Here is a 259,119-nt window from a genome sequence, read left to right as displayed (position 1 = left end):
TAGAACTTAAAACTATCTGAAATTACATGATGGATATATATGCTTACTTGGTTATTATATGTCTCCCAACTAGGGTGTAATGTGATAAAAGTAGGGATCTTATTGGTCTTGTTCTTCATATCTCCTAAACTTCAAAAAATGTTTCTGGAAGTGTTTGAGCAGTTTTTGTGCCTGTATTTGGTACTTTGGTTGAGTAAGTGGTCATTATTTTACAGGGACTCTGCAAGCAGGAGAGAAACTGTGATTGAGACCGAGTCCTTTTATATTGGCTTTAAAGCAGAATCTGATAGCCCTCTCTTCACTTTTAAACTGCCAGTGTATCACAGAGCTAATTCTGACACATCTATATCAAAAATTAATTTCCTCAATTCTGTGTGTATAGTATTCAGTTTTTTTCTAAATATTATGCACATCCGGCATGGCTGTTACAGCTAAATGATTCTTTTAATCGCACATTTCCCACTGCCTCTCTGCCTCACCCCCCTCATTTTAACTTACAGTGATAATTTCCTAAATGTAAGCAGTTTCGTTTTAAATGCTGGCAGAAAAAAAGAAGCTCTTCTTTGCAATGGCAGAGGTATCTGTTGTTATTTAGCCAAGTGCTTCTTCAGGAGCCAAGTTCTCATTAGAAAGCTAACTTTCCAGAGTAGTTCAGAGGTGCCATTTAGAATGATTTCACGTTACTGAGCCAATGTGCCATATCATGACACCCCGAGGCTACTTGCCCTGGAGTGTCACAAAATGACACCCTGTCCTAATCATCACTAAGTAATATGAACCCATAAGCCTGATCTTCGAAGTCAAAGAGTACAGTCTGCTTCTACACGAGGAGAGATTTGATTTTTTTAAATCATTTTTAATGATTGTTTAGCTTATTGCAATAATGGGGCCTTCATATTTAAAGTAGTTGCATTAGCTGTCATTGCAAACAAAGCTGCATTTATATTTTTAGGTTTATTTCACAGTACTCATCATTTGCCCATCTGTCTATCCACTTGTACTCAAATTACAATACCATTCTGATGGGATATGTTTTTTTAATGTCTGTATTAGAATGGTAACAACACAAACTGAAAAAGCAAATAAATCCTAGAGAAGAAAAATAAATCCGTATCTCTAAGAGGCATAAATAACCAAAAAATAAATAATAAGAGTAAAAAGAATCAAAGCTATTCAAGTAACAGTCTTCAACATTTTTGTTTTTTTATCAAGAATTTGTATTATTTTTGTTGAAAACTGCACCGAATGCTCTTTCCAACTTTACATTAAACAAATACAGTAATGGTAATTCACACTGAAACAAAACACTAAAATAAGACATATTCCTGATAGTTGTTTAAGTTTGTTTGTTTGTTGGTCACAAAAACAGGAATGTACCTCTACAATGGCTCAAAATAGAACATCTTCTTTAAAAAAAGTTAATGATTCACAAAATACAGCATGTAACTGGTTGATACAAATCTAATATTTGTTAAAATAGTCACATCTTATAACACATCTGAAGTGTTTTTGTATAAAATATTACATAACGAAAAGAATATTCTAATGCCTAAAAATGTGAGTTTGTTCATAGACTAAGTTACCATAAAAAGTGTTTCCTGAGACATTAAAAAAATGCACCATGATTCTTCTTGAAACTCTTCAACTCAAAACTTTCCACTCAATAAAATAGCTGAGGACCTACAACTGAGAAAATATATTTGAGTACAAACAATTTGTGAAACTCGATACTTTTTCTTTCCTTTTGTCATCATCCAAGGGTATTACTGCACTTATAACCAACTTGCCTGTCCAGTATATAGTTCAGGTGTTAGAGACACCTCTCCACAGGATCCTGTAGTCTCTTCAGTGTTATTTCAGTGCTATGCTTACAACTGTCTAGCATAGGCAATCTAAAAATCAGGATTTTTTTGGTAGTAATTTAATCTTCCTATTTGTAAAGGAGGTAACCAGCCGCCATATATCACAGGATGGGGATTTCCTCCTTATGTTTTTATTTTGATGTTTGAAATTCCTGTTGCAACATTCTAGAGCAAGGTGCTCAGGACCGGCTGTGCCCAAGGGATGGATGAAGGAAAAAGGTCTATCTATTCCTTGTGATTTGATGCACAGATACGACCTTTTAAAAAATTAATAAATAATAATGTAAAAGCAACAACACGTGTGACACCCTATAAAACATGACTATTTGTATTATTTCTTCATTTTCCAGTTCTGTTCAAATGTAGGATTTTGCAGTAACTTACTAATATTAAGAGCCAATTGATACTAAAGCAAAACTGAGATGATGGATGTATTAGTTATCAGTTAGAGGAGTTTTAAATGGGCCTTATTGCTTAGCAGTAAGAATAGCAGAATACGGAAGATACTACAGCAGCCATTAGGAACTTTTACATCTATTTTAGAGAAATAAATATAAAATCACCTAGGCTAAGTGACAAATGAGTGGTATAGACACTTAATTTTGAGAGCCAAAATAATAGGCTTTTAATTACTTTTCCAATTTAAAATATCATTTGATAAAAAAACTATATGAAGGGAACTTGGTCAATTACTATTAAAATTAATATCTATAAAAATTAAAAGCAGCAGCTCTGCATTTAGGAATTTATTCTATTGAAACACATCTGTCTGTATACAAAGACATAGGTAAAAAAAATGTTGATTGCTGTAAATGTTCATTGGTGAAGAGAATGGAAATGACTCAAATGTCTGACAATAGGGTACCCAACACACAAAATCATATCCTCCTAATGTAATATAAAAATAATTTAAAAACTGAGTTAGAATTGTAACTTACGTTGTAAATGAAATAATATCTAACATACTAAGTGAGTAAGTAACTCACCAAACTGTGTATATAATATGTTTTTGTTTCTGTTTTGTTTTTTTTAAAGATTTTATTTATTTATCTGACAGAGAGAGACACAGCGAGAGCGGGAACACAAGCAGGGGGAGGAGGAGAGGGAGAAGCAGGCTTCCCGCTGAGCAGGGAGCCCGATGTGGGGCTCGATCCCAGGACCCTGAGATCATGACCTGAGCCGAAGGCAGACACTTAACGACTGAGCCACCCAGGCGCCCCGTGTATATAATATGTTAATCCAAAGATATATATAGTTGTTTATATATAACAGATCATGAAATTTTGCTTATATTATTGTGAAAGTATAGATATTGCTGGAAGACACATAGAAATTAATATTAGTTGCCTCTGGGAGGAAGCTATGGGACAAGGAGACAGGACAGAAAGTCAATTTCATTATACTAATGTCTTTGAATAATTTAAATTTTTGATCAGGCACATACATTTGTTTATCAAAAAATACTTGTAAAATATAAAGGATGGAAAATTTTAAAATACTATCCACATTCAGTTAGGGCTCCAATTTCAAGATGGTCCAAACTGGGTAATGGGAAAACTTTTCATTAAGAATTGAAATTTATTTCAATGGCTCCCTAAAATGTACTGAGCTTTAAAAAAGGTAATTATCACAAAACATCTCCCTATACAATATCTCTATATGAGCATACTCAGTTTGTTTTATTGAATTTTGTATATACAGATGTTAGGATCTCATAGGATTTATTTCACTTCGAAAAAAACAAATATTGAGATAAGATAATGGCTTGCAATGTCTTAGCATTAATTGACTTTTTTTCTTACAGTCTCTAACCACATCCTCTACCAAAACACTCTTCTGTAGTTTCTGTATCTTGTAAGTTTCTTTGTAAGTAACAATGATCTTCAAACACTCAAATATTATTTTTAATGATCTAATAGTTATAAATTAAGGAAGTACAAAATAACACAAAGTATTAGTAATTATTCTTATACATTGAATAATATTTCTTCATGTTTCTATGGCTGAGTTCCGATCTTTAAGAACACAGCCATAGCTGCTTTTTTCAGATGTTCTATAAGCACACACCATAAATTATATCTACTGTTAGTGAGTGTGCTATCTCCTTTTGGCCCTGATACCACAAAGGTTTATGTGCTAATAATAGTCATTATAATAAATCTATAAAAAGATTGAGAACAATGATTTTTCATCAATCTGAGATTCAAAGTGAGCAGTTATGATCACTTCATTTTTTAATAGAAGAAATTTAAATTTAAATATTCAAATGTAAATTATTTAATAGAATAGAATGGAAAAATATTTAAACTAGATATTTAAATGGAAAAGTATCTACAGAAAAATGTAGTGATTACATATTAAATTCACAGTTCTGTGGATAAAGTGGTTCAAAGGAAAAATCATTGAGAAATATTCTATTTTGTAATTTTGACAAAGAGTAAATACTGTATTTATTTCTAAGCATCAAAATAAAAGAAAAACTGAAGGCGAAAAATCTAAAATTTGAACTACCCTAGGCAACTGACATCCAGAAGAATATGTAAGAATGTTTTCACAACTTTTCCTAAGGCTGTATCTAATTAAAATGCAATAAAAAATTATCCACATAATGCAGGTATATTTAAAATCCCACCTTTTTTTGAATAGCCAGTGAATAAAATGTTCGGTGTTTGAGCTTGATAACAGGATATAGTCCATATTTTACATTACCAAACAGAGACAAATAAAAAGCAGGCAGCAATAAAATGCTCAGTTCCAAACTGTTAATTCTTCGAAGTTTGAACTGGCTAATAACACAAATTGGGACGTCTCATGAGGATGTAGTCCTGCTTAAATATAACTACTCTTGAACTTTTGTGGAAAAGAGTGAATGTGGACATTAAAAATTTGCAATCTAGTAAATGAAATATATTTGACAGTTAATTCCTCTGGGTGAGTATATTGGGCCAAACTCTGATTTCTGTGCTTGCCTTAGGCTCCTATTAAGGTCAGACAAGTATAGAATTGGGTTGAATGTTCAAAATCCTAGAAACTTTTCTAAGTACCCTAACTAGAAAGGGAGCAAACATAAATTTTCTGTAAATTGGAGGATTCTTTTTTGTATCACTATCGTCTGAATTCTTAAATCCTACAAGAAGATGAGGAAAACTATTTAATATTTATATCTATTTTGGAAGGGAGGAAAGATGGAAAAGAGGGAGGAAGGGGGGGAAGGGGGGAGGGAGGGATGAAGTTTACATGCTTCACAGTTTCTCCAGGATGCAATTACATTTATCCTATCATATAGGGTAACTATTATCAGAATCTTCATAAAAATGTCCTGACCTAGGCAACACTGCTGTCACAAATTTATTTTCGAGGACTCTTTACCACCCATTCTATATACACTTCATCAGTGACTTCTCCCCTCTGGTGTTTCTTTTCCTATAAAATATGTTTTCTCCCAGAAGTTAACTATGATGATAAAGAAAATGTTCATTAATATGGCTTGATGGTTACTTAGGCACTGGCATTTCACTCTTGGTCATTTGAAGACTGAAATGACCTACAGATCCAAGGGAAGGAAGCTGTAAGTCATGCATTACTCATTCCCTCATTGGAGCAGACACTATCTGTGCCCTGTTCCTTGTCGCTCAGTAATCACCATTATACAGCCTGCAGTTTCTTTCCAGAAGCACCTTGGAACCTCTGTCTGAGGGCTTTCTCTGCCATAGGAGCATGCTCAGAAGGAAGGTAATAGAGAGTGGATGCCCTCAGCAGCAGCCCTCAACCAATCAGAATGGGGGTTCTACATCATCTCTCAGAGAAAGCCAGTAGAAATGAGCCCCAGTAGCCCACAGTGGTCACTTGCTCGCTAACATGCCCTTTTTGAGAATCCTTCCCCCTTTTTTTTTTTTTGGTCTTACTTCTCCACTCTTCTACTGAGGCTTCTTGGGATTACTTTCCAAATAAATGACTTGCACTTGAATACTTATTTGAGAGTCTGTTTCTGCTGGGGAGCCCAACCTAAGATGCTCATTCATTCTTTAAGAACATTTATTTAGTATATTCTAGGGGCTAAGAAATGTGACCAGCAATAGGAATCAAATATGAATCCTGGACAAGTAAGTGAATATTTTCAAGCAGGGAGCTATGTTATACACTTCCGCAAATTCCTATCATAACAGATCACCTTCTATAATTAGCTTTGCTTGTTATCGTTCATCTTTTTCTTCAGTCAAGATCAGATAGTTATTACCTGGTATTCAGGCAGTTTTCTTCTTTATCAAGTCATGCTTGGTTTCCTCATCTCTCTCAGCACCTTTAACACTTCAACCTACTCATTCAATTTGACCATCTTCATTCTTATTTTCTCTCCTACCTCTGCAACAGTCTATTGACTATTCTTTTTTTTTTTTTTTAAGATTTTATTTATTTATTTGATGGAGAGAGACACAACGAGAGCGGGAACACAAGCAGGGGAAGTGGGAGAGGGAGAAGCAGGCTTCCCGCGGAGCATGGAGCCCGATGCAGGGCTCGATCCCAGGACCCTGGAATCATGACCTGAGCCGAAGGCAGACGCTTAACGACTAAGCCACCCAGGCACCCCTCTATTGGCTATTCTTCATGACAAAGCAATATATCACATCACAGTAGCCAATAAGACTATGTCCCAGTTCTCATTTCCAAAATCTTAATTGTCATTCATTTGGGTACGTTACCCAATGGGGTGAAAGCAATTTCCCAATATTCAGCCATCTTTAAATGTCTCATCCTAGTTCCAGTGTATCATTCCCATGACGAACCACTTACAAATATATTTTTACATTTAATCCACAAGTAATTCCAAGATAGGAATTATTATATGTATTTCATAGATTAGAAAACTGTGGCTTTCTGTCCTGAAAGTTTTGATATTTCCACATATTCTACTGTACTCACCCCACGATCATATACAAAGAATTTAAATACATTTTTTTCATGTTCTCCTTAATCATTCATGAGAACCTGTAAAATGGTCAATGCTCAAATGATCCTTCTGGCATTTCAAGAATCATATGCTTATATTTGATTCTCACTGAGCAGTTGTTAAGAATATCTTCAAATAATCTCATTAGTAATGAGCTATATTCCTTGTGTGTCATTCATAAGTGATGTGTTGTCTCTGAATTCAGGAAATAGTTCCTGCAAACAAATTTTTCTCTAAAACAAAATACCTAGGAAATTTTCCAATGGCACATACGCCAGTTAACATCTCTTTTCTGCTACTAGAATTTCCTTTAAAATATTTGAACTCTTGGTCCTAGCAAGGCCACCTCCTCCATCAGTCAGTTCATGTGTCACACTGGTATCTGGGGAAATGGTTAGGTAGTAATTTTTCTTTGAGAAAAACACTATGCTTTTATTTTTTATTATTATTATTTTTTCTCTCTTGGAAATTTTATTGGTCCTGGGGAAAAGAAAGCAGGCAGCCCCGGCCTCCTGCCCACAGTGCCACAGGCTCTCACTGCTTCTGTTTGCTGTTGATGGGGAGGTTCACCGCCTCGGGGGGAGGCCAGGAAGGCCTTGAGCTTGGACCAGGAGCTGAGGTGCGCCAAGTAGGCAGAGAGCAGGGGGAAGGAATCCTGGCAGGAAGAGGGGGTGGGGGGCAGGACCTGGTGAATCAGCAGCAAGTCCAGCAGGTTGTAGTCTGCGGAGGAGATCTGGTGGCCCACGATGAAGGCCTGGCCCCCCTGGTTCTGGGACAGCAGGGTCTCAGACGTCTTCATGTGCCCTGCTGGTGCCTTCACATACCCCTCCTTGCCTGCCTCATAGTTGGTGTAGATGAGATGATGTATCTGCCACAGAGGTTCCCCACACCCTCATTCACCGCATCTACCAGGGCCGCCTCCCCGCTGGTCCTTCCTGAACAGCCCAAGGGTGCAGCCCAGGTGCCGCAGGATGGCACTGGACTGGTACAGGGTAAGGCTTCTGTCTTGGAGCTTGGGAAGCTGCCCATACAGACAGGAGGTCTTGAGTGAGCCCTGCAGCCAGGTCTCCCCGGTCTCCACCTCCTCCTTCCAGTAGTGCTAGTGTGTTTACGCTGAGCTGCGGGTTGTTTCAGCAGTATGAAGACTTGGCAGCGGGTTTGGAAAAGCAAATGGCCAAAGTTAAAACTTAGGAGGGGAATGGAAAGAACATGAAAGCATTAAAGCATTTCTCTTCATCGTTTTGGTCCTATAAATCCATAAGGTCCTCAGATAATAAAGAACTGGATTTATTTGCTCCTTCCGTTTGGTGTTCAAAATGACTGGAAACAGTGGAGCATCAGTCTGTGTCAGTGTTTCCAGGCTAAAAGAAGATGCTTCCTTTAGAAATGATCATTCAAAATGATTCAGAAAAGAATGGGATATTTTTAGTAAGTCATTTACTCAAAAAACCTCCGTGGGACTGCTGGAGGAGCAAATACGAATTTATTCCCAGAGGATATAGTTAAATATTCCTGACTGAAATAAGGACTGTGCCATTGGAAACTAAGCATGAAAACAAGAGCAAGGAATTAAAATAAAAGCACATATTTTTGCTTTACAAATAAAAACCACCCAGAGGAAGATCAGGAATGAACAGTAAATATGAGACATAGGAAAGAATGGATAGTTGGCATATACATACTGTCACCAGCCTTCTCAAGGAAGCCTCTCTATTATTGCTATCTGGGATAGAAACATGACCTTTTATTACCAGACTTAGAGGAAAGGCTCGTTAGGAAATATACAGTATAGCCCATCTCCAATTTTTCCTTTCTTTACGTACCATTTTAGCAAGTTGCCAAGACGTTCTGAAGGTGCATTTTAAAGGTTTTTCTTAATGGCTTAGGGTTATTTAGGATAATGGCCACTGTTGTTTTCATGAAGTAGAGTACCCTCCATAAAACCAAGAGGTATCCACACAAGTAAACGCTATCTTAACTTGAAATAAACTGAGGAAATGGGAAGATAATGAGATCTTCTAAAAATCATTTTTCAGTGGAGAGAGACATGTCTATCGGCAACAATAACTACCTGTTATATCTCTAGAACTCTAAGAAAATGCTAAGACCAATGGGATAACTTTGGAAGTTAACAAATCTCCAATTATAAAAATAGTATATATAATTTGGAAAAGGCAAACAAAAATTTTTAAAAATTCACAATTCAGTAATAGTCACCATTAATATTTTGAAGAATTTTTAGGTTTTTTTCCCAGCATATTTTGGGTTTTTTTTTTAATTGAGATATAGTTGACATGTAACATCATATTAGTTTCAAGTGTACAATATGGTTTGATATTCGTATATATCATGAAATGATTGCCACATTAAGTCTATTTAACTAGCCACACGGTTACAAAATTTTTTTTCCTTGTGATGAGAACTTTTAAGATCTATTCTCTTAGCAATTTAAAAATATGCAATACAGCATTATTAACTTTAGTCACCATGATGTATATTACGTCCCCAGAACTTATTTATTTCATACCTGGACATTTGTACATTTTGACAACCCTCACCCATTTTGCCCAGCCCCCCACCCCTGCCTCTGAGAACCACCAATTTTTCTCTGTATCTTTGGTTTTGTTTTTTGTTTTTAGATTCTACATACATGTGAGTTCATACTTGTCTTGCTCTGTTTAACTTCTTTCACTTAGCAGAATTCCCTCAAGGTCCATTCATGTTGTCACAAATGGCAAGATTTCATTCTTTTATATGGCTGAATGATATTCCATTGTGTATATATGCCACATTTTCTTATTCATTTATCCATTGATGGACACTTAGTTTGCTTCCATGTGTTGGCTATTGTAAATAATGCTGCAATGAGCACAGGGGTGCATATACCTTTTTGAGTTAGTGTTCTCATTTTCTTTGAATAAATATCTAGAAGTGGAATTGCTGGATCATATAGTAGTTCTATTTTTAATTTTTTTAGAAACCTCCATAATATTTTCCATAGTGACTACACCATTTATACTCCTACCAAGAGTGTACAAGGCTTCCCTTTTTCTCCACATCCTCACCAACACTTGCTATTGCTTGTCTTTTGGATACTAGCCATTCTAACGGTATCTCAGTGTGGTTTTGATTTGCATTTACCTGATGATGAGTAATGTTGAGCACTTTTTCATGTACTTGTGGTCCGTGTGCAGGTCTTCCTTGGAAAAATATGTATTTACATCTTCTGTGATTTTTTAATGGATTGTTTGGTTTTTTGCTATTAAGTTGTATGAGTTCTTTATATATTTTGATTATTAACACCTTATCAGATATATGATCTGCAAATATTTTCTCCCATTTAGTAGGTTGCCTTTTCACTTTGTTGATGGCTTCCTTTGCCATGCAGAAGCTTTTCAGTTTGATGTAGTCCCATTTGTTTATTTTTGCTTTTGTTGACTTTGCTTTTGGTATCAAAATCCAAAAAATCATCACCAAGACCAATGTAAAAAAGAAGCTGTGTTTTCTTCTAGGAATTTTATGGTTTTAGGTCTTATGTTCAAGTTTTCAATGCATTTTAAGTTAATTTTTGTGTATGGTATAAGATAATGGTCCAGCTTTATTCCTTTTCATGTGGCTGTCTAGTTATCCTAACACCATTTATTAAAGAGACTGCCCTTCCAGTTATGTATTCTTCGCTCCTTTGTCACATATTAATTGACTATATAATGCATGGGTTTATTTCTGGACTCCTACACTGTTCCACTGATCCATGTGTCTGTTTTTATGCCAATACCGTGTTTTTTGAAATTGCTTTAAAATATAGTTTTAAGTCAGGAAACACGATGCCCCCAGCGTTGTTCTTCTTTCTCAAGATTGCTTGGGCTATTTGGAGTCTTTTGTGGTTCCATACAAATTTTAGAGTTCTTGGTCCTGTTTCTGTGAAAAGGGCCATTAGAATTTTAATAGCGATTACACTGAATCTTAGATTGCTTTGGGTAGTATGAATGTTTTTAACAGTATTAATTCCTCCAATCCATGAGAATGGAATACCTTTCTATTTATTTTTGTCATCTTCAATTTCTTTCATCAGTGTCTTACAGTTTTCAGTGTATAGGTCTTTCACCTCCTTGGTTAAACTTATTCCTAGATGTTTTATCCTTTTTGATACAATTGTAAATCGGTCTGTTTTCTGAATTTCTCTTTCTAATAGGTTGCTATTAGTTTGTAGAAACAAATTTTATATATTGATTTTGTGTTCTACAACTTTACTGACTTTGTTTCATTAGTTCTAATAGTTTTTTGGTGGAATGATTAGGATTTTCTATATATAATGTCATGTCATTTGTATATAGTGATAGTTTTACTTCTTCTTTTCCAATTTTCATACCTTTTATTTCTTGCCTAATTACTTTGACAAAGATTTCAGTACTTTGTCGAATAAAAGTGGTGAGAGTGGCCATCCTCATCTTGTTCCTGATCATAGAGGAAAAGCTTTCACTTTTTCACCATTGAGTGCGATGTTAGCTGTGGGCTTATCATATAGGACCTTTATTATGTTGAGGAACATTTGCAGTATACCCACTTTATTCAGAGTTTTTATCATAAAGGGATGTTGAATTTTGCCAAATGCTTTTTCTACATCCATGGAGATGATCATATGATTTTTATCCTTCACTTTGTTAATGTGGTGTATCACATTGACTGATTTACAGATGTTGAAACATTCTTGCATCCCTGGAATAAATCCCACTCGATCATGGTGTATGACTTTTTTAATGTATTGTTGAATTCAGTTTGCTAATATTTTGTTGAGGATTTTTGCATCTGTGTTCATCGGAAATATCGGTCTGTAATTTTCTTTTCTTCCTTGCAGCATTTTTGCCTGATTTGGTATCAGGTCAATGCCTGCCTCAAAAAAAAAAAAAAAAAAAAAATGGATTTAGAAGTGATTCCTTCTCCTCTTCTATTTTCTGGGAAGAGTTTGAGAAGAATTGTTTTCCATTTTTCTTTAAATGTTTGGTAGAAAGCACCAGTGAAGCCATCTGGTTCTAGACTTTTGTTTGTTAGGAGGCTTCTGATTACTGATTCAATCTCTTACTAGTAATCAGTCTATTCAGATTTTCTATTCATAATTCAGTTTTGGTAGGTTGTATGTTTTTAGGAACTTAGCTATTTGTCTAGGTAGTCCCGAATTGTTGGTGTATAATTTTTCATAGTAGTCTCTTATGATTCTTTATATTTCTCTGTATTGTCAGTTCTAATATCTCCTCTTTCAATTCTACTTTTATTTATTTGAGTCGTCTGTCTTTTGTTCTTAGTGAATCTAGCTAAAGGTTTGTCAGTTTTGTTTATATTTAAAAAAAACAGCTTTTAGTTTCATTGATCTTTTCTATTTTCCTTTCAGTCTCTATGTCATTTATTTCAGCTCTGATCTTTGTAAATGTCTGATTTGTTTTAGATTAGCTTCCAGAATTGCAAATACCAGTTCAAACACTATGAACAATTTGAAAAATCTAAAAACATAAAGCTAAATTGCTTTCAGATATGTTTTCTAATTTACATCCCCACCAGCTATGCATGCAAATTCAGAAACTTTTCAAAGAGATCTAGGCCCACTCCACACTAATTCCAAAATAAATTATTATAAGGAAAAAAGAATGACATTTACCATTAAATGTTTTTTAATGCTTGGTAATGCTTTCAAGTTTACTTCAAGTATATAATTATAGAATTTTATTTTAATGATACTGCTGTTATATGTTTTCAAAGAAGATGTAAATCTGTTTTAGAAGATTCAACAGAATTAATAAATATCAAATTTATTATTCAGTAGTTATATTTACTTCGCATTACATTAGACAAATATATCTAGAACATGTATATACATCTTATAGAATTTAGAGCATAATATATTAATTATATCCATTTATAATTGTCATGTCTTTGCTTTGCCCATGTTGTCAAAACTACAATTTGCTTGGTATTGTTCTTTTTTTTTTTTTAAGATTTTATTTCTTTATTTGAGAGAGCGAGAACACAAGCAGGGGGAGGGGCAGAGGGAGAGGGAGAAGCAGGCTCCCCGCTAAGCAGGGAACCCTACATGGGGCTCGATCCCAAGATTCTGGGATCATGACCTGAGCCAAAGGCAGACGCTTAACTGACTGAGCCACCCAGGTGCCCCTGCTTGGTATTATTCTCTCGCTTGTAATACAACCCCAAATTACATCATTCCTGTTGAGAAAATTGACCCTGTTGGAATGATCTTCCTTTATGGTCATTTCCATAAAGGCTTTGTGGTAAATACAAGTGTTCACTTTCTTGAACACTTTAGAGCAATTTTGTGATGCCCTAACCCACTTCGTTGTTGTATTCCCTTAATAGGTATTGGGTCACTTCACCATGAAGGCATGGTACTAGAAACCGAGTAGACAGATATGGAAATACATTGATCTAGTGTGGAGGTGGACAAGGCACTATAAACAGTATGTCATGGGAGCACAGGAGGCCCATCTGAATTCACCAAGAGATGAGATATTATTTCAGCTAAAACTTGGAGGATAAGAAGTTGGTCGGAGGATATTGAGGAAACATTACAGGAGGTAAAACTAACATATGCAAAGATATACGGACATTTTTAAAAAGCCCAACACATTGTAGGAGCTGTGGGTAATAAGTATTAGTGAGTAAAACAAGGGTTGAGCTTGGGAGGTTGGAAATAGACACAAAGCAGACCGAGTATGCAGGGCCTACCTCATGAAGCATGTGCTATTGCCTTGTGAAGGGAGTTTGGATTTTATTCTGTAGATAATGTGAAACTATTGAAGCATTTTGCATGAAAAATTTGTGGTCATAATTATAACTCTGGAGTCTATGTAATAAATATTTTGGAGGTAGAGAAAGTCTGTAGGTGAGCACATTTGGGAAGTTACTGTATGAGGCCAGAAGAGACATTAGTGTTTGTGTTAAGGTAATGAGAATTGGAAGGGAAAATGAGGTAAAAAAAAAATCTGTATTTTATGAGAAAAGTAGCAAAGGCAATAAGACTTAAGAATTGGTTGAATTTGGAAGATGTTGTCCTAAAGCCAATTTTGTAAAAATTATCTCAGTGATGGATCATTCAGTAAGATCTCATTAACTCATTACAACTGAGGAAAAAGGTTAATTTGATTTGTTTCAAGTCTGAATTACAGAATATTTGTTAGAGAAATTTTTTAATATACTTGTGCACAGAAAGTTTGTCAGTCACACTTTGGTGGTATTATAAAAAAAAAGAAGGGGAACTTTGGCAGAAAAAAAGATTCATATGGGAAATCCTTGCTCCATCAGACCTTATTACCAAAAGTAAGATGTTGTATTAGTTTGCTAGGGCTGCCGCAAGCACAGACCCAGTACCACAGACTGGGTGGTTTAAACGCCAGAAATTTATTTCTCATAACTTTGGAGGCTAGAAGTTCAAGACCAAGGTGTCAGCAGGGTTGATTTCCTCCGAGGCCTCTCTCTTCAGCTTGTAGATGGCAGGTTTTTCCTGGTGCCTTCATATTTTTTTTTTCTGTGTGTGTCTCTGACCTAATCTCCTGTTCCTGTAAGGGAACCAGTTATATTCTATTAGGGCCTACTTTCATGGCCTAATTTCACCTTAATTATGTCTTATAGATCCTGTCTCCAAACACAGTCACATTCTGACGTACTGAGTTAGGATTTCAACATAGGAATTTCAGAGGACACAATTGAACCCATAACAGATAAGGACTGGAGTAAAGATCTAAAGAGGTATTTTTATTTCCATAGCATTAAGTAAAAAATTAAGAGGGAATATCATAGGAAGAACATTAATAAGAAACTTTTAGCAAGACAATTTTCAAAAATTAAATCACCTAAGTTCAATATACAAATTCCAGTTAATGAATGAGAGAATGTCTTCTTAATACTGACTAATGTGGTTTATTTATTTACTGGAGAGGCTTAGTAACAACAGAAAAGAAAGAAATTGTGAAGATACATCATTATATTCAACGTTTATCAAAATACTGGTCAAGTTCATCATATACTTTATGTTTACTTGTCAGAAAATTGGGATATTATGTATGCAGCAGCGGGAAGCTAACTGGAGGGGTTTTTGTAGTTATTGTTCAGATGACTTTACATCCAAAATTATAAAGAAGCACACTTTTTTAAAAATCAGGATTTGTAAAGACCAAAAATGATCACTAGTCAGAGAATGTGTCTATATTGTGCTAAAGCAGCTGATAATGACATTAAATGAAACTTCACTTTGGAATTTAAGATTGAGAAGGGCTCACGTCAGGTGTTAGGTTTTAATAGATTTGGAGGCCTGTTTAAATGTTGCTTTTTTTAAATTTCTGTGTTGGAGCACAACATACTGTACACTAAAAAATAATAGCAGCCTAAAGTTTTGTGAGATTTTTTTAATTAACAAAACAATATGTCAAACCATCTCTATGGATACTTACACAAAATAGGTGATAAGACATTCTGAGCAGAGAACATGATCTAGTAATGCTTATCATAGCACCATGGAAAGTAAGAATTTCAGGTCTTACTCCCACCTGTTCATTTCCTGTCTGTAGCCTCAAATTTAACTACTTTGTAGTCCTCATTCTCCCTTTGTAAGAAAACTATGCAAAAAAGTAGCTATTTGTTTCACATTTTGCTAGAATGGTGGGGTGGGGGTCAGAGTGGGGATGGGTAGGGAGTGTAGCATCTGATAAGAATGCTGAGATGCTTAGAAGTGTATCTCTTCATAAAATTGTATCACAGTCATGAAAATCAGCAATTATCCCGTTGCTAGACTATGACAACAACAGCCAACAATAATGACAAAAAGACCTACGTGAGGGCGTGGGACTAGAAAGTAGTATATATTATATTCCTACTCTGGGTCAAATAGCATATTAGATTATTTGTGTTCTGTGTAATTTGCTTTAGAAATATTAAGAAACTAAGGCTCAGAGAGGTTGAATGATTCTCCCAGTTTACTATGGACAGCCAACAATGGAGTTAGTATTTTAAAATGACTCTGGACTCCCAAGTCATGCTTACGTCTCCCCAGTGTGCCCAAGAAAGCCAAGGTGGTCAATTCTCCTGCACAAATGGGGTCAGAACAATCAAGAGAGCCAAAGAAGTCATATTTGTTCGGATTAAACAACTCAATCTGCAAACTATTTCACTCTAATATCAGGTGGAAAATAGCATTTCCAAAGGAAAGAAGAAGAAGAACAAGAACACAAAACTGAGTTTCAGCAAAGAGGGCAAGTGAGCGATTAAAAATAAATCTTTCATGATTTGCTCCCACAGGCAAGAAAAATAATATTTTTCAATCCTGCTTAGCCCAAACTAATCTGAGTTATTTAAAGTACTGTAACCAATGGTGACAAAACAGAGAGTTTATTACACCCTTTCGCAGGCAAGGACTTCTCCGAAGCAGGAAGCACATGTGGAAAGGGACCACGTTATCCACGGTACAGTGAGCAGCTTTCTATTACATTCGAACAGGGTGCTACATCTGCTCCTCGTCACAACTGGGAATGCTGTCGTACACCAGCCAGACCAGGCAGCTTATTTTCCATTCCGGCTGGGAAACAAGAATATTTTCAGTTCTGGTGGGCACTCAAACACAAGCGGAGTCATAAAGCCAAAGAGAAATTTGCCCCCATCCAGGCCAGTGCTTTACAAATGAGAGTCAGTGTCTTTAGGAACACCAGTAGTTAATAGCAGAATCCCAGATTAGAAAGCTCAAGATTTCTGAGATCTATTCCTCCAAAATAAATGCAGAGTTTCATTTGCAAAGTAGGACATCATTACCTAAAGATAACAGCATCTGCAGAAATACTTACTTAGCAACTAAATCACAAGGTCTTCCTTAGAGCTTCCTTTAGGCTAGAAATAGTCCCTGCTTAGCCAGCTGGCCTGAGAAGCCAGTGATACACATAAAAACCAAAAGAATTACAGAACTCCTCCTATCCCTTCATCTACTATCCCTTCATCTACTACGTATCTGTAGCACTTTTTTTGAGATGGAGGGTTATAGAGCTAACGGAAGGAGGAAATGCCTAGATTTTCTTCCTTTATGGCAGGTTTCTATGCCCGGAAATATCTACCTCTCCAGTTAATGAAATGTACAATTTTTTATTCAACTGTTGTTTAAATTTAAGGCTGGTGGTATTTGCAAAGACCATGATAGCCTTGACTTACTCAGTGGCCTCAGCGCTGCTGTCAGTGGGCCCAGGCAGACCACAGATGCTGGGATGTGTCAGTAGCACCGGTAGCTAGAGAATCCGGGTCCCTGGGAGCACCGACTAATACTGATGTACAGGCAGCCTAAGAAGTCTTAAAGGACACCTTCATGTCCTGCTTTTTTTTTTTTAAGATTTTATTTATTTATTTGACAGAGAGAGACACAGCGAGAGAGGGAACACAAGCAGGCGGAGTGGGAGAGGGAGAAGCAGGCTTCCCGCCGATCAGGGAGCCCCATGTGGGGCTCGATCCCAGGATCCTGGGATCATGACCTGAGCCGAAGGCAGATGCCCAACAACTGAGCCACCCAGACGCCCCCATGTCCTGCTTTTAAAAACATATTTTAAAAGCTCCTGTTGCTGCTGTCCTAATTTTGTTATGTTGTTTTCCGAATCTATTTGTGGAGAAAGCAAATACTCCCATATTAATGCTATACTGATTATAAAGACAAAAAAAGCTTCTGTCAGATTTATCCCTCTAATTTACACATTGCATTTTAAATTCCACGTGAGTCAGGGGAAAGAGACAATGATTCCACAACAAAGTATCTGTGAAAAGCATTATTTATTTACTTTGACCTAAACAAAGAGGCAGGAAGACTCTTCTAACAAAGCTTTCTTGAATCACTCATATCATCATATTTATTTTAGGTTGGGCATACAACTTTCTTTTTTTTTAAGATTTTATTTATTTATTTAGTTAGTTAGTTAGTTGACAGAGAGAGAAAGAGAGAGCACAAGCAGGGGGAGCAGCAGAGGGAGAGGGAGAAGTAGGCTCCCCGCTGAGTAGGGAGCCCGACACAGGGCTCCATCCCAGGACCCTGGGATCATGACCTGAGCCGAAGGCAGCCGCTTTACCAACTGAGCCACTCAGGTGCCCCAGGCATGCAACTTTCTAAATGTTCAAGAGAAAGTTGTAAAGACAGAATCTGTCACTGTATCTCGCAGGTTGCAAGGTATCCTAAAGGTAACCTTAACATGACAGTAATTGACCTCAGAGATTCCATCCCCAGTCATTCTTTCTGTCAACTACAGAGAGAGAGAGAGAGAAAGAGAGAGAGAGAGAGACGTCAGTGCACCATTCTGTTATTTCCAGATGCTTGCTTCCGGAAAATTATGATGCACGCTACATGAATGCTAGACAATACCAGTTTCGTTTTTCCCTCACCCAGATACCTCTTAAGTAGCGTTTAGGAAACTGGTTTTAAAAAGTATGCTTATAAATGTTCTGTATTTATTTGCAAAGTTGCCCTGGAACACTTCTCCGATCATGCCCATTTCCAGTGATTATTTTAAATTATGTTTTAACAACTAAATGACTCCAGCAGCAAAGAAAAGGTCATATATAACAATTTCACGGTGTGACACAGTTTGTGTGAACTGCACTGAAGGCAAAGGGTTGCAATAAATAAAATGGCTTTTATCTCTAGCAAACTTACTCAAAGACACACACATATATCTATAAAAGCTCGTAGGCATTTCCACATTTCCTGATGATCATTGGCCTTTCTTGAAACATATGCTTAGCCATGGAATCTAAGAGAGGGTCTCTCTGTGTTTTATAAGCATCATTATCAGAACAATGGCATGCAAGGAATGACAAATATCTCCACTGGGGATTTATGTTCGTTAAGAACTCAGAAAACACAGAATCTGCACCTGCTACAAGATAATATTGGGCTTGTAAAGCAAAACAAAGATTTCAACACAAAGCTGAAGATATTTACACAGGTTGGGAGATTGGCTGAACTGAGTCATGAGAAAATGAAAACCACGTAACTGCTTATAAGGCACCCAAAGTCCAGAATATTAAGACACTGTTTGATACAAAGAATTTAGATTTGTGCCAGAAAACAATAGAAAAGATACTATAGATCAGATTTCACAGGAAGGAAGAGTGGAACAGGCCCTACCAGTTCTTACTATTCCTTCTGTCCACATACGCACCGTACTGGCTTTTCTATTTTTCATTGCCGTAGAAAATGCCTCAGATGCTACACTCTGGTAGTTCTGTTATGAATAACACCGAGACCCTCAAGGATGGCAATAAGAACCTAAGATGCTTTTCTAGGTCCTTATCTACAGCATGTTACGTATGACATGGTCCATGCCATCCCCAAATAATAACATAACACTTTCCACCTCCCCAGTGCACCTGAGGGCCCACCTGTCAGCTTTATGACTTGAGAATGAAACATACAGGAATCCTGAAGGCTGCCAACTGCAGCACGCAGGTCAGTGTGCATATTCCTGCTTCAGGGCTTTTACCATTTCCAGGAATAACACCCTGAATTTAAATAGTAGCTTTCCTCCAAGGAACACAGACCATTCTCACATATGCGAGACATAGATAGGTAAATAGATCTATAAACAAAGGAAAGTAAGGATTTGTTGATGCTATTTTAGATGAGAGAACTAAAACACAGTAAGTTAATAGGAAACCAAAATGTTGCCAGAGAATGCATGATCTTTTAACCTAGACTTTTCATTCAAAATCCCATCTTCTATATGCTAAATTATCATTATGCAAAACTTATCTCTTGCAGGTGGTGGCGTTTTCTTGGTTATTTGGAAAAGCCTTCCTGATTTCAAGTTTGAATGCAAATAATCTTCACTGAGATATAACTAGCCCAGGATTTCCAATATTGTCACTCTAATGTCAAGTTTTTTAGTGTAAGAAATAATATTTGGCTGTATAAAGATTATTTAAATGAGTTGCTATCCTGTACCTAGTGACTTTCAGTTTTTAGTTTTCCGGTTTTCGTTGACTAAGGAGTCAATTTAGAGTGAGAAAAGATCTCAGATTTTCTTCAGCCCTGAGCAAGTTCTTACAAGCAGACAAAAAATATAGTCAAATTAATTGTTAGTGTGTTATTCCACAGCTCAAAAAATACTGCCTGACATGATTACTGAAGAATCGAAGCTCAATCAGTAGAGCATGCAAGTCTTGATCTTGAGGCTGTGAGTTCAAGCCCCAGGCTGGATGTAGAGTTTACTTAAGAAAAAGGTGGGGGGAGATGGGGAGGGGAATAGGGCCTTGTGGCTCCTAACAGCAAGCATTAGAAGAGAGAGGAGAGACAGAGGTTTATGATGTGACATGAACAGGACGTAATGCATTTGGGAATAGGCAAGAAAAGTTTACTTTAAAAGAAAAGGCTGTGACCAATGTGTTTCAGATCCAAAGAGATCCTTTATTGGAAAACCCTGACAAAGACCAATTTAGTTTGTGATTACTGCAACGGGCATTGTGCTAAGTACTTTCCAGATTACCTTGTTTGATTCTTCTTATTCTTGACATAGGTCCTATTATGCCCAGTTTACAGTTGAGAAATTAGGTTAAGAGATGTCACCTGACTTGCCACAGGTCCCACAACTGTTAATTGGTAGAGTCAGAATAAGAGCCTAGAGTGATCTACCTCCAAAGTTTGCTCTGAACCACTCTGCCCCACTGACTAATTTTGACGGGGGGCGGGGGTGGGGGGGGATTAAACCTTTGAGAAAAACCAACAAGGACTTTTTCTCAAGGATTTTATCTCTCACACCAGTTCTTCTAATGCTTCTCTTTTTCTCTTGAACTGAGGTACTCCCCCATTTACTAAGGAAGGGTTGGGTCAGAGATATATTCTCATATTATAGCTATTACTCATGTCCCACAGGAACCTGAAGGGCAACTCTGTGTGTGTAATTGTGAGCAGAGGCGTAATTAAGAATTTCTAGTACCTGAGTGAGCTCCAAGATTTATACTCTGCCGCAGCCCACTTTTCTTTATACCAATTATAGAACCGAATATCATTGTATGCGCACATACCGATCCCCAGTAAGTCGAGGACATTCGCAGGCACCCATCATGTGCCAATCTATGCAGTAGACCCTGACCAGCTCTGCACCCTACTTGGTTTTGTCCCTGCTGGATTCAGCCGTTCCTGCCCTATCACTAGTGACAGTTGCCATCAGTGGAGAGGAATAGCACATTCACATCAGTCCCCAGTAGGCCAACAGAATTACTAGTTGCCGTTAAAAAGTAACTCTATTAGTAAAATCTGTAACAATCTCTAAATTGTAAAGTACAGCACACAAAGCCAATTACAGCCTTGCTTTCTTCCCTATCTCAACTCCCCTCTTCTCTTTTCACACCCCACCATGACATGTGAAATTACATGGTGCACTTTCATGATGCTGGGCCTTCAAAAATGCTGTTCTTTTTTCCTGGGTGCCGTCTCTTCTCTGAGCCGGTTGGCAAACTGCTCGTCATCCTTCAGGATTGAGCTCAAAGTCTAGAAATCCTCCTCTATTTTCTGGACTGCCTTCCCCCTTCTGTGCTCTCTTGGATCTGGAGAATGCCTGTGTTCTGGTGCCCATGGTAAGTATCACGCATAGAAGTTATTCACATCTCCATCTCTCCAGCGAATGTGTGAGTCCCAGCAACCAGAGTACAACACGTAGTAAACCATAGGTCGTGACCGAATGGTCTGTGAGTGAATGAAGGAATGAGCATAAGAACCTAGGCTTTTCCTCAAGTGCCTTACAGTTTTAGTTCAGACTTGAAAGTGTATGCACGTACCTTGGTGTTGCTGACATAATCGTTCTCCATGAATTCAAATAGAAGCTGTAAACACTGATATCTACTCAAGAGAAAAAGAAAAACCTCTCCTTGAGGTCAGTGGGACTGTAGAGTTGGTGAGCTCACAGGACCACAAAGAAGTGGAGGAATAGGAAGGAAGTGACTAAGAAGGGCAGCAACTAACTGGTTAGCTAGTCACCACACATACCAACGTTAGCTCTGACTTACAGGAAGTTGCTTCAGTACTAGGAGCAGCCTTGATTCCTTGGCTGGCTTTCCCCTCAGGTGACAGTACTCGGCTCTCTGGCCCTTGACAGTAGTAGTAAGACCTTCTGCTGAGTCATCTGTCACACTTCTCTCTGGCATCATTCCTCCACGGAGAATGCACTTCCTCTTCCTCTTCATCAACACCCTTTTCTTGATGAATTCTGCAGCTACTCTCATTACAGTGTGTAAGTTCCCTTTGCCCTTAGAAAGGACAGACTGTGGGTAATGAACATTTTGTCTAAAATATTTTCATGTTACAGTCTCTGATATATCCTCAAAGAATTATCTTAAGAATGAAGAAAGGGGTAGGGCGCCTGGGTGGCTCAGTTGGTTAAGCGTCTGCCTTCGGCTCAGGTCATGATCCCAGGGTCCTGGGATCGAGTCCCGCATCGGGCTCCCTGCTCAGTGGAGAGTCTGCTTCTCCCTCTCCTTCTGTCACTCCTCCTGTTTGTGCTTTCTCGCTCTCTCTCTATGTATATCTCAAATAAATAAATAAAATCTTTTTTAAAAAAGAATAAAGAAAGGGGTAAAAAAAAAAAGGAAATACACTTATAAGAGCAAGATCATTTGAGGTCTAAGCTATTAAGCTATTTGTGTTAATGAACTTTATATTCATAATTAAGACTTCAACATTTTAAGTGAGCAGAACTTAGTGGGGGCAAAAATAGAGTAATAGAGAAATCTTATTAAGGATATTTCAATGATCCCTCGACAAATGGTAGCCTGGCACTCTACTGCGTATCCGTAACAAAGTCAAAGAAATTTCCTAACTTCTAATTATTTGTAATCTACAGGAAGCACTCCAATTGTACTGCAAAGTGATGAGAGAGAGAATAGAGATAATCTATGTAATGGGTATAAATCTCATTTTACAAACTTGTATGTACAAGAAATATATTTATTATTTTCTATAATTATGCTTAATTATTTTTTACACCAGCCCCCATCTTCCAAGCTAGTGGAAAATTTGACGTTGGTAATTCCTAGTTCTTTCAATCCAATCCTCTTACCCGGGTCGTTGGAATAGGGGAGGAAGGAGGGAGCACCTGCCTCTGGTTATTGTTCGTTGTTTGCCCTGTCTGTAGGACTCTTTGGGCTCAGGGCTGCTTGCCAACCTCTGTGTCCTGCAAGAGAGACAAGACATTTTTACAGGGCTTCAGCTGGCTTTCTCTGCCTAAGTTCCTCAGCCAACTGGTTTCGTGGCTTCACAACAGGGAGGCAGAATCACGAATTGTTTAAGAAGGCCAACTTTGGCATCACTTAGATTCATACCCTGAGCATGCCATATCTCGTGACCTCAGGCAGATTTTTTTTTCTATTTCCTAACCTTCAGATTTCCACCTGTAAAGTAAGGGTGTGCCTGTTACATACCTCACAGAGTTGTGAGGGCAAAATGAGGTAACTCGAAGTAAAGTCACAATGCCTGGCCCATGGTACGTGTTCAGTAACAGGTAGCCACTATTATTACCAGTGCTGTCATTGTTGTGATTCTTAGTACTGACACCGTCACGCTCAGGGCACTACCAGAAAGAGTACAGACATCGTCCTCTCTGCCCCGGACCCACAGATCTCTTTCTCTCCCTCCGTTCCCCAGGCCGGCAAAATCCTTTTCATCGGGGAGACAAGGCCTATGTTCTCTCTGCTTTCTGCTGGATTCTCCACCTCCAATGGCACACCATTTTATCTTGTTATTTTTCCTACAGTCACCTATTAAAATGTCCACAATAGCTTCATGTGGGGTTTTTTGTGGGCAGAGGGGGGTTTCTTGTCCAAAAACTGTCCTGGGCAAAGAATAGGGAGGAGGGAAAGAGGGGGACTACAGAAAGAAGAAAAGCATTAATTGTATTTCAAAATATTACCTAACTGCACTAATGCAAAGTAGTATGAGACCATTAAAAAGGAAGAATTTAACTCCCCCTGGGAAAAACAGAGGAAGGCAAAGGGGATCAAAACTCCCCCCTAAAAATACTGCATGTTCACTGTGGCAAAGAAGGGGCGGGGAGGATGCATTCCCTCCCTCTCTTGTAAGCTCTCTGAGTGATGGACAAATTTTATTTTGTTCTCCAGTGTGTCTCTTATCTTTCTGGGCACCTGGCACAGCACAGGCATTTAATACATTTTTGTCGAATAAATAAAATAAATTTCTGTAAGAAGAAATAGCATGCACAAAACAACAAGCCTTGAAAAAGTTTAGGTGTTCAGAGAAGTAACACGTACAGAAAACCCTAGCTTTAGAAGGTCAGCAGTGGGGAGAGAGAGAGAGAAAGGGAGAGAGACAGCACAAATAACAGAAATGAAACATGCCATACAACTAACCAGGATGAACTTATTGTTTTTACTCAAAAAGTTTAAATTTTTTCCGAAAATGGAACTATTGACTTAAGCAGAGGGGTGACCAAATCAGTTATAACTACTGAGGATATGGAGAAAGGCCAGACACAAAAGAAAGAGTAGCTAGGTAAAGTCTGTGGTGGTCCAGGAAAGGAGATTGAATTATTGGACAAAATTGATGTTCCTCTGTTGTAGAACTGTGCATCCACACCCTTACCACAACTTTTGTGGACAAGAGGATTAAGTGAACTTCCCCATCCCTTAACCCTGGGCTTGGCCGTACATCTTTTTTTGACCGATGACTCAAGCATAAGCCTGAATGTGCTCATGCACTTGAGTGGCCCTTTGAACTCTGGGGATCTGCCATGAGAAGAACAGGCCTCACTAGCCACTCTAGCCGAGGCTCCCAAATGAGATAGCTGTAGCAGGCCTGGACCCAACAGTAGCCTGGAGCTCCTAGCCCAGACTCTGGAGTCCAGGCTTGCCCATCGGAGACTCCTGAAAATAAAAAATTGTTGTTCTGAGGCAGCCACTGCATTTTAGAGTAGTTATTTTACAGGGTACTCTGGATTCTAAAACTCGAGACTTTTAAAAACTTGGTGGCCTTCTCTTCACACTGCTATCTCTGCTGTTGACAGTCTCTGTAAGACCCCTAACGTGCTACCTCCAAAGTTACAAAAAAGTCCTACATTCTTGGGTGGGGTACTTGAGGAAGCCTGTCACTTTGTTCCTAGGGAAAACCAGAGGAGTACCGACTCACTGTTTGGAGGAAGACCCTGAACTCAATGAAAAAACTCCAAAGTCAGTGTTTCAGAATGGGAAATTAACATTTAATGGTATAAATTGGGGAATTTTTTAGAAGCGCTTTAATGGGTGTTCTTTAGAAAATGTTTCTTTTGACAAATTGGGTTTGAGCCATACTATAAATATCAATGTCTGCATATATGCAGAGTTGTCTGTCTCATCTGAGTATTTGAAATGTAAAGCAAGGATAGAGAGGACGTGAAGAGGTCTTATTGGCCCAATTCTAATTCCAGTTCATGCTACTAAAAAGCTGGACTGGTTAAAGCCAACCCCGGCCCACTTGGATGACTGCATTCAAATAAGGCATTACTGATGGCAGAAAAACCTCTTTGAGCTATGGTGTTACAAGTTCCTGAGGCGAGATCACAGCTTTGTGGCTAGGTGTGGAAGTTTTCCTTGAAGAGAGTCTATCTTCCCAGCGTCAGTCATCCTGGATGAGTTCCAATCTGATGCCAGAAATGAGGATTTGGGGCCTTAGATTGGGGTTAACGGCACCTTCACTTTAGGCCTCGGACTGTGGACAGGGCCGGGTCATGCATACGCTGGGACGTTCCTGCCGAGCTGTCGGCCTGCCTGAAGCTGGACCAGTAAGAGATCCGAGGTCCTGTCTGCTCTCGGAGTAACCACTTATAGAGCAATAGCGAGTTACCATCTTTGTTACCAACTTTCCTTCCATGATGCCAAAACTTTTCATAAAGTCTACTTATCATTTTAACCCGGTCTCAACTGTACTGTGGGGAGTTGGGGAGACGTCTGTCTCCTATTTCAGAGGGAGGAGAGCAGGCATCAGGCTTGTGTGGGATCAGAAAGGCAGTGGTGGTAGCTGTCATTCTTGGAGGAAAGGAGAGCTGAGCCCGTATGTTTAGTGGTCTCTCGAGCAGGACGAACAGCAAGGGCAGCAGTTTAATGAGGAGGCCACCTGGTCCTGAGCAGAGGTGAGGCAGGGCCTAGGAAAACTCTCAGAAGTAAGGAAGTCTTAATTCCAGTGAGTAGGTTGGTAGGTGCTCAAGCTACAGTCATTGGGGAATTGAAAGAAAGCATGATCCTATTTTATAGCCACTAGCTAGTAAAATCTGGAACATTAGATTACTAATTATTCATTTTATCACAAAATAATATTTTTCCAATTTTTAAAAGGCTTTTTCTTTAAGATGGAAAAGCAAGGCAATCCTGTAAGAAAAATTGAGAGCACAGTCCAAAATATAAATTCTCAGAGATAAACATATTTCTCGCATTAAAAAATTTCTAGCTTTGTAAATAAAAACTGACTCGTATAGTAAATAACCATTGAATTGACAGAGACATATGGAAAGAATGTGGCTAGATGGGAGTTTTGTGGAGGCCATTAGTAAGAAGTTATTTAAATAAGATGTGTTTTTCAGTGCCAAGAGCATATTAATGAGAGAGAGGAAATCATATCTCTAGCTTTTTTGAAGATGCATTTGGCTTCTCTCTTTAAAGACTACTCTCCTGAAATTAAAGCTAATGCTTTGGAAAAAAACAATGTGTACCTTCAAAAATGTAGAGCATCATTTTTTAGTTAATTATTGATAATGATTTAAAACAGTTTGATTTCTGAAGCCAAGTTAATTTAAGAACCAGATTGAAAAAAAAAAAAAAACAAGCTTTGTCTCCCTGTCCTTAAAAACAAGATTTGCCTGGTGCTTTTGAGGGATGTTTAGGCTTTAATTGCTAATATTTAATAATATCAATTGAAAACACCTAAATTCAAGGATAGCTTTTTAACAAATGCTTGACATTTTACTTACTCCTAACATTTATAAAATAGAAAAGGTAATGAAGCTGATTTTTGTATGCGTGTGGTCCTTTTACTTTGCTTGAATCCTTATATGAGTCAAGTAGCAGTTTCAGCATAATGCAGGGCAAGGAAAGGGAATCCCCTCCTATGGGGTCTTTAAGAAGAAAGAAAGTAGCTCCCTTGGGTGCTTATTGTATATTCAGGACTATCTTCAATATTTTAAATAAGGGAACGATTTTGTAGTATATAAAATAAGATAAGACAAAATTTCCGTAATTAATCTAATTTTCTGATACACATCCCTGATCTTCACAGAAAAGATAATACAGTCTTCATAGAAAGTCATTGACTCTTTGAAATGTGTTTTAGATCATTCTCTAAGTAATCTAAGCTCTCAACATGTCAGGAATAGGACTGTCTTAGGTAAGAGGGCAAATGGAAATACTTTTGCTTCTCATAATAAGGACAAACAACTGTTCATTGGAATTTTAAATCTTAAAGCTCTTACTATGTTTTCTCCTGAGAATCAGTATTACTTTCTTGCTTTCATTCACAATTACAGTCCGAGGCTGCTTCTTATTAATATTTACTCGCTTTTTATTTGTAGAACATAGGAACCGTGCCTGGGTAGCACTGCACATTTGCAGGGCCTTGTCAGAGCTCTAAGTGACAGGACACAGAGGACATAACTCTCTGAGACCGCCAGCACTCTTCTATCTAGAGCAGCCTATATGTACTACTAAAGGGAACTTATTTAAAATCTATTATTTGGTTTTCAGAAGAGTCTTTCATAAAGACTAAATATTCCTCCTAATACAGAATTTTTAAAAATGTTCCTTTATCCTTTCTGAAAAAAAATATTGTTTCAAAGCACAGTGGTATCATCAGAAATAGAAGCAGCTCGCGAGGAATATCAGCAAATGCCAGCAGAAAGGACTTCAGTGCATAAAAATGAAGTGTGTTAAAACTAGAGACCTTTCTATTATTAATGAAATGGAGTGCCATGAGGAAATGCAAGGAGACAAGAGTAATAGCAAAGTCATGAATTAAATAGTAACTTAAAAGTGAGAGTTACTAATTTCCCAGCACATGCCATCTTCCTACTAAAGTTTATTCAGTGGGGAATGACGAAATAGTACTAATGCTTCAAATAAATACATCTAATATATAGAAAAATCACTTCAATATCAAGATGTTGGGGTGAGTGACATCAAGTACCTATTGCAGTTACATTAACAGCTTCTACACCAAAGAAAAGTCTCATGCCTTCCTCGGTTCTGCACATTTAAGGGCTTTCTGTAATATAGATCTTCCTTCGACCAAAACAAAAATCAAACATGCAGTTTATCTTGTCTGAACTTGCAACACTAGAGATGAGTTTTGCAACTGTGATACATTATGAAAATATTACTACTGAAAGGAAAGTCTCAGAATGTAGAGGAGGTTAATTCTTACAGATCTATCACCATCAAAAACACCAGGAACCATGCACAATTTGGAGACAATCTCCGTGAGGTCCTTGGAGCTACTCCCACAACAGCCACTTTGCAAAGCTCACAATGAAGGTAAAGTAGTTCTTCCTATATCTTTGTAACAGAAAGGGAAAGTGCCTTTACCTTTAATGAAATTCATTTTCACAGCCCATCAATCTTCGCTTAAGTACCTTGAGAAAAATGAGACGTCTTATTCATTTAGAATTCCTCAGTGCCTAACTATCATGACATCTATTATTTAATTAGTTCTCATAAAAGCTTGTTGAGTGAAAGAATAAATGAAATAAGTATAAATGTCTAGCATATTTTTGTCTACATCTCCCCTTATCTATAATGTATGATAAACACAGTAGCAAGCACTCAATGAATGATCCACCAGAATTGTGAGTCAAATGTCCAAAAGAACGGTATAATTTATTCCCTTGGAGTCTGTGCTTTTGAAGAAAATGAACACTACTCAATGCACCATAAGAATCAAGGAAAATAAAAGTTAGATCAGTGAATTATATCCTTTTGGAGACCTTTAATAATTACTCCTGAAAGTTTTAGATCATGATCCTATGAAGCTTGATGGGGCTTTTGTAACTCAACTAATATGTGTAGAATAGAATTCTTTGTTTGGGATGGGCAGTTATCACCTTTAGATAAATAATGGCACATAGGTTTTCTTGGAAACTCGTCAAGAAACAAAAAAACCATTGAGTGTCCCAAGACAGGCATAGTTAATGTTGGGATAAGATAAATAAAAAATAAATAATTAACACAGCTCAGTGTGACTCACCAGTTGATCACTGCACCTTCTGAGCCCATTTATTTTTAGAGGTATTCAAGTTTTACCTCTCTTATTTTCTCTGATCCTTCTGCCAGAGTATACTTCAATCTTTGGAACTACTTTTCAAGCTATTGGAATCCTTCAAACAGAAAACTGTTTTCCTGCACGTGCACAACCTTACTTCTGCCCTACATATCTTTCCCCTCCTACCCCAACATGCGTATACTCTCCGGAAAAAGCAGTAGTAGTAATAATAATAATAAAATATTGAAAAAAACCCAAATAGATGACACACTTAAAACAGTATAATGTGAAGAGGTTTTATTTACAAAAAGATTATTCCAAAAGGAGTGGATGGGGCATATATTGAAACCCCAAAAGATTATCAGGAACCCAGGGCTATTAGCTGCCAGTCAGCCACCACCACAGACTTAGAAGGATGAAGGAAGGAAGTCACTGGAAGCCAAAGGAAGAGAAGAGCGTATCACACAACAGGCCAGTTTGGGAAGACTACAGACTTTTTTTTTTTAAGATTTTATTTATTTATTTGACAGAGAGAGACACAGCGAGAGAGGGAACACAAGCAGGGAGAGTGGGAGAGGGAGAAGCAGGCCTCCTGCGGAGCAGGGAGCCCGATCCGGGGCTTGATCCCAGGACCCTGGGATCATGACCTGAGCCGAAGGCAGACGCTTTAATGACTGAGCCACCCAGGTGCCCCAAGACTACAGACTTTCTGTGGAGGAACACACCCGGCCTGAGAAAGCCTCGGAGGGAAAAGGCTGGGGAGTTGGAAACCACTGATGTAATGGAAACAGGGCAGCCCTGGTGTAGGAGAGAGAGGGGACGGGTGAAGAAGGACAGAGAGTGGATTTGTAGGAGACAAAGAAAGTTGTGTGGCATAGCCTGAGCATGGCAGAAAAACTCACTCATTTGCAACAATAAATGCTTATCACCTCTTGGCAGATGAGTACGGGTAGAAATGACCCTGGAAATAATGGGATTCTGCTCCCAGGGAATTCAACAAATATTCATTGATCAGCAGCTACTATGTGTCAGGAATTATTCTAAACACTAGGGATTAGAATATGAATAAACCATGGACACTGTTCTGCAGAAGGTCATAGTCTGGGAAGAGATTTAGGCCCATAAACAGATAATTACAACAAAATATAAAAAAGTGCAGCCAATGAAAGTATGAACTCCTTAAGGGCATGGACTAAATCATATTCTTTTTTGTATAACTAGCTCCTAGCAAAATGCCTGGCACATAGTGGGGCTAAATAAATGTTAAATAAGTAAAAGGTATAGTATGGGATGGTACACAGAGATAAACTTGGGAAAAGCTACCTTTGTTGTCTGATAAGTTCTCAGCAAACCTGAAATGGGAAAAATTTGCAATTCACAGGTATCATTTTATTTCATTTACACAATTTTTCATTGTTTGTTCTTTAAAAATATTTAGAGTTTCCTCTTATTTCCTAGATGCCAGTGAAGCACTACACCCTATGTAGACTGCCTTTTTTCTACTCTCAGTTAAAACATCCCATTTCTTAGGTCCCTGCTTTTATTATATATGTGTGTGTGTGTGTGTGTGTGTGTGTGTGTGTGTATATATACATATACATGTATATGTATATGTACATATATATGTATATATACATATAAACACACACATATATATATCTCACACATATATATTTTTTAAACATATAGTGTATATTTTAAAATTATTCAATGTGTAACTTAAGTGACAAAGAAGGCATATAGAGTCATTGGGAAAAAAAATGGTCTACTCAAATGCAGTGGACCAATTAGCTAGCAATTTGGGATGAAGGTAAATTTATAACAAATTCATGCCTCATATTACAATAATTTGAGACTGAGTTAAGGTTTTAAAATAGAAAATGAAACGATAAAAATATAGGAAGAAAGTTAGTACTATTTATGTTTATCTTGAGATAAGGAAATTTTACTATTATAAACAAAGGAGAAAAATAAATGACAATGAGAAGATATTTGCAATATTTGCAATATATATGGCAAAGAGTTAATATCCATTGTGAAACAGGGAAGGGGGCATTGCAACTAGGCTTGGAAGGTATCTGGAAAAATAAGTGTTTTCCCACAATATAAATAATACACAGGTGCATATTGTTTCTCTCCAGTGTCCTAGTTTAGTAAATAAATAGAAAACATAAGGTAAAATTATGGCAATACTAGCCAGTATGAATAATCTGAGAACATATACAGGCTTGTGAAGAACTCTTACAAATCAATAAGAAAAAAGCAAAACTTCAATAGTAACGAAGTAAAAGTATGAATAAGCAATTCATAAAAGTATAAGTGAATAATAAATATGAACAAAATGCTGGGTGGCTCAGTCATTAAGCATCTGCCTTCGGCTCAGGTCCTGATCCCAGGGTCCTGGGATCGAGCCCCGCATCGGGCTCCCTGCTCCGCAGGAGGCCTGCTTCTCCCTCTCCCACTCCCCCTGCTTGTGTTCCCTCTCTCACTGTGTCTGTCTCTGTCAAATAAATAAATAAAATCTTTAAAAAAAATGCTTATGGTTTTAATCTAATAAATTGACAATGATTAAAAGAATGGTAAGATCTCTGGAACCTGGGTGGCTCAGTCAGTTCAGCATCTGACTCTTGGTTTCCGCTCAGGTCATGATCTCAGGGTCATGAGATCCAGCCCTGCCTCAGGCTCTGCACCCAGGATGGAGTCTGCTTGAGATTCTCTCTCACTTTCCCTCCCCCTCTGCTCTTCCCCCTCTGCCCCTCCCCCAGCTGGCCACACTCTATAAAATAAATAAATAAGTAAAATCTTCAAAAAGAAAAGAATGATAAGATCCAATTTGGGTGAAATATAGGAAAATAGGCACTCATATACTTATTTATCAATACAAATTAGTTCACCATTTCTATGCAATAGACTTATATTGTGAATAAAGGATGACCATGATATTGTCAAAGAGAAGCCAGATTAAAAAGCAATAATAATGTGGCTCTTTGAAGATATGAAGAAATTGTTGTTAATTTGTTAATGATTGATATTGTGTTTTGTTTTGTGCAAGAGTTCTTATCTTTTAGAGATAAATATTGAAGTGTTTATTTATTAAATGGATTTGCTTTAAAATAATTCAAGACTGCAGGAATAGCAGAAGGTAGACATAAAGCAAGATGGCCACATCTTGATAATTGTCGATGGCACATGGGTATTCATTATACAGTCTTTCTCCTTTTTACATATATAAAAACCATACCAGAATTATTTTAAGCTGTTTGCATACTAACATCCACATTTTGTAAGAAATAAGATTATATATGGATTATGAATAAAAAAAAAGAACAGATGAAAAGATACCAGAAGTTAACAGTGGTTATCTTGGGGGAAAACTTTAGTTTTCTCCCCTTTGTTTTGCCATATATCCCAAAATTTTTACAGTGAACATAAATTACTTTGATTGCTAGTAAAATAATTTTTTAAGAAATGCATTCAAAAACAATTTTTAAAAATGCATTCAGTGCAATCACTTTAATCTTAGAAAAGAGGAGCCATGAAAGACAAGTTAATATGTTTTTTCCTAGGAAACCTTTTATTCCCACATCTTTCACAATTTTTATAGTCCTTTCCTTCATTCCACCTGCTTTCAATTCAGGAATATCAAGCATACTGCTCATGGGCTTAGATTAACTTTTCTTTCATATTTTATTTTCTCTTCAATTTCTTTTCTTCTCTCTACTTGGTATATCTTGATATTAGGCCCTCATTTTAACTAACCACCATTACACATCATTAACTAAATCCAACATTTTGTCCCATCATACTTTCATCTGAAACCAATGAGAACTCATTTATGATATAAGGTATAAGCAACATGGAGCAAGATAAGAAATGTGCCTTAAGGTATTTCAGCTAGTCGGGCAGACACCATTGTAATTGAGACTATAAGCATTAATGTTGGAGTCAACCAAAGTAAAACTGTGCTTTAAATGAATTTTTGTAAAATAGCAGTGAACTATATTTGTCTCTTGCATTTGAGCAGAGCAGAGTATTATAAGAGCAAAGAGGAAAGTGAGTTTTACAATAAAATGTTTGAAGGGACATACTGGGTTCTCTGCCTCCTCCTTCTCCCCCCACCCTTTAAATCTGCATAATCCTTGTTTTAGAAAAATAAGAAGAATCTGACTATTATCAGTATTATATCGCAACATATCCACTTATGATCACTGATCCTCATAACCACCTCCACAGACTCATGTTCGTGTAATCTAAGTGGAAGAAACTGAGACTCAGAAAAAGATTAAGTATGTAGTTCAAAGTCACACAGCCTGGATTCAAATACTATTTCTATCATATGCCAAAGCCCGTTCTCTTTTGATGCCACCACACTGCATTTATGGACAGAGCACGTTATGTGGATTGATGGGGAATGAAATGGGAAAATAGCGGGGTCAGGATAGTATGAGATATAGCAACATTAAAGGGAGAATAATTTCAACTGTGATGGTTATTCTTATTCTATGTTTTCAGCCGTAAATGTGCACTATCACAACATTTTAAATTTACAAAGGCATGCCTCTTGCCATTTGCTGCATACCAATGTGTTCCAGGATGATTCATGACTTCCAAGGATATTAAAACTGGAAGGGACAATAGAGATCATCTAATAAAATCTTCCCCTACTTAAAAGAAATAGTTGTAAGAAAATATTGTGAAGTGCTCCTTTATCTATAAGCTCAATTGCTATTGCTGTTTATGATACAAAAAACAATTGGGTGTGAATTTGGTATTGTTTGAAGACTCCTGTAGTAGCCTCCATATCTATACTCTAAGTGCAGTGAATGTCATATATATTTGAGCAAATAGGTGACAGTGGCCAAGGGGCAAGGCACTGAACTGGAACTAGAAGCCTGCGGCTTTGGTTTACTTCTGTTTCTCACAAGTTGTATGATTTTGATCACTTAAACTGGTCAGATTACACATAAGTAAATAGAAGTAACTGGACTGCATTCCCTTCTCTTGGAGTCTTTTAAGGCAAAGAACTGTAGAGTTCTAGTAGTGTGGTTAGACTTGGAAATCACCTGTACAAATAATGTTTTCTCAAAATACAAGTAAATCTACAGATACCTCTTCTATCTTTCTAGTGTTCTGGATTAGTAAATGAATAGAAAACACAAAGGAAAATTACAGCAACGGTAGGGCAGAGAATGAACAGTGTGAGGTTATCCACAGTCTTTTTATATAAATAGACATTTGTAACTCAGTTGAGGTAGTGTAAACTTGACCAAGGAGAAGAGATAACAGGGTAAGCAAGAAACTGACACCTTGGGATGTGAGGCAATCAATACTCAGAGCTTTGGGAAGAGTCAAAAACATCGATATGTTTAATTGGCTAAAGTATAAGAAAATACAACTATATGGTATTTTCTGTATGTCCTCACTCAGAGATTAACAAAAAATTAACCTCATTTATTGTTTTACCTCCATATTTGGTTCTATTAATCTATAAGTAATTGATATAACTTTCATTATTAATATTCTACTTTTTAAAAATCCAATTCAAACAAATCCGAAAGTGGCTAAGTAAATAACCATTCAAATACCTGATTCATGTACCATCTGGGGGATTATGGCATTAGCTGTGCTGCCAAAGTCTTTGAGATAAATGGCCTCAATATAAACATGTGATGATGCTAGCTGTACGGTAGCATCACAAGTGGCCGGCACCCCTGGAATCCGGAAACCTACATCTGCAAATCTATGACAGTTGTATTATTTGACAGCTGTCACTCACCAATCTTGTTCATACATGCCCTATTCTTGGACTGCAGTCAACATAGATTGTAACACAGCAGACAGGGAAAAATCAACAATGACTATGCCTGCTCAGTTGTGACACAGCTTATTTTGTGGACAGGAAAAGGCACTATTTTAAGATTTGTTTACTCTAGAACGTTGCATTTTCCCTTTATTTTGAGTCCTTTTCTACGTTAAACACTATTCCCCATGTTTTTCTTTGTGTATTTACCAAATCAAATTCTCAGGTGTGTCGTAGATAAACGTAACTAGAAGTCATGAGAACTGACTGCTTTATCCACCTTACCTATTGATTACTAATTATTCATCTGTCTAGCTAAGGAGTATTGGAAGGGCTTATTTTTCAGAGTTTGAAATCAATGTTCAGATTGATCCTCTGAAAATAAAGTCAAACTCTGAGAAATTTCCTTTAGATCAAATAAATACAAATCAAATTTCCTTTAAATCAAAGATGTTAAAATGTGGATATAGCTGCTTGTTTCATAGATAATAAGCCTTTGATGTGCCCAGTGAGTTGGATAACCTAGCAGCTCCATAGTCCATATTGCTATACTCTAATATACTCATATATACTAATTTACTAATATCTAAATATAATAATATATGCTAACAGAGAACCAAGCAGTGTTGGAAATGTCACTGGGTATCACTGTAGACATAGGGTATAGACAGCAAGGAATGAAAGCAGAAGAAACAAGGTAGAGGGCAGAGAGACAGGCATAGTGGAGACAGGAAAAAGTAGGTATAAGGGTAGCAAAAAGTACAGAAAAGGAATTTAAAATAAAAAAGAATGTTAGTGACAAGTTTCATGTCCATTATTTAGTACTTGGCCATGTGACTTGTTTTCTTATATTTAAAATTGACCTGCAGTCTTTCATCATAAAATCAACTCATATTAATGATTTATGTGACATATTTTTAAAAATGGTACTTTTGACAGTTTTCTTTTTTTTGTATCATCACTCCCACTGAAAGAAATTGACACATGAGGATTAAAATATTTCTGAGTATCACTCAAGAATTTTTTTATAAGTTGTCGCCTGGCTCAACACAAGAATATCTCATGGTGGGCAACTACTAGCATCCTTTAAAGCTAGTAACGTATAAAATAATTATAAAAAGAGTTATATATTAATACTTACAGAAATACTTCCTGTAAAAATACTTTCTTAAAATAAAAGCCTTTTTTTTTTTGTAAAGTGACTAATTAATCCCTGGCTTATGTATTTTTTATATTTCTATGCTCATTTGCTACATTTGCTAAAAGTATGGTAAAAAGAGAGACTACATTATGCTTTTGTTTTATTTATGCATACGTCCCAAAGCTTGTTGGTTTTTAAATTAGTTCCTGCCATAAATGGGCTCAACTGATATGTTTAATTTTCCTACATATCAGTTAATAGCTATTGATTAGATATTAATTATATTAATATGTTTAATCCCTTTCTTGTGTCTGTACCCCCAATGAATAGTGTTCAGGGTAATATGAAATCAAACTTTTAATTAAACATAAAAACATTCTAAAGAACTACTAAAAATAGTACTGAAAGATGTTCATTGGAATATTTTGTTTTCAAATAACTAAAATGCAATTGATTGAAAAGACAAAAGCATACTTCTTTTCCCTTTTGTGCTGTAACTGGTAGCATTTTAATTGCCCAAACCTTTGTTCGTATCCTTTCATGGTTGATGTTTGCCTAGGTGTTCGCTCTATAATTGAAAACTAGGGATAGATATTCTCTTTCCTCATAGAAGATCCATTCATGTCACTAGCCTCTTCAGATTTATTTCTTGTTAAAATCTTGGATGAATAAAATACAAAAGCTTTGAAAAGTGTTGTTTATCAAAACATATGTGGTACAACGGTATCTCTGCTGAGATTTCTGTATGTTCCTAGTATTCTAAAGAAAATATTCTGTTGATTTTTATGGCATGTACTTCTTGGGTCAAATGCAGAAAGTGCTTAGACATATGAGAAATTTTATGAATTGAAATTTGGATAAAATCATCTGTCCCCAAATGCCAGAATTAGTTATTTAAAGAAAGAAAAATAGAATATCTGCAGTTTCCAAACTGGAAGAAAACATGTCTATCTACTTTCCTCCTTCCAAAGACATACAGCGTCTTTATGCTGGGACACTGTACCTGGATCAGCCCTATTGATCAGTTCTTCACCACCAAGAATTTAATTATGTTAAATGGATCTTAAGAGTTTGTTTGGAGTTTTTAGCAAGGAAACCCAGGTCCTCCCACTCCGAGCGAAGCCTCTGTTCCCTAGGGAGTCCCTCTTTTCTGCCTGGGTGTGCCGCTGATGAGAAAAACATCGGCAGTGGTGAGGTAGCAAGAGCGCAGAGGCCAAGTGGTTATCAGTGTGGAAACAGACCACTTTTTTATTTTTATTCCATATTCAAGCAGGGCCTTTCTTAGTATTAAAAATGTAGGATTTGCAAGCATAAGAAATAGAAAAGAGTGAAAATAATTTGGGCCAGAGAATCTTTAAGATTATCTTGTATACCACCCATGTGAACAGCTGCTTCTCGCCTCCCACCTCCACACAGTCAATAACTCACATTAAGATTAGCAAAAGAAACAGAATAGGGTTGTCATTGTTACTGCTGAGAGAATGTTTCAGGAGATTGATTTTTCTGCAACTATGTAATTCCACAAATGCTATACACATTGAGACTTTGTGGCCATCTTTGTATCTGTAAACTTGTCAAGTGGTATTAATTCCACTTTTATAAATAGGTAACCTGGCTTCTTTTAGGCCTGGAATGTGTGAGTCCAAGTGAATTTTCTTATCTTTACTCTGAATAGTTCTTTGCTTCAGGAAATAGTGATTGACAAACCTGAATAAGACCTGGTCCCTCACCTTGTGTACTTAAAACATTTCATGGGGAAAACAAAGGTGTAAACCAAACCAGGCAAATAATCTATCTTGAGCCTGGATCAAATAAATGGAGGAAAAACAAATGCACTGTGGTATGACCCACGTGGTACTTTGGGCTCTCTCAGATCAATCCATGGAAAATGGAGTTACCTTATTGATGAACAGGTCTACGCCAAGGCTGAATATCCAGGCCTTATCATATTTTCCGAATTAGCTCATGACCAAGAAAGCAAGAATGCTATTAATTTACCTTCCGTGTGTGTAATGATAGCTCAGACCATATCTCCAGGTGCCAGTTCATTTTTACTCATAATTGCCAAACACGCTATTATGTTGACCCAAATCACAGACCTCTTACATTTTTTTAAATTTATTAACACTGTTTTTTTAGAGCACTTCTGGTTCACAGCACAATTGAGGGAACGGTATAGATATATATGTATACCCCTTCCCCCACACATGCATAGCCTCTCCCATTAGCAGCAACCCCCACCAGAGTGATACATTTGTTACAGTGGGTTTAAACCTACATTTTGAAACATCGTAATCACCCAGAGTCCATAGTTTACATTAGGATTCACTCCTGGTGTCTTACATTCTGTGGGTTTGGACAAATATATAATAACATGTATCAAAAAAACAAACAAACAAAGAAACACAAACATGTAGCCATCGTTATAGTATCATGCAGAGTAGTTTCACTGTCCTAAAAATCCTCTTTACTCCACCTCTTCATCCCTACTACCACCCCCACCCTTGGAAACCACTGATTTTTTTACTGGCTTCATAGTTTTGACTTTTCCAGAAGGTCATACAGTTGGAGTCATACAGTATGCAGCTTTTTCGGATCAGTTTTTTTCACTTAGTAATAAGCATTTAAGTTTCCTCCATGTCTTTTCATGGCTTGATAGCTTATTTCTTTTTAATGCTGAATAATATTCCACTGTCTGGATGTTCCAGGTTTATTTTCCAAATTTTGGAAATTATGAAAAAAACTGCTATAACCATCTATGTGCAGATTTTTGTATTGACATAAGTTTTCAGTTCATTTGGGAAAATATCAAGAAGCAGCCTTCCTGGGTCATATGACAAGAGTATGTTTAGTTTTGTAAGAAACCACCAAAATGTCTTCCAAGTGGCCATACCATTTTATATTCTACCAACAGTGGATGAGATTTCTTGTTGCTCCACATCCTCACCAGCATTTGGTGTTGTCAGTGTTCCAGATTTTGGCTATTCTAATTGATGTTTAGTGGTATCTAGTTGTTTTAATTTGCATTTCCCTGATGACATATAATGTGGAGCCTCTCCTCATATGTTTATTTGCCATCTGATCTCTTCTTTGGTGAGGTTTCTCTTAGAGTCTTTGGCCCATCACTCAGTTGCGTGGTTTGTTTTCTGGCATTCATTTATAAAATATTTATAAAATATCAAATCACTGTGATTTACACCTGAAACTAATAGGATAGTTTATGTCCGTTGTAATTCAACTAAAAAAAAAGGTCATTCTTGTGTCAACTATTATTCGGGTAGAATAAATCCCTGATTTTTTTGTTACTTGTTAGAGTAATGAGTTGGTATCCTAGAAAACTCCATTGGAATCAGTATCTTGAGGTTAGTGTGTTTTGTTTGGTATTGTTCTATTTTTTAATTATTTTGTCTCATCATGGACTCATAATTTTTTACATATTCTGTTTAAATCTTTTTGATGTGTAAGTTGCCTTATCTGAGGTCAATGGGACCTCCTTCAAGCTGTATTATATATCTTTTTAATATGACCACATTAGAATTTGATAGTTCCTGCTTTCTGGCATAAGACATCCCAGGCTAATCTTGAAAATTTTCTGTTTCAGATTTAGAATCAGCCATTTCTCCAAGGAGCCCTAATTCCTTTTAATGAAAAACAGTAATTTGGAATACACATCACTGCTAGATTATCATTGTTTCTAAGCCTTTTCTAAAATTAGGGAAATTAGTAGAATCTGTTGTTTGGTTGGATGAGTGGGTAGACTCATGAGTGTTCACTGATATTTCCAGTTCAAATTTAAGATCACAAAATGTTTTAATATTTTATACTTGTTTCCTCTCTATGGAAACTTCTTTCCTAAACCATTAACTTATTTACTTAATACTTTATCCTATAACATACCTTAAATAATTTCAAAATAACAATATATCTAACAGTAAAAATTAGAACACAATTTTAAATGTCCATTCTCTTGAACCTTCCTCTTTGAGTGAAATAAAATTTTGAAGTAATGCCTAAAATTCACATATACACAGTAGTTATGCATGCCTTTAACTTCTCTTTATCAAATTATGGCAGCCAAAATATCCTTCTATAAATCCTTTTAGAAAAACCTAAAACCCAACTATCTATGCTATAATATATCTATGATAATATAAAATCAGCTAGTTGATTATTAAAAATTATTAGGAGCCTACTATTTGTCAGATATTGTCTAGGGTGCTGGGAATACATTGCTGTCATGAGCTATCAGTATAGACTAGATTTAATAGAATTTAAATGTGAATATGTACCCTGGTAGCCATCATCTATGGTGGCTCCTAATGATCCCCACCTCATGGTATTAACACCCTTGTGTAATCCCCTCCCATATTATACTAGAGTTGGTCTATTGGTGTGACCAATAGAATATGTCAGAAGAATTGGTATGCCACTTCTGATATTCAGTTATAAAAGACACAGCAGCCACCATCTTGGTTGCTGCCTCTCTCTCAGATCACTTGGTCTGGGGGATACCAGATGCCATGTTGTTTATAACAAACATGTTACACACTGAATTTAGTTCAGTAACCATGAGGCTTGGATCTTAAAAAATATATGAGGATACGGGACAAGGTCTTGGCCTGCATAATGTGAAAAATTAAATGATACCAGTACATAAAACTGACACTTGAGGTCCTTGTGAAAGAAATGACACATACAATCTACTCACCAAATGTGCCTTTATCCTGATTTAGAGTTTGCGTTCAAATTAATTGTGAAGTCCAGGAAAACCTAAAGAAAAAGTAAGTAGAGAAAGAAAGAAAGAAAGAAAGAAAGAAAGAAAGAAAGAAAGAAAGAAAGAAGGAAAGAAAGAAGGAAAGAAAGAAAGAAAATTAGTTGTCCTGGATTATTCGCTCTGACCAATATTACTTCTAAATATCAGTGCATAAACCTTAAATAAAGTTTAGGTTTAATAGAAAAAATAGAAGAGGAGGAAACTCTACCAAACTCATTTACAAGCCCAGGATTATCCTATTACCAAAACCATACGAAGTTGTCACAAGAAAAGAAAATTACAATCCAATATCCCTGATGACATAGATTCAAAAGCCCCCAACAAAATGTTAGCAAACCAAATTCAATAATACATTAGAAGGATCATACACCATGATCAAGTGGGATTCATTCTAGGGATAGAAGGATGGTTCAACATCTGCAAATGAGTCAGTGTGATATACCACATTAACTAAATGAAGGATAAAAATTATATGATCTTCTCAATAGATGCAGAAAAGCATTCAACAAAATTCAACATCTGTGTATGATAAAAACTCTTAACAAAGCTGGTATAGAGGAAGCATACTTCAACATATTAAAGACTGTATATGACAGATCTATAGCTAACATCATATTCAACATTGGATCAGGCATAAGATAAGGATGCCCACTCTTGCCACTTTTATTCAACATAGTGGTGGAAGTCCTAGCCACAGCAATTAGGCAAAAAAAAAAAAAAAAAAAAAAAAGGCATCAAAATTGGAAGAGAAGAAGTTGTCACTATTTGCAGATGACACGATACTATATATAGAAAGCCCTAAACACTCCATCAAAAAGACCTAAATATGAGATAGGAATCCATCAAAATCCTCGAGGAGAACACAGACAGCAACCTCTTGGACCTCAGCTGCAGCACCTCTTGCTAGACAGTCTCCAAAGGCAAGGGAAACAAAGGCAAAAATGAACTACTGGGACTTTGTCAAGATAAAAAACTTTCGCACAGCAAGGAAACAGTCAACAAAACCAAAAGACAACTGACAGAATGAGAAGATATTTGCAAATGACATATCAGATAAAGGGCTAGTATCCAAAATCTATAAGGAACTTATCAAACTCAACACCCAAAGGACAAATAATTCAATCAAGAAATGAGCAGAAGACATGAACAGACATTTCTCCAAAGAAGACATACAAATGGCCAAGAGACACATGAAAAAGTGCTCCACATCACTCGGCGTCAGGGAAATCCCAATCAAAACCTCAATGAGATACCACCTCACACCAGTCAGAATGGCTAAAATTAACAAATCAGGAAACGACAGATGTTGGTGAGGATGCAGAGAAAGGGGAGCCCTCCTACACTGTTGGTGGGAATGCAAGCTGGTGCAGCCACTCTGGAAAACAGTATGGAGGTTCCTCAAAAAGTTGAAAATAGAGCTACCCTATGACCAGCAATTGTACAATTCAGTATTTACCCCAAAGATACAAATGTAGTGATCCGAAGGGATACCTGCACCCCAATGTTTATAGCAGCAATGTCCACAGTAGCCCAACTATGGAAAGAGCCCAGATGTTCATAGAGAGATGAATGGATAAAGATGTGTGTGTGTATATATATATATACACACACACACACACACACACACAATGAAATATTATGCAGCCATCAAAAAAATGAAATCTTGCCATTTGCAACAATGTGGATGGAACTAGAGGGTATTATGCTAAATGAAAGAAATCAATCAGAGAAAGACAATTATCATATGATCTCACTGATATGTGGAATTTAAGAAACAAGGCAGAGGATCATAGGGGAGGAGAGGAAAAAAATGAACCAAGAGGAAACCAGAGAGGGAGACAAACAAGAACTCTTAATCATAGAAAACAAACTGAGGGTTGCTGGAGGGGAGGAGGTGGGGAGATGGGGTAACTAGGTGATGGACTTTGGGGAGGGTATGTGTTGTGGTGAGCACTGTGTGTTGTGTAAGACTGATGAATCACAGACCTGTACCCTTGAAACAAATAATACATTATATGTTAATTTTAAAAAAATTTTTTTTAATTTAAAATTTAAAAAAAAAAGTGTTAGAACTAATGAATTCAGTAAAATTGCAGGATACAAAACCAATACATGAAAAGTTGTTGTGTTTCTACAAACCAACAGCAAAGAGACAAACTATCAGAAAGAGAAATTAAGAAAACCCATTTACAATTTCATCAAAAAGAATAAAACACCTAGGAATAAATTTAACCACGGAGATGAAAAACCTATACACTAAAAACTATAAGACATTGATGAAAGAAATTGAAGATGACAAAAATGAATAGAAAGGTATTCCATTCTCATGGATTGGAAGAATTAATATTGTTAAAAACATTCATACTACCCAAAGCAGTCTAAGATTCAGTGCAATTGCTATCAAAATTCCGATGGCTTTTTTCACAGAAAAAGAACAGGCAATCCTATAAATTTGTATGGAACCACAAAAGACTCCAAATAGCCAAGCAATCTTGAGAAAGAAGAGCATCATGCTTCCGGATTTCAAACTATATTATAAAGCTATGGTAATCAAAACAGTATGGTATCGGCATAAAAATAGACACATAGATCAATAGAACAGAATAGAGAGCACAGAAATAAATCCATGCATATATAGTCAATTTATGACAGAGGAGCCAAGAATATGCAATGCGGAAAGGACAGTCCCTTCAATAAATGGTGTTGGGAATATTGGACAGCCACATGCAAAAGAATGAAATTGGCCCACTATCTTACAACATACACAAAAGTGAACTCAAAATAGATTAAAAACTTCAATGTAAGACCTAAAACGAGGGGTGCCTGGGTAGCTCAGTTTGTTAAGCATCTGCCCTTTCGGCTCAGGTCATGATCCTGGAGTCCCAGGATCGAGCCCCCTGTGTCCAAGTCGAGTTGGGCTCCCTGCTCAGCAGAGAGTCTGTTTCTCCCTCTCTCTCTGCTCCTCTTCCTGCTTGTGCTCTCTCTCTCTCTCTAGTTCACTCACTCTCTCTCTCAAATAAATGAATAAAATCTTAAAAAAGAAAAAAAGACCAAAACCCACAAAACTCCTTGAAGAAAACACAGGCAGTAAGAAACTGACATAGGTCTTGGGAATGATTTTCTTAATCTGACACCAAAAACAAAGCAACAAAAGCAAAAATAAACAAGGGAGACTACGTTGAACTATAAAGCTTCTGCACAACAAAGGAAACCATCAACAAAATGAAAAGGCAACCTCCTGAATGGGAGAAAATATTTGTAAATCATATATCTGACAAGAGGCTTATATCCAAAATATATAAAGAACACATACAACTCAATAGCAAAAAAAAAAAAAAATCCGATTAAAAATGAGAAGAACTGAATAGACATTTTTCTAAAGAAGCCATACAGATGGCCAACAGGTACATGAAAAGATGCTCTACATCATTAATCAGAGAAATGTAAATCAAAACCACGGTGAGATATCACCACACACCTATTTGAATGGCTATTATCCAAAAGACTAAAAATAACAATTGTTGTTGTTTCCTTCTGTTGGAAGAAGCAGAAGAAGCCTCTGGTGGGAAAAAAAAATTGCAGCTACCAAGAAACCAGCAGCTGAGAAGCCTGCAGAAAAGAAACCCACCACAGAAGAAAAGAAGCCTGCTGCATAAACTTAAATTTGTTTGTTCCAAATGGAGATATGGAGAAAAGGGAAGCCTTAATGCACTGTTGGTGGGAATGCAAGCTGGTGCAGCCACTCTGGAAAACAGTATGGAGGTTCCTCAAAAAGTTAAAAATAGAGTTACCCTATGATCCAGCAATTCCACTTCTGGGTATTTATCTAAAGAAAACAAGAACACTAATTTGAAAAAAATCCAAAGATCAAAATAGCTTTTCCTGTAGGAGCCACTGAGGTTGAGAGGAGCATGGCTTTCTCTCCCCGCCATGGCATGTGCCTGCGCAGTGGCATCAGTATATTTCGAAAAGAGGGAGTCTTCTGGCAAAAATGTCACTTTGCCTGCTGTGTTCAAGACTCCCCTTTGACTAGGTATTGTGAACTTTGTTCACACCAACTTGTGCAAAAACAACAGACAGCCCTATGCTGTCAGTGAATTAGCAGGTCATCAAACCAGTGCCGAGTCTTGGGGCTCAGATTTGTAGAGTTCCAGGCAGTGGGACTCAGAGTTCTGGCCAGGGTGCTTTTGGAAATATGTGTCGTGGGGGCTGCGTGTTTGCACCAACCAGAGCCCGACACCACGGGCACCGCATAGGGAACACAACCCAGCAGCGATATGCCATGTGCTCTGCCCTGGCTGCCTCGGCCTTACCAGTGCTGGTCATGTGTAAAGGTCATCAAACTGAGGAAATTCCTGAACTTGTTTTGGTGGTCGAAGGTAAAAACTGAAAGCTACAAGGAGACCAAGGAGGCTGTTTTGCTTCTTAAGAAACTTAAGGCCTGGAATGATAGCAAGAGGTCTATGCCTCTGAGCAAATGAGAGATGGCAAGAGCCAAATGTCTGGTATCCAGCCCAAGAGACCCTGGCAAGGGCCAAATGTGTGGTATCCAGCCCAGGAGACCCTGCGTCCTCTATAGTGAGGACAACGGTATCATGAAGGCCTTCAGAAACATCCTTGGAATTACTCTACTTAACGTAAGCAAACTGAGCACTTTGAAACTTGCTCCTGGGGAGCATGTGGGATGTTTCTGCATTTGGACTGAAAGTGCTTCCCGCAGCTTAGATGATCTGCGTGGCACTTGGCGTAAAGCTGCCTCCCTCAAGAGTAACTACAACCTTCTCAGGCGCAAGATGCTCAATACAGACCTTAGCAAAATCTTGAAAAGCCCAGAGTTCCAAAGTGCCCTCCGAGCACCACACAAGAGGATTCATTGCCGAATCCTGAAGTAGAATCCACAGAAAAACCTGAGAATCATGTTGAAGCTAAACCCATATGCCAAGACCACAAGCCGGAATAACCATTCTTCACTGGAGCAAAAATCACAAACTCCAGATGGATAAGATAGCAGCAGCGCTGGAAGCCAACTCAGATGAGAAGGGGGTTCCAGGCAAGAAGCCTGTGATAGGGAAGAGAGGAAAGGAGGCTGTTGGCGTGAAGAAGCAGAAGAAGCCTCTGGTGGGAAAAAAATTGCAGCTACCAAGAAACCAGCAGCTGAGAAGCCTGCAGAAAAGAAACCCACCACAAAAGAAAAGAAGCGTGCTGCATAAACTTAAATTTGTTTGTTCCATAAATGTCCGATCATTTTGGGCAACTAATTCTGAATAAAGATCTGACCAAAGGCAGTGAGGGGGAAGAAAAGATCAAAACAGTAGGGTATTTGCATATTACACCCCTCTGTGCATTGCAGCATTACTTATAATAGGCAAGATATGGAAACAACCTAAGTGGCCATTGATGGGTGGATAAAGAAGTTGTGGCATATATATACAATATTATTCAGCCATAAAAAAGAATGAAATCTTGCCATTTGTGATAACATGGGTCGACCTGAAAGTCACTATGCTAAATGAAATAAATCAGAGAAAGACAAATACCATGTGGTCTCTCTTATACATGGAAGCTTAAACAAATAAACAAACAAACAAACAAAACCAAGCTCATAGAGAACAGATAGGTGGTTCCCAAAGGGTGGGAAATGGGAGAAATGGGTGACTATTTTCTTAGTTTAAATAAATTGAATTAAAAATAAATCACTCGTGTTTATCAATTAAAATCCAAAAGCAGATTTAAAAATAATATATCAGCACCAAAATAGAGAGATTCCACAAAATCAAAGATGGTTGAATATTAGAAAAGCAATGAATAAAATCCATTACATTATAAAATTTAAGAAGTATCATATGATCGTCTTCATTGATATCAAAAAGTCTTTTGATAAAATTCACACTACAGAATTCTTGCTCAGATCATTCAGATGGATTTTTCTGTAACATTGTTAAGCATAAATAGAGTATATGCATATACACACATATCTCATCATATATATACAGATATATATATTTGCACACATATATCAGTATTTAAACATATATCCGTATGTATTTAAATATTTATATATATACGTATATGCATGTGTATATATGCATATATACATCTATAAATATGTGTCTATATAGATTAGTAAAAAATTAGCATTAGTGTCAAAACACTAAATATTGCTTAGAGACACATATATGTGTAGTAAACATGTAAATACATAAATGGGAATGAAAAATACAAATTCAGGATTCAGGAGGAAAAGAGGCAGAATGAGACTGGCAAATATAATTAGGCGTCCAACTTATTTATAATTTTCTCTTCCTTAAATTGGCAGATGGGTACCTAGATTTTCATTTTTCTCTGTATAGTTTTTGTAAGTCTGAAATAGTTCAGGAGAAAAGGCGATAAAAAGAGAAGAGAACACAAGCTTTTTGAAATCAAGACAAAACTCAATTCCAATCTCATCTCTGCAATTTCCTGGCTGTGGGTTCTTGACTAGGTTATTTATCTTCCCTGAGCTTCAGTTTCCTCAACTGCAAAATGAAGGTAATAACAACTTCTCCACTTCCTGAAAGTATGTTGCAGCATTTCGTAAAGTAATAAACACCTAGTGTGCCCTTAACATATTTGATACTTTTCCTGAATTATTTCAATAAGGCCAATGTTAATTAAGTGTGTATTTTTGCATTCCAAATGTGTGGGTATGTTTACAGGGCATATACATTTCAGTTTCTTGGAGCACAGCACTTGGGTTCTTACGATTTTACCATCCTTTTTCACATCTAACCTTTTTATTTTACACTTCCTGTTTTAATTTTAAACATAGAAGGGACAATTTCTAGACAATCAATAGAACAGCTGCTAGGGGAAAAAATAGAAATGAAAAAGCAAATGATTGAAGGTTGACACTTAAAAGAATAGTTTTGCAGTTAACAGCTGTGTATTCCAGAAATAAAATATCTGATAAAATCATGATAACAAAGAGCAAAAATTGCTATCTAATATTAATTCATAGCTGGAGAGCTGAGAACCATTGAAAAACAATGACAAAATTTCAGTATTGACCTTAATTTTCTAAATGAGTTATAGTTACATGACAAGAAACAAGGAAAATAATAATAAATCCCCTCACAAAGTCTAAATTTTATGGCATTTAAGGCATAAATGAGCACTGTGAAATATACTGTAGATATCATTTTAACCTTTTAAAAGATGTTTTGAATACTGAACAACAAATGTAGGTCATTGCCAATGATGATGTTCTCCTTTAATTCTAACAATTTGTCTCTGTTCTTGTCCTCCTAGTCTACCGACAGACATCACACTATGAGTCCGCCCACCCCTCCCCCCCCCACCCCCCGCCCTCAGTTGCTTGTCTTTCCTCCTCTCAGTGGGGTAGCCCTTTGTCTTCTCTCTGTGAAGACAGTTTATGGAATTAGAAAGCCTAGATACCCAAATGTGAAGTCACATTTGCTGAATGTAACACATTGGGCAATGTTTTGCCTCTCTGAGCTTTAGTTTTATTATAAAATAGGGATTAAAGCGAGCTAACATACAACACAGACCTTTAAGAAAAAATTTAGAAGCATCATTCAAATGCAAGGTATTATTAATCTCAGGAAATACTGTAAATTGGGTAGTAAAAAGGACCAGTTTCTAGGGGGTTCTTCTCCCAGGAAACAAAACAAACCCTTAGTCTATTTGGCTTCCTGTTTCTGTATCTCCCAACAACAGCAAAAGCAGATAGATGTATATGAAAATTTCTCTGTTGTTTTCCTTAGCTTATCTGTACTTTGCAGTTCATGTGGATTACATAAGTTTTTTTTTTTTTTTTACCTTTTTTATTGTTATGTTGTATTCATTTAACAAATACTAATTGAGTACCTTTATACCATTTACCTGTGGGCACTGCACTAGGTGTTTTGGACACATCCATTAAAAAACAAAAACAAAAACAAAGATCCAGGCGCCCGGGTGGCTCAGTCAGTTAAGCATCTGCCTTGGGCTCAGGTCATGGTCCCACATCAGGCACACTGCTCAGTGGGGAGTCTGCTTCTCCCTCTGCCCCTCTCATGCTCTTTCTCTCTCCCTCGCTGTCTCACTCTCTCTATCAAATAAATAAATAAATAAATAAAATAAATAAATAAATAAAATCTTTAAAAAATTATAAAAAACAAACAAACAAAGATCCTTGCCCTCTTGGAGTTCAGATTCTCTCTGGGGGTAGGAGTGAGTGTGGGTGGAAGAGGTAACAGACAATAAATAATAAATATTGAAAAAAAACTAATATTCACAGCATATTAGAAGATGGTAAGTTCTATGGGGGAAAAAAAGGGGTGGATCAGGGAAAAGGAATGGGAAGAGTTTTCAGGAAGTGGTTGTCCGCTAGGTGGAAGAAGGGGCTAGGTATATTGTCTAACTGGGTAGGTCTCCGTGAGGAAGCAGCTTTTGAGCAAAGACTTGAAGGATGAAGGAATTACTCAACAGAATATCTAGAAAAGAACATTCCATGAAAGGGAATACCCACTGCCAAAGACCTACGGTGGAGCCTTCTTGTCACGTATGAGAGAGCAACCAGGCTCTTGTGTCTGGAGAGGAGTGAGTCTGAGGAGAGTACCAGGAAAGGAAGCCAGAAGATAACATCTTACCTAAAGATACCCTACTTAAAACTTGTGACTCTTACCAAAACTTTTAAAATAAAACTTTTTTGTTATATACATTTTAAAAGCAAGAAGACTTCAATTTTTGTTCTGATGCCTACGATTGTTTCAATGAATATTTGATTCTTTCTTATGTGTGACATTTTATTGGTAGAAGGACACACTTAGTATCCGCCTTTTACTATTCTCTTTCAACCTTTTCCCTTGCTTATGATGATAATCAGCTTTGAAAAGCATGAGACCCTCTCACACATACCCTATATTTGCTTTAAGAGCTGCTCCCAGTAGGTTGTAGCTTGCTGTCCAGGTTTTATCCCTGCTCCCCATCAAAGTCCCTCTAAATTGTTATCCCACAGGGAAAACTTTCTAATTGCCTTAATGCCGTCCATCCAGCTGCCCAAAGAAAACAACTGTTGACAAGAGTGAAAATCTAATGAGTCCCCATTCTATTTCATTACAAGGAAGGGAGAACATGGTAAACCCAAGTCATGGATCACGTAAGTTAGAAATCAAGTTCATGTTTCCCATTTTGAAGTCAAAGAAATGGAAGTGCAAGGATGTTCACTGCTTTTCTTTCCTCACAAAACATGATGAGGTGTTGATTATGTTACTGCTTATCCCAGGCAGGAAGGGAAATCTTACATCACCCTCTACGACAGAAGAGAAATTATGCTTCCTCTATCAAATTTTCTTCCTCACCTCAGACTTTGCTTCACTGAATTAAATTTATATTTATCAGATAAAGCTATTTAGTATTTTGCCAGGTTTGCATTAGGAAGGGCTTAGATTTTTTTTTTCTGAGAAATTTTAATAGAACATAAACTGGTTCCACCAAGATTATTATTTTTTTTTTCCATTTGAGAGTAGTCATTTATTAACTGACCAGATTACAAAAATAATCATGGTAGATACCTTAGTTCATCCTTCTAATAAGCCTATTGATCTGGTCTTCCCTGTTACCAGCATCTCCACCTTCTACAAAATGGGTGGTCTTTTTCTTCATTCCCCCTCGTGGAGAAGATAATTTGAAGGGCCATAAAAAGTTGTTTGCTTCTTTGAAACGTTTTCCAACAGTATAGATCTCATGAATCAGATCCTCCATGCAGATGATGCCATATTTACCAAGAGATCGGGCAATCAATGTGTTATCTGTCAGGGCAATTCGCTTCTTGTTGGTTTTGCCATAACCACGCTTGTAGATCAATTCATTCACTGACTTCAGGTCTGGGTCCCCCCATGCTATATACGGTTCCACCATCCTTAGCATGTTAACTGAAGCCTCGTTGAGCTTAACAAAGGTGCCATTGATGATCTGGCGAAGGCGAAGAAGCTGCAACACCTTTCGAACCTTTGGGCTCACACCATTGATACCTCTGATCCTAATGACAAATGCCAATTTGGGTTCCGCAGGTACGTAGAAGTTGCCAGCTTTTCTTGCCATCCTTGCCATTCGAATCTCAGTTCTGTACATCTGCCTATATTCCTTGTGGTAATGCTTAGCTTTTTCATAGATAAGCTTCCTTCTTGCCTTTCGAAGCATCTTCTGAGCAAACTTCTTCCTCAGATGCTTGATCTTCAACTCTGCGAAATTCCTTCGCTTCTTCTTAAGGGTTTCTGGCACAGCAGGAACCTTCTTTTTCTTCTCTTCTGCACCCTCCATGGTTCCAGCCGGAAAAAGAGCCACCAAGATTATTTTTAAAAATTCAGACTATCTGATTTTTAGGGCAGGATTTTTTCAACAGTTGTAATTACTTTCTAACACCTTCTGTAATACATCATTGTGCTGTTTTATAGCACATTTGGGTAATAAATTTTTTATTCATTTTATCCAAATTCTGACAGCCTATAGATCTGGCATTAAATTATTTTGTTTAGGATTCTACTATTAAGTAGCTGAATGTCAAAACAACTTAAAAGGATGTTTTAAGAAGAACGAACAAAGAGAAAACAACCCTCCTTCAGTTTGGCAGGTTTCTATGGATGCACTTCTGTGTATAATAGAAGATCATGTCACTGTGGAATCTAGTATAAAGAGGGCATTTTAGAGAGCTTGCATTCTTTGCTAAATAGGGGCCGTTAATTGGTACAGTTAAAAGAAGGAACCCTGAAATGTATTGTATTTTTCTACATTCTTAGTTAGCCTCTGCCACCAGTTTGCTCCATTTTGATTTACGCACTCCTGCCCTACTGGCCCATGTACACACACTCACTTTACTGGAAATGCTATGTTTCTAATGGCAATGGATAGAATCATCATCATTTTCCAAACCTCTAAGCAGTAGACAGACATTTTTTCTGATGTCTTTCCCTCAGAGGAGATCTCGCTTATTGTTTGGAAAACCCAAGGCTTACGCTGTGCGTGGGTCATTCCTCAGGCTCCCTTGAGAAGAGTTAAATGAAACAGACAAACACAAACACTAGAAAGTTTTCTTCTGCCAGTTTTCAAGATTGATACAGTTCTCCTTTGACCAAAATGATCATATTAACCAATCAATGACAAAGAGTAGAGGAAAATAAAAAGCGCGGTATCTTGAAAACCATCAGAAAAAAATCATGAAATATATTAACATACTTGACTGTGTAATGAATTTGTCTTTATAAAATTAAATACATTTCCATATATCACAAAACTATTATAAATACAGATAGTATAACCCTGGAAAGAAATACAAGAAGTGTTTCATTGGTTGTCTCCACTGAAGGGAATGGAGAGATTAATTTTAAAGAGAACAGTCTACTACCCTGATAGTAGTATAGTGAAATGGGCACTCTCATAAATGTCTAAATGAAGCATTCTGTCAAGAAAGCAATTTGCAATATCGATCAAGGACCGGTGAAATTTTTCATGCCTTTAACCGTAGTAATTCCGTTTTGAAGAATTTATTCTGAGGATATAGGCTAAAATGTAGAGGAGGGTTTTGGGGTTTTGTTTTTTTTTTTGGTTTTTGTTTTGTTTTGTTTTGTTTTTGCAAAATATGGTACCGAAGTATGTTTTATAGCAGTGAAAATGAAGGAAAACTTAAAAGCCCCAAATTAGGTAGGATTAGGTAATCCTTTTTCTGTTTCCCAATTATTTTGTACATACATTTTATTAAAACAGCCAGCATACTGGGTTCTCTCCATTTGCATGGATACCTTCTTAAGAAATTGAGTGCTCAGAGTGAGACAAAGAATTTTCATCTCTGTGATCCCAGAGCCTGCTATAATAACTGGGGCCCAGTAGGCTCTCAGTTAATACTTGTAAATTAGTAAAATTTTACTTTATCTGTCATGCAATCCATAATGACCACTAAGATTATTATTTCTCCCCACCTCTCACTGTCTACACATGCATAAACATGAGAATAATTCATTCCATTTTTGCAGTTTAGCAAATTAGACTGTTTAAAACAAACTGAATTTAGGTTTATCCATTTGTACATATAGATAGAGCTATTGGCATGGTCATAAACAAACTGAATTATAAATCAGTATATTACCATGACAGGTATTAATATAACCGGTAAGATAAGAGAAAATATTTCAAGTCAGATTTAAGATTTTATATGAAATTTTCAATGCTTGGAAAACCAACCAATTCAATGTCAGATGGATCCCAGAAGATATGTGAGGCTGATACAATGTGGAATAAGAATTACAGAGTTTAGAAAATCAATGTCATATATGTATATATGAAGATTCAGGCCATTTTCTGTATCTTAAAAGTAATTTTAAGCTGCTTTAAGAGGCCGTCTGTTGAGTGTAAGCCTCCTAACTCAGCTCAATTACATCCCAGCACAATGAGAAAAATTGCAGGTGAGTTCACAAAACACTGTGGGAAAACTATTTTAGACTGTTATTGGGAATTTGTCTGTACATAGAAGTGTAATAGCTGCACTTCAGTCCAATTCTGGTCTTTGCAATTTACTCTAAGATGTGCCAATCCTCAGTAAATTGTGTGAGAAGGGGACAATGAAATCATTATTTACCTGAACGGTAATACATTCCTATCTTACTCCAGGAGTAGAATTAAATAAATCAATAAATGGAAGGGTTCATGTGTAGAAGATTGAAGTGCCCACATATACAACTTTTATTCAGGGTTTGAGGGTGGGAGAAGGTAGAAAATGATTTCAGTAATAACAAATTGGAATACTAGTAGAACTTTTAAAAAGCATGAAGAATTAAATCCACTTAATTTCTGAGTATCTGTTAATGTCATGTAACTCTGGATAACATTTAAAAAATCATACATGAAAAAATAAACAGCTAAATGTTGGGCAAGAGAGAGAAAACTCACCTTAAACAACTGAAGCAATTCCTCTAGAAAGGAGAGGGAAGGGAGAGAGGGAGAGGAGAGGGAAGGAGAGAGGGAAGAATGAGGGAGGGAGGAAGGAATTTAGAGCTCTTATCTACCTAAGCCACCCTCTTATAGGGTGTTGACTACCTCCTGGCCAGGTGGGCAGCAGACAAGGTCTTGGCCGCCCTGAGGCAGAGACAATATGGCACATCAGAAGGATGTACTTTAAAATCAAAGCCCCAGAGTTTTGAAACTCAGTTTTACCATTACCAGCTAAGACAATCTGATCAAAATAATTTCTTTAAGTCCCTACATCTACATGTGAAAACAAACTTTGTCTATACCATAATATCTTATAAGGTAAAATCATATATTTTCTCCTCAATACATGTTTTTCTAAGTGCTGCTCAGTAAATAACACCTTTCCTTTTTCTCAGAGCCACAGGGGGCGGGGTACACACCAATCAAAACTACATCTAGTTACAAACATTATTTTCTGAACTCTTCAAAGATTGGTGTTGGTGCTTTTTAGGGATGTTGGTGGCTCCAAGAATCCTGTAAGTGAAGCTGAGTTTTAATTAAGGACTCTGGATCCAAGACTCAATGTAGAAAGAGTGTAATTGTGTTTTATACCCTAAAAAGCTGTTTGAATATATTTCCTTGCAATAGGGCATTCAAATAAAGTTTGTTAGATAACCGTAGGTTTGAATATTTCAATGAAGATGGATAATTTAATATGACAGGAAAAATGGTAACACTCATAACCCATGTTTCCCAGGCCACACTGGCCTGAAAGAAAAAAGCTTTGTGTCAGAGTAAGAGTAGAGACAACATCGAAAAGCAGAATAGATGGAACGCCACCCCACTGGTCATTCCTTCATTTCATTCAACAAATATTTACTGAGTATCACATATGAACCAAGCACTCTGCCAGGCACTGGGGGTATGATGGTGAACAAAAGTAGACATGGTCTTTCGTGTACCTTAAGATCTGGGAAAGGCAGTTGAGCAAATAACAAGGAAGTCTTACCTAGATAGGGGAAAGGGGGTGCTTGCAGTTAAGACAGGTGTCCCTTAGGAAGGAATGCTTGAGCTGAGTTCTGAAATATCACCTGGAGTTAACCAGGTAAGGGGAGGGGGCACAAGGTCAGGGGGAACATTAAGGACAGATGGAAGACTATTTGCAATGATCCCATTGTCAGAGGGAAACTACCACATCTGGGAATGAAAGAAAATCTAAATGGCTGGGATAGGAGCCAGGATGCAGAGACTAGTTGAAGGGGAAAAGGGAGGTTGGTAAAGGTCAGGCTTGACTTTCATCTTAAATGCAGAGAAATCATCGAAGGATTTTAAGCTGGAGAAGTGGTGTGGAGAGAAAAGAGTAATAAGATCAGATTTGCCTTTTGAAAAATCCACTGTTCCTAAGGTGTGGAGAACCCATGGCTGGGAGGGAAGGACAAAGGCAGATGAATTAAGAGGCTACTGCAGTAAACAGTGCAAATCTAAGTTCATTGTAAAACTTTTTGGCCACTTTTTCCTCCCTGGGAGCCTAGGAAAAATACTTTATTTCCCAGAGAAAACTTGCCCTCTGTAGTGGAGATGGAAGGAAGTCAATTAATTGAACACAGGGAAGAAGGTAAAATTGGCAAGACATAATAATGGATTGGATATGGTTGCAAGATACAAGGGCTAGTCGAGGGTTTGTACAACTGGACAGATGAGAATGCCATTCATTTGGGGAACAATGGAAACTTATTATAAGTGAAATGGGTAATGTTAATTGAGCATTTACTATGCAACAGTCATTGTTCTAAATGCCTTGCACACTTTATTAAATTCGTTTGTTTTTTTTATAACTCTATGATCTACTGTTTTCTCCATCTTATAGATGAAAAACTGAGGTAGAGAAAGATTAAGCAACATGTTCATTTTACATATCAATACAAGTAGTGGATCTAGGTATTGAGTCCAGAACTATGCTTTTCACCACTTTATGATGCTTCCTCCCTGTTCAAGATGTGTTTCCCTTAGCTCAAACAAAAGGACCTCTTTTTCCTTCCCAGCTCACCTTGTGGTTTTCATTCTCTTTCAGTGGTCACTTCCAGTCCTCGCAACAATAGCTTCCTCATAGCTAAGTTGCTATCAATTCTCCAGACTGAAAAATATTTCTGTCTCTGTGTTGATAATACCTCTCTGGGCCATAACTTATTGCTGTAATTTGAGGTTGAGGGACACAGAGAAGAAGATTCCAACTTGCATTCCTAATGGTCCAATGCAGGTTTATGGACAAATGGATTTTCTTGGTCTGCTCAGACTGCCATAACAAAATACCATAGACTGGATGGCTTCACCAACAGAAATTTACTTTCTCACCATTTTGGAGGCTGGAGGTCTAAAGTCAGGATGCCAGCAGAGTTGAGTGCTGGTGAGAGCTCTCTTCCTGACTTAGAGGTGGCTGTCTTCCACTGTGTCCCCCTGTAGCCTCGCCTCGATGTGTGCACATTGAGAGAGACAGGGAGAGAGGGACAGGGGGAGGGGGAGAGAGAAAGAGTTAGTTCTCGCTCTGGCTCTTCTTCTAATGCCACCAATTCTATTGAACTAGGATCCCAGCCTTATGGATTTGTTTAGCCTTAGTTACCTCCTAAAGGCCCTGTCTCCAAACATAGTCACATTGGAGGTTAGGGCTTCAGCATATGAATTTGGGGGGAACACAGTTCAGTCCATAGCATGGACCCAGGGGTCTTCTTTAAGAAAAATAACAAAGAATTAGTCCAGAATTCTCAAAGGCCCTTGAAATGATACTTCTCCAGCTTCTCAGTAACTTTGCCTCTGATTAGGAAGTCATTAGACTTTGTTCAGCTCTAACTTGGGAGTGTTCGGGGAATGGCACAGGGAATCCATGGAAAAGATGATAGAGTTAGGAAGCAAATCTTAGTTCAGTGAGCATGACAATAAAGCAGGAGGCCATCCCTGCAGGAAGTGTTGACCCTGGCCGTTTCAGAAATCCCAAACCCTCAATTACAGTGATCACCAATGTCCATACCAAACAATAGAGTCCAGGAGCACTTGCTCAATATCATAGGTGCAATACCTTCTAGGGACTCCAGAAGTAAGTAGAACCAGTTCTGAAGTGAGCGGGGAGGGTCAGGGGAGGGGAGACAAATGCAGCAGGTGGGGATATCTGCTAGAGAAACCACTGAAACTGTGATTCCCCATACAGTGGTGTCGGCTGGTGTGGCCTGAGACACACAAATTACATGATCTTGTGACCCCACCCAGTTTATCATGACCCTAATTTTAACAGTCAAATTTAGACTAAAATACTTTTCCTCCTCTTTTTTTTAAACAAGTATTTCTTTTTTTTTTTTTAAAGATTTTATTTATTTATTTATTTGAGAGAGAGAGAAACAGCATGAGAGGGAATAGGGTCAGAGGGAAAAGCAGGCTCCCCACTGAGCAGGGAGCCGGATGCAGGGCTCGATCCCAGGACTCCGGAATCATGACCTGAGCCGAAGGCAGACGCTTAACCGACTGAGCCACCCAGGTGCCCACTTTTCTTCCTCTTATGTTAAACTCTAAGAGTCATCCCCAAGCACAGTATCCACGCATTTTCATTTTTCAATGGTACCACTCCATCCTCTCTATTCAAACGACCAACCATCATAGTTCACCGAGGACTGAGGAATTTTCAGGAATGTGGTCTTTTCACTGCTGACACCTAGACAGTTTGAGTAAACCAGGACATTTGGTTACCCTAAGTCTAACTCCTACCCTAAGAACATAGGAGACTCCTATTGGGTAGGGCCAGAGAAAATATTCTCCCCTTGCTCCCAGAACAGAGTGCCCGGCCCTAGCTGGTAATCTTTAATTCTGATTTCACTCAGAGTCAGATCTTTATTTTTCCTCAGACTCCTGGAAGACAAAGAAAGGCCACTGTTTGGAATAGTTTGGAACTCAGAGCCTTTGTGTTCATTACAAAAACAGGTGGCTGGCCCATGGCTATTATTTGCTAATTTTATTTCTTAAGAAATATCATTAAAATATTATTTATCTTAATTACTGCATTTTGGGTGCCCTTTAAATTTAACTCCCAAGGCTGATGCTTCATTGGCTTTACCCTAGTCCAGTCTTGTCAGTAGGCTTGGAACTCAGGTTCCTGGTGGCCAGTCCCAGGCCCCTAACAGTACAGTACTCAGTCTCTCCCATCAAGTGCATCAAACCTTCCAGCAGATTAAAATGAGGTGCTACCAGCCTGCCAAGTGTACCCTATGATACTCAAGTATGTAGTAGGTGAACAATATTTGACTTGGGTACTGGGACCTTTACCATGCCTGGGTTAAAATCATACAATGATGATTTGACTCTTGGAAAATAAATGTTTTTGTGTACACCTTTACTCCAGCAAAGGTGTATATAATCTGATGCAAAAAATAGCATGGTGTTCAAAAGAACACAACTCTTGAAATCAAATGAGATCTCTGACATTTATCAGCTACAGTATCTTGGGCAAGTTAACTAACTTTAATGAATCCCAGTTCTAGTAACTATCAAATAAAGATAATATCTACCTCATAGACTTGTTTGTGAGGATTACATAAATCAACACATATCAAGCATAAGTCAGCTACCCGACACAGAGTGACAAGCTGTGATACAGTTCTCTTTCTCTTTTCTTGTTTTCTTCCTGGTCTTCTCACCACTTCTCACCAAATTGTTTTTGTGACTTTAATGTCTGTGGATCTAGAATTTTCTTAAGAACACCCTGGACGTATTTCCAAATGCTTTAGAAAGAAAACAGTTATTTTGTCATTGTACTCTTAGGTTCAAAGTATAGTTTGTTTTGTATTCCCCTGAACTGTTTGATGTCTGAAAAGTAAACAATCTTAGGTTAAAGGTTTCTAAAATCCAATATGATTAAAAAAAATCTATTGAGCATAGCAGTTTTTCTCTCCAGGTTCCCTTGATAATATTGGTACTCTACTTCAGATTTCTAAATAAAAAATGTTAAGATTAGAATACTGCTGTGTTCTGTGCTCTCACACAAGAGCTACCCTTGGGCAAAAGGACTTCCTCTCTCATATTTTCTCCATCCCTGAACTCACTGCTTCCACAGTTATTTTTCTACTTTTCTAGAAAAACTTTTCCATCATTATCACCTGGGAGGAAAACACTCACAGAAAAATCTCAAGTATTTTCCAATTAAAAAACAAAAACAAAACAAAACTTGATTTAGAAAATGCCTGGTAAAAGAAGGTAATAGTGAAATGCTGATGACTACTTCCCTGACTACTATTTTATGTGGGTATAGGAGCAACCAATTTTTATAACCTCTTGTTTTGTGCTACAACAATATCTTAAGGAACACTAGATCTCAGAACAGACTACCATCCATTAATAATGTCTACATTTCCTGGGAAATAGGATACATTCAGAATCTAGTTCTTTGCTTGTGATTCATTTCTTACTGAAATTCTATTACCTTACAACAACTAATGGAATATACCTCAGGGCCTAGTGCCATCAGATGCATTTTAGAAAATTACTATTTTATATGAGCACTGTTGTGCTTATTTTAATTGATGGGGCTTACATTAAATCATCAGAAAACAGATCTTTTAAAGATGAGTGGCAATGCTGTTCATACATATTTTTTTTTCAAAAAGTTATAACATCATCAACTTTCCGATAACTTTGTGTATGTGTGAGACATGCATAAGAGACTTGTTTTTATCCTCTGACTTCTACTTAATCATAAGAGTTTAGGGCTAGAAGAGATCTTAGAGATCTTCTAGTCCAACAGATCATTTTAACGACAGTAAACATTTTAATGACGTGCTCAAGGCCAAAAAGCTGGGGTGAGGCAGATCCAGAGCTGGGGCCCAAGTCCTCTGGTTTCCAGACCAGTGCTGTCTCACCCAACTATATTCCGTGATCCTTACATTGGCCTCCCTGCCTCTTCCTTTCCACAAAATGTATTCATACGATAAGAAGAAGAACTATTCACATCATAGTCCCCTTCAGGAAAAAGTGGGGCTGCATGATAGCTTCAAAGTGGAAGGCTTAAAGAAATGAATTCTAATCAAATAGACAACACAAGGTATAAATATTTGTTGAAATTTCAGGCAAGAAAAGGAGTTCCTGTCTCTTTTTGTTGCCCTCTTTTTAAGAAAGAAAAGAAAAAGAAAAGAAAAAGTTCTAAATGTCTTGAGTTTCAGGAAAAATGCTCTATTAGTGAGTCAGACTCTCAAAATAATGTTAGCAAAGGAAGTGACTGTCAATGCGTGGGTGAGATTTTTTTTAGAAGTCACATGAAAAAAAATAGTTCTGTGTGTACAGTTCTGAAACATTCTTCCTCCACTCTTCAGGGCTTCCTCGAATGTCCAGGCTGCCATGAACTAATTTATGTTTATTTTGCTTTCTCAACTTCTGCTTCGTGTACCCCAACATACAGGCCAAGAATGTTATTATTTTCTTCTAGTATTCCACATATTCAAACACGTCTGTGACTTTGCTATCGTTCTTTTACTTTCCTGGGATGTCATTTCCCTCCTTTCTCTCCACTTGTCAAAATCTTAGGCATCCTTCAACACCTGATTTAATACCACCTCCTCCTTGAAGCCGTTGCCTATCTGCCAATGTATAATTAGTGACTACTTCCCATAGCACTTTTGTTGTACCTCTTAGAGAAATGAATCCAGTCTACCTTGTTCTGAAGACTACGTGGCTGACTTCCCTGTTGGATTCAGATCTATGTGAGACCTTGGAAAATAACTTCTCTTTATATGTGCGGGGGACATGTTAAGTACCAGGGATTCCAGAGTGAACATGAAAAAGCCCTTGGCTTCAAGAAACTATCTAAAATCTAGCATGCAAATATAATTGAGGTTATATTCCCCTGTCAGAAAGCAGATCTTGACATAAGAATTTGAATGCAAGTAGTATGTCTAAGTAGTGAGAGTGAGGAAATGAGATCGTAGAAGGAAGAATGCCAAAAAAAGAAGCACATTAATAATGAGCAGGTTTCCACAGAAATAAAAAATAGAGTGGTGGCTGCCAGTGGCTGGGGTGTGGGGGAAATGGGGAGATGCTGGTCAAAAGGCACAAACTTTCAGCAATAAGATGCGTAAGTTATGGGGAGCTAATGGACAATATGGTGGCTACAGTTAATAATACTATTTGTACGCTTGAAATTTGCTAAGAGAGTAGATCTTAAGCATTCTCATCACAACAATAAAAATATGGTAACTATGTGAGGTTCTGAATGTGTTAATTAACTTGATTGTGGTTATCATTTCACAATGTATACATATATAAAATCATCCCATTGTACACTTCCAATATATACAGTTTTATATGTGAATTAGCCTCAATAAAACTGGAGGGAAAATAATGAACAGGTTTCCAGTGTGGGGCCCACTCCTACTGAAGACCCTCTGAGAAACCATGTAGGAGGTGCCTCTGATTATCGTTAGGTGAGGACACTGGGGTATAAATCCCTCAAGTCTACCCTCCTTGTTTAAGGGTTGCTAGTGGAAGTCACTGCCAGCCAGCTCTATTCTTAGGGCAGGCTTTCCTCCAAGTGGCCAGAGAAGGCCCTAGGCAGAGATACAAGTGCTTGAGGCAGGAAGCTGTTGGTGGGTCCAGCGAGTGTCCACCCTGGCTGCAGATGATCTTCACGGAGGGCCAGGAGGACAGAGGCAGAGCAACAACACTTTCAGCTACGGGGCCATAAATGGTTACTGCTGGGTTTACTTAAACTCTTGAGTTTAAATAAATCTAGTTGCTACCCTTAACAAAATGTAAATGCCGAGAAAGGACTGACTTTACTCTTTTCTAAGGAAACTGAGGCTGCTTTTTTAAGTATGATTTCCTTACCAAACCAAAATGTGTATTAGATTTGATTTTCTGTGAATTACTGACTTATAAAAAAAAAATTTACTTTATTAGAATAAATTAGAATTAGATTGTTCCTGATAGAGGCTACTCTCAGAGTAGGTTTGGAAGCTGCTTCTTGTCAGAAGTATACTCTTTATTTTCCTTGACATTTTATCTTTCTCATTTTTAAGAGTGATACATGCTAATTTTAGAAACATCATAAAATATACAAGAATAAAAGAAAAAGAAAATCATTCACTGTTTCCACCAAATACTTGCACAGAAAAACATGGAACCATCCCAACCATAGCACCCAAGCTTTTCCGTTAATGAGATTATCTACTAAACATTGCCTCACCTATGTTAGATTACTGATAAATTTATCGTATTATGAAAGGATATACTTATTACCCGCCATTTTTTAAAGACTTAAATTCCTTAAGCAGAATCAATAACCTAGAGAGACTATTGCTGCTTCTATTACAGACTCGCACAATTTTCAAAGGTCTTCATTTGTTACTGATTTGTAATTATCCCACACTTTGGTAAGAAAATGTAGTCTACCGGATATTAATACTTGGAACCTGTGGAAGCTTCATCCCTGGCCTAGTACGTGACAATTTTTGTGAATATTCTGTAGATTCTCAAAAAGTTTATAGAGGCTCCACTTTTTGAGGGTCGTGCTTGTGTTCCCTTTTTCACACTGAAATCTTGAGGATTTTTTAGGTGACAGTATTGCATGCCATCGTGTATATACAAGTATTAATCAAACACATCAGTGGTGTCCTACAAGTACACCAGTTTGGTCAACTGTGATGCCCAGAGAAAAGTCATAGCAGACTCTGCTCTCCTGTTCATTACAAACTTGAAGGAATCAACTTCTCCAAATGTCATCCAAAGCACGTTCAGAGAGATTTTGCCAGGACGACAGCGGAATAGAGGAAAGGTATGTACAGAGCGTATGTGTAGAAATACCTTTCCTTCGATCTGAGTGCATACTATAAAGGACACAGAGAATACACTCTGTCAGAAGGATCACTCTGACAAAGCATACTGTTCAAATCGAATTATATATTCACAAAGCATTCCTCAGTGTTTCTCATGAGGCCAACTGTATTCTTCCTGAAGCTGTCATGCTCCTTTTAGTTTTACAGAGAATATGGTATTTTTTTTTAAAGATTTTATTTATTTATTTGAGATAGAGAAAGAGCGAGTGAGAGCACGAGCCGGGTTGGGGGGGGGGGTGTGGGTGGCAAAGGCAAAGGGATTGGGAGAAATAGGCTCCCTTCTGAGCAGGGAGCCCCATGCAGGATCCTGAGATCATGACCTGAGCTGAAGGCAGAGGTTTAAAGCACTAAGCCAGCCATCCAGATGCCCCTGCAGAGAACACAGTGGTGATAAATGAAGTTGCAAATGCAAAAGAAGACATTTCGTCCTTTCATCATCTAGTAATCACCAAAAGGGGATGAAAAAACTGTTTGGGAACCATTCTGTAACCAAGCATGCAATCCATGAAAAAGTTGCATTATTGATAGTTTTCAGTAGGTTTCCTGTTGCATTCTCTGAAGAACCAAGAGCTTACCAATCGAGAAATGTCCCTGTAACTGTAGGAAAAATATATTAAAGAGGAATTTTTAAATGAAATAAACTTGGATCCTAGTAAAATACATCTTCCATGCTACCACTAAAGGCAAAGCCAAATAGTGACGTAGAACCCACAGAGACTATGAATAGATTATGAACAAGACCCTTTAAGTAGCAGTGAAAGTAGCTCCTATGGTCAACTACTTTCTGTTTTTTCTAGGAGGAAAGTTTTTGTAAAACTTGACCTTGGTGGAACTCTGTGAATTCAACACTGTGGTCTTTGCTCAGGGTTTATAACCGCACAATTGTCTGGAAGACAGAAGGTCCTATATGTAATGTTGTTCTCTTGAATGCTTTAGCTTTCTGTCATTAAAGCTCTCCAATTTCACACCACATATTCTATTGGTCTTAACATTAGAAAATTGCTTCTCTGAGAATATATGTTTGCTCCATGTTCAGACAGCAAACTCACAAACAAATTTTTGGACAGTAACCTATGGTTAAGTTGGGAACTAACTACATTAATTTTGCCAGACAAATTTTTTCACTCAGGATAATGAGGAGTCATCAGATGACATTGCTTCATAGTTTAAGAAACTGATATCCTGTCCTGAAAGAGTTAATTATTATAGTCTACCAAGAATAAATCCAAATTCCAAGGAAATAGTTTATAGATTAGAACAGTCCTAACATTTTCTAATGTAAACTCTGAGATCTACTGTCCAAGGCCTATGGAAGTTATTGTCTATGGGTTTCAGTGGTATGGGGAAACATACCTACTAATTTCTTACATATATGTGTACATGCATAGTACCCACACACACACACACACACACGTACACACACTTTGCCAAAATGGAAAAATAATTTTTTTTCTACTCAAGAACAGCAGCTAATTCTTTTAATAGCATGAGAGGCAGACAGGGAGACAAAGAGAACTGGTAATAATATAACTTCCCCTCTTTTCCATAGCATTTTATTAGCAGCATGACTTTACAGAAACTATGCTGTTCTCTTACTTCAACAGCTGGTATTCCAAGCAATGCCATATTTAGGGAAGAATTTCCTAGACCTAACTACCAAGAACATCCAAAGTTAATAGTTTGATTTAAATCTAAGGCATTTAAGGTTTAGAGTTGCAGAGGGAAAAAAAGCAATAAAAGAAAAAGTGATTAATGCTGTCATTTACTTCAATCCAACTAGATAAATTAAGAACATCCTGAATGCCTTCACTTGTTCTAGCTAAGCTTTCAAGGGTTCTAGAATGCTATTGCTATAACAAAGCAAACGAACAAAAAATAAAAAATTTTACATGAAAAGAATCTAAGTTTGTTTCCAAAAGCTGAGGTGAAAGAATGGTTAGGAGTATTTTCACTCATGAGGGGAAAATATGACTAAAAATAAGATGTATCAACAATTAAATCCTGCTCTAAGTTATATTTCATAGTTTAGAATGACTAAATTCTTAATGGCTCTGAAAATTGACACTATTAAGTTGCTAGAGTAACATTTTTTTTAATTACCCATTTCATCCTTAAACATAAACTTATGAATCTACATTACAGATCCTAGAAACTAAAAATCAAGTGATTGATAAGTTAGCCTAATGTATCTATGTTCTAGAATATTCTGCTTCAATTTGTCCTGTAATATTTGAATTACCTTGTACTACCAGAACACAGAAAACAATTCATATGCATTATAAACAGGTGTATTAGAAACAGTGTGTACACATGTGTAAGACATTTGATTAGATCAGGTTTTTTAGTCCAGAAATATTCATTGAGCATCTACCATGTACCAGGCACAGTGATAGATTATCTTCACAAAGAACACTTTAAAATTACTTATATTTTATTATCTTTCTCGAGAAAATCTATGCTGTTTTAGTTTACTTCAGGCAGATAAAGTCTTATTTTAAGAAATGCTCACTTTCCAATGATTTTTAAGTAATATCAAATTCACATATTATGTCGGTGTGGCTTTAAGACACAAAAACCTAAAGGCAAAAAGTAAAAGCACTGCTTATTAATAGCATAATAAGTCGAAGCTCAGTTATTCAACAAGTATTTATTCAATGCTTATTCTGTTCCAGGAATTGTTTTAAGGCTAGAGATCCCTGCCTTCATGGACCTTGGATGACACCATTAGGAAATGCAAAGGAATCCATTTGCAGTTTTCCTTATCGTTTTGTCATAAGCTCTTAGAACTTTGATTATCACATTTTGCAATCCGACTATATCCCATACTTCATGAACTGTTAATAAATATCAATCAGGGGACTAACATGTCCTAAATAGAGAAAGCCTGCTATTCTGTTTTTGCTTAACCGTAGATGGTAATGCAGAGGGACAGCTGTGAGTCAGATGCATTATTAGCAGTTGTTAGTTGATCTTTATAGAAATAAAATTACATTATGGACCTTAAGAGTAGAAGAATGTCACCAGTGTAAGAAAATGGGTTTTGAAGGTGTTCCTATGTGGTTGATTTATTTTAGAAATAGATTTGTAATCTTTATAAATAACCATTACTAATTGTTCTACTTGCAGAACGTATAATTAAGACAAAGGTTTATGCCTCCAACAGTATTACAGTAGCAGAAAAAAATGTCCAGCCATAGGGCTAGGAACTGGGGACTGGCTTTGATTTACACAATGGTAATTATGCTACTAACATCTAGAAATAATACAGACCATACTAGTAGCTTCCTCTTACTTAAAAGGAATCGTTATAATGAATAACATTTTTAAACACCAACATCGCCATGCCCTATTTCAAAAACACCATCTTTAATCTTCACAGCAAGATTCTCTACAATATGGGCATTATTCTTCCATTTTACTGATGACGGAACTAAGACTAAGGGAGGTGAAGTGACCTGTTCGAGACCGTGAGCAAAGACAGCACTCAGGATGAGCATTTTGAATCACTGCATCATTTGTCCCAGGAGTGGCCAACTCATTGGTCACTATTTAGCCTACCAGCCTCAGACCTAGAGATCAAAGTATAATGTCTGTAGTACAGGATATAACTCAGCTAATTAAAGAAGCATAAGTAATTTGGGGAAAAAATTCAAGTATATTAGGGTCTGAGCCATTTAGAGATTTGTTATTTTCTTGACTTTCTACTTAATTTAAGTTTTCTTCACATTCATCCAAAAAAGGAATGAGATTCAAAGCACAGATAATAACAGCTCTTAGTCATTGTTATTTTATTATGAATATACTGGAAGAAAACCTTCTCTTGAATTCTCTGAGTTAGGATTCTCAGACAATCCTATACTGTGACCAATGGGCTGAAATGAAAAAAAAATAATAATAGTAATAACCATAAGCCAGACTTACAGTATCTTAAACAACAACTGACTATAACTGAGTAATCAAGAGTAACTAGTTTCACAAATTCCACTCCTCCTCCGCCCACAGTATCACACTTGCTCCCCCAGTCCAGCTACACATGAAGAATAATTTAACCCAGAAGTGAAAATTAGCATTACAGGATACATAAAAGGGAAAGAGATCCCTTTTTCCATTGCCAGTGCCTTTTGGGGTGATCCTTATACAAAATGTGTATTTTGGGTTGTTTGTACTTGTAATGTTTTTCTTAATTATAAATGAAAATGCTCACACAGACAAATAATGGAGTGTTCAGAAGTAGTTCTCAGTGCAGTCTCACAGTCTAGATTTTAGGAAATGGTGAGAAACAGCTGGAATTTTGATTTGACCTATAGACACTTAAAGTAATAAAAAATTTGGCAGTAGACTTTGCCATGGTATATATTCAAGACAGCAATTTCAAAATCCATTTGCCTTATTTTGTAAGCAGCCTTTGATGGAGCTGTTTCAAAATGGGTGAGATTCATTTAAATCATTTCCTCCACCCAAGGAACCTGACCTTGACAGACATGGACTAAACGAATCTAACCTGTTTTTCAGTATCAGGATCTAGTGGGAAGCCAGCCAACCAAGAAGAAATAGCAACTGTCTAGTGTAGGAGAAGCAAATCACAAATAGACGAGCCAAGGGAAAGTATAGTTAAGGGAGACACACAGATCTTAGTTGCAACTAGGCTGAATTTGTAGGAATACTCAGCCTAAAACCAACCTTTGACTAAGGCTACAGAGAAGAGGACAGTGAAATATATATCTGGAAAGAAAAAAATTGATCTTTCTTCAAGTTGTTTAGTAAGTCCTTTAGAGGTGTGGCCTGGCTGAATGCCAAAATCAACAGGGAGAATTTCTGGCAAATATTTTGCCATCCTGTACCTGAAGGCTGGTATATCTGTGTGATGGGATTGTGTTAGGGTAGCCTTGAGGCAGAGAGGGTTCCTTTAAAAAGAAAAAAAAAAAAGTCTGAGACAGAGATAATGCCAGTACTGGAAATTCTAGACTAAAAGTAAGGCAAGAAGAGAAATGATACTCTGATTTCCACTTTCTAATAAATACTGACTTATGGACCTTGATAATATACTTAAATGGAATCTTGCCATAAGCTTGCAAGGAACCTGAGCCTCTGGGAAATGTAAAGGTATCTTTATATAAACTCTAAAACCATGAAAATAAAGCAGTTAACAAAACAAAGATTCTCTGCCTTCATCTTGAAAAGGAAAGGCATTGTCTGAAGGAAGAGAGTGTATATGTTCTACTGTTCAGAACCCAAAATATTTCTTCTATTCAGAACCCAAGATCTTTTCAACTCTGGTATTGATTTTCTCCTTGTCTTGCAACAAAATTAATTTGGATTTGTTATATGTAAATGACAGACTGTTGTCTAAATTGTTATTTAATGAGCATTAGAAAAGCCTCTCAGAGCGCCTGGGTGGTTCAGTCGGTTAAGTGTCCACTCCTGATTTTGGCTCAGATCGTGATCTCAGGGTAGTGAGATCAACCCCAGCATCAGGCTCTGAGCTGGGCATGGAGCCTGCTTAAGATTCTCTCTCTCCCTCTCCCTTTGCCCCTCCTCCACCCTTGTTAAGATTCTCTCTCTCCCTCTGCCCCTCCCCCCCGCTTATGCGCAGGAGTGCTCGTGCTCTCTTACAGAAGAGAGGAGAGAGAGGAGAGAAGAGAAGAAGAGAAGAGGAAAAGAAAAGAAAAGAAAAGCCTCTCAAAATTTCTCCCATGGGCCTGGAATTCCCTGGTTCATTGGACTGTCATTCCTAAGTGCACAATTAAGACACACTAATATTCCAGAGGGGATAACTCATTACAGTATTATGTAGCATAGCCTTTCACTGATGATGTGTACACCAGATTGCATTCATAGTAGTGGCTTTCCGAGAAGAAATCTGATTGGTCATAAGGTACAGATAAACTTTGATTAGAAAGAAAAGTAAAGAAGACAGAAGATGGACTTCAGTGACTTTATTGACTAGAGAGACTCCAAAATCAGAGATGGAAATATATATTCACAAAATCAAATAGGCCTGAAGATATATTTCCAGCCAAAAATATTTATCTGAACCTTACCCTTAGCTTTACTAAAATTCTAAGTATATTGCAAATTTTTATTCCTTAAAAAGGCCTTAGAGATTATCCAGCTCACACTGTTCAAAGAGAGGATATGGAAACAAAGACCCAGTCATGCTAAGTGATGTGCCCAATGTTACTAACAAGTTAGTGGCAGAATCCCCTCCAAACAGCCAGGTCAGCTTTCTTCCTTCTGTTCTATACCAGTGTTTACCAATTTTCGGTCCTTTCTATTTCCTCTTCACTGTTTGCTTCATTATAGTATCACCAGCATTATCATATCTTTTTCCTGAAATGTATTCACTGTTTTTATTTAATACATTTACATGAAGATGAAAGTTTATATCATTACTACAAAGAGAAAACCAGAATCATTTGCCATAAATAGAAAGGAACAATAAATACTAATATAATACAGTAAAAATAATATGTGGTAATTAATGTTAGCCAGTTTCTTACTTGATGAAAACTCTCAGAAATGTGCTGTGCCTTGTTAAAATGGAGGATTTGATAAGTTTAGACATAGATTAACACTGAACTACAACTTCTTCCTTGATAGAATCACAAGGATTGAAAGATATTTGCAAAGAAAATAAAATGGTCTCTTTTTGTGATTCAATGTTAATTTGTGGCCTGTCTATGAACCTCATGTCATATCTAGTGCCTCTTAATATTACCTTGGATATTATCATTGGTAGATGTTGCATACTTCCAGAAAACACCACTTAGTAGTATTTTAGATCGATAAACTGAGTTACATAATACTTAAATTCCATTGGATAATGCTGACTAAATTTCAGGTTCAAAAAACAGATTAATTACCTGACCTGACAGATTTGACGCTGACTTTTAAGCCACGTGCTGACTTAAATACCACCAGAGAAAGAATTAGGAAATCACAGCAGTCTGGCTTGGGTGGATGATCAGCATCTTGTGGAATTGATTTGTGGCCCTCAAAGCACCTAGCATGGGGGGGCCTGGCCCAGGGACCTCACCCTGGTGGGGTGTTGGCTACTGACCAGGCCATGGACTAGTACAGAAATATGTCCACAACCATGCTCTCAGGATCTGGACTTTGCTGGCCTCCATTTTCTACAGCTAGGAGCAGAGCAATCTGGTAGATGATGAAATGGAGTAAAAACATATTTTGACAACTGAAATACCTAAATACTCAAAAAGATTTCATATGGAAAATAATTATTAAATGTGAAGGACGTTCGATTCCAGTGACTTACTGGATACTGAACTACTTGAAATTATAGACTACATACCCTAATACCAACTCTTGACTGATTACTAAGTTCTGGAAATCAGTTCTTTGGTTCAGCAGTAAGAGCCAGCCCTAGAAGACATTATCCCCCCAACTTCAGAGCCAAAAACTGGCCAACCTTTCTCCACCCAGAGTCTGCTTTCTACCCTTGTAGATTAATGAGTACACACTTAGTTATAAATAAAGTGAAACTTTATCTCCCCACCAAACAATAATAATAATGATAACAATAATAATTGGCATAGTGAATAAAGCATATAGAAGCCTGATTATACTAGTAAGAGCATTTACCTTGGAAATCAGAGATCCAAGTTTGAATAGTTACTTAGTTCTATTTAATAGCTATGAGAGCTGGGAGAAATCAATGTAGAATGTTTCCTCGTTAAAAAATGACAGATAATTATACTTTACTCATGGATTGTTGAGAATTAAGACTTTAGGTGAGTAGGATTTGACTAAATATTAGTTTAATTAATTCACATGCTCATTTGTTAAAACTTCATAGTTCTCTAGATTTCTCTGTTCTCCCACATAATACTGTGAATAGCTTTTCCATACTTGAGCTCTAAAAAGTACTTTGCTTTAGAAAAATTAAGCACATAAGTAGATTTAAATATTTTGTATTTTAAATAGGGAAACTAAACTGACGAAAACTACTCTTCAAAAATCTTATGCTTATTGTCAACATTCATCTCTTACTAAATCTCATGGCCACTTCAAAATTTTTTAAAATAATTTTTCTTGAGCTTTGATAAAATATGACTTACGAGCAGTAGACCAATAAACAGGCTATGCAAAAGTAGACAGTGTTTCAAAATACTATTAAAGTAGAGTAAACTGCACAACAAAACAGCTGAATTTATCCTTATAAATAATATAACTCTCAACAAATCTAATCTTCTCAATAATATATATTAAGGGATTAGAGACTCTTAGCACAGTTATAGGTTTTAGGAGATAGGAAAGAGTACTTCAGGATGTCTCGGATATGTCATATCTATGGGGGATGTGCTCGTGTAAATAATATGTGTATGTGGAAATAAATTGGACCGATCAAAGAATAAAGAACATTTAGCCAAGTATAGTGTTACAACTGAGTAAAGATTTTCTTTTCCTATCTTAAATTATATTCTAGTTGTTTTCCTGATATTTGGTACTCAGGCTGTAAAATATTTTTTAAAATTAATTATAAACTATATTTCCACCCTGCAGCACCTTTGAATATAACCCCTACAAAAACCAAGTAATCTACCAATACCTCTATTCCCTTTGTGAACAGTTCTTGCTAGATAACTATGCTTTTTGTTTAAACCAACTCTACTGTGTTTGAGTTTCAAAATTGAACAAATATACATGTTATGCTTAAATATCTAGAGGAATGTTTCTCAGAGTGTGTTTTGACTGTTTTTATTAGAATCGGCTGGAATGATTGTTAAAAGGCCAGCCCCCACCCTCAATCCGGGGCTTCCCCACCCCAACCTATTGTGTTAGGCAGAATAATGGCCCCCTGAAGATGTCCACATCCTAATCCCCAGAACCAGGGACTGTATTATGTTAACATGGCAAGAGAGAATTAAACATACTGGGGCACCTGGGTGGCTCAGTCAGTTAAGCATCTGTCTTCAGCTCTGGTCATGATTGCAGACTCTTGGGATTGAGCTCTTGCTCAGCCCGGGAGTCTGCTTCTTCCTCTGCCTCCCTCTCCCTCTGCCTGCCACTCTCCCTGCTTATTCTCTCTCTCTAACATTAAAACCTTAAAAAAAAAAAAGGGCTTTGTAGATTTTTGCCTAAACCATGGACAAATTGTTGTTGAATGGAGTACTGTTAGGTGTTTCTAAGCATGGCTCCTTGATAAAAGTGGTCCTTAAGGAAAATTGATCTGCTAGTGCTTCAGTAAATAAGACAAAGAGCCAAGGCAACCACTCAGTCAGGAAGCTTTAGAGTAACTTATACTTACAGTGCCTAAGGCTGGATTCAAAAAAAGGGCAGATGCTAGATTAGAATTGGATACATTGCTATGAACTCACATTGTATTTAATATAGATGCAGAGGGATACATATAAAAATATTTATAGATACATATATACATGAACTGGCATATATATATACATATATACACACACACACACACACATATATATATACACATACATACATATTTCCTTACTCTGTCAGTTGAGAGAGTCTAAAAGCAAAATACTCCAGCAGCAATGGGCACATCCAGTGTCCAAGTCTCAGTTTCCAATAAAGGAACTAGGGGTCCTTGGAGAAATGGGTGATTCTATAGGAAGAATAATGCCTCCCCCACCCAAAGATGTCCACATCCTAGAATTCCCAGAATCTGTGAATATGGTTTTTTTTTTTTAAAGATTTATTTATTTATTTATTTTAGAGAGAGAGAACATGAGCAAGAATAGGGGCAGAGAGAGAGAGAATCTTTAGCAGGCTGTCTACTCAACGATGAGCCTGACACGGGACTCGGTCTCACAACTGAGATCATGAGCTGAACCGAAATAAAGAGTTGGATGTTTAACTGACTGAGCCACCCAGGCGTCCCTGAATATGTTACTTTAAATGGCAAAAAGGAATTAATGTAGGAGATGGGTTTAAGGTTGCTAATCAATTGACTCTAGTATAGGAAGATTATCATGGATTCTCCATGTAGGCCCAATGTAATCAGAAGGATTCTTAAATGTGAAGAGGGAGGCAGAAGAGGAGAAGCAGAGAGATGGCAGCATGAAAAGGAACCAAGCTGTCATTGTTGGCTTTCAAGATGAAGAAACGGGGCTGTGAGTCAAGGTTGCCCAGCAGACTCTAGAAGATGGAAAAAAGGAAAATAAAAACTCTCCCCTAGATTCTCCAGAAGAAATGAAGGCCTGCCCATATCCCAATATTAGCTCTTGGAATTTTGACCTCCAAAATTATAAGGTATTATAAAGTAACAAATTTGTGTTGTTTAAAGCCACCAAGTTTGTGTTAAACTCTTGGAATTCTGATCTCCAGAATTATAAGGAATTATAAGGTAACAAATCTGTGTCATTTAAAGCCACTAAGTTTGTATTAAGTTTTTACAGTAGTGGGGTGCCTGGGTGGCTCAGTCGTTAAGCATCTGCCTTCCGCTCAGGTCATGAATCCAGGGTCCTGGGATCGAGCCCTGCATTGAGCTCTACATCGGGCTCCCTGCTCAGCTTCTCCCTCTCCCACTTCCCCTGCTTATGTTCCTGCTCTCGCTCTCTCTCTCTCTGTCAAATAAATAAATAAAATCTTTAAAAATAAATAAAATAAAATAAAAACAAATAAATAAAAGTTTTTACAGTAGTAATAGGAAACTAATACAGACAGGAAATATACAAGATGACCCTAGGGCATCCTACAGTGCCAGAAAATAAGGAAGTGTTTAAAAGACACACAGACACACACACAAAAGAGGTATGCCAAAGGGACATAGGAGCTAAGTGAAAGATTTCTCAATGGTTAAAGCTGGAACAATTTGAGCAACCAAATAAGTAACATAGTATTGTTATAGCCCTAAGTATAAAATAAATATCCATGGGTCCATGTTGACATAAATAAATACATACATACATACATACATACATAAAAATCTCCATGCAAAATTCCGAATAATTCTGTAGATACTTACTTTATCTCCAAGGAGAAGGAGCATGACTACCCAATCCTTAAGTGTGGGCTGCACATTGTGACTTCCTTCCAAAGAATGTAGCATGGAAAGGGGGAAAAGAGAGTAACTTCACAGTGGAGAAATTTGACAAACACAACCTCAGTCACATGATCAAGGTTAACAATAACAGTGATAAGTCATTCTGACGGCATCTACTCTTGATATGATGTGATTAGAATGGCACCTTCCCTCTGTACTCTTCCTCTTCAACATTCAGTATCTTCATCTAATTATGAGAAAAACTTCAGACAAACCCCAAGGGAGGGAAATGCCCAGGATACCTGAACAATACTTCTTAAAACTGTCAGGGTCATCAACAATGTGTAAGATCTGAGAAACCGTCACAGCCAAAAGGAGCCTAATGAGATATAGCTAAATATAATGTGGTATCCTGAATGAGATTCTGAAACAAAAAAGACATTAGGTAAAAAATTTAGAAGTCTGAATAAAGTATGGATTTTAGTTAGTAATAATGCTTCAGTATTGTTTTATTCGTTGTGCCATACATACCATACCAATGTAAGATGCTAACAGTAGGGGAAGTGGGTATAGAGTATAACAGAATTCTCTTCTATTTTTGTGACTTTTCTGTAAATCTAAGGCTATCCTAAGATAAAAAGGTCATTTTTTTTAAATGGCAGGAAGATTTCAGAGGGAGAAATGTTTTATGCACGATGTTAGAGGAAATATAACCGGTTTGGTGGTTAATTGGATAAAGCAGATGAAAACATAATGAATGAGTCATAGAGTGTTGCCAAAATGTTAGGCTGGAATAGTCAGGGGAATGTAACGCTGGTGAGAAAGAGGAAAAGTGAAAGAGGAAGCTTGCTGATAGTTGAGCAAATGGTAAGTTTGGGACACAACAAATTTGAGACCAAAGTGGATAATTCAAGTCTAAGTATAATCAGCAGCTAGAGATAAAAAATTTGATTTTGAGTGAAAGTTCATGAATGGGAATGTAGATTTAGATTTAATCAACTGAGCAGCAAATATACATGGAATAACTGCTGATAAGGCCCTGTATGGAGAAGGGGAAGGGGGCATATGCCAAACTGGAAATCACCGCAGAGTGAGGGTTTATGTCTACATAGTGCTAACAACAGAAAATGATGCACAGTGTCGAATAACATCTAGCAAAAACATGCATGGTAGGAGTTCAGTAGAGCAGCCTGAGCATGCACTTCATCAGTAGAGATGAGATTATCGAGGAGACAGATAGTGTTGTAAACCGAATGTTCGTGTCCCCCTGAAATTCATGTGCTGCAGCCCTAACCACCAGTGTGGCTGTACTTGGGGCCACTAAGGAAGTACCTTGAAGTGAAGTTGTAAGAGTGGAACCCTGATCCAATGGATCAGTGTCCTCATAAGAACAGAACCCAGAGAACTCGCTCTTCCTCCCCTTCTCTGAGCATGCACTGAGGAAAAGCCAGGGAAGGACGTAATGAGAAAGCCAGCCATCTAGAAGCAAGGACTAGAGCTCTCACCAGAAACCAAATCACCTGAAACCCTGATCTTAGACTTTGAGCCTCCAGAACTGTGAGAAAATAGATTTGTTGTTTAAGCCTGTAGGTATTTTGTTATGGCAGCCTGAGCAGACTAAGGCAGATGGTCATTAAGAGGGTAAATGAGGAAATGGGAATTGGAGAGTAATGAGAAAAAAACCAAGGCAGTGTAGCACCCAGGAAGCCAAGGAAAAAGAAGTCTTCATTTATTTCTTCATAAATATTTATTGAGAATCTATCTTGTGCCAGACGTTGTATTAGATCCCAAAGGTACATAATAAATAAGACACCGTCCCATCTACATAGAATGTACATTTGCAAACTAGAAATAATAGACAAATGAATAAGCCATATAGAGATCATGTTAAGTACTGTGAGGGGGTTGCAGTAAAGAGTAACCACGTACAACGTATGTATGTCTTGAATGTTCAAGGAAGAACTCTCTGGGGAGATGACATTTAAGCTGAGACGTACAGAATGAGAATGAGCTAGCTGTGCAAAATGTTGAGGTGAGAGTTTTGTGGGCAAAGAGAACAGGAAGTGCAAAAGCAGTGGTGTCAGAAAACACTTGGGGAATTTGAGAAATGGCAGTGAGGCCACTGGGACTGGCAAAGGAGAACATGATGTAGCAACTTTGTAAAGGTAGGAAGAAGCCATATTATATTGTTCAGTCTTGTAGGCCAGCCTAAGAAGTATGGATCTATTTCTAAGACAGTGAGAAACTGCTGAATGAGTCTAAAGAACACATGACATGGCCTGATTCATGTTTTTAAATAACTCTGATTGCTATGTGAAAAAATATTTTTGAATATGAACAAGGAAAGAGGCAAAAAGACCAGTTGGGGAGCTATTTCAAATAGTACAGAAAAGAGATGATGGTGGTTTAATTTAGGATGGTTGTGTATAGATGGAGGGAAGTGACAAAATCAGATGTTTTTTGGTGGTAGAAACAGGAGAAGTGGATGATGGATTGGATGTGGGGAATTGCAGAAAGAGAAGTTTTGTTTAAGAAATGGATGAATGCCAAATACCAAGATGAAGAGGAGTAGCGGAAAACCAGATTTGTGAAGAAAATCAAAAGCTCAGTGTTGGACATTGGGCTAAAAATTTAATTTTGAGAACCATTAGCATATAGAAGGCACTTAAATCTATGCCACTGAATGAGATCACTTAAGGGGATAGTTCTGGTAGAATTGGAAAGAGGGCTAGCTCTGAGCCTTGGCAAAGGGACGCAGCAGCAGTGAGGTAAGACAAAAACCAGGAGAGTGTGACATCACAGAGCCAAGAGAAGAAGAGAAGGTTTCAAAGAGCGTGTGTTTAGTAGCATCAAACACTGTTGAGACATCAAGTGAGGGAAGGACAGAGAAGGTAGTCTTGGCAATGCATAAACTGTGGGAGACCTTGACAAAAGGAGTTTCAGTACAGGAGTGGAAATGGTCATTGGATTAGAATGTGGGATCAACAGCCTTGTGCTTACTTCTTTTTTTTTTAACATGGGACATGTTGGATATGTTGATTGGTGTGGTCCAGCAGAAAGGGTGAGAGGTATGAGGTACATGAGCTGTAGACCCAGGTCTGTGAGAACGCCAAGAGGGGATTAAATCCAGAGAAAAGTAGAAGGATTTGCATTTGATAAGACCAGGGTAGTTCCTTCCCTGTAGCCCCAGGGCACAGGTTCTATTTGGTTAGATTTTAGAAGTTCACTTTTGATGGCTTCTGTTTCTCAGTTAAGCTCAGGGAAGGGGTGTTAAGGATGAAGAGAAGATTTGAACTAGGAAGACATACAGGAGTTCTAGGCATGACTGAATGGACATTTGAAGTTTTGTCATGAATTTCTAGTATTATTAGTCTGCCTAGTTCTTTCCACCAATGTTCAGCTACTGATGTGCCCACAAGGAGAGGGATCTGTGGATTGGAGGTTACTATGTGGTTAAAGATCTGCAACAATGAAAGACCAGAATGAGTAATGTAGAATAGGAGGTGATGGTCATAAAGTAGGATACTTTATTTTTGTTTTTCAAAGATTTTATTTATTTATTTGACAGAGACACAGCAAGAGAGAGAACACAAGCAGGGGGAGTGGGAGAGGGAAAAGCAGGCTTCCCGCCCAGCAGGGAGCCCGATGTGGGACTCGATCCCAGGACCCCGGGATCATGACTTGAGCTGAAGGCAGACGCTTAATGACTGAGCCACCCAGGTGCCCCAAGTAGGATACTTTAAATCAAGGCCGGTTGCTTTCCCGGTGATGACACATTCCAGGGCTCATGTGAGTGGGTGGCAAAGGTGGAGCGGAGGAAGAGAGTAAAGAAGGAGAGGTCAAGGAACAGAGAAGCTAAAGTTTAGTGTATTTCATCCACACGGTGCTTGCAATCACTAAGAACAATGACAGGAATTAAGATGTACAGGAAGGCAGTGAGTCAGTGGTCGAAGTCTTAAGTGAATGAGGAAAAATGATTAGGAAGATAGCTAGGAATTACCACCAAGAAGGGGTCACAGGTAGTAAAACTAGATGGGAACCCACAGAGTACCTGTTCAGCTAAGTTTATAAGGATATTGTCCTAAAGACAGTGCGGCATAGCTCTATAAAGAATAATATGTATATTATTCTTTCATCAATGATATTTCCAACAGTAACTGTCTTCATTTTTTATCACACATTCCTATCAATCAAGAATTTTGAGCATATTCATATTTATTTATAAATTACACATATATGCTACTCTAAAGATATTTGTTACAAAAGAAATTTTAAAGGATGAAAATTTAAATGAAATAAACTGTTTAAAACTACTATTTCATTTTATTGTTAATATTATAAAATCTTTTTGCTCTCACTGGAAAATTATTATTAAACACTTCACAATGGAAAACACTTTATTTTTTAAAATCCTGATTTAAATTTTGTAACTGAGTGATTTGAAGGTCCGGTACTAAGTTTGGTATATTTCAGTACATGATTTTCATGACTTTTCTAATTGAATAAGAAACCTCACAAAAACATTTATATCCAAATGAAAGAAGTATATTGTTGACTGTATTTACCAAATTCTTATTTCTAATCCCATCTATGAAGTATACAAAGGTTGTCAGCAACTTTTATATGGTAGATTTTAATTTACCCTAATGTCAATCATCATTCCTAAAGCAGTTGAAAGGTATAATAATTTTATGTCTGTAACAAATGAATTTAAAACTCACTGAAATTCTTTATTTGGATAATTTTGAGTAAGTTGGAAAATTATCTTTTTTTTTTTTTTTTTTTAAGATTTTATTTATTTGACAGAGAGAGACACAGTGAGAGAGGGAACACAAGCAGGGGGAGTGGGAGAGGGAGAAGCAGGCTTCCTGCCCAGCAGGGAGCCCAGTGTGGGACTCGATCCCAGGACCCCGGGATCATGACCTGAGCCAAAGGCAGATGCTTAACGACTGAGCCACCGAGGTGCCCCAGAAAATTATCTTTTTAAGTGTGTAAATAAGGGAGTGTTTATAGGTGCTGTACCTAATCATTTGCAGCTATGATATTGCATAAAGCTGAAAATTTTGTACACGTTTATATTCAAAATGTTTTCCCGATAACATAAATTTCTCTCAAAAATGTTACTTTCTTTTTTCTTTTTTTTTTTCTTTTCAAGATTTTATTTATTTATTTATTTGGAGGGCACGCATGCATGCCAGCCGGTGGAGGGGCAGATGGAGAGGGAGAGAGCAGACTGGAAGCTGAGCACAGAGCCCCAGGCGGGACTTGATCTCACAAGCCTGAGATCATGATCTGAGCCAAATCAAGAGACTAAGCTACCCAGGTGCCCCCCAAAATGTTACTTTCTTACTACTAAAATACCATTTTTTTTTCTTTAAGGAACTGATTAAATATAAGTCTTCCCCCACCTCCAAAAAACGCTGCTAGGTAAAATACACACTGAGACAACTGTCTTTTTGTAATGGAAAATGATTTACTTATCTTGGCTTCACCAGCCTCTGGGGTCTCTATGCATTTATTCTAGCAGCAACATACTCTGTGGACTTCAACCAAATTCATACGGGTACAATTTAACGGCACCTCTCCTCCAGCCCTGGGATTCGCTTTGGATGTTGAAGCATAAAATGCCCCAGGACCAGAGCTCAAGAGAATTAAAGCCCCACAGGGTGAACCTTTATTTTAGTTCAGGTTCTCCAGAGAAACAGATTAACAGGATATGTGTGTGTGTATGTATATATGTATGTATATATATATATATTATATGTGTGTGTGTGTGTATATGTTAAAATGAGATTTACTGTAAGATATTGGCTTACGTGATACAGAGGCTAGGAGTTTCCATAAATCTGCCCTTTGCAAGCTGGACACCCAGGAAAGCCAATGGTGTGGTTTGAAATCCTAAGAATTAGAGAACCAAAGGTGTAGATTCCAGTCCAAGTCTGGAGGCCTGAGAACCAAGAGCACCGACAGTGGTAGATCGGTGTCTCTGCTCGAGCAGTCCGGCAGCTCTCTGCCTTTTGTTGCCTCTGGCCCGGCAGATCGTACTGTGCCCACCCACGACGGGCAGGACGGTCTGCTGTAAACGTTCTACTAATTCAAATGCTAATTTCTTCCAGAAGCACCTTCACAGACACACCCAGAACAATGTGTAACTAGATATCTGAGCATCTGGTAGCTCATTCGAGTTGACAGATAAAATTAACCATCACAATCTTTGATTAACAGAAGGAGACCAGAAGATTATTACTTCTCCATTTCTCTTCCCAACGGACAATCAAAGCAAGATGAAGTCCTTTACACAGTCTCATGGAAGTTGAGCCCATGAGACTGAGTTGTGGCGTTTGATCCTTATGGTTGCAAACTTGATAATGCAACTTCGCATTTGCCCTCTCTCTCATTTCCTGCCACGCTCCCCTTTTCTATCACTTGTAGCCCAGAAGATTGCATTGCTAGCTACAGACGTAGCATGTAAGCCTTCCCTGCAGGCTCTAAACCCAAGCTGATACGAATATGTTTTCCTGATATAAAGTATAAGCCCTCTTATTGTATAAAATCTGTTCATAGTAATACCTCCTCTAATTATAAATATTTAAGATAATATAGGAGATATAGTCATATGACCTATTCAAGAACATATAAACTACATTGTGTGGTCATACGATTTTACACAAATGTAAATTCAACCAAATTCATACGGGTGTGAATACCCGTGAATATCACTAATTTCACATTTTAAGTGAAATGTGAGTACCAGTATAAAATCTTCCAACTCTGGGACTCTTTCTTCAGTCATACCTCACATACTGTGTATGAAGTATGAATATCTGACAAGAGATCTGATTTTAGTCAGATCCATATATACGGATCACCAGTCAATACATATTTTAAACATAAGTAAAGTTTAATATCCCCATTTATCTATTGAATTGATTGTATGCACCCCTTCTTGGGGACATACATCTCACTATGGAGGCAAGTGTGCTAGAAGCTACAGTCAATACCTATATTGCAAGAATTCCCTCCAGGGTAGTGGTGAAGTTATCAGACACCTCTGCTCCACCAAGAAGGGGAGAGTTATAACCCAACAGATGGGAAAATAATCATAAATTGTGAAAATTAATTTTATTTGCCTCCTGAAAAGATAGAAGGCAATGCTTTAAGGCAGAGGATCCTTTGCTTAAACAGTATTTAAATTCTTATTCAGCATTTAAAAATAAACTGATTGTTCATTTTGAGATAAATTTTTCTGTCAAATGTTTGTATATCATCTATCACTAATTTCATATTTTAAGTATAGCTATTAATTTTGAAACTCAATTTAAAATATTTGGCATTACACATGATTTATTAGGGATTTATTTAAATTATATTTTGTCTACCAAATATGAGTCATCTCCTACAACTTTACATTTTAGCATTTAAACTGCTATTTTTCTATTCTATAAAAAGTAATGTTATTCTGCAAATTTTAATATTTATAATTATACATACAAATACATTTTTCTGTATAACAGTGAAATTAATACGAATTAATATGTATTTAATTCATAATAAATTTGCAAACATTTGGGGAAAGTTTACTTCAGAAAATGGGCAAAATTCACAGAAAGGAAACAGTCAACAAAACCAAAAGACAACCAACAGAATGGGAAAAGATATTTGCAAATGACATATCAGATAAAGGGCTAGTATCCAAAATCTATAAAGAGCTTATCAAACTCAACACCCAAAGAACAAATACTCCAAGACATGAACAGACATTTTTCCAAAGAAGACATACAAATGGCCAACAGACACATGAAAAAGTGCTCAACATCGCTCAGCATCAGGGAAATCCAAATCAAAACCTCAATGAGATACCACCTGACACCAGTCAGAATGGCTAAAATTAACAAGTCAAGAAAAACAGATGTTGACGAGGATGCAGAGAAAGGGGAACCCTCCTACACTGTTGGTGGGAATGCAAGCTGGTGCAGCCACTCTGGAAAACAGTATGGAGGTTCCTCAAAAAGTTGAAAATAGAGCTACCCTACGACCCAGCAATTGCACTCCTGGGTATTTACCCCAAAGATACAAATGTAGTGATCCAAAGGGGCACATGCATCCCAATGTTTATAGCAGCAATGTCCACAATAGCCAAACTATGGAAAGAGCCAAGATGTCCATCGACAGATGAATGGATAAAGAAGATGTGGTATACACACACACACACACACACACACACACACACACACACACACACACAGGAATGTTATGCAGCCATCAAAAAAACCCCAAAAACTCTTGCCATTTGCAACATGTGGATGGAACTAGAGGGTATTATGCTAAGCGAAATAAGTCAATCAGAGAAAGACAAGTATCATATGATCTCACCGATATGAGGAATTCTTAATCTCAGGAAACAAACTGAGGGTTGCTGGAGTGGTGGAGGGTGGGAGGGATGGAGGCGCTGGGTGATAGACATTGGGGAGGGTATGTGCTATGGTGAGTGCTGTGAATTGTGTAAGACTGATGAATCACATACCTGTACCTCTGAAAAAATAATACATTATATGTTAAAAAAAAAAAAAAAAAGAAGATAGTAGGAAGGGAAAAATGAAGGGGGGATATTGGAGGGGGAGACGAACCATGAGAGACTATGGACTCTGAGAAACAAACTGAGGGTTCTAGAGGGGAGGGGGTGGGGGAATGGGTTAGCCTGGTGATGGGTATTAAGGAGGGCACGTATTGAATGGAGCCCTGGGTGTTACACGCAAACAATAAATCATGGAACACAAATCAAAAACTAATGATGTAATGTATGGTGATTAACATAACATAATAAAAAAAATTTAGAAAAAAAATACGAAGAAAAATGGGCAAAAATCTAACAGCTGCGTATTGGCTAAAGGTCAAAAAAATCACAGATTATGTAAGTATTGTTTGAAGTTATAACTTAAATACTTGTTATAAGAAAGTGTATTAAAAAGTTTGAAGTGGGGGCCTGCGTGGCTCAGTTGGTTGAGCGTCTGCCCTCGGCTCAGGTCATGATCCTCAGGTCCTGGGGTAGACCCCAGCATTGGGCTCCCTGCTCAGAGGGAAGTTTGCTTCTCCCTCTGCCACTCCCCCTGCTCATGCTCTCTCTATCTTTCTCTCTCTCAAATAATAAAATCTTAAAAAAAAAAAAAAAGTTTGACGGACACCTAGGTGGCTCAGTAGGTTAAGAGTCTAACTCTTGATTTCCGCTCAGGTCATGATCTCAGGATTGGGAGATAGGGCCCCATGGGGGGCTCTGTACTGGGTGCAGAGCCTGCTTAGGATTCTCTCTCTCCTTCTCCCTTAGTTCCTTCAACCACTCACATGTGCTCTCTCTCTCTCTCAAAAAAAAAAAAGTTTGATGTCTAACTTGAGAATAATTGTATATCAACAGGTATTTCACACATAACCTCCAATTAGCAGGAATGTTGTGTAGATCTTTAAAAAAATCATTTTGTTCACTTCACATCCGTCCAGTCTGATTCCCCTAATGCAGCCAGCTATAGTATTGTTTTTACTAGTAATATATTATTTACTATAACATTTATATTAACTCTTCAGGAAAGATGGTTCCAAATTAGGGCACTCTCTTAGCGTGGGTTCCCAAGAAAGCATAGCCTGGCAACATCTTATATGCTATTATTTCATCATAGATTCCAATCCCAGGAAAGCAAGAATGAGAAAAAAGGGGTATGAGGCAGGGATGTGTTAGGAAGAGTGCATTATCCAGTTGTCACTGTTTGCTATCAAGCCAAATTGATTACTTGTCAAAGGACTGTCTTCTAAGAGGCTATATAAATTATTATTTCTCCAGACAGTCCATAAGAGAAGAAGGGAGAAGAATTTACATGCCAGCTCTTATTTCCCATTGAAAAAAGTTCTCTCCTGCCATTCCAAGTTGGACATACCTGGGTTCTGAGTGGGTTCTATAGCCTCTCATGATTCAGAGGCAACAAGGAAGTCCTGAAGAAGGTGAGAAGCAAATGACACAGCCATGAGGAAATGTGCTGTTGCATTATAGCCCTAAGAAACTGGTTAACTAAATGTAGCAGAACATAGCCTATGCAGTGTTAATTACAATAGTGGTGACTGGATTGAAATTAGAATGTCTGAGGAAATACCTAAGAGTTGTCTGATATAGTCATCAACTGTATATAATTTTTCCCCTCACCTAAAATTAATTGCAAAATTAACACAGACTTATTATTGAAAAAATGATTATTTTAGGGGCACCTGGGTGGCTCAGTCATTAGGCGTCTGCCTTCGGCTCAGGTCATGATCCCAGGGTCCTGGGATCGAGCCCCACATCGGGCTCCCTGCTAGGCGGGAAGCCTGCTTCTCCCTCTCCCTCTCCCCCTGCTTGTGTTCCCTCTCTCGCTGTGTCTCTCTCTGTCAAATAAATAAATAAAATCTAAAAAAAAAAAAAAGAAAGAAAAGAAAAATTGATTATTTTAGAAAGGAACATACAACCAAAAATTACTGTTTCTATTTTGTTGAATTCTTTTCCAAAATTGTAGTTTGTTTCTTTTTATTACTCACATAATGGATATCTGACTTTTTCTAAAATTATTTACTTAATATATATAAGCACACAATCTCATTGTAAAATTTCAAAAAAAAAAAGAAGAAGAAGAAATATATAGAATTACAAGTGAAGAATCAACCTTTACATCTCAAGCCTTCCTGCCCCAAACCCTTACCCTTGTCAGGAGTAATAGTTGGATGTAAAATTCAGCCAGACCATTTTCTGATTATACATATGCAGTTTTATAGATATGCATATATAAATGTAAATATATATAGCATATAATTTATATATTTTGTTTTTACATAAGTGGGATTATGTGTACAGGTATTGTACCATGACCTACATTATACATTTAATTAGGTCTTGGATATATTTCCATGAAATATGCCAATCTTTTGAAGTTTTAAAGTATTACATCATATGATACATGTGAATTTCAGTCCCTGTTTAATGAATATTTCAGTAGTTTTCATTTTTTCACCATTGCAAACAAATTTTAATAAACATCTTATACATGTGTCTTCATATATATTATTATTTAACAGTATGGGTTCTGGAGACAAATCTCCTGTGTTCTAATTCCAGCTGGGCCACTTCCTTACTGTGTGACCTTGGAAAAGTAGAAAACCTCCCTAGTCCTTAGTTTCTTCATTTGTAAAATAATAATAGTATTCCCTTCATAGATTCTTGTTTTTTTTTTTTTTTTTTTAAGATTTTATTTATTTGACAGAGAGAGAGACAGCGAGAGCAGGAACACAAGCAGGGGGAGTGGGAGAGGGAGAAGCAGGCTTCCTGCTGAGCAGGGAGCCCGATGTGGGACTCGATCCCAGGACCCTGGGATCATGACCTGAGCTGAAGGCAGACGCTTAACGACTGAGCCACCCAGGCGCCCCATAGATTCTTGTTGTGAAAATAAGTGTTGAGGATTCAGAAAATTCCCACACACAGCAAGCAAACAATTCATGTTAGCTATTATTATGTGCAGGTATTTCTGTAGATATATTTCTTAGGTGGGATTGATAAAAGGTATATGCATAATACATTTGTATGGATGCTGACAAGTTACCCTAAAAGAAGGCAATACTTATTTTAACTGCCATTAACAGTGTATGAGACTGCCTGTGTCCATACATCTTATCCACATTGGACATTATCAAACTTTAAATTTTTGTCAATATAATGAGCAAAAAGATTTTTTATTTTGCATATTCCTCGTTACTAGTAAATGTGCTCTTATTTTCATAGTTATTAGTCATTTGTATAGTCATTGCTATTTCTTCTATGAATTGCTTGTTCATATCCTTTGCTCATTTTCAAGTTGGTTCATCTTGTTTATTTGTGGATACTTTTTACATAATATAGATATTAAAATCTGATATGTATCATGTAGTCAGTGCTTTAAGTTTTTTATGATTTACTTTGTCTTGCAAAAATTTTAAATTTCATACACTCAAAATTACCAATATTTCCATTATCTGGTTTCTGAGTCTGACTTAGTAAGGATTTCCCTACATAAGGTTATGAAAAATATATTTTCTTCTAATATATTTAAATTCATTGGCTTCATTTAATGCTAGTTCGTCTTGAAATTTTTCTGTGTATGGGATAAAATAGCTTCAGGAGTTTTTATCCTCTTTCATTGATCTATTCATATACTCATGTAACAATTTCACATTCTGTTTTGTCTTCACTGTCTCTTTAATTTTTAAAATAATTCTTTTATTTTTATTAAAATGACACATTCTCAATATAAAAAGTTTAAGTAATAAGGAAAGTAGAAATAAAAACATCACCTCAATTCCCACCTCAAAATCCCAACAAATTTTCATTGAGCACCCATTTTGTGCCAGGCACTGCTCTAGAAACTGAAGATCTAGCAGTGAACAAACCCAATAAATTTTCCTGCCCTGGTGCTTTGATTTTAGAGGGTCATAAATCATATTTTACGTTGGGGTAAATATCACCCCAGACATCCCTTTACACAAATATACAGTTGAAAGGATAGTTGGATACAGAAAATATGTTACGATGGGATTACACGGGCTAATTCAAATAAAGTTAATTTCAGTGGCATTTAACAAAGATGAAAGGTCCTAATGTGGCTAAAAGAAGAATCAATGGATTAATGTTTCTTGATCTCCAAAGATATTAAGGGTTTCTTTTTAAATCACTCTAGCTTGAGGAACTATTATTAAAATCATTGAGTTTGAAGTCACTGTGGGTTTTTTAAATTTCATGTGTCAAGTTTAGTCATTGTTGATTGACTGCCTAGTAAAAAACAGAGGAAACCAGCATGCTTAGAAGCTTCCTCTTGTCTCCCTTTTATCACCTCCCAATTCCTATTGGTGTTTACTTCACTTCATCAACTTGAATAATATCTATGCTCTATCCTCTGACATAATACCACATTGTTTAGTTTTAGTTCTGTTTATATAGTTATTACATTCACTAGAGTTCTTTAACCACAGTCTCCCCATTCCTGAGTTTTATTTTGATTAAATATTTTTGTTTGTCTGGATTTAATTGAACTGCAACTCTTTCCTGGACCTCCAGCTTACCAGCCTATCCTGCAGATCTGGACTTACCAAGCCTCCATACTAACATGAGCCAATTCCTTTAAAGTCTCCCCTTTGGGTTGCCTGGGTGGCTCAGTCATTAAGCGTCTGCCTTAGGCTCAGATCATGATTCCAGACTCCTGGGATCGAGTCCCGCATCGGGCTCCCTGCTCCGCGGGAAGGCTGCTTCTCCCTCTCCCACTCCCCCTGCTTGTGTTCCGTCTCTCTCTGTCAAATAAATAAAATCTTTAAAAAAAAAAAAAAAGTCTCTTTCTTTTATTCTACTGTAGAAATATACAGAAATGTGTTATTCATTCACCCATTAAGGACAATTAGATTGTTTCCAGTGTTTCATGACCTATGTGGCAGCAGGGGCCGTGTGCATATCTCTCTGTGCACATGTGCAAAATTTCCTACAGGACATAGAAGTCGGTATGGAATTCCCAATTTTTAGGATAAGAACATGTTCAGCTTTACTATATATTGACAAATTGCTCACCCATGTGGTTTTGTCAAGGAGAATTGCATTCAGCTGCAAGCGTAAAAGAACCTAACTACTACAACTGATAACGTTTGCAATTCTCTTTGTCTTTCCTCCATGGTAACAGAATAGTTGCTGCAGCTTCAGCTCAGCTATTGAGTATATTCATTTTTTAGTATAAATCAGAAAGAAGGGTGGACAGGGATAGGGACGGCTAAAGTTTTCACAGGAACACCCCCCCCCCCCCCCGAGTGTTTTGTGTCTCATTGGTCAGAAAAGTTTCATATGGAGCGCCTATCTGCAAGCACAGCTGAGGGGGATGGGACAAGATGGGAATTAGACAAGTCATGAGACATCATTTGGAACCCAGCTTTTTTTGTCCTGGACAAAATTGGACTTCTGTTCTTTAGGAAGAAAGGCGGATGGATATTGGAGAGGCAGCTAACAGTGTCTGATATAGCAGTTGTACAAATTTCGGCTCCTTTTAGCAGACTTTCTGTTTTTGTGTTTTGTGGTGTGTGTGTGTGTGTGTGTGTGTGTGTGTGTGTGTGTGTTACATGTTAACACATTAAGGGTCTGGTGGGGTTTTTTTCAGTCATTTCAAGTTTTATCTATCTGTTCTGTGTTATATGTAAACCCAATTGTTCACATCGGCATTTTCCTACTACTAAAATAGGCATTTTTTCCTGTTTATTAGCCATCTGGGTCTCCTCTTCTGTGAACTGTATTTATGTTTTGTCCTCTTTTGCTGTTCTTCATCTGTCTGAGGAGCTCTTTGTATAATCTAGACATGAAGCATTTTATTAGCTGTATACATTGGTAAATATTTTCTCCCAGTCTGTGACTTCTCTTTTAATTTTATTTTGATGTCTTTTATGGAATAGAGATTTTTAATTTTAATATTATCAAGTTGACAATATTTATCTTTTGTGCCTGGTTTATGAAATCCTTCCCTCCCCTGAATTCCCAAATTCTCCTATGTTGCTCTAAAAGTTTTAAAGTTTTGCTCTTTTCCTTTAAATTTCATTCATTTGGAATATATCCTTATAAACAGTTTGAGGCAGCCATTTTATGTTTTCAATATGTGCCTAATTGTCCCCGCATCAGTTTTTTGAGTTGTCTGGTCTTTTTGCACTGAATTGTAATGTCGTGCCTGTCATACTCCAAGTTCTCACATATGTGGGTTTGTTCCTGTCTCTGAGTTTTGTTTTTTTAGTCTATTAATTTATTCCTGAAATAACAGCACAGTTTTATTAATATATCTTTGGAATATCAGTATCTGGTAGGGAAATATCAGTGACACTGATTTATTCATTGCTCAGAATACTGTTAAGGCACATGTCAGTCTCATTACCTGCTGGCATACAGACACTCTGTTAGTATGGTACCTTGCTCTTGCACGCAGGAACCTTTCCTAACTCTCATGTTAATTCCTGTTGTTTGGGTGTAGACATTACTGGATTCTCTATGCAAATAATCTTCAGATAATAAGTATATGAGTCTCCCTAATCTATACAACTGTTATTTCTTTCTTATTTTATTTCATTGGTTAGAAACTCCAGAGTAATGATGGTTATTGGTGGAATAATAGGCATTATTTGCCTAATACGAATGAGGATTTTATAATGCTCAAACATTATTCCTGGGATAAACCACCCTTGACCATAACATGTTTTTTAAAATACTCGTTTGATTCAGTTTGTCAACACTTTAAGATATTTGCATGTATACTCATAAGGGTGGTTAAACCTATAATTTTTCTTTCTCTTATTTGTTTTTCTAGTTTTAGTATACAGAATACACTGATTTTATAAAAGTTGCTGTATAATTTGCTTCTTTTTCTATTTTTTTATCATATTTTGTGGAAAAGAGGGATTTTTCTGTCCTTTGAAGTATTGGTAGAACCTGCTTCTAAGAGTGTCTGCGCTTGGAGTCTTTATTTTGGATAGCTTTTTGCCTGCTGATTCAATTTCTGTGATTGTTGTATCCTCAGATAGAGGTTACTCTTCTCAAGTTAATTTAGGTCATTTAAATTTGTATCAAGAATTTTCCATTTGTGTTTTAAATTTTATTTTTATAAAATTTTAATAATTTTCTTATGATTTTTGATATTTTAATTTGTACCATATCTATAATTATTTTATTTTCATTCCTGATACTATTTACCAATGCCCTCTCCTTGCATTACTGATCAGTCTTTCTGAGGACTATTTTATTAATCTTTGGGAAGACCCAAGTTTTGGTTTATTGAACAATGCAGTTAATCAAGGACCCAATCATCTTTCTTCTTGTGACACACAGTCTTCATCGTGTGGTCTCCAAGATCACCCCAGGCAGGGGACAGGAAATGGAGGATGGAGCAAATAAATAGTTTTTGTGTCTCAAGACTAGAAGTGGCATAGATCACTTCTGTCCACATGACTTCAACCTAACTGTAAGACTTCTGAGACATGCATTTTACTCTTATTTCTACATGCAGAATATACTCATCGCCTCCCCAGAGAAGACAATGGAAAGTTCCTTCCAGTCAGTGCATTCAGCTCAAAGTCCAAGATATCCAAGGAATGTGCAGTCTTCCCCAAGATGTGAATATTCGGCTTGTTCTGAAATGGAATCCTATGAACTGAAGACACAACTTATTTTTACCACCACTCCCAAACATGCATACACACATCTAATATAAAATAATGGATCATGAAATGAATTAACTATAATAAAAACTCTGATCAGTAAGAGGAAAAATGGAAGGCATATAGCATAGCTAATGCATATCCATCTTCAACAGATTTCCAAAATCACTGCAGAATGGGGAGAAAGTCTGAAAAGACACAAATCGAAAGAGTTAACATGCCAGACCTAGAAATGGCAAATAACTTTTGGACATATTCCAATGGCTAAAAGTCAACTCTGTGATTCTAATAAAATTATAAGAAGCCTATGAAAGTATTCTAGTTGTGTGCCAAAAAAGAAGAGGAGAAAATGGATATTGATCAGCTCTAGTAGTCCTTGTCCTCATGGTAAATTGATCATTTTATCATTAAGTAATCAACTTTTTTAATCCTGATAATGATATTGCTATAAAGTGTTTTTTCTAATATCAGTATTACTCTGACAGATTTATTTTGGTTGGATTTTTTGTGTAACTGTTTTTATTCATTACTTTTATTCCATTACTTTCAGTCTTTTGAGATTATTATATTTTAGGTGTGATTCTTGAAAAAATATAGCTTAAACTTAGATTTTAAATCCAATAAAATCCAATCTGAGAATCTCTGTATTTTTCAGGATAATTTAATCCATTTTCATTTTCACAAGTTTCATGCTGGGAAACAAATATCTTCAAAGGATAAAACTATCACTCAAGATTTATTATGAAATAAAGACATTTTTTTTTTTTTTCAGGAAAAGTCAGAAGGTTTACTATTTGCAGATCCTCCTTAAGAGAACTGCTAAAGTATGTGGGATGCAAAAGCATTGTCTGTGTGAAAAAAAAAAAAGGTAAATCTAATTAAATACTGAAAAAAAAATGACTAATTTTGGGGTGCTTAAAAACAAGGAGGACCTAAATACAATATAATTAAAGATGGGAGTGGGATACCAAGCTTAAACTATTTCAAACTTGAATTTGGAGAGAATTGAATAGAAATATTTGTGGGAAATATGGGCTATGGAAATAGATTTGGCAACTACTAATAAAGAGTGAAGAAAATCACAGGAGTATTATTGGATGAAGCACTTCCTCTAGTTGGACATGAATCTAACTCTAGTTAATACAACCAGGTAGGCTAACAGCTCTAATGAAAGTACTCAAAGTATACAATGGCTCAAACACAGTAACTATTTTTCTCACACATAAATAGCCCAAGAGAGCTGCAGGTTAGTGGCTGGAGCTGGAAAGGATTCTGCTTCATGCAGTCATTCATGGACCCAGGCTGAAGAAATAACTTCTTCCAAAAATAACTTTCAGGGTCACCCTGATCATGTGAAAAGGAAAGGACTATGTCTGAGTGTGTTATTCCTTTCTCAGTGCATTATGGAGGCACATGTTGCTAATATGTCTCAATGTATCATCCGTACGTATCATCCATAATGAGGCATATCAACACCATGTGCATCCTGCCATGATGCACTGAGAAGGGCACAACACCACCTCTATGGTAATCTTGCCAAAAATGCCTACCCTAAATGTAACCATGAGGAAACATCAGCCAAACACAAACTGAGACACGTTCTTCAAAATACCTAACCAGCACTCTTCAAAAGTGCCAGGATCATGAAAGACAAGGAAAGACTGAGGAACTCCCAGATTGGAGGAGACCAAGGAGACATGACAACTAAATGCAATGTGTGATCAGTTGGTGACATTTGAGTAAGATCTATAGATTAGTTATAATTTTCTCAATATTAATTTCCTGCTCTATAATTGTCCTGTGGTAAGATGTTAACATTTGAACTAGATAGATGAAGTAAATACAGAAACTCTTTGTAATATTTAATAACTTCTATAATCCTGAATTTTTTTTCACTACATCAAAAACTAATGATGTGATGTATGGTGATTAACATAACAATAAAAAAGAAAAAAAGAAAAAAAAACAAAAGATTTTAAAAAGAAATGAGAAAGTAAATAGCCTCATTATGTTTTCACGTAGATGGACGAACAGCTGTTGTTATCAGAGATAAAAAGGATTGTGAAGACCACACAGGTACCACTACCCTTTTTGTTTTTCATCTTATACATAAAGTATCATTAGATTAGCTTCATCAGTATAAATTTATTTATAACTAGAGTGCCCCCTACCCTTTTTAGAGAATGGTGAACATATACATTTGTGCTTGCATCAGATTACAGACCCCCAAAAAGTTGGTTCCTCTTCACCACCTTTTTCAAATTTACCCCTCCTATCCTTCCCCAGTTAACTTGCCAGTTTGCGGGAACTACCTTAGGCATGATGAAATCAATCAAAAGGACACTCCTTTTAAGGTCCATCAGATTCCCATTGTTTTGTGGTTGCTCCTTTCGATTTCCTTAATTTGAGACAAAGAAATTCAAGCAAAGAAATTTCTATGAAACAGTGCAAACCATTTGCAACTTTTAGAAAGTAAGTGAGTACAGGGTAGTGTTGTTGTTTTTTCTTTTAAATAATGCTAACCCCTGCTCTCCTAAGACTGCAGGCAAACTATGGGCTGTCTATATATTAAGATGCTAAGTGGCATTTCCCTGAGAGCCACTCTCTCCTGACTGTTCCATCCGTCAAAAGATTTAGAAGACTTAGCTCTTGCTCCTGATCTGCCACTTAGGAACTATGAATTGTGGAAAACTAATTTCTGTCTATATCTCTGTAAAATGGGGATAACAAGAACTGCTTTGTCCCACCAGGATGTTATAAAGTAGAGATGAGATGAAATATATAAAAATTTCATAAATCCTTATACAGATTACATTTTTACATGATCACTAATGGTCTTAGGATCCGAGTGACAAGGTCTGACCCAGGGTGTTTTCTTATTTCTGACATTACCTCATGCTCTGGGCCATGGTTGTTGACCTTCAGGGCACTGTGCCAGAGATACCTTTCTGTGTTTTTATTCCGTTCCTGGTTTCCTGCTAGGATATTTTTTTTACTTTTGTTTTTTAGTACAATTTCATTCTTTAGCAAGTGCATTTCAGTTTGTTGTGATTTTTATTTTTTTACATAACAGATTTTGGTCATTTATGAATCTATTTTAAATTTGTAGATCAATTCACTTCAAAATGATTAATTTAAAAGACTAGTAGAAATGCTCAAAAGGTGCTTTTTCCTTTGTAAAAAAAGAAAGAAAGAAATCCATTGCTGCATCTTAGTTATTAAAAAGTGTTTTTTGGCAAAATTTTGTTAATATGAAGAGAAAACATTATAATGAAGGGAACAACTTAAATTTCAACATGTGATCAATGGTAATGAATAACAGTGTGTATATAAATCTAATGATAATAATGTAATGAAAAAATATATGAAAAACATTAAGTTTTCCATGTTCACATATGTTCCTTTATTTTCAGATCACTGCTGTAGAGTTACTGGTTTACTCAGACTTTCCCTAGGAAACAGTCACCATCTGCCTGATTAGTCTGTTTCCTTGGTATCCTGCCCATTCTAGCTATTTAAGTTTCTGCTCTATTTCAAGAAATGCACTCATTAGGACGGTCACATCTGTTATCATTTGAAAAGAAATACACATATTCATAAAACATATAATAGAACCTTGATATTTTATTAGCTATAAACAGGAAAGGTCTCCTTTCAACTACCTTACCCTTAAATGCTAATAAAGGATGGTGTGTTCTTTAAGGTCCCTCCCTCAAATTCCATGAATCTAAAATAAAAAAGGAGTGCTCAAGTGGTAAAACTATAACTTATACATTTTCATTATATACATGTTTATATGAAAAAAACACCATCTATTAAAAATAGTTAACTGAATACTAGAAGAGAATAATAAATATGAAACAGGTATATTAGCCTATCCTGGTGACTTTATATCTGGATATTTTCTAAATGTCCTGAAACAACAGGATACTAAGATCTTACATATAATTTTTTTCCCTAAACTTTCTAGAATGTTTGCTCCATGTGGACCGGTGTATGTATATATATATATATATATATATATATATATATATATATAATTTTTTTTTTTTCTCTAATGTGTCCAAGTAATGAGACACATAATAAATAGCTAACTCTTAGGTAGAATTCTAAGAGGGCCCTCCAAGATTCCTGGCCCCTGATGTAGATATATCTTCTCCACTTATTCACTCAAATACTAATCTATGTATTACTATGAAGGGATTTTACAGATGCAATTAATGTCCCTAATCTGTTGACCTTAAGATAGGGGGACCATCCTGGTGGGCCTGACCTGATCATATGAATCTTTAAAAACAGAGTTTTCTCTGCTGCTCATAGAAGAAGTCAGAGAGACACATCCTGACTGGTCTAGAAGAATGTAACATGCAGGTTGTGAATAAAGGCCACGTGGCAGGGAACAATGGGCAGCCTCTAGGAGCTAAAAGCAGTCCTCAACTGAGGGCCAGCAAGAAAGCAGGGACCTCAGTCCTGCAGCCACACAGAACTGAATTCTGCCAACAACCTGGATGAGCTTGGATGAGAACCTGAGCCCCATATAAGAAGTACAGCCCCAGGTAACACCTCTGTTTTAGCTCGATGAGACTGAGCAGAGAATTCAGTCATGTCATGCCTGGACTTCTAACCTACAAAACTATGAGTCAATAAGTTTTTGTTGTTTTAAGCTGCTACATTTGTGATAATGTGTGATACAGCAGTAGAAAACTAATATATTGCCCTACAGTAGAAATTTAGTATTTGTGGAAGAAATGAATAAAATTTGGGGGCACCTGGGTGGCTCAGTCATTAAGCGTCTGCCTTCAGCTCAGGTCATGATCCCAGGGTCCTGATATCGAGCCCCGCATTGGGCTCCCTGCTCCGCGGGAAGCCTGCTTCTCCCTCTCCCACTCTGCCTGCTTGTGTTTCCTCTCTCATGTGTCTCTCTCTGTCAAATAAATAAATAAAATGTTAAAAAAAAAAAAGAAATGAATAAAATTTTGATATGCTACATAGTAAGGGTAAGATAATTTTATAAAAAGGGCAAGCATAAGACCATGTAGATAAATAGAGAGTGAAGCCAACTCGAGACTATGACTGGCCTTCATACTGCTACCTCTCTACGTCACCCTTATCCCCTAAGTTCAGTGCGCTATGGCAGCAGCTCACTCCAAGCCGTAACCATGCTGGAGTCTGAGGAGACTGTAGCTAGAGCTGTAGCCAGACAAGGCAGCATACTCACCACAAAATTCTTGTGATTTTAGAATGAAGTTCTTGATTTTTAATAACCACACATCTTGTCTTATTCATATACATTTATGTGACGTGAATTTGTCATCTTTAAATAGAAAATAAATCCTAAAATTAAAATATAAATGACAATGCAAGGAAAAAACATGTATAATAATAAGTATATCTTCATTAATATTTTACATTTAAATGAAAGAAGCTTAGAGCAAATAAGTCTACAATCCCATCTCAAATCTATTTTGAATATAGTTGAACTATAACTTTTATATATATTTGTAGTACATGAAACAGGATTTATTTTGTTTAGAATAACTATACTATTAAATTTAAGGTTGAATTTGCAATCAGTATTTTGGAGGTTTACCCTATCTCCTTTTCAAATATGGCATATCAAATTGGATAAGATTCAAGTAAATACACAATTCATATTAGAAATCAGTAAAGTTTCAAAGAGCCATCAACAAAAGTTTGACCATAAGTTGTTAGAAAGAAACTAAATCAGTGTTGGGTGGCTTGATGTTACATGTAAAATGAGGTTACAGGAACAGAGTGGATTTTAAAAGATGATACATAGCACTTTTTTTTTTTTGATACACAGCACTTTTTAAATATTATTGGCTTCTCTAGTGTTATAGGAAATTGATACCTGTTGGTCTGGACAGTATTTATTTATATACCACTACTTTTCAAAAAGGATTTTTTTTTTTTTTTTAAAGATTTTATTTATTTGACAGAGAGAGACACAGCGAGAGAGGGAACACAAGCAGGGGGAGTGGGAGAGGAAGAAGCAGGCTTCCCGCTGAGCAGGGAGCCCGATGTGGGGCTTGATCCCAGGACCCCGGGATCATGACCTGAGCCAAAGGCAGACGCCTAACGACTGAGCCACCCAGGCGCCCCTTCAAAAAGGATTTGAGGGGAAAAGATAAGTCATTCATAAAGTAAAGTTGAATAAACATAAATAAAAAATTGGAAATGATGAAAAGAAGCCAAATTATGCATTTCAATGTCTAATATAGTTGTTATAACTGAGCATTAAATTTAGCTCTGGCTAAATACGTTGCAAATAAGGAGATATACTATTAAGACATTATTAAAGAAAAAATATAAGTGATCTTAAAAGTTCACTGTGATCTGGCCACTCCTGTGATTTCTTTCGTTTTTTTAATCAAGCAAGAGGATATATCACCCTTGGCAGGTATATTTTGGGCAACTTTACAGGTAGCAATTAGGAAAAGAAGTCAAGGAACATGTTATGACAGTAACAAAATGATAAAATAAGAAATGTTAATAAAACACCAAAGCAGAAAGAATTGTTAAAAAACATTCTGATGGGGGTATGGTTCACGTAATCCTGCCTAATATGAACACCAGAAAATTATCTTAATTGAATTATTTAATTATAACAGTAAATACCTGGCTGAGTTCTTTAATTGTGATTTTTATAAAGGAAAAAGAATCTGTTAAGAATTTCTGAAGCTAGGGGCGCCTGGGTGGCTCAGTCGTTAAGCGTCTGCCTTTGGCTCAGGTCATGATCCCGGGGTCCTGGGATCGAGCCCTGCATCGGGCTCCCTGCTCAGCGGGAAGCCTGCTTCTCCCTCTCCCGCTCCCCCTGCTTGTGTTCCGTCTCTCTCTGTCAAATAAATAAATAAAATCTTAAAAAAAAAAAAGAATTTCTGAAGCTCTATAGAAGTTCATGTAAGTATACATGTAATATATATTTAATTTAATGTTATATAATATATTAATTTAGTGTAATATATAATATATATTTAATTTAGTATTATATGTACAAACGAATTACCAACTTCAATAAAAAAATACTTAAAACCCATCATTAAGGACAACTAAAGAATAATTTCTATTCTGGTCTTGTCTGAATTTCTCTTTTTTGTACATGTATGCATTGATTCACTTGTGGTTAATTCCCTAGCTTGATAATACCTCTCATTATGCAGATATTCATACTGCTTTGATTTTATTAAAATAATCTTAATAATTGAAGAAAGAGTGTGTGGGCTGTAACCTGAGCTGTTATTCAGTCTATACCTACCATTATGCCCTATTGTTTTGATTGGGTGTTACCCATGCATTACTAGTAGTCAAATTTTTGACTATAGTCACCTAGATATTAGTATCTTCAAATAAGCCTGGCCTACAAAGGCAGGTTATGAAAATAATATAGCAAATATGAAAGTATTTTGAAAAAAAATTTAAAATATCATTTGAAACAAGGTATAATCAATATTGAATTTAAATGTATTATGTTGTCCCTAGTACCAGAAAGCTTACCTTTCCCATTGAGGGAATCTAACATTAAAGCAGCTTAAATCAAAGAGATCATAAAAGGAAACCAAAACATTCCTAGGATAATGTCAGAACAAAGTGAACATAAAAGCAAGAAGCATTGCTAGAGACAAAGAGGGAAATTTTATAACAATAAAGAGATTAACCAACCAGGAGAATATCATAATGCAAGATTTGAATGCACCTAATCATATAGTTTTAAAATATGTAAAGCAAAAAGTGGGGTGCCTAGGTGGCTCAGTTAGGCATCTGACTCTTGATCTCATTCTAGGTCTTGATCTCAGGGTCATAAGTTCAAGCCCCACTCTGGGCTCCATGCTGGGTGGAGCCTACTTAAAACAAAAATATATATAAAGCAAAAAGTGATAAATCTCTAAGAAGAAATACATAAAACCACAGGTACAAACCTCTCTCAAAAACCAATAAAACTAGTAGACAAAATATCACAATGGATATAGAAAATTTAAACAAGACAATGAACAAACTTGAACTAACCAGCATAGATAGAATACTACATCCAACATTAGAATACAAATTCTTTTCAAGTACCTATGCGATAAAAATAAATAAAAGGCTCAAAGATCAGAAATAAAGAAATAGAACTGCTATTTGCAGATAATATGATCGTGTACATAGAATATCCAAAAGACTACATACCAAAATCAATCCCAGATGAATTGTTGAGCTAAATGTGAAAGGTAAATTATAGTAAAGGTAAATTATAAAGCTTCTAGGGGCGCCTGGGTGGCTCAGTCGTTAAGCATCTGCCTTTGGCTCAGGTCATGATATCGGGGTCCTGTGATCGAGCCCTGCATCGGGCTCCCTGCTCAGTGGGAAGCCTGCTTCTCCCTCTCCCACTCTCCCTGCTTGTGTTCCTTCTCTCGCTGTGTCTCTCTCTGTCAAATAAATAAATAAAATCTTTAAAAAAAACTATAAAGCTTCTAGAATAAAACATAGAAGAATATCTTTATGTCTTTGGAGCAGGCAAAGCTTTCTTAAAAGGGACACAAAAAGCTATAAACTAAAAGGAACCAAAAAGATATATTGGCCTATGTTAAAGTTAAAAATTTCTATTTATCAGAAGACACCATTAAAAAAGTAAAAAAGCAAACTATAGGAATGGAAAATATATTTGTTTATAGTTAACAAATAACTCATATCCATAATATATAACGACCTCAGACAAGTAAAAAAAAAAAAAAAAATGACTGCTAATCCAAAAGGTAAAGATTTATTTATTATTTGAGAGAGAGAGAGCATGAAGGGGAGGAAGGGGAAGAGAGAGAGGGAGAGAAAGAGAATCCCAAGCACTCCCCACTGAGCACAGAACCCGACCCAGGGACTGGATCTTATGACCCTGAGATCATGACCTGAACCAAAAGCAAGAGTTGGATGCTTAACCGACTGAGCACCCAGGCACCCTGTGACTAAAAATATTATGAATCAAAGTATATGATTAGTAAATATTGAAGAGAAGCTTGTCAGTGATAATTAATCTTCTAATAAGATGTACTAAAACATTAAAATGATAATAATCAAGAAGCAATTTAGCTACTAATCCATGACAGAGGCCATTAAAGTCTAAGATTTGGATAATTACAAAGAAACACATAACCTAGGGTCACCAGTGTCTAAAAATTCAAAAATAAGATGTGATATTAACATTTAATATATAAGATAAAGAAGCATGGTGGTTTCTAATAAAATTATAGGTGATGTGTGAGTTTTCCATTGCTGCATAAAAATTATAAATTTAGCAGCTTAAAAACAGCACAAATTTATTATGTCACAGTTTCCATGGGTCAGGAGTCCAGGTACAGGTTAACTGAGTCTTGAACTCAGGCTCTCACCAGGTTGATATTAAGGTGTCAGTTGGAGCTATGATCACTTCTGAAGATTTGGGGTCTTTCAAGCTCACCGATTATTGGCAGAATTCATTTTCTTACTACTACAAAACTGAATTCCTTGCTTTTTTGCTGGCTGTCAACAGGGGACTATTTGCAGCTTCTGGAGGCTGCCCACCATTCCTTGACCCGTGGCCCTCTCCACAATATGGCAATTCCTCAAGACCAACAGGAGAATCTGTCCCTTTAGTTGGCTTAGATGAAGTCTTATATGACATAACCTAATCAAGGGCGTGACTATCCCATCATAATCACAGGTCCCGCCCATATTCAAGGTGAGAGGATTCTGCAGGGCTTGTACACAAAGGAATGGGGACTTGGGGGGTCATTTTTGAATCCTCATCCCCACAGGTGCATGTTGGTCATATGTAAATTCCCAACATAAGGAACATATTTAAGTAATGTAAAAAACAACTCTGTTATAATATGAAGATTAGAAAAAATGTGAGAGAGATATTTAAAGGAGGAAGAGGAAGAAAAATTGTGATAACCCAGTGTTAAAAATTACAGAGATAGGGGCACCTGGGTGGCTCAGTCCGTTAAGCGCCTGCCTTCGACTCAGGTCATGATCCCAGGGTCCTGGGATCGAGCCCCACATTAGGCTCCCTACTCAGTGGGAAGCCTACTTCTCCCTCTCCTGCTCGCCCTGTTTGTGCTCTCTCTCTCTCTGTCAAACAAATAAATAAAAATCCTTAAAAAAAATAAAAAAAAATTACAGAGATAAAACAATGTAAACACAAAACTGCAGACATTTAACATTATCGTGCTAAAGTATAATTTACAATTTAAAAATAGAGGGGCACCTGGGTGGTTCAGTCTGTTAAGCATCTGCCTTCAGCTCAGGTCATGAACCCGGAATCCGGGGATCAGCCCCGAGTCAGGCTCCCTGCTCAGTGGGAAGCCTGCTTCTAGCTCTCCCTCTGCTGCTCACCCTGCTTGTGCTCTCTCTGCCAAATAAAATAATAAAATCTTTTTTTTTAAATTTTATTATGTTATGTTAGTCACCATACAATACATCATTGGTTTTGATGTGGTGATCCACGATCCATTGTTTTCATATAACCCCCAGTGCTCCATGCAGTACGTGCCCTCCCCCCTCCCCTCTAAAACCCTGTTTGTTTCTCAGAGTCCATAGTCTCTCATGGTTCATCTCTCCCTCCAATTCCTCCCCCCATTTTTCCCTTCCTTCTCCTAATGTCCTCCATGCTATTCCTTATGTTCCACAAATAAGTGAAACCATATGATAATTGACTTTCTCTGCTTGACTTATTTCACTTAGCATAATCTCCTCCAGTCCTATCCATGTTGATGTAAAAGTTGGGTATTCATCCTTTCTGATGGCTGAGTAATATTCCATTGTATATATGGACCACATCTTCTTTATCCATTCATCAGTTGAAGGGCATCTCAGCTCTTTCCAGTTTGGCTATTGCGGACATTGCTGCTATGAACATTGGGGTACATATGGCCCTTCTTTTCACTACATCTGTGTCTTTGGGGTAAATACCCAGTAGTGCAATTGCTGGGTCATAGGGTACCTCTATTTTTAAATTTTTGAGGAACCTCCACACTGTTTTCCAAAGTGGCTGTACCAACTTGCATTCCCACCAACAGTGTAAGAGGGTTCCCCTTTCTCCACAACCTCTCCAACATTTGTTGTTTCTTTCCCTGTCCATTTTTGCCATTCTAACTGGTGTAAGGTGGTATCTCAATGTGGTTTTGATTTGGATTTCCCTGATGGCTAATGATGATGAACATTTTTCATGTGTCTGTTAGCCATTTGTGTGTCTTCTTCAGAGAAGGGTCTTTTCATATCTTCTGCCCACTTTTTGACTTGATTATTTGTTTTTGGGTGTTGAGTTTGAGAAGTTCTTTATAGATCTTGGATACCAGTCCTTTATCTGTAGTGTCATTTGCAAATATCTTCTCCCATTCTGTGTGTTGCCTCTTTGTTTTGTTGACTGTTTCCTTTGCTGTGCAGAAGCTTTTTATCTTGATGAAATCCCAAAAGTTCATTTTTGCTTTTGTTTCACTAACTTTTGGAGATATTTCTTGAAAGAAGTTGCTGTGGGCAATGTCAAAGAGGTTACTGCCTATGTTCTCCTCTAGGATTTTGATGGATTCCTGTCTCACATTGAGGTCTTTCATCCTTTGACCAAAAAGTTGAGGGTCCATATCTGGGTTCTCTATTCTGTTCCATTGGTCTGTATGTCTGTTTTTGTGCCAGTACCATGCTGTCTTGGTGATCACAGCTTTGTAATATAGCTTGAAATCGGGCAACATGATGCCCCCAGCTTTGTTTTTCTTTTTCAACATTTCCTTGGCGATTTGGGATCTTTTCTGATTCCATACAAATTTTAGGATTGTTTGTTCCAGCACTTTGAAAAATGTCATTGGAATTTTGATCGGGATGGCATTGAAGGTATAGATTGCTCTGGTTAGCATAGACACTTTAACAATGTTTATTCTTCCGATCCATGAGCATGGAATATTTTTCCATCTTTTTGTGTCTTCTTCAATTTCTTTCATGAGTGTTTTGTAGTTCCTAGAGTATAGATCCTTTACCTCTTTGGTTAGGTTTATTCCAAGGTATCTTATGGTTTTTGGTGCTATTGTAAATGGAATCGTTTCTCTAATTTCTCTTTCTACAGTTGCGTTGTTAGTGTATAAGAAAGCAACTGATTTCTGTGCATTGATTTTGCTGTATGAGTTCTAGTAATTTGGGGGTGGAGTCTTTTGGGTTTTCCACATAAAGTATCACGTCATCTGCGAAAAGAGAGAGTTTGACTTCTTCTTTGCCAATTTGAATACCTTTTATTTCTTTTTGTTGTCTGATTGCTGTTGCTAGGACTTCTATTACTATATTGAACAATAGTGGCGAGAGTGGGCATCCTTGACGTGTTCCTGATCTTAAGGGAAAGGCTCTCAGCTTTTCCCCATTGAGGATGATATTCGCTGTGGGTTTTTCATAGATGGATTTTATGAACTTGAGGAATGTTCCCTCTATCCCTATATTCTGAAGAGTTTTAATCAGGAAAGGATGTTGTATTTTGTCAAATGCTTTTTCTGCATCAATTGAGAGGACCATATGGTTCTTCTCCCTCCTCTTATTAATGTGTTCTATCACATTCAAAAAATAGAAACAGAAGGAAAACTTCCAAACTCATTCTATGAGGCCAGCATTACCTTAATCCCCAAACCAGGCAAAGACCCCATCAAAAAGGAGAATTTCAGACCGATATCCCTGATGAATACGGATTCCAAAATCCTCAACAAAATCCTAGCTAATAGGATCCAACAATACATTAAAAGGATCATCCGCCACGACCAAGTGGGATTTATCCCCGGGATGCAAAGGTGGTTCAACATTCGCAAATCAATCAAAATAATAAAATCTTAAAAAATTCATTAGAGACGGAGAAAAACCATGAGAGACTCTTAACTATAGGAAACAAACTGGGGGTTGCCGAGGGGTGCTGGAGGGGTGGATGGGGTAATTGGGTGACGGGCATTAAGGAAGGCATGTGATGTGATGTGCACTGGGTGTTATATGCAACTGATGAATTATTGAACACTACATCTGAAACTAATGATGTACTATATGTTGGCTAATTGAATTTAAATAAAATAAAATAAAATCTTTAAAAAAATAAATAGAAACCCATTTGGATTACCAGTATTTTTACTTTTTACACTAAAATAGTTAATTTTAAGAGAACCCATGCAAGAATGTTACTGAATTTTTCTGGTATTTTACAAAAAATCGGATAACTCTAGAAATCATTTGCCAAAAAATATGAATTATATTGTAGCTAACATACCTGTGAAACATAAGCTGTTATTGAACTTGTTTAATAACTACAAGCATGTACACATACCTTAGGGCTTAAATTGGATTCAACATTTCTAAAATAAAATGCAACATTTTCTTCCCTGAAACAACTCTTCCTTCCTAATTTGTCTATTTTTATTCAGGGCATCACCATCCTCCCAGTCACTAATAATAGAAACTTCAAAGTCATCTTCCATGCCCTTCCCTACCGTATTCCTATAACAAATAGAGTCACAAAGTTTAATATCATTCCCCTCATTCATTAAATAAACATTTACCAAGGGCCTGCTGTCTTTAGGTACCATGCCAGGCGCCAAAACTGCCACAACGAGTAAGTCACCAGTGGTTTTACAATGTTTCCTGTAATTTCCATTCTCACTGCACCTGCTTTATATCAAAAGCTTAACTAGTTGTCCTGCCTCCTTATATCTAGTTCATTCTGCATACTACTGTCAGTTGAATCATTCGTTCATTCTTTCATGAGCACCCCTATTAAGCCATGATCTAAATCCTATGACAATAGCAGTGAATAAGACAGCTGAAGCCTCCAGCCTCTGAAGCATATTTTCTAGTGCAAGAAGGAAGATACATATATAAAAGAGCATTTCATATAATATCTTGGAGTGGCAAGTATCCTATAAAGTCATTTTCCCCATGTCACTGTCTCAATTTTCATTTGCTCCTAATGCTTAAAATATAAGTCCTTGACATTCAGAGCCATCCTCAATGTGCTTTTTCCTCCTTTTAACGAAGGACCCTCTTGTTAGGCTAGCCTTCTCAGTTCTTCATTTTGCTGTTTCCATGCTCATGCCTATCCTTTTTCCCCTCTCTTCTGGCTATCTTCTTCCCCCGCTACCTAATTCTACCTAGTTATTCTCACATTTGCTGTCAAGTCTTTCCTGACTAATTCAAATTGAGGTGCTTTCCCTCTTCTGACCTTCCCATAATATTTCTTATCTGTAACCATTGGGTTTTTTTTAAAAACCACATATTTTCTGGTAATATAGTCAACTGCTTTTTTGCAAGTATGTATGTGTTTCATATTTCCACCAGATCCCCAGGTTATTTAGGGCAAAAACTGTCTATTTTCTATCTCAGTATCTTCAATACTAGTTCAACAAAGATATGGATAAACTTTTCCTTCTTTAGAATTAATCTCCTATTCAATGTAGTTTGTTTAGACAGTGGTTATTCTTAAATAATGAAACCATTTTATATACTATTTTTTCCTCAAAAAGGGAAGAGTACTTCATGTAAAAAAATTATAATCATGAATACAAAAAATGAAAAGTTTTTGAAAAAAAGTATTGATAAATTCCTACTGAAACTCTATAAAAATGACAAGACATCTGTGGCCAACCTATTTTTGTTCTCCAGAGTACACTCTTTCTAGAGTTTTGTAATCTTCAAAGCACCACGGCTTTGACACTGTGGTCACTCACCCCATGGTAACTATCTGTATCAAGCACTAACCATACTCCAAGCCCTGTGCTGGGCATTTTATATAAATATTAATCTTCAAATATTACCCTCATCCTGTGATAGCCACTAATATCTTCATTTCACTTAGAAGAAGGCAGACTTTCATTACCAGCAATATGGCAATCTATATCTGAAAAACCTCCAAAAAAGACACATAACAAATCCTAGTAAAATAAAACAAACATCCTTTACCTGCATAGCTGAGCTTGCCAGAAAGTAAAGGAAATCCCTAGAGATCAAATGTGAAGAAAAAACTAAAAATTAGAGCTAAAAGTGTGAACTGATGGTAGAGTTGTCTTAGGTTGGGGCATGGGAGGTATCCTCATTTGTTGTAGGCATAGACATATGGGAAGGCAAGGCTTGGATGAGGTAAGAGCGGGATTAGAACTGAGACCCTTTGTAAACAGATGGACTCACTGCAATCCAGCAAAAGGGAAGTAGAAAAAAATTAACCCTATAACACCAAAGACAGAAAAGCTTGTCATCACACTGCATTCTGGGTCAGAAAACAAAGTCTCCTCAGAATTTGCCTTAGGACAACATTTAGATTTGAGATTAGTATTTCTCTCTAGGGTCTAGAAACCTTTAAGCCAAGAAACTCTCAGCCTCAGTGCCAACTTCTTGACTTTTATTCAGCTAAGGCCTACATTCTTCTCCCTGTTGTCCATTAATATCAAAGCCAATAATATTCATGGGGAGAAATGCAAAGCAAACACCAAATCAGTCTATAAAGTGATTCTCTTTATCTTTGGTAATATTCTTTGCTGTAAAGTTTATTTTGTCTGCTATTAATATAGCCATGCCAACATTCTTATGGATAACATTGGCATGGTATATCATTTTCTGTCCTTTTATCTTTACATTTCATAATTTAAAGTGGGTATTTTTTTTTTGTAGATAATACATAGTTAGGCCTTAATTTTTTGTCCAATCTGTCCAATCTTTACCTCTTAATTAGCATGTTAGATGTGAGGAGACTGTCTACCGATCTCTGGAATTCTCTCTCTCTGCAGCTCTCCTTGATATTCTGATTTGTAATCTCTAGCTTCCTTGGTCTTCCACATTCCCAATTCCATTTTTTCACCTCAAAAAGACTGCTGGGCCTTTTCTGTGTGCCCTTTCCCTGGAAACCCTCCTAATCATGGAGCTTACCTCGTTTATTTCCCATCTCAGAAGGACCATTGCCCTCTTTGCTTAATGTGTGTTGTCTTTAAAAGCTGTTGTTTCATATATTTTGTCCAGAATTTTAGTTGTTTCAGGTGAGAGGGTAAATATAGTCCCCATTACTCCATCTTGCCCAGATGTGAAAGTACAAACCATTCTAGAAGGACATCATTCAGGATTGTTGCAAATAAAGCTCTGATTTAAATGCACTGACAATCCATAATTACGAAATACATGAGAAAATCATCCATCATCAGTTTAAGTCAACAAACAACAAACAGCATGCTTAGACCCCAAGAACTTTAGAAAGTACAATTATTAGATACTGACTTCAGCATAAGTATTTCAAATGATTCAAGATTTAAAAAACTTAGAAAAACAAATGACATTCTCAAACAGTATCAGGTAATTTTGAAAAAAAAACACCAAATGGAACTTCTAGAACTAAAAAATATAATCATTGAATTTACATATGTAGAAATAGAAGCCATTAAGTTTGATTTGCCTAAAATCACCTGCCTTGTATGTGGTGGATCTGGAACACAAGCTGTTCTAGGTAAAAACAATGCCCGTGATCTTTTTACCAATACTGTATCTGAATTTAGTGGAAAAAATGAATAAGCTATGAGGGTTTCCAACATAGTCTTCTCCCAGTCTTTGATTTAACATCAGCTAATATTTGAGTCACTGATAATAAAAGTAACTTAACATCTTTCTAAATAGTGACCTTAAGAAGCAGCATCAACACACATGCTTTAGGCTAACGTAAGTGAAGCTCATTTTATTGAACTGAAAGTTGAATAAAACTGGGCCTATTTCAACTTCAGATAGATTTATGTCAACTTAGAAACACATCCAAAATAAATACAGATGTGACTATAAAAGCATAGGATGCATATTCCAATCACTCTTCAAAACTTCATAAAACCCTTCTTTATACATCTTCTTTTCCCTGAAATTCCTTGCTCTCCCTGCCAGCCAAAACAATACAAACAATAACAAAATACAATTCCCTTCCCCACCTTCATATTGTTTTTTTCCTCTTATCTATTCCTTCTGTTTGCAATTTCTTTGTTATTTAAAATGACTCATTTTATATTCCAGTTCTTCTCATTTACATCTTTGTGACATATTTGAAAATGATATTGATTTTTTATGTATCCAGGTCCCTTTCAGCCACTGTCTATTTTTTTTATTTTTTCTTTTCTTTTCTTTTTTTTGGGGGGGGATTATAGGGGGTGATGAAGATGAGAATAAACATGATGTAACATTTAGCTTCAATGACCTACAAGAGGGATCTGGCTTGGGAAGAAACCATACCACATTCACCAACATTTTTCTCTTGTTCTTTTAATTACATTTTTGCAGAACTGAATATTGATAAAAAATGAAGCTATAAGATTAGAAAAATTTGAGAATTCAATACAAATGTGGCTTTAATGAACATCAAGCTGTTTCCTTCCTCATTTCAAATCAAAGAATATTTGAATCTTAGAATTGAAATGGAAATCAGAGGATAGATATATATGAGTATATTATATAATTAATATAATATGATATTTAATCTCATTTATATTTGTTAATTAATTAATTTGGGTCCTTAATAATCTAAATGCCATACTGTTTATATTTTAGATTCTAAATTTGCCTGAACAGCTCAAAATGATAGTGAAGAGAAAGACCCTTTGTTCACAAAAGAAATAATAAATAGCTACAAAGCTGTGACATAATGTCCTAAAAGTTGGGGTGTGATGTTGACTCATAACAACTAGTCAGCCACACTCATGGAGTGATGTAATACAACGTTAGTCTAATTGGAAAGACATTGTTTTCAAGAACGTTTGATAGTTGTCTTCAGATTCATTTTCTATTACATTTTGAAGATTTTGTCCTGTTCTCCTTTCAGGCTTTTCCTTCCTCTTAGATGGACAAGGGTTATTTCCAAATGCTTAGGAAATGATAACTTTTATTTCCAGGTGTTAGTTGATGTGAATGCATCCCTCTGAAGTGAGCCCTCCTCACCTCTTGCTGAAAGCTCCTCCCGCATTGTTCTAAGAATCTTTATACGAAGTAAGGCATAAATGACTAATAAATATTTAAAATATCATTCTTTTCATTATGGAGCTTTTCAAATGTACATAAAAGCAGAATGAATAGGATGATAAACCTCCAAGTACCATCATCACCCATCTTCAACAAGTATTCATGCTTGCCAGTTTTGTAAAAAATTATCTTTTCTCAAATCTATTAATAAGGGTTCATATTATTTTAAAGGGAATCTTCCTGTAAACTTAGGCTCCTAACCTAGATCATAACTATGAATGGTTGTATTCTATTTCTATCCGTAAAGAGAATCATGATCCATTCAGAGGAAAAGGGGATATATGAAGCATATCTCCTCTACTGAAAGCAAGAAGTGATTCCTTCCTTTGTTAAAAATACAGGATTTAATTACAAAAGATCTCTGTTTAGCTTTTAAAAAGTGTAGGGCCAGAAATCTCTTTGACACCCAAACAATTTGCAACAAAATTTTGGATAAATCATCATATTTCACATATATTTATGGAAGTTTCTTTTTTCCTCCTTGGTATTTTCACTCTAAAGTGGATGTTTACATAAAGTGGAGGAAGGAAGAGGTATTTCTAGCAGGTTGTTCTTGATCTCCCATTATTCAAACTTTTAAATATAATAGAAGCTTTCCCTGAATGCCAAAGATAATTAAAATACGAGAGTCCTAATGTTACTTCCTCCTTTTAATAATACCTCACTCTGAGAATCAAAAATGCTTTAAACCAGGGTAACTGTGTAATGGGAAAAAAGTAAAGACAATGACTAAGTGTATGAAAGGATGAAGTTATATTTAGAGGAAAGAAAAAAAAAGGTGGATGACTATTTCACTCCTTATACCAAAATAAATTCCAAGTAAGTTAAAGATTTAAACAACCTAAAATTGGAAACCATAAAAACACAAGAAGATAACTGGAAGAATTTCTAAAATTGGTGCAATAATGAAGGTCTTTTTAACTGTGACACAAATCCTGAAACCATAAAGGAACCCAAGTGGATCGTAGGTCATGTTGAGTTGCAAGGGTGACTGGGAAATTAAGTGTTTGCTAAAGGGGAACAGGATTGCTAAAGAGTGGCTTGAAACAGTTGGGATTCATTGCTCAGGCTAGAATCATTGCCATCCTAAACAAAATCAAGATTCAGGTAGCAAGAAAGGAGGTAGGAGGAGGTTCATGGATAAACAACTAACAAGATCTGCCATAATCACGGTGTTCTTTTCCTACAGAATCCATAAATCTTGTCATAGCATTGCCTGATTTTATCTTCTAACATTTTCTTTTAATTAAAGAAGTAAAAATAAATGCTGATATATCAAAAATTAAACAAAAATATAAATTATGAAATATCTTCTGTAACAAAACATAAGACTAATATAAAGTTTTTAGAAATAAGTACTGTTGCTATAACATGGAACAACAGAATAGTCTTAAAGAAAATATTTATCTAGTCTATATAAAATGAAATAAAATGTTAATATTTTATCAACTTATCAAAAAGAAAATATCAAATCAATTTTAAAAATAATAATTACTATAAGGGACAGCAAATTGTTTTAGATGAAAATGAATCACAAATTTTTAGCCCTTTAATAAATGTCAGAACTTTTCTTCATATCAGATGAATGATATAATATAAAGCCTATATAGTTACAGAATATAGAAAAAAATAATAATATATACAACCACATAATCTTCCAAAACTTATTTAATTAGGTAAATCTATTCCTGTAATGTTATGATAATTGGTTTAGTAGAACATTTAAAAAAGCTGAACATACTATATCATCTAAGAATGAAGATTATATAAAGCAGCATATTGTCCATGATCTCAGTCAGAAAGCTCAGGAAATAAGATCATCAATACATAATGCATTTAAGAAACTTCAGGCCAAAATCATCTCATGCCTTGGTGAATGCCAAGTCTTAGAAGACTGAGTATTTTACTTGAGTAAAGCACAATTTTAAATAAATCAAGCTATATCCATAGGTCATAAATTTTTAACTGACCAGGAAAATAACATGGCACTGTATTTTTTAACCTACTATATTTGTTTTGGTTTTTCTAATAATAAAAAAATCCTTGATATGTTTTTCTAGTTGGTTCAAACATTTCCAAAGTATAGAAATTTAATGGATATCCTTTTTATTAGCCAAGACATAAAAAAATATTTATACTAAATAACAAAGTACAGATTCAGAAACCCTCATCAGCTTTAAGATTTGTTAATAAGGCAAATGAGGAATGGCAAAACTGAAAATAGAAAATCAATTCAAATACCTCAGTCCAAGAGAAGAGATTCTCCATCCCAAACAAAAACCTAATTATCTATGCTATCTATCGCGACTGTTCAAATTCTGTCTATAAATTAATGCATTTTGACCTAGCTATGGCTGTGTAGACAGTTATCTAGATAATTCAAATTTTAAAGCCTTTTTGTTCTTCAATAATCTTCATGATCTTATGGAAGATAGTTTTGGTTATTTCCAAATGGTAGCAAAAGCTAATTTATAATTCAGATTCTAGGCTATATAAACTTGTAGCATTCTTCGATCTATTAGCATAATCCTAAATCACCATTACTTTTCACTGTATTTGATTTTGTTAGAGACCTTTTGCCTTTATTAGTCAACTTTGCTTCAGTAACAAATGATCCCAGAAATGTGTTACTTAAAATAACAATGACTTATTCCTTGCTCACATTTCATGTTTATCAACAAGTTTGCCTATGGTTTTGCTCCAGTGTATCTTCTTATTCTGGGACCTTGACTGAAGGAATAGTTTTTGCATAGAACATGCCTTCCTCCCTTCCTTCTTTCCTTCCGTCCTTCCTTCCTTCCTTCCTTCCTTCCTTCTTCCTTCCTTCCTTCCTTCCTTCCTTTGAGAGAGAGAGAGTGCAAGCACACATGTGAGCCTGGTGGGGGGTAGGGTGGGTGAGGAGCAGGGGGTGAGGGAGAGGGACAAGCAGACTCTGCACTGAGCACAGAGCCCAATGAAGGGATCAATCCCAGAACCCTGAGATCACAACCTGAACTGAAACCAAGAGTTGGACACCCAACCGACTGAGCCTCCCAGCCACCCCTACAACATTCTATTCTAATGGCAATGGGAAAGAGAAAATTATTGGCAGCAATATCCAGTGGTGTAAGTCATTTCTGTTTATGTATCATTGGCCAAAGCAAATCACATGGCCAAACCTGACAATGCAGCTAGAAAGTATACTCCATTGACAGGTAGGCACTACAAGTCACATGGTAATATGTGGGTACATATAATCTTCTTACAGATAAGCAGAGAGCAACTCGTGATGAGTACAATCTACCAGTGCTATCTTAGATTTAATATATTACAGTCAATAAAAAAGCAAAAAAGCAAAAAACCTCTGTCTTCCTTGCTTCTCACATCCAGTCAGTTACAAATTCCTTTCAATTCCTAACCCCAGTTGACTCTGAGTATGGTTTGATTGGAAGTCAATTTGAGAAGGACCTGTGGTCCAAGTTAAGTTAGATAATACTAAAAGGGAACATGGTTGCTTTAAATGGGCTCCAATAAAAAGCTTAATAAAACTTATGTCTTAGTCTACTGAAAGAACTTACAGATGTGATCATGGATTCCCTGATAGGTTGGATGTGTTATTGTAATAATTACAAGAGAAACCAGAAGGTAGATGTTGGATACATGTTCTGACTAGAAGAGTACTGTGATATAGTGTGACTTTGGCAAGTAGTTTAAACTTTTAGAAACTTTGGTTTTCTTATTTACTGAATGGAAATAGTAATATCTATTCCATAATGTCACAGGATTAAATGAGATGAGATGACATATAACACAGAATAGAATTTTAAATATTAACTCTTTCATCTATTAAAAAAATTTTTTTTACAGACATGCTGAATACACCAGCGCCTAACAAAACTTTAGAAAACATTACTAACCAGTTGTTTTGACTGTGGAATGAGAGACAATGATTAGTTATGATCATCAAGAAGAATTTCATAACAAGACATACCAAGCTCTCCTTTATTTTATTTTTTATAAAGTTGTTAAATTGATAGAAAAAAATGCTATAGACATTCTTTTTGAAATTATCAAGGCATTTTTCAAAATCACTTATAAGACACATAGGAATAAGATAAATGTAGGCTAAGAGGATTTTTTGCTTGTTTAGCAAATATACCTAAATAGTATTAAATAATGGATTCATGTCCACATAGAGGGGTTACTAGTTTTGTACTTGTTCTGTTCATTGTATTACTGATTTAGATTTGAGTGATAATATATATGATTTGCTTTTCACATAATCAGGCAATGAATCAGTCTCCAGAGAAACAGAACCAATAGGAGATAGATAGATAGATAGATAGATAGATAGATAGATAGATGATAGCTATAGATAGATAGATAGACCTCTCTATCTATAATCTATCTATAGATAGATAGACCTCTCTATCTATAATCTATCTACAGATATCTATCTCTCTCTATACAGATAGACATATAGATATAGATATAAGTACATATCTCATGAGAGAGAGATTTTTATTTTAAGGAATTTGCTTATACAGTTGTAGAGCTGGCAAATTTGAAATCTCAGGCCAGCAAACTGGAAACTTCGTAGGAGTTGACACTACAATCTCGAGGCAAAACGTCTTCTCCCAGGAAATGTCAGTTTATGTTCTTAAAGCCTTCAACTGATTGGATGAGGACCAGGCACCTTATTGATGGTAATCCCCCTTACTTATAGTTAACTATTAACCACATCTTCAAAATACCTTCACAGGCACACCTAGATAGTATTTGATTAAATAACTGGCTAGTATAGCCTAGCCAAGCTGATACATAAAATTAACCATCACAGATACCAAAAAGGTGGAAGAAATAGTCAATATATTGTATTACATAATGTGGATTTTTTTTAAAAAATCTTGAAAGCTTGAAATATTAAACCCAAACTTAAAAGAATGCACCAGATTCAATACTGAGTTGTATGAATATAGCAGTGGGGAGACTTGACGAATAATCATAGGGAAATATTTCAGTGATAATTGTTGTAAATGCAATGTTTTTCAAAAGCGGGATATGAATTTCCAAAAATTCTAGCTCCTCCCTTCTTCCTTCCTTTTTTATCTGTTCTTCTTTCCTTCCACAGAGATTTATTGAGCACTTACCAGGTGGCAGATACTGTCCTAGGCAAGTGGAATATAGCAGTTAATATAGGCAGAAATCCTGTCCTCATGAAGCTTATAATCTATTTGTGGAGGTAGACAATAAACAAGTAAACAAACAAAATATGCCATAACTTCAGGCACTGAAAAGCACTAAGAAAAATCAAACAGTGTAAGTGGAAGGTTTTTGTGGTTGGAGTGGTCAGTGAAGAACTTTATGAGGACATGATATTTGAGCAGTCTTCAATGAAGGGAAGAAGTAAACCAGGCAAAAGTCCACTGAAGAGTATTTCATACAGAGGGTATAATAAGTCTAAAGGCTCTGAGATAGTGGGATTCTTGGTATATTCAGGAAACAGGCAGACATTCAGTGTAACCAGACTATAGTTGAGAGGTGGAGGTGTGTGGTAGGGTCTGAGGTTTAAGAGAGGCAGAGGCCAAGTCATGTAAGGCCTTATAGATCATGGGAAGAATTTTGCATATTATTACGTGTGATGGGAGGATTTTAAAAAGGAATGTGAAGTGATTTGATTTGCATTTTAAAAAGGTCATTCTGGCTAATGTGTGTAGAATAAACAAGAGGAGGAAAAGTGGAAGCTGGAAGACTGCTATACAGTTCTATTATAGAAGTTGAGGTAAGAGATGGTGGCTTAGACTGGGGTGGTCGCAATTAAGATTGAAATGCAATGAAATATAGGATATATTTTGAAGGCAGAGCTGAGAGGATGCACTGATAAATTAAATGTGAGATGTGAGAGAAAGAGGAATTGATGTTATCTAGGTATCTGGCCACTAACGGAATGGTTGATACCATTTACTACATGTGGATTCTGGGGGAAGAAGTTTTGTGTGTAGTAAATTCAAGACTTTTTTGTTGAAGATAAGATATTCAGATGGAGATGCCAAGGGACAGTTTGGGCTAAGAGGAGAGGCTAGGGTTGGAGATAATAATTTTGGAGTCATCTGCATATATATGGTATTCAAAGTCATGAATCTGGATCAAATTATCTAGAAAGAGCAGTAGATAGGGAAGAAAGCCAAGGATACTCCCAACATTTAGAATTTAGGAAAATGGCTTGGAGGACTTATTAGTTATCTTCAAGTATTTGAAGGGCTCTGTGTTTAACATAAATATAGAAACATGAACTAGGACCAGTGTGAGGATGTCACCAGGAGCACATTTCTGCTCAATAAAGGGAACCCCTTTCTAACATAGTTAATGCCATATCTTATGAACATTGAATCACTGAAAATATTCACATTTTTACCAAGTCACAGACTTCTCTAGAAAGACCTTTTGTATTGGGTAGGACTTATACTAGATGAACTCCAATGTCCCTTTCAAGATCTAAGACTTAATTTAATGTTCATCCTTAGATTTTTGTTACCATGATGGTCTTCCTTATTCAGCTATCTTCAGCAGCTGCCTATTTGCCTGAAGATGAAATCTAAATGCCTCTGATTAGCTTTTTAAAACTTCCATAACTTTGCCCTAACTTACAACTTAACCTTGATCTTGCTTTCTGGTTATGAATTCACCTCTCTAGTAAGGATGGCTACTTCCTTTTTTACCACAGAAAAAATGTTCATCTTGTCTTCCCACCTTTCCTTATCTCCTTGCCTGGGAGATCCAGTCCCTCTTTTACTACTAAAGGAGATAAAGTTAAATAGAAGCTCAAAAAAAAAAAAAAGAAAAAGAAAAAGAAAAGAAAAGAAAAGCTATGACCTTTTTTCTAGGGCACAAACTATTTGACTCTTCTGAACTACCATTGCAGTACTATAACATGTTAACAATTATATATTGAATGTATGTAATGTTAGTATATGTTAACAATTATATATTGAATGTATGTAATGTTAGTATATGTTAACAATTATATATTGAATTTTACATTGTAATATATTATTATGTTACTATTTCATAAGTGCATATCTCATCCTCTCAACAAGACTTATCTATTGTAGTGGATACAATTTATTGAGCTCCTATTTTGTTCCATTATCTAGGTATCTCAAATCCTCATAAAAACCTCCTAAAGGTGGGTTTAAAAGCTGTCAGTACCCCACCCATTTGTCATTGACCCTTTGTCATTCCTTTGTCACCCATTCTAGTGCATGGTCATGGAATCTACCTGATGACTAGGAATTCTCTCACCTGTGAGCATGGGACATCTCAGAAGTGTAGGGGTTAAAGAATCTCCGAGCAGTCTTCACCCTAGATGGAAGGGAGTTGGAGAATAAGTGCTCCTAGCTTCTTGGGATCACCTTCCAAATAACTTACAATCCAATTCTAATACTGGGATCTGCTTCTGGACGAATCCAACCTAAGTCAACAGATATTGCTATCTATACATATAATAGATGCAGAAGTTGAGACTCAGAGAAGTTAAGTAACTTGACCAGGGTTATAGAGCTAGCAGTGGCAGAGGAGGGATTTAAATCCAGTCTATCTGTCCCAGCATCCCAGTTTTAGGGCTGATACACTGTCTGCATTATTATACTGTAACACTCTGTGAACACTCAACAAAGACTCTGTTGAATGACTGTAAAAACCATAAAGATTTCAAGTCATTTAGTTTTTCTTTCCCTAATATAATTTATCTTAGTATTAGATGCTGCATTTATTTATGTGGCTAGTTGATGAAACATCTGCCTCTCTCCAAACTGTATGCTCCATGATGGGATGCTTGGGTGGCTCAGTCAGTTAAGCGGCTGCCTTTGGCCCAGGTCATGATCCCAGGGTCCTGGGAGCAAGTCCCACATCAGGCTCCTTGCTCAGCAGGGAGCCTGCTTCTCCCTCTCTCTCCCTCTGCTTGTGCTCTCTCTGTCAAATAAATAAAATCGTAAAAATAAATAAATAAAATTAAAAAAATTAAAAACAAACTGTATGCTCCATGAAAGCAAAGACCACGCCTATTTTGGCTCACCACTGTTTCCCTGGCACTTAATAAATATTCGTAAGTGGAAGCAAGGAAGTAGTGGAAGCCACAAATAAGCAGGAATTATGAGATAGAGAGGCGTGAAGAGAGGTGGTTGATACGGGAGGTATAATCAGAATCAGTAGAAGCAGTGACTATGTTCGGCAGAGAAACAGAATACAGCAGTGACCGTGACCGAGCACTTGAGTCATGGGAATGATGCTGCCACTGAAGGAGATAATAACATGGTCCCCATTCTTCAGGCATTACCACAAGCATTCCTGTTAGTTCCCTAGAGCTGCTTCTGGGTCCTGAACAATGAAGATATTACAGTTCCCTATGAGGCTAGACATTTTATTGTGGGACAGTGTTTTTGTCCTACCATACTTCCCCAGGCATCCTTATAATAAACCTCCATTACTTGAGGTGAATTGACTACACCTTTGGAACTCAAAAGCTTACAGATCTGTTAACTGAGAATAATAGTATTGTCAAACTTTTTCAGAGTTGTGAAAAAGATAATGCATGAGAAAGCACTAGGACGACTTTAAAATTTTCTATAAATACAAGGCATGAATATTGAACCACTTTTATTAAAGTAAAACATACTTGGGGCGCCTAGGTGGCTCAGACAGTTAAGCGTCTGCCTTCGGCTCAGGTCATGATCTCGGGGTCCTGGGATCGAGCCCTGCATCTGGCTCCCTGCTCAGCGGGAAGCCTGCCTCTCCCTCTCCCTCTTCTTCTCCTTCTGCCTGCTGCTTCACCTGCTTGTGCTATCAAATAAGATCTTAAAGAAAAAAAAAGTAAAACATACTATCACATTATTTCTTCAAAAATGCTATTTTAATATTCATAGTAGTTTTTTCTTAATTTTTTCCATTGGTTATCAACAAGCTATTTTATATCCAATGCATAATCACCTTTGCTTCTGTTCTATAATCTAGATCAAAACACATGTTTAAAAAAAGACAGGAAATATGTTTGATATCAAGCAATAAATGGAGAATCTTAGAAAACCACTCCCTCTGGTTAGCATTGCTCCAGGGATAATACACATTACTGGGAAATGATGAGTTCTTGTTCCAGCTATACCATGATTAACACTGAAGAAGCCTCTTAGCCAGTTGTGCTAAATAAAGTTAGTAGGTCATAGAGTAGGATAAATTAAATATAAAATGGCTTACGTGTAACAAATAACATTCCAGAATACCTTTATTTAACAGAAATAAAGTTCTTCATCACGGAGGTTTTCAAACCCTGGGATAGTAGGTACTGTCCTTGCCAACTCCATACCCCTTTGACACTCACCTTTTCTGTGCATGTAATGGCCTTTCACTGCAAACACCAGTTAACTCTCTACTTGAGGGCTTTCTCTAGCCCTGGGAGACACTTAGCTTGGATAGAGGGCAGGGTAGAGGGGTTGGAAAGGAGCTACTCTTAGGAGTAGCCCTCAATCAATGACAAATGGGAGCTGATGAGTGAAAACCAGTTTCTTTGTCCCTCAGGTGTGACAACTCTCAGGTGCATTCTGTGTTGTGTCCCAAGGCTCCCTAGTGGGATTGAGCCCCAGTTGCTCACAGCAGTAACCCCATTAACACATCTTGTATTAGCTTCCTTCCCTTCCCTACTCTCTTTCTGAAATTTCCTGTGATCACCTCCCAAATAAATGACTTACCACTCAAGTCTTATTCAGAGTCTGCTTCTGGAGAAGCCCAGACTAAGATAGCTTGTCAGCAAACCAATGCCAATTTTTAATAAATCTGTGGGAAAATGAAAAAGGACACAATATTTGATGTACTTTTCATGAAGCTGAATTTATGTAATCAAAAGACTTTTTATTGAAATTAATTCCTTCCCCCTTTTTTTCTCTCTCCCTCCCCCTCCTTTCTTTCTGCCTGGAAATGTCTTTTCCTTTTATGAAATAGAGTGGTAGGAAATAGTAGTTAATAACAACAACAAAACCAAAAGTCAGCAACTTCATAACAATTTAATAGTCTCTCAATTTTTGTTGAAGCTTTAGTAATCTGTAAAATTCAGAAATCTGGAAATCACTGCTATCCTATGTGTTATATTTCATTGTTATCTTAACAACTAGATAAAGAATGAAGAGAAAGTTAAAAAATAAAAAAGTGTTGTGTTAACAGGTGAAGTTGAAAATCTCTTCAAAGGAACATGAATTGAGAAATAATTATAGTTAGAAATATCTAAGAAAGGTCATTTTAGTTTTGTAATGTTACATTAGTCACAATTTCTGATGTATTTAAAATTCTCACCTTATTTTATCTATAATTAACTCAAGGCCACATTTAAGCCTTTCATTGTGTAGTTATTTTAAAGACTATTAAAGAAGACTGTGTATTTGATGTGCTAACTGAATTTAGAGATAGAGGGGTTACCAGTAGATTTTCACATAGACCTAAGGATGCAACCTGAATTAGAGATTTTGCAGAACTTCTAAAGTGAAGAGGCCAAAGATTAGTTGGATTCCGTGATTGTGCTTCAGGTGGTAAAATGTGGCTGACACAGGCAAAGTATAGGAGTATAACGATGAAGAACACATGGACCAGAGTCTTGCTCATCCTGACTCTCCCATTTCCCTTGCCCTGAAACCATTCCACTTCCTTTTTTCTTTTACTTCTCTCACAGAGCACCATCATGTGAAGGAACCAAGGTATAGTCAGGAAATACAGAAATGTTTTTGATCAGAGGAAAATGATAGGCAAAGAAAAAAAGGATTAGAAATAATGAAGGCAGAGAATTTCTGATAAAGAATAATGAAAAATCAACAAAATAAAGATAGAATAAGAATAAACTAATAAAAAATAAAGACATTTGTCAACTCTTCTTTCAAGAGAAAAAATATTTAGAACCAACTGCTCTAAGCTCCTTTAGCCATCAGAAGAGGGCTTCTGATATTTTCCTTTGAAGTTTATTTTACAGCCTTAGAGATAATACTATTACTTAATTTCTTCACAGTGTTTATAATTTTCATAAATCTTATTTAGTTATTATACCACATACTGTAATCTCTGCAGAGCTATTTACTTTTTCATTAAAATAATTTCCTTTAACCTGTATCTCCTCAATGTTATTTTCTTAAAACATCTCCCTAATAAGGAAATGTGTGCTCTTGAGGACTTTAAGATGAGGTTAGCAAATGCAGTAAGAATATTAGGGGTTAGGAGTAAAAGCTTCTTTTCAAGATTTTTTGGGTCACTGAAACCTTTTGATATTATTTAGATGAATTTGGAAAACTATTTGTATAGCTGAGTATGTACTAGGGCATGAGACACAATTTGGGATTCTTCAAACACAGCTGTAAGCTCTTTATCACTTCTTGCTTAGTTTTCCCCTCAGAAACAACTCATATATTTGTTATAAGCCCCTTGAGGTTCTTTAAAATTGTATTACTGCCTAGAATTACCTTTCCACACACTGAGGTATCAAAACTGAAAAAATATGTTGGAATGTATTACATTCATACTTAAGTTGTCAATAAAATCAGAATGAGCAAAATTAATTTTTTTAAATTAAAAATGTTCAGATTCTTTTCACCCATAAGTCTTTGCCCAGCACTTTTGATGATTTGTTTTTCATTAAATACTGTATTTAATTCAGTATCTGGATAAATTTTCTTTTCTTTTCTTTAAATATTTTATTTATTTATTTGACAGAGAGAGAGAGGTAGCGAGAGCAGGAACACAAGCAGGGGGAGTGGGAGAGGGGGAAGCAGGCTTCCCGCTGAGCAGGGAGCCCGACTCCGGGCTGGATCCCAGGATCATGACCTGAGCTGAAGGCAGATGCTTAACAATTGAGCCACCCAGGTGCCCCTAGATAAATTTTCTAAAGTCATAGATATCAAAGATTGTTTTACTCAAGGTAAAGGCTATTTTGAATTTTCCTCTTTTTTTTGTATATTGTTCTGTTTTTCAGTACCTCCTTGTTTAATACTATCTGTGAATTTAATTAACAGACTGTTTACTTCCCTTTGTTAACTGATGTTACATAACACCACATCTAACACCAATTCCTGCAGAATCTCTGTAATGCCTCTCTCCACATAGATTTTTCATAGTTTTTTTTTTTTTTTTAACTGTTTTTCAGTTTTTGACTCATGAAACTTTAAGGAGTTTGACTCATGAAAGTTCAAGGAGTCAGGAAATATAGGGCTTGGAAGAAGAGAAAAAGAAACACAGAAGTAGAAATTGAGAGAAAGTAGCAGGAGAAAAGAGAACATGAGACTATAAATGAGAGAAGGACAGAAGGTCAAGGTGAGTAAAAAAGAAAAAAGGCAACAGACAAAAAATGAGGTATAAACATATAACCCTTTAAAAAAATAAAATGTCACTAGGAGAGAAGACTGACTTGAGATTCAGGAAGCACACAAGGAATAGTAAAGATCAAAGCCTAGATCTGTCCGATAAAAGCAGTATATATTTGGAAGTACCTTATGAAAAATAAGTGGTAATCTCTTTGGATAAAAAGGACAGTACAACTCTAAGATTGAATATATGGTAAGATATTGGTATTGGGGGGTGCCTGGGTGGCTCAGTTATTGGGTGTCTGCCTTTGGCTCAGGTCTTGATCCCAGTGTCCTGAGATCGAGCGTCCTGGAATCGAGCCCCGCATTGGGCTCCCTGCTCAGCGGGGAGCCTGCTTCTCCTTCTCCCACTCCCCCTGCTTGTGTTCCCTCTCTTGCTATATCTCTGTCAAATAAACGAATAAAATCTTAAAAAAAAAAGATATTGGTATTAGGTTGATATATGGATAGACATAGTAGGTTTTTTTCGTACTAGTTGAGCAATTGATGTCCAAAGACGTGAGCTGATCTAATCCAGAATTTGCTAAAAGAATGGAGACCTGTTCAAAGCCATTGGCACGGATGCCTAGCACTGGGCTAGGCAGTAGGATAGACCACATGTTGTATTTGCAGTGTAGGTTTGTAGATACATACACCTAAAAGGAACTAGAAAACAATATAACTCAGTACATAATTGGTGTTGGACTGCATTAAATATTGGCCTTTATTTGCTAAAGAATTTTCAAGAGGGGAAAGAAGGCAATTCTGCAAATTAGGAAGCATAGAGAGGATGTGTGAGCACTCAGAGATCAGTGATAAGAGTTGGTGATAACCTGCCAGGCCAGTGTCCTACATTCAAGGCTGATGGTGGTAATTGGGGTGGGAGTGTTGGGAGGACTGGGATGCTAATGCACTGTGGTTTTCAACCACAGGCTACAAGAAAATTTTTGGGAGTGGGTGGAATAGGTACTTTGAAGTTCTCTTCTTATTTTGAGTTTAAAAGAAAAACTGTTCCAGGGAGGCAACTGTAAGAAGTAGGACTGCATTATTCTCTTAATATTATTAAATATTATGAAATTACTTCATTATGTATTTTCTCATTTCCCAACTTCTTTTCTAGAATAGTACAGGGCTTAGCAACACAATACTTCTATCCACCTACCTAATGAATGGCATTGAGTTGGTTTTCTCATCTATTCTTCTTTCAGAACCATTTTAGATACTGCATACCTCCTTCTTGATTAGCATACTATAGTACAGTGGTTCTTAAATGTGTAAACTTGGAGGGACTATTAAAACAGATTCCAGTGATTTCTGATTCAGAGGGTCTGGGATGGGGCCAAGATTTGCACTTCCAACAGTTCCTAGGATAACACTGGTCTAAGACCACTCTTGTGACTAATCCATCTTTGCTCTCTCAAGTGGTACACTGAGTAAGAGGTAAGCACAATGAAGGAGTCCTCAGGATTCATCAAGTTTGTCACTGATTTGGCAAATAGGTTTGTGCAAACTTCTAAAGAAAAGGAAAATATTTTGTGTGCACCTCACCACCTCTTTCAGTGGTCTTTTTTTTTTTCCCCTATTCTCTATTAATAGAGTTCCTACTCATCCCTGATGTGCTCCTCTGTTGGTTTGATCATCCTTAGCAGAAAAAGCATTGATCTCAAAGACCAATACTTAAAGGTATTCAACGTGGATTCCTCCTGGGAGAATTTAAAAGAACAATGCATGAATGCAAAGGGCAAATTGCCCATACTGTAATTTCAAACAATGGGAATGATTCCTCCACCTACATGAATGCACACAATAGTTATATTCTAGCATGAAAGACAAAACAAAACCCATCTCCCTCGCTATATTTAGTGTGAGATTTCAGTTTATTGGTAATTTTTGAAATTATGCACAATTGTATCTGGCACTTTGGAACCTTGACATTTGCCTTGTTCAAGGTTCTCTATGCTTCACATATGCACCCTGGAACATGACCCGCCTTCTGCACACAAATGAGTGTTGTTTGTGGCACCCCTCCTCTACCCCCCTCATTAGTACCCAACAGACTTGCGATGACAGTGGTAACTGTGTGTGTTGGGGGGGGAGAGACAGGACAGAGGGGAGAGATGGTGATGTGAGTGAAGAAAACAAAATGTCTATACTCTTAGAAATCCGACTTTACAACCACTATTTCTACCAAAATTCTTAGCCCTCCCCGTAAGGCTCCCCTGTCTATTTTGTTTACTTCTCTTGAGTTTCAGAACGTAGTTTAATTTTTTTTTTTTTTAGTACGGAATAGTCATATAGTGATTGCTAGTAGGCAACGAAAATAAAAAAAATTAATAGTACTGCCTCGAACTTCGAAGCAATCTCCCTACCCCTGGGCCTTGGCCGCTGACTAAAGGTGTTTTTTCTACCAGTCAGGAAGCAGGGAACTGGCTTCGCGGCATCTTCCTTTCCCTTTTCCTCGGTTCCTTCCTCTCCACCCCTCGGGTCCCTCTCGTCTCTCCTGTTTTCAGTGCCGAGCGGCCGCGTGCTCGGGTACCCACTCCTCCCCTCAGCCCGTCAAACAAAACCCAGGGAGGCAGGCGCGCGCCATCGCCCGCGACACCGACCAGAGAAACGGCGACGCCACCACACGCTCTAACCGGACCGAAACATTGACCGCGGCCGCGCACAGCGCGCCCCCGCCGCTTCCTTCCCTCGCGACTCTTCCTTTTCCTCCCTCCAGGCCCAGCGCCCTCACCCCCGGGCTAGGAACGCGCCTGCGCAGAAGTTGCCCTCGCCCTCCTCCCCCGCCCTTCCTTTCCTCGGCTCCTCCTCTGGTGCCCCGCCTTCCTTTCTCTCTAGTCGGTTTCACTGAGCGCTCCAGGTTGGGAGCCGTTCGGTCGATTTCCCCGCTACCCCGCCCCCCTTCCTCTTTTCTCCCCACCCCTCCCAGCTCCAGCCCCGTGGAGGATGAAGCGGCTGCAGTGGCCCCAGCCCCAGCAGCGGCACCGGCGGTGGCTGCGGTGGGGGTGGCCGGAACTAGGGTGGTGAAGAAGCGGTGGCGGCGGCGGCGGCGGTGGCTGAAGGAGCGGCAGCCGCCCCAGCCGCTTCCTCTGTGCTTCCCTTCCTCTTTAGTGCAGCCAGGAAGTTTTTTACTTCTGTGCATGTGTGTGTGTGCGTGAGTGTGGGTGTGTAAGGTGAAGGTTTGGGGCGGTGTTTGTGCAGGCGTTGGGTTTTTTGCCCACTTCGCTTCCCGTAACCCGGGCAGCTCCGGAGCCTGGGCTGTGGCCCGAGGAGGGGGCGCGGCGGCGGGCTCTCTCCTTTTGTTGTTGTTTCCTCTGCCTGGGGAACTGAAGGGGGAACGCGCCTGGGTGGGGCGGCTCGGAGCCCGGGCCTGGTGGCCCCCGGGGCTCCCGGGCGAGTAGGGTAGGGTAGAGTAGAGCGGGCTTCAACATGATGGCGGCCGAGGCCGGCAGTGAGGAGGGCGGCCCGGTGACCGCCGGGGCAGCAGGAGGCGGCGCAGCGGCGGGCTCGAGTGCCTATCCGGCAGTGTGTAGGGTGAAGATACCCCCGGCCCTGCCAGTGGCAGCCGTCCCCTATTCTGGGCTGACGGAGGCCGGAGTGGCCGGGACTCTGGCTGGCGGAGCCGCTTTGGGGTCAGGGTTCCTAGGAGCCGCGTCTGTGGCAGGAGCACTGGGGGGAGCCGGACTGTCAGGGGGAGGTGCTGCTGCTGGCGTGGCTGGTGCTGCCGCTGGACCTGGAGGAGAGATGGCTCTCGCCAAGGGGACCACTCCGTTGCCTGCTGAGACCTTCGGGGCAGGCGGCGGATTCCCTCCTCTGCCGCCTCCTCCTCAGCTGCCCTCTTTGGGCGCGGGCCTGGGAACAGTGGACGAAGGTGACTCTCTGGATGGACCAGAATACGAGGAGGAAGAGGTGGCCATCCCGCTGACTGCTCCTCCAACTAACCAGTAAGTCAAGACAGCTGTTCAGGGATTAGGGCAGCTGGCTCCTGGAAACAAGTGGGAAAACTTACCTCTTTTTTTCAGCTGTGATTTGTTCTGAAAAGTTTTGAAGCTTCAGGTTCCTTGCGTAGGGATTTAATTTGATCACTCATCTTCCCTACGGGCATACTCCCTGGCGTCTTTGTATATTTATTGTTACTCTGGGAAGATGTAAAGTTTTTGAGATTGGGAAGCATGGGAAAAATGTGTATCCATTGAGAACCGGATATAGTTCTGCCTCTTCCAAATTGAGGTTGCGTCCTGGGATTCAGCTGAGCTTGCAGCTACCAAGGCAGTCAAAGTCTCTTTTAACCTGTGTGTGCACTCCCTGTTGAAGCCAGATTATTAGTAAGAAGCTTTGAATATACAAGTATTTGAATGAGTATTGTAATGATACCATTTGAAACATGCACTGGTCAGAATGCTTTGTTTTTATGGCACTGCAAATCCCAACCCGTGCCTTTGAAAGCACAGCGATGCAGAAAAGTCTTCGGATCACATATGAAGATGTGGGTCAGCGAGAAAGGAAAGGAGTTCTGTGAATTACAGGTGTGGTTAAGGGCCCGTCCTCTAATAGTATCTGCAACTTATGCCACAGAATTCCCGTTTATTAATATTAGTGTAATCTTTTATAGTTGAGACTTTGTAAGTACAATTCTGAAGTAAACTAAAATTGACACTTCAACACTTTGTTGGTGGCCAGTACAGTGTTCTATTTGACAATTAGTTTTGACAGTATATTGCAAAATATATAAGGCAAATGGTTTTTTCATACAGTCAGTTCCTTCTCCTTACTTGTTACCTTCGTAAGTGAACATAGGTATATATTTATAAAGGTGGACCTTGATGAGAGGTAAATGTTGATGGGAAGTGGTAATAGATGGCAAAACTGTTTTTATAGATCCCTCACATCAGTATTATTTGACCTTTAGGATTTTGACAACCTTGGTGTGGTGTATCAGCGGAAAAAATATTTGGTTCATATGTTGACAGTCACTCGGAACAATTGAAAGTTTTTGTTTGTTTTGGATAAGCTTTGGAGGATTTAGAGAGGACTTAACAAAATGAATTAGAAAAAGATTCTGTAATTATTTTTGTCTTCAGGCTACATCTTTTGATACTTAAGGTGGAAAAGTAAAATTAGCTTTATTTATGTCAGCCATGGTATAACAGTGTTGCATTCCTTTATATTCATTAGGAGTTTAATTTTTTTGTCTAATTTTATTCCAACTTACCATATTATGTCTTAGTGTTATAGACTTCTGAAGGTGTTCTGGGAGTGTTAAAAATTTGAATTTTACAGCACTGTTTACATACCTTCAAGCCTTTTTGAAAGAATCAATTAAATATTTAAGTGCTCATTACATGCTCGGCACTGTGGTTATAATAAAGTGCAACTTTTCGTACTGAAAGCAGATAGTCTTATGTCCGTGTTCATAACTGAATTGTTTTAGGCATATTTGGCATATTGTAGTTCTAAATTTTTTTTAAAAAGTTTATTTTGTAGAAGAGTTTCAGGTTCACAGCAAAACAGGGCAGAAAATATAGAGTGTTCCCATTAAATTTTTAATAATAAACATGAATGAGTACTTAGAAATTGTGTTTGTGGGAAGTCGATTGTTTGAGATTTCCATCATTATTAATATGTATTTGGGAATAAAAATAATATTTGTATGACTGTGTATCTGAGAATTGTTCATGTTCTGAAAAGTATCCTCCATTTCTAGTATGTTTTTTAAATTTGTCACCGAGAAGTACAAATTTCCCTCTTTTCTTTATCTTAGATATCAACCCAGAGTCACTGGAGGCAATACAGTGTAGTGTTTAAGCATGCAAATTCTGAAGTTAGACAAGATTTGGGTTGGAATCCTGACTCTGCCACTTATAACTGTGTGATCTTGGAAAGGTCAGTTTCCCCATCTGTAAAATGGGGATAATAATGGTACCTCCGTCATATGGTCGTTTTTAAGGTTTAATGAGAACCAGGAAGTATTCAGCACAGCGCCTGACACATAGTAAATGTTCAGTAAATAGTATCCCAAAGTAACAGTAATATAATTTTATTGTCAATAAATTGCCTATGAATTCTATTGGTACAGGGACTCCCTCACTAATAGTTATTTTAAAGAATGGTTTGAACTCCAAAGGCCTATCTACCATGATTAATTATATTAAAAATTATGACTTCATAAAGGCTTCCAGCAGGTTAAGTAGGTTTAGAGATGAAGTTCAGATCTTTTCTATAAATTCCTGTTTTTAAAGGGCTTTAATGACTTGGTTAAATAATGTCAAATCTTTTGTAAAAGTATAGAAAAATGCTTTTGGACTAACTGAATATTTATTTACTAGTGAGTGGTCACCTTAGTTATTGGATAGCATGATATTAAGGAGGTTCAGGTCACAGGTTTGAGTCCACAGTGGTTTGTTAGAGTAGGGTTCCCTCGTCATGGAGTTCAGCCTTGTATCCAGCTAGTTTGGTGCTGTTGGTCACAAGAGAGTCAAATGACAATATATAGATAGACAAGTGCAAATACATTAATGCCATTAGTATTTTGTACGTTGTTTTTCTATGTGCATGGGGAGTCATTGTCTCATGTTTATTACCGAGCGTTTTCATTAGCTTGGTTAAGGCCAGAAAAATTTGTATAATTTTTACTATTTATTTGAATATTTTCCTTTTTGCAAGTTTTGAGGAAAAAAATTTAAAAAGCAAAAAATTCTCCCTGTGTATTTTTATGCTGTAGAAGCTTCTGTATCTCAAACTGCTAACAGATTTGTTTTTCAAGAGAGAAAAAAGTTAAAGGAGTTTGTCACTGGTACATCTTCTAATTTTATGGACTTGGCTTTTAGTGGTCCTGCTTTCTTTGCTTTAGAGGTGAGGCCAGTAGTAAAGGAGTGTGTTCCCTTAGTCCACCTTCAATTATATGTAGAGATTTTAAACTATGAGCCTGCAGTAGCAGGATGCCCTTGGACTGAATCCACTGCACAGATATATATATTGCTTTCTCTTGGTGTATATGGAACATTTAATAATTAGTCGCCACCATTTAAAAATAGGAAGACTTCACATTTAAGAAGTCTCACTTTCTAGCATCACTTGCAAAATCACAGGATTTGGCTCTACCTGGTTGCTGTTCCTGTTTGATTGTAGCTTGCTAGAGCTGAGTTGTGGTTGCCCCTTCTAGGTGAGTTCTGAGCTCTAGTTTGCTGTACCCTCCACTAGGCTTGCTTTGCCTTTGGTATTATTTGCCTGGCAGGTGGCATAGATCTTAGCCTGGACCTAATATGCAGGCTTCTCAAGCCTGAAACTTGAAGGAAAAGGAAATAAAGAATGTAAATGATGCCTTTTCCTTAAAAAACACGTGAATATCTCTACAAAAATAAAATCATTCTTAATTAAGCCAAATAATTATTAGAGGTGAATGTTAGGACATGTAGCGTTCATTAACTTTGTCACTAATTGCATTATAACCATGGGTGAGTCATTATTTCTTAATAAACTTGGGAGGTGAGAATTGCAAAGATTAGTTAAGTACAGAGTGGTTGCTGACAAGGACCCAGATATATTTTTTTTTTTTTACTGTATTTGTGTGAATAGTAGAGCAGTGTAGTAGGTGCTTAATTTAAGGGATACAAAAATGAGTAAGATGCTCATTTTCTCAAGTCTCTCTTCCGGGGCAGTTATAGATCTAATAGGAAGTTAAGTAAACCAACTACTATGATTCAGGCTAGATTAAGATAAGTATCATGAGTGAAGTATGAACAAAATGTCATGGGCTTTAAAAGAACAAGAAATTTATATAATTAGGATCAGTAAGTCTTTGAGGAAAAGTAGCAAGTATGTTATCCCTGTTGCTTAATTTATTTTCTAAACAAGACCTTATTGGTCCCCACACCCTTTGCCTAATGATTCTATCATGTAAAAAAGAATTAGAAGTTAAAGGAGTATAAACTTTTGACCCTGAATGAAGAGTCTGTCCTACTGAACTCTTAATTATTTACCAATGGTCTGGAAGGAGGTGCCTGTAGCTTCTGAGAATATAGAGCACAGCCAAAGGCTAGAATTGGTTTGGATCATTGATTAGGCACTCCGGGGAAACCAGGCAAACATTATTGGAAGAGATAAAAAGAAAAAGGACGGGTATCTGGGTAGCTCAGTGGTTTCAGTGTCCCACTCTTGATCTTGGCTCAGGTCTTGATCTCATGGTCTGAGTTGGAGCCCTGTGTTGGGCTCCACACTGTGTGTGGAGCCGGGGAGGGGGAAAAAAAGAAAAAGGACAGCTATAAATTAGGAAGAAGAAAGGGAAAGCAAAAAGTAGGCCTTTCTGGTTGCTTTACCCCTGTCTCTTGACTGGCCATTAGGAAAATGAGAGAATGCCTCTAAGAGCAGCTCTAATACCCAAAACAATACATTGGTGGGGGTGAGACTTATAATAATTATTAACAATAACCGTTATTACTGCTGACATTTCTTGGTTGCTTGCTACCTAACAAGAACTGTTTTAATTGTCTTGCATGTGTTTAGTTATAACTAAAACAATGTTTATTTGCTTTTAATTCTAAAAGGTGAGCAAGGCTTGATGGGGACTGCTCCGTGTGTCATCTGTTGGCTGTATGTAACATCTAAGGTGGCTTCTTAATTCATAAATCTGATGCCTCAGCTGAGATGGCTGGAACAGCTAGTGGATAGCTGGGAATATGACTGCCTCTTTCCCTTTACCCGCCTCCATGTAGCCTCCCCCCTTAATTAGCTTGAGTTTCTCCACAGCATGGAAGCTGGGTTTCATGAGGGAGCAGTTTAAGAGGACAAGCCTCACTGTGCCAACGCTTATCAAGCATCTGCGTTCTTTGTGTTTGCTGATGTACCAATGGCCAGTGCTAATAACGTGAGCCAGTTCAGATTTAGTATGGGTGGGGACTGTACAAGGGCATCGATACTGGGAGGTGAGATATGTTGAGGGCACCTAAGTAACAACCTACCTCATGTGTTATTCATTTACATGTAATACCAGGAGTGGTGAGGGATGAGGTGGGAGAAAGGGCAAGTACTTACAAGTTCTTCCCTTAGGCTTAACTTGGTAAATTGTTTTTCATTAAATGATTCAGATATCCTCACAATAGATTTTGCTTCTGACCAATTTCTTAATTTTAAACCATGTTTATGGAGTATGGATGCTGGTTATGGCTCATTGTTTGAATGTGCAATGTATGTGTGGTAGGTGTGTCATCTTGAAATCACCGCAATACATTTCAGTCGTGGGCTAAGTTAAAAACAGTTGTCAGATACAATTTATTGATAACTTCTCCATATGTCTAATCATATCTCAACAGGATTTGGGGTATGATTTTAGGCATTTCAGTGATTAAGTGATTTTTGTGAGTAAAACAACGAACATTTGGGGGAACAAAAATATGAAAAGAATATACAATCTACTTGGAAGATGAAGCATTAATGATAGAGAAGATGATAAAATTAACCTTACAGATGTGTTGTACAGATACATTTTTCACATTGGAGGATAGTTGTAGAAGAGTTTAAAGAATGAAAGTATTTGAAAGAATAAATTGAAATTTCATACCATAATCCTCTTTTACTGGAGTTTTATAGAAAATTTGATTAGCTTTTGTAGTATTGGTGTTTGATATTATAGTCATGAGTGGTATGCATAGATACGTAGTATTTTAGTGATAGAGGAAATTCTAATTGCCCAGATGCAGAAGCAGACTGGCCGACTGCCCAGATGCAGAAGTAGGGTGGTTTGGTTAAGGTCACATAGCTAGGTAGTGGTAGAACTGGGACAGAATCCAGTTCCCATAATTTTTCAGATATGTTTAGATTTGAGTAATATTTATAATTAATTTTGAGGGGGGGGATGAAAGGCAGAGGCCCAGGTTTGACTAGTCCTTTACCATATGCTAGGCACTTTACATAGATTATTTCTTTTAATTCTCACAGCTCTACAGTGAGAATAGATATTCTCCTCATTTTTATTGTTGGGAAAACTGATAGAATTGGAATTCTGATGCAAATACTATACTTTTTCCTTTGCCTTGCCCCCTTCCATTAAGTATAATACACACATATATATATGTGCTCTCATATAAAACACACTTCAGGGCTGGCCGGTCACTGGGTATTATGGACTAAATTTTGTCCCCCTAAAACTCACTGGTTGAAGTGCTAAGTTCCAATGTGGCTGTATATGTATAGGGCCTTTAAAGAGGTGATTAAGATTAAATGAGGTCATAAGGGGGGGTCCATAATCCTTTTGGACCTTATAAGAAGAGGAAGAGACACAGGAGTGCACATGCACAGAGAAAAGGCCATGTGAGTTCACAGTGACAAGGTGGCCATCTGAAGCCAAGGAGAGTGGCCTCACTAAAAAGCACCTCTTCTGACACTTTAATCTTGGACTCAGCTTCCAGAACTGTGAGAAAATAAATTTCTGTGGTTTAAGCAATCCATTGTGGTTTCTGTTATGGCATTCTGAGCTGACTGATACACTGGATAACCCTGTCTCTTTAAAAATGGCTTTGGGTGATTTTGATGCAGATCAGATGCACATTTACTACTTGAGAAACAGGGTGTTTTTATTTCCTATCCTTCACTGTAGGAAAGAAAAACTTTCCTTATACTTTACCTTTTTTCCTTATGTGTTAGTGATTCTCTTTTTTTGTCCTTATGTGTGTTGAAAGATGGAAAAATTATTTAAGTGCATGTCTGATTATTATAGCATGAAAAATATCCTACATATGACCATGGATGGTAGCCATGGAAAATCCTGTGGGGGAGACATTACTCCAGCAAAATTTCTGTATTCACTCTGTGTTCATTATTGTAATATTCAATGTTACACATTTTTGTGTGCGTGTATGTGTTTGTTTTTTTTTGTCTGGGTGTCAATAAGATGAACAACTCATCAAGCTTTATCAAGCTAAATTATCAGCTTATTACAAAAGATATAACTCCAACCAAATGGAAGAGAAGCATTGGGCAAGGTATGTGGAAAAGGGTACAGAGCATCCATGCTCTCTCTGGGGATGCCACTCTTCTAGCTACTCTCCTACCTCCATGTGTTCACCAACTGGAAGCTCTCTCAGTGTTACTTTTTAAAATTCCTTTTCTTTTACGTATCTGTCTGAAGCATAAGGTAAAGACTAGAGATTCTTCTTAACTCTTTTAAGGCTTCTTTGTAGGTATAACCCATTAGATTGGGGGTTCACAGCTGAGACACTTATATCACTTATTGTACCATATTCTCCTCATCCATGTCTATCTACCTACCTAAATATTGATTTACCTCTCAGATTTTTAATTGCATTTTATTTTGAGGTAATTGTAGATTAACATTTAGTTGTAATAACACAAAGTAAGTGTCCACCCATTTTTTCCTCAGTGGCAACATCTGATATGACAACCAGGAAATTGACATTGATTTAATTAACGTATTTGATTTCACTGGTTCTGCATAAAATTGTGTGTGTCTCTGTGTTCAGCATGCATTTAGTTCTATGCAGTTTTATCACATGTGTAGATTTATGTAATCATCACTACAGTAAAGATACAGAACAGTTTCATCACCACTGGATTCCTTGTGCTGCCCTTTTATAATCAAACTCACCTCCTTCCACCTCTCCCTTATCTCTAACTCCTGGCAGCCACTAACCTGTTTTTCATTTTATCGTTTCAAAAAATGTTATGCAAAAACAACCCCCCCCCCCCCGCCCCGCCCCAACGTTGTACAGATGGAATCACATAGTATGTAACCTTTTGGGGTTAGGCTTTGTTACTCAACATAATTCCTTCAAGATTCATCTGAGTCATTGCATATATCAATACTTTGTTCCTTTTCATTTGCTAAGGAGTATTTCATGGTATGGATGTAGGACAGTTTAGCCATTCACCCATTGGGTTATTTCCAGTTTTGACTATTAGGGAAGAAAAGCTGTTATGAACATTCGTGTTTATGTTTTTGTGTGAACATAAGTTTTCATTTTTGTCCAGTAAATTATCCAAGAGTGCAGTTGTTGGATTATGTGGCAGTTGCATGTTCAGTTTTATAAGAAACTGCCAATCTGTTTTTTAGAATGGCAGTGTCCTTTTACATTCTCACCAGTAATGTATGAGCAATCCAGGTTCTCTGCATTCTCACAAACATTTGATATTGTCATAAATTTTTGTTTAAGCTCTTCTCATAGATGTCTAGTGATCTTATGTTTTAATTTGTATTTCCGTAATGGCTGATGTTGAATATCTTTTCATATGCTAATTCGCTATCTGTATATCCTCTTCGGTGAAATGTTTGTTCATGTCTTTTGCCCATTTTCCAGTAGGACTGTTTTATTGTTGAGTTTTGAGAATTCTAAATATTACTCCTTTGTCTGCTATGTGCAGATACTTTCTCCCATTCTGTAGCTTATCTTTTTTTTCCTTTTAACAAAGTCTTTCTGTGAGCAAAAGTTTTTAATTTTGTTGAGGCTTAATTTATTAATATTTCTTTTTTGGAGGCAAGTCTGAGAACTCTTCACCTAGCATAGGTCTCAGAAATTTTCTACTATGATAGCTTTATAAAAGCTTTATACTTTAATGGTTTATAGTTAAGCCTATGATCTATTTTGATTTTATTTTTATAAAAGATAAATTTAAATTGAGGTTCATATTTTTGCCTATGGATATCCAGTTGCTCCAGCACCATTTGTTGAAAAAGTAAATATCTTTTCTCTTTTGAATTGCTTTTGCACTTTTATAAAAAGTCAATTGGGCATATATGTATGGGTTTACTTCTGGGTTCTCTCTTGAGTTCTATTGGTTTATATGTTTCCATCTGCTAATATCATACTCTTGATTACTATAGCTATGTAGTAAGCCCTAATATCAGGTAGAGTGGTTCCTCTCACTTTTCAAGATGGTTTGAGTTATTCAAAGGCTTGTGTCTTTACAAATAAATTTTAGAACAAGCTTGTCCATATCTACAAATCCTATTGTACACCTTTTGTTAGATTTATAATTAAACTTTTTTTGTTTTCTATGGAGGAATTTTGTGAATATTATGTTTTGTATTTCAGTTTCCACATGTTCATTATTAGTACATAGAAATATGATTGATTTTTGCATTGGTCCTGTAATCTTTGACCTTGCTAAAATTACCTTTTAGTTTTTAGAGGCTTTTTACAGTATTCTTTCTAATCTCTGTGCCTTTTATTTCTTGTCTTACTGCAGTGGCTAGAACTTCTAGTACTGTATCGACTCAGAGTGGTAACAGCAGACATCCTTGCTTTGTTCCTTGTTTTAGGTGGAAAGCATTTAGTATTTCAGCATTAAATACGATAAGTGTACGTTTTTTTGGGGGGGGTGGGTAGTTGGGTAGATGCTCTATCAAGTCAAGGTAGATCACCTGTCCTCCTAGTTTACTGAGAGTTTTTATTATGAATGGGTGATAGATTTTGCCAAATTCTTTTACTGAGTCAATTTATATGATGAGATCTTTTTTTCTTTAGCTTGTTGATATTGTAGATGATGCTTTTTTTTTTTTTTTAATGTTGAACACTCCTTGCATATGTGGAATAAATCCCATGTGGTTATGGTATGTGATGTTTTTCAAATATTGCTGAATTTAGGTTGTTGATATGTTGAGAATTTGTGTCTAAGTTCTTTAGAGATATGGTCTGCATCTTTCTTGTGATATCTTTGTTTCATTTCAGTATTTGGGTAATACTGGCCTCACAGAATGAGGCAGGCCACGTTACCTTCTTTTCTACTCTTTGGAAGAGTTTGTGAAGTTTTGGTATTCTTTAAATATTTGGTAGAATTCTCTGGTGAAAACATCTCAGCCTGGGATTTTTTTTTTTTTTTTCTTTTTTTGAGAATTAAGATTATGAATTCATTTTTTTAATGGTTTTGGGATTATTTATTTTTTATTTATTTTGGTTGAATCTTGGTAGCACAAACAGTCCCTGACTTAAGATTTTTTGACTTTATGATGGTGTTAAAGTGATACACATTCAGTAAAAACCATACTTGGATTTTGAATTTTGATCTTTTCCAGGCCTAACAATGTGTGGTAAGATTCTCTCTTACGATGCTGGGCAGCAGCAGCAAATCATAGCTCCTAGTCAGCCATGCAATCACAGGGTTACCACAAGTCCAACCTATCACACTTAAAAGGATTCTGTACCCTTACAACTGTTCTGTTTTTGACTTTCAGTATTCAATAAATCACATGAGATATTCAACACTTTTTTTTTTTTTTTTAAGTAAAATAGACTTCTACATTAGATGATTTTGCCCGACTGTAGGCTAATGTAAGTGTTCTGAGGAGGCTTAATGTAGGCGAGGCTAAGCTCTGATGTTTGGTAGCTTAGGTACATTAAATGCATTTTTTTTTTTTTTTTTTTTTTTTTTTTTTTTTAAAGATTTTATTTATTTATTTGACAGAGAGAGACACAGCGAGAGAGGGAACACAAGCAGGGGGAGTGGAAGAGGGAGAAGCAGGCTTCCCGCTGAGCAGGGAGCCCGATGCGGGGCATTAAATGCATTTTTGATTTGTGATATTTTCAACTTAAAATGGGTTAGCTGGATCTAGCCCTGTTGTAAGTACAGGAAGATCTGTATGTGGTTGATTGAGGAACTGATTCGTTTCTTCTAATTAATCTAATTTAGGAGCCTAAACTTGTTTTATTATTTCCTAATTACCCTTTTAATGGCTCTAGAATGTTCAGTGATACTTTCTTTTATTACTGATATTGGTAATTTGTATCTTCTCTCCTTTTTGTTTTGCCAGTCTTGCTAAAGATTTATCAGTTTTATTTTTTAAAAGGATTTCAAAGGTTTTCTTTTCAGTTTTGTTGATTTTTGCTTTTATTTTTATTATTTCTCTTCTGATTGCTTTGGGTTTATTTTCTTCCATTTTTCTAGTTTTTTGAAGTAGGAATTTAAGATACTGATTTGAGACCTTTTCTGTTTGCTAATGTAAGCATTTAATGCTATACCTTTTCCTCTTGGCACTGCTTTAGTTGTATCCCACATCCTTTGATGTCTTTTCTGTGTTGTCTTTTCATTTTTACTCAATTCCATGTTTCTTTTTTAACTTTACTTAGAGACTTATTTTTTGATGCTTGGGTTGTTTAGAAGTGTGTTGTTTAATTTCCAAGTGTTTTGAGACTTACCAGTTGTCTTTCTCTTACTGATTTCTAGGTAGAGTCCATTATGGTCAGAGAATATATTCTTTATGATTTCAATACTTTTAAATTTGTTTTATGGCCTGGATATGGTCTGTTTTGGTGAGTGGTCTATGGATGTTTGAAAAAAAAAATGGGTATTTGGCTGTTTTTTGGTGAAGTTAATTAGGTCCTTTTGGTTGATTGTGTTCTTTAGAACTTTTAAATCTTTGCTGGTTTTCTGTTTAGTATTTCTGTGAGTCTCTGAGAATGAAGTCTTGAAGTTCCCAATCATAACTGAGAATTTGTCTATTTCTCCTTTTAGCTCTTATCAGTTCTTCATGGATTTTGTTTGGTGTGTACCATTTAGGATTGTTATGTATTCCTGTTGGACCCATCCTTTATCATTATATAATGTTCCTCTTTTCTCTCTAGCAATTGTCTTTGCTCTTAAGTCTATCCAAAATTGATATAGCCCCTCCTGCTTTTATTTTGTATATGTGCATCTTTTTCACCTTTTATTTTAAGTTGAGTTAATTATAAACAGCCTGTAGTTGGGTCATTTTTTTCTTAAGTCCACATTGCCAGTATTTGCTTTTATTTGGCATATTTTAATCATTTACATTTATTTTAATTATTGATATGTTACAGCTTACTTTTTTAAGAAGTTTTTATTTTAATTCCAGTTAACATACAGTGTTAGTTCCAGGTGTACAATACAATGATTCAATAATTCCATATACCACCTGGTGCTCATCACTCCAAATGCACTCCTTATTCCCCATCACCTATTTAACCCACCCTCCTCCCCACCTTCCTCACCTCTGGTAACCATTAGTTTTCTATAAGTAAGAATCTGTTTCTTGGTTTGTTCTCTTTTTTCCCCTTTTGTTTTGTTTTGTTTCTTAAATTCCACATATGAGTGAAATCATATGGTATTTATCTTTATCCGACTTATTTCGCTTAGCATAATACTCTCTAGCTCCATCCATTTTGTTGCAAATGGCAAGATTTCATTCTTTTTATGGCTAAATAATATTCCATTGTATATAAATACCACGTTCATTCTTCAGTCAATGGACACAGGCTGCTTCCATATCTTGGCTATTGTAAATAATGTTGCCATAAACACATGGGTTCATGTATCCCATTGAATTAGTGTTTTTGTATTCTTTGGGTAAATACCCAGTAGTGCAGTTGCTGGATCATAGGGTAGTTCTTTTTTTAACCTTTTGAGGAACCTCTATACTGTTTTCCACAGTGGCTGCACCTGTTTGCATTTCCACCAACAGTGCAGGAGTGTTCCTTTTTTCCACATCCTCACCAACACCTCTTGTTTCTTGTGTTGTTGCTTTTAGCCATTCTGACAGGAGTGAGGTGATAGCTTGTTGTAGTTTTGATTTGCATTTCCCTGATAGTGATTATGAACATATTTTCATGTGTCTTTTGGCCATGTGGATGTCTTTTTTGGAGAAATCTCTGTTCATGCCTTCTGCCCATTTTTAATTGGATTATTTGTTTCTTGGGTGTTGAGTTTTACAAGTTCTTTATGTATTTTGGATACTAACCCTTTATTTGGATATGTCATTTGCTCTTAGGGCTTCTGCCATTTTGTTTTCATTTTCTGTTTTTTTCTGTCTTACTCATTTCTCTGTTTCTCTTTTCTTTTTTTTTTTTTTTTAAGAATTTTGTTTTTTTTTTTAAGAATTTTTTTTTTTTTTTTTTTTTTAGAAAGAAAGCTTGCATGACCTGGGGGGAGAGGCAGAGGGAGAGGGAGAAGCAGACTCCCCGCTGAGCAGGGAGCCTGATGCAGGGCTCACTCCCAGGACCCCGGGATCATGACCTGAGCTGAAGGCAGAAGCTTAACCAACTGTGCCACCCAAGCATCCCTTCTCTTTTCTTTTTATGCATTACTTGAGCATTTGTTAGTATTTCATCCTGATTTATTTATAATACTTTTCAAATATATCACTTCGTAGTGTTTCTAGGTGGTTTTCTGGATATTAAAATATACATATGTAACTTACTGCAGTCTATTGGTAAAACAGTTCATCAGTTTGAGTGAAGTGTGGAAACTACCCTTCCATTTAGATCCCTTTACTCTCCCACTTTGTAAATATCATTGTTTTGAATATTTTTTCTTCATACATTGAACAGCTAATCAGATGGTGTTAATATTTTTTTCCTCTTGTGCTAATTAGTACATGACATAATATTTACCATTTTAACCATTTTTAAGTGTACAGTTCTGTGACATAAAGTACATTCACATTGTTGTGCAACTGTTACCACCATCCATCCCCAGAACTTTTCCATCTTGCCCAACTGAAACTCAGTACCCATTAAACACTAACTCCCATATCCCTTTCCCCCAGTTTCTGGCTTCCACTATTTTATTTTCTGTTTTTATGAATTTGATTGCTCTAGGTACCTCATATAAGTAGAATCATAAAATATTCTTTTATCACTGATTTATTTCACTTAGCATAATGTCTATAAGGTTTTTGTTGTAGCATTTATTGAAATTTTCCTTTTAAGGCTGAATACTATTCTAGTCTTTTCCCACATTTTGATTATGCATTTACCTACTGATGGACACTTGGATTGCTTCTGCCTTTTGGCTCTTGTGAGTGATGCTACTCAAACATGGCGCACAGATATTTTTTCAAGTCCCTGCTTTCATTTTAAGTATATACCTAGAAGTGAAATTGCTGGATCATATGGTAATTCTGTATTTAAGTGTTTGAGGAATTGTCATACCATCTGTGATAGCGCCTGTACCATTTTACAGTCCCACCAGCAATGCACAAGGATTCCAGTTGCTCCACATTCTCACCATTACTTGTAATTTTCTGTTCCCTTCTTCTGCTCCTCTTTTTTCTTCTTCTTCATAATAGCTATCCATGTGAGCTATCTTATTGTGATTTTGACTTGCATTTCCCTAGTGAATGACCATCTTTTCATGTGCTTATTGGCCATTTGTGCATCTTACTTAAAGAAATGTCTGTTGAAGTCTTTTGTCCATTTTAAAATCAGTTTGTTTTCCTCTTGAATTATAGGATTTCTTTATATATTCTTGATATCAATCCTTTTTCAGATAAGTGGTTTGCAGATATTTTCTTCCATTCTGTGTGTTGCCTTTGCACTCTTGATAGTGTCTTTCAATGTACAGAGGTTTTTATTTTATTTTATTTTATTATTTATTTATTTATTTATTTATACAGAGGTTTTTAAGACTGATGAACTCTTTTTTTTTGGTTGCCTATATAATTTTTATTTCATCTATCAACTATGATTTTAAAACTTCTTGCGTAGAAGGGTAGTCTGTTGAGTCTGTAGTTTTTACCCATATTCTTGCTTTTTCCATTGTTCTTTCTTCTTTCCTAATGTTACAACAGTCCTCCCTTTATCATCTGAAAGAACTTCCTTAGCTATTTTTGAAGGGTACATATGCCAATTACAGAGTTTTAGTGTTCCTTTGACTGCTTATGTCTTTATTTCCCTTTCGTTCCTGAAAGATAGTTTTGTCAGATATAGAATTCATGGTTGACAGTACTTTTCTTTGAGCTCTTGAAAAATTTTTGTTACTTTTGTCTGCCCTTTGTGGTTTCATATGAGAAATCTGTCATTTGAATTCATGTTCCCTTATAGGTAATGCATCCTTTCTTTGTGGTTGCTTTTAAGATTTTTTCTTTGTTTTTAGATGTGAAATGATGATGTGGCAAGGTGTAATTTTTGTGGATTTACCTTTTTGAGGTTCTCACTTGAGTCTGTAGGTTTTTGTCTTTCTCCAAATTTGGAAGTTTTCAGCCATTATTTTTATGAATACTCTTTCAATTTCACCCTTTTTCTTTCTTTATGGGACTTCAGTGATATGGGGGTTGAATCTTTTATTATTGCCCCATAGATCTTTGAGTCTTTGTTAGTTTCTTTTCAGTCATGTTTCTCTTTTGTTCAGATTGGGTAAATTCTTTTGATCTGTCCTCAAATTCACTAATTTGTGCCCTTTGTAATTCTTACTATTGAACACATCCATTAAGTTTTTTTTCTTATTATAGTTTTCAGTTCTATAATTTCTAATTGGTTGCTTTTTAGAAGTTCTAATTCTTGGCTTGGATTTCCTATTTTATTTGTCTTTTTCATGAGAATTTATAATTGATGAAGAATTTTCATGATGGCTGCTTTTACATCTTTGTTAGACAATTGCAATATGTAATTCATTTCAGTGTTGGCTTTTGTTGGTTCTTTTCTTCATTCAAGTCATTTTCTTGGTTCTTGGTATGATGGGCGATTTTTGATTATATGTTGGACTTTTTGTCTATTATGTAATTTTTAAAAAATCACTTTTACCCCTAAGATTGAGGAGTATATTTTTATTGTAGAAAATTTGGAGACTTGGAAAATACAAAGAAAAAAATCACTCTTTTATTACCAAAGGTAGCTACTGTGAATTTTTTTTTGTAGATTATATATATTACTTTTGAAAGGAACTATGTATTTATCCATTCCCCCCCCCCATTATAACTAACAGTTTTATATATGAGGAAATTGAAGTAAGGAGTGTTTTAGGTAACTTTCTCAGTTCACAAAGCTACCAAATAATTCAAAACAAGCTTTTGACCCCTAGGTTTGCACTTTAAACCAGTATGGAATACTCTCTCTCTCTTTTTTTAAACTACTTAAGATAAATTTTTTCAATAGGAGAATGAACTTCTTCGAGGAGGAATCAATAGATTAGTAACATTCTTAAAATATTTTAATAATGTTTTAGTTCACCGTATGTGTTTATAGATATTTGAGTTTGTTTAGATGCATATGTATATATTTTGGTAGTAGAGAAAGGAGCTTTGATACCTCTGTTTATGCATTCACATGGATATTTAAATAAATGAATATCTCCTTAAATTTGAATGGAAAGTAATAATAGACCTTTTTTTTTTTTTTTCCTTTATAGGTTTGTATCTCCTTTCAGGAGCAATAGCTGTTTTGTTTTTTTTTTTTAATTTGTTTTTTGTTTGTTTGTTTTTAAAGCAAATCCTTATTAACTTCCTTATTTATTGAGCAACAACTGTGTAGATATTCTTCCCCATATTATTTCACTTAAGGGACTATGAGGTCACTCATTATGTACAAATAGTGAGCTTGGTTGTTTATCCATGTTGGTTGAGTTTCAGCATGGCTGTTTCAGCATGGATTTAAAGGAAATTCCTAATCACTGGGTTACATAGTGACTATATGAAGGTTTAGGAATATTTTACTGCATTTTAGTTCTTAGATGACTAAGAAAACTAATCCAGATACTAGAGTAGAATTGCTACTGTTGTACTTATTTACTTATGGGACATAGTGATGCTTATGATTGGTGGTAAGAGAAATAAGATTTAAATTAGTTTTCACTACGATGACCCTTGAACAATGTGGGAGTTAGGGGCACCGACCCTCTGCATAATCAAATCTGTGTATAACTTTGGACTCCCCTAAAACTTAATTACCAATAGCCTACTGCTGACTGGAAGCCTTACTGATAACATAAACGGAACATTAACACGTGTTTTGTATGTTATATATATTTTGTACCATGTTCTCACAGTAAAGTAAGCTAGAGAAAAGAAAATGTTATTAAGAAAATCATAAGGAAGAGAAAATAGACTTACAGTACTATTTTATATTTATTGAAAAGAATTTGTGTATAAATTGACCTGTGTAGTTCAAGCCTGTATTGATCAAGGGTCAACTGTAGTTCTTTGGAATTCTATAAGAATTGTCTTAATTTGTCATTTCTGGCAGTTAAAGACAAGTCAACTATGTGATTCGATGTTTGCTTTTAGTCATTACTTAAATTTCTCATGAAATTCAGAAGAAAGGAACACAAATCTCAGACTGACAAGAGACTGCATCCTTTAGTTAATACTAAAATTCCTGAATATCATCCTCAGAATGTTTTCATCATGAAACCATTTTTGATTTAATTTTAGAAGTGAATAGAAAATAACTAATACTTTTATTCTTTTTTTTTTTTTTTTTTTAGGAACCTGTTCTATGTGATGTGATAAAATAACATTTAACACTATAGTGTCTGGAATCATACAAAGTCTTTCAGTACTGTGGAGTTATTAATACCTTGTAAGAAAGTACTATTAATATTTGTGGAAATGGTATTGTTTGCCTAGGAACAAGGCCTGCTAGTGCAATGAAGAGAAGTTGAAATATAATAGCTTGCAGACCTGTCATCATATGCTTTAAATGCCACAGTGAGGAGCTTGTGCATTGTAGTGTAGAATCCTGAGGGAAATCCTTTACTGCTTCTCAAAATCATTTTTCTTGTTTTAAGATTTCAGTCATTCTGGCTTTTCTTTTTCTCCTTCTCCCGCTCCAATCTATAAACATTTACTAAGATTGTTTTCTACCTCCTAAAATGCTTCCAAACCTAACATTTGTTTTCTTTCTTTTTTTTTTTTTTTTTAAGATTTTATTTATTTATTTGACAGAGAGAGACACAGCGAGAGAGGGAACACAAGCAGGGGGAGTGGGAGAGGGAGAAGCAGGCTTCCCGCGGAGCAGGGAGCTCGATGCGGGGCTCGATCCCAGGACTCTGGGATCATGACCTGAGCCGAAGGCAGACGCCTAACGACTGAGCCACCCAGGCGCCCCACAGTTGTTTTCTTTTTCTTTCTTTTTTAAATCCTCTGTGGCTTCAGACACTTATTTTCTCTTTCCTCCTTTTGGAATAGTTTGTTAATTTTCTCCGTCCCTGATCTGTTTTTCTGCCAATTAATCACTGTCCTTATCACTGACTTCCAAAAATTTTATTTCATTCATGTAAAATTAAGAAATTCATTGTGCCTTGTGATATAGAATTTATCTGGGTGTGTGTGTGAAACTACAAAACAAACCAACATGCGTGAAATATACCCTTTTTAATTACTACTTAGGATGTGTTCTATTTTCTTTTTAACATTGTACTATCCTCCTTAAACATACTGGCAGGGAGTAACTAAATTTAATTCGAGACTCCCATTAGCTTGAAAACCTGCTTTGTATTAACTGCCAGCATGATTTTGTAAAGACACATTTTACCGTATTCTTTCTTGAAACTTTTACTTCAATGAGTGAGTCTCCATCATCTGGAGAGTAGTGGTTTTCTTTTCTTTTTTTTTTTTTTTTTAAGATTTTATTTCTTTATTTGAGAGAGAGAGAGAGCACAAGTAGGCAGAGCGGCAAGCAGAGAGAGAGGGAGAAACAGGCTGTCCGCTGAGCAGGGAGCCCGACGCGGGGCTCGATCCCAGGGTCCTGAGATCATGACCTGAGCCGAAGGCAGACCCTTAACCGACTGAGCCACCCAGGCGCCCCAAGAGTAGTGGTTTTTAAATCTCATTTTGACCATGACTCACCAAAAAGAATAGATTTTACATCTGTGACCCAGTACACACATATAAACAGACATTTGTAATGGAAACAAAAGTTTAATGAAAAAAATTTATCCTTACTGCCAGTGATACACTCTATGTGCTGTTCTATTCTCATCTTTTTCACTTAATTAAAAAAAATGCTGATTGTGACCTACTAAATTGATTTCTTGACTCAGTGGCTTGAGACCTTCATGTTGAGAAAAAAAAATTAAAGCTTACTTTAGTGTGACATACAACACCGTCTTATCCTGTTCTCCAGTATTATATATTTCATCAGTACCATACTGTTTGTTCCTTAAACTTGATGTGGTATTTTGTTTCTCCAATTTACTATTTCTTCTGCCTGGGGTGCCCTTCTCTCTATCTTGATTGTGTGACAAACTGTCATTCATTTTTCTAAATACAGCTGAGACATTACCCAAAGTAGTGTATCATGATAAAAATGAAGGTTTTTCTTAAGCAGTGACCACAATCATTTCATCAAACACACTTGGAAAGAAATGTTTTCTCAGAGAATTAAACCACAATATCTCAATTAAATTAACATGGGATGAGTAAAAGATGTTTCTGGTTAGAAAGATCTGGCAGTAATGTGGTTGGTGCTATTGATAATATTTAAATAATGGGGACTTTAGCAAATGACATAGTGATAATGGGTTCATAGAAAATAGAGCCATATTAAGGGTAAGCTTGTCAGTGATCATCTACATTTAAAAGTGGGCTTTTTTTAAGCCCAAGGATGAAACCTATTTATTTCTGGTGCAGTTATTTTTTTTGTTATGTAACTACTTACATTAAATGTATGAATTATCTGTGTTCTAAAATTAAGAGGTCCATGCTTCCCACTGAGCCAGCCAGTACCTCCCTTGAATTATCTTTTTGTCCAGATTTTATGCTCAATGAGCAACCTCTTCTATAAGTTTTCATGTTGAAAAATTTCATATCTGCAAAAAAGTTATAAGAATAGTGTACCAAGTAATCACATATCATTTACCTTTATGTTTTGCCACATTTCATTTATCTGTTTGCTTTTATACATATATATTTCCCCTCAACTATTTGTGAGTTAGTTGCAGAGATCATATCCCTTCACGCTCAAATACTTCATCATGTTTTCTAAGAGTAACAACAGTAGCCTACATAGCCAAATATAATGAATTTAACACTAATATTCATATTTAGATATTCACAATTCTTATTTCCTTTATATCTGCTTATTTTAATGAATTGTATTTTTTATGTCTCTTTAGTCTCCTTTAATCTAGAACAATTCACCTACCTTTTTTTTTTATTTTATGACATTGACATTTTTGAAGAGTCCAGGACAGTTGCCTTGCAGAGCGTGTCTCAATTTGTAGTTGTTTGTTGCCTCGTAATTAGATTCAGATTAACCATTCTTGGGAGAAATGCTCCATAGGTCATGCGTTCTCCATATATCATATCCAGGGGCACATGATGTCAGTTGTCTTATTGATGTATGGAAGTTTGAACTTGGTTAAGATGGATCCCACCAGATTTTGCCATTAAAAAAAAAAAAAAAGGTAATTGGGTGCCTGGGTGGCTCAGTTAGTTAAGCGTCTGCCTTTGGCTCAGGTCATGATCCCAGCATCCTGGGATCCAGCCCTATGTTGGGCTACCTGCTTAGTGGGGAGCCTGCTTCTCCATCTCCCTCTGCCTGCCACTTCCCCTGCTTCTGTGCTCTCTCTCTCTGTCAAATAAATAAAATCTTTTTTTAAAAGGTAATCAATAAATAATGAATACCCAGTGGTTTTAGTATTCATTGATGATTTTTACCTGAATCAATCGTTACTCCGTTGTAATGGTATTGTAAAATGGTGAGTTTTTTCTTCATTATTACTTTGAAATTTCTTAGTTGGCAGTCTTTGTTACACAACCCTGTGATAACAGTTTGGCTTCCCACTTAACAGGCTTTCTTCAGGAGAGAAAGCTGGGAAGAGATACATGCAGACATTTTTGCTATTAATAGAAAAATTATTGTGGTTTCTATATTAGTCATTTGTGAATTTTGTTAGAATGGATTGACAACCTTGAGTCTAGTCAACTCTTGAAACTTAACTAACTTGAATTTTGAGTTGCAGACCTTAGAGAAGTCACCTTGCCTATTGCGATCTCTTGGGAGCCAGCAAGTTAGTTCTGCCTAGCACCCTTTTGTTACATACGTTTTTACAATGACCACTTCAAAGTAGTAGGAGCCAAAGGGATGCATATCAGAAAGGGTGTTGGATTTTATTGGTTAAAGGTGATGAATATTTAATAGAAGTGCCATTTGAGTAAAATGGTGAATGATTATAGATAAGTTTAAAGGAGTGTTATTCTAACTCAATTTTTTTTAACTAATCAATTTATTTTTCAGAGAAATTTTAAGTTCAAGACAAAATTGAATAGGAAGTACAGATAATTCTCATATCCTTGTCTCCACACATGTACACTGTCAACATCCTGCATCACAGTGGTACATTTGTTAGAATCAGTGAACCTAAATTGACATGTCATTATCAACCAAAGTTTGTGGTTTACATTAGAGATCACTCTTGGTGCTATGCATTTTATGGGTTTTAACAAATGTAAAATGACATGTATCCACCACTGTCGTATCACACAGAATAGTTCTATTGCCCTAAAAATCCTCTGTGCTCTTGTCTTTTCATCCTTTCCTCCCCACCCCACCCCACGCCCCAAATCCTGACAGTGTTTTTACTGTCTCTGTAGTTTTGTCTTTTCCAGAATGTCATAGAGTTGGAATCATATAGTATGTAGTCTTTCAGTTTGGCTTCTCACACTTAGTAATAGGTAGTTAAGGTTCTGATATGTCTTCTCATTATTTGATAGCTCATATATTTTTAGTGCTGAATATTATTCCATTGTCTGGATATATCTCATTTTATTTATCCATTCACATGCTGAAGGGCATCATTGTTGCATCCAAATTTTGGAATGAATAAAGCTGCTGTAAACATCTGTTACAGGATTTTATGTGGCCATAGTTATCAGTTCATTTGGGAAAATATCAAGGAGTACAATTGGCTAGATTAAATGGTAAGAGTATATTTAGTTATTAAGAAACTTCCAAAGTGTCGTCTGAAGTTGCTGTACCATTTTGCATTCTCATCAGCAATGAGTGGAGGTCTGTGTTGTTCTTTGTCCTCTCCGGTGTTTGGTGTCAGCATTTTGGATTTTGGCCATTCTAATAGGTGTCAGTCCTTTGGTTACATTTGTCTTTTACAAATATTTTCTCCCAGTCTTTGTCTAGTATTCTCATTGTCTTGACATTGTCTTTCACAGAGCAGAAATTTTGAATTTTAATGAAATCTAGCTTAGGTATTATTTCTTTTCTGAATTATGTCTTTGGTGTTGTATCTAAAAAGTCATCACTATACCCAAGGCCATCTAGGTTTTTCCCTACATTATCTTCTAGGAGTTTTATAGTTTTGCATTTTACATTTGCATCTGAGATCTATTTTGAATAAATTTTTGCTAAGGATTTAAGGTCTACGTGTAGGATTTTCTTTTTTTTTTAAATTTGAATATCCAGTTGTTCCAACACTATTTGTTGAAAAAACTATCTTTGTGTATTGCCCTTCCTCCTTTGTTCAAGACCTGTTCACTGTATTTATGTGGGTCTATTACTGGGCTCTCTATTCTGTTGAGTTGATCTATTCATCTGTTTTTTCACCAGTAGCACTCTCTTTATTACTGTGGCTTTACCGTGAATCTTGATGTCAGGTAATACCAGTCTTCCAATTTTCTTCTTCTTTAATATTGAGTTGGCTATTCTGGGTCTTTGGCCTCTCCATGTAAACTTTAGAATTAACTTCTTAGTTTTTACAAAGTAATTTGCTGGAGTTGTGATTTCAGTTGCCTAGATTGTAGAACAAGTTGGGAAGATACGACATCTTGACAATATTGAGTCTTCCTGTCTATGGACATAGAGATAGTCTCTCCATTTATTTAGTTCTTTGATTTCAGAGTTTTGTAGTTTTTTTCTCATATATATCTTGTATATATTTTGTTAGGTTTATAATTGGGTCTTTCATTTCTTTTGGGTGCTAAAATAAATGGTGATGTGTTTTATTTTCAAATTCCAATTGTTCATAGCTGGTAATAGGAAAGCTATTGGCTTTTGTACATTAACCTTGTATCTTGCAACCTTGCTGTATAATCTCTTATTCCAGGAGTTTTTTTCTCCCCCTAATTCTTTTCGATTTTCTCTACAGAAAATCATGTCATCTGAGAACACTGAGAGTTTTATTTCTTCTTTCCTAATTCTATACCTTTTATTTCCTTTCGTCTAATGTGTTAGTTAAGAATTTCCAGTATGATGGAAGGGCATGGTGAGAGAAGATATCCTTGCCTTATTCCTAGTCTGACTGGGAAAAGTTCAAGTTTCTCACCATTGGTGATATCACTTGTAGTTTTTATGAAACTGTTTATAAAGCTTTAAGATCTTTATCAAGTTAAGAAAGTTCCCCAGTGTTTCTAGATTTTTGAGAGGTTTTGTCTTATCATTAATGCATGTTGGATTTTGTCAAATTTTTTTTGGCATCTGTATGGATCATGTGATTTTCCTCTTTGACTTGTTGATGTGATAGATTACATTAATTGATTTTCAAATGTTGAACTACCCGTGCATATCTGGGATAAATATTACTTGGTCATGATGTATATTTATTTTGTACATTGTTGGATTTGCTAATATGTTGATGAGGATTTTTGCATCTGTGTTCATGAGATATTGCTCTACAGTTTTCTTGTAATTCTTTGTCTGGTTTTGGTCTCATAGAATCAATTAGGAATTATTCCCTCTACTTCTGCTTTTTGGAAGAGAATGCAGAGAGTTGGTATAATTTCTTCATTAAATGCTTGCTAGAATTCACCAGTGAACCCGCCTGGGCCTAGTGCTTTTTGTTTTGGAAGGTTATTAATTATTGATTTCTTTAATAAGTACATTTTCTTCAGAACATCTATTTCTTCTTGTATGAGATTGGGCAAATTGTGTTTTTCAAGTAATTCGTTTTTGTTTCATCTAGGTTTTTTAATTGGTGGGCATAGAGTTGTTCATAATGTTCCTTTGTGATCCTTTTCATGTCTGTAGGATCTGTTTTGGTGTCCCCTCTTTAATTTCTGATATTGGTAATTTGCATTTTCTTTCTTTTTTATCTTAGCCCAGCAAGAGGCTTATCAAGTTTTTGATCTTTTCAAAGAATTAGCTTTTGGTTTCATTGATTTTTCTCTGTTGATTTCTTGTTTTCAATTTCAAAATACTTAGTTTGGTCTAATTTTTATTGCTTTTCTTGTGCTTGCTTTGGGTTTAATTTGTTCTTTTTCTAGTTTCTGAAGGTGGAAGCTTAGGATATTGATTTTAGATCTTTTCTAATTTGTTCATTCAGTGCTATAAATTTCTCTCTAAGGACAGTTTTTGCTGCATCCCATAGATTTTTAATAAGTTGTATTTTCATTTTTATTTAGTTAAAAATATTCTAAAATTTCTCTTGAGATTTCTTCCTTGATACCTATGTTATTTAGAAATGTATTGTTTAATCTCCAAGCATTTTGAGATTTTCAAACTATGTTTCTATTAGTGATTTCTATTTTCATTCCATTGTTGTCTGAGACCAGACATTGGTCTCTATTTTAAATTTGTTGCCTTTTTTTTTTATGGCCCGTAATGTGGTTTATCTTCATAAATGTACCATGTGAGCTTGAGCACAATGTTATCTGCTGTTGTTGGATGAAATAGTTCATAGAGGTCAATTATTTCCAGTTGATTGATGGTGCTGAATTTAACTGTGTCCTTTCTTTTTTCTTTTTAAGATTTTATTTTTATTATCTATTTGAGAAAGACAGAAAGAGAGAGCACAAGTGGGAGGGGTAGAGGGAGGAGAGGGAGAATCTCAAGCAGACTCCAGTGCTGAGCGTGGTGCCCCGTGGAGCCCAACGTGGGGCTTGATCCCAGGACCTTGAAATCATGACTTGAGCTGAAACCAAGAGTCGGATGCTTAACCGACTGTGCCACTGAGACGCCCTTAACTCTGTCCTTTCTGATTTTTTGCCTGCTGCATCTGTTCATTACTAATAGAGGATTGTTGCAGTTTCTAACTATAATTGTGAATTCATGTATTTCAGCTTGCAGTTCTATCAGTTTTTGCTTCACATATTTTAATACTCTCTTGTTAGGCACATACACACTAAGGATTGTCCTGTCTTCTTGGAGTATTGACTCTTGTATCATTATGTAATGTTCTTCTTTAACTCTGATAACTGTGCTCTGAAGCTGTTCTCTTGGAAATTATTATAGCTACTCCAGTTTTTTTTTAATTATTTTTTATTTTTTTATTTTTTTAAAGATTTTATTTGTTTGAGATCAAGAGAGGGAGAACACAAGCAGGGCGGGGGGAAGGGCAGAGAGAGAGGGAGAAGCAGACTCCCTGCTGAGCTGGGAGCCCAGTGCATGGCTTGATCCCAGGACCTGGAGATCACGACCTGAACTGAAGCAGACACTTAACTGACTGAGCCACCCAGGTGCCCCTAAAAATTATTTTTTAAATGGTATTAGCCTGGTGTATCTTTCTACATCTCTTTACTCTTTTTCTTTTTCCTTTTTTTTTTTGGAGTTAGAGTGTTGTTTTTTTTTTCCCCTTGTGGTGAGAACTTTTAAGATCGCCATCTCTTTACTTTTAATATTTATATATCTTTCTATTTAAAGTTGGTTTCTTGTAGACAACATGCAGTTGGGTCTTGCTATTTGATCCACTGTGGCTGTCTGTCTTTTAATTGGTGCATTAGAATTTGACCTTTAAAATGATTATTGATATAGTTGGACAAATAGCCACTTTATTTGTTATTGTGTTCCATTTGTTGTCCTTGTTCCTGTTTTTGTCTAATACACTTTGCCTTTTGTGGTTTTGAGCATTTTATGATTCCATTTTTTTCTTTTATTAGCATATCAATTATACTTAACATTTTACTTTTTGATTTTTTTCCCCAGAGTTTGCAAATACACGTTTGCAACTAATCCAAGTCCATTTTCATATATTATCTGCTTCACAGATAATGCAAGTACTTTATAATCAAAATATTCCCAGTTCTTCCTTCTTGTCCCTTGTATCATTGCTACCATTCATTTCACTTACACATATATCTATATAGATATATATAGGTAAGGATATGAAATCAAATATATTGTTGCTGTTATTATTTTGAACAAACATATCTGTTAGGTTGGTTAAGAATAAGATAAATAAAACTTTATTTTACCTTCACTTAATCATTCTCAAATGTTCTTCCTTTCTCAATGTCTTATTTGATTTTTTTGCCTGTATATTGTTTTTTGCTCTGAAGAACTTCTTTTAACTTTTCATGCAAAGCAGATCTACTTTCAACCAATTCCTCTGTGCTTTTGGAGGATAGTTTCACAGGGTGTAGAATGCTAGGTTGGTGGTTTCTCTCAACACTTCGAGTATTCCATTCCACTCTCTTCTTTATTGCATGGTTTCTGAGGAGAGGTTGGATTTAATTCTTATCTTTGCTCCTCTATTGGTAAGGTGTTTTTTTCTCCTCTGACTTCTTTCAAGATTTTTTCTTTCCAAGATTTTTTTTAAATGTTTGATTTTTGAAGTTTGAACATGATATGATATACCTAGGTATAGTTCTTTTGGTGTTTGTCTTGCTTGGTATTTCTGAGTTTCTAGGATATGTGGTGTCTGACATTGATTTAGGGAAATTTGCGGTGATTATTGCTTAAATATTGCTTTTCTTTCTTTCTTTCTTTCTCTTTTTCTTCTCCTTTGGTATTTCCATTACATATATATTATATCTTTTGTAGTTGTCCCACAGTTCTTGGATGTTCTGTCCCGTTCTTTTTTAATGATTTTTCTTTCTGCTTTTCAGTTATGGGAGTTTCTGTTATCATATCAAGTTCATTAATTGTTTTCTATCATTTCCAATTTACTAATGAGTCCATCAAAGGCAGTCTTCATTTCTTTTATAGTGTTTTTTAATCTCTAACATTTTTTTATTGTTTTGTAGAATTTATATTTCTTCATTTACATTGTCCTTCTGTTCTTGTCTACTTTTTCCATTAAAACTCTTAGCGTATTAATAACAGGTTTAAAAAGAAAAGATTTCTGGTCTCATAATTCCATCATTCCTGCCACATTGGACTCTAGTTCTGATGCTTACTCTGTCTTTTCAAATTGTGTTTTTTGCCTTTTAGCATGTCTTGTAATTTTTTGTTGGAAGGTGGACATGATGTACTAGATAAAAGTAACCATTGTAGATAGGCCTTTAACAATGTAGTGCTAAACTGTTGGGGGGGAAGGAAGTGTTCTATAGTCCTGTGATTAGGTCTTACTTCTTTGGTGATCCTGTGGACTGTGAACTCAGTGTTTATCAGTTTGTTTATTTTTTATCCCTTTAGGTGGGACAGGATGGCTATAGAAGGCTAGAATATTTCCCTTTCCCTACATTGTAGACTAGAGCTGGCTTGAGTTGGATATTTACCTTCCTTTAGGTAGTTTGGACTCTTGATAAGAGCCCAGCAGGTTAGGCATTGATAAATTAATTTCTTTTGGGTGCAGGCCTTGTTAAGAATAGATGGCTCTGGAGTATTTCAAAGTGGTTCATTTCCTTCCCCCTCCCAGAAGTATGAGGTGATTTTTCTCAGATACTTACTGTGAGGACCTGATAGAGGTCTTGAAAGTAAAACTCACAAAGGTGTTGCTTCCTCTGCTCCATTACTGGGTCCCCCTGGAGTTTTTAACTCTTAGAGTTGTCCACACTGCACATCCAGTAATTTCTTAATTGCAGTTTAGGTTTCCTACTCTGGTGCTGTTTCCACAGGGAGGTTTCTGCTCAGGTAAGTTAGGATTCTCATTAATTACCTGTTTTTCCCTCAATTTTGGGGGCAGTGGTTTGGTCTATGACCTCATTTCTCTGATGAATCCAAGAGGAATTGTTGACTTTTCAGTTTGTTCAGCTTTTTACTCATTAGGACAGAGTAGCAAATTCTAAATTCCTCCTATGCTGGACAAAAAATTACAAGTGGCTTAAAGGAGTTTTAAGTTAAAAGTTTTAAAGAGCTTAAAATGAGTTTGGTTTATGGGAGTTTTGAGGCTAAATCCTTCAAGAGAATGATAGCAAAGTAGAAGGCATAGCAAAGTAGCAGGTTTTTCAAAATAGCAAAGAGAAGTAATCTGAATGAGAGTATTTTTATTCCTAATAGTAAATATTTAGATGTGTTTTTAAACAGTCATTTAGCTTGGGTTTCTTGTTTTTCCTTCAATGTATTCAAAAGTAAGTTATGCTTTATTTTAGAATATATTAATATATTTAATCAAAACCTACAAAATTAAGGTAGAGATTTTATCATTAGAAGAAAGCAGTTTGAACAAGAAGAGGGAATTATTAACCAACCAGTGTCCACTTAAGCGTTTCATAGCATTTCCTAAATTGTGCACTGCATTGTTGAATCAAGAATTAGTGTTCTGTGACTTTCTTGTTAGTTAAATAATTTGGATCCATGTTCTTAGAAATCCAGAATGTACATGGTGCAAGATTCCTAAGTTTTTATTGTGATAAAAAACTTTTTCATTTAACTCTGCTTTTCCTAAACTTAATTACATGTTTAGTGAACATTGTGAAACATGTTGAGAAACAGCAATTGTAAGTAGCTAGGTTTCTATCCACCCGGTGCTTTTAGGGGAAGTAGTACATAGAGGAAGAACCCATAGATTAGAGTTTGGAAAACCTGAGCTTCTGTTTTTAATGCTTTTAGTGAATCACTATATTGGAAAATTTATTTAATTTCCTCTTGGCTCAGTTTTCCTTTTGTAAAATATGGTAGCTTTTCTCCTTTTCTAATTCCCTGTGATGTTGATGTTTCATAGTTATAAAAACAGCTTTCATAAAGCATTTCTATATAAGGTTTGTATACGGTTCTTAGAGAAGAAAGTGAACATTTGACACCTACCTTAGGGAGGCAGATGACAGTGATGTGAATTGTCACAGAAATAAAAAACCTGTATGAATATTGAAATAGTAAATGAATCAAGTGCATAAGTGAATTGCTTGTTAACTTTATGTATAGGCAGCAATGCTAATAACTTGAATTTTCATGTATTTTTTTTTTTGCACACAAAATAATATGTGGCCAGGATGAGATAACAATAAAGCAAGAATAAATAAACATTTTAGTATTACTTGTTAAGATTTAGATATAAGAGGAAATTTCCCAGCAGAAAGCTTATCCTGCTTATTAATGACAGAAATATGATAGGAACATGACAGAAACTTTTTGGATAAAATCATATGCAGTTGTTTTTGAGATAATATCTGTATTTAGTTTAATTGCTTTGTTTTAAGGAACTTAAAACTGTATGAGTTTTAGAATAATGCCTATGGTAATGGGGGATGAAAAAGCTTTTTATATAGAGAGAGACGAGAGAATTCAGATTTTTTATTACTGAAAAGCTTAAAAATGATGTGTATGATTAAAGTTTACATAAGTAATAGAAAAAGTGAAAAATGGTGACAAAACCCTGAGATGTATAAAAATACACATACCAAAGAGGCAGAAGCATGTATTCCCATCATATCTCTGACCTCCGTGGTCATGAGTTGTTAGTCACAGGGAGACGGAACAGATGAGACAGGACGAGGTCCTGGCTCAGTCATCCATTGACTCAGCTGCTAGTACTGATCATAGAGTCTTAGGCTATTGAGCAGAACATAACATAGCACAGTCTTGGCCTCTGCAAACATTTGGCAGTATTGGGGGTAAAGGGATATTGAGTCCACGATGATGTAATGGATGAGGGGGAGGGCAGCAGTTGGCAATATACCATTAGAAAGTGGCTAATGTGGATATAACTTTTCCTAATATTGTTTGTGTGTGTGTATCAAAATGTATCTAAGCATGATCCTTTTTAATGTTAAAATGAAAGTTTTAGTAAGAAGAGTTTTTCTGTATTTGTATTACTTTTTTTTCTTAAGTATGCAGTTAAGGATAACATATTGAAGTATGTATAACATACATAAAGTTTAACATCATAAGTCTTTATCTCAGTGAATTTTAACAAGTAGTACCTATGTATTAATACGCAGTTATTGTATTAATAGGTCTTGTGTATGATACTATGTGTTAATACCTATTAATACGTTATTACCATTACCATAATCCCTATGTAATCCATCTTTATTTAAAATATTTTAAAGATTTATTTATTTATTTTAGAGAGAGAGAGTGTGTTAGGGGAGAGGCAGAGGGATAGAAAGAATCTCAAGCAGACTCCTGAGCAGACTGGCTGGGCGAGGAGCCAGTTATGAGGTTTGATGACCCTAACATCATGACCTGAGCTGAAACCAAGAGTTGGACACTTAACAGACTGAGCCACCCAGGCGCCCCTGTAATCCATCTTTAAATTTGAGAACAGAGTATTATCAGCGTCCTAGAAGTCCTTTCGTGTCTGCTCCCAGTGTATTACCCATGCCACCTCTCCCAAAGATAAACATGATCCTGACTTTTTATACCATAGATTATTTTTGAATTTTTGATTCTATGTAAATTAGATTTTATATAAATTGAGTTATATAGCACATATTCTTTTGTGTTTATAAACTTTACATTTGTGAGATTGATCCATGTTGTAGCATGTAGCAGTATTTCATTCATCTCATTGCTTATACTGTTACATTGTGACTATACCACAGTTTATTATCTTTTCTATTGATAGACATGAAATTTAGGTTGTTTCCAGTTCTGTCTTAGAAAGAGTACTACTATGGATTTTCTTGTGATGTCTTTTGATCAACATATATATGCGGTTACATTAATTCCATACCTACAGTTAAAATTGCTGGATCATAAGATGTTCGTATGGTAGGCTTGGTAGTTATTGTTAAATAGTTTTGCAAAGTGCCAGTACCAATTTACATTCTTAGTAGCGATGTATGAGAATTCCAGTTACTCCACATTCTTGCCAACAGTTGGTATTGTTTATCCTTTTCATTGTAGCTGTTTTCATGGATGAGTGATGAAATAGCCCTTGTGGTTTTAATTTTGAGAAATAATGATGATGTGTATCTTTTCATATTTATTGACTATTTTGATAACCTCTTAAATTGTCTATTCAAGTCTTTTGCTATTTTTCTATTGGCTTTTTTTTTTTCTTAGTGATTTCTAGTTGTTCTTTGTCCTGGCTATGAATTCTTTGTTGGATGTATATCTTATAGAAATCAATTTATATCTTACCTTTTTACTATCTTTATGCCATCTTTAATGAACAAATTCTTAATTTATATTAATTTATATCAATTTATATGTCAGGTTTCTTTCCTTTTTTGTTTGGTGCTTTTCTTTTTCTTTTTTTTTTCGGACATGTTTAAGAAATCTTTGCCTGTCCTAGGGGCATAAATATATTTGCTTATCTTTTTTACCAAAAGCTTTATTGTTTTATTTTTCACTTTTAGATGTAACATACATATGGAATTGATTTTTTTGTATGGAGCAAGGAAGGGGTAAACATTCTCCCCCCCACCTTTAAAAATATGCACATCCTGTTGACCCAGCATCATTTTAACCAAAAAACTATCTTTTTTAGGTTTTATCATTGTCATAAATTAACAGCAGTCTAGGAGTGAGTCTTTTACATCTTAATTCTTTTCCTTTGGTTTACTTTATTATCTTTGCAATAAGTCTTGATAAATGATTGCATAAATAACTTTTCTGTAGGACCTATACAATTTCCTCCTTTTTATTATTGAAATTGACAATTTGTGACTTCTTTTCTTCTGACTTGTCTTGTAGACTCCTCAGTTTTAGTAATCTTCCCAAAAATCAATTTTTGATTTTTCTTAAGTTTTATGTTATACCTTTGCTTTTGATTTCATTAATTCTGTTCTTTTCTCCTTTCTTTTTGCCTTTTTTCATATTTAACTTTTTGTTCTTTTCCTAATTTTTTGAGGTAGATACTTAAATAATAATTGTCCATCTTCTTAACATAAGCCTTTAAGGTCACATAACTCCCAAGTCTAGCTTCAACTGCATGTCACTCATAATTTTATATGTCCTTTCTTCATTATCATTCATTTGAATACTTTGTTTTCCATTGTGATTTCTACTTTGATTCAAGAGTTAATTTCCTTATAGTTGCTTAATTTCCACATAGTTGTTAATAGGTTTTGTTTTTTATTTGTTTGTTTGGTTTAGTGATTACTTGGTTAATTCCACTGAGGCCAGAGAACATAGTCTGAATGATTTCAGTCCTTTGAAATGAGACTTTTTTTTTTTTTTTTTTGGATTCAGCATTTGGCAGTTTTGATAAATGCACCATGTTCAGTTGAAAGGAATATATACTCTTTTGTTATTGGATGCAGTTCTCTTTTTCATTTAAGATTTTGTTTATTTGAGAGGGGGAGTATAAGAGAGAGAGAGTGTGTGAGAGAGAGCACAAGCCAGGGGGGTGGGTAGAGGGAGAAGCAGGGAACCCACTCCAGAACTCCATCCCAGGACCCTGGGATCATGACCTGAGCAGAAGGCAGGTGCTTAACCGACTGAGCTACCTGGGTGCCCCTGGATGCAATTTTCTATATAGGTCATTACATTAAATTTATGAATCTTGGTCATGTCTTTTTATATTTACTGATTTTTTCCTTTGTTTACTTCTTTAATCAATTATTAAAATAGAGAAGTATGTACAAATTTCCCAACCTATAATGGTTTATATTTTGATGTTATGTTATTGGGTGTATGCATTGTTAGCTTAAATTCCTGGTGAATTGGTCCCTTTATTATTATGAAATGCCCTATGTCTAATAATACTTCTTGTCCTAAAATCTAGTTTGGCTGACATCACTTTTCTCTTGATTAATGCTAGCATGGTACAACTTTTTCTATCCTTTTACTTTTGACCTGTGTTTTGTTTTGTTTTTTTTTAATTTAAGATGTATTTCTCATAAGTGTGTTTTATTTTTTATTCATTCTGACAATCTTGATCTTTTAGTGGTTGCCTTAGAGATTGCAACACATACTGACTTATTGCAGTCTACTGAAAATATTTACTTTTGCCACTTCCCTAACAATGCTAAGAACTTAGTCGAACTCTACTTACACTTCTCCCGCTTTTTAACTATTGTCCTGAATTTTCATTGTACGTTTGCTTTAATGCTCGGTAGATATTACTGGTTTATACGGTCAATGTTTGTTTAGATTTACCCGTATATTTACCTGCTTTACTTCATACTGCATTTTCATGTTTTCCTGTGAGAACCTTTTTTTTTGGGGGGGGGGCCTATATAACTTCTTTCAGTATTTCTTTTGGTAAACATCTGTCAATAGATTTACTGTCCACTTATCTGAAAACATGCTTGTTTTTGATTTTGAAGAATATTATTTTTGAGCATAAAATTCTAGGTTGGATAATTTTATCTTCCCAGGCTTCCAGTATTTCTGTTGCAAAGTCAGCAAAGATTTTATTGTTATTTCTTTGAAGATAATGCATTTTTGTTCTGACTGCTATTAAAATGTAGCCTTGTCTTTGTTTTTTCATATCTTTATTATGGTGGGCCTAGATATGTCTATTTTTTTTTTTTTTTTTTTTTTTTTTTTTTGGTTGACGGTATACTGAGCTTCTTGAATCTTTGGATTGATATCTTTCCTTGGGTTTGAAAAATTGGTTATTTTCTCTTTAGATTTTCCTTTAAAATTTTTTTTTTTTTTTAAGATTTTATTTATTTGACAGAAAGAGAGGGAACACAAGCAGGGGGAGTGGGAGAGGGAGAAGCAGACTCCCGGCTGAGCAGGGAGCCCAATGCGGGGCTCAATCCCAGGCCCCTAGGATCTTGACCTGAGCTGCAGGCAGACGCTTAACGACAGAGCCACCCAGGTGCCCCTAGATTTTGCTTTTGTTACATTCTCTTTTTCCCTTGGAGACTCAAAATACATGTTAATCACTTTAAAAAAAAAATTTGTCCTCTTCATTTTCTATGCTCTTTTCTGTATTTTCCGTTTCTGTATTCTTTTTGTGCTTCTATAAGGATATTTTCTATGAAAGCTACTTATTTATTAGCTTCTTAACAATATGCCTAATCTGATGCTAACCTCATATTTCTTAATTTTATAAATTTGCTTTTTAATCATACCAATTTCATGGTTAAATTCAACCTTTTTATTTATTTTATCCTTTCCTATATTTTCTTGAATCACTACAGTCTCTATTAATTTCAGATTTATTCACCTGTGGGTCTGAAATTGGTAATTTGTGGCTTTTTTTTCTTTTGAACAGTTTTGCTAGAGTCTGTTGATCTTATTAGTCTCTCTAAGAAACAACTTTTTTTTTCCCTGAAGTTTTATATTATACCTTTGTTTTGTTTTTTGCTTGTTTGTTTTCTTTATTGGGTTCTGTCTCATGATGGGCTCTTTATTTTTAATTAAATGCTAGACATTGTGTTTAACAGCTTATGGGGGATCTGATTGATAATTTGCTACAGAGCATAGCTTACGCTTTCCTCTGGTAAGCAGATAGAATGCAGTCAAATCACTTTATTTAAAAACATTTTTTAAAAGATTTTATTTATTCATTTATTTGAGAGAAAGAGAGCACATTGGGTGGGGGGAATGGGGAGCAGCAGAGGGAGAGGGACAAGTAGACTCTGTACTGAGCTGGAGCCTTGGGCTCCATCCACGACCCTGAGATTATGACCAACCCTAAATCAAGAGTCTGATGCTCAACTCACTGAGCCACCCAGATGCCTTACAGTCAAATCACTTTAATCCCCAAATTTTCAAATACTGCATTTTGCTATTCAGAGTCTTTGCTAAGTTTCATATCCCTATAGCTTCAGAATTTAGTAGATCTCTTTAGAGGGGGAACTAGTTCAGCTTACCATTCAGTTCTTCTGTCTCTCCTTTATGACTGGAATCCTCTTCTCATTATGTGTTTTACCAGCTTTGTGAGACTATCAAAAGCTCCACTGGATTCTTTTCCTGCAAATAGGATCCAGGCAGGAGACCTGGGTCATTTGCTTGTTTTCTCAGCCTCTTTGTGACCCCAATTGGGAAATACTCTGAGGGGAAAAGTGGCAGTGTGGCTGCTGATGGCAGTCTACTTCCTGTGAAATTTGGGCTCCCCAGATTATGAATGCCTCAGTAACTCTGGGATGACTTCAAATGGACAAACTTCTTTTTTTTTCTCCTTGTATTTTATTTGCTTTTTAAAGTTATTCTTGGTGGAAGGATTATTCTACTGTAAACAGTGTTACAAGTATTAGATGAATACTTCTTGTAAAACAAACAAAAACCAAACAGTAAACAGTTTCCACTCCTTTATACCTCCTTAATCTCATTATCTTAGTAGTAACCATTGCTATTATTTATAGATAAGTTTGTTCATAAATATATATGTGTAGCACACATATAAACATATATATGTTATGAGTGTTAAGATTGTTATGATTGTTATGAGTGTTAAGATTTTTATGATTCGGGGCGCCTGGATGGCTCAGTCGTTAAGCGTCTGCCTTCGGCTCAGGTCATAATCCCAGAGTCCTGGGATCGAGCCCCACATCGGGCTCCTTGCTAAGCGGGAAGCCTGCTTCTCCCTCTCCCACTCCCCCTGCTTGTGTTCCCTCTCTCACTGTCTCTCTCTCTGTCAAAAAATAAACAAAATCTTAAAAAAAAATTGTTACGATTGTTATGAGTGTTAAGATTATTAAGTTTTCCAATAGGCGTTTATGTTTGCATGTGGGGGAAAAATGTAATGCGTATAAGAAAACTGTATATAGAGAAAGACTTTTGATTTTACTGATAAGTGGGAATGAGTCCTGAATATTGAGATTTTTTGTGCATTCTTTTAAGTAGCAGCATAGTTTGCTATTGGATGTACCTAATTTATTTAGTCAATTCTCTAGCCATTAAATAATTCAGTTTTATCTAATCATGATATTGTACATAGGTACCATGATGATCCCTGTGTGTTATGTGAGCATATGTGTACATTTAATACTTTGCTTTACTTTTATTTTGACATACTCATTTTTTGTGTTGTAAAATCTCTCAGTCATCTTTGCAGTTTTTTCTTTTTTGGCTTTTTTAATCATAGATTGTCATCTATCTAGATTTACATATAAAACTATAGTTTTTATAGTTTCATTTTTTAAATAATCTGGCATTTATTTTGTTACTTTTGGGAATCTAAGTTGATTATTTCCAAACATCTAATTGGTCATTGTAGAACTATTTATTGAATACTTTTTGTGCTGTGCCTCTCATTATATATTACATTTTTATATGTGATGGAGGCCTTCTCTGGAATTGATGTGTGCATAGTAGTTGAAAGATGTGTTGCTAGTTGGGTACCTACAGGGAAAGCTTTGGCGGGGGAGAAGGGAAGAACAGGAAGCAGGTGTATATAATGTTTTGACTAGAGGGAAGACTTAATGTTGTTGGCTATGTCAAGTTATGACAAGGAGTTTATTGATTTTGAAGATTTAGATTTAAGTTGGCTGGCTTGAAGTTCATTTCTCTGTGCATAACTTAGAGTTATCAGTAAGTAAGACTTACTAAATAATTGCTGAAATATGTTAAAGGTAAGGAACATAGCAAACCATTAAATAGAAACTGAAGAATTTTAAAAGAATTTTAAAGAATTCCATAAGCCTGAGATTCAACTAAAGAAAAATTAAAGAGAATACAGTTGATCATAAAAATATTAGTAAACAGAAGAAAGATGTCAAAGCTAGGAAAAAACATCTGAAACGTATCAGTAAAACATAATGTTTGAATTAATAAATTGTTTGGGAGTAAGGTACTTGATAATGGAGTTGATCTTATTTAAAAACAATGACAACCAAATATAACTAATGGGGACTGGGTGGCCTTGGCATAAAGAAATAGAAAGTAATTAAAATTTTGGTTATGCTGGTGATGGCCTTGTCTTCCACATAAGAGCTGAGGTTGTTCAGGAAAGAGGTTGGAATAGCTTCGACTAGGTATTGGTTCTGAACCTTAGGGTTCCTTGAGACCCTTTCAAGAGGTCTGTAAAACTAAAATGGCTTTCATAATACTAAACCCTTACTTCCATTTCCACTTTGTTGACGTTTGCACTGATAGTGCACTGGGAGGTAAAACTTTTGGTATTTTAGTGTAAATTAATGCAGTGGCACTGGACTGTCCTAGTAGTCATTATTTTTGTCACTGCTGTACACTGGCAGAATAAAAGAAAGCCTGTTTAAACTAAGAATGGCTTAATGTAGCAGTAGGAATTATTTTAAGTTGCAGTCCTTGAGTGTCTTTTTAATGTTTTGTGTGGGGAAATGGAAAATATACATAATACTGTATTCCTGAGTACACACATAATAGTGTATTTCTAAGTGCATTGTCCTGAGGAAGAGCAGTTGTGTGATTGACTTGAGAACAAAACTAGGTGCTGCATTTATGGCACACATTTTTGCCATAAAGAACGACAGACAAAGTATGGTAATTCAGACTTGGGTATTTAACAGACATTTTCTTGAAAAAGAACAAAGTGAGCCTGTCACTTTAAGGAAAACTGACAATATTTGGTGTTTTCAAGCAGAATTTGAGCTTAGAATTTTCAGAACCTTATATCTTTGAATTTAAGAACTTCCCAAATACTTAATGACTTTTCTGATGATGTTGATGGTTGTTGTTTGAGGTCCCGAAAACCCCCCTCAGGTTCAGTGATTTTCCAGAAGGAGTAACAGAACTCAGCAAAGCTGTTACACTCATAGTAACCATTTATCATTCGAAAGGATAAAATCAGCAAAGGAAGAAAGTGCATACAGCGGACTCAAGATGCAGGCTTCTAGTTTCCTCTCCCACTGGAGTCATACAGACAATGCTTAATTCTCCCAACAGCAGTGTGTGACAATACCTATGAAGTATTGCCAATCAAGAAAGCTCACCTGAGTCTTGGTGTCCAGAATTTTTATTAAGGGTTGGTCCTATAGGTCTGGAGCCCTCCTGTGGCTGACCTTTGTTACTCCATCAGTTTGATTCCAGGGTCCCCACCATAAGTCACTTTGTTATCATAAATAACGTGGTGTGGCCCAGGGTTCTTAGGCACTCTTTTTGGGCAGGATATTTCAAAGGCTTAGAAGTTATCTCCTAGGAGCCAGGCAAGGGCCAGATGTGCCTAGTTTGGACAACCCCCAGGTGTGCTTTCTGTCTAGTGGTGTTAATGAAGAATGTGATGTTTTGATATTATAAAATGTTAAAACTTGAAAGGTTGTCATAGCCCCGTGAACCAGTATTACCAACTGACTACTGCATGATGCTATAAAATATGCATGAGTAAATGATAGAGCAGTGGATTTTAATGGAGCAGAGTATGGAACATTTATAGGTATGGTTAGATACTATATTCATCTAACTTTTAAGTAACTACATTAAGTAACAGTCTGCCTATACCATGAATGAAAGCAATAGCAGCAACTAATTAAATGCAGAAACAGATAATGAGTATCCAGATAATGTTCTCAGTTTTATTTTTAATACTGCTAATATTCATATATATATAACACACATAAACAAATTTCTGTTGGGTCCTGTAGTTTTTTAAACATGTGAAAGGACCTAGAGACCAAAAAGCTGTTCTAGAGGTAATAAAAGGATGAGATGAACAGCTAAACAAAGGGAAGGGTAGGCTTATTAGTGGGATCTCAGAACTGGAATCAGGGATTTGAATGCAATCATGAGTCTTGTCTTGTCTTGTCCTCTTCTCTTCTTTTTTTCTTTCTTTTCTTTTCTTTTTTAAGAGAGGGAGAGAGAGAAAATCTTAAGCAGGCTCCATGCCCAGCGCAGAGTCCAATGTGGGGCTCGATCTCACAACCCTGAGATTATGACCTAAGCCAAAATCAAGAGTAGGACACTTAACTGACTGAGCCATCTAGGTACCCCGTTACTCTGCATTTCTTATCTCTGTATTTGTTTGGCCCTGTCAGCTTCATTCTTTCTTATCATAGACTGGCTCTTCCAAGTGATGGGAAATATAGCAAACACACAAAACCCCCTTTTTTTTGACCACGTATCCTATGGTGTATGCTATCAGAGAAAGACTGACTCTTAATTCCATTGTGAACAGAGTATTTTAAAAGAAAGTATGATTCTGCTTGGTTCAGGTACTCACCATGGAATGATGAATTTTGACTAGGCCAAGTTCTTAAAAGAAAATGAAAGCTTCCTCAGAAACCATGTTGTTGAAATTGGGGAAGAAAGACCTCCTAGAGAGAGGGTGTGAGTATTTTCCCTGAATGGGATGGCTGCTCAACAGGCAACTCCCAAATCAGCATCTTTGAGTTTTAGCAAGTTGTATGGATTGCAGACATTATGGGAATTCAGAGTAAGGGTGGTTTTTGGGGTGTCCAGGTGAGGGAACACTGTGTTCATAAATAAGTACAGAATTATGTTGCAGCTCTTATTAATAGCCAATAAGCAAAAGCTTCCTTCTAGAAATCTGTTGTTTTAAAAGAAGTGTGCTATCTTCTGGGCTTTTCAGAGAACATCTCAATCTGGAGTAAGTACAGTTGACCCTTGAACAACACAGGTTTGAGCTCCACTAACATGCAGATTCTTTTCAATAAATATAGTACAGTACTGTGAATGTTTTTTCTCTTCCCTATGATTTTCTTAATAACATTTTTTATTGTAAGAATATAATGTAGAATACATATAACATACACAATATTTTTTAATTGGCTGTTTATGTTATCAGTAAGGCTTTCCAGTTGAAAGTAGACTATTAGTAGTTAAGTATTGAGGGAGTCAGAAGTTATATGCAAATTTTCCACTGTATGGGGTTGGTTCCCCTCTGACTCTTCCATTGTTCCGGGGCCAACTGTATAGAGTACTGTTTGATATCTCATGTTAGAATGCTTCATATAGTAGAGGATTGAACAGTTGCTCCTGGCATTATTGTATTTTATGTACTATTAAATAAAAAGCAACTTGAGGGGGCTCCTAGGTGGCTCAGTTGGTTAAGCGTCTGCCTTTGGCTCAGGTCTTGATCCAGCCCTGCATCACGCTCCCTGCTCAGCGGGGGAGTCTGCTTCTCCCTCTGCCCTTCATCCCACTCATGCCCTCTCTCTCTCTCTCTCTCAAATAAATAAAATATTTTTTAAAAAGAAGCAACTTGAGAATAACAGCCTTGTTCTCCATAGTTTTTATATATTAGTAATGAATCAAATACTTCCTAGCAGTTATGGTTATTTGTTTTACTTAGGAAACAATGTTGATATAAAATAGAATACACCCTAGGTCAAAAAACCCCCTAATTTTAATAAATCAATATGTGGGTTGATCCTTTGATTTCTGTTAATGAAAGTTCAGAATTTTAATCAAAATTTTCTGTGACTTCTTAGACAATTTATTTGTAATTCATTAAAATTTAGCAAAAATAGGGATAGTAGATGTTCAAGTCTATCAAGTAATACATTTTAAACTGACATTTTTGTGGACAGATTTCAGGGAGCCATTAATGTTTAATTTCTTTGTGGTAGAATGCCTTAAGACCAGATCTGTTTATTTGAAGAGACAAGCTAGAAGGGTATAAAGTTAAAGCCAGTATAAGGAATAATTATTAGCTGTGCCATGGCTCTCCTGCTTAACAAATGCTCTCTAAGGTATCATTGTTCTGGCCATGGTACCTGGAAAACAGTTCTTTCTTTAGACAGTTACTGTGGTCATGCTCTTGAGGGTCTTTTGGTTTCATAATGCGCTTGAAGCAATGTAAAATATAGTTGTGGGAAAATTTTTAAAAGTCAATGGATAGCTTATTCTCATTTCTAGATGAGCAGTAGACAAATGTTAAGTTTGATAATGACAAACATACTTCAAAATTTAAACCTTTTTCTTTTTTGTCTTTTTCTTCTCTAAATTCTGTACCTCTCTCTCTCAAAGATAGACAGGAGCCTTTTGTGGTGGCGTTTTTTTTTTTTTTTTTTTTAAAGATTTTATTTATTTGACAGAGAGAGACACAGCGAGAGAGGGAACACAAGCAGGGGGAGTGGGAGAGGGAGAAGCAGGCCTCCCGCGGAGCAGGGAGCCCGATGTGGGGCTCGATCCCAGGACTCTGGGATCATGACCTGAGCTGAAGGCAGACGCTTAATGACTGCCACCCAGGCGCCCCTTTTGTGGTGGCCTTTGAATGCCAGGTTGAATAGTTTATACCTCATTTGGTAACGGATAGCCATTTGTAGACTTTTAAGTTATTAGAGTGAAATGCTTGAGCCTATGGCTTAGGAAGAGCCTATGGCTTAGGAAGAGCCTATTGGGAAGATCAGTCTTTCCACAGTTGTGGGAAGGGTTGAAACAGTGTGAGAAGAAAAGCGGGTTTGAACTAGAGTAATTGAAGAGGGAATGAAAAACTGGAGAATAATTTGTATATTGCAGCTCCAGTGATGTTGGAGATGCGATATACAAGTTGGCACTGGTGTTTTGGCTAGAGAGATAGGAAGGAATCAGAGTTGCGAGTCTGAACATTAGGAAGGATGCTGGTGCCATTAACAGCATAGAGAAGTAAAGAGGAAGAGAGAGAGAGAGAGAGAGAGTGTGTGTGTGTATGTGTGTGTGTTGGTAGGGGTAATTGCTAATTTTTTAGACTTGGCTGTATTCACCTTAAGTTGAAGATTCTTATTAGCAGGTACTTGTTCATTTAGGCCTGATGCTTAGGAAGAAAGTCAGGTTTAGCGAAAAGAATTTGGGAAATCATTCTCATAGAAGTTATAGTTTGAGCTGGTACTGAAGTACTAGTATTTTCATGAGTAAGAATAAATAGAGAATGAAAATTCTGAGGAAAAAAAAAACTCACAGGAAATGCTTTAATTTTAGGATGATCTTTGGCTAAATTGCATAATCTTTCCATCTTTATTTTTTTTTAAAGTTATACTGGAAAAACACTCTGAGAAAGTGCAGAGGGGGAGTGCCTAAAACATAGTGGGTGCTTAAAAAATAGTTGTTGAATGAATAAATATAACTTAGGATATAGGAGTTTATAGGGGAATAAATGGGCACACTGTGGAGAATTTTGAGCTATGGTCTAATGCTCCCCCCCCCAATGGCTGGGACCAGATTAGAGACTAGAACTTAGAATATTTTGAACTTTTAAAATGTTCTTTGAGATATATTTCTGAGGAGATGAAAGAAGTTCAGCAAGTAAGGTTGTAAGTCTAGTCTAATTTGAAAGCATATATTCTTTACATTTTTTCTGCTAAGAAGTTGATGTGTAAGGAATATTTTGAAAGTTGGAAGTATTCTCATGCTTTTATATCTGTATGTAGACTTATTTTGCCATACTTTTTCCTCTGCCTAATAACATCTTTCTCAGAACCTTCTCAGTCCCCTTCTTTCTGTGAAGCAGTTGCTACTTATCTTTTAAGTTTCCGTTTAGCCATCAGTTTTTTCAGGAAGTGTATTCCAAAATCCTAAGCCTGATGTTTTTCTCTGTGCCCTACATTCTAGTACTTACTGGACCAGATTGCAATTGCTTGTTTTGTCTATATTCTCCACTGGATCATAAATTTCTATGTCATGGTGTTCATTGGTGTTAACTTGTTTTCTACCATGTAGCACGATGCTTGGCCGTTGTTTGTTGGAGATGAACTAAATAAAAGGCAATTTTAGGCTAAAATTTGCTTTCAGATTCAGTGTTTTAAAGATCTGTCTTAAAATACAGGTTAAGAAATGTTTTAGTTGCAATAGGTAGCCACTGAATCACCATTCCCTCCAAAGTTTTAGAATGAGCATTGTGACATTAAAGAAACAGTGTTTCTTTTTACATAAAGGATTGTTTCAAGGTGGTTGACAACTGTGTTGCAGCAAGGTGGCCACAAGTCATTTCCTCCTGTTGTTTTTCATGAGCTCAGTTACTGTTATGACACTGTAATTGTTGAGGTTCTAAGAAAAACTCAACCATAAGAATTGGGAGTTTTTGAGGAATGAAATTACACAGATAGAAGTGAATGACGATGGAGGTAGGAATTGATGTTAGCCTCCTGCTAGTAGTTATTGTGCTTTTTCTTTTTCTTTTCTAACTCTTTTCTTTTCCTCTTTTTTCCTTTTCTTTTTCCTTTCCTTTTCTTTCTTTCTTTCTTTCTTTCTTTCTTTCTTTCTTTCTTTCTTTCTTTCTTTCTTTCTTTCTTTCTTTCTTTCCTTCCTTCCTTCCTTCCTTCCTTCCTTCCTTCCTTCCTTCCTTCCTTCTTTCTTTTCTTCTTTCTTTTCTTTTCTCTTTTCTTTTCTTTTCTTTTCTTTTCTTTTCTTTCAACACTTTTGATTAGTGCATAACATTTTTGGAGAGGGTATGGCTTTTTCTACTCTTCCCTATCTGTTACTTAGGGTAATGGGAGTTAAGGGTAATGAGAATGAGGCTATCTTGGTTGAGTGCCTTTTAATACAAACTTTTGCCTATGTAAGCATTGTGTTGGTTTCCATCTTTTTTATATTAGTCTTTCAGCAGACTGAATTTTTGGTGGGTAGGTCACATGGCAGTGCTTTTCTTTAGAAGTACTCCCAGGAACTAAAACCTTTTTCAGATTCTGTAAATATGCACTTGGAGCAAAAGGAAATAGAATTTCTACTCTTGGATTGAGCTAATTTGATTTGAGATATATAGCTAAATACACACGATATTTGCTTGAACACATGAATATACTCAAGATACCTAACATACACACATAAGCATTACATAAACCTACTGTTTACATAAGCATTTTTTTCTCAAGTTTAGTGATGTAGTTGGTCTGGAGTAGAGGGCATTTGAGGAGCCTTATAGGGGTATATTAAACCTGTTATGCTTATTAGTCTAGTGGTTGTTCAAATGAATTTACTAGTGACCAAATTTTAATCTCTCTGCATTCACTTTTCTTAACTATCAACTCAGACTCAGTGACTGTAAGAACTCTGTTGAAAGGAAATATGGGGGCTTTACGGGATGTATACTAGTTTTAGCAAATTTTTTGTGTATATCATACCATCTTGAAATAACCGGTTCGATTTCAGAAAGGACAAACATGTATAAGAAAATCTGATTAGCATCTTTGAGAATTACAGAAAAACTTTCAGAGTTTGTAGTATGAGCAGACACAGAATCCCAGGGGATTTAGGTGACAGAAGGGATTTCTTGGCAATTGGATATCTGCATATACATTTCTCTGTAAGAACTTTGGTGCCTGTCAGTGACATAATTAAGAGGAAGAGTATAGTGGAAAGTAAAAGTGAACTGGGAACTTCAATTTAGTTTCCTTTTTAAAAGGAAGTGTGTTGATGGTGACACTGTTTTAATTGTTTTCTACTGCAGTAGACCGTTTCCATTTAGGAATGTCAAGTTAGTTGTAAGTAATTGTATAGTTTGAATGAAGTGCCTGTCTATATTCACGCCAGCTGGTTTTCTCATTGTGTAGATTTCTGTATTTTTCCTGTCAGGAGAGACAAACTAAAGAGCACAGAAGTCTCTGTAAGGCTCCTCAAAAGTCCTTTACCGATATACAAGTTTATAAATATAAACAATTCATGTTATCCCATGTTTAAAAGTAAAATGATTCCTGCAACTTGTCCAGCTTGTCTCTTCTGTTGTTGACTTTTTAAATATATAGCATCATCTTGGATGGTATGTTATCTTAGATAAACTGATTATGTAGTTTCTGTTGAAATCAAGGGACTCTGTATCTGCCTGTAAGTTTTCTCAACTTTAAGAAACAAAACAAAGGATCATTATGGGGGAAAAAGCGAGGAAAACCAAGAAACAGACTGTTAACTATAGAGAACAAATTGATGGTTGCCAGAGGTGAGGTGGGCTGGGGGATGGGTGGGATGGGTGAAATAGGTGATGGGGATTAAGGAGTGCACTTGTGATGAACACCAGGTGATGTATGGAAGTGTTGAATCACTATATTATACACCTGAAACTAATATTACACTGTATGTCAAGTAACTGGAATTTAAATGAAAACTGGGGAAAAAAAAGATTTCTCAAAAAAATTACAAGGCTAGCTGAGAAAAATATATTTACTTATTAAATTTCCTGTTTTCTTGGGCGCCTGGGTGGCTCAGTCGTTAAGCGTCTGCCTTCGGCTCAGGTCATGATCCCAGGGTCCTGGGATCGAGTCCCACATCGGGCTCCCTGCTCAGCGGGAAGCCTGCTTCTCCCTCTCCCACTCCCTCTGCTTGTGTTCCTGCTCTCGCTATCTCTCTCTCTGTCAAATAAATAAATAAAATCTTTAAAAAAAAAAAAAAAATTTCCTGTTTTCTTTTCCCTACCTCCTTAAAAGAAAAAGAGGGGTACTTTACTCTTAAATAGAACATTAGATACTTAATTATTAAAGTGCTATATTAGCAAAATTTAACTCACAGTATTTCCAGTGCATACTTTCTTTGTCATCCCTCCAAAGAATATATCCACTGGAGAAAGAATGGGGCTATCTGAGGGTTTTTTTCTGGAGTTGCCAGGAGAAATGGAAGAATTTCTAGTTTATGAATACATTGGCATCTCTAGTCCCACTTAATATGTATGATCTGTAATGTTCAAAAAGGAATTTTGGGAAAAGAAATTTTCTCTTAAAAATAAGGCTTTCGCAGATGCAAAGATTTGTGTCTTGTGTTCTCTTTCCAAAATTAGCTGGAAGGTGAAACAAGACTGGAAAATAGGAAGATAATTGGGGCTTAGGTGATCTACAAATTAATCATCCTTTAGGCCACAGTCATAAAATTTGGGATTTTCATTGATGAAATTGTATTAATCAGTCCTGTAGTCTTTCATATGTATATATAATTTTATATGTATTATTTCATCTAATAATATCAAGCCAACCTACTATGAGGTAGATACTGTTATTATATGCCTTTTATAGAGGAGAAAACTGAGGCTCAGAAATTAAGTCATTTGCCCACACTTGTACAGCCAGGTGGCAGAGCTACAATTCAAACAAAAGCAGGGTGCCTCCAGAGTCTTTACTTAACCATTATGCAATTAGAGCCTATGTAGTCGTTTTTCATTTTTATATTTTTCTTTGAAGGAGTTCAGGACAATAAGTAATTTATTCTGAGGTTGAGGTGGATTGTTTTCCATATTTCATAAGTGATGGTAATAAGGTAACAAAATGTAGAGGCTTGACCAGAGTCATGGAGGTTTCTGGTGAGTGTTCATCTTACCAGTTGGTTTAGTCTCTTCTGAAGAAGTTTAGGAGGTGTCACTGTGGCCATCCTTCTTTGAGCTCTGTCCATCTCAAGTATTTTCATATATTTTTTAGACCTAGCTAACAGTCCTCAAAGATCAGAACTTATTATGGACATTGAAGAAGAATTTTTTTTTTTTTACATTGGTAGGGAGTTGGAACTAGACTTCTAAAGTTTTTTCCAACATTATGCTTTATGATTTGACACTTCTTCCTTCATTCAACAAATGCTTTTAAAATTAATATTACTATGTGCCAGGTACGTTCTGTGAGTTAAAATTGCCGTAAATGTAATAAGCAGAGTAACAAATTTACCTTAGGTAATGGCACCCATAGATATTGGGTAATCTCCTGTTGCACTCAGAATATCCTCATACCCCAATGCAATACCAGTTATTCTGTGTTCCTTAGAGGTATTCTAGATTCAGTTGCATTTCTTGTTGTTTTTCTTTTTAACTTATTTGAAAACAATCACCAGCAAAACGGCCCTTAACAAGATATAATAAGACTTTGATTGTAAAGATTGTAAAGAAATAGTGGGAATGATTAGGTTTTTTCATTTCCTTGTAATATTGCTACTGTGACTATGTGTACAGTCAGAAAGTGTAGCATTTTTGTTAAATGAATCTTAAACTGATATCCACTAGGGGCACATCTCCTCTAGGGGAGTTCACATCTTTGGTATGAGGGTATGTATTGAGAAGCCATATTCCACATTATTTTTTTTTATATATATAAAATGAATTTATTACAAATTTCAGAAAGTTAAAGTAGCATTTTTTTTTTTTTTTTTGGCTCCTGGGATTAAATAGAATATATAATGATTCTCTGTGAGAAATTAACAACTTAAGTATTCTGAATTTCTTGGTAGGTGAAATTTTATGCTTATCAGAAAGTTCATGGGTTAAAAAAGGGTTGAGAGACATTGTTTTAAAGACCCAAGGACTAGTGCTCAGTGGATATAGGGCTTAGGTTCTATAAATCTGTGAAGTACTTCAACCAAATCATATCACATTGGAATTGCGATCTACTTACAAAATACTTGTTTTAGCTACATCTCATGATGCTATATGCATTTATAATAAAATAATTATTTTACCAAGCATGATACTGATCTTTTTATTTCCAAGTTTTTAAATGGGATAAAGACTGCATATTGTAATAGCTTAGTCGAAGTGCTTTTTATGTTTCAATAATAGCTTTAAAATAGCTGGTCAGATACATTTAAAATATTCTTGTTAGTATGATTCACCTTAATAATTTCAAATTAACAATAAAGATAATTCAAGAAAGTCTGAGTTTTGATTAAGATAATTCAGTTGTTTTGTTTGTTTTGTTTTGTTTTGAGAATAGCCAGTGACTTTTAACAATGGAACTTCAACATTTAGAGGATCTGACTCAACTACATATGTGCTCATCCAGCCTATTACTGGATAACTTAATTTCAGTTTATAATCATAATAAATAATTGACTTTTTTTTTTACTATAGTTGACACACAATGTTACATTAGTTTCAGGTATACAACATAGTGATTTGACAAATTTATACAGTATGCTGTGTTCACCACAAGTGTAGCTACCATCTGTCACCATAGATTGCTAGTACAATATTTGACTGTATTATGCTGTGCCTTTTGTTCCTGTGACTTACTCATTTCATAACTGGCAGCCTGTATCTCCTACTCCCCTTCACCTGTTTTGCCTATCCCCCGACTCCTCTCCCCTTTGGCAACCATCAGTTCTCTGTATTTACAGGTCTGATTCTGTTTTTTGTTTGTTTATTTAAAAATTACAAAAAAAAATAAAAATAAAAAATAAAGAATTGACATGTTTTGCATCATGTATTTGAAGCTTAATGAGCTTTTGACATAAAGGGAATTACTAGTATTCAAAAAACAAAGTTGTTTGTTTAAAGTAAAGTCTGTCTTAAACTGAATACCTGTGTAAAGCCAGAATCTTACAGAAAGTACAGAGCTAAAAACTAAAAAATCACAAATATATCTTTTATATATCAGTAAAAGTTTCTAGGCAAGTATTTATTATAAATGAGTAATTAATTGTGTAACACCTCATGACCTTGTGTATCATCTTGTAGTGGGTTCACAGGATGGAGATTAAATGAAATTTTTTAATTTTGACATTTTGGGTAAAACAACAGAAATTTAACAAATAGTACATAAAAATAGGAGTTTTGCTTATAATTGTTTTTAATTTTTATCTCTTCAATGTGTAAATCTGCTCTGTGGGATAGCTTCATTGCTTTAGGTAATAAAGAATGTACCAATTTTGTATTCTAAAGACATGTCCCATGTATTTTCACAACTAAATAAATTTCTAAATAATTTTTTTTAAATGGTGACTTTTTAAATCTCTTTATTTTCATTTTTTTTTTAAAGATTTTATTTGAGAGAGCAAACACGAGTGGGGAGGGGGCCGGGCAGAGGGAAAGGGAGAAGCAGACTCCCCACTGAGCAGGGAACCTGATGTGGGGCTCCATCCCAGGACCCTGAGATTGCGACCTGCGCTGAAGGCAGACACAACCTACTGAGCCACCTAGGAGTCTCTCTAAGTAAACTTTGTCCTGATCGTATGTGGTTAAATTTTAGCTCTTCAAGGAACTTTTAATCATCATTAGTCTAAACTTTTCCTTTTAGATTTAAAAAAAGAGAAAACAGTTCTTGAAAGTTAAATGTACTTGTCAGTAGCCTTAAATATAATGGTTGAACTGAGATTAGAATTTTAGAAGAAAGCAGTGTTGATTGTTCTTTGCCTTCTTCCTCTAATACTGTTTATAATTATGTTTTTCCTATTAAGACGAAGCTTTGTAATTTTTTTCATTATTTCATTTCAGTCTTATGCACAGACTTCAAATAAGTGGGTTGGTTTTTAAAAGAAAATTGAAAATTCTTTTAAGTTTTTTTTTTTTTTTAATAAACTAATGAGTCAAGAATAGTTAGCTTTCCTCACAGCAAGTTTACAAAAATAGGAGTATTACAAAAATAGTCATAGGACTGTAATAGTTTTAACTATTGACTTATGGCTAGATATTAAATACATCAATGCAATATGAATGTTTTATTGTTTTACTCTGAGTGTTTCAAGAGAGACTACAAGTATCAAGGGTGAGTTCGGATGACTAACATATTGAAGGTGTAAAAATATTTCATAACAGTTACTTTGTAGAACTATTACCATGGCCATGTGAAAATTCCAATATGTTTCTAATTATGCTTCTGTTTATATCAATCCATGAGTCTTTTATAGGCATAAATTGGTAGCATGGGTGATGCTGGAATTATTGCCAGTCATTTAAGCAGATTATCTGGTAGTATGGTAGGTAGAACATATTTAAATTGAGAGTAGGAAAATTAAAGGGAAAAAGGTATTATTTATTACCCACATGTTTGTTAAATAAATTTGAGGATTAAGATCAGATGTGTGGTTATGGAGTAAATCATTTTAAGACCAAAGGGAATAATCAGTGTCATGTTGAAATAGGAAATTAGAATAGTAGTCTTTGGACAGTGTCATTCTATTTTCCTGTTCTAGGGCACAGACACTGAAATGGAATAAAGTTTTATTTTCTCACAGGTACCATGTGCCTTGCTTGCTATGTCAAGTGATATACTTAGGTTCTTTAGTATATAGAAAGGTAGTAATTAATTGTTTCCATTTGTCCATCGTATTCTTATTTTTCTAAATAAAGATTTGATTGTAATAAGTGTTTATATCTTGACCAGGTAGACAATCCTGGAGGTAGAAAGATGGACAGAAATGGAAGAGGTTCATATGTGAGATGATTAGCCCTGAGTTTATAGAACAAATTAAAAACTGAATAAATGAATTTTTTTCTGAGAGACAGAAGTTAAAAATAATTGAGTTAAAATTGGAATAACCTATCAAAAGTAAAAGGTAAATGTTTACATTTAGGTATTTAAAACCTCTATTATTAAGTTTCTCAACTACCACTATTAATTTTATGGTTGCTATTTGTATTCTAATCACAACTTTTTTCCCTTAGGTGGTATCATGGAAAACTTGATAGAACTATAGCAGAAGAACGCCTAAGGCAGGCAGGGAAGTCGGGCAGTTACCTTATAAGAGAGAGTGATCGGAGGCCAGGATCCTTTGTACTTTCATTTCTTAGCCAGACAAATGTTGTCAACCATTTTAGGTAAGTCTTTATTTCTAATATGAGGCTAAATAATATAGTTACTTTGCTGTAGTGTTCTTAAATACACCTGCTTTAATAAAGGTGAATGTTTCAGTGATATTTAAGTGATGGGGTAAGTGATTTTCAGTTTTCAATTATGTGATTTAATCAGATGATTATAGAGTAGATACTGAATGCATGCTTTTTTTGTTTAAAAACAATATAATTGGGCATTGTGCTAATCTCAAATATAATGATCACTTTTAAAGTATAAAGAATTATGAAGAAACTTTGGTAAAGCAGAAATAAAGGAAATGTGTATTTTTAGACTACAGAGTAACAAAATATAGGAAACAAAGAGTAAAGATGTGTGCCCTTTAATTCATTTTTGCTTCACTGTTCTGAAATTCTTTGCAAACATTCATGTCAAAGGTATGTAGATTTTCAAGTACAGATTTCAAAGTCTACATAAATACACATACCTATATTATTGTCTTCAATTTCATTTTTATGGGAGACATTGAAAAAAATCATTTTTGCCTGTAATGTTAACTGATAAAATGTTTGTATGTTCTTGACTTTCACATTTTAAAATAAGTTTTAAGAGTACTTTATACCACACGTCGAATGTGAAATTATTATAATACTCTAAATATTTTGAGATCTGTAAGCTACTTTTAGCCAGAGAAAACTTACTAATATTGCTATTTAGTCTTAAATATGAAAAGTGAGCAGAGTATCTGAAGATAAACTTATAAATATTGCAATGAAGAATGTAATGGGGTTTGTAAGTCAGATATGTATTTTATATCTATCACATGTATGCATATATATTTTTAGAAGAAATAACCTCAGGTAAATTTGCATTGGCGGATATTAATAAGTGGTATTTTAATACAAGGATATAGTAAAGGAAACGAGTATGAAAATTAGGGAGTTTAATTTCTTTAGAACTTGGTGTTCAAAATTGGCTCTAAAGGTCTTTGTTATACCGTATTTTTTTCCTGTACAAATAGGATTATTGCTATGTGTGGAGATTACTACATTGGTGGAAGACGTTTTTCTTCACTGTCAGACTTAATAGGTTATTACAGTCATGTTTCCTGTTTGCTTAAAGGAGAAAAATTGCTTTATCCAGTTGCACCACCAGAGGCAAGTAAAACTTAAATAAAAATATTTTTCAGAAATTTATTATTTCACTTTACTATGAGGTTAGCTCTTACTCAGTTTCTTATGGTATTTATTATAAATCAAGAAATATTTGTTGTTTTAAATTTTAATTCTGATTGTACTGTCAGCAAAACTGATATCGTCTTCAAAAAATTTTTTTCAGTAATTTTGTATTTAAGGTGCTAGATTTTTTTTTTTTTTATAATACTGTATGGTGATAGCTTAACAAATATTTTTAAGTGAATGAGCAGTAATGACTGATAGCATAGTGCTAATCAGTTGCTGCAGGATTCTGAAACGCCTTCTACATCATCAGAGAAAGATTAATTTATATGTTCCATGTAGTTCATTTAAAATTAAATGGCTACTCATATTACTTGGTAAAAACATTGGTTATACAGTTAAAATAATTTCTATAAAAAAAAAAAAACAGAAACAAGACAATATTTCTAGGCTTTGAGTATTTAGAACCTTACTAAAAACTAAAAACGATTTGAATGATCCTGTGTTCATAATGAGGATTTTTGTTGGTTTGAACTTTATGTGGATATACCTGATTTGACTTTGACATAAAAAGATTATTTATCTTTTGTAAATCTTTTTTCTTTTCTTATGATTCCTAGCCAGTAGAAGATAGAAGGCGTGTTCGAGCCATTCTACCTTACACAAAGGTTCCAGACACTGATGAAATAAGGTATTTTAGAATGTATTCTCATTTATAGGCATTTGAAATAGGCATTTGACAGACTTCGAAAACTTACCACTCTTGGACTGGGAAGGTCTTGGACTTTGAGGAAATAGCATGCAGCAGGGTGAAAGTACCTTTAATATTGAGTTCATCGTTCCTGTACTCCTGTGTTTGGCTTATTTGTTCAGAATATGGATTTGGATCAGAGTGGCCACAGTGAAGATGACAGGTGAAATAAATTCAGATTTTATTAGACTGTCTCTGACAAAGTAAGGATAATTGTTATATTCTGTACTCTATTTTAATTTTTATTACTACATGGCATTTATGTCTCAACTGTAATTTGTACTTAAATGATGACTAACTTCTATTTTACATGATGGGTGAATAGTTTAAGTGTGGCATAGAACTACAGAACATGATAATTTTTAAAAATTATTTTTATATAATTTGATTTATATATAACTTGTTTTTATTATTTTCATATAATCTGATGTTTGATAATTATCAAATTATCAGTGTCTTTCTACAAGCTACTTTGCAATAGAAAATTTGTTTCCTACTGGTAAAATGTTTACTGATTCTGGTAATACAGCTCACCAAAATCAACAGCAACATTTAAAAAACAGTAACTTTGGGAGGTACTGAAATTTCTGGAAATATGGTATTTTAAAAAATAAAGATTCAAATATCTGGAATCTCAGAATAAGGATTCTATTTTTATATGATTGTCTACAAAATAACAACTTCTCATTTAGTTTTTATTGGCATACCTTTATTTGTGATCTAAGCAGGAAAGGCCAATGAAAGAAAGAGAAGGAATGAAATGTATACAGTAAAGAAGAACAGTGGTGAACTACCAATTGAGGAATTTTGAATAACTTGTAAATTCCCATTGTATCGTCTAGAACAGCAGTGCTCAAAGTGTGATCCATGTAACCTTGGGGATCCTTGAGACCCATTTAGAGAATTCATGAGAGCAGAACTGTTTTTCTTTCTTTCTTTCTTTCTTCCCTTCCTTCCTTCCTTCCTTCTTCCTTCCTTCTTCCTTCCTTCCTTCCTTCCTTCCTTCCTTCCTTCTTTCTTCCTTCTTCCTCCTTCCTTCCTTCCTTCCTTCCTTCCTTCCTTCCTTCCTTCCTTCCTTCTTTCTTTCTTTCAAGATTTTATTTATTTATTTGACAGAGAGAGACACAGCAAGGGAGGGAACACTAGCAGGGGGAGTGGGAGAGGGAGAAGCAGGCTTCCTGCTGAGCAGGGAGCCCGATGCGGGGCTTGATCCCAGGACCCTGGGAGCAGAACTGTTTTCTTAATAAGACTAAGATATAATTTGCCTTTTTCACTGTGACATTTACATTGATGGTACAAAAACAAGAAGCAGTAAAACTGTTAGTGCCTTAGCACAAATCAAGGCAGTGGCAGCAGTGTTCTTCACTGCCACACACTTGGAGGTAAACAGTACAAAACAGTTTCCCTTCAAATTTTTCTTGATGAGACTGTAAAAGGTATTTTACTAAATCTCAACCCTTTTAGCATTCAGTGTGATGCATATCTTTTTAATCTTTCTGTGTGATGAAGAAAACTGGTGAATCTTTTTAATATTCTGTGTGGTGAAATGGGAAGTACGCGCAAAGTATCTTGGCTGTGTACCACAGGTCCTGGTCTTGAGGAGAGCGGTGTTGAGAGCTGAGCTAGCTTCTGCTTTTGTGTACACCATTTGTACTTAAGACTGACAGGCAAACTATCCAACTATGGTTATTCAGACTAGAGTATTTGACTTTTTTTTTTTTTAAGTGAGTCTGTTACATTACTTCAGGGGAAATAACTGGAGGTATTTGTTGCCAATGACAAAATTTGAGCTTGCAAGCAAAAATGAGAATTTTGGAAACCCTGTATCTGCCGTCAGGAGTTTGACAGCTTCCCACATACTTCCTGATTTTTCTGATGAGATTGGTGGTGATATTAAAGAATGTGATGTTTTGATTGTGTAAGGTGAATTTACATCTGGATGATCTGCATAGCTCAGTGAACCAGTATTTTCTAAATGATCGATGCATGCTGTTAAAGAATTATGCCTGGGTAAAGGTCCATTCAAAGCACAAGATTGACAAATAGATATTACTGAAATGGGGTACAGAAAGTTCATTGATGGTGTTTTAGATTCCATATTACAACTAACCTTCAAGTACCAATTGTTGAGTTTTTGGTGTAATATCATAGAATATCTATAATTATCTGAGAGGCCATTTAAATACTCATTCCTTTCACAACTACATATTTTTGTGAAGCCAAATTTTTCTTCATATACTTCAAACAAAAAAAAAACTTAAAACAACAGATTGAATAGAGAAAGAGAAGAATCTAGCAGTGTGCAGTTAAGCCAGATGTTGAGATTTACAAAAAATGTAAAACAATAATATTCTCACAAAACTTGTAAAAATAATAATTTTTTATATTCTTTATGTTACTGTGTGATGGGGTGTATTATTTTTTAAGAAATTAGTAAACACTTAAAACATATTTTAAATTCTAACATGGTAAATATTAATAGATATAATTCATATAAATAAAAACCTTTTAGGGTATCAGTTTTTAAATATATAAAGGAGTCCTGAGAGACCTTCAAAACTGACAACTACTGGTCTAGGAAGATGAAAATTTAAACAAGAATTGGAATATATAAATTTTAATTTGATCATATAAATATATGCGAATGTATGAGTCCTTAAAAATTTGTATGTATCTTTGAAGTTTTGTTTTGTTTTTTTTAAGATAAAAACATCTGAAGATTAATGAGATTTAATAAGGCATTTTAACTCTTTTGGGGAAAAAATGCAAAATAAAGAATCTTTGATTATATTGTTTGTGTTAGTAATAAGCTCTTTATTTTAAATTTTTTTTCATTTTGCACCATATATTTAGTGTTCTAGCAACAACAGAAGTCAAAATTTAATAAAAAAAATTCTCTTACGACTGCTTTTGACCAAGAAATGAAACTTGTCACTCTCATTTCTATATTTTTGTCCATATGTACTCCCCTTTTACTCATAATTTTTTTTTAAATGTAGTTATTTAGGAGATTGGTTCTAGAAAGGAGTAATTTATTTGGTTAAGTAGTAATGTCTGCTGCCAGTCAGCTAGTGAAATATGGTCGCAGTTAACAACGGTTGTCGAATCAAGATAGAATGCAGTATTACGTGCTCATCTAAATAGAATTCATCTCAAGTGTTGTGTATAAGTTTTTTAGTCTTGAACTTGTCCAAGAAACAGTAAAGCTTGAGATACTCTGGAGAAAAACAGTTTTCAAAGTATGAGAAGAGATTTACTTAATGGAACTTTGGTTTGTGAAAATTTAGACTGAAAGGAAACTTAAAAAATATGCGATAGATGTGGATCTAGAGATAGGGTCAGTAGCAGCAGGTAATCAATCTTGAAACTTTGAACACTGGGAGGCATTCATTCAGGCCTAAAACGAAAAGTTCAATGAATTACTGCTGTTGTAAAATGGCATCAATATAAGACTAACTTACTCCTCCTGTGATTTTATGGAGGTTGAAAACATATAGATTCTAAGGAAAAGAAACTAGTTTGTGTATGCATCTCTCTACTCAGAAATTGTTAACAGAAAAAACATGCATACATTCTCCTATCCTTTGATACCACTTCAGAGAAAGAATGCTATGTTATATCATGGATGTCTAAGTGAATTAAATGAACATTAATGTTTTTTATGAGAAAAATGTTAATTCTCATAAACATCTGCTGATAAGGCTTATTGTGCTTATTTAAAATAAAGTTTTTCTAAAGTAACTGTATCTTGTGTATGTGTAATGAGTTAATTATATTATGATTTTATATCTAACCTACATCTGAAAGAGTAATTACATGGAAGCTTAAATTTTTAAGTTCACTTTTCTTGGAGTTTTATCCTAAAGCCTATAATACATATATAATTACTGTTTATACAGATTCTAATTTGAATTTAAGAGTAATCCAATAATGTAGATAGTGCAGATACCATTATTAAATCCATTTTACACATGAAGAAATAAGATTCAGATTGTTAAGTGTCTTCAGAGTTTTATATTTAGGTGATGCCAGAAACAGGACAAAAATCCAGGGTATATGAGTTTAATTTCTTATATTTTCCAATACCATATTATCTCTGTAGTATGGCACATGATTACTCAAATTTCCATGTTTAAAATTTTAATTCAATTTTAATAACTTCATAATTGCTATTTTCAGTTTCCTAAAAGGAGATATGTTTATTGTTCATAATGAATTAGAAGATGGATGGATGTGGGTTACAAATCTAAGAACAGACGAACAGGGCCTTATTGTTGAAGACCTAGTGGAAGAGGTGGTAAGTTTTGTTCTTTTCCTCTCACTGTCAGAATTTTAAATATTTTGTACATTTTTGGAACTTTTCCATAATCAGGCGAAATTAGTAATGAAACTTTTTTTTTAATTAAAAACCTCAATTCTTAAGTACAAGGAATTTTTTCATTAAAATGTGTTTACTGTAGTAGATGTTATTTATTTGTAAAGAGCATAACTAAGCTAGCATGTTTGATTCTTTAACTATTGATTTTCTGAAAGTTTATTTTTCCAGAAAGTTTTCATGAGTTCCTAAGAACTAAAAAAAATTAACATTTGTGCTTATTTGTATCTCTTTTTGTCTTCTTAGTGTTTTTCCTCATAAATGAGGCTATGAAAAAATGATCATGGAATCTGAATCAAATAGGGTTGCACATGTTTGCTTTCAGAATCTTTATCTCCCAAATATATGTACAATTTTCTAGTAACCTTGGAAAAACATAGTTATATTACACATATATTATCACGTTTCTGCATTTCCAGTATTCCCATTTTCGTTGTCGCTACACAATGCAGTCATCAGTCGTCTTGTCACACAGTATAGATAATTGTGCGGTTTTTTGATAGCAGGGCCGCATTCAAGCAGCATTTGCATTTCAGAGATAATACTCAGTATCACTGAATCTTATCAAACATATTACAGTTTTGGAGTTCATCTTTCCCCTTTGGATTTGGATTTGTTTTGTGATGGAATGGTTTCCTTTTATCTTTCACAACCCTCAGAGCTACTGTTTTTAAATTATGTCACGAACTTGGTAATATTCTGAAACCTGTGCTTTGATTATTTTCCGGGAAGATAGCAGTGGGGAATATTTTTCTTTGTTATTAATTCTCTTGATTAATAGATCTTGATATGTAGAAGTAAAACATACTGAGGAAAAGTGGAGGGCTGTTCAGGAAATGGTATGATACATTGTATACACATAGTTACTTAGTGGAAGAGCTGGGATTAGAACTCCTAATTCCTAGATTAGTGTTTGGTATTTTACAGTAGGGAGAGATGTTTATTTCATATAGGCCAGAAGTGTTCAAACTGAAGAATCTTACTGTGTTGGTTTTACTACAGTAAAACTTTTTTATGTTGGATTTTTTTTCCTCCCCGCTATAACCCCCTGCCCCCGTTTTTCTGATTATTTAAAGGATTTAGAGTATAGTTTAACCTTTCTCCAGCTCTTGAGATTCTGGGTCAAATTTAATAAGATAAACTTCAAGAAGAAAAGTGAAAGTTATCCAATGAGTACAGGGGGGGAAAAAGCCCAATTTAACATAAGGACACATGACCTAACATCAATAAAGGGAAAAAAAATAAAAGAACAAGTTAACAAGTCAGTATGAACTGAACAATGTGATGTGGCTGCTAAAAAGGAATATAGTAATACTTTCAATTAATAGTGTAATAGTTCCAAGTTAGAATTAATAAACAATTTTTACTCTAATACTTAAGTTTTCATACTGATCTTCTTTGGAGCCTAGTGATTCCTTGTAGCTTGAAAAGCCATTTGGAGATTGTCTAGATTTCAGACATTAGGTTGGTGGTTGGATTTAAGGATTTTCCCACTCTGAAATTCTAATTACTGTTCTCCAAGTACATTTATACTTTTATGCCTTAAATCTAGAATGTAAGCTCTGTGAGGATTTTTGTCTCTGATTCAGTGATGTATCCCCATAGCATAGAATAGTGTCTGACATTAGTAAGCATTCAGCAAATGTTTGTTGAATGAATTTCTTTATGCCTACACTTTCCTGACACTCCTGCCCTGCTAGACTACTACCATGTAAAATTTAATTCATCTTTATCAATTCAGCTCAGATGCTGTCCCTGTTTTCACAGAGGATTTATGGCTTTCTTAGGCTAAATTGTTTCCTCTTGTGTTTCTATAGCACCTTGTTAATTCTGTATTTTATTACATTGTATAAAATTAGTTTATGGTGTAAACCTGTTCTGTAGAGATTAGCTCTTTTTGGGCAATGATGCATTTTGTTTTTGTGTAAATTTTTTTTTTTTTTTTTAGCATACTGCTTTGTTTTATAGTAGACATTCAGTGGGTGTTTGATTTTAGTTTGGTTAGGTATTTGATGAGTAAGGAACAAATTGAGAGAGGTAAATCCATGTATAGATAGACCATTTTTCTTCATTATTCAATGAAAACCTGGTGCCAGGTACCCAGTTTTGCTGGGCACTAGGAGTACAGTTCAATAAATATTCAGTGAAAATTTTATGCCCAGCATTGTGCTAGTGGTTATGGTGGTGGTTGGGTGTTAACAAAGAAAAGTTAAGATCTTAAGGTGCTTACGGCCACTATTAAGGAATGAATAACACTGGTGTGTCTTAAATAATAGGCATGCCAAATAGAGTAAGGTAAAGTTCAAAAGATGATAAAAGAAGGATGTCTTTTCTATTCAAAGTAGAATTTTGTATTTATGTTTTAGGGACTCAGTATTTTACTGAGGACTGGTATTTGAAGAAGATCCTGTCTGGATAGTTTAGGTTTAACAAACAGGTAGGAAGCAGTGAGTGGAAAGGACATTCTGAGTTAAAAAGAACAAGGCAGTGGTGTTGAGAATATAGATAAGCAAATTGGTAGTTATGTGGGTATATTGTATAGATACCTAAAGAGAATTGGTAGTACTAGATAGGAAATGTAGACTTGAGTGATATGAAAAAGGATTTAGATTTTATCAAAGGAGGAATTTGTAGGGAGCAGAGAGGTATTATAAAGGTTTGGTTTTTAAATTTTGTTTCTTTTTGTTTTGTTTGGTGTTTCTTAGCGCAGGAGAAAGTTGCAGTTGAAAATGATGAGTCCAGATTGGAATGGTGAAGTGATGGGGTGGGACAGGGCACAGAGGTAATTAAACTCACTGGGCTGTGGTAATAGTTTGAGAAAAGGGAGGAAAAGGGCCTGAATTACAGTAATCACAACAAGAGGAGAAGAGTAGTAACAGTAAGGGAGAGAGTTTTAGAAAGACGTTTCTTGAACTGATACATCTTTTCTTGTATATGCATAAGTAAATATGAGGGACAGGGCAGAGATGTGTTTGAAGATATGATTTTTATTAATTTTAATAAAAATAGATTAGTAGTTAAAATTATATAAAATACTGTCTTAATGTCTTACCCTTTAGGGCCGGGAAGAAGATCCACATGAAGGCAAAATGTGAGTTTGTGTTAATTACTAAAAGGAAAAAGAAAATACGTTATAAACCTACAAATTGGAAAACTTAGGCCAAAATTTATTTTAAAAGAAAACTGCTACTTTTGGGGCTGTCCTAAGAATTGTTTTTATTTGCTCAGGAACTGATATGTTAATATTTTCTTTAGGATCTATTGATAGTCTTATTTTTAAATAATGAAGGTGTCTTTTATTTATATGCAACTCTTCTATCACTAAACTAAAGGCTTTTCTGTGAACATTAATAACATTATGAATGTCATGATTCCTCATATTTTTTTTTACTTTCTTACTGATACATTTATAGCATTTCTTGTTTTTGTAACCACATCTTTTAGATATGTTGTGTTTCAGTTTTTTTGTTTGGTGTGTGTGTGTATGTGTGAGAGAGAGAGAGAGACAACTTTTCTCCAACATCAGGGTTCTTTTTTTTTTTTTTTAAAGATTTTATTTATTCATTTGACAGAGAGAGAGAGAGCATAAGCAGGAGGAGCAGCAGACAGAGGGAAAGGGAGAAGCTGTAGGGCTGGATCCCAGGACCCTGGGATCATGACCTGAGCTGAAGGCAGACGCTTAACCAACTGAGCCACCCACGCGCCCCAACAGGGTTCTTTACCATATTTACAAGATTCTGCAAGGCCCTTCTTTTTGTAATCTTTTCAGGCTGATTTTAAGTATCTTGTAAGGGCTAATTCAAAGACCAGGTATTACTATATGTTTTATTTGCCACAGTCTTCTCATATTTCAGAAATGTTAGCTGTTAGCAATAATCTCCTATGGGAAATTTACTCTAATTTCGTTTTTGTCCTTGGAGATCTTTTTTAGTGTCCTGCTCACCCCTCATTTGTTTGTTTGTTTTTTTTAAATTTGTTCATTTGAGAGAGAGAGCACAAGCAGTGGGGAGAGGCAGAGGGAGAGAGAAAGGGAGAAGCAGATTCTCTGCTGAGCAGGGAGCCCGATGCGGGGCTTGATCCCAGGACCCTGAGATCATGACCTGAGCCGAAGGCAGACGCTTAACGACTGAGCCACCCAGGCCCCCCCCCATTTATTTGTATATGAATTTTCTTCTGAAGAGTTTAACTCTCAATCCCAATTCTATTTTACTCATGATTTTAATAGAAACTCTTCATCTTTTGATCTCTTTTCACTGGAACATTTTTTTCTTACCATCCTGTCAGAATTTACGAATGGACGCAACTTGCCTCTCAAGTGGTTACTTATTCTGTTTTCTAACCATTAGAACACAAAAACGTGAAGCTGAATACTCTCAGTAAACCTCGTTTAGTTCCCCACCCTTCCTTAGGTGGAACATATGAGATGTTTTCTGGGTTCATTTTCCTTATTGTTCTATGTAGCTGTGTAACTGTAAAATAGGCTCCATGAGTGAGGCCGTACCTTGTTGATTGTATTAGTGTGAAGTCTTCCCACTACCTATATCAGATTACAAATTCTAAATAAGGTGTGCCCTTGAAAAGAATATGTGTTCATTGTTTTGGGGTGCAGTGTTCTGTATATATATCTGTTCCATCTAGTGTAATGTGTCATTCAAAACCACTTTTTCCTTGTTGGATTTTTTTTGTCTGGATGATCCATCCATTGATGTAAGTGGGATGTTTGTCTCCTACTGTTACTGTATTCCTGTCAATTTCTTCCTTTATGTCTGTTAATAGCTGCTCTGTGTATTTAGGTGCTCCCATGTTGGGTGCATAGATATTTGTAATTGTTATATCCTCTTGTTGGATTGTTCCTTTTATCATTTTATAATGTCCTTCTTTTCTCTTGTCACAGTCTTTGTTTTTAAAGCCTATTTTGTCTGATATAAGTACTGCTACCCCAGCTTTCTTTTCACTTCCGTTTGCCTGGTAAATGTTTTTTCGTCCCTTCACTTTGAGTCCGCATGTGTCTTTAGGTCTGAAGTGAGTCTCTTGTAGGCGGTGTATGGATGGGTCTTGCTTTTTTTTTTTTTGTTTTAGTCTTGTAGTACTTTTACTTTCCAAGTTGTTTTTAAGCCACTATTAAAACTAATAGAGTAGATCCCAAGAATTTGTGGCAAAGTGATGGAGGGATGATCTGGAGTTGTCAGGCTGGTATTAAGAGGTGTTAATCAGCAAGATAGATAATTGTCCTTCAGGTAAATGAGAGGAGATTTTAAGAAATTTAATTACTAATAGTTTTTAAAATCAGGTCATTTTATTCTAAGGTAAAATTTAAATACTTTATTAAATGCAGTGGATCTTGACTATAATGCCATTTATAATAATTTCTAAATGCTTATTTTAAGTATACAGAAACTAAAATACTCTAGCCATCTAATTTGTTATGGCATTAGCTCAAATAGAATTAGGAATGCTGAGTCCTTTTATTTCAGTCCTTGATGCTGATACCTACTCTGTCACCCACCACTCAGTCTTACTTTCTGACTTTAAGGAAAGTATTAATCAGCCATTCCATTTTCTTTCAAGAGAGAATTTACCTCCTATGATAGGGAAAGTTCATTTTGAGAGTAATGTGAGGAAAATTCATTTACTTTTTTTTTCTGGATAATTCTGTAGTGGGCTCTACCTGTACTACCCTTCCCTCCTAATACAAAGAAAAGAGAACACTAGCTATGGTGTAAACATGTAACAGCTTCTCATTATCAGAATTAAAATCATTACTGTCTTTGTATTGTTAATTAATATGGAAGTTATAGTTCATATCAGTCCCTTATTTTTCTATATTTTGTTGAAATTATGTATGTTTACAAAGTACAATAACATAAATGTAAAAGGGATGAGATAATTTGATCAGTTGTATTTGCTTTTATTTCATTATATCAGCTTGAATTAAACTTGTGCTGGTTGTTTAGTTTTGATTGTATAACAGCAAAAAGGACTTCAGATTTACATATTTAATTTGTTCTCTTTTTAAGATGGTTCCATGGGAAAATTTCCAAACAAGAAGCTTATAATTTACTAATGACAGGTACTTGTATATTCACTCTTTATTTAAAAACAGACCATTTATCATCCATTTTGCCTTTAGCACTCATTTGATATTTAAACATACTGTAAATTCTTGCATACCACAGAGAAACTGCTATATTTGTTATCTGGTGTTTTTTAGTTGAACACATACATGCAGTATAAAATTCAGTGAAGTGTGTTTCTTTCTGTCCCAGTTCTGTTCTCTTCCCTGCAAGCAGCACCAGATTTGAGTTTTTTTCCTGTATTTTTATAAGTTTTCAGTGTCTGTGTATATCTCCCTTCCTTGCCCCTAAACATACCCCTACACACGCACACTCATAGGAACATGCAACATACTTTTTTCATGTTAGGATATATTTTGGGAGATCATTCTATATCTGCTTATATAAGTTTTCATTCTTTTGAATGACCATAAGCTTCTGTTATATAAAAGCCATAATTTATTATCGATATTTAGAATAATATTGTGTAGTTTTTATTTTTTTGCTGTTCGGATGCAGGAAATGTTCTAGCATTTATCTTTGTGCAGTTGTGAAATTATAGAATTGGGCCTTATTTAAAATATATTCTTTTTTTTTTTTTTTTTTTTAAGATTTTATTTATTTATTTGAGAGAGAGAATGAGATAGAGACAGAGAGAGCATGAGAGGGGGGAGCATCAGAGGGAGAAGCAGACTTCCTGCTGAGCAGGGAGCCCGATGTGGGACTCGATCCCGGGACTCCAGGATCATGACCTGAGCTGAAGGCAGTCGCTTAACCAACTGAGCCACCCAGGCGCCCATTTTAACATTTCTTAAAAGTTTTTATAGAGATACGCAAAGTAAAAATTGATTTGTATTGTGGATTTATTATTTAAACTAAAAACCATCCTGTCATCATTTATCCTAACATTTAAGACAGAAATAATTTAACTAAGAATCTTTTTCGTAAACCATACATAATAAGGATTTGACACAAGTTTAAGCCATAATCTGTAATGTAGAAATCTTAGTTCTTTAAAAACAACCAGTGTTTGATAGTTTTTGTATATGGTGAGTAAACTACTGATTATTAAAGATGTTTTCTGAATTACTGTTTTGAACTGTAGGCATTGGAGTTTAATGTAATAAATACTTGGCTCTTTTGAAAGATTTAAGGGAGTTTTAGAAGTGTTCAATTTTATTGTGAGGATGTAGACTAAGTAGGTTAAAAATAAGGAACATCATGATGCAAATGGTAGTAATAGAGACCAGATGCTCAACCAAAATGACATGCTATCAGCTTTGAGGGTGGGACCAAAATATTTATTTTAGTGAATTTACTGAATTTTGAAAAGAAGTTTATATTTTTGAACTTGGACCACCAAATACTTGAGGCACTCATTCTTGTTTAATGCATTTCAAGTTGAAAGGGGCTAAACTTAATTTCTCTATGTTACTTTTTATTTTCTTTGGGTCATGTGCTCTTTGAAGAATCTGGTGATTTTCTCCCCTGAAAAGCACACATAAGCACTTGCATGCACAGTTTTGCATGAATTCCTATTCTTTGTATTAAACATGAAATTACTTGTTAGTAAGTGCTTTGGCTAGATGATTGGAACTCGTAGTAATTTACATAAAAATTGCATCTGATATTCTAAGTGTTCAGTGTGTTTTCCTAAAAGCAGTCAAGTTCTGATCTTTTCTATGTCATTAGGACTTAAGGAAGAGGAAAAACAAACCATTTTGGTGTTAAGAGTCACTGCCAATTGAAGATATCAAAAAGCCTTCTCTAAAATTAGTGTGAAAACATTTAATATATGATAATTTGTTTCTATATGACTTTCCAGGTACTTACCTATTAAATGAAAGGTGGTGTACATGTATTGATTTTGATAAGGTACACACATATTTCATTTTTGAATCTACCTTTGTAAGCATTGGTACTCTTTTATTACAGTTATTACTTTTTAATGTTTAATCAGAAGCATTGATTAAATGTAGAGTATGCCTAAACAAAATTTACTTTAACTTTTTTCAACTCTTCTTATTAAGAGGATTTACAAATAGAATGTACCCATTTTAGCCAGTGTCCTCTATACCTGTGGTTAGGTTATTCTTCCGAAGTCATGACAGGTAGAGACATTATTAACCAGAAATCACTGCTGCAGACTTATTTTTATGTAATACACACATGCAACATCATGAATGGTTGTGACTCATAAACTAGAAAGCATAAAGATGTATTAAAATTGTTTTTATTATAAGACAAGTTCCTGGTGAAAATTTACATATGTTTATGACTTTTAAATGTACTTTATAATTAGGTTACTTAACACTATTTCTTTTTTATTTGATAATTAGGAAATAAAACTAACAGCTTAATTTTTACAGTTGGCCAAGTATGCAGTTTTCTTGTGAGGCCCTCAGATAATACTCCTGGTGACTATTCACTTTACTTTCGGACCAACGAAAATATTCAGCGATTTAAAATATGTCCAACACCAAACAATCAGTTTATGATGGGAGGCCGATATTATAACAGGTGAGTTGTGAGAAATTTTAGTTACCTTTTACTTTTGGCAAAAATAGCTGAAATTTCAATAACGTACATCAGATTCAAAATTGTATAAAAGTGCCTGACTCTTTAGAATTTAAAATTATAAGGCCTTTAATATAATTTAGTAGTAGTCATGTCCAAGGATTCTTCAGATAGTGTCAAACATGAATATAAGTTAATAACTTATAATTTGTTTTCTACCAAGATAATTTATATGTTTGTTGATTATATGCAGACTGTTTATAGCAAATTTGCTAAGTCTTTAACTATAGGATAGCAAAACATTTGTTTTAAGAAAAAGAAAATATGTTATTTTATTAGTGAGACATTTTATTTTATTTTTTTTTCAAGATTTTATTTATTTATTTGACAGAGAGTACAAGCAGGGAGAGCAGTAGGCAGAGGGAGAGTGGGGAGCCGATGCAGGGCTCAATCCCAGGACCCTGGGATCGTGACCTGAGTCAAAGCCAGATGCTTAACCTCCTGAGGCACCCAGGCACCCCAAGACATTTTAATAGGAAGAAAAAGTTCTTAAAGAGTAAACAGAGACTTATTACAAATGTTACCCATGTAACTGGGTTGTTCTCAAGTTGATATTTCTTATTTGTAATTATTGGTTCCTACTTCTCATTTTAAAAATTATAGTAAACTTGTTGCTTATCCCAAAGCTCAAAATGAACTTAGTCACTGGAGCAGAAAAATAAGCTAATAGAGAAACCATATGATAGAATCTCAGCTTTTTTTTTTTCTTCCTGTATATTAGAAAGAAATCTTTCATTTTTTCCCCCAAATGTAAAGAATTTCCCATACTAGATAACTCTAGAGTGGCATTGTCTTCCTCTTTTGGAGGCTTTCATAAACTAAAATGATGGCATTTGCTTAATTTAATCCCTTAAATACCACAGCAGTATTTGCCATCCCGTTTAGAATTTCTCTTAATTCCAGCTTGACTTTTGAGGGTATAGAGGTCCAGCAACCGGTTTACCTTAGAAAATGAAACAAAAAAACCAAGTTGTAATTGCTTGCCAGAAGGCCCATGAACAGTTATGAGACATCAAGTGGAAGATATGAGTCTAGACATTTGGATCCTTTTGCACATGTCATACAGAAAAGCTGCGTGAGTGGTTTCTACATTAATAGCCCAATCTAGACATCCTCACTGAAAATCTAGCTAGCTGCAATTTGAGCTCTTTATGAAGGTAAATTACTTTTTCCCATTTTCCAGTTTTCTAGGGACTTGGAATATATAAAACTGTAAATTGAAAACATATATTCTTAACTGAATTGATAAATGTCTATCTGGAAACTTTTAAAGATAAAATAATTTACATAGATTTATTTTCGGGGAAGTTTGTTTACTGACTTAAACTTCCTTATGATACACATTCTGCAAGATGAAAATTCTTCCTACAAAATGGAAGCAGTCTGTAAAATATATAAAGGTTGACTTTTTTATTGATAAAGACCAGAATGAAGCAGGAAGAAAGAAGTATTTGAAGTATATTTCTTTCTAAATTATTGCAAAATTATTAGTCTGCTTATAAAATGAAGACTTAAAAATTTTTAAATGCATGTTAATTTAATGGGCTGTGATCATTCCCCCCAATTTTTTTCTTTTTTTAAAAAAGACATTTATTTATTTTAGCAAGTGTGAGCTGGGGGAGGGGCAGAGGGAGAGAATCTTTCAAGCAGACTCCCCACCGAGCGTGATGCCCAATGTGGGGCTTGATCTCACGACCCATGAGATCATAATCTGAGCTGAAACCAAGAGTCTGATGCTTAACCAACTGAGTCACCCAGGTGCTCCCCCACCCACAATTTTTTTTTTTTTTATAGATAAGTTCATTTGATAAAGTTCAGGAGTATTGTTGTTTCTAGTATTAATGTTAAAAATTTTTTTCAAAGAAAGCTAGAATTATGTAAATCTGATGCCTGGAAAAAGGCAGTTTTACAGTTGTTTGGAAATATATATTTCAGCATGGAAATATATTCCATTACAGCATTAGTGTCAATAATAAAGTAAATCTTAGAAGATAAACCTTTGTGGGGTGTTTGGCTGACTCAGTTAAGAAGAGCATGCGACTCTTTGTCTCAGGGTTGTGAGTTCAAGCCTCACATTGGGTGTAGAGATTACTAAGAAAAAATAAATGAACTTAAAAACATACACCTTTGTGATTAACACTTACTGTTTAGATATGTAAGTGTTAAGTTGGATTATTCAATAAATCTATGTAACAGAGCCACACTGTACTGTCTTTTCTCCGCATTAATTCTACATTAGTCTTTTGGTAAAAAGAGGTAGTACTTAAGTGTGTTTCATTTAGAAATTGCTTTGTTGAGACATAACTTTAACATTCCTATATTAAAACTTTTAGAAAAGCAGGAGAAGCATTTAACGGCAAGTATAATTCAGCAAACATTTATTAACTAACTTACTTTTTGAAATATATTGTACAGACCCCATGCATATACATTAAAGAAAAGATATATGAGGTACAAGTCTATGAGAACAGATGGTTGGCTGACTGATGAGTTCAGGGCTGTACACATAGATACAGGAGACTCAGTGGAAAGAGAGCAGTTGAGGTAGTGATGAGAAGGGAGAGGGAGGAAGGATTTTGGTCAGACCTTGAAGATTACTAACATTTATCTAGGAGCTTGAACGTTTAAGGAGAGACATGGTTTTATTTATTAAGTATATTACTAAAATGAAAATATCGGATATAGTATCTCTAGAAACTCACGTTTATTTCACAGATGTATAGTGGACATGTTTTAGTTTTCTGAGATGTAAATCTATCTGGTTTTGTATTTAAAACTTTCATGGAATGCCTAGGAAATTCTGGGTTGTTGTATCTCCCTTGACTGTTTCTTTAGGTATATCCGGGTAGAATATGAACTAAAGTAATTTTTTTAAAAAAACATCTTGAAAGTCCAGCTCATTGGTAAAAATATATCTGATTGGTTGTCACATACTTTTAAATTTGCTCTTGGGCAGTCTGAACTGTATTCCACAACAGTATCTTATTCTTTCAGCTCATGGACAAGAATTATATTGTAATGCTGAGATGCTCCACTGGATCAGTTGCATTTTACAGTTACTGAGTCAGAAACCTTTGATATTTATTGTTTTTTATAGATTTAATGCTTTTTGCTTTGAAACACATAGTTATCTCTGTGGTGGTATCTGTCTTCAAATGTCTTCTTTTCCGATTTTCTTTTTTCTTTTAACATTTTTGGATTTATATGTGGTATTACATTTTTCCTTTAAACACTTACAACCCTCCTTGTCTTTTTTAATGTGAATACCTTTTTACTTGTCTCATTTTGCGCCCCTCCCCCTTGTGTGAAATGCTGCCTCTGGTATTTAGTTCATATCCATTCATACTTTTTTTCATTTATCTTTTCAAGTCTTCTGTTTTGCTATTTTTAACATTATATTTGCTTTAAATTAATTTTGTAGTATAGCAAAGACATTTTATCTTTGGAGACATATATATGTATGTATATGTGTGTATCTTTGGAGAGAGGGGTGTGCGTGTGTGTATATACACATATGTATCTCTAAAGAATAAAACATATATTTCAGTTCCATCAATAGAAGAACTGTGGAAAAAATCAAGTGGAAGGTTAAACAAGATCTGTTTTGAGAAATGTTTCCTATCTGTCCCTAAAATAGCCATTCCTCCGGTATATTAAAGGGAAGTTTAAAAGTCTAGGATTTAAATATTCAGGACAATAAAATGGCCTACCGATTATACAGAAACACTTTTATATTGGAAAACTCATTATGCCATGCCAAAATACATGTTAAAATATATAATGTCATTTTAATTTCATTTTAGTAAAATTTCCCAGATAGTAAGACTGTTTTATAGCATTATTTATCAAATTCATCAATAAGCTTTCCCTGGGGTAGCGATAATCCTACATGTAAAATTAGCTCCTGGTCTTCTGTTTGTTTCTGCTTTTACTTGCTGTTAATGTGTTTTATTATCTAACTTCATCTGATTGTTTGAAAGCAGAATGTGTGTTTTGATGATAAAAATTCTTAAAATCTACCTGAACTTGCTATATAAATGCCATTTCTCTATCAGTTCTTTCTCAATTCCTCAGAAACACTCTTTAAAAAAAAAAAAAAAGGTAGACTTTTATTCTTTCCTTACTTATACTAACTCTTTGAGTATGTGTATGCAAAATTGGGATCTCTGACTCTGGTATTCTGACCTGTAAATGAATTCTTGCTTTTCTAAAATAATGTGACTATTATAATCATATATATTGATGTATTTGGGTTATATGCTTTTGAAAACACTTGCAAATACATAATCCTTGCTAACAGGGTCTTTGTGTATTTTCAAGATCTGCATTTTTTTATAAGACAAATTATGTCAATGTTAGTAATTTTTATTTTAACAGCATTGGGGACATCATAGATCACTATCGAAAAGAACAGATTGTTGAAGGGTATTATCTTAAGGAACCTGTACCAATGCAGGTCAGTGTTGTTTTTCTTTTTGCAGTAATAAGCATTTTATTTTAAAATGCATTTTTGGTGGTATGTTTTATGCACACATTCATGCATTTAAAATTGGATAAAATTTAAAACTGCCGTTATTCAGATTCTTTTAGAAAGTAAATTGTAAGAGAAACACTTAGTTTTTATTTATGTTGATTCTAGCCTTTGTGGCTTTTTGAGAATAGAAGCAGTGGTGGGACAGAAGCCATGTTATATTGGGTCAAGGAATGAGCTTGTTGGAGGCAAAAGTGGAGACAGCAAGAATAAATCACAGCTGGGCTTACATAGGTGAGCTTGGTAAATAAAATAAAAATGAAATCTAAAAGAAGATATAGGGCTAAGAGGGGTTTAAACTTTTTCACTGTTTATTTGGCTATAGGTTTATGGTGAGAGAGTTTTGTGCGTGTCTGTATACTCTGCATAAAGCCACCAGTAGTGAGGAGAGTGACAGTGGTGGCTGAGATGGGGTAGTGGCAGTAGCTGGTGTACAGGTCCTAGGGAAGGCAAGAGTGGCTAAAATCCACAGTATAATATAGAGGAGAGATTGGTCTTGAACAAGAGGGCCTGTTGAATATTAGCTGCTTAATGTATAGGGTATTGCTTAGTTTGTGTATTTCGTATACTTTCTGAAGAGTGGTGGGCAAAGTTTGTAGCAGAGGTTAGGCAACAGGTATTTCAAAAGAGTGATTAAGAATTTTCTATGTGGAAAATGGAGGTATTGATACTCCAGGGACATAAAGAAGGGTTTTTGGGTGCCCATCCAAACTTCCACAGTGACTGGTTAAGTCTCTCTTCCACAGATTTTCATCCTCCTAACAAGTTAGTTTCAGATGGTTGTACCTGCTATTCATTGCAGTTGCTGAGGTGGGGGATCATTATTCTGATGCTTAATATCAATTCAAGAATCATCATCATCTTGTCACACTTAATATAGCTTCATTTCCTCACACTTTTCTGGTGGAACGTGTGGTCCACGAGAGCAGGGGTGTTGTGTTGTGTTCTCAGTGCCTAGAGTAGCATCAGTGTTACTGAATGAACGACCGCTCTCCAGTAGGAAGCACCTACTTCACCCCCTCTGTGTTATCACTAATGTGTCTTAATCTCATGGTGCATGTTGCTATCTCCATGTCCATCCCTTCCTCTAGTCCTGTCTAAGCACTGCTAGTGTAAGATCCATCTCAAGTTTCACTTTCTCCTTGACACCTTCCTGATAACCGTAGTCAGCCCTGATGTCCCGCTTTTGTTGGCACTTCTGGCAGACACTGTTCACTATTCTACCCCATAGTAAAACGAACTTTTTTTTTTTAAAGATTTTATTTATTAAATTTGACGGGGGTGGGGGGGGAGAACACAAGCCGGGGGAGCGGTAGCCAGAGGGAGAGGGAGAAACAGACTCCCCGTTGAGCAGGGAGCCCGATATGAGGCTCGATCCCAGGACCCCGAGATCATGACCTGAGCCGAAGGCAGGTGCTTAACGACTGCGCCACCCAGGCGCCCTGCCTCCCTTTTTTTTTCTTTTAATCACATAGTTTGGTACATGTTTTCTAGAAGCACTGCTCAGGGTCTTTTTATTAGGGGCCAGAGGTGCCTTTACCTCCAGATTCTGCCACTGTGTCCCACCGCTATATCCTGAATTCTAATTCACATTGACTATTAGAGTTAATGATGGTTTTGTTTCAGAAGTCTACAGATTTTATTTGTCTACAAGTTAAGCCATACATCTTGAAATTGTGCTTAGAATTTTTTAAATTTTTTTAGAAAAATTTACTTTTTAGAATAAAAACTCTTTAGCACAATAACTATTATTTTACATTAAAACTTTCGTACTTAAGTTATAAGGTTGTTTTAAGAATTACTTCAAATATATAATCTGCCGCACTCCCATGTTGCGGTTTCATAATTCAACAAACCCCAAATCGTTGTCATTTGCAAAAGTGCCAATTAATGCTTTGAATATTTCAGAAATAACTGATGCCAGTTACAAAGCAATTTGATTACTCCATAAAAACCATTAAATGCTATTTGACGTCTGTTAATTAGGACCTGGAGTAAAAAAGTAGGTTATTGTAGAAGTTTGGGAATCATAATACTTACCTATCCTTCCCAGCAGGATTCTATTACAGAACAGAAAGTGTAATAATAACCTTTTATTAATGGAAAAACTGATTAGCTCACTCCCCCTGAGGTGCATACCCCCATTCAGAGTAAGATCCTGGAATGGAAAGAGCAGTCCTAGGTAGCTCTGCTTACTTTGTGGAGCTAACACTTCTGGAGACAGACGTTAGAAGAGAAGGAGCCTTTTGAAACAATGCAGCCCACAATAAAATAGGCAACACTTTTTAAGCACTGTGTTTTAGACACAGTTCTTACTAGTTTATTTAATTTTCCACAACTTGATGAGGTCGCTGCTATACGATAGGGAAATTGAGATTGGAGAGGGTAATGACTTAGGGCATTGAGTCATCCTTGACTCTTCTTTCTCTCCTATGCTTTGTATCCATACTGTCAGGAACATCATGCTGACTGCCTTCCAAATAAATGTACCACATGACCACTGTTAGACTCTGACTTTGGTCTCCCTGTTTCCACCTTTGCCCTTTAACACTGCACAACAGTCAGAGGGATCCGTTTAAAATGTGAGTCAGATCATTTCACTCCTGTCTTTAATACTTGCACCTGTTCTACATTTCCTTCAGAGTGAAAGCCAAAGTCCTTACAATGGCCTTTCAGACCATAGATCTCATCTCTTTGGTCCTCTGAACTCGTCTCTTTCTACCATCCTTCTCTCTCACTTGTCTCCACTCATACTGGCTTCTCTGCTGTTTTTTAAAATATGCCAGTCTCTCTCCTACTTTAGGATCTTTGCTTTAGCTGTTGACTCTGCCCAAAATGGTTTTTTTCTCAAATAGCCACATGTCCCATTATCTTCTTTTGCTCAAAAATTAGCTGCACAATGAGATTGACCCGTACACCTTATTTAATACTGCTACTTGCCCTACCCTGTAAAACACTTACCATTTCTTAACATACAGTATGATTTATGTATTATGTTTATTATCCTTCCCTCATTAGAATGTAAGTTCTTTGAGGATAAGGATCTTGGATTTGTTCACTGATGTATCTCAAGAACTAGAACAGACCCTGGCACTCAACAAACATTTATTGAATTAAATGTACAGGAACATTTAAGACTTCTCCAGAACTGTGTAGAGAGTAGGCCCTAAAGCCTTCCCTTTGTCATCCAGTGATTACTGGAGTTTGGAAAGTTAAGTTCCGTCCTTGGCCATAGTGTCTTCTAATACGTTGGAATCCCTTGGAAGTTGTAGATAAGTATATCAGCCCCTACCCTAATATAATTTAGAAAAGAGTTATGGAGATCATCCTGAAATTAGATATTTAAATCCAAATAATAGTGTAGTTATGTCTTAAAGTACAAACTACAAATATGCCCCATTCTGTAGCCAATACTAAATATTATCATTATTATTATTATTTTTAAAGATTTTATTTATTTATTTGAGAGCGAGAGAGAGTGAGAGAGAGCATGAGCTGGGGGAAGGCAGATGGAAAGGGAGAGGCAGACTCCCCGCTGAGCAGGGAGCCCAATGCGGGGCTCCATCCCAGGACCCTGGGATTATGACCTGAGCTGAAGGCAGACGCTTAACTGACCGAGCTACCCAGGTGCCCCTAAATATTATCATTTTTGAAATAAAAGACTGATAAGTACAAATCTATATAACCAGGAGAGTAGTCATCACTATTTATCATCTGGGTCCAGTGTATCCTTTTAAATTTTTTATTTTTAAGTCATTTTATGAATAATTCTTAGAAGTAGGAATAAAGGTATAGTCCAAAAAAGGTTATTAGAAAATTTAATAAGAATTTAAACATAGCAAACTGAAATGTTTTTCCATATTTCCTTGGTTATAAAGGCTTGAAATAAGCAGTTGTTAATCCACTGTCATGCATGGACCTGGAACATAATCCATCTTGTAAATCCTAATTCCAGATTTCAGATACATCTCTAATTAATTCTTGCTGTATAATTACTCTGGTTATTCTTCCGACACTTTCACTGTCAGAATCCAGTACTGATTCCAGATGTAAATATCTCTCTACTGGGTTTTAGTTTATAATTCTCGCTTTTAGTTCATGTACTTGAATTATCAAATGGAATAATTTTGAAAACTTGGAGGGCTTATAATTTTGTTGGGAGAGTACAGTCTTCTTTGCTCCATAAGGGTAAAATATTTTTCTGTTTAGATTTTTAAACATCAGTTACAGTGATAAATATGGTGAATTTTACAATTTCTACATTATGTTTCCTTCTACAACCTTTGGATACAAAGTACCTTTTGTCCACTTATAAATCATATTAAGTAAATCTTGGGTGCACAAACATAAAAATTTAAAGAACCCTTATTTCTTTTTAGCAAAACAGGAACAGTCTAGATTCTTGTCACAAAATACTGCGTGATTGCATCCTTGCTATTAAATGACTGACTAGATAGAAACACCATACGTATTCCCTCCCCTCCACTGCCTAGAAATCCACGTTTACTTAGTGTTTCTTGAGTTTGAGAAAGTTTAAGGATACTGTCATCTGAAGAATTGTAGTCTGAGATTTTTGCTTATCAAAAATCATTTTTATTATCACAGTAGATCACAAAGTGCTGCTGCCTCTTTGCATTCATCTTTTGATTCTTTTAATAATTGTCAAACGTCTTCCTATGTCAGTTTTTTTCTCTTTGCTATTAGCAGAAAATCAAGAGTTCTGGGCTGTGTTCAATGAAAGCTAGTAAAAAGATAACCTAGATGGGCTTTTATACTTTTCTGAAAGATGCTGCAATACTTGGCAACACAGTTAAAAAAAAAAAGGTGATGCAATAGAGAGGGTTTATTTCACTCTTGCATCATCCTGTAAGCTAACGGTTGACAAACTTCTGTAAAGGCCCAGATGATAAATATTTTAGGTTTTGCAGGCCTTCAGTCTCTGTCTCAGCTGCTGAACTCTGCCTCTGTAGGGAGAAAGCAACCACAGACAAAACATAAAGGAATGAGTGTGGGTGTGTTCTGATAAAACTTTATGTCCAACACCAGGCAGTAGGCTGGGTTTGGCGCCTGCGCCATGGTTTGCCAACCCCTGCTCTTTAGCATACTTGAGAAGTAATTGTTGAATAATGATGAAATGATTCCTAGGATGATGAAATAGCAGAATGTTTCAAGATAGAGGAAAAATACGATTTATGAAAATCTCATATCTGAGATTTATAAAAGGATCAGATGAACCCTGAGGTCTCTAAGAAAACAGTCATAAAATATTCATCCTAGCAAATAGTAAGAACTGCTCAAAAGAGAAACTAAAACTGAAATTGAAACCAGTAGATCCCAATGCTAATACTGATGACTGATTTATTTTGGAAAGATCATTATAAAGACACTCTTCTCTTTATATTCTTCCTGACATCAGAATTCTTTTTGTTACTTGGGAGGATTTAGCAGTTAAGACACATGCATCCATTCCTAAAAGTCAGAGTTATGTAAAACCATGCAATAAAAATCACAACGTTATGGGAAGGGGTACAACACTCAAGAACCTCATCAGTAACACATAAAGATAAGAACCTAATAAAATGACGCATAGTTTTTATATGTGCTAAATGGTTAAGAAATATTTAACTACTACAATAAATATGGCACTTTACCTTGAAAAAGACCTGAAGTTTACTTGTCAAAGAGGCTGTCAGGGTTGTGATTATTGTAAAGTGGTAGAAGGATTATTTGAAATCAGATGGTGTTCTAACACCAGGTGTGGATGGATGGGTGAGGCATATAACGCTTGGTGAATTGAGAGGGTTGTCAGGTATTGGAGGTGTGTTTTGTATATTCCCATGCATCTCCTCTATCAGCTGGGTGCAGTTTTCTGCATTTATCTCGTGCTTCTCACAGACATAACTGTGCATAAGCAAACAGGAATTGGTTTTATGCTTAAATTGGTTCCCAATTTATCAGTTCTGTTGGGACAAATTCATGTTGTCAGTGTTATTTGCTATAACACAACAAGGCAACGTAACAAAACTGTATTTTTGAGACTTTCTTTGGAAAGCAAAGGATCTCTTAATATATGTTACATTATTTAGAATTTAGCCTTAAAAACGTTATTTAAATGTTCTAGACACACACACAACCTGGCTATTAATTAGTAATTTAGTAGATTTTATTTAATTTCCATCAAGAATTCATGACGTAATTTTAATATTTTTAAAAATTCAGGATCAAGAACAAGTACTCAATGATACAGTGGATGGCAAGGAAATCTATAATACAATTCGTCGAAAAACAAAGGATGCCTTTTATAAAAATATTGTTAAAAAAGGTTATCTTCTAAAAAAGGGTAAGTATTAACTTTAAAGATTCAATTTCAGTATTTTCCGTTAATATTTAGTAGAAACATTGTAAATATTGGGCACAAATCGTCCCATTGATGTGTTTAATAAGTTGTTTGGTATGAATTATTAATAATTGACCCTTGTTTAAAGCTTTTATATTTAAGCATCCTTCAAAATCTAGTCTAGGATAAAGAAGGTGTAGTATATATATATATACAATGGAATAATACTCAGCCATCAAAAAATTGAAATCTTGCCATTTGCAACGACGTGGTTGGAGCCTAGAGGGTATTATGCCAAGCGAAATTAAGTCAATTAGAGAAAAATAATTACCATATGATCTCACTCATATGTGGAATTTAAGAAACAAAACAGAGGATCATAGGGGAAGGGAGGGAAAAATAAAACAAGATGAAATCAGAGAGGGAGACAAACCATAAGAGACTGTTAATCATAGAAAACAAACGGTTGCTGGAGGGGAGGGAGGTGGGGGGATGGAGTAACTGGGAGATGGATATTGAGGAGGTCACGTGATGTAATGAGCACTGGGTATTATATAAGATTGATGAGTCAATGACCTCTGCCTCTGAAACTAATAATATATGTTAATGAATTGAGTTTAAATTAAAAAAAATCTAGAGTCTAGGTATATTAAGTCCACATTTTCAAGCAGAGTTTCATGAAACAAGCTTACATATTTCCAAGTATGTCTTTCATTCTTGAGATCAGTTCCAGTGCAGGGTATTTGGTTCTTTGCCCCCTCTCTACCTCATACTTCATTATTATTTTTCTTTTTAAAGAGAGACTTCTAATGACACTTGTCACATTCATTGTTTTGATATTTCTGTTTTATAGATTTGCCTCAATTTAACATTAAGAAATGTTAGGGGGCTGGTTGTTAGGGTGTGGGGTGGAAGAGTAGTTTCTTGTGATTAAAAAAGAATTACTCCTAAGCAAGAATTTTAAAGATTTTATCTTTGTGAAACTTTAAAAGATATAGTTATGGTACCGTTGTCATTTACTTTGTGATTCATTAAAACAAGCAGTATAACAAAAGGCATTTTTCTACAGATAAATTTAATAGGCATTTTCTCATTTTGTAAGGATTGGTATGTTACTGAAGCTTTGGAATAAAAATGGAATATGCTTTTCATTTTCAGCAACAATAATTTTTATGATTTTAATATATATATATATGACTTCATAGTTTATTATTTGGCTAAGGGAAAGCACTTTTTTTTTTTTTTAACAGGCAAAGGAAAACGGTGGAAAAACTTATATTTTATCTTAGAGGGCAGTGATGCCCAACTTATTTATTTTGAAAGTGAAAAACGAGCTACCAAACCAAAAGGATTAATAGATCTCAGTGTATGTTCTGTCTATGTTGTTCATGATAGTCTCTTTGGCAGGTAAGAAATTGGTTTCCTATTTCTTTTTGGAATTGTTTTAATAATAAAATAGTGTGGATATGTTCAGATCATTTTTCAAAGCATAGCCAATGGATTTTGAGAGTCCTAAAATAATCTGAAAATGTCAGATTTACTTTCTAGGGTAATTTGTTTTCCTTATTTATTTTTGGCTAACTGGTGCATGAAATTCCACTTTTATATTATATAGAAATCTTTGGAATGACATTTCCTGTAGTAAAACATGACCTGTATATAGCTTGTTTCCTCCCTCCCTTACCACCAGTCTTTTGAGTGACTGACTTTGAGTCTTGTCCTTTTTCCCATTTTATCACATTCTCTCTTAACTCATTGCATCTGATAGTACTGAGTACACTCAGTTGTACTATTAACTTGATAGGCAGGTTCCTAAAAAAAAATTTGACAGTAAGAATCCTAATATAAAAATAATTGCTTCAGTAGGGAAAAGGGGAGTATTTCAGATTTGGAGTCGAAACATTTTTTCTTACATTAATTTCAAAGTTTTTCAAAAAATAAATATAAATGTATAAGCTAAAGGTGAATCCTGATCATCACAAGGCACATCCAACTCTTGATTACTTTTGATTTTTTGATCAGGAACAATGGCCTTTTCTTTACCTTTTACCATCATCCATTCTAGAGTCCTTATAGATAAACTTACCATTTTTATTACATATTGGTATTAATAAAACACAAGGCAATTAAAAACAAATGTTTTACAACTGTTTTTTGCTGCAGGATGGCATTTCTACTAAGCAAGTCTAGCTTTATCCTGTTTAAGTTCAGGAATCTTCAACACAAATAGCTGTAGAACATACAAAACCTTGTCATTTCTTTTCTCCAGACTGTGATTAGGACATCACATTGGTGTTATTTGTAATTTTAATAGTCAGTTTTTTTAAATGGTCAAGGTTTGAGAAATGCTGAATTGAACACATAGTTTCTCCTTAAAGTTGGGCTTTTTGAAATCTCTGCCAGTGTTTATATTCTGAATCACTAAGAGGGAATTATAATATGAAGTATTTCATGAATCCTTTGACCTTGATAACCCCCTTTTTTTTCAAACACTTCCTAATATCTCATAAAAAGAGCTGTTCCAAAAAACAAGCAAAAATTTTTTGGGTAAGATAGGATTTCCTAAATTTTGTTTTTCCTTCCTTAACAATATGAGAATCTTGACCTTCGGGTGTGGTTAGATCAGGCCTCTGGCTGCTTTTCTTTTCATCTTTCTCCTCTGCCTGCCTTTGTGTGTACTCAGTTATTCCTCACAAAACGGCTTCCTTCATGGTAGCAAAGTGGCATAAGTACCCAGGGAAGGAAAAACTAAGCATTCCCTCCAGTAATGATTGAAAATCCTGAGAAAGCACTATTGAGCCACCTGTCAATCGGTGTGTAGTTGTGGCTTCCCTGAAGTAGCAAAGGAGTGGGATTACCTTCATAAATGGAGGCCATTGGGTGCCCAAGCCCTGTTGCTGAAGATGATACCACCGAAAAAGTGAGGCTGCTTTGTATTCTCTGTGGGAGAGGGAAATGGATGTTGGGGAGACAACCACACTATTCACCACCAAACATGGTTTATTTGTGCTTTGAATAGCTGCAAGGGGGGAGAGATTTTGGGGACAAGCTTATTGAAATAAGCAATATGAAATAGGTGGTTCTTAAGCTGAGTCTTGGAAGATGGGTATAAATTCATTTAGATAATTAGATCAGAGCTTTCCCAACCCATGTGCCATGAATAGGTTATGGGTGTCCCTTGAGATATTGGTGGTTATAAAAATGTTACTGTAATAAAAATATTAAATGTTTTAAATTTCAATATTTCATTATTGTAAAATATATAAGGGAGGTCTTCAAAAAATGTAACTTCAGATTTTTTTAGATATTTAGATTTTTTTTCATTGTTACTTCTTTGATTGGCTTTAATATATAGATAGTTATTTTCCCACCATCAAGGGCAATTTGGTGATTAAAGCTGGAAAGTCATTAAAGTTACAAGATAAAAACGGTAGCCTTAATTTAAAAATTCAACCTATTAATTAGGCCACTTAAGAAATGTATTGGGAGGGGCGCCTGAGTGGCTCAGTTGGTTAAGCGACTGCCTTCAGCTCAGGTCATGATCCTGGAGTCCTGGGATTGAGTCCCACATCGGGCTTCCTGCTCAGCAGGGAGACTGCTTCTCCCTCTGACCCTCTGACCCTCCTCCCTCTCATGCTCTCTGTCTCTCATTCTCTCTCTCTCAAATAAAATCTTTAAAAAAAAAAAAAATGTATGGGATAACTAAACCTGTAAATCTTCTCTTTGTCAGCCTAAATATTTTGCATATAAGTTGAGTAAATCAGTGGGGCCAGGCACATTGTGTTGCACCATACCACTAAAGAACTGTAAGTTTTAAATAAAAGTCCCTCCGCCCCTGTAGGTTCCCCTCCCAGTCCCCTCCTTTCCATAGATCTGTTCCTACAGTATCAGATTATACTTGGGAAGTTTGTTAGGAGATCTTGGAATTAATAGCTAAAGCTAAAGCCAAAATGCTTCACACGGAGTTGGAGAATTTGCTTGTTGAGTCAGTCTACATGGAAATTGCCAATTGTATGTTTGAAGCCAAAGAAATAGAAGAGATACTATTTTCAAGTAGTATTAGATTGTGTTCAGATAGTATTATCAGTAAATGCATTGGTGAATCAAATGATAGACTGTATACAGATCCAGAGATTACATTTTTCACTGTACACTGATGAATCTACAAACATTAGAGAAATACTTGGGAGTAAATTGTTGGTCATTCAAGGAAGTACCAAAAGAAGTTATTAAAGATAAAGTATTCAAAACAGTAAATGAATGCTTTGAAACAAAGAAGATACTGTAGAAATAGTATTTAAGTTTATGATCAATGATGAAGCTTCATGATAGGAACATTTAAAGGTTTTACATCAAAAATTCATTCTGGAAAATAAGCAATACAGAGAGACTCTTACATGTAAAAGTCTGTTTGTAGACCACAATTCCACATGAAATATAAAATGGAGTCTAATAAAATGCAAGCTGCTTCAGTTGCACGTTGTCAGTTTTATGGGAGGAAATGGGATCAGAATACCACTGTACTGTTTGATACCAGAGTCTGTAAGCTCTCCAAAAGAAGAGTTTTGCTGAAGTTTATGATCTACAAGAAAAAAACTTGGCAAATGATTTGCACTTCACAGATTAGTTGAAGAATGGGTAAACTTCCTCAGAATTAGAAGTACAACACAAAAATATATTAATATGTCCTGATAGCTTATAGATTCAAAGCATAAATTCAACTTTGGAAAAATGAGGTTAAAAATGATTCCGTAGTGATACTTAAAATTTGAATAACAAGAATTTTAAAACAGTTATTAAGACTAATAAAAGTACATCTGTGTAAATTTGGGTGGGGGGGAAAAGCTGTAACATTATTTTTGACATACTTTCTATGAACAGGCACTAGTGGACCGAAAAACCAGTTTACAGTATCAAAATATCAAGAAGAAAGGTCAATGTTACACTTGCCAATTAAAGAAAATGACTGCTAGAGTTAAGATCAGGTCTTTTAATGCAGTTTAAAGAGACTGAATTATTCCTGTATGGTTAAGATCAAGAAAGGAGTTTCAGGAAGCGGAAAAGTGGTAAATATACATTTACCATCTGCTACAGGATCGCAGCTTGCTTCTTGTGCAGTTTCTTGTTGAAGGTGGCTTTTAAGAATCTGATATTGTATTTAATGATACCAAGTCTAAACCTGGTATGAAAAAGTTATGTTCACGGGAACTAAGGGACAAGTCTTTTATTTTAAAGAACTGAGTTTTTTCCAAAGTATGACAGTTTACCATCATCAACTATATTTTTGAGGGCCTTACTCTGCAAGAGTTGGGAAGTACCAAGAAAGAGCAGATCCCAAGAAAAACACAGTCAGCAAAGTATATTTCAAGGAAATGAACAGACCCCTCTACTGGGTAGTAGGACTAATGAAAAATAGGTTGACATCAAATTATATATCATAGAATGCAAATATCATAGTATGAAAGGGGAAATTGTGGATGAATGCAGTTATCTTTTTCTTTGAAATATATGGCTGGCGCTGAACATTTCTTGCTTTGTGTATGCATAGAACCCAATACACTGACCTACCTGCATTTGAATGAAATGTAATGTGAAAGTTAACAACAGCTCCTTGCAACAGAGGTGAATGGCGTGCTTGCTCTCTGGCATGGTGAAGCAACGTTTGGATAGCATTGCTCATTTGCCTGTTTTCCTGAACGGCTTTAGCTGCACAGCTATGCAATTTTTCCAGATTATTTTCAGTATTAAGAGGTCGCTAAGTACTTTATTTCTTTATATTAAACTTCTAACTTTTAATATTGCTTTACTTTAAATATAATCATTTCAGAAGCACAAGTTGAAAGACATTTCAGTGATAGAGTACCATAGTGAATGTTTATGTAGGAATGTTTGTACCTTTTCATAGGCTGAATCTTTCATTGTGGCAGTATTTATTTTCATTTAGGAACAGTGTTTTTGCTGGATATTAAATTTTAGGTTGACAGTTACTTTCTTTCGGTGTTTCAGAGATTTATTTATTTATATATATATTTATTTATGAGGGAGAGCAAGAGACTAAGGGAATGAGTAGGGGGAGGGGCAGAGGGAGAAGCAGACTCCCTGTGGAGCAGGGAGCCCGATGCAAGGCTTGATCCCAGGGCCCTGGGATCATGACCTGAGCCAAAGGCAGATGCTTAACTGACTGAGCCACCCAAGCGCCCTTCTTTCAGCATTTTAAAGAATGTTTTCTGCCTTCCATCTTTTTCTTTTGTTTCTGATTATTTCTCTTTTAAAGATAATATTTTTTTCTCTTTGAGGTGTACAGTATTTCATCTTTCTCTGGTTGCTTTGAGATTTTTCTTTAGATTTTTAGCAGTTAAACAAAAATGTGCCTACTATAAATTTTCTTTAAAAAACTTTATCCTAATATTTGCAGAGCTTCTTCAGCTTGATGCCTGATGTCTTTTGTGAGTTTTAGAAAAGTCTTGGTTACTATCTCTTTAAACAGTTCTTCTGCCACATTTTCTTTCATCTTCTGTGATTCATGTTACATGTTATATCTTTTTTAAAGATTTATTTAGAGAGAGAGAGAGGGTAGGGACAGAAAGAGAGGGAGAGTGAGAGAGAGAATCTCAAGCAGATTCCCCACTGAGAGCAGAGCATGACACAGGGCTTGATATCATAACCTGAGCCGAAATCAAGAGTTGGATGCTTCACCAACTGAGCTACCCAGGCATGCCAGCATGTTGTATCTTTTACTAGGTCCCATGTGTCTATTATATAGTTTTCTATGTTTTCCATAATTTTTTTTTTCATGTGCCCTGGCTGGATATTCTTATTTGTCTTCCAGTTCACTAATACATTCTTCTGCAGTTAAATGCATTTCTTGAGGTCTTAATTTTATTAATTACATTTTTCAATTTAGAGTTTCCATTTGATTCTTTTATAGATGTAATTAGCTGGCAAAATTCTCTATTTTGTTACCTATTTTCTTAAACCTTTTAATTACAGTTATTTGAAAGTTGTATCTAACAATATCTGGATTATATGTAGGTCTTTCCCCTTCATCTGTTTTCTTAGATTGGCTTTTCAGTCGTTCGATCATGATTCCTGTGATATCTACTTATGTTTGACTGAATGGTGGACATTGTGTATGAAAAACTGTAGAAGCTATGGATAATGTTATTGCCTCCAGAAAGGACTGTTCTTCTGCCATATAAGTCCCCTCAGGGATCAAATGGAGGTATTGGTGAAGGCTGTTCTATTTTCTGGTTTGCCCTTATTTTGAAGGCATGGGTAGGGTTTTCAGATGAAAGCCTTCTCTTTTAAAGGCCCTAAAGTCATTTGTCTCTCCTAGCAGTATGAAACTGCAGAATGTGCTGGTTAGTTTTTGGGCCTCTTAGATGCTGCTTCCTTCTGCTAGGCTTCTCAGCTTCTTGCCCTGTGCAGTTTAGGAATTGGCAAATGCATTTGAAAGGAAGAGCTGTGGAGAAAGTTCAGGCTCTCCTCACTATGATCTTGGCCTCTCAAGTCTTAGTTGCTCTGGTAGTTCACCAGTGATTTTGAACAGTTGTTTTTTGTTTTATTTATATTTCATGGAGCCAGGAAGGCCAGTCTGATTCAAGCCACTTTCAGAAGCTGAAATTTCCAATTTGTACTTGTATTATTTTATAGCATTCTCAAAGCGTGATAGGATGGTTTTTTAATAAATATTAAGCTTGTACTCTGGGTATTTTGCTGTAGCCTCCTAACACTGAAGTAAAAGATCTAATCTGATTAATGCAAGAAATAGGAAAAACATTTATTGAGTTTTGAGTTTCAAAAACCTGAAGGTCTTTATTTATTTATTTATTTATTTATTTATTTATTTATTTATTAAAGATTTTATTTATTTGAGAGAGAGAGAGCACAAGCAGGGTGAAGGGCAGAGGGGGAAGCAGACTCCCTGCTGAGCTGGGAGCCCCATGTAGGACTCGATCCTGGGACTCTGGGATCATGACCTGAGCTGAAGGCAGACGCTCAACTAGCTGAGCCACCCAGGTGCCCCGGCCCTTATTTATTTATTTTTTATTATGTTCAGTTAGCCAGCATCATTAGTTTTTGATGTAGTGTTCAACGATTCATTAGTTGTGCATAACACCCAGTGCTCATCACAACACGTGCACCCCTTAACACCCATTACCCGGTTACCCCATCTTCCCACCCCCCTCCCTTCTGAAACCCTCAGGTTGTTTCCTGGAGTCCAGAGTCTCTCATGGTTCGTCTCCCTCTCTGATTTCTTCCCCTTCAGTTTTCCCTCCCTTTCCCCTGTGGTCCTCTGTGCTACTCCTTATGTTCTATGTATGGGTGCAACCATATGATAATTGTCTTTCTCTGCTTGATGTATTTCACTTAGCATAATCCCCCCCATTTTCATCCATGTCAATGCAAATGGTGGGTATTCATCCTTTCTGATGACTGAGTAATTTAATTCCATTGTATGTATGTACCACATCTTCTTTATCCATTCATCTGTTGAAGGGCATCTCAGCTCCTTCCACAGTTTGGCTATTGTGGACATTGCTGCTATTAACATTGGGGTGGCCCTTATTAAACATTTTATAATCATTTTCAAGTCTGGTTGGAAATACAACAAACACATCTTCAAAAAAAGGTTTAAACTACTAATGTACTTCCATGTCAAATGAATTCTAGTATGGTGCATACTATTGGAGGACAAGAACGAATATGTACTGTATACCACTGTTGGGTTATTTAATCATCAGAACAAGCATATGTGTGAGCAGATGATGTTTCCATTTTAACAGATGAGGAAAAATGGTCAGTTGTAAAACAAAAAAAAAATTGAAAATAGATAAAAATAGATTTTATAAAATCACCCACAGTCTACCTGTGAGAGATAACCACTAAGAACATTTTTGGTCTAAGAACATGTCTAGTCTTTTTCTAGCACTTATAAATGTATAATATATATTATTATGAAGTAATGAGTTTAGTAACATTTTGCTTTAAAAAATGTTTAGATTAGCTATATGCAGTTCCAGCTTAAAACATTTTTAAACTTTGAAGGATTGATAAAATTCCAGGGGTGCTGACAAAAAGTTTTTTAGAATATGTGCAGCTGATGTTTTCTTTTCAGTAATGATCTGGACAATGGAGTATTGGTTCTCTAAATTGAGAATTAATGTCAATTGATATACATTATATAATTATATGTTGTGATTTTAAGTTGGTGTGTTTTAGTGCTTTTTGTTAAGCTTCCTAATAACTTTTCTGTTTATATTTTAAAGGCCAAACTGTTTTCAGATAGTGGTTCAGCACTTTAGTGAAGAACATTACATTTTTTACTTTGCAGGAGAAACTCCAGAACAAGCAGAGGTAAGTTAATTATTTTCTCAACTATTGCAAACCTTTATTTAGCTCATGTTTTCTTTTTAACTAAGAAACTGTTGCATATATGATAAAGTAATAAAAAGGAAGAGTGAAATCTAATCATCTTTTTATTTCAAGGAATGAGAACTCTGATGTGTAAAATTTTTTTTGAAACAAATGCAGGAAAAAACTCAGTGAAGGGCTATTAGGAATGAAAACTCCATTTTAAACTGACCTTTAAATACTGTATGATGTTGAGTCCAACTGAGAATGCTCATTTAAAATCCTCTCTGCAGAAAGGTTATAGAGATTCTCAGTACAATTGAAAGGTAAGCCAGTTAGTTTTGCTAACAGGCATTGTTACTCTTTACTGGTTGAGCTTCATGTCTAAAAATAGAAGTTCAGTCATCAAAAATAAAAGTATTTTAGGAATTTTCTATTTTTCTCTAAGTCTTCATGTGATGTCTACTTTCAGCACTAGGCATTGATCCATGTGCAATGCCCTTCTTAAAACTTTTATTAAATTTTAAGCATTGCTGTGATGAGAGAATGTTTTCCAAAAACTCTTTTTAAAAATACTTTGATTTCTTTGAACCATAATATTTCAGGGGTGTTTACTGGTACAAATCCGGTGATACTTCTTCTGCTTATACTCTACGGGAAGAATCTGAAGGTGGTTAAGAGGTCAAAGAAAACAACTTTGTTGTAAATAGAAGATAATTTGCCAACTCTGGATATGAGGCAGAAGCTCTTAAAACTGGATCCTGGCATGCGTCCCTGATTCATAAATTATGAAAATATCTTAGGCTCTAGAATTGATGAATGAGCCACATTAAGTTTTATGGTTCACAATTGAATGTCATGTTTCAAATCTTTGTAAAACATTTCAAATAAATATTAACATATAACACACAAAAAACCTTGTTTTGTGGGTATTATACCTAATATTTAGATGAAAAAGTAGAGTTCAAAACAGATAACATATATATATATGTGTATATATTTTTAATGCTAGAAATTGAGTTAGGAAAGAAATTTAAACTTCAGTTTCCTGTCCTCCAATTATTTCATCAGGTTCCCTCTTTGTAAATAAAGATGTGTTATATACTTTGATGACATTTCAGTATAAATAGAACTTTTTTTTGTTGTATTTATATATAAACTTTACATATTCTTTATTTCCATGTACCACTTAAAGTCCAAAAATACCATTGGTATTTCCAGTTTTGTTACTTTGGTAGCCTTTGGGATCTGTGGTTACTCTCTTCTCCTTCTAAAAGCTATGGTAATTGATTAGGTCTTAATTTGTTCTGTAAAGATGTCCTCTAAACATTCAGAGTTCAGACTGAAATAGTGAACAAGCTAAAGATATAACTGAGTAAAGCAGTAGTGCAGAGCTTTGTGGAAATAAGTAAGCCAAAGATTAGATTTATTTTTGATAAACCTAAGATTGTTCTCTCCTTTCTCCAGACCACTAGATAAACATTTAAAAATACAGCTTCAATTTAATTTAATATTAGCCTAAAAATTGTTCTGAATCTAATGTTATGTTTGAAAGGCTTACAGATAACCCAGATCCCCTTACACATTTCTACCTATATCATGGTCTAAGGTAAGATTAGATGCTAGTCATCAAGTCAGTCATCATGTGATCAGTTGGTTTTGCAGTCAGTCCTCCTTTCACAAAATAGAACTGCTTAATAACTTCACGTGGATTTTACTTTTTGGCTAATTAATGGTCCCTCATGGCATACTTAAACATTAATTTAGGGATTCAACAGAAATACAATTTTAAGGATGATTATAATTGTTTTGGTCATTGCTTTATTTTATGGAGCCCCCAATGTATTGAAGTGCAGCATACTCGGAGTATAGAAATGGCAGTCTGGAGCAGGAAAGAACTGCTGAATTTGGAGAAAAAAAAAAAAAACCCTGATGATTGGAAACTGAATAAACTATTGTATATTTCTTTGACATGCTGTTATTTTTTGTAGGACTGGATGAAAGGTCTGCAGGCATTTTGCAATTTACGGAAAAGTAGTCCAGGGACATCTAATAAACGCCTGCGTCAGGTGAAATTTAATTTTCTTTGATGTTGTCACGTTTCGCTTTATTACTTTGCTCTTTATTTCCATCAGAACTGTTTTGGGCTACATTTCAAACACTTCTGAGTTTTTTTTTTTTTTTAATTTATTTATTTATATTATGTTCAGTTAGCCAACATATAGTACATCATTAGTTTTTGTACATATATACAATGGAATATTACTCAGCCATCAGAAAGAGTGAATACCCACCATTTGCATCGACATGGATGGAACTGGAGGGGATTATGCTAAGTGAAATAAGTCCAGCAGAGAAAGACAGTTATCATATGGTTTCACTCATATGTGGAACATAAGGAATAGCACTTCTGAGTTCTTAAGTTTATCTTTTCAGGCATTTTAAAGCCATGCTTCCACTTGGTTCAATAGCAGGAGAAATATTTATGAAAAAGAATGTTCTTTATATACCTGTTGGGTACTTAGTCCATAATGCCATCTTTTGAAAACATACCAAGGATTTTTTTTCTTCTACTTAAAATAACAGTACCAAACCATCAACAACAGAAACCATTCTGTTAGGCGCTTTCATTTGTTTTTTTTCTTGAAAGAATTATTTTGGCCTATTTCAAAAAAGTACAACTAAAGGTAATTATTGAAAAGATCATCTGACTTTACGTATTAATCCAAATAAACTTTTCAGTTTTTCACTTTCTAGTAATTGCTTTGAAGTCTATTATGTAACTGTTACGTAGGTTCTTATTTGAACCTTAACATGTCATACATGTTCATTTTATAGAGTTAAGCTGGGCTTTCTCTTTCTTTCTAGGTATGTAAAGTCAATATACCCTCCATATCTTTGCTTTTTTTTTTTATTCTGTATTGTTATCCCTAGATAGTTGGAAAAAGTTAAGTAATTTTAATATTCTTGGAGTTTTGAGGAACATTTAGTACAGTATTTATTGACCAAAGTGATTCTTATTTTATTCATGGAAATTTCCAATAAGCTTTGTGAATTTAATATATTGTTCTATTTTAAGTCGATAAATGGTTAATATTTAGATGACTGTAAGTTATATTTCCTATAACCAAAAGTCTAACCCTTTCCTCAAGGACATTTAATTATATACATAATTGTTGTGTTCTCAGATCATATTTTAACATTTTGTAAGCTATAAAAAATCAGACTGAGTTTTTGCAGATTGTGTCTTGTGTGAAACTTTAGCTATGAAGTTATCATTTTTAGCTATAATACAACAGAATAAAAAAATGATATAATAAAATCATAGCTAACGTCTCTTGAGCCCTTTTGTAGGTACTCTCCTGTGTGCTTTTACATGTATTATTTCGAATCTTTACAACAACTTGCAGTGTAGACTTTATCCTAATTTTATATCTGAGGAGGTGAGGGTCAGAGAGGCTGACTTGTCCTACGCCACACAAGTAGTATGTGGCAAGAGGGAAAGAGAATCTGATACTAGAAAGTGAATGATCTAAGTTTTGGCATCAAAACTGACAAATAACCTAGCTTCTTTGGATTTGTATCTTTTTCTGTAAAATGAGAAGGCAGAATCAGTGTTGTAAAAATATTTTCTAGCTGTGGACGTTTATAGATAAATCTTCCAGATGAGCTTTATATAACCTACAGGATTTTGATTTGGGTGGGGACAATTTTTTACTTATGTTAAAATAAAAAATCCTCTTCTCTATTTCCATTTTCTCTGAACTCTTTTTTAGTAAAAATGGTGCATTTCATTAAATTGCTACAAGAATGTAATTGGAGGAACAACTGCATTTTTTTTTAAAAGAATTATTTTAAATGCTTGAATGTTGTATTTTATCTGTCACATAAAAAGGAAAATATAATTACAGGTCATAATGTCTTCAGAAACGGGAAAAATAAGTCAGTTTTGGGTTTTTTATTTCTTAAATAGTAATTGCTTTTGAAACCTAATGCATAATTCTTGAAATCTGAGGTAACAATTTTTGTGTTTTCTTTAGGTCAGCAGTCTTGTTTTACACATTGAAGAAGCCCATAAACTCCCTGTAAAACATTTTACGAATCCATATTGTAACATCTACCTGAATAGCGTCCAGGTAGCAAAAACTCATGCAAGGGAAGGGCAAAACCCTGTATGGTCAGAAGAGTTTGTCTTCGAGTAAGTCTTATTTTATCATTACATTAAATCTTTTTCTTTTACCCTACTGCATGTTTTTCTCTCTCTCTTTTTTTGTCTCTGTCTCTAAACTACCAGAACAAGGTGCCGAGTCCAGGCATTTTAGAAGTACTTACATTTTTTCCCCCTGCTTTTATTAGTGAAGTGCTATGTCCTTGGTTTTTCATCTAGTTATTAATAGGAGTTAGTGTTACTGACAGGTTCAAAAACATTTACTAAGACACACATACAAAATGTTTACAACGGTTTCCAGGATTTACTTGAGGAGGTTGAAGATAGTAGGAAAAGTATGATTTGCTTGTCTGCATTCCTGTATTCCAAATAATAACACATTTTGAATCCAGCATGCATCTTCAGATTGTTTAGTGGCAGAAATAAGGGACTTATTTGATCCTAGAAATAAAAGAATTAGAAATTTGATGCCAGGATATTTTGTTAATTCTTTTTCTTTTTGCTCCTCTAGTGATCTTCCTCCTGACATCAACAGATTTGAGATAACTCTTAGTAATAAAACAAAGAAAAGCAAAGATCCTGATATCTGTAAGTTGATACAGAAATTTCTTTGTGAAGTAAAACATGTTTTGTATATTTTTTTAAATTCATAATGAAATGTCTAAAAAAGTTCAAATAGTATAATTTGACATAGTTTTTTTGTACTTCTAAAAGTTTTGATTGTTGAGGAAGAGTTTCTTTAATAAGAAAAAAGACCAAAATGGCAAAATTGTACATACTGTAAACGTAAGCCCTTGATATTAAAGTATCTTTCATCTCCCCTTCCCTCCCCAGTGGACAGGAACAAGAGAATAGTAAAAGTGGCCATCTTTCTGTGGTGCTTCCACTATCCCTTCTTTGTACTTTTTAGGTTTTTCCTGTTTTCGTATAGTTTTATATAAGTGGATAAAAGCACTCTATTAAAACTTTTTCTTTAAATTAGTCCACTGTTTATTCATTTCTGGTGAACCTTTTCCGTTCTTGTTCTCAGTAGCACACCTTCTCCCAGCCTGTTGCTGAAAAAGGTGGCAGTGGGATTTAGCAGTTCACATCAGAGTGAATTAGGTTAATACCTTCTTAAAAGGCTTAGGGAAAGAAGTGATATGCATTAAGATAGATCAAAGCCTGAATTTTCCTTAAAAAATATTCTGTCATTTCTGTACTATTTAAATGTTTAACATTTTTTTAGTGGTTCCCCATTACTTTTAAGATAAAATCCAAACCCATCGTAAATACAGAAGAAAGGCCCTTTCCTGATCCACTCCTCCACCCTGTTGCTCTCATAGCGCATCTTTGGTATATCCTCTTTCTAGATATACCAGCCTTCTTAGAGCTCTTAAGCAATCCGAGGATTTTAAAAGTGCCCGCCATACTTTCTTTGGACTGTGCTCTCTTTCTTTTTCTCTGCCTTTCTACTTAGCTACACCTCCACATCCTGTTAAATGTCAGCTTAAGGATTACCTGTTTGGAATGGATTTTTCCACGGGCTGAATTACATATTATTTCTCTGTACTTCGGTAGCATTAACCACTGTTAACAGCACTTACCACACTGTACCATGATTGATTTCTTGCCTTACTGTGACCTCCATGCAAGTCAGAGACCATGTCTTAATCATGTCTGTATCCCATGTCCCTGCCTACCATAGTCTGGCACAAAATAGGCATTGAGTAAATGAATGAAGTATCAAGTGTATCAAGTATTGAATTTGTGTTACTACTGAAAACTCCTTTAAAGCATTTAACACTATAGAGAAGACAAAATGTCAGGAAAATTTACTGGTATGACGAATTATAGTGTATTCTTTTTAGACAGTAATCATTTGATGTTTTTCTATCAAAGTATTTATGCGCTGCCAGTTGAGCCGGTTACAGAAAGGGCATGCCACAGATGAATGGTTTTTGCTCAGCTCCCATATACCATTAAAAGGTATTGAACCAGGATCTCTGCGTGTCCGAGCACGATATTCTATGGAAAAAATCATGCCAGAAGAAGAGTACAGTGAATTTAAAGAGGTATTAAGTTATTTACCAGTCTATTTTTGATGGAATTAACATTAAAGAAAAGATCTATTAAGTTAAACATAGTAATGTCATAGCTTAATGCACCAGTGATGGGCGTAGAAGGTTGAAAAGCCTTGCAGTAGTATGATGTTGGTCTTAAGAGAGTATAAATATGTAGGCTGTAAACTCATTCTATTTTTAATAAATGTATTCAATAGAACATATTTCTAAATAGAAGAACGTAAGAGAATTCCTGTTCATCTCATTGAGAATGATTAATGCTGTGTACTTTCAGTAATCTTTCTTGGTGTCATTTTTAGCTTATACTGCAAAAGGAGCTTCATGTAGTCTATGCTTTATCACATGTATGTGGACAGGACCGAACACTACTGGCTAGCATCCTACTAAAGATTTTTCTTCATGAAAAGCTTGAATCGTTATTGTTATGTACACTAAATGACAGAGAAATAAGCATGGAAGGTAAAGTATCAATGTCTTGGTGTGATACTTCAAAAAAAAAAAAATCTTGCAAATTAAGTTACTCTGTTTTTCCTTCATTAAAAATTAAAGTTGGAATGTCAGTTCTGATCCTTGTGCTGACTAACATTTGGCAGTTTCTGTCATGGTAAATTACTCCATTAGAAGCCATAAGAAACTGACTTCTTTATCCCTATCAAGTGGCTCATAGTGCTTGATTATTAAGAATAGTTTGGTGTACCTACCATATTCTCTTTTACTAATTCATTGCACAAAAGTTAAGTGACAGCTACCTTTTATTTCTAGCTTTTATAGATAGGTAGTTCCCAGGCAATTGAGCTGGACACACAGTGCTTTGTAACAGCTTACAAATTTGTCACAGTTAACCCGTTTCCAGCTAGCACTTTGGCTTAGTAACAGTGCTTGCTTCTAGGTTCCCCAATAAACTATAAAAGCTAAAACTATTTCCTCCTAATCATAGAAAATGTAAAAGACATGGATTTGTCAGGAAAGATAAAGTGATGGTCCAGATATTATACTGAGGTTGTCTTTTTTTGGCAATATTTGTGTTTTTTAGGTCATTAATAGCCATTTTTTAAGGTAATAATTTATACTGGGATTTTGTGGTGGTGGTGGCTTTTATTTTTTTTTCATTTTCTGCATTTAAAAAAATTGGAAGTATAATTGATATACAATATCCTATTAGTTTCAGGTATGTATCACAGTGATTTGGTATTTTTGTACATTACAGAATGATCCCTATGATTTATACCACTACATTATATTCTTATTTGGAAATTAACTCAGAATTTCCAAAGTGTGGGCTCAGTGGATAGCAAAGCTGAATTCTGATCTTATTTTTGGCACTCACTGGCTCTTTGGTCTTAACAAGTCACATAACCATTCTAAGCCTTTGTTTTTCTTATGATTATGCCAGTGTCAGCACCTCCTGCTGATCTAATGAATAAAGACCTTTGAAGAGATAAGTTTATAGAAATATAGGATGTCATTTATAATCAATACTTCAGTGCTGCATACAAATAAGCATACTTAAATGGCTGTAATGGTTGAGGGAAAAATGAATTCATTTAATTTCTAATCTGGTTTCACATTAGTACAATCCTTTATATAAATAATCTTTTAATATAAATATTTATGTAGATGAAGCCACTACTCTATTTCGAGCTACAACACTTGCAAGCACCTTGATGGAGCAGTATATGAAAGCCACTGCTACACAATTTGTTCATCATGCTTTGAAAGACTCTATTTTAAAGATAATGGAAAGCAAGCAGTCTTGCGAGGTACGAATTTCATGTTTTAAGTATTTCAGCAAGGAACATATTTTAATAGGTGATGCTTTATAGCTAATTACATTATAAGGAAAGTATATTAGCTTTCTAAAATTATTCATCAGGGCATTTACACGTTTTGTAATACATTTAGAAAAATGTTAGACAAAATAGACTTTTTTAAAAAAGATGTACTTTGAGGGGCGCCTGGGTGGCTCAGTCGTTCAGCGTCTGCCTTCGGCTCAGGTCATGATCCCAGGGTCCTGGGATCGAGCCCCGCATCGGGCTCCCTGCCCGGCAGGAAGCCTGCTTCTCCCTCTCCCACTCCCCCTGCTTGTGTTCCCTCTCTAGCTGTCTCTCTCTCTCTCTGTCAAATAAATAAATAAAATCTTTAAAAAAAAAAAAAAAAAAAAAAAAAAAAGATGTACTTTGACATTAAAAACCTCAAATTGCACCAGAAATTAATGAAAGTACTTTCTCATTTATCCTGCTGTACTAATGATATGATAATGATACGGTATGCTGCTTTCAGAAAGTGTACATATAACATAAATTGAAGTTTTTGCCAGAGACTTTGGTTGTAAAACCAAGTTACAGTCTATGAAGCACTTCCTGATAATAGCCAGGGGTATCTTGAAGGTTTTGGGGGTAAAAAAGTACAACATAATCCATTCAAAAGCAAATAAAAACATCCTTTTAGGATTATTAAGGTTTCAGTGTAAATTCATAATAAACCATTAAGAGAAAGAGTGGAATCTCACATGGCTCTTCTCTCATTTTATTTTGAAGGTAGAGCAACTACAGAAGGAAGATATGAAATACATTTTTTAGATCTGATATAAAATTAATAAAACAAGGAATTGCTTTTGATATGTACATTGGGAGCTGTCAAATGTTAATTTTGCACTACAGTTGTCAGTTTTTACTCATTAACCTAAAGGGAAGAAATTGAGGATTTAGTGTTGAAAACCTGGGGTAATGCCATAGTTGGCCTAACTGAAAAGAATACAGAAACCAAGCAAGTCTGCAGAGAGTCTGTGGGTACTAGATCAGGCTAGGGAATTCAGACTTACACAGATGAATCTACTCCACTGATTCTAGATCAGAATTCTTAGATTTCGAGGTTCAGTGAACCTTGAGAAAGGTTCATTATTCTGTCTACAGCATTCAGAAAAGCCTTTCTATTTTAATCAGTGTTTTTTTTTTCAAATAAATACAATTAAAGATAGATTTTATAATACATGGTGATCATTATTCTCATTTAAATACTCCTAGTATATTTGTTATATTTGTGTATATGTGATCATTAAAGCTGGATTTTTGTCTTCTATTTTAAAAACAAAGTCTAATCCATTTTCTGTGGCTGTAAAAATCTATGGTAAAGCATGGTAAATGAATAAAAGAGAGCTTAAATTAACACTGGTATTAATCCCAGAGCAAATGAAATGTGCTGAATAATCACTGCTTATTGTACAGTTGAGTAATTGGAAATTAATGGTAAATGAGTTCCATAGAGCAAACTACTTAAAAATTCCCATTTATATCTACCCCCAAGACTAAAACAGATTGAAAAATGAAAAAAGAGAACCTTGAAAACAACTGTTTGATAACCTTGATTAATTTGCATTTATCACTGCCAAGATGCATTTATGTTAATTTATTCCTTCTCTTAGTTAAGTCCATCAAAGTTAGAAAAAAATGAAGATGTGAACACTAATTTAGCACACCTATTGAACATACTTTCAGAGCTTGTGGAGAAAATATTCATGGCTTCAGAAATACTTCCACCGTAAGTGTTGAAATTTTAATGTGACAAGAAATTGTGTATCTGCATTTTGAAAAATTTGTATTTCTAAAATGTGTAAGCTTTTCCACTGTCCTAATTAATGTTTTTTACTCTGCAAAAGGGTTTTTCAATCTTCCAAAGTGAATTTTATTTAAGGCAAAAGAGTGACTTGAAGAAACCACAGTGGTATAATATTTACATTAAAATAAATACTAAATTATGTTTTTACACAGGCTAACATGTCTGGTTTATACAGTAACTTGGGTAATGAATAGAGACTTATAATCTCAGATTTGAGGAGATCATAAATATCTTGGTTAAATGTATACCAGACAGTTAGTACCTGCTTAACAGCTTTTAGTTTAAGTGAACTCACTTATTCGGGTAGAAGTTATCATAAGTCGAAATCCATCTCCCTGGAATCTGAGCTTAGTATTTCCTTTGTATCCTCATTCCAGTACTTTTTCTTCTTATTTTTCATTAATACAGAAGCATTGTAAAAATGGTAAGATTTCTACCAAAGTAAATGTAAAGAACTGACTAAATGAATTGATGATGAAAACTATTTGTTTTTCTTATCTCTTGCCAAATGTGTCCTTCACTACTTGTAGCAGAGTACTTTTCTGGGGGTCAGAGCCAGTTGCATTAAAATGTATATTTGGCAAATTAAGCTTTCGGCTGCAATGAGATCAGCATTTTCCCTTGCTTTATGTATTGAGATGATTGTGTTGTTTTGGCAGGACACTGAGATATATTTATGGGTGTTTACAGAAATCTGTCCAGCACAAGTGGCCCACAAATACCACCATGAGAACAAGAGTTGTTAGGTAAGGCTCATCAATCCACTTGTTAAATCACTGTGGATAGCGTGCACTGATAGTCAAGTGGGTAACTGTGAAAATGTGAAGAGTAACAGTGTATAATTCAAGACTTTTATGTCAGAACCCTGTTGAGTATTTTCTACTCAGATGGCTACTAAACGTTAACTTTACCATATTTTTTTTGGAAGTTTACTAAGAGATATTTATCTACCTCGTGTGTTTCCTAAAAACCGGAGCACTCATGTATAATCAGTTAACTATTAGGAATTTTTATCTTATAGGAAGAATGAGGTTAAAAGTTACATAACCAGCAAAATCTGTAGCTAACTTTATATAGTACTCTTCATATACACAATACATTACCTATGTGCATATATGCATATACATCCATACAGAGAGAGAAAGAAGAGCGAAGGCGGGGGAGAGTGGGAGGAGTGAAAGCGGGATTGATGTGCTGCTAAGAAGGAAGAGCAATAATTGACTGAGTGATGGGTTTGTAGCAGTCTGGGACTCTGGGCTAATCTCCAGCCAGAGCCTCTAGTTCTGAAGCTGGGTTTCAGTGTGCTCGCTGTGCAGTAATTAGGAGGAATTGCTTTGGCAAGTCACAGAATGTTGTACCTTGTATACAGGTACCTTCATTATCACTGTTGTAACTTATTTTTCCAATGAGGAAGCAGATCTGTAGAGGTTAAAATTGTTTGCTTAAGGTTATATAGAAAGGTTGTGCTAAGGCAGAACTAAAGGCCAACCTTCTAAGATCCAGTCAGATCTCTAACACTTTCGTAGGCTTTTGTTAAAATACACCCCAATGTGCTGAAGACAACTGGAAATTCAGTGCAAAAGCATCAGAGAATATAGCGGTCTACTAATAATATTTTATGTAGAATACATACTGCCGGTCATGTTATATCCCATTAAAAAAAGTTAGACAACCACTAAAGACACTAATACCATACAGTTAGTTGTGAAAAATGTGTGTCAATCCTGCCTGCAACCTAAGTTTTGGAAAGAGGCTTCTACTCTTTTTGTAGATAAAATTTCTCTTGGTTAGTAATGATAGAACATAAGTATTAAAGAACTGTAGATTCTATATTTCTTCGCTTTAGTAGTGACTGAGAGGAATTAGAATTAGCAGCCTAAGTTTCAGAAAGCACAGTTTTGTGTGTGATGTAAATTAAAGCCTCTGTAAACTGTTTCCAACGAGTGTAACTGTTAATCAAACACAGCAGGAATTTCTGCTGTGTGAATTGTCTGACACTACAGGCTTTTTAAGGGGCATTTATGCCCAAGGTGATGATTTCTTTCCCTACAGTAAGCTTTTAAATATATGTGTAGGTACCTACTGTGCCTTTTAAATTTAAAATCACTTCTAAAAATTCACAGAAAGATTTGCATACTGAAATTCTTTCATGATTAAGTGTTGGTAGGTTATATTTCAGATTCAAACATGTATCAAGATGTTTTCAAGCAAAATTTATGCAAGATTCTTCACAGATTAGTTTAAAAGAGATATTTAAAGAGCTGATAATTGTGTATTATAATTGCAATAAATGCTATATGAGAAGTAACAATCATTTTCTAAGAGTCCAAAAAGTAGTAAACCGTCATTAGGTTGGAAAGTAAATGATAAAAGTTGGTTTACCATCTCTGTAATGGAGAAGGTGAAAGGTGAGGTCTTTTTCTTTTTTGCCATAAAATCTTTATAGCATTCAATTGTATACATTTTCATTTATCAAGAAGTCACTTTTCTCTAGTAGAATGGATTCTTATTTTTAGGATTCATCAGCAAAATCAGTATAATCAACTTGATTTATAACAGACTTTATTGGGCTATTCTATTTAAGGAATGAGAGAATGTGAGTTTTAGGACCATACAGGCCTGTGTCTGTATAAAAAGGTTTTTTATACTCCTATAGTATTTCAGAGATTCTTAGTGTTCTAAGGCTACTGTGTCCTCGAAGTGAGTATATTAGAATAAAGAGTTGCCAAGACCATAAATGTTACAGATATAATTTAAATCTTCCCAAAATAAACTGAAAATTCCAAATTTGGGAAAAGCAAGTAGCGTACAAAGGAGATACATGTTCTTAAAGTAAGATACTTTAGCTTACTATTTTCTTGAAGCTGTGTTTGGGCTTCTTTACATCAGTTCAAAGTTCATGGTTCTACAAGTAGTAAAATTTTTGTTTATTATTTTTATGTAACATATATAGTAGTTTTCTAAAAAAAAAAATTTCCCTCCTATTCAGTGGTTTTGTTTTTCTTCGACTTATCTGTCCTGCCATCCTGAATCCACGGATGTTTAATATCATCTCAGGTAATCAGCTTTTGATAAAATTTTGGAATTAAAAAAATTAGAATAAAATTTGGTATTATTTGGTAAGGTTATTTTTTTCTTTTACATCTGGTTTTTTATTATCCAGTTCTAAGACTTGATATAAAACATTCCAAAGCACCTTTTTCTTCTTCCTTCCTTTTGCTACTTTACCTTCTCTTTCTATTTTGCTGCTTTTCTTTCCATCTAGTATCTGAAGCCTGAGGTGGCATGATTAGACACATACCTCTTTTCCCCCCATCCCTACCTGTGTCTCAAAGTCTCATTATGATGACTTTTTCCAGTCTACAACCTGGCTTTTTCAGTTCGGTAGAGGTTTCTGTGTGCTTTTAGCCCAGGCTAGACCCTGTCACTATCACTGCAAGTTGTATTTTAAGATCAAATTAAAATGATAACTACAGTTGGCAGTAGGTGCTCTGTGAATACTTAACTGTGGGCCATTAGAGATGGAGAGGTTTGTCACCAGTTAGATAATGTTAATTGGCCAGTTTAAACTCCAACAAACCAGATTTGGTTTTACTTATTGCCCATATGTCCATTATGCAAGGACTTTCAGATGTCATAGGCATCTTTTAAAGAAAGAACAGTGATATTTGTGACTACAAATGTAATAATGAGCCATTAACAGAAGGAACCTGAACCATTTTTCTTTTAATAATTAGAAGGTCAAAGTTGTATTTAAAAATACTTTAGACTAAATCTTAAGTTTTACCTTATTATAGTTATAGTCATCACATCTCTGTCATTATCTTCTATTGGTACCAAAATGGTTAAATCTATGGTTCTATTAAGAATTAAGGGTTTAGAATTCTGCAGAGGTTTGTTTATCCGAATGTTGGCCTCCGAACCACTAGGCAGTACTCATTTACAGTTCAGCAGCTTAAGATACACAGAGTACTGTCTAAAATTAGGCAGTCAGATAGACTTATCTATACATTTTTACTGTTAAATAATTCTGTTATGTTTCAAGGCTTATATGTAATAGCTGCATATGATTTTCATTTACACCCTACTATGCATATTCTATAGGGAACTGTTTCCTGACCAATCTTTATTATATTTTATTCTATAATATTCTATTGTTTTTTTTCCCCTCAATATAAAACATAAGCCCCAGACTTAATCACTTTAAAGTGATTTTTTGTAGTCATTGGAGGTTGGGAGTAGGGAATTGCTCAGATTGCAAACTACTAACCTGAGGGGGTTGAAATTAGCTTTGTGAACTGTCATGAAGCAGGTGTGTGGAGTGACAGTCTTTTTAGCAATAAAGATAAAGCTTTAAGGTATTGTGAAATATCAACCAGTTGAGAATTGCTGAGTCTTGCAGCAGCACCCTTTTCACAATTGATAAGTGTATTTAACTTTCCCCCTTTAACTCAAGTTTTCTTGAATTATACAGGTCATATCATTTCTAAGAATGTCAGTAGTTTTAGCAGTAAAGTGCTAACTTTATACTGCTTTACCTGAGCCCAGTTCTCTCTTACAGATTCCCCGTCTCCTATTGCTGCAAGAACACTGATATTAGTGGCTAAATCTGTGCAGAACTTAGCAAATCTTGTGGAATTTGGAGCTAAGGTAAAAACATTTTGATACTTTAAATGTCGCTTATGAACGAAACCTTGAGATGATAAAACCATAGAATATTATAAAGTTTTCAGTAGTGTCTATTTCATAAAGTATTTCATAGTTATATTTTTTGTTGGTATGTGTGTCTTTTAAAAATATTTTTAAATTTTAATGAAATTTTTAAAACCAGTGTTTTAACGAGTATAGAAAACTGTATTTTCTATTTCCAATATACTCAAATTGTACTTTTTTTTCTTTTTAAAGATTTTATTTATTTGAGAGAGAGAGCATGAGAGGGGGGAGGGGTCAGAGGGAGCAGCAGACTCTCCGCTGATCAGGGGAGACTGATGCGGGACTCGATCCAGGGACTCCAGGATCATGACCTAAGCCGAAGGCAGTCGCTTAACCAACTGAGCCACCCAGGCGCCCCATCAAATTCTCCTGCTCTTAAATATAAAAATTAGCAAGAATATTTTTAAATGTACTCGAGTCTGTTTTATTATTTATTTCACCATAAACATTTGCTGTAAGTAACTTGGACAAGTTCTTAAAACACCCATATGTGATCCCACTGCCTAACGATAAGGATTGTTAATACTCTGGTAGTGATCGTACCGTGTTGCCTGACTTTGTCAATATTGAACAAACTTCTTGCCTGGAAACGTAACTATTTTATTATTCTTAATTATTATGTCATCATGTAGCTATTAAGTACTCTTCTACTCAACATTTAGATGGCTGCCAACTTATCACTGTTAATAAATACTGCTATAACAAATATCTATATATATTTCCTTTCAAAATTGCCCAGTTATTTCCTTAAACTAATTTGGAGGAAAATTCCTAAATAAGATTTTTTGCTTCCCAGAGCCTTGCCAAAACTCAGTGAGTATTATTTTGTTTAATTTTTGCCAGCCTGCTAGGCATGTTTTTTTGATTTTTCGTGTGTTTCTTTGGAATTGATTGATGAGGTCTTTGTCATCTTTTATTTATTGACTTTAAAAGAGCTTGTGTTAATACTGAACATTTTCTGTTTTACAACATAGCACATTTTTAAATAGGCTTAATATTTTAGTATGAAGAGCAGTTTATAGTATAGTATGGCTTAGCTTTTGAATTATCTGAATAGTGAGGCAGGTTGTGAGAAATACGTATTCCTGTTGCAGTCTTTAGCATACCGTATTTTAATTACTTATATTTTCTGCTGGATTCTAACCTCTGGGTTGGGCCCATGTTTATTTTTGAATGAATTACAGCTGACCCTTGACACACAGGTTCAAACTGCATGGGTCCACTTACTCATGGTTTTTACACTGTTGTAAATGTATTTTCTCCTATGATTTTAATAATTTCTTTTCTCTAGCATACTCTATTGTAATAATACAGAATAGAATACATGTAACATACAAAATATGTGTCAATCGACTGTTTATGTTATCAGTAAGGCTTCTGGTCAACAGTAGGTTATCAGTAATGTTTTTGGGGAGTCAAGTTATTTATGGATTTTCAACCACTCATGGTTGGTGCTCTGGGTTTTCTTTTCATCCAGAATTTCTTACTCTTTCATGAAAATATTCCAGTTCTTCGGTATAGCTGTCTGCTTTTATTAGAAGGAAAATTTATATGATTAAATTAATTCTTGTGAACATGTATTACTACTGATGGACATAATTAGATTTATAAGAATCCTTGCTACATATGTGGTGGTTATTGGTGTTTGTTTTTGATGCATATGGTAAATGTTTTGTTTTTATACTTTTAGGAGCCGTATATGGAAGGTGTCAATCCATTTATCAAAAGTAACAAACACCGTATGATCATGTTTTTAGATGAACTTGGGGTATGTATATAATTTTTCAAGTACTTTGAGACCTAAATTTAATATAGCTGAGAGTTAGCTCATTTAAGCAACAACTCAGATTTTTATCCAGAACTTTAAAACAAAACAAACGGGCACCTGGGTGGCTCAGGTGGTTAAGCCTCCTTGACTCTTGATCTCAGACTCGTGAATTCAGGCCCCGCACTGGGCTCAACTTAAGAAAAAAAAAAAAATGCCTATTTTTGTCTACCTTCATAAACAAATTGATTATAAACATTTATTCTTACGCTAAATGGTTTATACCAAGTACTCACTATTGTGGCTTTTGTACTTCTCGTGTTATTTTTTAGTTTCTGTCTTGTTTTTCATTATCCTTTTAGCTGTTCCATCTCCTTACTGTGATATTCTGTTGCTGCTTTTACTTAGCTGCTAGTGTATGGGACTTGAAACAAGGTAGATGACCCAGATCTGACCAGGTTAAATAAGTAAATGGACTAGAGAGTGTTCTTGGGGCTTTACTAGGAATAAAATACACGGATTTAGTATTATACTTCATTCAGTGGGACTACCGAGGTCTTATTTGGGCCTTTACAAATAAATTGTGATTATAAAATTAATAGAAATTGTATATATAAATAAATTCCCTAAGATCCTGTATTTCTTAGTAAAGTTGAATTTTCTTGCTGTAGATTTACAGATAATGGATCAATTTAAAATATATTAGTAATTCAGTTCATATATAAAAACAAAGGTTTATCAAAAAGGTTATCAGTTTAGCCAGGTGTATGGCATTAGGGAATGCTAAGGTAGGAGACTGAGGTGCCCATGTTCTGCCTTAACGTATTCAGGATCCAGTTAAAACCACAACCACACCAGTGTGCAGTGAAACTAACCAGCACTTCCTGAGGGCCCCTACTTTGCTACCTCAGGGATAAAAACCATTGTGAAAGAAGTTATTTACAACATAGGTCCATACTTAGAATAAAAGTGAGAAATACAGGGGCAAATGCTAGATGTTCATGTTTCTTATATATGAACTCAGGGACGTTTAGGAGATAAAAATATTTACTACCAAAAAAACACAGTTGGGTCAGCGATTGAAAAAAATTTTTCTATAGTATTATTTAAAGAACTGTGAAAATCATCCAATATTTAAAGCTACCGAGCTTTAACTTAAGCTATTATTTCTAGGTTTTTAGATTCTTCAGATTCATGGTTAGGACTCCATTTATTTTCCATAGTCACGGCTATCTACAGTCGAGCTTTCTTATCACTTTCCTAGTTATGCTTCGCAATGTAGTCTTTTAAACTGCTTAGAATTCCCGGTATTCTACTACTCTTCCTGCCTCTTCATGTTCTTGTATTCCTTTACCACCTGTATAAATCAAATCCTTCTTTCAAGACTCGCTTCAAATATCTCCTTCAGAAGGGCTTTGATGAGCACTAAACCTAAGTATCCTCTGCATATCTTTGATATCTGTGTTGCTATGATCAGTTTACCTCTGTCTTCTAGAGAGATTACAAGTTCTCTGAAGGCAACTACTATAGTCTTTTACCTCTATAATCCTTCATTCACTGAATGAATGGATAACTGAATTAACAAGAATGAACTATATTTCAGGTGTTTGTTCATGCCATAGAAAACTGAGTGTTTTGCAGGTTTTAGGAATGTACAGCAAATTAATTCTCACCATTAGGGAGAAGAGTAGATTTATTCAAGACTACCAGCAATCTGAGTCCATGCTGAATTTTATTCTGAGGCTCAAACTAATATTAGTGTTTACTGCTAATAAAGTACGAAGTTTATTTAATGAACCTTACCTGAAGATACCATAATTAACACTGATCATTTCCACACATTACCAAGTGTTTTGGACATAGTCCACAGATAATTATAAGCCTGACAGGTTCTCCTCACATTTCCATAGTGTAACTTTTATGTATACTGATAAATTTGGACAAACTATAGCAGCTAAATAATGAAACTGCATCTGAGAGAGTGGAAGAATTTTAAGTTTAGCTTGCATTTAATCCAGATTAGCAGTTACACTGTTTTGTTTTTTATTTTTTTGGTCTATGTGCCAGATCAAAAAAACCCAAAACTCTTAAGAATTTAGGAAGCCCACTTATTTAGAGTAACAGTAATACTGTACAGTATTCTGACATGCTTTGTTAGAAAATTGGAACCTGGATTTGATGTGAATACTGAGGTCACAGAACCTTTGTTTTACCAGAAATAAATAGCACTGAATGATACATAGCATCTTAGACTCTTAAGAGAAATTTAAGAGAACATTATGCTAAGAATTCTGTTTGCTATAAGCAATTAGGATATTTTCAGAAGTGACTATAAAGATTGTATTTCTAAATGCGGTTTTATTCTCTTGAAGAATGTACCTGAACTTCCGGACACTACAGAGCATTCTAGAACTGACCTGTCCCGTGATTTAGCAGCACTGCATGAGATTTGTGTGGCCCATTCAGATGAACTGCGAACGCTCAGCAATGAACGTGGTGCGCAGCAGGTAGGTTTTTGCCAGCCTTCATTAACAGTGATGTTTGATTAGCACTTAAGCAGAATGTCAGCATGAGAGTCTGAGAGGTAACTAGCTGAATTATGGTCAACAGTGTTATTTTATCAGTTATATTTTTAAGAATCTGAATCCTCCTCCCCAAAGATCTCAGCAGAGAAATAATGGACCCAGACTAAAATTATGTATGTTTGACACTGCACACTGAAAAAACGGTGGTGTTACACACTTCAGTGATGTGTGAAAATGGCAACTGAATTATGAAGTCGTAGTGATGTGGCTTATCTGACGTACGCAGCGCATGGCCAAGTGACTTGCAAACTCCAGATTCAGAGATTCTGGAGTGTGGCCTTGAAAACTGTCATTTCTGATAAGCTTCTCCTGAATACTGTCACTGTACTGGCCAAGCACGTGGCAAGGGCCTTGTAGAAGAGATGAAAATTAAAGCATTGTGTTTATGGATTCTGAGTTTTCTTCAACCAGAGATTCTAAAACCCTCAAGTTTAGATAACCTTCTGGCTCATTAAGGTTCCAATCAATCAGTCACTTTAGCAGCTTAGGCAGAGTATGTGCCACTGGCCTACTTACATGTCCATGGTATATGTAATGCCTTCCAGCTACACTGGGACTGAGTTTGTTATGATTTGCCTTAAATTAAAAATAAAATTCTTATTGGAGAATTTGGCCTAATTAATTTTAGGCCCAGTGTAGTTCTATTTCTTCCATGATACTTGATAGTGTTCACTGGGCTGCAAGCTGATTGCTCTTCCGTGATCTTACGGGGCTATAAGTAGATATGAAAATGGCAAATAAATGAAATTCTATTTAGTGTACAAAAATTGTATCTTTACCAAAAATGCTGAGTCAAGGACTGAATAGAAACGTTCACAATTTTATGCTTTGAGTAGAATGGTTAGTATTATTTTATGAATTCCTTTGAATTGATGTGGCTTTTTACAAAATCCAGGGTTCCTGAAATTTCTGACCAAACTCATTCATTTATTAACTATTTTCATAACTGTTTTTCCTTGTTTAGCATGTACTGAAAAAGCTTCTGGCTATAACAGAACTGCTTCAACAAAAACAAAACCAGTATACAAAAACTAACGATGTCAGGTAGCAGCCTTCGCCCAGGTGTCCTGCTTGGATTCAGCATGCACAACACGGTAATTCATATCAGTATAATGTCTCCTTTGCTCTTGCCAAAAAAATAGCACACCTTTCCACATTCCAGTGATGTGTGAGCTATGCAAACAAAATCCAAGATTCTGCTGGTGAGTAAATGTGCCAGCAGCTTTGTAAGCTATCTGTGCAGGAAATTTGCACTTTTTCCACATATGGAATCAATCTTTACCAACTTCTGACTGAGCCTTGGTGTACAGATCACCTTTCACACAACAAAATGCTAGGACTGACTAAACCTTGAACTTGGAAAGTATATTTTCAATACATCCAATTGCCAAAGTTTTGCTGTCTTGGAAAAAGAACTATGGAATCAACTGACAAGAAAAAGGATTCTGTTGACAATTGAGTATAACTGGATTGCTGACTGTAACTTCCTCCTGATTAGGAATACGACCGTTTGACTGTTAAATGACTATTTGTATTTACAGTTTCCAGAGTCTGCCACTATAATAGGAACAATCTTTGCTGTATACTTTTTAAAAATACTGTGCTATTTCTCTTGCTGGAACTGTTGAAAGAAAATATATAGAATGGATCTATTGCTCATCAGCTTTATTTTTTAAACATACCACTTATTTTGTTGGAATTGTCAAAGACTGTATTTAGATCTCATGATGCTTCGTTAAATGTTTACAACAGTAAATAGTATGAATTCAATAAATATTATTGGTCGTTGTACTGATCAATGCATGTTACCCATTCTGTAGATTACCAATTTATTTTATGTCTAAAAATATCTGGAATGCTTTTGTTGAAAGTACTCATTTCCAAATTGATTTTTTTACACAGATATCCATCTTTGAACTTCTGACTACTTGTTCTATCTGCTGCATATTTAGTTTGTATAGTTTTATTTGCTTCTGTATATGTATTTTTGTGAGGTATTCACAAGGGTTTAAGTTAAAATAAAGCCAAGGGATATCTTGAATAATTGATTACTTCTGTCTAAATACAGCTAAGCCTTCAATTTCATTATTTTCCTCCTCCTTGGGCGGGGGGGGGGGGGCAGTTCAAATTTAGTGCCAGAGAGAGAAGGCATACAAAAAAGTACATGGCAGAAAAGCATTTTCTATAGTAAAAAAATTTTTTTCTAAAGGCCTAGATTCTAAGAGCAACACTTCACTTAATAAATACTTTAAAATACAGGAAAAAAAAACAATCAAGTATTTAGAAGATTGATGCATAGCAAAGTTTTAAGCTATTAGAGACTGTTACTTCTGTGGAGACAGGTGAACAGTGATGTTCAACAGCCAAACACCCAATCTGCTCTCCTGTGCTTTCCCTTGGTGTCAGTTCCCATTACTTTACTTTTCCCTCACTCCTGTTTTATAGCTGGACTACTAGGCAGTAGCCCATTTGGGTTACAGGATAAAGGATAGAGTGGAAGGGATATGGACCAGTGACATCTCCAAAAACATTTCAACACTATCCAAAGAGGTCCAAATTCTAGTGCTAGGCAACTTAATCCTCCCCCACTAATCACCCCTCAGTCTTCAGCCAGACTGACCTATCATCATCCACCATTCCCCAGGCTGAAATTTCCTCTTCTGCCTTTTATATTTTAATGCCGTTTTTCTCTCTTAAGCTGGAATAGGAAATGTGTCATTTGCCTTTGTACTCATTGCAGTAACATGAAATAAGACCTCAAACTTTTTTTAATGGGGCTGGTTAGGAGACTTTTCAGAAATAAATGTGGACCTTGCTCTGATACCAAATCTTAGGGACTTAAAAGAGAAACAAGATAAATTATGAACACTCTGCAATGCTGTCTAGAGGCTAGCAGCATTGCTACTTAACTTGGACTGCACTGGAAGATTGTCAACTTTGGCTTCTTCCAGTCGTTTGTAAAATCATACTTCATGAATTTCATTCCTCATTCCACAATGAGAAGGAACTAAATCAAAAACTTCAAACCTGAAACGTAAAGAATTATTAGAATATACATATAGTACATACTGCCCTCATACTGAGATGGAATTAAAATGGTACCTACATTCTAATGCTAAGTGCAGCCTGGGATGCACTGACACTGAGAACAGCTGTGTATCCATCAAACTCAGATTTACAGGGCTACTGAGTTTCTCAGAATTCCTGCAACCCAGTTTTCTAGAAAAAATTAGACATTCATAATTTGGTTCCAACTTAGAAACCGAATAAGATCACAATTAAATATCTGAACAAATGCTATTAATATGTAACACTTCTTATTGAACACTTAGTATATGCAAGCACTAGTCGCATTAATCCAGGGAAAAGTAGGCATTATTTTCCTTATTTGCACCTTGGGAAATTGGCAGAGAGCTTTAGAACTTGACCAGAGTCACAAAGTGAAATAGACAGCCAAGATCCATACCCAAGTGTTTTAGTACCATAGTCCGCAGTTACATTTTACATCAACTCACTTCAATTTGAATTAAATTTCTTGAACATATTTGGTAAGTTCTTAACTGTAACACCGATTTATATGGATTCACCTGAGTAATGTGTTTTGAACAGAATATACAATTTTTGACTATCTGCCGACCTATAGTAACTTAATCTTTTTATCTAGAGCGCTATTCAAGACTGCGTGTTTATTTGATTTCTTCTTTAGAATTTATTTGGTAATGTTTTCATGTAACTGAGGACAAATACTAATTATGATTACCCTGGGTAACTAGCTTTCAGTTTCACTTGAAGCACTTAACAGGTGAAGTGCATTTGGTAGTTCAGTAGTTACATACAATAAAGCTAAGTAAGTATATCACGATGACATTTGAGAAGGCATTTAAAAAGGTTTCTAGAGGGCAAAAAACTAGCATGTTTAAAACTGATTACTCGGTTTTATTGTTTTGTGGCCTTTTTTCCTAAAAAAAAAAAAAAAAAAAAGGTTTGCTGCTTTTGTTTAAAATATACACAAATTTCTACTACTGTAGAAAGACTGATTTGATACTAGTCATGATGGGGCAAAACTAAACCAGGTGCTATTCTGGCTCCTTTCAGATGTTTTATTTCACATAAAGCTATCCTGAAAGGAAAAAAAAAAACAAAAATTTAAATAAATCGAAAAGTTTAATATATTTGATGCTTTCACGTTATTTCATTTTTCAATAAAGTTAAATGCCAGATCTGCTTCATCCTTCTGTTGATTAGTTAGCATTGGAAAGTCAATTTCAAATGGTTAGAGAGAATCTACCAGGTCATCGTCAGTCCATTCTTCCTAAGAAGGGAAAAAAACGTAGTAAGAATAACAATATACTGAAGCATAACAGCACTGTTTACCTCACCTTTCTGGAAAATTTTCTCCTTTTACTCTGATTACAGGAAGGTAATAAACCAGGAAAATCTGTAATAGTTCAATCTTAACAGTAATATGGCTTGGTCTCACAAGACTACACCAATTGACAGGAGTAAAGGTTACAATTGTGACCTTACTTTATATCTGACATGTAAGGTACAATATTTTTGAAAAGGGTAAGAGAAGAATCCTTGGAGAGTCAAAAACAGAGCAGAAATTTAGCATGTTATAACCGTAGGAAGGATTCTTCATCAATTAACTATCATACCGCTTCAGTACAGGGTAAGACAAGACATAACAACAAGACAATATACATAAAAGAAAAACGCAAAAAACAAAAATGAAGGCTTCAAAGCCCACACTTCTGTAATGCTTGCATTCTGGAAAAATTAAATCTTAACAGTATAGTCAGACCATTCTACAAGAAGAATAAATTAAAATTTACCTTTGGAGAACATACCTCTTCATGTTTGGGTTTCTTTGAGACATAATCATCATCTTCATAGCCTTTCCTCTTCTTCCTGTAATTGAGCAGCCATCAATAAGTAATCTAAAACTGGCAAGAGAAACTATAAAATAAGGTGCAGTAGATGGAAAGAGATGAATTATGGAGAGGAAGACATTCTCTTTCAAATTAATCTTTACGTTCAATGCAATTCTAACTAAAATCCTAATAAAATTTCTCACGGAACCTGTCAAGTATAACTGATGTGCAAGACTGCAAAAAGAGCAAAAAGAATCTGAAAGAATAAAGTATGGGGCCCTGTCCCTTGTCAGTTATCATCAAAACACTATGATATAAAAGATAAAGTAATTTAAAGTGTGTTATTATCAAGAATTAATTGCATCAATGATCAGGGCAGATAGGCAAAAAACAATGATGTATATATAGGAATTTAATCTACAATGAATGTGTAACAGGAAAATTATGAATTTTTAAAAAACGGGTAGATAACAGATTTTATTTGAAAAAAGTTAGTATTATGAGATGTGTACCTCACAATTCACAAATAATTTTAAATGTTTTAATTGCTGAACACAAAGCAAAATAAAGATTAAGGGTAAGAGAAGGTATTCAAATGTAGAAGCATAAAACAGAACACAAATCTCCTGGATACCATAAAGGTGAAAGATACCATAAAGGTGAAAGAAACAAGAAAACAGCTGTAGGATATATAGGAAAAGACAAGTATATAAAATATATAAAGAACTACAAATCAGGACAGTAACACCAAAAACTGCACAAAGGTTGTAAGCAGGCAATACAGAAGAAGAAATACAAATGCCTGTTAAACTGGAAACATCAATGCCTCATAGTAACAGGGGAAATACAAATTAAAATACAATAATAATGTGATAAATGTTTTCTCACCCAGACTGGCAGGAGTTACAGACTGATACCATAAAAGCTGTACAATTAGTATGAAAGCATTAATAAAGAGAAAAAACAACTTACTTCATACATACATACACACATGCAGAGAAAAGACTGGCAACTGTAAACCAACTAGATATTACCTCTGAGGTCACAGCTGAATTTGGGTTTTGGTCAAAGAGAACTTTGGTTTACCTTTACTGACTTTAGTAATGACAATATAGTTAATTGTTTGTGTAACGAAAAAGAAAGATAAAGGAATTTTAAAGACTGAGAAATTATTTTGTCCTAAAGTAGTGCCTGTCAGCGTGGTCCACGGACCAGCCATGAACCATTTTCAGTTTGCAATAAGGTAAAGTACAGAAACAGACTGTGTTTAGAAAATTTTAGAGCAATTCCATCGATTAATTTTCTGACTACTGAAATCTAATAAAATTTCAGCTTATATTTTGTCTATTTCATTCTAGTAATTTGTTATTTATTGCATTTTATCCTGGATAAAAAAAAAAAAAGTCCTTTTTAGACCGTCTGAAAAGCCCCTCCCAAGTACTCACAGAGATGCAGTATTTCCTTGACATAGTACAAAAAGCACATAGAAACTTAGATGGAATAAGAGATACTCCGGCAATTAGGAATTTTGGATTATGGTCCATTCAGTTACCTAGCTAGAAGGGTAGATTACCAGTTCAATGGTCTGATCCAGAGGGTGATAAATTTCTTTATATGGTCAAATCGTAAATATTTTACACCTCATAGGCCATACAGTCCGTTTGTGTCACAACTACCTAACTCCTGCTGCAGCGTGAAAAGAGCCACAGAGAGCATGCAAAGTAACTGGTATGTCTCTGTTTCAGCACAAGTTCTGTCTTTCTAAAACAAACATACAAAAAAAATAAAGTAGTTCACATTTGGCCTGTGGGCCAGAGTTTGCCAACCTTTGGTCTAAGCACATTTCAAAATCAATGTGAAGAGAATATAATTAATATAATTAGTGCTGCAATACTCTGATTTATTCAAGTCGACATTTCTTTACTTCTATCACTCTCATTTCTGTGAGTTACCACTGAAACCCACGAGTGAGATCTACCAATTTTAAGTTCTATGCTAAGCCATGCTTTGCAACGATAGCTAGTATAAAGTAGTCGCACATTTTGCATGTTTCATAAATCCTTGGATATTCTCCTACTGCGACTGTGTGGTTGGGACTTTGAGCCATGTGTACCTGGATCTGAAGGCCATGGAACAACACTGTTCTGGTTTCTCAGACATTATGCAGTACAGTATACTCACCAATTACAGAGATCAGAAACATCTCAGATGCATCTTAAATGTAAGATGGCAGTGCTAACTCCCACTAAATATTAACAAATACGGTAGAACTTTTGAATCAGAATGTATTCCACAGAAAAGAGAAAACAATAGTTTTCCCATTCTTATTACCTGCCCAGACCCCCAACTTTAAACTCCTAAAAGATAAGGTTTGAGTGGATCCTTCAATTTGCAAAGCATAAAGAACCCGAATTCTGTGATTTCCACATTCAGCCTAGAAAGCAGTAAGAGACATTATAGGTGTTCCTTATAGCTGCCAAGAAAATATCTAACAACATATTTTCCTACTTGTTCTGTCTTCAATTTAAAGTTTATCCCTGAAAGAAAACAGGCCAACTTTCCCTGCTCTAGTGAACAGAAGTAAATCTGAAACAGTATACTTGTTCTCTCAGACAAGATAACAGACCTGTAAAGAACCCAGACATTAAAAGGGCAAGAAGAGGTTCAGAGATTTCCTAAAAAGACTCTAGAGGTCCCATGAGGAGTAATGGGACAGGGCCCGCAAGCCAAAGAACACATCAGTCATACGAGAAGAACTGTATATGAAAGCCAAACTGTTACCTCATGTTTAATCCTGTTAGAAGCGTCCACTCAGTTAAAAACAATCCAGCTTAATGGGTAAGTCATTTTTCCCCACAAAAGCAAACATTTACCAATTAAGTGATTTAAGGACGAGCTAGCCTCAGTAACAATTATATCCATCCTTGAATAACACTCCCATCTACTTACGTAATTACGTTAAGAGCAAGCTCAGCAGAGTGACATCTCTCCAACTTCTGTTTCAGAACAGCAACTTCTTCAGATCTGGGTGGCTCATATTTTTTTACCAAGTTTCTCATACCTATGTGGAGATAAAAAAGATTTATCCTAGTTATCCTAGACAATAAAAAGTCCTGTTCCCATAAGGGAGCTGAGTATATCCCCATCTTATTATGGGAACAATAAACAAAACTCTTGAAATGTGATTATTACCAGGATTTGCAGTGTTCTGCATTAAAACCCAATGAATACCATACCTCAAGTAATTATAGCTCTGTTGCTTAGCCCATATCATATACAGCATAAAAAGAAGCATGTTCTACAATCTAGTCAGTATTTTTTCCAAATCCCACCATGGTCACTTTTTCAGGTTTAAGGCTTTAAAAATCCATGATTTAGTGAACATGCTTTGTTGTCTGCCAACTGTATTTATAACATTCTGTACTACAGATAGTGGCCCAAAGACTGTACTTCTTATTTACAAAGGAAACCATTATTACACGACATGTAATAAAGGGAGATGCTTAGTAAAAATGTGTCAATGATCCTTTGCTTCAACAAAATGCAGAACCTATACAATAAAGCATCACCAAGAAAACAAAAATATTCTCTTTAGGCTAAAAGTAAACTACTGTGTCAGTGACTTTACAATTGCAAACATGTCCTCTACCCTGGTCTGTTTATGTTATTCAACTACAATAAACCAAAGAATATAAATCTCAAGAATTTTTAGGGGAATGGTGAGAGATCCAGGCCTTATTAGCCAGCCACATGTGCCAAATAGGTGGGGCTTGCTGGCTTGTAAAGCAGTGTTTTCAACTGAATTAATACTTGTGGCTTAATATCTTCGTTCCAAAAAATGATGAATAAGGTACCTTAATATTGTTAAAGCTCTGAGTGTTTAGTGAAGAGCTTTTCTTACTTCATGTTACAACAAGTGGAATAAAATAAAGGAACTGAGAAGAAATCAAAAACTGCTAACTGTACAATGAGCACAGTGGGTTATCTTTAAAGCTCCTTTTACCTACTAAATTCCATGATCCTAACTACTGTCTCTGGCCAAATCAGTTAGCTTTGGAAGTGCGCCCTCTAGTGGTTGAACTGAAGACCTACACTTTTATAATTCCTAAATCACAAATCCATCACTGGCAACTGAAGGAAGCCCTCAAAATCATCTCACAAGCAGAGAATCAAGAAATGATATTTACATGCCCTGAAGCATCTTACCTTCTGAAACATAAAACATATAAAAAGTACCCTCATTTACTACCCTTATCCAAGATCATGATTTTTAATCTATTTTATTGGTTTACCCAGTATTTCAACTACATATTTAGTTAACAAGGACAAGTAGCACAAAAAGTTTGGGGGACAAACACAATTGACTTTTAATCCTAAAACTTAGTAGCCATGAGCCTTCAGTGACACACAGGCAAGAATGAAGAAAGGAGAGGGGTGGGTAATCTCAAACTCAACCATTAAGACAGGGTTTCTCAACACTGGCACTGCTGACAGTTTGGGCTGAAAAATTCTTTGTTGTGAGGGGCTATATTTGTTTTCTGAGTCAGCTATTAAAAATTACTCTAAATTCAGTAAGGCTTGAAACAACAGAAATGGATTCTCCTCTCTCAGTTCTGGAGCCCCGAAATAAATCAGTTTCACTGGGCCATTATCAAAATGTCAGCAGAGCCCCGTTCCCTCTGGAAGTTCTAGGGGAAAATCCATTCCTTCCCCGTTCCAGCCTCTTGTGGCTGCCAGCATCCCTTGGCTTGTGGCCATATCACTCCAATTTTCAAGGTTTGCATCTTCAAATCTTCCCCTGTGCTCTGTCTTCACATTGCCTTCTCTGTGTCAAACCTCCCTCTGCCTTTCTTTAATAAAGACTCCTGTGATGCGTTTATGCCCTACCTGGATATCCAGGATACAGTCCCCATCTCAAGATCTTCAACTTTAACATATCTGCAAAGACTTTCTAAGGTAACGTTCATGGTTTCCAGGGATTGGGACGTGGGTATCTTTGGGGAGCCATTTTTCAGCCTATCAAGAGGCTACACTGAATTATAAGATGTTTAGGAGCATTCTTACTAGATGCCGGTAGTAGCCAATCCCCCCCCGCCCCCGCCAAGTTCTAATAGCCAAAGTGTCCCAGACATTGCAAAATCACACTCGGTGGAGAACCGCGGCTTTTGTAATATCAACATGACTAGCAAATAACGTGTATTAACTAATTATAGCTGATTACAAAAAAACCTCCACATTTAAGTATTATCTTTACTTTGGTTCCCTTTAGATCTTTTCCTGTGCCTGTCATATATCTGTGTACACTTCAAAAGGACTCTGTTTTAAATCTTAACTCTTTCTGAATCTATTTTCACTTTCCTAGTAAGTTCTCTATGTGTACAAACTACTTCCTTTCATGAGCGCTCTACTTGTTCTCCACCAACGAATGTATCCTTCATGCCTCCATGATCCATTAATTCAATGAAAGTAAATCTAAACAACAATCTATATATCTCAAGTTAAATTTCAAGATGATATTTAGAAAGTAGCTTTGTAATAGAAGAACATTTTATAAAGTATCCTGTTTTACTTACTTTTCATTATATCTAGTAACTGTGACAAGCAAGTTCTGTTCTCTTTCAGCATCAGACTTTCTGACAAATAACTGGTAAAGAAAGGAAAAAAGTTTTAATCTACTGAACACATATAGCATCTTTGAGAAATATGACATCATAAATTAGTTTCCCCCATGTTCATTTCATCAAGGGCAATTTTAAAATTAATTTACTTTAAAAGTATCAAATAACAATACTTTGAACGCCACAAAACTAAATATAACTATTACAGTCTTAAGGATTTAATACAACTTAATTTAAAAGATATTTAATGTTCAAATTAATTTGCCAGAGGGAAAATGGTTATGAATTAACATTTAAAGTTTTGATTATTACTACTGTTAAGTGTTTAACATAAACTCTATGAATCTTTGTTTTACAATCTGAGCAATTTGAGCAATTGAACAATTTGAGCAATCTGAGTCACAGGCACAGACAAGTCATGATCTTGTAACTTGCCCAAAGTCATATAAAGCTAGGAAGTAGCAGAGCTGGAACACGGTACTAGTAAGGATTCTCTCTCCCCTTAATATCAAGTTCAACTACAGGCGCTCCTCTTGGGACTAATAGGTATTCAAACCAGTTAAGAACATCCTCATGCTTTGCAAATCTATTAAATCATATTTACATAGAGTCCAAATCAAAAGTGTTACTACTTTTCCATAAATGGATATAAAGCCTAATTATCTGTTTTTCTCAGAACCAATGATAGCAGCATAAAAATAATTTCTATACTTAAATATTTTGGCTACTCTGAAGTTTATATATAATAGATAAAAGCCCAAGTGAACAGACTGTGAAGGCATAAGTAATCTTTCAAACACAAGTGCAAAAAAATTATTAATTTCTCTGAAAAACGGCAAAATGAATAAATGGTGAAGTACAGTTACAACAATAGACGATTTTTTAGGGAATTCTGTTGCTATCTTTTCAACTTTCCAGATTATTTAAATGATACGTAAGTTTTGATAACTAAGTTTGATGTTACAACTTCATCATCTATGATGGGAATTAATTTTAGATATAAAAATCAACAACTCCCTTAACAATTAATACATTTCTGGTTATCAGTAATTCAAAATAACTATTAGTCTTTTCCTTTCCTTTTTCTCCCTAGAACCCCTCACACTTTTGGCATCTTCTTTTGTCTCTTTTTATTCTTTCTTTCTTTTCCACTTCCTAACATTAAGAGTGATACATTTGGTTCTAAGAGTTAGCTGACCAGATTCTACTTCTACAAGCCTTTAAGTTAGCAACTCCATCTCCATCCTGAATTAGAATTTTAATATTTTGATTAAAAAAAAAATCCATAAGCAAGCAGGAATATTTAAGAAGTCAAACTAGGAGATGAAAAATAAATCTCGAAATCCAGTAAAAAAGAAGACAACTCAGAACTAACAAAAGAACGTCCTATGAGTATTAACCTAAAGGATCATCCAGAATATAACAGTACAAGGGCTTTCCCTTTCTGAAACCAGCAATGAATGTAAAGGTAATTCCAATGTGTCTGCAAAGTTTGCAAAGTATATCAGAGGTTAAGAATGATTTACAAATACTTCCTCAAAGGAAAAAAAAAAGCCCAACTCTTTATAGTCCCCGGGAAATTCAAAAGTGTATTTAATTTGCCATGAGCCCAAGTTACCACAATTTCAGTTTCGGCTATCTGAAATTATAACTACACTTCCAAGATGACATAAACTTCATCCCTCTCCATTTACATAAGAAGAATCTCACCACTGGGGAATTTGCATATACGCTGCATCAGATCTGATGCTTCAACAGATTAATCAAACATTTGGCTATCTGAATTGTGGAAAAGAGGCTTTCTTCTCTTAGAGAATGGAACCTGCACCCCTAAACTCCATAGATCTCAACAATCTGCTGGCTATCTTTCCTAACTGGAACAAGGATTGAGAGCTTTGTTCATTCTGACAGTACAGTGCATGGCACAGAGAAGGCACTTGATAAGTTCTGCTTAGTAAAATAAATGGAGGTACAGATCACTTTGGGATTAGATGTATATATTTATGTACATTTGGTGAGCTGTGTCTGTGAAGAAGAGGCATACCATAAATTAAACATAAGCCCACAATCCCTAATCTTGCATTTGTTTTGAAATTCATAAATTGTTCATGTTTTGGAAAAGGAACCTAGGGAAAGTACCATGAAATGTGCAACAGTCCAGTGATGTCTGGGGAAGTAGCCTGTGACCAGTTACATTCATATTTCTGTAAGGAAACATATAAACACTCTGATTAAGCTGAATAAAAACTAAATCACATCTGTTCATGTTTGCTAAGCACCATTATCATGGATTTTGAAATTATGGATGAGGGGATTACAAACATGGAGAAAGTTTAAGTTCAGAAAATTTTATCATCTTTCTCTAGGAATAAGATCAGGCAGAACTTCAAAGGTCATAGAGAAATTATTATAAAAATTTACAAAATCTAATTTGCTACTAGCCTGTGCTTGAGTTACAAATCAGTATGAAAATAATGTTTAATCTGTGCACAAGATATTGCACCAAAGAATCAAGTAAACTTAATTCCGGTAAAGGGCTTATCGCAAAGCCTGGTTCTCACTGTGCATTTATGCATCAGCTATAGGTGTCTACAACTTGAATGCAATTCATTTGGACACTCCCTAAACCATTATTCATTCAGTAGATCTTTACTGAATTCCACATGCCATACCTGCTCCACAGCAGGAGAATGATAAGCCAGGCAGACATATTTGCTGTGCGCATGTTACTTACCAGTTCACGAAACTTCTACATTCACTCTCTACAGACAACTCTATCAGTCTTTTGAGGATCACCTGATTTACTTCTACTTTAGTCATAAAATGGATCCTCTCAGCTCAAAGACACTCAATTTTTAAAGATTTCTTTAAAAGCTGACGGGGCACCTGGGTGGCTCAGTCAGTTAAGCGTCTGCCTTCAGCTCAGGTCATGATCTCAGGGTCCTGGGATCGAGCTCTGCACTGGGCTCCCTGCTCAGCGGGCAGTCTGCTTCTCCCTCCCTCTCCCCCTCCCCCCCTACTCCTGCACTCTCGCTCTTTCTCAAATAAATAAAATCTTAAAAAAAATATATAAAAGGTCATTTCATTCCTTCTCTCAGTCGCCCTCACCAACCCCCTTCCAACCACAGTACGTATAAAGGACTATAGTCACAAATGAATCTCACTTAAAAACTCAATCTCTGTTGAATCACAGATCTGTACCTCTGAGACAAATAATACATCATGTGTTAAAAAAAAAAAAAAAAGACAGCAGGAGGGGAAGAATGAAGGGGGGAAATCAGAGGGGGAGATGAACCATGAGAGATGATGGACTCTGAAAAACAAACAGGGTTCTAGAGGGGAGGGGGGTGGGTGGATGGGTTAGACTGTGGTGGGTATTAAAGAGGGCACGTTCTGCATGGAGCACTGGGTGTCACACGCAAACAATGAATCATGGAACACTACATCAAAAACTAATGATGTAATGTATGGTGATTAACATAACATAATAATAATAAAAAAAAAAACCCAAAAAACTCAGTCTCCAGGAAGGGATAAACTGAGTCTGATCAAAGTTAAAACACAGATTAATACCTTTCCATAGTAATTCCTGCTCGAGATGCACTAGATAAAATGGCAGTCAGGGCAATTTGGGAAGGTGTGTATAAAAGGTAAGCATCCGTCAATGCAATTCTATTAAGAAAGTCATCAGCTGTTTTCCTCAACATCTCTGGATTCTCCATCATGGGATAGCGAGTCTAGAAAGAAAGTTTACAAATGTTATCACTTCTGAGAGTTAATGCAGTAATAACAGTTTAAAAATATCTGTATTAACAAGAAAATGCTTAACACAGGATTCTTAAAAATAACACCCCAGGGGTGCCTGGGTGTCTCTCTTGGTTAAGCACCACCTCCTTTAGATTTGAAATTCCTGCTACTTAAAGTTTACTTTTGGGAAGAAATAAATGGAAATGGATCTTGGTTTGATTACAGAATTATTTTTAGAATATGCCCAAGAAATATGGATGAGCCCATATTCCTTGAAAACTCTTCTTATACTAAACTCTAGATCCTAAACCCTCAGATCTATTTCAGATATCCACATTCATGTCCCAAGGCACTAAGAAATCTCTTCTATACTCTAAACAAAATACTCTGAGTCAACTGTACAGTCACACCCATGTCTTATTATCCTGAAATACCTGACCTCCGATATGACAAATTGAGACATTCCACTCTGACCAAGGTACTCCTTTCCCCCAGTATATTTGCTCAATTACTTCACAGCTGCTCCCCGATTTCCTCCTCAGAACCTTTGGTCCCTTATCCCCTTATCCCTCTACTTGCTCCTACTCACCAATGTCCGCTGATCCTCATTTCCCTCCAGAATTCCCTGCCCCCATATGCTGACAACATATTTCAGACAAAACTTTAACAATGGCTGAAATCAAGCAATCTTCTGCTTTGTAACTATATCCACGTTTCTGGGTGCTGCAACAGAAAACAATACCACCAAGAGATCTGGTACTATTACTATAAATTCAAGTTCACTGACCTCAGGAGGGCTCTCAACAATGCCTAGCTATGATAATATTCCATAGAAAATTTGTTCTCCCATTTTTTAGTGACCATGTTTAACATTTTCCACCTGTCTCAATGTCTCTGATAATTTTCAGAAACTCCATCGCTCTTTGTAAATGATCCCTGCTTTTAACAAAGAAAGACACTCCATTTCCTGTCAGCACCAATCCCTAGGCATAATACTGTCCTCAACCCATGCTTTCCTCCTTCTTCCCTCTGTTCAAAGAGCTACTTATTCTCTCAAGGCCAATTCTTCTACTTTGCTTTGAATCCCATGCCAGTCCCTTCCACCTTACTCCAAAGAGAAACTTGAGCTACTTATTTTTCACTTCTTCCTTTAAGCTTTCTCTCATTACTAGCGCTCCACATCAGTTTCTTCCACAAAGCAAAACACAAAAGCCATCTCTCTCATCTATTTCTAGGAGATCCCCCATCTTCTCAATCATCTTTTTCCACTTCAAAATCAAGCTGTTTAATCCAGGTTATAAATACTTGTTTTCTCACCTTCTCACCTGTATTCCCCAACGGGCTCCAATCCGCTTTCTTCCTCCACACTCAATGGAGACTAATTTCACAAAAATCACAAATGACTCTTCTGGCACTAAATCTAGCAAACATTATCCTTTTGCTTTTACTTTGCCTGAATTCTGAACAGCATTAGAGAGCGACCTGTGCTCATCTTCTAAAAGTATTCTACTTCACTTCTCCAGAAAGTCCTATCTCTCTGGATATTCTTCAGTCTCCTTAATAGCTTCTTATATTTCTCTAACTACCCTTTATTTATTTATTGAAAATAATTTATTTTTTAGAGTGAGTGAGCCTGAGAGCAAGGGCGGGGCAGAGGTGGAGGGAGAGGGAGAGAATCTCGAGCAGACTCCATTCTCGCAGAGCAACGTGCAGCTCAATCTCACGACCCTGAGATCATGACCTGATCCGAAACCAAGAGGTGGACACTTAACCGAATGAGCCACCCAGGCACCCTTCTCTAACTACCTTTTAAATGGTCCTTTCGGCCAATCCACTTTAAATTTTCCAGGAGCAACAATACTCAAATCTATACCTATAGCTTCGCCATCTTCACGTACCTCCACACACACCTGATGTCTTGCAGGAATTGGAAATTCATTATGTCCCAAACCAGATTCAACAAACCCCACCCCTCCACCATCAACAAATCTGTGCTATGCCTGTGTTTCCTCTATCAGGGAGTGAACCACCATTACCTATATGCTTAGGCCAGAAACCTGGGGGTTCCTCCTCTGTTCTCCATCTCTATATGAAATGAATCCTCAAGCTCTAGTGATTCTGACTAGTATCTCATAAGTCCAGGAAGCTCTCTCTGTACTCACAGCCACTGTTAAGTCAAACCAACCACCATCTTTTGCCTGGACTACTCTTAACAGCATCTTACTGGTATCCTTTCATCCATTTTAATCTATTCTCCATATTATGCCTGACACACACGTATGTGCAATAAACAGCTGACGCAGACTGATGCAAGAGCTTGCCAACAGGATTTTTTTTTTAAACTGCAAACCAAACTATGCCACTGCCCAGACTTAAGCCTTCCGCTGGTTTCCCACTGCTCTATTCAAAATCCTTAGTATCACCTCCACAGTCTAGATTCCACCTTCCACTCCGGTAGCACTCCGCGGCAGTCCTCCCCCTCTATCTCTAAGCTCTATTTAGGTTCTTTAGTGCACCATGGTTTCTTGAATTTGGACCCTTGACCAAAGAAGTCTCTCTGATTGCAATGTTCTTCTACTACCTAATTCCTACTCTTGCTCTGAATTTCACTCTAAATGACCCTTTCTCACAACTGTCTTAACTTCCTCTCAATCTGCCATCCTGTTCTAAAGTATTCTAATATCTTTCCTTCTGTAACACTTAGCACACTGGATATATGATTACCTTTCCCATTAGACTGTAAGACCTATGAGAGTTGAGGCTGTTCTTGTCTTAATCCTCAAGCACAATGTTTTGGTATAGGATACGTACCCAAATTTTGCCACTCAACCGAGACGAATGAACCAGTTTTTGACTTCCATTTTGACTTCACTCACACTATCCAAGTCCCCTTTCAGGGCCCAAACAAAACAACTTAAGTTGCTTTTGTCAATGCTTATTTCCTTATATTTTTGATGCCTACATATTGATTCAAGTTCACAATGCACTAAAAAATAGAAATCACTTAGCAATCTTCTAGTTAAAAACAAGAATTTATGTGGTTCTTTAAATCAAATCCATGACAGTATACTAACTTCAGAGTTAGAAGAGTTAACTTAAATTTTCAAAAGCATTACTCTAAACTGACAATGGTCCTCATTACAGTTCTTGGACAAGTATTTGCAGATCTACTAAATGAGAAGCTCTGGAACTGCAGCCCCACAGTCTTGAGCTAACAAACCTTCCAGGTGGCACTGCAGTTTGAGAACTATAGCACTAGAGATCCAAGCTAAACTCAGGTTTTAGATGAGCTTATGTTGTAACAATTAGAATGATTACAAGTTATAATAAAATTTTGATTTTTTTCTGGTTAAAAGACTATAGCAAAGGTAAATCCTACTAGTTTATTTTTTATATCAAAAAGATTACCTTTAAATCAATGAGAAAGCCCTCAAACGGTCTATAAGGATTGTGGACAATAAGGTGGAAATTAAGTTGCTGTATAAGAAGTAGTTCATATTCCAAAATCTGTTCAAGTGCCTTTTCTTGTCCAAGAGGACTCTCCCGCAGATTTCCAACGAACTGTGGACTAGATACATTGAATTCATCTACTTTGCAGGCCAAAAATGCGCAAGTGAGCCTAGAGGAAAAAAATAAAGGGACGGGAATGGGATCTGTACATACTTTAAGAAATAACTGAGTATTTTATTGCTAAAAATAAGTTCTAAAAATGCCTAATATTCTAAGTGACTATGCTAGACTTTGCAGGAAATTTATTTAAAAAAAAGTTTTCTGTTCAAACTTTTTACCCATTAGAAAACTATAATTAGGATGAACTGTATAATCTTTTTTTTTTTTTTTAAAGATTTTATTTATTTATCTGACAGAGAGAGACACAGCGAGAGAGGGAACACAAGCAGGGGGAGTGGGAGAGGGAGAAGCAGGCTTCCCGCGGAGCAGGGAGCCCGATGCGGGGCTCGATCCCAGGACCCTGGGATCATGACCTGAGCCGAAGGCAGACGCTTAACCGACTGAGCCACCCAGGTGCCCCTGAACTGTATAATCTTGCCACAGCATTCAACCATTATTGACTTAATGGTAGTTTCATATAGTTCAACATAAATATCTAGAAAAATAACTGAAGAATAAGAGTACTTTGAGAATTATGAAATGTAGATGGAAGAACACAACCGTATACATAGATATACCTGGGAAGAAAGGATGGGAAGCAGGGGAAGAAAGGCAGGTTAAAGAACACTGTGGAAGGCCATCAGTGAAGTCTCTGAAGGCATTTCAATAGAGATTATTACCTCAGTAACCTATGAAACTCTCATGCCTACTACTATAAATTTCAGAGTGAGAATCTAGAAATAAAGTTACCACAAAAATCAAGATTGGAAGTAACAAGGGCCTGACCTAGACTGGTAGAAAAGAAAATGAAAAAGAGAGAAAATAAACAGGGACAATGTGATTGACAGCAGGCTCTTTAATGAGTCTCATACTAGCTTCATCTTTATTTTTAATGGACCTTTGTTCATTTGAAATGAATCTGGAGCTACAAGACTTGTAAACCGACTGAACAGAAGGAGAGGAGGTACCACAAATGATTCTCGGAGCAACAAAGAGAAGATATGTGCCACTAACAGAAAGACATATTAAGGAAGTTAGTTCGAGAAAAACAGAATTTGAATATGGGTAAGTTGAAATTCAGATGCCATCAGTATTACAGGGAGGGAATAGATCTATAAGGAGTATAAGGACAGTATAAGTTCATAACAGAATGCAACTCTAGATTACCCTTTATTAGGAAGTCATTTTTATCCACACAAATAAAGGTTTTCTTAAATGAAAATCAATATATTAGAATTATACTCACATTATTATCCGGGGGTGATATTCCATTACTGAGTTATTAAGATAAAAACGCTTGAAATACATACAAGCTGTGCCCTAAGATTAAAAATACATTATCAGAATCTATTCACACACATTAAATTTTGTTAAAAATATTTTTTTTAAACTTACTTATGCAAAGGTTTGTTTTAAAAAAGTTACCCATACAAAATACCAAAACTTCTTAATTCTTCTTTAATCAAATAAATTGTGATGAATTACTATGGAAATGTCACAGCCAAAAGACCCTTTGTTGTCCTTCCTCGCCCACCCTCGTTACCCTTCCTATGGTCACTGACTTAATTTTAAAAAGTTTATGTGTGTTTATTTTAGACTTCAGAGTAACAAACACCAACTAGATTAGAAAAAATCAAGGAGAAACATACAAATATTCACAGCTGAACCAGTCAATCTTGTGAAAACACTGACAGAATTAACACAGTTGGGGCAATAAGCCTTCTCTCTAAATCCACTTTGGATCTGTGTGATAGAACCATGATCATGTTGCCAAACTAAACAGTAGATCTGACTGTATCCCATGAGCCAGACTCTGCCAAGCACCAAGCTATCATCTTTTTTTAATCCTTACAACAGCTTAGTGAAGTACTGCTATCACCACTTTACAGGGAAGGAAACTATCAGTGAGGTTAACTGTCTTATTTGGGGTCACACATATAAGAAGGAACAGGGATGGATTCAACTAAGACCTGCCTGTACTTTTAACCACCATGTCATTAGGCTAGAACCAACAAAATAGACGTTTATCTATTTTAGGATAGAAAGATGTTTCCTTTTATTTTTAAAAAGTTTAGCTTTGTCATTTTATGTGAAACAAAACAAAAACACTTCATCAGTTATAAATAAGACAAATTCCACAAAGAAGTTCATGCAAGAATTCAGTTTCTTCATCTGAAAAAAACTGTATTATAGTTCTTTTATCAGAAAAACACAGAACCAAATCTGGAGACAGAAACTAATTAAGTCCATCTAAAATTCTTCCTAAATCTTTCATCTCTCAGATGAAGGTCAGGTAAACAAACAAACAAAAAACCCCACTATGAGTATTTTTGAACTTGGTATTTTCAATATACTTCAATTTTTTTCAGCTTTAAAAATGGAGATTATTTCCTAGGGAGTTATTCTCTATTGTGTCGTAAGTTATTCACTCTGTATAACTTTAAAAGTTAAGACAGACTTTCACTTAAGACAGACTTTCATAATTAATCTTCACAGCAAACCTGTGAGATAATTATGAAAAAATGTTTTATAATCCTCTTTTATCTTTCAGCTTTTCAACCTCAGTTTATGTTCAACAAACAAGAATACATACTAAAGCAACAATGGCAAGGGCAGTGCATGTAAGTCCTTACAGCCACAAAATTCAAACTACCGGTTTGTCCTCACCATTGCCACACCACAGAAAACACACCCACAGAAATGAAGTCCTCAGAACCATACATCTGAAACAACCACAAGACAATTTTTTACCCAAAGATAAATCTCCAGCTTCTCCTAATCAAGGTTTAAAAACTTCCTATGGCAGGAGTTTTAGCTGGGGTGTCTGATTACAACTGATGAATGAAGGACTTATTTCAAACGTGTCTGTCAGACTTGACAAGGCACTAGTATATGTTCTCCTCCCGGTTCTATTGCTCATTAGTTGAGAAACCAGAGAGAAAGTAATCTTTTCTTTCTCTATAAAATGAGGATGTCATGACCTGTCTAGCAGATCTCAAAATTCTTTTGACAATGAAATGAGAATGAAAACACTTTGTAAGAAATGATACAGGAATTCCTAAGTTAAGGAATTTATCAAAAAATATAAAACTTGACAAAAACTTGAGTACATAAATTTCCCTAAAGTGGATAGAGAACTGAGTTACACATGTTGTGATTTCAGAAGTCAGCTAAAGGACATCATACTTTATCACTATCATAACTTACCACAACAGACCTTGGCATTGCTGGCTTAAACACCGAACAGAATTCTAATAACCTCTTCTCATAGTATTTGCAAAGCATCATTTCTTCATGAGGCTCAAGAAAGACTGGATCATTTGGAAGAACCTTTAGATCAAAAGTTACAACAAAAGTTCAATGAAATGAATAATCTTAAAATACTTTTCTCTGTCCAGATTAAGTTTAGTTTGTATCTCCAACCAAAGGGAAATATACCATACGTCATTTTTCTCTTTATAGAGCTGCTATTACACAAAATAGTTTTAGTGAAATATTTGATAAACTAAAACTATACCATCATTTCACAATTTCTCAGAATGTCAGCTGGACATGTGCTTCATTAGGGTAAAAAGAATCATGACAGAGGGTGTGCATATGCTCACAAGTTTGATGTCAATTATAAACCAAAAAGAAGATACACACTGTCATTGTTTGGAAAGCTTTCAACATCCCTTTCTCAGTCATTAAGTCACACAGGTTGAGGTAAAAATCACAAGTGTCTTAAGGATGATTATGACCCTTAAAATATTCCCTCCCATTTGTCTTTATAAACTCTCCACAGAATACACTAGATGGTTAATAATACAACAGTTTTAAAACAGATATCTACTAAGCAGCGTTATTGGATTAATTACGACTACCAAAAAAAGGTATGCTGAAATCCTAACCCCCAGTACCTCAGAATGTGACCTCATCTGGAAATAGAGTCTCTACAAATGTAATTAGTTAAGATTAGGTCATACTGGAGTACAGTGGGTTCGTAATCCAATATGACTGGTATCCTTATAACAAGAACATGGGAAGATACAAACACAGAGAGAACACTATGTAAAGATGGAGGCAGAAGCGAAGGAACACCTAGGGTTACCAGAAGCTGAAAGAGGAAAAGATTCTCCCCTAAAAACTGCAGAGAGCATACTCTGACAACAACTTTATCCCAGACTTCCGGCCTCCAGAATTGTGAAACAGTAAATTTCTGTTGTTTTAAACCACCCAGCTTGTGTTAATTTTTTTTATGTTAGCCCAAGGAAACTAATACTAATACAAACTAATTTTATAGAGACAGCACGGCATTATGATTTAGAACAGAAATGAGTTCAAAATCCTGGCTCTGCCACTTACCAGCAATGCAGTCCTGAAAAGTTATTCAACCACTCATCAGTTTCCTCAGCAGTAAAGCAAGGATAATAACAGCATCTACCTCATGGCATAGTTGTGAGGATCAAATGGGCTACCACTTACTAAATGCTCAGAATAGTGCCTGGTACCCAGCACAATCCGTACTACTTTGTGCGGCACAAAAATGAGGCAGTATGAAACAGACGTGAGTTAAATGTAAAAAGTAAAGTAGCTCAGTACCAATAGGTCTGAAACATGGAATACTTGCTAGAGGAAAGCTTGTACTAGAATGGGTGGTGGAACTTGTGAAAGTAGAGTAAACCGGTGGGAGCTAGAACAGAAAGAACTTGGCTGGCAGGATCAAAGTCTAAACCATCTTCAGTCAATTGGTTTGTACTGATGGTCTCCTGTTTCCCTGCCTCCACCCTGCCCCCTCCGATCCATTCACCACCAAGTCTTCTGAGGTCTCTTTCTAAAACAGAAACTGAAAGGCTACTTTCCCATTTAAAATCTTTCAAACGTTCCCCATCTCCTCATTATAAGCTCAAACTCCTTACTTCCGCTTAGAAGTTCCTGGCCTATACCTTCTCCGGCCTTTCAAGCACCTGTATTGAGCTTCTGCCACACGATCCGGAGCATTCCACGGAGCCGCCCTGCAACCCTAAAACTTGTGACCTCTTTGCACCTGTGGCTCTGTCGGCCTGGAACGTCCCTTCCCCATCTTCTCTCAATCAACTACTGGGAAAAGCCTTCCCCGACATATCCCATATCCTCTTGACTAATAAAAAGCTCTGGTCCCGCACTACGGTAGCATCCTACAAAGTCTTTTCTTCGCCATGTTACTGATTACTCCTCTGCCACTCGACTACGTTAACGGCGTTGTCGGTCTCCGTACCCACTACACCTGGCAAAGTGCTCGCCTGTTTATTACATAAAACGCCCCGCGCTCCGCAGAGGCACGGGCAGCGGAGATGAAGGCGTGCGGAAGCTCCAGGGAAGGCAGGACAGACAAGGGGGATGGGCAGCAGCTGCTCAAGAGTTTAGAGGCCGGGACAGGGAATCGGCCGCCAGGCTCACCTTCCCGTTGGCCACCGCTTTGCATTTGAATTTGCGGTTGGCGTCGGCCCGCAGTCGTGCCAGCTGCTCCTCACTGGCGAAAGTCCAGTGCCGCTTCTGGCTACTGTTGTGGTACATGGCGAAATCCCAAAGCAGGCCCCGGGAGTCTGGAGAAAAAGACCCCAAACGCCACAACACCGCGAAGGGAAAAAAAATCACCTAAAGCACAAACGCCAGCCCGCGGAAACCGAGAGCGTCCGTTCGGCCGGCGCGGGCGAGTTGACGTTAAGATCATGTGATATTTCCGTCCGCGGTCGCGTTTCCGGAGCGGACTAAGAGGAGAACATCCCGTGGGTCCGTCCCGCCGGCGCCCGACACGCAAGTGGGCGGAGCTAGGGCCTAGCTTCACAGAAAGGAGGAGCGTATGCGTAGGCTCCACCCCTTCCCGACAACATTTAAAGGAGAAGCGCCAGGCAGGGTCGTCCGAAAGGGACGGAAGGTGAGGTTCGTGGAAGCGGACATGGGCAGTTTACATGGAGTAACCTGAAGTGGGCAAAGGACCTGGGAAGTTGTCAACTTTTAAGTAGACTGTTCAGAGTACGCCTCACTGAAAAGGTGACATTTGAGCAAAGGCTTGAAAGAGTTGAGGGAGTAGGCCTATCAGTCACGTGGGGGGTGATTTTGGGGCAGATAGAACAGTCAAGGTCCTAAGGCAGAAGCATTCCTGGGAACTTTTAAGGAAGGAACATTGAAAACAAGGGCCTCAGAGAACATGGAACTTGGTCGAAAAGCCAGAAGCAGTGCATATGTATTGTTCTTTACTGTTCTACCACTGCTGTGACCCTATCCTTTTCCCGTGATCTTTTCCCTCCCCTTCTGTGGATTACTAGCCAATCTTACCCCATTTCCATATCTGAAGCACTATGTATGGTAGCTTTAGGATTTTCTTGAATTCCCATCTTCATTATTGCCCCAAGGGAGACTTGCAATAAGTTATTGTTAATACTGACTCTTCAGTAAAAATTTATAATTTTTATTACTAGTATTTTCCAAATTGCGTTTGCGATACAAAATTTACATTGATTCCAAAAACCTTTACTGGTTTTGTTATTTGTCCCATTTAGGCATACCTTATTCTGTGCATCATACATCAGGTTAGAAAGATGGACTGACCTACAGCAAATTGTTTTTCTGGAAACAAAAAGCAGATAAAGATGAGCTGAAGAGAGTTTAGGTCTTTACACAGGTAAAATTTACATAGGTAAAAAGAGGTGGCAGGGTATCTCTGTGTTCTATGAAAATGTTTTTAGAGGCTTAAGGGAGAGTTTTGGTTTTTTTTCATTTTGGTAGATATAGTTGAGGGTAGAGTTTGCCAGTTATTTCAGTTCCTCATACTTGTATGTTTGTAGTTTATAACTTTGGAAATCCAGACACTCCTTGAACATATGTTAGTAATCTGGACTAGTACATTGGCTAAAAAAAGAGAAAGGAGAAAATGTGATGATGTTAAGGAAGGACATGGCAAGTTATGAGTCCAGTGGATTGTAAGCACCCTAAAATATTGTGTAATGGGGAAGAATAATTTTAAAGGAAAAACAAAGTTTTCAAAAGATAGGCAGGAAATGAGGTGATTTAGATAAATTAGTATGTACATTAGACTTGGCCCATGACAATTATGTATACTGTGTCAATTCTTTTTGTTTTTCTGAAAGGCATTTGACAACTCCTTTAGTTTTATGTGAAGGGGAACCCAAAGATAGGCATTTGGGAGAGATGGAAGAATAGGATTTCCACAGGGGTGGTAATAAAATTGCTCAGTGTCAGAGTTCATTTAGGAAGACAAATATTAAAAAGCTAGTGTTGATGATGTAACTATTTTTTTAAACCTGTAACAAATCTTAGCCTACAAAAATTAACACTGACCATATTTTGGGGATGTGTAAAGAATTGTATCTAAATTAATCAGCTACAGAATAAAGTTGTTACTGATGCCCTAACATTAAGGCTCACATATGATTTCTTCTTCTTAAGGTGAGCAGGCTGGATGCTACATTAGTCACTATGTCTGAGTGACATTCCCCTGTTGAGCTTATTGAGCACAAGTTTATTCCTTGTGCTATTTCTACAGTGGAAGGCAGACTGTGGACTTAGAACTGGGTGCCTTTACCTCGTTCCATTTCCAGTTCCAACGAAAAAGTAGCAAGTGTTTCTCTCCATGCTTGTTATTTTATTTATGTAAAAGTTCAGAGAATAGAGAGAAATGAATTTCAAAATTATCAATGCATGGTCAATTCCCCTCCACTTCCCACCCCAGTTAAATTACAATTTCCCTGATACCAGATGGAGATGTTTCAAATAAACTAAACAAACTGACAGAATCTATACTCTCTAGAAAATAGAAAGATTCAAAACTTGAAAACAAAGATTATTTCATTAGACACTACCCAGAAAGTGAATGTTAACAGGAAAGATTACAGTGAGTTTTTAAGTAAACACAATCTCTTTTATTGTGCTGCAGTTATTAAATTATGCCCCAGTATGTATTGTAGACAAACTCTAAATATTTTGGCTGCACGCATTACCTCAAAACCAAGGACTATGCATCTGAGATCAGGCGATGCAGAACAGGTGTCATCTGCTAGTCATGGGGGAAAGTCTCTATACTTACCCATGTGTGATGCCGAAGTTTCTCATGACAGTATTAGGAATTTCTCTCTTCTCTCTATAAGGTAATTTTCCCTCTTCTTCAGGTTTTGCCCTAGTGGTCATAATGTTTTGGGAAAAATAAAAAACATCAGACTGCTTGATCTTATAAATAAAAGGAGAAAAGGGAAATTAGAAGGGTGAGGGAGTGACCAATAAATATATGTGGAACTTCGAATAATTTTGTAGTCCAATAAAACATTTTACTGAGTGGCCTGATTAATTTATAGTTATTTCCCAAACACATCAGTATACTCATATCCACAGTTTCTGATTTCAGGGCCATAGAGGCAAAAAAAAAAAAAAAAGGAGGGAAAATAAAGCACATCTCACAAAATGCTCACAAAAACACACAATATCCTCCTTCCTTTAAAATCTGACATGCAATTGTACCACTTCAGCTCCTGACATGGGTATGTGACATTCTAAATATAGCTTGGCAATTATATTCAAAAATAAGCTCTTCGGAAATCTTTTTGATATATGCAGTTAGACACCCCCTCTCCCCTCCCCCCCCCCAGTTTTCACATTATGGCTAAAAGAAAAAGAACTGCATGTAGCAAATTCCTAGTTTCTCCAAAAACTGAGTAATACTAAAGGGAAAGAAAAAGAAGAAAGAGCATCTAAAAAATATGCTTGATCTAAATGTAACCCCCCTCCCAAATTGAAACACTTTTTTCTTTCCTTTTAGGACTATTTAAAATTAAAGTGTAAAGAGACTTGATAACACACTGAGAAACAAACTCTATAAATCCATATCCAATTCTGCATCTTACTAAATTACCACTATATTGAAAGCGTAGTACTAATTGTTGGGTGGTGGTGGTGATGGGGATGGAGACATAAAAATGGACTATTTCACAGTCCCTATCTCAGGATCCTTAGACTGTAGTAGAATGACTATGACATGCACAAATACAGGCCCCTCTCAATGACAGTAACCTTGGGTAGAGCCCAACAGGGAGTGGTGTAGTAAGACTTCTTATCCCTAAGTGCTGATACCTGGTATTAATGTAGACAAGATCTTTATGTGGTTTGAAAACAGTGAAAAACCCAGAGCCTAGTTCATTCAACCCCTACTAGCTATGTTTCAGTCCAAAGGCTTAGTGTCTCTTCTGATAGAGTTAGGTGGTCATCATGAAGGTAATTTCTGTGTGGTGGTGGTGGTGTTGTTTTAATCACTGTTAACCACCCCCCCACGCCCCCCAAAAAGCATTGGGCTTAGTTCTCTTGCAACCGTGTTTGGGAGTGATCTGTTACCACCTTATCCTTCTTTTATACCCATTAATAAACAGTGAATACATCTATTGTATAGAATACCACATAATCATTTCCAACACAATTTTATAGCAATTTAACAGGGTGGAAAGATTTCATTTGTGACTCAGTAAATCTAGAATTTCAGAGCTCAGGATATGAAATCAGAATCCCAGCTTTTCTATTTGCTACTGAGTATTCTTGGGAAAATCACTTCAATCTATTTTACCCTGAATTTCATTTTTCAAACAGTGAAGGAAAGAGTTGTAGTTACCTAATAAAATAGTTACAAAAATTAAATTAGTTAATGCATATGAAGACATAGCAGAGTAACTGGCTTCTACAAATTATTCAATAAATGTTAGTTATTACCTAACGGACATCTAGAACAGGCTAACTGGAGGATATAATACTAATATGAATTTGATTTTGTTATTGATATTGAGGGAGGTGACACTTGAGGTGGATGGGATCTGCTTGGGCAAAGTAGAGGGGCACAAAGTACAATGTGTAGAGACAGAAAAGAACATAGCTTGGTTGGAGAATAAGGTGAGTTAACAGAGATATGAATTAGTAAGAAGATTAGCAGAGGGTGTTGAATGTGAAGCCAAGTAATTTGTATGTAATAATGTCAAAAATTTTGAGTGGGAGAGAAAAATTATCAGAATTGCAGTACTTTAATCTGGAAATCATCTGTGATTGTTTTAATAATGAGGACTTTATGAGGTCTACATTAAAATAGAATAAGGGGGTCAATTCTAATGGTGAGGCCCAAAAGTCTACTCTTTGAGTTCCTACATCAGATCAGGAATATAAAGGTGAATTCCTCACTATGCTCCCAGATAGATATCATGTGTATCATACATATCCTATAACATATGATATATGCTATAGGAGATGTAATACATTTATTTAATATGTTTTTGTGTGTAATTCTGGAGCAGGGCCTGGGAGTCTGTGTTTTTTGGTTTTTAGTTTTTTTTTTAATCAGGTTTTTCTGATGATTAGCATTAGGTTTGGAAGTCTTTTGCAAATGTAAAATGTATAGAACTTGGCAAAGCCCTACAGGTTGGATGGGGTGGTGGGATGAAAGAAAAGCAGCCAACTCAGAAGTCGTGACTTTGAAATACAGATGAATCTAATGGTCATCTGGGAGCTTGTTAAATGCAAACCAGAGGTTTCCATTCAATACATCTAGAGTGGAGCCCCAGGAATCTGGACTCTTGAGTTCTCTCGAGTTCGGTGGTTTTCAAACTTTAATGTTCAACTGTTAGAGAGCTTGTTAAAACACAAATTGTTGGGCCCCACTCCCCAGTCTTGGGTAGGCCCAAGAATGACCATTTCTAACTAGCTTCCAGGTGATGCTGGGAATTTGAAATACACTTTGAGAACTACTATTCCAGTTGCATCAATGCAGTTGATTTTTAAAGCCCAAATAATGAGGAGGATGACAGTGTACCTTGTAATAGAGAGTCTCCACCTTTCCAGCTGGGTTGAGTGAAGGAAACCATACTTTTATTCCAGGCTACCTTTATGAGAGAAAATAATGGGAGATGCTTATTCATTTGTTGGCCTTATGTTTATACACATGCAACATGACCACAGTGAAATTTAATACCCATTTAAAAAAATTATTAATAACCACATTCCCACTGGCTAAAAAAGGTGATGAAAAAATTCATTCTCTCACAATTGGATTAAGATATCCTTTGGTTATAGAGTAATAAAAATTACCAACCTCTTTAGTTATTATTCTCCTATTGCTGTAGAATTTAGAATTTAGATGATAAAAATAACTGAAGCGCTCACATGTTTTCAGGATCTCTATTGGCTGTTCAGTGTTCTAAGACAGGAGTTGGCAAACTAGAGCTCACAGACAAAAATCTAGCCAATGTCTATTTTTGTATGACCCGAAAACTAAGAACAGTTTTTAAATTTTTAAATGGTTAAAAAAAATCAAAAGAAGAATAGTACTTCATGACACATGAAAATTTTATGAAATTCAAATTCTAGTGTCCATAACTGCATAACTGTATTAGGGTTCTCTAGAGAAACAGAACCAAGAGGAAGAGGATAGATGGATACATATCCTATAAATATATATATTTATTTATATTTATATTTATGTATATATTATCTTACAATTTATTATAAGAGATTGGCTTATGCAATTATGGGGGCTGAGAAGGTCCATGATCAGCTGTATATAAACTGGAGACCCAGGAGAACCAATGGTGTAAGTTCCAGCCCAAGTGCAGGAGAACATCAATGCCACAGTTAAAAAAAAAGTCAGGCAGAGAGAGCAAATTCACCTTTAACCCTCCTTTTGTTCCACTCAGGCCTCCAACAGATTGCATAAGGCCCACCCACACTAAGGAGGGCAATTTGCTTCACTCAGTCTGCCGATTCAAATGTTATCTTACCCAGAAACATTGTCAGACATACCCAGAACAATGTTCAGCCAAATATCTAGGCACCCCCTGTCCTGGTCAAATTGACATATAAAACTAGCCATCACAGTAATAAAGTTTTACTGGAACGCAACCATGCTTGTCATTTACACGTTGTCATCCATGGTTGCTTTCATGCCAAGTAGCGGAGCTGAGTGGTTGCCTGTAAAGGCAAAAATACTTATTATCTGACCCTTTACAGAAAAAAAGTTTGCTGACTTTTTCTACGAGTGCTTTAAAAACTTTAATGTAAGTGAAAATCATCTAGGGTTCTTGGTAAAATGCAGAATCTGATTCACAGGCCAAGAGCAAGAGTCTCCATTTCCACCAGGCTCCTATAAGGCCTGTGCTGCTAGTCTACAAACTGGGATGTATTTCTCAGCTCCTGCTCTTGTCACTGTCCCTGTCTGCAATGCCCCAAACTGCTTCTGTTTATACAAGTTTCTTTTAGGTCCATCCAGCTTAAATCCTGTTACTTCTGTTACTGCCTAAGTATTTCAGCTTACTGTGATCTCTTCTTACTCATTGCACGTACTTTGCTTCACTCTTTTGGCCTTTAAATATAATCCGTGTTACCTTGTTTGACTTGTGGCTGCCCCAAAGACTTAAACTCCTTTGAGGAAGGGATACTGTTTTTAGACATCACCTATGATGCCCACATATGCCTTACATTCGGCGGAGAGTCTAAAAATATTTATTAAGTTCATTACTGTCCTCTGTGTAGAAAAGATCTTTTGGTCAACAGGGTGTCAGTACAGTAAGTGAGACAATATTCTTAGCCATTTACATTTTTAGAACATTTTTTTTTTTGCTTTAATCTATTTTGAAACATTTCAGTTGGTAAGCGTTATGTTTCTTCCAGAACAAAGACAGTTTTGAGGTAAAATAAAAACCTTTGGATTGATATATTAAATGAGATTATGGAATTGAAATTTAAACTTGGCTTAAACCTTGAAAAGTACAAATTAACTATGAACTGAAAAAGTGCTTATTGAGCACATTGGAGACTGGAGAATTAGAAATGCAATGTTAATTTCACTAGCTTAATAATCTCGTTTTCAGAATTTGCTTGAAGAGATATTGATAAATTACAATAACCGATCATGTATGAAAGTTTACAGACTATGAAAGATGTTTTATTTTGCCATTAAGAGTCACACATTCCAAGCTTTTAAAGAGAATTATGTGAGTAGTTAAATACGATGAGAAACTTCTACAGTCATAAAAATTAATCAACTTATTTTGCTCTTCTTCTAATCAATTTAAAATTTCTACCTGAATTATTTCAGTATAGCCCAAGAATAAGATTATGAAGCTACTTTCAAGGAATCCTAGAGAGAGAGAAAGCAATTATAAATGTTTGGCATTTCAAGTCCTCAAAGCAACACTCTT

General features: G+C 36.0%; 2 protein-coding genes, 3 long non-coding RNA genes and 3 pseudogenes across 7 annotated transcripts; 2 read left to right on the top strand and 6 right to left on the bottom strand.

Annotated features, from left to right (window-relative positions):
* Positions 1 to 7,344: 7,344 nt before the first annotated feature.
* LOC118523010 (glutathione S-transferase P pseudogene) lies at positions 7,345 to 11,252 on the bottom strand (annotated as a pseudogene).
* A 2,943-nt stretch (positions 11,253 to 14,195) lies between these two features.
* LOC144380967 (uncharacterized) lies at positions 14,196 to 21,719 on the bottom strand. The gene is made up of 2 exons (XR_013445336.1): positions 21,607 to 21,719; positions 14,196 to 14,372 (listed from the first exon to the last, which is right to left on the bottom strand). It is a non-coding gene; the product is annotated as an uncharacterized LOC144380967 (long non-coding RNA).
* Positions 21,720 to 44,677: 22,958 nt separating this feature from the next.
* LOC118523003 (large ribosomal subunit protein uL4 pseudogene) lies at positions 44,678 to 45,981 on the top strand (annotated as a pseudogene).
* Positions 45,982 to 50,250: 4,269 nt separating this feature from the next.
* On the bottom strand, positions 50,251 to 51,076 carry LOC118523005 (large ribosomal subunit protein uL30 pseudogene; annotated as a pseudogene).
* Positions 51,077 to 89,341: 38,265 nt separating this feature from the next.
* Positions 89,342 to 95,039, bottom strand: LOC144380966 (uncharacterized). The gene is made up of 3 exons (XR_013445335.1): positions 94,974 to 95,039; positions 92,068 to 92,153; positions 89,342 to 89,748 (listed from the first exon to the last, which is right to left on the bottom strand). It is a non-coding gene; the product is annotated as an uncharacterized LOC144380966 (long non-coding RNA).
* Positions 95,040 to 109,905: 14,866 nt separating this feature from the next.
* LOC118523006 (uncharacterized) lies at positions 109,906 to 122,880 on the bottom strand. The gene is made up of 5 exons (XR_013445729.1): positions 122,721 to 122,880; positions 117,486 to 117,574; positions 116,424 to 116,601; positions 115,052 to 115,111; positions 109,906 to 110,597 (listed from the first exon to the last, which is right to left on the bottom strand). It is a non-coding gene; the product is annotated as an uncharacterized LOC118523006 (long non-coding RNA).
* A 143-nt stretch (positions 122,881 to 123,023) lies between these two features.
* RASA1 (RAS p21 protein activator 1) lies at positions 123,024 to 230,116 on the top strand. Of its 2 annotated transcripts, XM_078067082.1 has the most exons (26): positions 123,024 to 124,061; positions 173,881 to 174,033; positions 175,029 to 175,164; positions 175,806 to 175,876; positions 180,116 to 180,233; positions 183,371 to 183,402; positions 186,329 to 186,381; positions 188,734 to 188,884; positions 193,319 to 193,397; positions 199,692 to 199,812; positions 201,060 to 201,216; positions 209,079 to 209,166; positions 211,155 to 211,232; positions 213,204 to 213,361; positions 213,843 to 213,919; positions 215,213 to 215,385; positions 215,694 to 215,853; positions 217,012 to 217,154; positions 218,816 to 218,931; positions 219,669 to 219,755; positions 221,999 to 222,066; positions 223,571 to 223,659; positions 225,413 to 225,490; positions 227,860 to 227,994; positions 229,037 to 229,166; positions 229,975 to 230,116. In XM_078067082.1, exons 1-25 carry the CDS (start codon positions 123,547 to 123,549, stop codon positions 229,118 to 229,120), a joined length of 3,120 nt encoding a protein of 1,039 aa, XP_077923208.1. In that variant the 5' UTR covers positions 123,024 to 123,546; the 3' UTR covers positions 229,121 to 229,166; positions 229,975 to 230,116. The 2 variants fall into 2 exon arrangements, with proteins under 2 accessions (XP_077923208.1, XP_035928283.1); XM_036072390.2 differs by having other exon boundaries at positions 123,025 to 124,061; positions 229,037 to 230,116.
* Positions 230,117 to 232,217: 2,101 nt separating this feature from the next.
* Positions 232,218 to 251,696, bottom strand: CCNH (cyclin H). Of its 2 annotated transcripts, none has more exons than XM_036072393.2 (9): positions 251,339 to 251,696; positions 249,128 to 249,250; positions 247,167 to 247,240; positions 245,720 to 245,930; positions 242,138 to 242,301; positions 238,520 to 238,590; positions 235,896 to 236,007; positions 232,908 to 232,983; positions 232,218 to 232,384 (listed from the first exon to the last, which is right to left on the bottom strand). In XM_036072393.2, the coding sequence occupies exons 1-9, from the start codon at positions 251,453 to 251,455 to the stop codon at positions 232,346 to 232,348; spliced, it is 987 nt and encodes a 328-aa protein (XP_035928286.1). In that variant the 5' UTR covers positions 251,456 to 251,696; the 3' UTR covers positions 232,218 to 232,345. The 2 variants fall into 2 exon arrangements, with proteins under 2 accessions (XP_035928286.1, XP_035928287.1); XM_036072394.2 differs by having other exon boundaries at positions 232,923 to 232,983.
* Positions 251,697 to 259,119: the final 7,423 nt, after the last annotated feature.

This window comes from Halichoerus grypus, chromosome 2 (assembly GCF_964656455.1).
Source record: "Halichoerus grypus chromosome 2, mHalGry1.hap1.1, whole genome shotgun sequence".
In the NCBI taxonomy this organism is placed as follows: domain Eukaryota; kingdom Metazoa; phylum Chordata; class Mammalia; order Carnivora; family Phocidae; genus Halichoerus; species Halichoerus grypus.
The sequence above is the reverse complement of the archived record's forward strand: the minus strand, read 5'-3'. Positions and strand labels throughout refer to the sequence as shown.

Excerpts from the sequence above, each read along its gene's own strand:
- RASA1 (XM_078067082.1), top strand. The coding sequence starts at position 123,547 with ATGATGGCGGCCGAGGCCGGCAGTGAGGAGGGCGGCCCGGTGACCGCC. Across the intron at positions 215,386-215,693 it reads AGTACAGTGAATTTAAAGAG|CTTATACTGCAAAAGGAGCT; the intron begins GTATTAAGTTAT and ends TGTCATTTTTAG. Across the intron at positions 222,067-223,570 it reads GATGTTTAATATCATCTCAG|ATTCCCCGTCTCCTATTGCT; the intron begins GTAATCAGCTTT and ends TCTCTCTTACAG.
- CCNH (XM_036072393.2), bottom strand. The coding sequence starts at position 251,455 with ATGTACCACAACAGTAGCCAGAAGCGGCACTGGACTTTCGCCAGTGAG. Across the intron at positions 242,302-245,719 it reads GCTTTCTCATTGATTTAAAG|ACTCGCTATCCCATGATGGA; the intron begins GTAATCTTTTTG and ends CTTTCTTTCTAG. Across the intron at positions 232,984-235,895 it reads CTTGCTCTTAACGTAATTAC|GAAGAAGAGGAAAGGCTATG; the intron begins GTAAGTAGATGG and ends GCTCAATTACAG.